Here is a 288,358-nt window from a genome sequence, read left to right on the forward strand (position 1 = left end):
CTTCTAGAAAAGTTGTTACTTATGCTTCAGCTGCTGGGGAAAGCAGTATGGTGGTACCTCAACAGGCTAAAAAGAGAGTTCTGCCACATCCATCAACTCCATTCCTACCTGTATACCCCCAAGAATTGGAAATGAGGAATCTGATAGATATCTCTCTGTCACTGTTCACGGAGGCTTTGTTCAGAATAGCTAAGACGTGTTGCATTTACAGATAAACACATGGACAAGACGTGGCTTATCTATGTAATGGGATTCTGTTCAGCAAAAGGATGAAGTTTGGTACATGCTACGGCCCTTGGAAACTCCATGCCAAAGGGTGGAAACCAGTTCAAGGAGGTGGAAAGGAAATCAGGGGTTAACACGCTCTCAGGGATGGAAAGTCATTGCTCAGTGGACAGAGTTTCTGTTGACGGCGATGGAAGAGATTTGGGAAGCAGGTGGTGGTGGTGGCGGTACAAAACCATGGATGTAGTTAATGGCATCGAATTATGTACTTAACATGTCTAAAAGGAAGCATGGTATAGTGTTACATGCTGGCAATCCCAGCACTCCCAGACAGAGGCAGGTAGATCTCTGAGTTCAAAACCAGCCTGGTCTACACAGTGAACTCCAGGTCCATCAGGGCTATGTAGAGACCCTCTCCCAAAAACAATACTAAAAAGGGAGGATTTTATGTTACAGATATTTTACAAGAAGAAAACTGAATGGGTTGACCACTGACTCTCTGGCTTGCTGGTGTGGTTTGTTCACCCTGATCCCTTCCTCTCCCTCTCCTCCCTTCTTCCCATCTCCTCCTCTCCCCTCTCCTCCCTTCTCCCTTCTCCTCCCCTCCTTTTCCCTCCCCTCTCCTCCCTTCCCCTCCCCTCTCCTCCCTTCCCCTCCCCTCTCCTTCCTTCTCCTCTCTTCCCCTTCCCTCTCCTTCCTTCTCCTCTCTTCCCCTCCCCTCTCCTTCCTTCTCCTCTCTTCCCCTCTTTCCCTTCCTTCCTACAGAGGCCAGAGAGGACATTGGGAGTCCTGCTCTATCATTCTCCAACTATGCCCTTGAGGCAGGGTCTTTCACTGAATCTGGAGCTAGGCTGACAGCCAGTGAGCCCCAGTGATCCTTCTTCCTCCCTCCTCTTCTCCCCCTCCTCTCCTCTTCCCTCCCTTCCCCCTCCCCTTCCCTCCCCTCCCTCCCCTCCCATCCCCTCTCCTCTCCTCCTTCCTCCCTCCCTCCTCTCCTCTTCTCCTTCCTCCCTCCCCTCTCCTCCTTCCTCTCTCCTCTCCTCTCCTTCCCTTCCCTCCTCTCCTCTCCTCTCTCCTCCCCTAACTTCCTTCCTCTCCTCTCCCCTTCCCTCCTCTTTCCTCCCCTCCCCTCCTCTCCCCTCCCCTCTTCTCCTCTCATCTCCTCTCCTCTCTTTCCCTCCCTCTATTCCTCCTCCCTTCTTTCCAACCGTGTCTGGCTCTTCAGCCCAGGCTAGCCTTGAGCTACAATCCTTAAATTCTGCTTCAGCCACCTGAGTGGTTTATAGATTCATACTACCGTGCCTAGCCTTGTTTTTATAGTGCTGTAGATGTCTGGAACTAGAGCCTTGCACATCCAGAGGAAAGTAGTCTACCAGTGAGTCACACCCATAGCCTTTTCTTCCCCTTCTTCCTCCTGAGGGCCCGTTTCATATTTCCAGTTGCATCTCAAATGACATCTCCCCCCTTGATGACTGCCCTGACCACCACACCCCATGTTCTTAAACACACGAGCTTTCATTTGATTATCTGCCAGGGTCTGTGTTACTTGGACTGTTGGCTTAAGAGGGTTTAAGTTCTATGGACAGAAGTGCCTGACTTTATTCATCTCTGTATGATGCATTCAACAGATATTTATTGAGAATACACTAGATGTCCTCCTGGAACATACACCAGTTCACCATAAAAAATATAATTAAGTTAAGGGACTGGGGAGATAGCTCAGTGGTTAAAGAACTCTCACTGAACAAGTTTGAGGACGAGACTTCAGACCTCAGAGTCCACATACATGCTGAGTGGACATGGTGGCCCACCTGTAATTCCTGAAAGATCTTGAAGACAGAGTATGGTGATATTTTATTTGTACTAAAATGTTATTTTTATGTTAATAAATAAAGTTGCCCAGGGGTCAGAGCTATTAGCAAGCCATAGGAAAGCTGGGTGGTGGTGGTGCATGCCTTTAATCCCAGCACTTGGTAGGCAGAGCTAGGTAAGTCTCTGTGTGTTTAGGGATACAGCCAGCATTGGATACACACACCTTTAATCTCAATACCAACCATAGAAGACCTGGAGGTCTGTACAGACAGGCAGTGACGAGGCGGTCATGTGGTTGGGTTTACAACCAATGAGAAGGCAGAACAGAAAGTCTATATAAAGACTTTAACACAGGAAGTAGCTCTCTTTCAGAGAGGTAGGACCACTGCAGGAGGAAGGGTAAGGTTTTAGCTCTTAGCTCTGACCTCTTGGCTTTCTTCTTTGCCTTGGTTCTGTGTTTCTTATTTAATAAGACCGTTGGTTACATCTACAACAGAGGATCCCCAGAGTGAGCTGGCTGGGGAAACTAGCCAGATCAGTGAGCTCTGGATTTGATTGAGAGGCCTGTATCAATGAATAAGGTTGAAGACTGATAGGAAGATCCCCAACATCATTCTTGGGCCTCCACATGCATGTCCACCTGCACATATGTACGCCCCCAAACATGCAAAAACATGAATAGGTACACACATGCACTCACAGTGAAGAGGAAGCAATGCAGTTCTGTAAGGGACTTCAGGTCTAGGTCACTCTCAGGGGAAGTCACTTCCTCTCTGCTCCCTGTGCTGATTTTTGGAGGCAGTGGACTGTGCCGAAGTACTTCTTCCTTCCTTCTGGGAATAGATGGCCTTCCACATTTGGGAACTAATTTCTGGCTTTAGTCAGTGTGATTTGAACCACCTGACATGTTTGTATATGGTCTTTCCCTGTTGTTAATGGTTGATGGTAAATACGAATGGCCCAAGCTGGACCAACTGGAGATTTTTCCCTGGGATATTTGAAATCAAATCAAACAGGAGCAGAGGGAACCTCCCTATCAGTGGCATCGAAGATCTATATGCAGCTTTGTCCTTTGCTGCATTCCTTCAGGTGACATGGTCTCTTCTGTTTGGATTGTTCTGAGTTAGGATTCTGCTGCTGGCAGCCACATTGCTGTGTCTCTCTGAGCCACAGCCTCCTCACTGGAAAGCCCCAATGCTGACTCCTTCCTCACAGGGTTGCCAGGGACACAAACAACAGTGCCTGTAAAGTGCCTAACAAAGGGGGATGCCGGTTGGTGGCTTTGTTTTTAAGTATTTTACTGGAGTGGAGAGATTGGTCAGCAATTAAGAGCACCTACTGCTCTTGCAGAGGGCCCAAGTCTGGTTTCAGCAATCGTGCAACCATGTTGGATGCCTCACTTACAGTAGTTTTTGTTGTGTGTGTGTGTGTGTGTGTGTGTGTGTGTGTGTGTGTGTCCATGTATGTCCATGTATGGATGTCACAGGAGGTCAGAATGTCCACTCTATCACTTTCCACCTGCTTCCTTACGGCAGGGTCTCTCACTGAGCCTGGAGCCAGGCTTATGACCAGAAATCCTCCTTCCCTGTTGTGACCCTCCACAGCACTAGGGTTATAGTTGTGGGTAGCCATGCCTGCAGAAGACAGAAGAGGACATCAGTTCCCCCTTGGAGCTGAATTCGAAGGCGGTCGTGAGCCAAGCAAAATGAGTTCTGAGATCTTCAAGAGCACAAGTGCTTTTAACCACTGAGCCATTGTTCCAGTCCCTCTGCCCATTTTTTTTTTTTTTTTTTTTTTTTTTTTTTGGTTCTGAAGCAGGTATCTCGATGGCCTAGAACTCACCAAGGAGGCTGGACAAGCCAGGAGTCACAGGAATCCTTGTGACTCCATCTTTCCCAGTGCTGGGATTATAAACACATGTCACCATACCAAGCTTTTTTTGTTTTTAAACTGTAGGTTCTGGGGTGGGAACTGAAGTTCTCCTCCCTGCGGGGCAAGCACTTTACCAGCTGGGCTACTTCCTTAGCCCCCCCCCCCCCTTTTTGAAGCAGCATCTCAGGTAGCCCAGGCTAGCCTTGAACTCATGATTAGCCTCTGCCCCCTGAGTTCTGGGGTTAGAGATGTAATCTTCTATGGTGTATGCCATTTATAGTCATTGTACAGCAGAGCACCAGGACTCTCTCCTCCTAATTACCTGCAATTTTGGGTTTATTGACTGGCATCTCTTCCTGCCTCTCTTCCCTGCTCACCCCCAGCCTCTGATTTCCGCTGTTCTTCCTTGAGCTTCTCTGATAGTCTACTTTCCACAGATAAGAGGGATTAAGCAGGGTTTGTCCTCCGGTGCCTGGCTGTATCCCCTTGGCTCATGCATGTTATGGTACAGTGGGATTTCCACTCTTTATGGATGGCTCATATTCCATCATGTATATTGATTATCTGTTGGCAGACACAGGCTGATGTCGCGTCTCGGCTGTTGGTGATTAACACTGCAATAAGCATGAATGTGCAGATGTGTTTTTGACATGCAGACCGCAGTTCATTTGGATACATCTCAGGCCATGCATGGGACTGGTGGATCACACTGAAGGAAACAAAACGTCTGTTTATGCTTAGACACCATGGTGCTGGTATGGATATCCACCGAGTCTGCTAAACCATGCCTGCCACCAGACATCTGCAGAACCATAGGGAGATGATGATGGCCAGCACCAGCTGTCCGGAGACCCATGTCATTAGTGATGACATTGGTTATGTAACTGTTTCTGCCCAAATCCCACTGTTGTGTGGGTTTTATATACTATGGTCCCGAGGTCAGAGGTGAGTGCCTTCACTTTTATGGCCTGTGTGCCAGCTGGTTGTGTCTGTGTGTGGCCCATGTGTGTCAGCGTGTACCCGGATGGCTGTGTGTGCCTTCCATCACCACCCTCTGTTCCTGGTCTCTGAGCTGGGACCTCATACAAAATGATGATTTTTAATTTTTTGAGGAGCATCCGTACTGTGTGTTTTCTGTACTGGCTTATACCAGTTTACATCCTGGCTAACTTTGCAGGAGTCTCTTTTTCTCCACACTCTTTCCTACGCTGGCTGTTTTTTTACATTAGCCATGTGGATAGCATCTTGATAATAATTACTCCCTGAATCAACGCCCGTAGTGCTCAAGACCATGTCTCCACACTGTGAGACGATAGTGAAGGAGGTGATGGGTTTGTTTCTGCCAGCGGAGCTGAAAAGAGAAACACCATTGATGTGTCTTTTTGCCGGTGTCCCTATCGGGCCCATATGTGCCTGATGGGTTGATGACAGTTTGGGTTCTGAAGACCCCTCCCCATTTTTAGTCACTTCTCATTCAGTGTCTCCAGTGTGGGGGCCGAGACACAGATGGGTTTGTCCCTTTGGCCACATTCCCGCTACTCCAGCTGCTAGGCTCGCAGTGTGCATCTCCAAGGCTTAATTGAATCTGGCTTCTTTGTTGCCAAATACCGAGTCCTGGTTGGAATGGAGTGTTTGGGGGAAATGGGCTATGTTATTTCATCAAGCAAAGTTTCAAGAAGTTGGAAGTACCGAATGAGCTGCCAGCCCTGAACCTGACCTCCCGTCAGCCCACCTATGCTCTTTGGAGAAGGTATGTTGACATGTTTAGTAGGCGCTCTGGGAGTTCACTTGTAAGAAGTCTTGTCCCTGCCCCAGTATTTAGTGGCACCCAGTAGGTCTGGGTTGTGCACATTAAATATACTGTGAAGTTTTCATAATGTTAAGAGTAAAAGAATAGCAAACACATTGTGGTTTATGCCAGCTGCTGTGTGTTCTGAACAGTCTACTTATTACTAACTAAATGGTTTGCAAACCTCACTGTGTGTCAGACTCCCCTGAGCTGTGAAAACAAGTCTTGATGCTCAGACAATGCTCGGCACCACTGGAATCAGAATCTCTGGACTTGGGCGGTTTTTAAAGCTCCCGGAGGGATTAAAATGTAAAGTCACGTGCAAGAACATTTTTAATCCTCACTGTGAGTTCATTAGCCAGGTGTTCGCCACCCACACTGCACAGGTGTGGGAAACTTACAGTGACGCGCCCAAGGTCACACAGCTCTTGAATGTCAGATTTGAATCAGTCTGTCTGGTCCAAGGGGTAGCATCGTCAGTCTGAGACCTGTGGGAGTGCAAGGGCATCAAGGAGTCTGTCTCTCTCTGCCTCTGTCCCTCTGTCTTTGTCTCTCGCTCTGTGTCTGTTTCTGTCTCTGTCTATCTCTCTGTCTCTTTCTGTCTCTGTCTGTCTCTCTGTCTCTCTATCTCTCTGTCCATCTCTGTTTATCTCTCTGTCTCTGTTCTGTCTGTCTCTGCCTATCCCTCTGTCTCTGTCTCTCTGTCTCTCTCTCTCTCTCTCATTATGCTGGAGGATTGTTGAGCCTTGGATCGGTGACTATCTCAGTGTATCTCCAGCGTGAGCAGCGAACAGGGCAGGTGTGAATACAGGAGAGAGTCCCGTCTTCAGGAGGGAGATACTGTCTCTATTATCACCAGGGACAAAGAATTCAAGCAGCCTGGGGTAAATTGCACCTGATTGGCTGCTGCTGGAGAATTTCCAGTCTCTGGTACACTGTTTTCCTTGGCAACATGACTTCTGTTCAGAGATAAGCTGGAGTGCCCAGGAGGAGACAAAGGAGGAATGTAATTAGGAAGCCATTGAGTGAAGGATGAGCGAGGATCCCCCATCTGGCTGCGCTGCTGGGGTACAGGGGGAGCAGTGCTGATGTTATAGGCACACTTTATGCTTTGGAATAAATGGGGCAGGGGTCTTAGAGGGATTGCAGACCTGCTTCCTGGACCGAGGATGGGAAGACAAGATGGTCCCTCTATCCCCTTCACACTGTGGCATGCACATCCACTCTTGAGTTTCCTGCTTAGATTGATACCAGCCAGGTGGTGCTAGTCTAAGTGTAGAATAAATGCAGGGGTTTGTGTGGAAATGCTCCCCCACAGGCTCATGTGTTTAAACTCCTGGTCTCCAGATGGTGGTGCTGTTTGGAAAGACTGTGGAATCATGAAAAGGTTGAGCCTTGCTGGAGGAAGTACATTCCTGGGGGTGGGACTTGAAGTGTTCCAGCCAGTTCCACGTTGTCTATATTGTTTCCTGACTGCCCAAGCAATGTGACCAACCACTCAGACTCCTGCCACCAAGGCCTTCCCAACCGTGTTGGACTGTGCCCTCTCAAACCGCGGCAGGACGAAACACCCTTCCTTACGTTCGTTGCTTTTCTCAGTGTTTTGTCACAGCAGGGAAAAGTAACTAATGCACAGAGTCAATTCACATCCAAGCCAGGGAAGCTTAAAACTCCATCTCACTAAGACAGCAACGAAGATGCGTCTGACATTTTCTTCTGTTTCCTAATGGGCCATCCTCGGCATCTCTTCCACTCCAGAGACCATTCAGCTAGGAAGCGCATACACCGAAGCACCCCTTTGCACAGTGGCAGAGACACAGGATGGCAATCCCTACCTTCTGTGGGTTTCCTGTTCTTTTAGATACAGATTGGCACCGTCACACCTGCTGCAAAAGTGAGCAATAGAACATCTGCATGCCCCCCTTTCCCCTCTCTCTGGGTCGATGTGGTGGATTCAATTCAGGGTTTTTCTCTCAGCTTCACTCGCATGATCTGGTGACGGCAGACACCCCTCTGCTGCCTCACTAGACCTATTAGAGGAAGGGCCTTCCTCAGAGGAGAGTCCTAGAATTCAGCTGCATTCATACACAGATTTCTCTCTCTCTCTCTCTCTCTCTCTCTCTCTCTCTCTCTCCTATTGCACTCAAAAAGGTGGGTCTGTTTTAAGCAGAGAAGAATTTGCTAGCTTCTGTAACTGAACAGTTCAAGGGTGAATCAGTCTTCTCCAGGGATGAGAAACTGGATAGGTTATCCAGTCTCAAATGGACAGCCTTACACACACCTACAAGCAATACCAACTGGACTGGACAGATTCTATCTATGTATCTATGTATGTATCTATGTATGTATCTATGTATCTATATATGTATGTATGTATGTATGTATGTATGTATGTATGTATCTATCTATCTATCTATCTATCTATCTATCTATCTACCTACCTATCATCTATATCTATCTGTCTATGTATCATCTATTCATTCATCCACCCGTATGTCCAATGTCCATCTGTCCGTCTGTCTGTCTATCTATCTATCTATCTATCTATCTATCTATCTATCTATCTATCTATCCATCCATCCATCCATCCATCCATCCATCCATCCATCCATCTATCTTATCTATCTATCTATCTATCTATCTATCTATCTATCTATCTATCTATCATCTATATCTATCTATCTATCTATCTATCTATCTATCTATCTATCTATTTATCTATCTATCATCTATTCATTCATCCACCCGTCTGTCCATCTGTCTGTTCATCTATCCATCTATCTATCTATCTATCTATCTATCTATCTATCTATCTGTTGGAGGCCATGGATTTGAGAGGGAATGGGCACCACGGAAGGTATTGGAGGGAGCAGAGAGATGGGAGAAAATAGTGCAAATCCAGTACTCATGTGTGAAATTCTCAAGAAAAAAAATTTTTTTAAGTTGCAAAGGGCCAGATAGGTGTCTTTCTTGTCCCTGGGTTGGGATCATGTGACTTGGGCTTTCCAATCAGTCTTTATGTTCTCAGAGGCAGTGATGGCAGGACTCAGGGTTCAATTAGCCAGGATCAGACACTAACACATGCACGTGAGGACAGTGACTGATGAACTGTCATCGACATGCAACACTGGGGATGTGGGACTGTGTGCTCCCTCCACACCCCACCCCCTGCCCCCACTGCCACTGTTGCCGTCTCTAATGTTCACTGAGTTCATGCTGTGAGCTGGATGTGGCACACAGGCATCCGTGTGGGCTCTTTAGTGGTGTCTGCCCTTGACAGATGCCATGCCCTTCAAGGCCGTGTATGGTGATATTTTATTTGTATTAAAATGTTATTTGTATGTTGATAAATAAAGTTGCCTGGGGGGTCAGAGCTATTAGCAAGCCATAGGAAAGCAGGGCAGTGGTGGCGTACTCTTGTAATCCCAACACTTGGTAGGCAGAGCTGGGTAAGTCTCTGTGTGTTCAGGGATACAGCCATTATTGGATACACATGCCTTTAATCTCAATACCAAGCATGGAAAACCTGGAGGCCTATACAGACAGGCCGTGACGAGGCGGTCATGTGGTTGGGTTTACAACCAATGAGAAGGCAGAACAGGAACACTATATAAAGACTTTAACACAGGGGTAGTTCTAGTTCGGAGAGGTAGGACCACTGCAGGAGGAAGGGTAAGGTTTTAGCTCTTAGCTCTGACCTCTTGGCTTTCTTCTTTGCCTTGGTTCTGTGTTTCTTATTTAATAAGAAGGTTGGTTACATCTACAGCCGTGCAGGGTGTGGAAGCACGGCTGAGGTCTGGACTTGATCACACAGCAGCACCGCTGTTTAGTTCTTCTCGCGTTCCTGGAGAGAGGGACTATCTTTGCATCTCTGCATCTCTCACATGGTGTGGAATGGGCTAGCTACATCTCCCCAGGTTCAGGACTTGTCTGCCTTTCACACACCTCATTTCAGCCCTCCTGTCCTGTAGCTCCCTTCTGTTATCTCCAGAATTTGTCTATTCATCATGAACCATTTTCACTTCCTTTCTACACATACCATTTTTATTACATTTTATTTAATGTGTGTGTGTGTGTGTGTGTGTGTGTGTGTGTGTGTGTGTGTGTGTGTTTATGTCCACAGAGGCCAGAGGCCAACTTTTGAAAGTCAGTTCTCCTCATTCCACTGTGTATAGATCCTGGGAATTGAACTTGGGTCATTAGGCTTAGCAGCAAGCACCTGCTGACTCCTTCATTCCTCACCCTCTCTGGCTGGTGCTCCCACAGAGCATCTCTGGGAAGACCGAGGGCTACTGGGTACAGCGTGTCAGTCTGAGAGCTGGGGGGGGGGTTACCTAGTTTACACCGTGAAGGTTTACCTGTGCGTGTGTTCTCTTCCCATGAAAAGACAGCCAGTGTCATCTAAATATCTAAACAGATCCTGAAATCATTGCATTTTGTTAGTCCTGCTGGTGTGCTCTTTTGAAAAGGATAGAAAAATGTGTCTTCTTTAAACTTACCCCGAAGCAGGAGTCCACAGACTGTGGCTTCTTAGCCTAAATCTGCCCTGTGGTTTGCTTTGATATGGTTTTGTGTAGTTTTGTTTTAATGTTTAAATCACATTTGTGATCCCAGTGCTTGGGATGTAGGGGCAGGAGGGTCAGGAGTTCAAAGTCAGCCTCAGATACACAAGCAAACTCAAGATCCTCCGGAGCTTCATGAGACCCTGTCTCCAAACTAAATAAACAATGAAAGAACTATATGCATAAACAGAAAATCCAACCAAAAGATGCAGTTTTAGAAGCCGTCATAGCAGATACTCAGATGGCTTGGGCAATCTAGGGGGACGGTGACTTTGAGGACTAGACATTGTTGCTGCTCTCTCGGATTCTGATGAAGCTGTTCATTCCAAAAATATTTCTCCCTGGGGCTCTATTTGAGCCCAAGAGCTGGGAATATGATGCATGGGTCGCTGTCCCTTGTTCCTAGTTATGTTCTAGGAACATGCCCTCCTCCCCTGTGTGAGCCTGTTACTCCTTGTCTGAGCTGGTAGGTCTTGTTACTGCTGTTAACAATCTCTGCCTTCCTTTTTGGCAGGACAGTTACATTTTGCTCAAGGGCATAGTGAAAGCAATACTAACAGCCAAACACCTGCCACTAGATGGCGCTATAGTTCTGAGAAATAGGCTGAGAAAGTGCCCGGGCGTGGAGGAGGAAGCAGGAAGTCTTGTGATTTTAGGCTATTTCCTGTCCTGGACAGACCTCATTCTAAACTCAGACTCTGGCACAAATCTGCTATGTGTCTGTCTTTGTGTGCGTAATTATAAAAATGGATATTGTAGTGATGCCCTCTTCACCCCTGAAGAGTTTCTGTGAACACCTAGGAGACCAGACTTGAGCACATGTGTGCATGTCACAGTGCACACATGTGCTCCTTAAAGCCATACTTCTTAAGACATAGCAACTTTTGTGACCTCCTTGTAGGACAGCAATGAGAACCTGGTACAGAGTTAGCAGTAGGGAAACACACAGTTGGGCACGGGAGACGTAGTCATGGGCGAGGTTGACCACAGGGGTTCTGAGCCAGGGCTCGATAAAGGCAAGAAGTTCTAGGGTGCCGTGGCTCACCCAGGACAGCTGTAGCTACAAACGCTGCAGTTTGTTTCAAAAGACCACAGGGAAGGATTTGGGACATTCTTATAAACGATGATCATCGTTTAGGGAACAAGCTATGTTTACCCTGTTTGAACATGATACAATGTATATATGTTATAAAAAAATTGTGGGGTGGTGGCAGCACACGCCTTTAATCCCAGCACTCGGGAGGCAGAGGCAGGCGGATCTCTGTGAGTTCGAGGCCAGCCTGGGCTACGGAGTGAGTTCCAGGAAAGACGCAAAGCTACACAGAGAAACCCCATATCGAAAAACAAAACAAAACAAAACAAAACAAAACAAAACAAAAATATGGTTTTTATGGAATTCTGTATCAGCTACAAATAAACCTGGGGGCTAGGGAGACAGCTCTGTCATTAAAGTGCTTGCTCGGCAAGCCTGAGGATCTGACTCCAGACCCTCAGTACTCCTGTCAAAAAGCCAGGCAGGGAAGCACGTGCTTAGAATCCCAGGGTTGGGAGGCAGAAACAGGAGCCTCTCGGAAGCTTGCTAGCCTGTCAGCCTAGCTGAATCAGCAAACCCCAGGTTCAGTGAGAGACCCTGTCTCCAAAAAAGAAACCTCAAGAATGTCATAGTGTTTGTCAACCAGACACAAACCTGGACACACCTGGGAAGAGAGAGAGACTGGTTTGAGGAACTGCCCTCGCTGCTATAACTCGTGGGTGTGTCTGTGGGGGGTGATTTTCTTGCTTGCTAATTGGTGTGGGAGGGTCCAGTCCACTGTGAGTGGTACCATCCCCAGGCTAGCTGAGCAATTCATTAAGAGCAAGTCAGTAAGCAGTGTTCTCCATGGCCTTTGCTTCAGCTCCTGCCTTGAGTTAATGTCTTGGATTTTCATGATGATGGACTATTCCTTGTAAGCCAAATAAATTCTTTCCAAGTTGCTTTTGGTTGGTGTTTTATTTATTATTAATTTTTAAATTTTTTTTTTGAGACAGGACCTCACTGTATAGATCTGACAGGCCTGGAACTAAAGGTGTGTACTACCATTCTTGGCCTGGCAGAGTGTTTTTATCACAGCAACACAAAACAAACTAAGAGAGAGAGAGAGAGAGAGAGAGAGAGAGAGAGAGAGAGAGAGAGAGAGAGTTGGAAAAACACACTCAACATTGACCTCTGCCCTATGTGTATATACACATATACGTGAACATATGCACACACATCCACACACACACACAGACAGACTTATACAAGCAAAACTAAATTTAATTTAAATTAAAAAAAGAGTGGAAGAATTCTTTCAAGCCTAGCTCTCCCTGTCTGCAGAGCAGGAAGGATGAAAGAGCCAGCCTATGGGGGCTGTGGAGACAGAATCAGATGATCCACATCAAGTATTTGCACACTGCATAGAAGGAAGTGGTTCATTGGTAAATGTTGCACTGTGGCTCTGTGCTTTTGTGATTCTGAAACGTGTCAGTACACAGTTATATATACATGTGTGGCATACATGCCACTTTATGTACATTGCAGTTATCCATCCATCCATCCATCCATCCATCCATCCATCCATCCATCTGTAATCCATCAATCTATCCATCCATCCATCCATCCATCCATCCATCCATCCATCCATAATCTACCCATCCATCTATAATCTACTCATCCCTCCCTCCCTCCCTCCCTCCCTCCCTCCCTCCCTCCCTCCATCCATCTATAATCTACCCATCCATTTATCCATCCAGCCATTCATTCATTTATTCATCTAGCTCTCTATCCATTCATTTATTCATCCATTTGTCCATCCATCCAAAATCATATATGTATATTGAAAATAACATTCTAGCTCCAATGGTATGGAATAGGTACACCATTAGTATCTACTCAAGAAACTCATATTATATGCTAATATAAATAATTATATGATATAGCCCTGGGCTGTCGATGCAAAAGCTCAGCAAGTGATAACTTGTTCTCCTAAGATCTGACTGCCACCCCCAAATGCCATAGCTTGAACTCTTCCTTGGGCAGTTGTTAAACATCCAACTCAATTTTATTATATAGGATTTTTAGGAAAGGGGTATGGTGAGGGAGTCTGGAAGAGTTGGCAGAGTCAGGGTTGAACATTGAGCAGAGACAGGGAACCTGGTGGGGGAAGAGGGGGAGAGACACATGGAACCATCATCTCAGACTAACATATTTTTAGAAGTGTCTTCAGGTGACCTCACTGCTCCACGATGTGTGTCCATGTGATAGCACAGGCTGGCCTCAGGTACATACAGGGGTGATGTACTGCCGGATGGGCATGTTGACCCGGGTCTGTAGCCAGTTGATGTAATCCTCTTGTGGCATATGGATGATGTGTTCTCTCACAAACTGTGGGGTAAACACAGTGTTACTCTCAGAGTCTGGTTTGAAAGCTGGACTAGTCTGCCCCTCTGCCAACCTCTCTTTGGCATTCCAGAAGACTGTGTGATTAATATCGGGGATGCCCCCGATGATTCAGACATTCATATTTAAGTTGGAGCAAAAATAATTGAGATTTTCGCATTGTTGACATTTATCATTGGACACTGGAATACATTCTTAAATAAACGTGGTTATGTTATATACCATTTTTGATGCACATTTCTTGATTTACATGCTTGATGACTTATCACTTGATGTTTATTTTATACTATGGAAATGATATTATTAGAAAAATTCAAGTTCTCTTTTTTTAAAAAATTATTTTATTTTATATGTATGAGTCTGTGGAGGCCAGAAGAGGGCATCAGATTCCCTGGAACTAGAGTGATAAGTGGTTGTGGATGGCCATGTGGGGAACTGAACCCAGGCCCTTGGCAAGATCAGCCAGGGATCTTAACTGCTGAGCCATCTCTCCAGCCCTTTGAGTGATGTTCTTATTTGAATTCAAAACAGGTCTTAAAGCAGCAGAGACAACACATTTGGCCCGGGACCTTCTGATGAATGTCCAGTGCAGGAGTGGAGACTAGGCAATGCATAGTTGGGGGCAGTCATTGACGATGACCCTTCACAAACAATCGAGAAAGTTCCTGTCTGAACCGTTGATTTCCTTTATTGTGTCCAGCAACAGCATTCATTCCTCAATTGGATCGGACAGCACAGGACAACTACTGAACAATCTCTCTGGCCCTTAAGATATTAAGAAGTCAAAAGAGCAGAAATAAAAAATGTATCCAGATGGGTTTTCTTCCTCTCTTCAAAGTTTCTTAGGGGACTTGGCAACAAGATGAGCTTAAAATTGTAATGAGTTCCTAACTGTTCAAGAAGATCAAGTTCATTGACAATATCCATTCCCAAGTACCCTCTCCTGTCCCCATTCTTACTAGTCCCTTTAGGTTTTCATGTCATGTGCGTGTGTGCATGCGTGTGTGTGTGTGTGTGTGTGTGTGTGTGTGTGTGTGCACGTGTATGTGTATGTATGTACACGTGTGTGTGCACATGTATGTGTATGTGTGTAAAGAGAAAATCTGGTAGTCTTGCCTTTTAAACTTAGTATAACAATGTCATGTCCACTTCCCTGCAAGTGGCATGAACAGCTTTTATAATGTCACTTGTCCTTAGAATGTTTGCTTTGGCCAGTGCTCCCATTGAGCACTGTGGACAGATCCGACTTCGAGCTCCAGGAAAGGGTTGAGGACACACAGAACCCAGTGTTTCCTGTGAGTCCTTGCTGTTAGGTGATCTGTGACGTTCTCCTCATGAGGAGCACGCCGAGTGTCGGTCCCCAAGTCTGTGGGCTCACTGTTAGGCAAGGGGGAGCTTACATAGCTCCCCCTCTTCAGCACTCAGGAAGAGTACCCTTCCACACACCTCAGTAACTGGTGGGTGGGGGCAGGGGCGGAGGTGGACAGTCACCCTCAAACTAGTTCTGTCCGGTCTGTCAGAGGTTTTCCTGAGGGTGCCTCCTTTGGTGACCAGAGTCGAGTCTGGGCATCTGAAGGGGTCCACAGGACCACCTCCTCCACCACTGTTGACCTCGCCTTGTGCACACGCACCCAGGTCATCCTGTGGAAGGACCGATGCGTTCTTAAGCCTGTCTACTCTTAGAGATCCACCATTTGAGTTGCTCCTTCTTGGGGGGGGGTGGCGAAGTCCCTATTAAAATGCACACATCCAACCTGATAAGATGAAGGATGAGTGGACTTCAGAGATAAGTCAGGGGGTCAGGTGTCTGCTGCTCTTGCAGGGGACCTGAATTTGGTTCCTAGCCCCTACATTAAGCACCTCACAGCTGCTTGTAACTCTAGCTCTAGGGGGATCTGATGACCTCTTTTGGCCTTCATTGGCACCTGTACTCATGTTCACCCTCCCATATGCATAGTTTAAAAATAAGATAAGGGCTGGAGAGATGGCTCAGTGGTTAAGAAAACTTGCTGCTCTGGCAGAGGACCTGGATTTGGTTCCCGGCACCCACATGGCAGATTGAAACTACATGTAACATGTTCCAGAGGGATCTGATAACTTTTTTGGCCTCTAAGAGCACCAGGCATGCCGGGCGGTGGTGGCGCACGCCTTTAATCCCAGCACTCGGGAGGCAGAGGCAGGCGGATCTCTGTGAGTTCGAGGCCAGCCTGGTCTACAGAGTGAGTTCCAGGACAGGCACCAAAGCTACACAGAGAAACCCTGTCACAAAAAAAAAAACAAAAAACAAAAAACAAAAAAGCATCAGGCACTTCACACAGTGCACATAAGTAAATGCAAACAAACACTCGCATGTACAAGATAAAAATAAATAAATCTTAAGACATAAAATCTTTGAAAGCAAGTATGCACTTTAAGTATTTTTTTAAAAAGCACTGGGGGTTGAAGTCAGGGCCTTGCCTGTGATTTGCAAATGCTGGCTAGGTTGTCAGGGGTGACCTTGGGCTCACCCTGTAGCCCAGGCAGGCAAGTGGAACTGTGATCCTTCTGTCTAGCCTCCAGAGCAGCTGGGATCCCAGGCCTGGACCACCACCTCAGGCTCCACAAGCATCTTTAACCTCTCTCTGGCATCCTTCCTGCTGTTGTCTTTGATGCCCCGAGACTTTAGGGATGCTGGTGATGGGAAAAGCTTCTAGCACCCTTGAGGAGAGCCTAGGAGCTCTACCGTGACCTTCACAGGTCTTCTGGGGTTGACACGTCAGCTCCTTGACCTCTCTCTGCCACACCCAATGACTTGCAATATGTTTCTGCAACAAGTCAGGCCGTGTTATCTCCTCACTCTGCACTTTTGCCTTCTTTTCGTGATTCTGACTTCTCACCGTTCAAGTCCAAGATGAAACCTTACCTGTCCCATGTGCCCTGGTTAGCTAAGTCCTCCAGAATTCAAACCAGAGCTCCTCAGTGTCACCATGCATCTGACACACTGGGGACCTCATTAAGATGTCAATTCTGTATTGGCAAATTGGGTGTCTGAGGTTTTACATTCCCCACAAGCAGGCAGTGAGGGCCACACCGCCAGCCCGGGAATCAACTGCAGTTTCAGTAGCACGCTTTGAGATGTGCATTTCCATGACTAACCCATTTATGTCCTCTCCAAGCCTCCTAGTCTCCAGGGAGTACTGCTTACATAGACTCCAATGACCAAGGCCACATGACACTCTCTCTGTAATTAGAGTAAGAGCTTCAGAGGGCAGGGTTTTGTGTTTTGTGATGGTTGAGTCCACTGCACTCCAGCAATGCCTGGATGCTGACAGATGACTGAATGAGGGCACCTGAGGCACTGGGAGGGGAATGGGGCATGGTCATTACCTCAATGGCCACCGCAATGTCTGGGGAGCACAGCTCCCAGATCCGCAGGTCCTGGAGCACCTTCAGGAGGACATGCGGCCGGATCCTCAGGTCTAGGTTCTCTCCAAACTTCTGCAGTTTTGCCAGGATCTTTTTTGCAGGCCGGAAGTTCTTCAGATCCTCAGGGAGTTTGGACAACAGATCAAAGTACCTTCAAGTCCAAGAGGAGAGAGCCAGTTAGGGAAGCCCTGGGATGGGGATCTTGGCCCTTTGGGGCCTCCTTCATTTTCTTTTCTACTCTTGGGATGTCTTGAGGGCATCATGAGCCTCTATGTGGGGGCCCTGTCCTCTATACCCAGTTTTTGTAGGGTCATACATGAGGTATTTATTTTTAAGGGTAGCCGGCTTCTGTTTCACTGGCAAACAAAAAAGGGTCATTCTTTAAAAGGCTGCACTCATAGAACAACATTCTATAAAGTAGATAGCGTGAAAATCCAAAAAACAAAATGGAGCGTGGGGGGGTATTTGAGATTCTCTTCTGACTTTTAATCATGTCAGGGTGGATGTGGACACATCTGTGGGTGTTTTCTAGATGACAGTGGCTGGGGCAATCAATTAAGATGGTGGCGTTGGAGATGATGGTGGTGATGGAGATGATGGTGGTGGTGGAGATGATGGTGGTGGTGGAGATGATGGTGGTGATGGAGATGATGGTGATGGTGGAGATGATGGTGGTGATGGAGATGATGGTGGTGGTGGAGATGATGGTGGTGATGGAGATGATGGTGGTGATGGAGATGATGGTGGTGGTGGAGATGATGGTGGTGATGAAGATGGAGATGATGGGCTGTGCATTTTCCATCTCCATGATAATAAGCTCAGTTGACAGGCTGTGTGTCTCATGTTACCACTGGGAATGCATGGTTGAGGTGGTGGAGACTAACCCATCTTAGTTGGGTTCTAACCCATCTCTGTCTAACCTACTAACCTACCTTAGATCTAAGAGCATGCTTTAAATGTGGTCAGGGCTTACTTAAGACAAATGATGGCATGTGTTTAGAAAGTGCTCTCGGGTAGAGTGCTTGTCACACATGCCTGACAACCTGAGTTTGAGTCCCAGAGCCCACAAAAAGGTGGCAGGAGAGAACAGAATCCACGAAGTTGTTCTCTTAACTCTACGTGTGGCCCCATCTTTCTCTCTCTCCCCTTTCTCACATGTGTAGCATGAATCGTAAAAGTTCTTATTAGTAAAAACAAACCCGGAGCCAGGTATTGTGGTGAATGCTGAAAGATCAGAGAAACAGAACCAGCCACAGCTAACTTTACTGCCAATTCCTCAGCTGATCTCGTTTCCTCAAACTGGAAGCCTCTGTGTCCTCATCCGAATGGATCTCAGCTGAACTGCTGCTAAAAGCCTAAAAGCTTAACAAACTCTAGTTCCTGGTTTTCACGCCTTATATACCTTTCTGCTTCCTGCCATCACTTCCTGGGATTAAAGACGTGAGTCACCATGCCTGGCTGTTTCCAGTGTGGCTTTGAACTCACTGAGATCCGGATGGATCTCTGCCTCCAGAATACTAGGATTAAAGGTGTGTGTGCCACCATTTTCTGGCCTCTATGTCTATCTAGTAGCTGTTCTGTTCTCTGACCCCAGATAGGTTTATTAAGGTGCACAATATATTGGGGGACACAATATCACCATACACATGTACCAATTAATAATAATAAGATAACAATTCAATTATAGAATTATGACATAATTTATGATGATGATGAAAAGTGCTCTCCTCCATCACACATGTACCCTTGTAGAAGATTTTGAAGAATAGCTTCACCCACCAAACATTCCTGGGTACTCACCTTTGTACTTACAGCATGCATTTATATATTCGTTCCTGTGTCTTTGCATAGCATGAATCCCCATGCAAACATAAACTTTGCCTGAGTTACTCAGCACATGGTGCTGAACTAACTGGGCCCGACAGATAGTAGGTGTTCAATAGTTATTATCGGAAAGAGTGGATGAGAAACTGGATGAAGGAGGGTCCCAGCTGAGCACCCTTGTTGACAGGCTGTGGTTCATTTGACTTGATTTTAATGATGCTATGGAGGGCCCTTGTTTCTCCATGATGATACCGAAAGCTCCATCTTTAGAGACGCTGGCTGAGTCTCACCGTGAGAGGCTCAACACTACGTTCCCACTCTGATATCATCTTGTGAGTTAGCTTATTACACTTCCACTTTCCTTCCCAAAGAGGCTGGGTTATAAACCACCTCTCCCTTCCCCCTTGCATAAGGCACCTTTGGGAGCCCATGTACCTTCGGGGATAGATACTGCTCATGAGACAGCAAAGACCTGGTCATGTGAGGCAGTGTGGGTGGTTACTACACCTCTCCTGCAGCTCAGGGTCCCTCTGAGTTCCTACTCCACATCAGTAATAATGTGGGAGGGAGTCTCGATCCATCTCTCCATTTTTCTCATCGTTCTTTTAGATCTTGTTTTCCTCATCCTGGCAGAATGGGGTTCCCTACACAGAAAGTCAGACTGTGATTCAATATTACAAGTGAATGTGTGCTTTGAGACCAGACAGAAGCTCATGTCCTATGCTCACCACTTACAGTGTGGCCTAGGACAAGTGAACCGACTTCTCTGAGACTCAGTTTCCTTGTGAAATAGGGGTTTCATTTGTATCCTTAAGGATTTGGAAGGATATAATACGAAACATTAAGTTTTCTTAGGGTAGCCTCTGCCATCCATCAGTCACTCGGTTCAGAGTGATTTCTTAAGGTGGGCCAGCATTCCCTTTAAAGTTTTAAAAATCTTGTTTTAATTGACATAATCACTGAACCTATTTCTAGGGTACTTGTGTCACACGTCGGGACTTTTTTATTTATTCTTTTGTCTCACTGTGTAGCCTTGGTTAGCCTGGAACTTACCGTGGAGACCAGACTGGCCTGGAACTCATAGAGGTCCACTTGCCTCTGCCTTCTGAGTGCTGGGATTAAAGCAGTGTGGCTCCACATCCAGCAAGTGTCAGAATGTGTATGCAGTGTGTAATGTCCAATATGGTTGCACTTGTATGCAATATATAATATCCCAATCTAGATGCTCAGTACATCCACCAAGCATTCATCACTTCTCCATAGAGGTTCAGTACCTCCTCCACTTCTGCCTATTTCGAAATACCCAGTGCCACCACCCTGCCATGCAGCAGACCCCAGCCCTCACCATCCATCCTCTTCCACATGCTGGGGCACAGTATTCCCAGGAGTATACAGTGATAACCTCAGAGAACTCAGACTCTGCAGCCATTTGATTGACAGGTTTGGTATTACTCTTCAGTATGTGTGTGTGTGGGGGGGGCATGGCAAAGTGAGCTCTCCTTATTTCTAAGTCTGGACCAAAAACGAGGTAACTATGAAGACCAGAACAAGTTTCATGACACATGGTTCTGAAGCGAGGAGGTTCTTCCCTGATTGCAGTTTGATCTGGGGGAATGGAGTGGTGGCTGATGGTAGTTGGGAGATGATGCCTCCAGGCTACTGAAGAACCCTGGAGTGGACCATGAGGTAACTCTAAGGGACCATCGTGCCTGGTCCTCGGGGTCTTACCAGTGGTCCGCAATCTCTTCTGCATCCCCCTTCACCATTGAGACCCGGTGCCTCATCTTTGATAAATCCTTTTGGAAAGTTGAGGTAAGAATAAAAGAGTGGAACTTCTGGATACCCCGTTCTTCTTGGCGCCTATGATGTGGTGTGAAGGAGGGGGAGAGAAATTAGAGGCACAGAACGCTCCCCCTCCTCTAGCTACGGGGGGAGCACCATAGCTCTCTCCAACGTGCTGAAAGTGATCTTGCCGCCTTTCAGAGACGACAATTAAATTCTGTGTGCAGAGCACTGAGCGTACTGCCGGGCACACAGTAGGTGCTAAACTCATGTTGGTTGTTCTCTTTCTCAATCTCATCATTTTGCACACACACCCTCTCTCCAAAGAGAGTTCATGTTGTGATTATGCCCACGCCTAATGCCCCATGCCCAGCGCACAACGCTTTGCATCTCACTTAGAATAAAGAACTTAGAACAACTCATTCCTTAAGGTCCCAGATTACCCAGTTTTTACACTTTCCAACTGCATTATCACGCCTAGAATTGTATGCCTCTCCCTCACAATCAGAGTCTTTGGGACAAAGTGTGATCTCCACACTAGGAGGTAGTAGCTTTGTGATCTGGACTCTGTCTAGCACTCTGATCTCCTCTCAAGCATCACGAGAGCCAGCCACAGCGGACACCTGGCAATTCCTTTCCTACCCTCTGGGACTTGGCTTTTTCTTAGAGTTCCTCTCCTTCTTAATTTCCTAGCCAGATTCTCTGGGTTTGGGTTCCAGCTTTATTGTATTGTCGTGTACAAGGCCTTTGGTATGAGACCTCTCTGAGTGTACTGGGGGCATCTGTAGGGGGTCTAAATAAAGCCCTCACCTGTGAGGTTGTTGGGCACCATAAATGGTGCATAACTGCAAAGCTCTTAGCTCAGCGGTGGAGCCTAACACGGTACCCTGGAGTTGGCACTGCCCTTCATTAACCCGAGAATGTCTCCTTCATGCAGATGTTCAGGTGGCTTTCCCAAGTCAGGAGGGACACCCGCTCCCTGTGTTCCCTTAGCTCTCTGCTCTTCCCCATCATTGCTGGCCCTCACTGCTCTTTGTGGTAGATTCTTGTGTACTCACCTGTCTCTCTAGATGGTGAGCTCTGAGCAGGAAAGGGAGTGTAGAGGGTCACCTGGAAGCCCTGCTGGGATGGGTGAGTTCCCTGGGGCACGTGGTCACCTTAGTTAGGGGATGGGCTGTAGTAGCGGGGAGGAGGCTCCTAGTGGCCTCTTCATGTTGAACCACACTGACAGCATCTTGACTGTGTGTCATGTGGGAGTCCCCAGGTACCTCCGCCAGGAACCCTTCTCTTCCTAGTTTCTTCTCTTCTGGGTTCCTCTGCTCCCTTCATGGTCATCCTAAAGCCACCTCCTTAGAGAAGACTTCCCTGATCACCTGAATCGGGATCTACCCCCTTCACTTCACCCTCCTCCTCCTCTCCTGCTTCTCTCCTCCCCTGCCTCTTCCTCTTCCTCCTCCTCCTCCTCCTCCTCCTCCTCCTCCTCCTCCTCCTCCCACCCTCCGGGTTCTCCCTCCCTCTTTCTCCTGCTGTTTCTCTCCTCACTTCCTTCCATTCTCCTCTGACCTAACACCCGTTTTCTTCCCACATGAGATGATTCTAAATTGTGTCTCTCTGTAGACACAGTGATTTCGTTTCTGTTTCTCAAGGGGCAGAGTGAGCCCCCACTCCAAGGGCAGGGAAGACGTCTCCCTTCGTTACTACTCTAGCCCAGCCCTGGACACATGCTGAACATGCAGTAGGTAACCAGGTACATGTCCTGGCAATGAGCTAGGCATGTGTGTGCCCTTACTTCATGAGGATCTCCAGCTTGTCTTGCAGGCAGAAGCCGGCCTCCTGGGCTACGCTGTAAAACTTGGCCCGCAGAATGCTACACACTCCACTCTTGCAATGGACGATGTCACGGTTAGCACGGCTGTTGACAAGAGAAACCATTGGGGGATGGGGTCCAATGGACACTCCTGGTAGCCTCATGAGTCCCAATGGCCTCCCTGAGCCCAAGATGCCCCGAAGTGGGAACTGCTAGTGTCTAACTGGGCTCTCTGTTTTTGGGTGGAGCCTCCCCCCGGCATCCCCTTTGGAGGTTGGAAGAACAGGTGGTAGGTAGCTCACGAGCCACAGTGAGGGGGCTTCCACTGGACCCCAGCAAATGTCGAGGATAGTGAGCCTCCAACTCCAGCTTCACTCCTTCGCAGCTGTGTGGCCCTGATTGGGACATTGCTTGTGGCCGACTCTCAGCCTATGACTCTGTAAAATGAGACAATGCTCCTGCCTGGCAGGGTTGGACTTGGGGAAAAAGCCAGGCCAGGAATGTAGGGTGCAGCCCATGGTGCTTGGTGCTGCAGAGGGATTTCGTGTTGTATTCCTCAGGGCTGCCCACTGTCTGGTGTGTGGGACCCTTGTCCCTCTTTCCTGTGTATGGCTTCGGGGAGTCTGGTCTGCACTGAGCATTTCCCATACCCCTGGGAGACAAAGTATGCGGTTACCATGGTGAGGCCTGCCTCTTGACCATGATGTCCGCTTCCCCACCTGGCTTACCCCTTTGACTTCTTCTGGGTCACTACGGTGTGGCTTTCTCCACTTGTAGTGCTGGATCTCTCACTGAAACACCAAGGGACAATTTCTAGTTGTTTTTAATACAAGGTCCCTCTGAGCGCCACCCCCCCGCCCCCCGCCCCCCGCCTGTGCTAGTCCCCCAGAATTCAGGCACAGAGGAGACTCTTCCCCGGGCCCCAGGGCTCAGTGCACGTCATCTCCAAGCCCGGGCCTTTCTCCTGTCCTGCTTTCTGCCTCGAGTGTACCCCTTGTCCCTCTCCCGCCATCTCTACTGTTCTTTTGTCTCATGGTCCGCAGTGAGTCCTGCATCCTCAGACTCTTCAACTTTGACCTCCGCGTAGTGTCGGGATCACGTGCTATCTTCAGTAGGGACAGGTGCATGCTGGGAAGGGGATGGCCAAGTCTTCCTCCCCGTGTTACATTTGATGCTGTCATTTCCTAAGCTGGGTCCCTGCGGTGGCTAACCTTGGCTGTCAACTTGACTGGAAGTAACTAAAAGTCCATGTGGCTGGGCACACTCGTGAGGGATTTCTCCCGATCGTATCACTTAAGGTGGGAAGACCCACACTACGTCTTGATCATCTGAGGTGGGCCACACCTTGTGGTGCCATCACACGTGGAAGGAAATGGAAGAAGGGCGCTTGCCCTCACTCTTGCTTGCAAGTCTGTCTGTCCTGCTGCTGAGGCATTCCTTGGCTGGTGTCAGGACCCACTTCTCCAGGATTCGAGCACACATCCAGCCCCCTAGACTGAACAAGTGCTAGGATTCTTGGCCTTTCCTTAGGGAGACAGCTGTTGCCGGACTAGCCGGGTCCCAGCCTTAAGCCGTTCTAATGAACTCCCCTTCAGTATCTATAGATTCTTCCCATCTGTTCTGTTCCTAGAGAACTCTGACTAATACACCCCTTGACTGAAGACCCAGGCGCCTCATTGAGAGTCCAGAGTCAAGCCTGGTTGTCACACCTCCTCTGGACCACTCAACTTATCACATCCTTGGACGCTTTCTAGGTGTAACCCAATTAGATTCTTTGTATAGCTGTTCTACCCTGTGGTTCTAGCTAGGCCAGCTTCCACGACTAGATTATCACTCCAGATCAGATCCAGCATTCCCTGCTGCCTTTCTGCTTTCCTCCCAGGACACTTGAATATCACTCTGTGTGTGTGTGTGTGTGTGTGTGTGTGTGTGTGTGTGTGTGTGTGTGCGTGTGCATGCGCACACGTGCGTGCATGTGTGTGTGTGTGTGTGTGTGCAGGCATGTGCATGTGTGCATGTGCATGCATGCGAGAGTGCGTGTGTGTGCGCACTCGTGTGGGCATGTGCCTGTGCATGTGTGTGTGTGTGTGTGTGCATGTGTGCACAAGTGTGTGTGTGTGTTACAGATACATGCTGCCACACCCTGCTTTTAATGTGGGTCCTGGGGATTCAGACTCAGGTCTTCATGCTTGCATAAAAAGCACTTTTTACCATGCCCCCATCCCTGAGCTCCATTTTTGAGACAGGGTCTTACTATGTCACTCTGGCTAGCTTGGACTCCCTATGTAGACCAGGCTACCTTGAGCTCACAGATACTTGTCCACCTCTACTTCCTGAGCATTGGGATCAAAGGTGTGGATCAGCCACACCTGGCACACTGAGACATTTCATTAGCGCTGCTTTACATCCCTGTCTCCCCCGTTTCTCCCAAATAACCCAACAGCAGACTTGATCACTTTCTCTGTGGGATCTGGGGGCAAGGCTGTCCTGCTGTTCCTATGATGGTTGGCTTACTTCCTTTCCAGCTTCACAGCTTTGGTGACTTTTGGGAGGTTGACTTGGCCATCTCTCAGGCCCTGGCATTTGCTGCTTTTTCTAGAAACTTCTGGGATTGGACCTGAGGGTTTTGGGCCTTGGAGGTGATGGGAAAAGTATTATTCCACCTGAAGAGGATGCAGGGTCTCAGTAATAATATACAGGTAGACAGGACCAGATTCCAACCAGCTGCCCTGACCCCTGCAGATGAATCACGAGGAGACCATGCTGGTTTAGCTTTCTCCTGTAGATTGCTGTTTCCTCAGAGAGGAGGTGGGAGGTGAGGGATGCGGTGTCATCAGTTGGTGATGGGCAGACAAATGAGCTACAAAGCCCCTTTTGTCTTCCTCAGCCTCCCCTGTCCTGGTCCTCACAGAGGTCTTTGCTCAGTGCCTCCAAGCTCAGGCCCTTGGCATGGGCTGTTCCCTCTGCTTGAACCCTGTTCCTAGATTTCACTCCCCACAGGGAGGCTGGCTTGTCTTTGTTCTGCAGGTCTCAGCTGAAATACTGTACCCTGCCGAGGTCAGAGCCTTGCTAGCAAGCATACTCCCATCCCTCCATCCGTTTTCTCCAGAGGACGTTTCATAGCCACGACTGTACGGCCAACCATGGGGTTAACTGAGGAATGCTTACTACATTATCAATTATCAAAAATGGGGAGAATTCAGGAGGCCCATGGAGGCAGACAGAGAAAAAAAATTATCTCTATTTTAACTAGTCTTTAACTGAGATGGAAACAGTGGGCATTTGCATATCACGTGACAGTTGTGGGAGAGAGTCTCAAGAATCGTTGACACTCAATGCTAACCCAAAGTCACAGTGTTTGTTAGCCCTACCGTGAGGTCTTACTCTGTAATGCATCATTAAGCTCCTAGAAGATTATACTTCAAATTGGGAAGTAATCCAGTAACTTATTACCGTAGATGACTTCAGAATCCTCGTAATTTATCACATGCATTTATAACATCCTTCTGAAAGGCATCCATGGGTTTCCTTGGACTATCTAAGGGCCCAACGCACAAGGATGTTCCAGTCAAATGTATGAGTGCCCTGTGTATTTGTTTCATTTGCCTATCGCAGCTTCCAGACCTGGCACAGCTCCTGGCCCTCAGAGGGGACCTCGGAAGAATCAGGGGACCGACTCCATGTCATGAGACAGACTACTCAAAGGGAAGGAGTGAGTTAATTCAGAGTAAAGTCCTCCAGGCTCGGGCATGTGTGCCCCACAGTATCACCAGCAGATCGCAAACAGGCAACATGGAATTGGATTTTACAATAGAGGAGAAGGGGGTCCTGTGCCATGCTCTCCCAACTGTGTTTCTTCATGGATGGAAGAGTTTAGTGAAAAGCATGCAATATAAATGTTGAGGAGAAGTGTCTGGGTACTGGCTGCCAGCCCAGCAGCAAATGGAGCTTGTTTTCAGTGATGTCAAAAGAAGGGAGAGATGCCCCTCCCAGACCTTCTCCCCTCAGCATCTGTGTGGTGGCCCTGGGCCAGGGCCAGCTTCCCTGTCTCTCCACCCTGCATCCACCATGGTAGGCTTCAGAATTTCCTACCTGGACTTGTGGGTGGTCTGCCACTCCTTAACCGCAGAATCGCTCTTGGCTTGCTTGACTATAGACATGAGGCTGCAAAGCAAGAGGCGTCTTGTAACAAAGTGTCAGATGCCAGGTGCCCCTCCGGCAGCAGGTGTCTATACTGGGACCAGTTGCCTCCCCCAGAGTGAGCTACAGAGCCGCAGTAGAGGGAACAGCTGGCAAGTCTGCTGAGAACACTGATTCTGGCCACATGTTCAGAGACTTGGCAGTGCTGGGCTAAGTTGTGCTCGGAAACTGCATTTAGAACCTCCCACTTTTTCAGAATCACACACACAGACAAACACCAGGATGATCTACCTCCTCTGGAGAACTGCAGAACCCCAGAATCACACATAGATACTATAGAATTGCACCTTACTCAGAAACTCACAATTTAATTACACACACACACACAATTATATAGACATTTTTGTAATTAAAAATACACCTAGAGCTGGGTGGTGGTGGCGCATACCTTTAATCCCAGCATTCAGGAGGCAGAGCCAGGCAGATCTCTGTGAGTTTGAGGCCAGCCTGGTCTACAGAGCGAGATCCAGGACAGACACCAAAACTATATGGAGAAACCCTGTCTTGAAAGAAAAGGAAAAAGAAAAAAAAAGAAAAAGAAAAAATACACCTAGAATTTCACCTATACAACAATAATTACATACACATACAGATGGGTAATTAGGAATTCCACACTCACCTAGAATGACATCCTTATCTAGAGTTCCAGATTCATCTAAATTTTACACCTCTAGAATTACAGTGCTCCTAGGATTACCCCTCCCCCATCAGATTCCACACAGAAACCCAGAACTTCATGCTCCATGGAAGTCTACACACAGCAGTTGTTTCTCAGACTCTGAGACAGTGCCCACTTGAGGTGCTTACGAGATGCCAGGGCTGCTCTGGAGGTTCTGCCTCGGTGGGTCTGAGATGAGGTCTAGACACTAACCTCTTCACAAACATGCCAGTTCTCATTCCTAGCATCCTGTCTGAAGCATTACTACATTTCACAGAGGAGCCATCTTCCTGCAGCCTTGAGGCTGAGGGTGGGCTGGGGTTGGGTTTCAGAGGCCTCCATCAACCTCTCAGCCTGTCAGCTGACCTCAGTGTGAGCTGGCGTGGTGTGTGGAATGAGGGAAGTTAGCGCTTTCCTGTCCCCATTGGTCTCACATAAGCTTCAGTATCCGATGCTCTACCAAACTGGGGAGATTTCATTTTTCCTAGAAAGAATTAACGAGGAAGGGAGATTTTTACAGTTTCTTTGTAACTATGGTTATCGCTAAATTGAATGCCGAGCTCACATGTGACAGGGTTCCCCAGAGCCATAGGCTTTAGAAACCATATGGAAGTCATCATGGATGTTCTCCATCTGTGAGGTGGGCTGTGCTGCTTGTTCAGTAGTTTTTTTTTTTTTTCTTTCAACTTGACAGAGCTTAGAGCATTTGGGAAGAAAATGCCTCCACAAGATTGGCCTGTAGGCATGTCTGAAGGGAATTTTATTGATTAATGACTGATGTGGGAAAGAGCAAGCCCATTGTGGGTGGTGCCATCCCCTAGGCAGATGGTCCTGGGTTCTATAAGAAAGCGAAACAAGCAAGCCATGGGGAGCAAGCCAGTAAGCAGCGTTCTTCCTTGGCCTCTTCTTCAGTTCCTGCCTCCAGGTTCCTGCCCTGACTTCTCTCAGTGTTGGGCTGTGTGGGCTGGAGTTGTAAGCTGAGATGAACCCCTTTCCTCCCCAACCTGATTTTGGTCAACGTTTCACCGCAGCAATGGAAAGTGAACTAGAACTGGTGACAGCGGTGACAGTGGATGCACCTGTCTCAGCAAGGTGCTGTGATAAAAGTCACGACTGCTCCCATCGTGACCACTGCATCTGTTGGTTGCTGACTGTATGTGGGGAAGGAGCTGGCATGTAAGTAAATGTGCTATATCCCTAAATGCTCTAAGGACTCATTGAGAGAGCCATAGCTTCCAGAAAATTCCTAGGACTTTACAAGAACAAGATGACTTAATTCTCATTATAACCATTTTGGGTAAGTTGCTAAGGTGCTTCGTTTGACAGGATTGTAACAAGACTGGGTGAAGCAATGTGCCCAGTATCACACAGAAATCGAGTAATGGGATGGAGATGCTCCCTAGTCTATTGGGTTCCAATGCCGAGCCATGGTGCTTCATGATCTCATTTCGACAGATGCTTAGGGAGGACAGCATCTCTGTCCACTTGACTCAAGCTGTGAGACTTTAAGTTTGTCACATTTCTCTGTCACTAATGCTGACCAGGCAAGCGCCTCATGGGTCAACAAGGTCTCAGAATGCCTCCAAGTGCCACCTGAGGCGGTGGGTTTGAGTCGAGGCTGCAGCGGACAGATTCATCATTAACAGACAGAGGTGGGGTGGGATGTATTCGAAAACATTGGGAGAAGGGTAATTACAGCACTAACAATAACCAATAAGTCATAGCTGGCGTCCCAGTAGGCCGAGACTCATGATAAACCTCTTTGTGGGCTTCATTTATTTTCTGTAAGTAATTTGCTGGCTCAGAGGAATTTATATTTGAGAGGGGAACTCTATTCTGCATTCTCTCTGGAGCATTTATAGAGGCCACAAGTCCATGGGCAGGGCTTCTCACCAGAAGACGGACAACTCAGGTTTAAGTTCAACACTACCCTCTTATAAGCCAGTCATTCTGGTTGCTGCTTGGATGCCCACGCTTTTAAGGCAAGACTACAAATCCTCCAGGTGAGGGCTTTGAAATCCCTCACCAATGTATGCTTTTCTCTGTCCCATTTTGGCTGTGCCCTGCTCCCTGATGGTGCTGTGGTCTCCTTCTGACTGTGACTGCACGTGACTGCCTGAATATTCTCCTCCACTCCCCACCCCCATGTGTCCATCACCTTTGACAGGCAGGCCTTCCCCCACCCCCCACCTCATCTCAAATCTCAGCTTAAAAGTTTCTTCCAAAGAAAGAAGAAACTCTCATGACAATTACTGACTAGACCAATAACCCTTTCTGAGATAGGGTCTTGATATGTAGCCCAAGCTGGCCTCGAACTTAAGGTCTTCCTACCTCACTTCCCTGAGTAATGAGATTATAGGCCTGTGCCACCATGCTTATTGTTTTTATGTTTCTCTACCTTTTTTTCTGCAGTGCTGGGGATGGAGCTCGAGGCTTTGCACACACTAGACAAACTTTCTACTGCTGAGCTATCTGTAAACTCAAAACTCCTACTTTCTCATCTTTGACTTATTTTTGGCAACTCCATGCCTGGAAACAATGTACCTTGCCCATATTCACCCCAACTCACTTCTCCTAACCCCCCTACTGGACACCCTTCAACACATCTCCTTCCAATCCCCCCCCAACTCTAACACACTGAGTCCAATTCCTGCTGCCTGCTGGAATATTACTGATCCCCATGACTTGATCTTTTTTTTTTTTTTTTTTTGTTTGTTTTGTTTTTTGAGACAGGGTTTCTCTGTGTAGTTTTGGTGCCTGTCCTGGATCTCGCTCTGCAGACCAGGCTGGCCTCAAACTCACAGAGATCCACCTGCCTCTGCCTCCCGAGTGCTGGGATTAAAGGGAGTGCCAGTGCCGCCCTGCGCGACAACTTGATCTTGTTCAGATCTTATGCATGTCCCCATAGCTGCAGTACGTCTGTGAAAGCAATAGCCATGCCATATCCTGAGGACAGCATTCCAGGGCAGCCCTCACCACCCTCCAGCTCTTACATTCTTTCCAACCCCTATTTTGCAATGTTCCACGAGCCTTGTGGGGTGTTGATAGACACGTCTCATTTAGTCTCAAGCAATCCAAAGTACAGTCACTTGTGCTCGTCACTTTGACCCCTGCTTCTCTGGCCAACATTGACAGCAGCATTATGTTATATAAAGACCCTAGTTTTTTAAATCTTAAGCTTCCAAGTTCTCCCTTGAACACATCGTTTATAACAGCCCACAGGGTCCCGGACAGACAGAGTAGTGGCATATCAAGAAATTAGAAAGATCTAGATTTAAGTAATTTGAGTTACCATCCACCAGCTGTGTAGCCGTTAGCAAGTCATTTAGCCTCTCTGCCCCTTGCTTGTAAAGTAGTAAAGTGGTAGCTTCCACCTCTAGGGGTTGCTGTGAGAATCCAAGGTGGTTACACACATGCAAAGCACACAGCTTAGTGTTTGGGTTGATAGTTGGTGACGGCCATTGGGGCTGTCAAGGCTATTTGACTGACATCCTTCGACTGCCCAGGGAATTGAAGTAACATACCTGGGAGCTGTCTTCTGCACATTGTCCACCATGTTCATGATTGTTCTTCGGGCGTCTTCCCGGACCATCTCCAGGAGCTTCTGCAGGTCTGATGGAAACAGGAGACAGGACAGTGCATGAACCCCATGCCCGGCCTCTGGGAGTCGGGGGCGGGGGCAGATGGGACAGTTCACAGGGTCTGGCATGCTACACATCTGACTCTGTCACTCCTTTAAAATTAATTTATTTTTTGCATGTGGCATGTGGTATACCTGCTCTCTCTCCTCTCTCTCTCTGTCTCTCTCTGTCTCTCTCTCTCTCTCTCTGTCTCTCTCTCTCTCTGTCTCTCTCTCTCTCTGTCTCTCTCTCTGTCTCTCTCTGTCTCTCTCTCTCTGTCTCTCTCTCTCTCTGTCTCTCTCTCTCTCTCTCTCTCTCTCTCTCTCTCTCGTGTGTGTGTGTGTGTGTGTGTGTGTGTGTGTGTGTGTGTGTGTGTACTCATGTGGGCATGCATGGGGCCAGAGGTCAATATGGGGTATCTTTTGAGACAAGAGTCTGTTACTGAACCTGGAGTTCACTGACTGACTAGACTGCCTGGCCACACCAAAGCCCTAGGAATCCTCCTGTCTCTCTCTGCTGGGCACTGAGATTGCTGGCAGGCACCCCCACACTTGGCTCTTTATGTGGGTGAGAGGACTGAACTGATAGCCTCACGCTTCCACGGCGAGCAGTTTACTGACTGAACCATCTTTCCAGCCCCCTTAAGGATCTGAAACTCTGCTTCACCCAGACAGAACTGCCTCGGATCCTGATAGGAAATATTGTTTGCAAAACCCTAACTGATCATTTTCCAAACTGGTGATTTCCAGCCTGAATCCAGATCACAATTGTATCTTGCTCAATCCGAGGAGAGTGCCAGCCTTTGGAAACTAAGTTTTTGCATCAACCATCAGACTCCCACTTCTTTCGTAAAGAATCTAAGACATGACCCCATTATCTTCATTTCTGCCTCCCATGGACTGATTTTTTTTTCAGACAGGCTCATGATTTCCACCTCCTTCACCATACCAGTTGACCCTTGTCCTGATTTTGAAGTGTGTTGAAGGCTTGGGTTCATGGTGCTGTTGAGAACGAAGGCCTGAGTCATGAGGGTGCAAACTTGGCCGGTGTGCTGATCCAAGGGTGAGCTGATTCTAAATGAGCTACTAGGAGGCAGGATATAGCCAGAGGAAGTAGGTTAAGTGGGGACATATATTTTACAGGACTCCCCCTTGGTCCAGCCCCCTCCTTTCTGCTCACTGGGCTCCCTGCCACTTTGAGGTGGGAACCTCTGAGTGATGCTCTTCCCCGCCATGCTCCTGAAACAACGATGCCATTGGCCGGGAAATGAAACCCCTGCGGTACAAGTCTTGCCTCTTTCAAGCGATTCCCTAGGTGTCTTGGTGATGGAAAGTGATGAAAGCAACTTTTATTTTCTCACTTAACATGTTCTGTTCCATTTACTGTTTGAATACTTCTTGAGGCCTGGACACCATGACTTGAATCTTGTCTCCTAGTCTCCAAGGCTTCAGAATGTGATGTTAATTGGAAGCAGTTACGATGATTGCGTTGGGTAAAGATGAGGTTACACTGTAGTGTAGTGTTGGTGGGCTCTTATTCTAGTCTGACCATGACTGCTGCCCTTGTAAGGGGAGAGGGACATATCCAAGGAGAGCATGGCCATGTGGTGACAGAGGCAGACACGAGTGGTGTGTCTATGAGCAGAAGGATGCCAAGCCTTTCCAGCATCTACCAGCTTGAGAAGGCTAGAAAAAGGAAGGTGTCACCACGTCACCGACACCATGGTTTTGGAGGTCAGGTGCCCACGAAGTTGAGGTAAGACATTATTGTGTAGCCCTAGGAAGCTAATATACCTAAAAGTTAAAAAATGAAATACAGAGTGAGCTGTATGTTTCACAAAAGACAGGTAAGTGAGCAGCAGTGTTTGACAAAGACACATATTTGCATGTCCCCACCCCTCACTCTTTCCCACTCCAATCAGGGACCTGCTTGGTAACAGAACCATTGGAAACAGCCTTCTCCAGAACCGTGTAGCTGTCCAAGGTGCTGAGTCATCACTGGGCGAGGCTGTCATTTGGCAACTGTCCAGGGCTTCATTCATGATGGACAAGCAGTCTACCAACTAAACTACATCTCTGCCCACTTTTATTAGAGATTTAACCTTACATTTTCTGTATAGCTGGAAAATATCAGCGATGTTGAGCTGTCTCGGAACAGCCCGTGGGGCTGACGTCAATTTCATGTAGTTTTGAGGCTGGGAAACCAGTGGGCCTTTGTCAAGGCTGTGACAAACAGGGTGGAGGTGAGGATGCTAATAAGAGGAAAGAGTGGAACAGCTGAAGAACGGCTCCCCCATCAGAGATAGATCTCTGGTGGAGATACTTCTCAGCCATTGCTGAACGCCAGTGTGTGCCAGGCTGAAGGTGTGGACCAATACACCCAGGCAGGCAGGAGTCTCATCTCCCTTCCCCTTCACTCTCTAGTCTTAGGAACTTTTATTCTTTTTTCCATCTGAAAGGGTAACATTTTCCCAGCATCCTTTGCAGTTGAGTGTAGCGCTATGACTGAGTTCTAGAGGTTTTAATTCTCTTTCTTCTTCTTCTTCTTCTTCTTCTTCTTCTTCTTCTTCTTCTTCTTCTTCCTCTCTCTCTCTCTCTCTCTCTCTCTCTCTCTCTCTCTCTCTCTCTCTCTCTCTCTCTCTCCTCTCTCTCTCTCCTTGTGTGTAAGTATGTGGAGGTCAGAGGAAAATCTTGGAGAATCAGCTCTCCTTCCACCCTTCGGGCCCTGGGCATCTGACTCAGGTCATCAGACTTGGTGTCAGGTACCTTCACCTGCTCACCCTTACCTGCCTGACGATGGGATTTTAGAAGCGCCATGGACCTGCTGAGAAGGTTGTTTATACACACCCGGGTGTGGGCACTTTGCTACCTTGTCTACTGCCTTCTGCTTCAAGCCTAGAACATGGGTGATGACTAGAGCTCTGTCAGCCATTCTGGACCACGAAATGATATTGAAGTTGGCCAACTAAAAGGACGGGATAAAGCAGGTGCGGGATGAACTTTCGAAAGTCATTTTACCCATCCTCGATTAGTCCTCTTAATCTGTAGGAAAATGTAAACTTGGATCTTTTTAAAGTCACTGTTTTCAGGCCTCTGTGTCACCTGAAAGAAGTCCCTCTTTGGTACCACGAGATGAAAACAGTAAACGAAAACCAAGTTCCCAGTAAGACCTGATACTAAGAGACTTGAAAAGAGAGAACCCAGGTGCGTCAGGCAAGGCTTCCCAAGGGAGGATGCATTTGAATTGGGGCTTGAAGATCAAGGAAGCATCTACCAGCCCCAGATGTCAGGGGATAAAGGAAGTCTGTAGGATGGTGCTTTGAGCAGACCAAAGTCTGCTGGTGAAGTTGGGCTGCTGAAGATGTGATGCAGCCAATGCTAAGCCAGATAGAAGCATCCTGAATAAGAGGATGTCTTAGAGGCCACGGGCGCCACTGAAAAGATGCTGAACTGGTGGTGGCGGGGGTCACTGTATCCAGTATTTAACCCAGAAATTTCCCTCTGGATCAATGTGTGGGGGCAGGGCAAGGAGCAGAGAGACTGCTAGAAAGCTGTCCAATGTTGACCCCTTCCTAGCCCCATGTCTTCAGGTCTCAGCTCAATGGTCAGAGGTGAGAGAGGCCTCTGTGGACCATCCTGGCTGATGGGAAGATTGAGCCCTGTGACTGAGCTCAGCACCCACTGCCATTGTCCCCTTTTCACCTGTGACCTCTGTCATCTTGCTGCTCATAGCATCCTTATTTGCCACCTTCCTTGTTTTCCTCCTTCAATGCACTATTCCCTCCTTCCTTCCACATCCCAGGTGCGCAACACAAGGCACTGAAGGAAGAAGCTTCCAGAAATTCAGAGGAATCAATCTCTGACTCTCTTTCTGTCCAGAGAGTGGCTTTGAGAGCTCCGGGTCTTCCTTGGGCCCTTGTTGACAGGTCCTGACTCCTTCTTGCACTTCTGGAGGTTTGCACACTTTGGCTCTGATAAGCCAAGATCCTAGGTCCACTCTGACCTCCTTGAATCTCAGCAGCACCCAGTCTTTGCCAGTTCTTCCCAGGCCAGCCCTCGTTCAGATGCTGGACTTCACCTTGCACCGGTTTGAGACAGGATTGCTGTTGCTTTCCTACTGTGTGTGTGTGAGGCTAGCTGACCCAGGAGCTCCCAGGAATTCTTGCCTTGGTCTCCTGTCTCTCTGTGGGGATGCTGGGATTGCAGCATCTGGCTTTTGTGTGGATCTGGGATTTGAACTCAGATCCTAGTGCTTGCAGGGATGGTACTTTGACCCACTGAGGCCCGGCTACACATCTGATTTAATTATCCTTGCTCAATGCAGGAAATTCTGAGAGAATATTTGGCATGATTTGTGGGATCCAGTTGCAAGTTTCTCTTCCTGAGGTCGGAGGGCTCCCTACCCTTGGATGGTATTCATGGTTTTGGATTTCTTGCTTAAATAAAGACCCAATAGCTTTCAGTAGACTCCTAAGGAGTCTAAATTGAATTATGAATTACTAAAGATGACAGATAGGAGAAAACACACATCTCTGTGTAGAAAAGTAGATTTGTGGCCCCTCAGGTTCAGACTGGGGAGGGACAGGGACAATGGATGGGCATGTCTTCTGATGGGTTGATGGAGACATTTTAAAGTCAGATTGTGACAATGGATACACAGATCTGTGCTCTGTCAACTTCATAAAATTCTTGGCTCGTACATTTTACAATGTATGGTTAAAACGAGTGGGCGTGGTGGCACACATAAACCTGTAATCCAGCCTCCAGGAGACTGAGGCAGGAGGATTGTGACTCACAGGACATCTTGGGCTATATAAGCATGTGTTGTATCTCTCATATACACGAGAATAGCCCAAAACCAAGCAAAAAACAAACAAACAACACATCTATAAATCTAAGGAAAAACCAGGCACTGAATTTGAAGAATGTGGGAAAATAAGGTAGAAACATCTCAATCATAACTTCTGTATTTATGGAATGTGGAAAGGATAAAATTCTATGGAAAACGAGATACATAAAAACACATTTTAAAGTGTTATGAAAGTACATGGTGATGGTGGCTGTGTCCCTGTGGGGATGACTCAGAGTGACACAGCTCACAGAGACTATTTTCAGCCTTTTTTGGAGGGAAGAGCTTTCAAGGAAAGGGACCTAAAGACATTGAACTAGGCAGGTGGAGGAGAACTTTGACCTTTGTGTCTCTGCTGGAAGGGCTGGAGGTGAGGCAGGAGAGACTCAAAGACTGCAAATGTAAAGGCAGACAGTGGTGGGATCTTGGGTAGGACTTACTGGTGTGGAGGTTAAGGAGGGTCTCCTCATCATGCTTAGTGGACCACGACTCGGTATCTTCGATGTCTTTGCTGCCGGTGGCTACACTTGGGGGCTCATCAGAGCCAGGGTTCACAGAAATCATGCTGCTCTGGGGAGAAGAACCCCCACTGGTCCGAGTCAGACTCAGGGTGGAGCCCCGCCGGCTGGGTTTGCGGCTGGCGCGAATGGCGGGGATTTTGAATTTCTTGGTCTGAAGGGAAGAGAGAGAAAGGAGGGATGTCAGAGAGGATGGATGAAGAAAGGAAGGGGGAGGGAAAGAGGGAGGAGGAAGGAAGGAGGGAGGAGTAAAGAAGGAAGGAAGGAAAAAGGAAGTGGTATTTCTAATCCCTGTGGAGGTGAGGGGTCAAAGGACACTCAGTTCCTCCTGGCTCCTTGTAAACACCACGGACACATGCTGGACCTGGAGTGACTGGTCGCCACCAACCAAGATGATCAGAAGACATTCCTTTCTCTGTGTGTCACTGGAAGTGCCCTTGGCCCTGTATGGATGATTCTTTATGCCACCTAAAATGCCATGCTGATGGTAGAGGTGTGAGAGAGCTCAGGGCAGGCTGGGCTGCAATTCAATAACCCAATAGAGATGATTATATTTGAAATTTCATGTGTGTGAGTGTATATGATACTTGTGTGTGTGTGTGCGTGTGTGTGTGTGTGTGTGTGTGTGTGTGTGTGTGTGTGTGTGTGTCTGCTCGTGTGAATGTATGTCTGTTAGTGAAAGAAGAGAAGGGAGGAAGACATCATGTGCCCTGCTCCATCATTCTCCACCTCATTCCCTTGAGGCAGGGTCTCTCACTGATCCTGGAGCTATGCTGGCGGCCAGCAAGTCCCAGTGATCCTCCTGTCTCCACCACTCTCTCCCACAAGCCCATGTCACTTAGGTGGTGGGGATTCGAACTTGGGTCCTTATGCTTGTGTGACATGGCTTCTTACTCATGGAGCCATCTCCCCACCCCAGACATAATTTTCCTTGAGCGCTTTCAAAATGAAAGTGCTTCAGAGATTCACACTGGTGTCATATTTGCATGAAACTTCTAATATTTAATGTCCTAGGAAGGAAGGTGTCAGGGAGCAGAGGGGACCCTGAAGGCCACACCAAGATTTAAGACCATGAAACTGGGTGGGGAGACTTACACTCAGCGAGTTTGCTTCCAGGAACCAACTTCACTGAAGCAGAAGTGTTAGTAATGTTTTAGGGCCTTGAATATAGGCGGAACTATTCTGCATTACAAGTGGGGAGGGATTTCTCGGTTGCACGGAGAAAGGGAAAAGGTGCCGGAAGAGGAGAGGGGTAAGTCTTCGCCTCCCATTTCTTCCTTTGCTTTGCTCCCTTCCTCAAGTTTTCTGGCAACATTTTGCACAAACAGAAGGCGGCTTCGGCCTGCAAGAGGCTGGGGGACTGGAGTTGGGACTGGGTTTATCCAGCTCTCCAAGGCAGTGCCCAGGTTACAAAATGGTGGCAATGGGAGGATTCTACAGCGAGAGCTGACGTCAGGAGGCTTCCCTTGTCCCGACTTTGCAGCTTGGCCGGGAGCTTGTTAGCCTGACAGGACACTCCATGCCCCCCGGCCACCCTGTGTCAGAGGATATCAGAGCTCAGGGACAGCACCTACATGCAGAGGTCACCCTTCCTGCTTCAGGAGCCACTTCTGAGTCCCTGGTGCTGGAGACAAGACTCTTCAGACCAACGCCATTGTTGAAGGTTTAACAGACTGTGTCTCGGGGCAACCTGGGGTCTTGCAAGGAGCCCTGGACTCGGAGCCAAGGGACTAGATCACCCTGCCTCAGCTTCCTCATTTATAGAACAGAGGGGACGGACTGAGGTGTCCACAAAAGGACCTTTGTAACTACCGTCCTCGGTGCACTTTCCTTGAGCTGGGATTTCATCTTGTGCTCCTAAAGTTGTCATTAATTAACATTCAATTAACCACCCCAGCCAGGGGACCCAAGTGAAGGGCTGACACTTCTGATTAATTGAGCGGGTTGGAAAGAAAACGTTGGGGGAGATGTGATGGGCCTCAGCATGTCATTTGCCCTTTATGGAACTGACTCTCCCTGACTGAAGTCCCCAGGTGCCTTTTCTGGCTTTCACAGTTTGCTCAGGAGTGATGTGACCCAGCTGCCATGTTCCGCCTCCGGAGGGACTAGCTTTTTTTTTTTTTTTTAATAGAAGTTTCCCCTGAGTGAATCCTTATGCTTTCTAAGAAGCAGGAGTTGGATGTCATGGGGAGACATATTTAGCCACCCATGGGTTTTTTGTTTGTTTGTTTGTTTGTTTTGTTTTGTTTTGTTTTTACAAATTTAGAGACTTTTATAGAAAAAAAAAACCCTAAGTGTTTGGCTTTCGTTCAAAATAATAAAACCCTGCCTGCATGTGGTGATGTGAGTCTCTCAGCCTTCCCTTTGGCTGGGCTTCATTTTGCCACAGACTTCACCGCTCCCTGCTCCCTGCTGCGTTCCACTCAGCCTGATTTTTCCCATCGACAAGATTTCCCTCAGGAACATCAGCCTGCGGCTGCTGAGGTCTACACGTACCAAAAACCCAGTGGGGGACTGTTGGCTAGGGTATCTTTCCAGATCTCCACTTTACAGAGGGGTAAACTGAGGTCCGGTGAGAAGAAAGGTCGTGTCCAAAGTCACAATATGGAAGGAGCCAAAGTGGCTGCTGGCACCCCCAGAGTGGACGGTCCGCACCCGGCGCCAGGGTGTGACCCACGTGCTCTGCGGGACATTCGATGTGGGAATTCCACAGTAGGCTGTGCTGAACATGCCGGAAGGACACTTTTTTTTTTCATCCCGAGGCTCATCGCTCCTGCTGCTTTGTGGGTCTCTAGAGACGGAGGCACGCAGTGTCTCCATAGCAACTTTGCGTGAGAAAACAAAGGCTCTTGCTCTTGGGGTCTTTGAGGATGCCGATGAAAGAGAGCGGGAAACAACGGAAAGGGGAGGTGACTCTGAAGAACCTTGTGTTTAGCACAGGCCCAAGGTGAATGCTAGCCCAGCTCTGTGACCCCTGCAGGTCCCTTCACCTCTCCAAGCTCCAGCAACGCCTTCGCTACGGTTAAGAACAGTCCCCTGTGGGACATGGAGAAGGTATCATGGAGTAAGATTGAGAGAAATCGGTCCTTTGGTCAGCGTGCTGAGAAGGGCTTCTTAACACTTGCACATGTTGTGTGTGTGCACGTGTGCGTGCGTGTGTGTGTGTGTGTGTGTGTGTGTGTGTGTGTGTGAGGGGACAAAATTGCTGGAGTTGGTTCTTTCCTTCCACCACGTAGGTCCCAGAGATCAAATCCAGGGCATACATACATACACCTTGGCTGCAAGCGCCTTTGCTTCTGAGACTTCTTGCCCGCTCCCATTTTTACACTTTTCAGTGAATTTGCACATCCTTTCTCTAAGCTTCTCACTAACCATGTGGTAGGTGGGGTGGGCACCGTGTGGTAGGTGGGGTGGGCACTGTGGTAGGTGGGGTGGGTACTGTGGGGTAGGTGGGATGGGTTCTGTGTGGTAGGTGGGGTGGGCACCGTGGGGTAGGTGGGGCGGGCACCGTGGGGTAGGTGGGGTGGGCACCGTGGAGTAGGTGGGGTGGGCACCGTGGGGTAGGTGGGGTGGGCACCCTGGGGTAGGTGGGGTGGGCACCCTGGGGTAGGTGGGGTAGGCACCCTGGGGTAGGTGGGGTAGGCACTGTGTGGTAGGTGGGGTGGGCACCCTGGGGTAGGTGGGGTAGGTGGGGTAGGCACTGTGTGGTAGGTGGGGTGGGCACCGTGTGGTACTGTATTGGTTCTGTGGGTGAGGGGCAGGAGCTATCTGCACCCAGCTGCATGGCTGAATACTCCATCGAAGATCAGTCTTGTCTCTTTATTATCACTATTATTGGGGTGCTGGTTTGTTGAGTAGATGGACCTGGGCTTTGGGGACAGGCATAGTTGGGTTGAACATATAACAGACTTCAAAATGCCTTCTTAATAGTGAATATACATGTGGCTTGGAAGAATAGCCTGTCGAGTGAGTGGAGAGAGGGAGGGAGGGAGGAAGGGGAGGGGGCTATTGATTAAAAGATAGAGTGAGGTGAGTCCATTTCCTTCTAGTCACATCTTACTAAGCAGGCGCTCATTCCCCCCCCCCTCTTCCCTCTCTCCTCTTCCCAATGTGTCTGGCCAAATGTCATTTTTCCTATAATCCCCAGATAACCATTTTAATTAAAATTTACCAAAAAAAAAAAAAAAAAAAAAAATCCAGTGGCATGTGGTCTTTCCTTTGCTTGGGAAACCACCTAGACATATAGAAATAACCCTTTCCCAGCAGAGACTGGCTGTAGATGCATGTTCCTTTCCCTGGCTGGGGCCTGGGCTCTCAGGGTAGGGTGGGCTCCTGGTTACCTTGGGCGCTGTGACGAAGTGATCCCACCTCTGCCCCATGGACTTGTCCTTGTTAACCTTCTTAATGGTGCTCTTGCTGCCTCCTGGGTCCCTGCGTGAGCAACAGCTTAATGAGTTTTCAGTTTGCAGACTCTTGGTTTATTACACTCCCCCGCCCCATCCTAAAGAAACACAATAAATCCAGGATGAATGGTCTCTAGCATGATTTTTCTCTCCCTACTGTCTTTTTTTGGGGGGGGGGGGGTTGAGAGGGAAGTTCACCATAGGTGGGGTTTTTTGGAGAAAAACACCCGAGGCTAAGAGAGGCCACCCTTTCCTATATTGTGGATTTATTTGCATTCTAGACTTGGATGCTTTTATGGAGTCCAGGGTGAGGTTGCAGTTACGCTGGGGGTGGACAAAAAAAGTGTCTTCCTTTCTGCACCTGTGCCTTGTTCATTGATCACCAGCACCACCAGGGGGAGCACTTCTGAGTATCACAGAGGCAGTTGAGACCCCAGGGAGGCTGGGTGTGGGCGTGGAGAGTGAAATCACTGGTTTTCAGCTTACTGACCAGAGACACTGGGATCTCTGTGCCAGAGGCCTCTGGGCTCTCAGGGAATCACTCTCCATCACGGGTCACCTTGAGCCAGAGTCATTATCACTGCCCTCTGCTGAGGAGAGGACCAGAGTTCCGGGCCTCTCCCTCACATGGGGCCCTGCCATGGGGCCCTGCACATCGCTTACGCTGTGATCTTGAACTATTTTTATTAGCGTGCCCTCCTCCTCCATGTAAGTAAGTTTCAGGACTTACAATATCATACCCTTCCCTCATGGCCTGGGAACATTCTGGATAAGAGACTAAAGCCCCAACAGGCTCTGTGGGTGATTTCCTGTCCCCTTCCCCCAACAGACATGTTACCAAATTTGCCATGCTGGCATTTTTGAATGGGATATGTTGCAGACACTGTGTATCACTGTAACCCCTCCAATGGACCCAGGCAGACTCTTATAAACACATTAACACGTCTGGAATAAAGCAGGTGAATACTTATACTCAGTGAAGGATTGGGGTTCCATGTCAAGTCTCAGTTTGGTTCATTTTAGTTCAAGTCCGATTTTTGTGGCCAAATGAGTAATGAAAAAGCTGAGTTTTTAGAGCCTTTAGATTTTGAATTTCATGGTTATGGGACCTTGGGTCTTTATTGATACACACATGAGGAATCATACTGTGTGATGTAACTTCTTATATGATCAGTCAATTGGCTTATCAAATCCCTCTGTCCTTTCATTCTCTATCCATCTGTCCATCTGTCTATCTATCTATCTATCTATCTATCTATCTATCTATCTACTGTCTACTTACCTTTCCATCCACCCACCCACCCATCCACCCATCCATCCATCCACCCACTCAAATATCTACCCAATCACATACCCATTCACCCTTTCCTCCAGCCACAGTTATCCATTCACAGACCCATCCATCCACATTCCCATCCATTCATAAATTTCATTATCCATCCATCCATCCCTCCACACATCCACTTCCTTTTTAATCCCTTTTTCTCTGAAGGATGAGTTTGGGTGTGTGAGACCTGTGAATTACTTGGCTGGCTCTCAACCTGTACAGATCAGGGATTTAAGGAGATAAAGTGATCAGGGCAACTTTGATAGGTGGAAGCCGGGCACTCACGGTGTCTAGGCTTGTCAGGGTATGTCCAAGTGATGGCTGTGGACCAAAGTATTCAGATACAGGGGACGGAAATGGTCAGATGGGCTGGACTTAAGCCTGGCTTCTCATGATGTGAGGTTCTGAGTAGCAGATCCACAGGCTATCACCAGTAAGGAGCGGGGGCTCTTCTGCCCCTGAGGCAGGGCCTGTTGGGTGTCTAGCAATTCACAACCATAACACAAGAAACAGACTCCAGGGTGGGAGCCAGGCTGGGGTGGGGGGTGGGGGTGGGATGTGGCGCCAAGCTTTTTGTAAAACTTCATGTTGATTACACAGTAAAAAGCTCTGAATAATTAACAGAGAAGTTCATTGGAGTCAGTTCTGCTTGCTTGTCCCCCGAGTAATCAAATTAGGGAATATTTAAAGTCCAGCCAGAGGAAGGAGCAGAGCTCCAGCCTCCAGTGTTTAAACAGCGGCACGTCCGAAGCCTGATTTCAGGCTAAGCAACGGGCGGCTTTGGTGTTCCACGGTGTCTTTCATGACCACAGGGCTTTTTGGCTTCCTCCTTTGCTAAGGCAGCCCCTGCTGAGCTGCCAGCGCCTTCTTGAAGTTCAAAAGCAACCTCCATCCCCTTTCAAAATTAAATCTGGGCCCAGACAAGCTTTCGAAATCTTAAATATTCAGGTCCAATCAGGAAGATAGAAGCCTTCCGCTAATGCCAGCTTCCAAGGCGACCTGAAGTCTATCGCAACTTCAAGCGGCAGGCTAAATGAACTAAAGACGCATCCAGATCCCTGCAGACCTCCGGAGGCCCTCCACACTCCCTCTGCAAAGCTATTGATAAAGGAGAGGCCAGGTTAGGCAGAACCAGCCTCTCTGATGTTTCATTCTCAGTAGCAAATAAACCCAAAGGGGAGATCAATAGGCAGGGAGGATGGATCAAAAGCAGCCGGAGCAGGAAGTCCAGTCGGCACCCACCTCGCTGCAGAGGCTAAAAGCCAGTTGGCGAACCTTCCCTATTAGCGCTGTTCACCAAGTGGAACCCCTCTTTCCCGCACCCCCAAAGTCGGGTGCATCTCTGTGACTTGCTTTGTTAAAAAAAAGATACATTCCCATAGAGTGGCAGGTGGCTCGTTGGATGGATGCTTTGCCAGCCAGTCCTGAAGGCAGCAGGTTCCAAGCTCTGCTGATAATGGGAGTTTGGGTTACACAGAACCTCCGTCTGCCTGGCTCCCTGCGTAGCTATAATGAGCAAGGTTCCGGTGTTGGGTGTGGAGGCTGAGCCAAAGGCCGTTTAAGAGGTGGGGAGGAGGAAGCGAAGAGTGCTCATTTAGCACATCTGACTGATCTGACTGAGGTCCCGGGACCTCAGGTGGCCGTCCTTGCGTATCAGAGCCTGTTGTTCTGCTGGGGTCTGCCTGACCCGGCCTTCTATGTGTGTGATGTGTACAAGGTTATTTAGCTTCTCCCAGCCTCAGTCCCCGTCTGTACCATCAGTAAGATGGGGCTAAGGACATGAGCTGGGCCAATAGATCGCTGTGGATGTGAAAAGAAATGGGTCTCAAATGGGTGAATCTGGGTCAGCTGTTAAAAAGAATAACACGCTTTCATCCACGGAGATCTTGGTGCGGTTTGAGAAGGGGCTGGCTCTGGTGGGAAGCGAGGTAGGGCCAGCAGCTCTCAAGGGGAGACAGCTATGATTTTCAGACCGTAATTTTCCCCCTGCTGATGCTTTCTGGGGCACCCGTTTCTCAGAAATCAAGGGGAGAGAGCACTGGGCACAGGCTCATCTCTTTAAACTGCATCCTCCCAGCAGATTTTGTTCTTGGAGGTCACTTGACAATGTCTATCCATCAGGGCAATCAGAGCGATTTTCTCAAACACTTTACTCTCACTTTTCCAACTCCAGTTCGGGGTAAAGTGTGCTCTTCTCAAGATGAACATCTTGTGGGCTCGTTTAGGATGTGCACTGGGCTCTGTGGCTGAGGGGGAGGAGGTGCTGATTCCACACCAGGGAGGCTGCCGTGGTCCAAGCTCTGGGAATCTTCCAGGCCAGGTAGTCCTGTCCTGCTCCTTTAGAAATAAGGTGACCTGATCATCGTGCTGTGTTCTTCCACTCCTGAGGTGTTGGCTTGAGTGCCAAAGCAAGGGGGGATGCTGCTGTGTTAGCTGGGAAGAGGAGAGTCAGGGGTAAATCAGGTATTTCACCCAGAATGCCCATCCTAAAAGCGTCTTCCTTGACGATCAAACTGAAAAGCAAGCCCCGCCCACTACTGTCATATCTCCCATCAGATGCCTCGCAATTGCACTTGTTGCTATTGAAGATTTTTAAAACTTCCGTTTATTTTATGTCTATGAGGGTTTTGCCTGCATGTATGTCTGTGCACCACATGCATGCCTGGTTCCCACAGAGGTCAGGAGAGGGCGTTGGATCCCCTGGAACTGGAGTTACAAATGGCTTTGTGGGTGCTGGGAACCAAACTCTGGTCCTCTGCAAGAGCAGCAAGGGCTCTTCGTCTCTGCCATCCCTGTGGCCTTGAAGATAATCTTCATCTTTGCATGTTTACTATGGATTGCATCCTCCAGCCCCTTCCCTGGAATGGAAGCTCCAGCGGGCAGTGGTTTGGCCCACTTCCTTTACCATGATATTCCTATCAGTGGTTGCGAATGGTCCCACAGGACAAAAAGGGAACCCCATTTAAGTATAAAAATAGTTAAATTAGAAAATTGCTTATTATGTGTGCTGTTCAGACTACTGATGCCTTTTTCACAGTGATGAAAACTTAGATCTTGGAAGTGCAGTTGTTGATAACCTCTGAGGCAGGGGCTCAAATGGGGAAGGGTTCTTCTTCTTCTGTTAGGTCAAAGAGCCCACGTTTGCTCACATTCTGCATTTGCAAAATTGCACATTCAGAGTGGCTTCCAAAACTATTTTGTGAGAGAAAACTTACTGTATATTTCAGGTTGGCTCAGACTCTGCAGGGTCATGTTCTGGAAGCCTGTCCCAAGCGGGCGATGCTGCTGTGCCTTCCGAGCCCTTAGGAGGGGGCTCTGCTGGTAGCAGGAGGTCACTAGCACTGAGTGTCTGGACTCTCAGTAAAAGTTAGGATTAGTGGGAGCTTGCTAGAATGCAGAATCTCAGGCCCCACCCAAACGGGCAGCTTCACGGCACCGAGGTCTTCAGTTACTTCACTATATCCGTAGGCTGAGAAGCCTTGCACTCATGGGAATGTTCTACAAAGTATAAAACAAGCAGCATCCACGTGACCGTTAGCCAGTCTTCCTCCCACCTGGTTTTCTGACAAGGCCCTTGCAATCCATCTCTCTGGGACAGCCTGAGGTAACCAGGCTTAGATAACCACGCTGCCCGTGTGTTTTTCCTGCATGGTAAACCAGTGACTGCTGACTACCCTCTCTGCTCCTTGAAGCTTGCCACCACTAGTGAGAGCTGGTGCGACTTTTCTTTCCAGCCTGCATGTTTGCCCAGTCACCATGGATATCATCTGTTGGTAGTAGAACTCTTCCTTCCTTCCTTCCTTCCTTCCTTCCTTCCTTCCTTCCTTCCTTCCTTCCTTCCTTCCTTTCTTCTTTCTTTCTTTCTTTCTTTCTTTCTTTCTTTCTTTCTTTCTTTCTTTCTTTCTTTCTTTCTTTCCTTCCTTCCTTCCTTCCTTCCTTCCTTCCTTCCTTCCTTCCTTCCTTTCTAAGATTTATTTACTTATGTATATGAGTACTCTACTTGGATGTAGTGCCTGCATGACAGAAGAGAGCGCCAGAGAGAAGAGGGCGTCTGATCCCACTATAGATGATTGTGAGCCACCATGTGGTTGCTGAGAATTGAACTCAGGACTTCTGGAAGAGCAGCCAGTGCTCTTAACTACTGAGCCATCTCTCTAGCTCCCTTACTTTATTTCTTTACTAGCTTGAGGTCTCAGCGGCGCTGATGAGCACAGCTGTATCAGCTCTTTAAAGTAGAGATTTTTATCTTCAACGACTGTCACAGAATGAACATTCACTGTGTTTCTAGACATGAGCTTGTCAGTCTTAGGAATAACTCTTTTGGGTCAGCAATCCATTTGATAGGCAATGAAACAGAAGCTAAGAGGTTAAGTGACTTGCCTGTGATCACACAGATAGCAAGTAGCAGGGTGTGGACTCATCTAGGCCTGAAGCGAGGGCTTTTGCACTAGGGTTTTGCACACGATTGACACAGACACTGGCAAAGATGTATACTCCAGGGCTCTGTCTAACCTTCTGTTTTGAGATGCACTTTTGCTAAGTTGCCCAGACAGTCCTTGAACTTGAAATCCTGCTGCCTTAACCTCTCTAGTTAGCTGTGGTTATAGGTCTAGGATACCAGGCGAACTGATACCCAAACTCTTGATTCCAGCCATTCAAAGCCACCTGGGTTTTAGGAACATACATTCCAGGCTTGGGAAGTTGATGTGATGGCATGGGGTGAGACCTCAAAGATGGATTAGGCATCCAGGAGAAGGTGTCCTGCTTTCTGGCTCACTGAAAAGATGTTTTCATGTACTTTCTAGGGAACTTAACCCCATAATTAACAATAATAATAACATATATTTATGAATCCTACATGGTGGTGTGCTGGGGGATTTATTAGAATGACTTAAGGCTGCACTCCAGCTAATCCAACAATGGCTTGATATGAACAGGAAGGTCCAAGAATCCAGTAGTTGTTCACTCCACAAGGCTGGGTGTATCAACTGGTCTTCGGTATATACCAGAATCCCGAAGAAATAGGCTCTAATGCCAGTGAAGGGATGGTCTTGCCACCGAGAGTGAGGGCAAGCAGGCACAGAGCAAAGGCTTCCTTCTTTCATGTCCTCATGTAGGCTTCCAGCAAATGGTGTGGCCCACAGAGGTGGGTTTTCCCAGCTCAAAAGATCTGGATGAAAGGTGTGTCTTCCCACCTCATAGATCAGATTAGAAGTATCGCACCCCTCACAGGTGTGGCCCTCCATTTGGGGTTTTAGTTAATTCCAGATGTAGTCAAGTTGACCACTAAGAATAGCAATCACAGCTTCTCAACTCCAAGTTCAAACATACCATGCGTGAGGTTGAAATCAGCCATGGCGGGGTTTTCACATATTTGTACTATGGCGATGGGCATTGTTATAAGTCATGGCTCTCTGGGCCCTGAGAACAGGTAAATTAAACCTTTACTAGCCTGTCTGCAACCACCAGCTAAAAAAATCCCCATACGGAGAGAAGGTTATATCAGGATAATCGAACTCCAGCAAATACCCTGACTCCTTGTGGATATCTTTCTGGGTGGCCTCTCCTCCTCTGGTGGCCAGGTCTGGTCCTGGTTCTGTCTGTCAGGAGCCAGGCATGCTTAAATTCTCAGTGGATTCTGCCTGATGAGTCTTGGTAAAATACTGGCTCCTAGTGTGGCCTTATATTTTTTAATTGAAATTAACAACTTATGCTCCCATTCTGAGCACATTTCTGAGAACAACCGAAGACATTGTAGATAGACCTTCCTATCATCCCAACCCAAATCCTGCATGATGGGCTTCCTTCCATGTGTGAGGAAGGGGGTCCATATGTCAAAGGAAAACATTGGGGCAGGTGACTAGCTGGAGAGATAAAGTCCTGTCAGGCATCTATGGGCTCAGGGCCTCTTGTCTTTAGAAAGTACAAGCAATCAGCTGTGGAAAAAAATTACATGTTGCTTTGACCTAGTAAGTCTCAGAACCCAGCCCCAAGAAATCTTCGCAAGTGGGCATGAAAGAGATGCAGCCGGGAGTTCTGTGAAGCATGACCTGCCATGCCAAGCATGTGAGAACAATGCCTCAGCAGCTGTCCACAGGGACTTGGTGTGAGAGAATCCCCTGCTGGTTATTCTTTTCCATGGTGAAAGACTGGAAGCTTTGTGTGGAGCGCTGTGGGAAGATGGCGGTGAGTCACCGCTGCTGCTGCAGCTGTATTTGTGGGTAGTCACAAGGGGGAGGGGTGCGAAGATGTGGGACAACCCACCTTACACCCTTAAAAAGGGATTCACACTCTAAGGCAGGGATTTCCAAGGTGGTGTATTTCCAAGCTTCCACGCCTTATGTATTTACCTGTGAGGTTTGAGGAAGGCTTTTGTAAGAGAAAACTGCATCCGCTTATAACTTGGGCAGTTTTGTTTTTTCTGATTTTTCGAGACAGGATTTCTCTGTGTAGCTTTGCGCCTTTCCTGGAACTCACAGAGATCCGCCTGGCTCTGCCTCCCGAGTGCTGGGATTAAAGGCGTGCGCCACCACCGCCTGGCGGGCAGTTTTGTTTTGAAGAACTATAGATGATGCATAGAAAGTATTTTTTTTCATAAATTAATTTTTGGTGTGTGTGATGGATGCCTGTGTGTCTGTGTCTCTCTCTGTGTGTGTGTGTGTAGTGCACTCATCTGTGTGGGTGCATGCAGACGCCAGAGACTAACACCGGATGCCTTCTTCTATTGCTTTCCACCTGATTTTTTTTTAGACAGGGTCTCTTGCTGAGCTTGAAGTTCAACATTTCAGCTGGACCAGCTGGCCATTGAGTCCCTGTCTCCATTCCTCAGTGCTGGGGCTACAAGCCCTGGGCATGCAGATGAGGGCTACTGGTGACATGGGACACGGGGAGCCGGTCTGTTTGACTCAGCCTGGGTTTTCACAATACAAATCCAGTTCCTCAAGTCAGGGTTCTTTACCATCTTTTGTTGCTGTTGTTTCATTCTGGCAAACAACGGGACCTCCCAAAGATGGTGTCTCTACAATCTGAAAACTGTCTACTCTATAGCTCTTGAAACAGTGACCTCCAAGCTCTGCCATAAGTCATCCCTGTGGTGGTGACATGGCTTACATTTTCATGGCTTAGTCAACATTCTCTAGAGTTCCCATCTGGGTGTATGTACCCAGCTGCTCTAGAACCTGGAACAAGTACCTTAGGTCAAAGTGGGGAAATAACCTTCAATATGTATTTAAAAAAACAACAGAGCAAAAATCAAACCAATCAGCCAAACAATGACCCAACCAATCAACCAACCCACCAACAAACAAATAAACCAGCTTAACCAACTTACTCATTAACCAACCAATGAACCAACCTAACCAACTGGCCCACCAACCAACCAACAAACCCACCCAGCCAACCAACTTGCCCACCAATGAACTGATAAACCAACCCAACAACTTACCCACCAACCAACCAATGAACCAACCCAAGCAGCCAACTCACTTACCAATGAACCAGTGAACCCATGAACCAACCCAAGCAAGCAAGCAAACAAACATAATTCCCTGGGCTAAAGGAGAAAAATAAGAACAAAGAGCAAAGGTGTGGGGGGTGGGGAGCGACAGAGATAGAGAAACATTCAGAAACAATGCTGAGGAGATAGTAAGATCATGAGGAGGCCTGGAGAGAAATCTGGTTGTGGGTCCACAGTATGCTGGTGTAGCCTGCCCAGTTCTATTCTGTAGTGTAAATGTTCCCCCACTGTGCCCCATTTTAAGCTACCAGTGTGTTGCCACACGGCATCAGGAAGAGATGCTTGTGTGCAATAGACTCTGGAGAGAGTGTAGGAGCTGGCTTCAGCTTACCTGGGTTTGGTTCCATAGAGCACGTCAACTCCTAAAGCAAGTCACCCAGCAAAAACACCAAAGGGGGTGTGGGTGTGGGTGTGGGTGGGAAGGATGAGATCCCCACCCCTTACCACCCAGGCAAGTACTGGTTTACAGTAGGCTGCAGAGCTGCAGGGCCTTACTTTGGGTTCCAACAGGCAATCAAGGGCCGCATGGTATGGTGGGTATAGTCGATAGTCAGGGCCTCTAGGAGCCAGTGGAGTGCACACAGCTGTCGGTAGAGGGCATCCCTGCAGAGACAGAGGGTCCTTTTAGAATGACGTGCATGGAGGTCGCAGCCGCACTGGCTTCAGTGAGCGCGGTGGCACACGGTATAAGTGTTTTGCACACATTGCACAAGAGGGCACTGGAGTCCAGAGGCGTTAGGGAAGCCACACAGTCATGTCATCAAGCTAGTAGGTGGCAGAGCCATGGCTGAAGCATGAGCATCCTCTGAATTTGTTCCTCTGAATTTGTGTGTAGTGGGTAGATTTTTCCCCTAGCTGGAGGTCATGACTCAGGTAAATAAAAATGAGAACTGAAGGCAGTTAATATCCCACCGATGTCCAGTCACGTATCTTATAAAAAAAAATGCAATAAATAGCCTGAGGGTATAGGAAAGCCTAGAAATGGGAAACAACATTAATTGGGTTGAAACATAGGTGGCTATTGAAAAACATACTGAGCACCTTATTTGAAAATGAACGAAAAACACACTTACCAATCTTTCTAATGGGCGTTTCTGATCATTTGGAGACCTTATGCTATCCACAGCAAACCAGACATTCACTGGTGTGCTCTTTCCATATTATTTAAAATTCCCAACGACCTGGTGGGGAATGAATTATTATCTCCATTTTAGAGAAGGGGAAATTGAGGCCCAGAGAGCACAGAGAGTTTTGCTCAGGATCATGCTACTCATCATGTTACACAGAGATGGCATTTGAATGTTTGATTTAGTGCTCATGACAACATGATAGACTGTTGAACCTGGGAGAGAGAGGGGCAGTGAGTTACCTGAGGTCACACAGCTAGCATTGGCGAGGATTTGAACTGGAGAGTGATCCGCCCTAGAGACTGTGCCTTAGGGAGCTGAGCAATGACTAGGTACTGATGAAGCCAGTGTGTGGTGATCACTCTGCTGGTGAGTGAGGTCAGGAGAGGGTTAACCTGCTGCTTGTGGTTTTCCTGGAAACATGGTGTAGTCCTGGAAGCTGCCCCACCCGGCAAGATTTCTCATCCCGCACTAATGGAAAGGAGGCCTCCATTACCAAGCTTCGCAATAGCTCTTTCCTGAAACTGCACTGTGCCCAGACCGCTGCTCCCCAGGGTTCCCAGGCCCGCTGCTCCCAGGAGCAGGAAGGGATGGTTTCTCAGTTTCCAGGAAGATCTCTCCTCTCTTAGAGTTTCCCCTGAGAGCCATCCCTCCATTCACCGAGCATGGAGCAGAGCTGCCCCCACCCCAGCCTTTCTTGTTAGGGAGGGTGTGATTATCATGTCTAAGGACAACTAGCCACCCCACCCCGTGTGTGTGTGTGTGTGTGTGTGTGTGTGTGTGTGTGTGTGTGTGTGTGTGTGTGTGTCTTCCACACACACCCATCTGGATGAAGAAAAGTATTTTCCTTCTATAAGCAATTTACCACGTACAGCTCTTCCCTCCTTTACACCGTCTTGGGTCCCACCACAGGTGACAGCATGGGTTGGTTGGTAGCTCTGTGTCCCGCATTTAGACAATGAACTCAGTGTGTTGTGTGCCTGTTCCTGGGCCCTAAGCCCCTTGATTCTCCCTCACTGTAATGTTAACAAGCTGTGAAAGGTTGGGACAGGGGCTCCTGCAGGCCCAGGCTGTGGATGTGTGGGGTGGAGGTGAGGTAAAGCAAGGAGGTTAGTGCTGGGGATGGAGTCTGCTTGGAGATGGAGTCACAGGGTCTGTGAATGTCAAATCCATTCACACCCTCCTTCCATTCTTCTCTGTTCTTCTCTCCCTTCCCTTCTCCTCCCTTCTTATCTTCTCCTCACTTCTCATTTCCTTTCACTTCTTCTTTCTGTCCTCCTCCTTCCTTCCCTCCCTTCCTTTCCCCTCCCCTTCCCTTCTCCTTTCACCTAGGCTCTCTCAACCCATCCGTCTTTTATTCCCATCCCCTACATCCTAGTGATTTCTGAAAGTGCCCCAAACAATCAAAGCGTACCCTCTCCACCCTTGCTTAACATCTCCAAACGCCCCAAACCACCTGTCCTGGGCTTAATTGTGGAGCTGGAAATTCTTCTGTTAAAAGCTAATCCCTCCAAGTGTGAGTGTATTTGGAGATATGGCCTTTGAAGAGGCATGTCATTTAAAACAGAGCCATTTTGGAAGGCTCTAATCCAGTCTGACTGATGTTTTTTGTGGGAAGAGGGAATATGGACACAAAGATTCTCCATGGCTACAACACAGAGAAAGGCTGTGAAGAAACAGAGAGGGGACCACTGTGTGGCCAAGGAGAGACCAGCCTCTTAGACGTCCAGTCCCCAGAACTGGGAGACAATAAACTCCATTTGTGTAAGGTCATGGGGAAGCCTTCCTTGTTCCCTCCAGGTCTAGGTTGGGCTCTGTTCAAGGGTATCCCTACAACATGTCCCCCTGTCTCTACACCTCAGGTCCCTGCTTTAGCACAGCTCCATGCTCATTGACTGTCCTTGCTCTCAAGGACCAGCAGGCCACATGGTCTTGGCCAGCTGCATGGTTTGCTGCATGGACACAGATGGGCTCAGCATCTTTCTGGTTACTGAATGGAAGATGGTGGGAACCAGTTTCTTTAGATCTGACATTTTCCCTGACTGATAGCTTGGGTGCAGCTCTCATGCTCAGGGCCACTGAGATATAGTGTGTAGTGACAGCACCACCCCAATAGTAACTGTGAACACCCCCAAGAGCAGTCCTGTTTTAATGGTTCACTCTCCATGGATTACTCTCATCTTTATGAATCTGGGAGGGGGTACTATTAGTATCACTATTTTGTAGATAAAAGAAACTGAGTTATAAAGGACCATGAAACTCATCAAAGGTCAAAAGGCCAGTGAATGACAGAGTTGGAATCTGAGTCCAGCCTCCTGAATCCCTTCTGATGTTTCCTGCCATAGGGTAGAGTCATTTTTCATCAGGAAATGGTTTCACCTAACGGGTCTCGATCACTTACAAGGAGTCGGAAACTCGACACTCTCTCACCTCATCTGTAGTGAACGAACTTGGAAATAGGCAAAAACAAAACCTGGAAGCTTGGTTGATAGAGATCTGCCTTTTCTCTGCAGGTCACAGAACAATAGCTTAGATTTAAAGAGAAAACACTTATTTGCCTGACTGCAAAGCACAGTAGATAAAATCTCTGCATGGGGTTGCACAAAGCTCATGTCCGCAATGCCTAGGCTCAGAACCTGAGAACCAGCAGCCACACACCTGAGCAAATACAGTAGGAACCCGAGGGGTGGGGGTGAACATCCCTGGGTGGGTGGGTGGGGGGCGACAGTAGTTTCCTCTCACAGCTGCCAGACCATGTGTACAATGCTGTTACAGCCATCCACCCCAGTGTTCAATGGCAGATCTGGACATAGGGTGTGGGCATGCTTTTACTGAACGGGTATTTAGAAAAGGCTGCTAAGGACAGCCTTGTCATTGTATAGAGATGGTAGGAATCTGTGTCTCAATCCTCTAGACCGCCCCTCCCATTTTTGAAAGGTAAAAGCCAAGTCTCCCCTGGGGTGATGGGATCGATCCCACACAGTTAATTCAGGATTATCACCCAGCTTTGGGATCAATTAACTGGGACTGAGGGGGCTAACCAGGCTCTGGTCTACCCTGGCTGATGCTGTTGCTCAGAGCTTAAGAGACGACACGCAGAGCCTGCCCTCATGTCTTTGGGTAGATTAATGTTATGGTTAGAATGTGAGGCGTTCCCCCACAGGCTCACTGTTTGAGGTGGTCCCCAGCCAATGGTGCTGTCTTGTGAGACTGTGAAACCTCTGGGTTGTGATGACTAGATGGCAGATCAGGGACCTGGGAGCTGTGTCTTGGCTTGGTTCCGCCCGAGTTCTTCACTTTGTGATCAGCTCAGGTAAAAGTAGGCTGCCTGATGCACCTACTGCCTCGCCTTCCCCTCTAGGGTCGGCTGAATCCCCTCAAACTCAAGCCAGAATAATTTCTTCTTCCCTGACATTGCTTCCTTTTCTTTTGTCTTTTTACAGTTTTTTAATTATTACATTAGATAATTAATTAAATAGTTAATGACACCAAGTAACTAATTAAGTAACTATTAAAATTATTTGATGTGCTGGGATGGGGGTGTGTTGTGCTACACCTGTGCCCATCAGAGGACAAACTGCAAGAATCAATTCTCTCCTTCCACCTTGCAAGCTGTAGGGATCAAACTCAGGCCACCAGACACAGCAGTAAGTGAGGGCATTTACATGTCGGGCCCCTATGTTACTTTTTGTTAAGTATTCTGTCACAGTGGGGAAAAAATGCCTAATACAACTGATTACAAAGATGCTCTAATTCATGGAGAGATGGCTCAGCGGTTAAGAACACTGGATGCTCTTCCAGAGGACTCAGGTTCAGTTCTCAGCACCCACATGAGGCCCACAACTACCTGCAACTCCAGCTCCAGAGGATCTGCTGCCCTCTTCTGAGTTCTGAGGGCACTGCACTCACACACACACACACACACACACACACACACACACACACACACAGAAAGAGAGAGAGAGAGAGAGAGAGAGAGAGAGAGAGAGAGAGAGAGAGAGAGAGAGAGAGAGAAAGGGAGGGAGAGAGAAAGAGAGAGAAAGAGAGAGAGAGATGTATGTTCACAGTTGAAGAGTAATAAAATAAATCTTTGAAATACCCTGATCCCTCCCCCACACTTCTTCCTCTGTGTTTTGACTTGCTACTTCATCTTTTCAAGAAGTGGAATCTCTCTCACTCCTTGTGTTTGGTCTGGTCTTTTGGCAGGCTTGGTCAACAGAATGGTAGAGGGCCACTATGCCTCTTGTGAGCTTTTGCCTTAGGAAGCCTTGTGTTCAGGACCTTGTTCTCAGAATTCCTCTTGGATATAGTATAAATAAGCCCATAGCTGCCTACACTAGATGTTGAGAGATGCATCTGTCATTCTAGTCACCAAGCAAATCAAACCAAAGGCTGGTCCTGCCAAGACCAGCCAATCTCCAATTTACCCAACATCTGGATACAAACATGGAAGCAGACCCAGCCAGAACCAGCTAAGGTGGGTTCACCCAGCAATCTGTAGACTTGGAAGCAATGAGAGAGAGTTGTAAGTCACTCCAAGTTGAGAAATACATTAATGTTCTAGCTATTCAACATGGCCAGAACCTTTCACTAGTCAAGGAAAAGAAATGGCCAACTGTAGTTTTTGGCAAGGGTTGGGCAAACTATAGCCAGTGAGTGGGTTTCTCCCTTGTTTCTATAAAGAAAGCCTTATTGGAACACAGACAATACAACTCACCCTTGTCTCTTTCATACTACAAATGTAAAGTAGTTGTAAGAGAGACCATAGGATGTGCAAAACCCAAGACATTTACTAGATACCTCATAGATAACAATAAACATATTACTATAACATCCACTGTGAGTTGACATAATGATAGCCTAATATACGTGAGCTTGGAGCCAGAGCCAGGGAATTAAGGGTCCCATTGTGAGACCTCAAGCAGGGTTCATCTACTACTGGAATTCACTTTCCCCATTTGGCATTGATGGAAACTATTTCTGTTGACTACACTTAAGGCTCATTGTGTTTAAGCCTCATTATGCAGATCAAATGAATGGGGAATAGGACCCATTTTTTCAAGGCATCTCTTCCCATCTCTTGATGCATGTGAATCTCATGCTTCCAGAGGTCATATCCATGGGAATGGCGGGGAGACAGGAGAGTGCTTCCAAGAGACACTGAGCAATCGCAAGGCCTGTTTTTCTAAGGGGACACTTTAAGGGCATTCAACTTAGGCTGCCACTTGGAATGCTCATGATGAATAGGTCTACCGAGAAACCCAGATAATGTCAATCAAAGGTAGGCAGGAGGCCAGTGGGATAAGATGGGATTAACATGGTCTATTAAGAAGGGATGCGAACGTGTTCAGTGTGTGCTGCTGATGACAGTGTCGATGGATGATAATGAATGATGGAGAATGATGATGACGGTGGTGATGATGATGGTGGTGGTGGTGGTAGTGATGATGGTGGTGGTGGTGGTGGTGGAGGTGGAGTGGGTAATGGCTGCCTGCATCTTCTACCATGAACTAAGTGCTCTTATTAATAATCTTTAATATCTATCCCTGTGATTTCACTCCTGGGTTACTCTTTGTGTGCAGGAGACTTGACTTTCAAAATATATCATGACTCCCCATAGGCAAGGCCTTGAGATCTACTTTCTATAGCGCACATGAGGGGAACTTGGGGTGTGACATCAGACAGATCTGGCTTAAAGCCTGGGAGGGTGACATGCTGTGTGTGCTCTGGGACCAAGGTGGGTCCACATCTTTGAGCTTCCACTTTCTTTTTTTGCAGAGAGGGACGAGGAAATGCCTACACAGTAGGGCTGCGGAGAGGGCTGAGTGTATACGGTGTCTACAGAGTGGCAGTCATTACCGCAAAGACCGTGGGAGCAGAATAAACGCAGAATGTTCTGTGCAGCACTGTGAATGCCTTCTCCTAAGGTAGAGGTTTCCAACACTGAGGTTGGAGGGGACATCTGTTCATGTCTGCAGACATCTGTGGTTGTCACAGCTTGCAGGGTGAGGGTGCTATTAACATCTGCTGGGCAGAAGCCCAGGATGCTGCTTTTAAATATCCAGTCCTACACAGGAGAGCTCTTCACGGCAATGAACTCTCAGTCTCCAGATGCCAATAGGGCTGAGGTCAGAGGTCATGTCTCTGCCTGAACCTTTCCAGGTAGAAAGCTGTGGACTTGGAACAGACAGGAGAAGAACCAGATGTCAGGGTTTCAGAAAGCAAGCGTGCACTTTGGAAGGTTGACTAGTCTCTGCATACCATGAGATGAGCAGGCCAGGCCTTTAGGCATCGGATCACAGAGACTTCCCTGGGAAATAGCTCTCTGAGTCTTTGGGGGAAAAATCATGTCCCCTGAGCTGAGATGTTTTTGTACAAGCCCTGCAGCGAGAACTCAAGACAGATTCTATCAAGCTTTGCAAACTATTTTACATTTGAGCGTCTGGCTTGGTGAGGGAAGGGATGACTCCTGGCCCATCTGATTTGCCGCTGGGGTCTAATCCACCACATCTATGGTGTCTGTTCTCTGTTATTTTTTTTTTTATGAGCCAGTTTTGCCGGCTCCAAGCTCCTCATCCCTTTCAAGAGGACAAAGGAGCAACTGAATGGCTCCTGACACATAATCCGTGCTTACACGTGAGAGTCGGGCAAGGAGGGAGCCATGAGGCAGCTGTGGACTGGCGTGAACGGGCGCATAATGATGCCGGCCTCCATCTTCTTTAACTTCTCATCCTCATAGGCACTGAGAGAAGAACAGAAGGAGGAGCAGGGTGAGTCATACATAGCAACTTTAGACCTTATCTATGACAGAGTTTATTTGGCACTCATTACTGGGCACCTACAGTGTGCCTGGCAATCATGCCAGCTTGCTGGGTGAGACTTCTAGAAGCCTATGAACAGAACATATTTAAAAGAAAACAACACTTGCCCCACCAGAGGAGCCAAGAAAATCAGCAAGGAGGGAAATCCTTTGTTTCAGAGACACCGTACCAGGTGTTGGAAATGCTTCCTCAAGAATAAGACAAGAAATACTTTTGTGTTCATTTTTCATTGTTGTGACAAGAGACTCAAGTGAAATAGATTGAGACAGAAAGGATTTGCTTTGCCTCAGAGTTTCAGTCTGTTGTGGCAGGGAGGGGATGGTGGGTCAGCTTATCCTGCAGAGCAAGCGGGGAGAGGGGAAGAAAGAGAAAGGGTAGAGGAGGAGAGAGAAGAGGGAGGGAGCAATAGAGGGGGAGAAGGGGGTGGAGAGGGAGGGGGAAGGAGGAGAGGGAGACAGAGAGAAACCTGTGGTGACTTGCTTTCTCAGTCTCCCCCTTTTATTCCATCTGGGCTCCCAGCCTGTGGGATTGTATGGCCCACATTCAGGGCAGATCTCCCTTTATTAGATGATCCTCTCGGGAAACCCTCTCCCAGACACACCCAGAGGTGGGCACTGCAAATCTCCTAGGCGTTTCTCAAGTCAGTCATGTTGACAACCAAGACTGCCTGGCACACTCTCCATCTCTGGCTGGGTTCCAGGAATGGTGTTTTGAAACCGTATTTCAGTGTTTTGTTTTTCTTCAGCCCTCACAGAGAAGGTTATCTCAGTTATAGAAAATGGTTTTCTTTCAAATATTCCTGCATCACAGGCATTTTTCCCCCTTATAACTGAATTCGCCCTGCAGGTATATTTTAATCAAACTACTGTGTGTGTGCATATGTGTGTGCGAGTCTGTGTGTGTGCCCACACATGCAACTTAATCGACCACCCATATTTCAAATTTGGAAAACTTCATGTAAAAATTGTAAAGCTTTGGTTCTTGAAATCTTAAAAATGCTGGTCACTCCCAGCCATGTCACTGCTGAGCATCAGCGGCAGCTGAAGATTGGGGGGGGGGGTCTCTGCTTGTTTGGGTGGGCTCATGCACCCCAGGCTTGAGCACTGCTGGTTTCCCACTCACCTTTTCCCTTGAAGGGCTAATAGTTCAGGAGTCCCATGTAAGTGCTTTCCATACAGGGTGGCTGATGGGCTCCCAGTTCACCCACTTCCAGTGATAGCTAATGAATATCTTCTCTGTGCAGGGGCAGCAGATGTGGCATCCAAGGAGACTGAGCCTCCCCTTTCCCTCCTGAGGCTGAGAGTCTTGTGGGGTTGGGTGTAACCAAGCACACAATGGGGCTTAGTGTGTACAGGGAGATTACAGAGTATGACAGCCTAACATTGGCTATAATCCCCTGAGGGAGCCATGACAGTTACAAAGAACATCACTCAGATTCACCGATAAACCTCCAGATGAGAGTGGGTCCCCATACTTCCCCCCTGTTCTTAGGTGGTGGCTCTGTGGTGGGTGGACTCAATAGAATTTGCCAAAAAGTGATGTCATGTCAGGATTCAAGAGGGAGCGGCCTCTCCTCCCGAGCATCTGCTCTGTGAGGAATCCCTTGGCCTGTGAAGAGGCTCATGGGGAGAGGCAGCAGGCCAGTGTGAGGGAGCGGGTCTCCTTTGAGCCACCCTAGCTGACACCAAAGGCAGCAGTGACTATCCTTTGATCTCAGTGTTTGTCGCCCTGAGTTAGTAAGTTTTGGAGTTGGCACTTCATGGAAACCCTGAACTGAAACCTGAAGGTTGGATGGAGTTCACTAGGCGACTAGAAGAGAAGATGGGCTTGTACTGGGAGGCGTGTGGTCAGCGTGGCAGAGGAGGCTGGGTGCCGAGGCAGAAACAGGAGTCTGTGAGCAAGACTGCCTGGGCCTGCGAGCTCTGCCCATGCTTCTCTCTTTGTCCACCGTGGAAAGGAAGCCCTCAAGAGGGTGCTGTGGGGAGCAGTTTCTCTTGCAAAGATCAGCTTCATGTGAGGTCACGCTGGCACACACGTGAGGACCAGACACCTTCCTCTAGGGAATTTGAGGACAGTCTTGGGGTCATGGAGCTAATTAAAAGACAGCCCCAGAATCTAGGTGCCCCAGTTCCCGTGTCCGTTGACTCCATATTTGACACTAGAGCTGGAAAACAAACTAGAAAAGAAAAATCTCACCGGCAAGCACATGGCCGTGTTCTGTCTTGCTGGCCTAACCGTGTCTCTCAGAGTAAACAGAAATTAACCCAGCACTCATACTCCTTAATCTCCGGTTTGATGTCTTCTCTTGACTCCAGTAATAAGACAAATTCCACTCCCCCTCCACCTCTTCCAGCTGAATTGACAGCTGAAAAACAAGGTCATTGAGCCAGTGGGGATGAGAGCTTGCCGGCAGGGACCTTGTGGGATGGGCTTGATTTCCCCTTTTCCTTGTCCGGTTTGTCAGACTTAAAACTTCTGCCTGGAATCACTTAGATGCTGAGGTGTGTGTGTATGGGCGGGGCAAAACCAATCCCCTTTGCATTTTAAAAACAAAAGATCAAATACTTGGTTAGGAGACATTTGTAAAAAGAATGCTTGCATTCTTGAAACCTCTGTGTTGGAACTGTATTTGTAGAAGGTAGGTCTAAGATGTGGGCCGCCCTCACGGAAAATAAGATTTCTATGCAAAAATATAATGGAAGCCCAGAGAGGTCAAAATCACCTTGTTATATTACAGTCGCTGATGGCCACTGAGCATGTTTTGTATGCTGTGGTCTGTGCTCAGCAGAGCCATCATTTCATGTAATCCTCACAGTAAGGAAGGGGGTCTGGTACCATCCATCTGGGTAAAATAAAGGAAGGCCCAGAGAGGTCCAGTGAATTGCTCAAAGTCCAGCAGTTGTATAGGTGGAGTCAGAACTTGAATCCAAGTCCTAACTACTCTTGACTATGACCCTGTCGTGCTGTAGACAGTCTCTTCGTGCTAACTTAGAAAGCAAGGCCCACTCTTGCGTTTGATGCTGCACTCACGGAGTGGGGAGTCATTTATTTTGTTTTGTGCAGCTCAGAGAGTCTACCAGATGGAACATAAACAGACCAATGAAAGGAATGACTGCATGCATGTTTAAACTTATTAAACTTTAAACCATGTCCAATATGGACCTCTGGCTGTGGATTAAAGCCACATCCACATAAGTGGAATGTTCTATGCGGCCTCTTCAACATTCTCCTCTCCTTATGTGGTGCAGGTTGGGCGGCTTGTTTATTAGAATACAGTTTCTGCAAAAAGGAGCCAGGGCTTTACTCCTCTTTATCCTACAGCAGGGCTGCCAGCTGACGGGTAGCACTGGGGGTCCTGGGCTTGGGCAGAGTGATGGGCTCTGGGTAGAAAGTAGAGTTAGCACCATGGTCTTGGGACTGTCAGAAAAAGAAAGACCCCGGGGTCACTGCCTGTCTCTCTCTGTGTCACATACCTTTTTCAAGGTCCAAATGAGGACATTTTAATGGTTGTGACCCTGAACATATTGTGTATGACTTTTGGCCAGAGACAATGCATGGAGAGCTTGCTATGAAGAACAATGTGGTTTATGTTTCCTGCGGTGCTGGGGATTGAACTCCAGACCTTGTGAATGCTAGGAAGTGCTCTCTCATTGACTGACATGCCCTCCTGGGGAGGGTAACCTCTAACCTTATACAGCGGTTGGAAAACTGTGATTGATCACAGTGGGTTGTGTACTCCCTCATAGTGAACAGAGATGGCTTTGAATGTTTTCTACTCAAACTAACGTGTTTGAGGTGATAGATCTGGTAAGGACCCCAATCTGACCATTGCATGTCACACGTGTGTACTGAGCCCTATGAACACACAGTCATTTCTGTGCCAGTTAAATGTTTAAAGGTGCTTTTAAGAAAGAAAATACAGTACTGCCCTAATCATGTATGCTGGATGCCAAGACTTTCTGATGGACTGTTACTGGTGTGTCATAGATGTACCTGTTGGTATCACACACCATTTCCCATCATCATCCCAGTCCCGATCAACGCTCTACTCCCTGGGTTTTTGTTTTTTTTTCTTCTTCTTCTTGATTCCTGTTTATTCTTTCAACTGAAAGGGATAGGTGGAGTGGAGTTCAGAGTTCTGTGTGCTGACATCTTTCAATATATCACCATTAGTTGTTCGGTAAGAATGTGTCAGATGGTTGTAGTTTGAATGTGAAATGTCCCCCACAGGCTTACATGTGAGAACACTTAGCCCCCAGCAGGTGGTGCTGTTGGGGAAGGCTGTTGAAGGAGGCGGAGCCTTGCTGGAGGAAGTGGGGCATTGTAGGAGGGACTGGAGTGTGGTGATATATTGTGTACCCCAACATACTGTTGGAAACAGGGGAACTTAAAATGCTACAAACATGTAACTCTCCCCAGCCCATGACAGAGCCCACTATAACTAGCTTGGATGTAGCCTGGACACTAGTGGTTAGTGGTTTGAAAATCTCTCCAGGCCATTCTTGTTATTATTTTTTGATTGGGGTCTTTTGACCTCCTGCCTCAGCTTCCTTGGTAGCTGCAAATTACCATCAGCTACCAGGTGATTCTAATGGGTTGCTGGGGTGAGCTTTGCTAACTGGTTACAGCTGCAGCCGGTTTCTATCACGTGCCTCCTCCCTGTCAGCTTTAGAGTTCTCTTCTCATACCCAGGGTGTACTGTGCTCCACCCTCACAAGTTAAGTTTCCTGGGACCTTGTCCGTGATGATTGTGGAAGCCCATAGGCTTTGGTAACACCGGGTTTGCGACTGAGGATGCTTCTAACTAGTGATGTTGGGAAAACCAACCGGTATCTTTTAGTCCATGTTTCTATGGCTCTCAAACAGGGCTAATAAATTCCTGTTTTGTGGGGACGCTGCACAGTGAACATCCGTCACTACTGCTGTGTTCGCTGCTATGGCTCCTCTTGCTGTTTTATCTATATGAGCATCTCATAACGGAGCGGTCTGTGGATGGTCCTCCCCTAGCCGGGAGAAAGGCTTCCTGAGAGGGAAGTGGCTTTACTCAGAACACAGACATTCTCCTGTGTGCTCCATTTGTGTAAAGACCAGGGGCTGTAGCTGGGGGCGTAGAGCAGAGACACTGACATGGGATAAAGTGATGAATGCAGGCACATGGTATGAGGACCCGGAGAACAAATGGTCCAGCAGGTGGTTGGCTGAAAGCTAGGAAGTACTGGGAGGAGGCAGCACTGAAAACCGGTGTTAAGTACCGGAGTACTGAGCCGAGCTTTGGTTGGAAGAGGATGTGGGAAGGGATCAGGGTAGGAGAAGATTTGGAAAACATGGGGGAGGTGTATTTGGGAACAAGCCAGATGTCTTCTGTCCCCCTTAGTATCGTCAGATAGGAGGGTGGAATGTGCAATAGAAGATTTTCCACTTAATGCCAGAGAGTGAGGATGACCAGGAAAATTGGACAAGGCTGAAGAAAGGACTGAGGACCAGCCTAGGGAAGGGGGAGCCATCCTGAGCGAGCCTTCGCTGCCCAGCATCCCCGAGGCTGCTGCCCACTTACGTCATCACAGTGCCCCTGCACTGGATATCTGAGTACTTCTTGGCCGGTTGGAATTTATTTAATTCTTCCTCCTTCAGCTTCTGGAGCTGCTGTTCTCTCTTTTTCATGGCATTTTCCTCTCGCAGTATGGTAAAATATCCACGGCCTATCTTCACACACTGGATCAGGAAGCTGGAGGCAAAAGCAGGGACGGGAGGTGGGCAAGGGAGATAGAGGCAGACAGATAGGCAGATAGGTGGATAGGGAGATGGATATAAAGGGAGAGGGAGAGAGATGAGGGACAGTGACAGGTGGATGGATAAATAGATGGACAGATAGATGTATATGCATAGAGAGAGAGGCAGGGGCGGGGGAGAGATATCAAGGACAAGCTCTTAAGTAAGTATATTAGGACACTATCCTTCAGTCTGAGGATCAACTATCTCACGCCCACAGAACAGGACCCTCATATCATGGCTTGAGTGTGACATGTCCCCCACAGGCTCTTGTCCTGAGTGCTCGGCTCTTCAGCTGGTGGCCCTCCTTTGGGAGTCTGTGGGGCTTTTGAGATGTGGGGAGCAGCTGGCAGATGTGAGGAGCAGCTGGCAGATGTGGGTCGTGGGGGACCTTTGAAGGTCCTGGTTCTGGTTCCTCTCACTATGCTTTTTGGTTTCCTGAGACGTGAGTGCCTCTGTCACCTGCCACCAGCGACTGAGCTGCCCTGTGTTCAGCCAACCCCGCCATGATGGACTGAAACCGTGAGATAAAATGGACCTTTCCTTCATCAGATGGTCTGTATCAGCTGTTTGTCACGGTCACATGGAAGTAAGGAAGATCCCTTCCCGTCTCTGCATTTCCAGAGTCAGACAGCCCTGGGCTTGAGTGCTGCATCTGTCTTTTACTAAGACCTGGGACAGGCTGTTTCATCCCTGGCAAGCTATGTTCTACATCCCAGCTGGTATTTACGGAGCATGTTTCCTAGAGTGAGCCTGCTAAAGGATGCTATGAGGAGACACGAAGCGCCAGAGCCCAGGCCAGGGAGACGATTCCATGAGTGAAGTGCCTTCCACGCAAGTGTGAGGACCTGAGTTCAGGTCTCCAGAACCACGTAAAAAGGCCAGAGATAACAGCATGCTCCTGGAGGTAGCAGAGACAGGCACATTCCTGAAGCTCGCTGACCAGCCAATCAAGCTGGATTGATCCACTATAGCTGTGGTGAGAGACCTTGTGGTGATATATTGTGTACCCTGAAGATCAGAGGACAAAGCCAGCCACTAGATTAGACTGAGTGGTCAGGCAATGGTGGCAGAAACCTTTAATCCTAGCACTCGGGATTAATCTGAATCTCTGAGTTCAAGGCCACACTGGGCTACAAGAGATTGATCCAGTCTAGGAGAGAAATAGAGCTAGGCAGTGGTGGCACACACCTTTATCCCAGCACTTGAGATCTCATGCCTTTTCTTGGGAAGCACACATGCCTTTAATCCCAGGAAGTAATATGGCAGGGCAGAGAAAGGTATATAAGGCACGAGGAAATAGGAACTCACTCTCTTGAGGCTGAGGACTTCCTAAGGGTAAGAACTAGTGGCTGGCTGTTCTGCTTCTCTGATCTTTCAGCTTTCACCCTGATATCTGGCTCTGGGTTATTTTTTTTTATTAAAAGACCATCTAAGATTAGAACAACAGACCTCGTCTCAAAAACTAAAGATGAGGAATGATCAAGGAAGACATCCAGTGTCTCCACATGAATGGACCTCACATGCACACACACCAGCACACAAATGTGCACAACCCACAAAACACACACACACACACACACACACACACACACACACACACACACACACACACATACACACACTTCACAGCCAACAGGATTAGAGACAACATGCATAGGAAGAACCAGCAGGTGCCAGGCCTTCAGAGGGACGTGTCCATGGTCATTGATGGCAGAGCAGGTAGCGCTGAGGGTCTGGGGTCTGACCAAGGCTTCCTTCTCTTCGATTTGCATACCTACATTTGTGAGCTTGGCTTAGACATCTGAGTTGTTAGGTGTAGATGGGCTGCTGTACCATGTGACCTGTGTTGGGATTTGACCTTTCTTTGCCAACCCAACCATGGCCCCTTGGTCAGCCCTGATGCATATGGCCACGCCTCCTTCCTCTTAGCTGTCTTTAGCAGAGGTGGGATTTGACAGCAATGAGCTGCAGAGCAAAGGATGATGGGTGTGTGCATTTTGTCAACTTGTCTGTACTGAGGCAACACAGTAAACTACCACCATGTTTCCTACATAGACATTTTGGGTCTGAAATTTAATTTGCTCTTCAAATTCTTGATAAGCGTGAACAAAACTCTGGGGTCTTTGGTGCTCATGGCCTCTTATGGGAGAGAGACACACACACTAAAGGTCAACAGAGTGATAGGGAGAGAAGATTCTGGGCTTTGGGGGAGGGGCATCTAATTCAGACTAGAGGGTCTTTGGAAACCTCGTTTAGGAGAAAATGATATTTGATTTCTCTCTTTTGAAGTAGCCCCCTTCTCCTGGTTTCTCATTGTGTGGATCAAACTGGCCCTGAACTCAAAATTCTCTTGCCTCAGCCTCTGAGCTCTGGGATTACAAGAGTATTATACCACCCTTCCCTGGCATTGCTTAATTTTGGATGGAAATCTCAAGCATTGTGTTACTTTTTGCTGTGGCAAAGTTTGGGCAAAGGCAATTATTTCTTATTATTTGGTTCTTCGAGATAGGGATTCTCTGTTTGGCTTTGGCTACCCTGGAACTCGCTCTGTAGAGAGTATCTCAGGCGGCAGCCAGCTGATAACTGTCACTGTGTCCCTGTCTCTGGCTGGCCTTGGCTGAAAACCTATTCCGGACATCAGTGTTGGGGATGGACTGCACCAACCATCAAGGATACTGCATTTCCCAAGGGAAGGTTCACAGTAGGGGGAAGAAGTGCACACAAACACCGTCTTTACAATTGCCAACAATTGCCAAAAGGCCATGGGGGAGGAGTGTGTGAGGGGTCCTGGCTACCTAGGGAGGAGGGCCTTCCTGGAGGAGGTGACTAAGGAGGAGCTCACCAGGAGGAAACAGGAGTCAGAGTGCTGATGAATGAACTGGTCAGCATAAATGCAGAGCTGAGTCTGCCTGTGGCCTGCTGAGGGGGGACTGTGTATGGCAGAGGCCGGGAGCCTTGCATCCTGAAGTGAACCTGGATTTGGGGGCTCCAGGGGGGCTGTGCCTTCTAAAGATGCTTTGGGAAGCTGCAAATCTCTCACGGAGTGTTTGTGGGTGGCTTTCTAAGCTAGTGAGTTCCACAGACAGGCTGGGACTGGAAAACCTGAGGAAACTACTGAGTTTTCAGGCCTTCTCCAGCCAAGCAGCCAGAATCCCAGCTGCTGCGCCTTCTGGAAGGGCCCAAGTGACAGGTGAACAGGGTTGGTGGAGGGGAGAGTCTGATGCCAGACATCCCAGTCTATTCCGGGAACTTCAGACGGCGGGATCACGGAATGAGCCCGGAGGTGTTCCCCAGACACTGCAGAGGCCCATTTAAAAATGCTTAATTTTATTTTGCAGATTCTCATTTAATTCCCTGTATGTTTCCTACATCCTCCTCATCATTATTGCTGATTGCTGATTACTAGGCTATTTGTAGGATGAGAGCTATTTGCAGGGAAGAGCAGTTTTGGGCTTTAAATCTGCTCCACGGGGGTGAGGGGGCTTTTGCTCACTACTTCACTGGGTGTAGAGCTCTCTTAGCTGACATCAAAGAGGGGTGGTGTGGAGGGAGGTGATTGCCGGCACCAGGGAGTGGAGGCAGAGGCGGGTTACACAATGTCAAGTTTCCTCTGCCAGACACAACTTCCTCAGTGTTGCATGGGGCGGTGTTTGCATTTTCAAGGGACATATGTTCTCTGTAGGGGGTCCAGGACCATTGTAAGGGAATGGGAGGATGGCTTGCTGTGCCAGTGGGCGGACTCTGCATGGCTCAGTGGGTTAGGGGCAGGGAACAGGAGTGTGCCATGAGAAGGCAGAAGAAGGGGCAGGTTCAAGTGGGATTTTTGCTTTGTTACTTTTTTGGGTGGTGTGTGTGGGTGTGTGTGTTTGTAGTGGATGCACGTGTATGTGCAGGTGCCTGTGTGCAGAGGCCGAGGGAGGATGCCATGTGTCCCGCTCTCTGTCATCTTCCATCTTATTTCCCTGGTGTAGATTCTCTCACTGATCCTGGAGCTAGGCTGCTAACCAGAAGTCCCAGTGATCCTCCTGCCTCCACCCATGACAGTGCTGGGGTCACAGGCAGGAGACTACTCTGGCTTCTTATGTGGGTTCCCGGATTTTAACTCAGGCCTTTAACATGCTTGTGCAGCGAGGGACCTAACCTGCTGAGTTATCTCCCCATCCCTTGGGTGGGTTTCAAAATAGCGTTTGTTTTTATTTTTAATTGACATAATGATCGCACATGTTTTTGGGGTGCAGTGTGGTATCTCTGTACAAGTGTGAATGGGTAATGACCGTTCGGGGTAAGTGGCATGACCATCACTCCACATACTGGTTAGTTTTTGTGCTGGGAACATGCCAAGTCTCCTCTCTGAGCTGTTTGCAAACAGTTAATGGTTGTCAATCAGCTACAGCCCTCCGTGCTGTGGACCACCCGAAGTCCCACTGCACCCTTAGCCCATTAGCCATCCTCTCTCCATCTCCCTTTCTCCTTCCCAGCCTCAAGTCACCACCATCTCGCTCCCTGCTTCGATGCCATCGACATTTTTAGCTTCTGCTTATTTTAGGGCACGCCGCGTTTGCTCTTCTGCGCCTGATCCACCTCACCCAACGTGACCCCCTCCAGCTTCCCCGGGTAATTATCAATATTAAGTGTGATGCTTAGCTTGACACTGTAGAATCACCTGGGAGCTGGCCCTCTGGGCATGCCTGTGGGGAATTGTCTTGATTATGTTAACTGAGGTGAAAAGCGCCATCTTGATGATGGGCGAGACCATGTCATGGGCTGCATCCTCTACACTGTAAATGTGGAGAAATCTAGCTCCGTATGAGCATGCATGGTGCGAGCAGCAGAGCTATCTTCCTGTCTTCTTCCTGGCTGAGGGTGTGGTGTGGCCAGCTCAAGTCTTGCCACTGAACTTCCCTGCCGGGAGGACTATACCCCGGAGCTGTGAGCTGGAATCAACCCCTTTTCCATTATGTTACTTTGCTCAGAGTATTTCATCACAGAAACAGGGGAAGACAGTAAGAGACACTTGTATACATATTAATTTGAAAGCGTCTCACAGTGTGATCCGGGATGGCCCCTCCATCTTGGGAGCCTACTGCATCCATCTCCCAAGTGCTAGGATTACAGGCTTGGCCACCACAGCTGGCTAATGAAGCAGGTGAGCTTCAAATAGGACAGACATTCATTAGTTCATGCCCCAGAGGGCTGTTGGGAGGTTTCAGTGAGCCCCTAGATGTAGTGAGTTTAGTTTAACACCTATGGCATAGGACCCAGTCATGGGGAGCGATGCTTAGTATGGTCAACCTGCTTAACGGTCCAGAGAGGCCAGTGTGATTGACAGATGAGAAAACAGAGGCGCGCGCGCGCGCGCGCGTGTGTGTGTGTGTGTGTGTGTGTGTGTGTGTGTGTGTGTGTGTGTGTGTGTGAATATGCGAGGAGCATCATGGCAGGTGAAAAGTACAAGCGAAGACCTTAGAAAACCCAGGCCTTTAAAGTAACCAGACCCCAAGCAGACAGGATTGAGAGCAGGGTTGGAGCAACAGCCACCCCACCTGCCTCCTCACTATCAAGATAACTTGACTTTGGATACATAGGATCCAAGACCCACATCCCTACCCAGGATGTGACACCTGTTACTTAGTCTAAAGTTATGCTCCATAACTGTCACGTAGCACAGGCCACACGTGAACCAGCCTGCTTCTCGGGTGCAGGACCCCTCCTTCCTCTGGGAGCCTTGAAGAATAAACACTTGCTGTGTCTCTTGAGATCTCTTCTGTGGTCATTGCTATTAAAGACCCTCTGCCTAAAAGGATGACTCTTCTCTCTCTTCTCCTCCCCTCCTTCTCTCCTCTCCTCTCCCTTCCTCCCTTCTTTCTCTCCTCTCCTCTCCCCTCCTCCTTCTCTTCTCTCCTCTTCTCTCCTCTCCTCTCCTCTCCTCTCCTCTCCTCTCCCCCCCCTCCTCCCCTCTCCAATGCTATAACCTACAAAGAAAACGGTAGGGTTGCTTCCTAAACTCCACCTCCAGGCTCCAAGCTCACACATTCAGTAGGAAGCCTTGGGTTTCTGTACCTCCTGTTGCTTGGTATGCCCAGGTCACCCCTAAGTCTGCAGTATGCCCAGGTCACCCCTAGGTCTGCAGTATGCCCAGGTCACCCCTAGGTCTGTAGTTATGCCCAGGTCACCCCTAGGTCTGTAGTTATGCCCAGGTCACCCCTAGGTCTGTAGTTATGCCCAGGTCACCCCTAGGTCTGTAGTTATGCCCAGGTCACCCCTAGGTCTGTAGTTATGCCCAGGTCACCCCTAGGTCTGTAGTTATGCCCAGGTCACCCCTAGGTCTGCAGTATGCCCAGGTCACTCCTAGGTCTGCAGTATGCCCAGGTCACCCCTAGGTCTGCAGTATGCCCAGGCCACCCCTAGGTCTGCAGTATGCCCAGGTCACCCCTAGGTCTGCAGTATGCCCAGGTCACCCCTAGGTCTGCAGTATGCCCAGGTCACCCCTAGGTCTGCAGGAAGCCTTCCTCTCTTGCGGTCATGTTCTGCCTGTCTCAGACTCCATCTGTGGCTGACCAGGCTCAGCAAATGCTCCTTCCCTTCCCCATCGGTGTATTCAGGGGTGGAGTGTATTTCGGGGTGGGGGTGGGGGGAGCTCCTTGGTTGACTAGTCGTTAACATGATGCTGTGCAGGTGTGTGAAGTGAGTTTTCTCCCCTGGGTCCATGAGAAGAATGATGTCTCACTAGAGTGAGAAGGGAGGGAGCATGCATACAGGAGCCCGGAAACGCCAGCCTAGATCACCCGACCCCAGACAACCTACAACTTACAAAAATATGTATTAAAGTTACTGAATTTTGGGGAGGCAGCTTGTTACACGGCCCCAGGGCAAAAATTGCTGATTCATACATCATCCACTGTAAAAATGAAATATTGTCTTATTGAGAAAAAAAAACAAAAGAAAAAGGAAAGGGAAAACATCTCAATTAAATTAAATATAATCATATTTGACTCCTTATGTATTGACTCCATGTTCAGGGTATTAAAATGTGGGAAAGTATACTTTGTAGACGTGGTAAGACATGTCAGGAAGAAAGCAGTTGACCCAGACTATAGAAAAGGGGGCCTGCAGTAAAATGTGGAACACAAAGTAATTAAAGGTCTTTTTCTAAGAAGGGTGGGGCTATTAGGTAAAACATCTGCTCTTCTCTGTAGGCTAAGGTCCCCCACCCCATGATGTTATGTTTATCAAACAGCTGGGTTGGACATAGCAAGGCTATTAATTTCTGTTGGTTGCTTTGTTTTTGAGACAGAGCCTCAGGTCCCCCAGGCTGGTCTTGAACTTGATATGTAGCTGAGCATGGCCTGGAACTTCTGACCCTCTTTCTTCCACCTCTTGAATGCTGGACCAGTGCACACACCGCCATGCCTTGTTTTATGCTGTGCTGGGGATGGCCCAAGGCTTTGTCCACATGAGGCCACACCTTACCAACTACGCTGCAGCCCAGCTTGGGGCTGCTTGGTTTTAAGCAGCTCTACCCACCAGAAATGCTGCTATTTGGTTTCTTGGTCCACAGTGTTCTAGAAGCATCCTCAGCTCCCAGGAGCTAGCTAGGATGGAAGGCCTCCTCATTATGGTTTGAATCAGTACTGTTTCCCTTGGGCTGATGGTTTGAATGCTTGATCCTGAGCTGGTGGCACTATTTTGGAAGGTTCTAGAAACCTTGTGAGGTGAGAAGGCCCAGCTGGCAGGAGTAGGTCACTGGGTATGGGTCTTTGAAGGTTAGACACATCCTGTTGTGATGGGAACAGGCTCTGCCACACATGCCCACTGCCAGGACCGAGTCCACCAAGCCCTCCTGCCACAACGGCCTGGGGCCTTCTGAGACAAAAGACCGAGATAATCCTTTTTTTCTTCCCGTGTGTGATCTTAGTCAGGCATCAGGCAACACAGCAGTAACTCTTGAATCTTAGACACACCCCTGGGTGATCAGCGAACACCCTGCAGTTTTAGGAATCCTGGCCTAGCTGCCGCCTTTTGCTTCTTACAAAAGACCTCTCCGAAAGGTAATGGTCCGACTCATTGACACCTGCTCTCCTTGCTCAAGTTTGAAAAGTGAGATTTTGACACGTGCTGGCCATCAGGTCATCGCGGAAGTTCTTCCCGGGTCCCTGGATTGGACAGTCCCACACTGTGGGGGTGCTCTGCCTGTATAAGCCTCTTGTGACCTGAATCTGCCCCCAGCCCCAGGAACACTGACTTTCCCCAGTTCCTGCTGTAGGAAGCTCTTCCTCCTGTGAATTAACTACAGTCCTCATCCTGCACATTACCTCTCTGTTTGCAGATGTGTACCATCTTACGTGCTTCTCTGTATTTCCTCTCTCTCCTCACTCCTCACAACCCCCTGTGGTGGTATTGTGTTCCCCAAAATATTGTGGACCCTAATAAACTTATCTGGGATCAGAGAACAGAACAGCCACTAGATATAGAGGCCAGAAAATGGGGGCACACACGCCTTTAATCCTATCACTTGAGAGGCAGAGATCCATGCAGAACTCTGTGAGTTTAAAGCCACACTGGAAACAGCCAGGCATGGTGACTCAAGCCTTTAATCCCAGGAAGTGATGGCTGAAAGGTATTTAAGGCGTGAGCACCAGGAACTAGAGCTGGTTAAGCTTTTAGGCTTCTAGCAGCAGTTCAGCTGAGATTCATTCTGGGTAAAGACTCAGAGGCTTCCAGTCTGAGGAAACAGGATCAGCTGAGGAATTGAGAAGGTGAGGTAGCTGTGGCTTGTTCTGCTTCTCTGATCTTCCAGCATTCACCCTAATACCTGGCCCTGGGTTTGATTTTATTAATAAGAACTTTTAAGATTTGTGCTACAACCCCCCATTCTACCCCCCACCCCCCATTTCCCTTTAGAGTCTGCAAAAAGACAGTGTGATACAAGATTTTTTTCTTTTTTGTGTGTCTGACTTAGTCACTTCACACAAACGCCTTCTGGGACTGGAAGAAACCAGGACTGGGCAGCACCCAACATGCATGTGGTTCTCACAAGCAGCTGCAGAGTGCTGGAGAGCTGAGAGTGGCCTGTGATGGGGATGCACGTGAGCTCAGCCTTTCTGTTCAGGAGGGAGGTCGACTAACTGTGTTGCTTTGTTGAGGAATAACAGCCTACATGTACCTCAAAAGAAAAAAACAAACACCCAACTTTTAATGGTGTTATGGTTCCGCATCCAGCCGGTTTTCACTTATATTTTCTGTCTCTGTCTACGAGAAATATGAGGCTATAAAGCCAAGCATGCTTCATTGGGGAAGGCTGAGTGACATTAAGATGGACAAACACTCCTGGCAATCGGATTTCAGGGGTGTCCTGCTCTTGCAGCGGGTTATTGCCTACATGGGAAATTTTCACTTAACACATTTTACTGTTTTCAAATAATAGCAGATAAATCAGTGTATTCCCAGTGTGTGGAGGCTGGGAGTTTCGAGAGCCCACTTCATCTGGCCGGCTTATGCCTGACTCTGTCAGCCCACCCAGACATATTGATTGCTGAGGAGGGTAGGGAAATATTGTGATGGAGAGTGGGAAGGATCTAAAATACCATCCTCCGGTCCTAGACTATTCAGGCAAGCTGGATGGGGCAAATTAATAAAAACAGCCCTGGTCCAAATACATCAGAACATATATTTTGCATTGAAATTCCCTGCATTAGAATGCCCTGTTTATACAATAACTTAATAAATCTAGTCTGGCTGCCAAATTGACAAGAAGGTGAGAATCATTCATTAAAATGCAAATGCAATTGAGATGAAATTTGGGATATATTTATTACAGTAATTGAACCTCACTCCACTGTAATCACAACAGAGTTTGAACTGCCTTCCAGACAAAGGGACCGTGTGTGTCAAGCCCCTCCCAAGTTAACATCTTTGTCAGGATGCAGACTAAAGCCCTCTCCTGAGTGCTAATGATTTGCAAGGGAGGATTTTCCTCTTCTTGTTAGGACCAGATTACCCAGACAAAGGTCAACTACATACACAAAGGGTCACTCTGGTAGCGTATTGTGTGAACACTAAAAGCAGATCTGAGTGCTTATTGCAACCCCTTCTTATTCAGTCAGAGCAGAACTGTCCCTGGGTCATTTGCTGATTGTCAAACCCGACCACGTGGTGGGGGTGGGGGTGGGGTTCCTGGAGTCAGGTCTTCACCTCTCAGATCCCCATTCAAGGTGGATCTCCTTCCTGAAGGACTCTGAGTGATGGGCAGGACCCTGTGAATGGGTTGGTCACATCATGGCTTCAGGGTTGTAAGTATGACGTGTGGTGGTTCTTAGGTCTGGGCAGACTGTGGCCACTGCCTCACTGACGGCGGTTTGATTCATTCTGTCAGTGGTTGGGATGGTGGGGGCAGGGGTTGTGGTGACCCCATGCTGCTGCCTATGGCAGCCTGTGGCATATTCAGAGGTATCCTGAGCGGGAAGTCTTGACTTGGCCATAGAAAAGCTATTATTTATTTAAAAAAAAAAAGGTTTTGATGTAGAGTTAACAGAGGTAGAGAGGGAAGAAGGGAGGGAGGGAAGAAGAGAGAGGGGAGGGAGGGAGGCAGGCATGAGTGGGGGGGCAGAGAGAGACAGAGAAGTGGGGGACAGTACACACCCAAGTGTGGATTTGAGCCTCTCTAGAGAGTCACCATAACAACATTGGCCACATAGAGGATTTTGATGGCGTCTGAAGTTACATTGTCCAAGGGGGTCTCTAAGGAACTGTCCCTTCCCTACACGTGAGGTCACAGGTTAGAATTGCAGTCAGGGGGTCAAAGGGATCTTTACTACACTCAGTTCAAGGGTGCAGGCATCTGAGTACATCAGAGAAGCTTTTCATAGGCCCAAGATGCTGTGTGATGACAGTCTTAGCTTTCGGGTTGGTGGAAGCGAGTGGCCTGCCAAGTTAATGCATTCTCAAAGGTTTTGATCTTTTCGCCATCAAACGTTAGTTCTGACACAGAGGTGGGCAAGGAATGGCTGGGCTAGGACTAGCCTGATAACCTCTTTGCCTCTGGACCTGCAACATTCCAACCTCCCCACCCACCGTACTGAATGTCTGACCAGCCCCTTCAGGCTCTGTAGACACAACCTTGGAGTTTCTGTTCACTGCTGACTATAAGGAGGGTTCTCGGTCTTGTTTGTGAGATCCTCGGGAAAGTTTCAAGTTTACAGCTTGGCAAGAAGGAAGGTTAAAGTTTTAAAAACCACACAGGCCTTAAGCGTAGCTGTTTTGAGGTTCTTGTTGGAAACACCTCTGTTTTGAAGAGGAACTTGCCATTTTGCAGGCAATCTTCACAGCTGATTTTGTTAGTCATGTCAAAATTCCTCACTCTCAGCTGTAGAGTGACTTCTGCCAGGTGGCAGGGTGAGCGACTCCTCTCCCTCCCCACTCCCCCCCCCCCAAGATTCCAGAGGCCCGGAGAATTCCTCTGGCCCAGGGATGTGTCCTGTTCAGCCCTGGCAGACCCAGGGTATAGATGCTTTTATTTTCCTTTGAGACGGGGTCTCACGATGTATCCTAGGTTGACCTCAAAGTCACAGTTCTTCTGCCTCGGCCTCCAAAGCGCTGGGGTTCCAGGTGTGTGCCGCATACCTGGCACAGCTCTTTCTAAGGCACAGGTTTAGCCACTGTGACCCGAGCTCTCCAGGGCACCTTCCTCTCCTCCCTTCTCTCTGTAGCACTGCCTCCCTCTCCACCTTCACTTGGCTGATTTCTATTGGTCTTTCCCGGCTTAGCTGCTCGACGCTCTCCTTCCTTCTCCGCTCATCACATCCACGCTGAGTAAAGAGCACCCCCAGTTCCCCATTCTCCCACGTCCTCTCCAGTCCTGCACCCATCACACTGGATGTTGAAGGCCTGTTTACCTCAGGATGTGGGGTCATTTGATTTTTATGTTAAAAACTTGAAAATTTTATGTATATGGGTGTTTTGCCTAAATGTATGTGTGTCAGTGTACTGCATGAGTGCCTGGTGTTTGAGAGAGCCAGAGGGTGTCAGATCCCCCTTAGAACTGGAGTTACAGACTATGGCAAGCCACCACTTGGGGGCTAGAAGTCAAGCCCAGCTCCTCTGGAAGACCAGCTAGTGCGCTTAACCACAGAGCCATCTCTCCAGCCCCAGCTGTGGGCTTCAGAAAGGACAGCTTGTCTGCCCCACCTTTCTCCTTGGTTTCCAAATACCCACTCTCCAGCTTTCTTAGTAGTAGACACCATGATCTTGAGCATTAATGTGTCAGACAGACAGACAGACAGAGAGACAGACAAAAAAAAGTAGGGAAAAAGGAAAGAAAAAATGAAAAAGAGAAAAGAAATCAACATACTCTGCCATGCCTTTTAGATTGGACACACTAATGAAGTACAAATCGTGTTTTGGAGGCTTCTGGGAAAATCTTTGATGGACTTTGGTGTACCTGCATGGTAGACATTCTATCTCCTTCTTTTCTGTCGCTTGAAGGCTGGCTGTGACAGTGTAGCCCCACCATCCACTCTGTCACTTGGAGAATCCTTGCAGCTGGACACATATGAACAGTGTGTGAGCACAGAGCTGGAAACTGGGTACTGGTGACCACTGGGCCACCCTGTGGGTACCGGATTGTCTTCCTCCGGAAGGTAAGCTTTTCTCTGAAGGATGCTGTTGCTGTTACTTTATTACTGATGTCATTATTTGAGACAGGAGTTTTTCTTGTAGCCCACACTGAACCCAGACTGATGATCCTCCCACCCAGTCTTCCAAAAGCTCAGGTTATAGGCATGTGCCACACGCCTGGGAAGGGATGCGATTCCCAGGGTCTCAGGCTGGCTTCAGACTCATGATGATCCTGCCTTGGCTTCCCCAAGTGCTGGAATTACAGACCTGAGCGACCACACCTGGCTTGAGGGGTGTGATTGGTTTTCTTTGCTGCAGCCAGGAGACTTCGGGGCTTTGTTATTATGCCAGAGAACACAGTCCCAAGCAACCATTTTTCCCTCAGCCTGACTGTCACGATGCTAATGTTGAAGCCCGGCATCTTCAGCTCACTGAAGAGGCATAGAATCTTAGAAGCACAGGAACTCTGCAGTCAGGGTCAGGTCTGGGAGGGTTTTCACCAAGCGGTTGGCACACGAGACATGGAGGGCCTGAGCTCGAGGAAGTGGTTGCTGTTGGATAAACAGGCACCTTCAAACAGGCACCTTCTGTAGCAGCGGTGGGAGGTGCCTCACCACGGCTCAGGTGAGACCCTGAACCAGGCAGGCACTGTAGTTACCTCAGCGAATCACTCCCCCCCCCCCCCCCCCAAAACCAGTACCCTGTGATGGGACAGTTATCCCTGTCCTGCTCATGAGGAGACAAAAACTCAGAGAGGTCGAGTAGCTGAAGCATGGAAGTAGAAACCAGTGGAGCTGGACTTTGAACCCCTCGGCCTGACTCCACAGAATGGCACAAGCAAGCGGTGTTGGCTTTGGACATGTTTGCTGGTCACCCGCTGTCTGTGACCTTGGGTGAGTCGGTTCACCCCTTTGAGGGGCATCTCCCCCACTCTGAAACTGAGACTAATGGATAACAATTTGTTATGGGTTGAATGTGAATTGCCCCCCCCCACCTCAGCCCCTGCCCCAGGCTCAGGAGTGAATGCTTAGTCCCCAACTACTGGGCTGTTTGGGGGAGGTTTTGGAGACCTTGGGAGGCGGGAACTAGCTGGAGGAAGTATGTCATTGGAGGAGTCTTTGGTTATATCAGAACCCCCATCTCTCTGCTTCCTGTCAGCCAAGAAGTGAAGGATGGGCTCTGGCTCACACTCTTGCCTCCATGGTATTCTACCAAAGTACATGAAGCCAGGAAACCATGGGCATGACCCTCTGAGAACGTGGGGCAAAATTCATTTCCCCAGCTGGGGCGATGACTCAACCAGCCAAGTGTTTGCCATGCAAGCCTGAGGATCTGAGTTCAGGTCCCTGGCAACAGTGTGAAAAGCCAGGTGGTAGCATCAGTCACCTTTAACCCCAGCTCTGGGGAAGCAAAGACAGGTGGGATCCCTGTGGGGCTTGCTGGGCAGCTAGTCTGTCCAAATTGGTGAGCTCCGGGTTCAGTGAGAGAGAGAGAAAGACCCTGTATCAAAAAACAGGGTGGAGAGAGACCAAGGAAGACACCTAGCATTGACTTCTGGTTTCCTCATGCGTGTGCACATACATGGGACACCCCACAAATGCACACACACACACACACACACACACACACACACACACACACACATCTTCCCTCCTCTAAGCTACTTTGGTCAGACATTGTCAACACACCATCTTAGGGTGTTGCTGAAAATTCTATATGAGAGGCAATCGCCAGCACGCTGGCGGTCCCTGATTGACAGCACCAGCTACTGCCTTTTTCTTCACCGCCGTCATTCATCACCTACCGACACAGCCGTTGATGCCCCGGGCGCTGTTATGACTCTTGACTTGTCCGTAGCCAGGGTGGTGGTTTGGCTGCAAGCCCCACGAGGCTGCTGGGAAAGTGGCACTTGTTCTGAGGGGCAAGCTCAGGTGCTTGTCTTCCAAGAGTGATAGCAAAGAACAGTCTAATTAGACCACAATGATTCGGGGATTTGGTGAATTGCATTATGAAGCAATCCGCAAAGGTCCGTGAATCTGCTATGCAGAGCGGTGGTGGGGATGAATGCTTGGTTCTCGTGTCGTAATGAAATTTATTAAACTAGAGGGCCGGGGAATTAACCTCCGCTCTGCTGAAGAAGAAGCTGCATGTGGACGCTGTCTAATTATTTTAAGTGGTTTTCTTTTCTGGGTTTTAATTTAATCCCTGTCCCTGATTGTCACGAAAGAAAATAAAGAAAGAGAGGGATGAGAAGCAAGAATAAAGGGTGATGGTGTGGAGAGAAAGCCTGAAAGGCCCACGCCAGTGCCCAGGAGGTGTTTCTCAAGGGGCCCTACTGATGAGTGAATATCAGTCAAACCTATTGGTGTAGCCTAAGCAGACGGAGTTCACAGGTCAGGGACTCTGTTAGACCCGGGGGTCCCTTTTAAGGGGAGTTCATGGCCAGCCATGCACCATATCTGATTGTACATTTAGCCCCCTGCAAGTGTTTCCTGGGCTTTCACTTGGGTGGCATGGATGCCCAAGGCCCAGGGACCGCTGCAGAAGAGGGGGCAGAGAGAAGGTCATAGCTGGGGAGTGGGGACGAGTCCCGGGGAAGAGTCCCGTGAAGTGCTGCCTCATGGATATGACATGGCCATTACAGTCGTGAACACATAAATAGCAGTTGTGGCTGCCTGCACACATTTGTGAACAGACACACACACACACACACACACACACACGCACACACACACGCGCACACACACGCACAAGCAAATCTTTACAAAGTAAAACCCCTAAAAATGAAGGGGGATTTGAGTCTCCATTCCTGCTCTGTGACAGCACAAAATGCATATTCACTGCACAGCACACCCAGAACCTGCGAACTTTACCAGAAGGTCAGCCACCACCCAAACCCAAGGGTATGTGAGGAGGCAGCATATACTCAGGGGAGGCGAAACTGGGGTGCCCAGGCTCTAGTTATAATTATTAACAACTGTGTGATAAAAACAGAACTGATCACTCTGCTCTGTCAACTGGGCATACATAACCATGACCATTAGCATCTCTACACCACCACCGTCAACAATACTACTTGTACGAGTGCATACATCACCACCACCAGCATCATTGCACACATCACCACCACCTCCATCATCCATCCTCATCACACACATCACCACTTCCACCATCAGCACCATCATCATCATCATCATCATCATCATCATCATCACACATGTCACCACCTCCACCATCAGCACAGCCAGCAACATCACACACATCATCATGAGGCTGTGAATAATTGTGATACATCAGTAGCTGTGAAGAAAGGCTACAAGCTCTTCCAATTCTTAGAACAGCCTCCAAGACACCTGCTAGTAGTGGTGGTGTTCTCACGTCACAGTGAGGACACACTTGGGGACACTGAAGCACAAGGAGGTTCAGTGACATGTGGCAGTGTCACCAGCTGGGGTGGGGTAGCTAGCACCTGTATTGGCCCCAAGCCTGGTTTCTCTGAGTGATTCTGCAGGACCGGATTATCTTATCTGACTCATAAAAGATTGAAAAGTGATGATAGGGCACACATTGGAAGGATTTCTTAAAAATACCATATGAACCCAATCCAGAATCCTCAGTTGAATATTCAAGCAGCTTTAGAAAGAGGTGGTCCTTGCCACCTAAACACATTATGGCTAGTCACCATGTCCACAGCAAGCCACTCATCATTCAGGAGGCAAACACTGACGAGGAGGGGATGGGAAAAATAATGTGCAAAAATGTGAATGTCTATGAAAAACAGCACCTCAGTCTCTAGAAGCCCCTTGGAGGCAGACACATGCTAGACTCCTACCCCCACTTCTCCCTAGTTGTTTGGTGCATAGTAGGGACCTCAGAGGCAGACAGACACTGGACATCTCACACCCCTTCTCCCTCATTGTTTGGCACACAGTGGGAACCTCAAATGATTTCCATCACCAATGAATAAAACAACCAATTTACTAAGTGAAGAAAAGAAAGATTAGGTCGGCAATTTCCTCTCCTGTTTATGGTCTGTTTTATATTTCATTCGATTGTAGCCCCAAGGCTGAGTATCGACAGTTCTGTTATTATCTATTGCCGTAATTAGAGGCCAGCACCTCTGGCCACACTTCTCATGATTCACTGGTTTACGCGAGATCCTCGGTTTTCTCTGCAGATCACATGCATCTTTCCCCTTTTACAAATTTACTGTCACTGAGTAAACATGACCTAACTGCTTGCCATGTGCATGCATCCTGCCTGGTGCTGAGTGCAATTCATTCCCTCCCCTTCTCCCTCCCTCTCCCACCCTCCCTCTCTCCATCCATCCCTTCCAGATAACTTGAGTAGGACACAAGGTACTTTGCACAACTCGGGAAAGATGCAAAACTAACACTAGTCCTTCCCTTCAAAAACTGTCCACTGTAGATGGATGAGGTATGGGCCAGGAGCCCTCCCTTCCCTCCACATCTCCTCCCTTCCTGTGCTCCTGGTTTGACGTTAGGAATTGCTGTTCCCAACCCAAATCAGAAGCTAAATCGAGTGTCTGAGGAAGACTCTGAGTTTCCAAGGTTCAGAGAGGCATCCTGTGGCAAATGAGAGCCAGAACCTGGACTGCTGTGAGGGGAGTGGTGTGCCCCTGGGTTCCCAGCATCACATGCCAGCTTAGGCGCTGCTCACAGAACTGTACAGAATGGCACACCTACCTAGAGGCCCTACAGTTTTAAAACGGCAAGAGAGTAACCAGAATGGTCTTGGGTCTTTATTCTATTCCTCTGGTATTTTTGGCTTTCTACCTTACACCAATGATACCTCCTAAACACAAGGATGGGTGCGCTGTGAAAAATCCATCATGTGGCTTTCTCAGTGTTTCCGTAACTTTCTTCTATGCTGGCTGGATCCCTTTGGGGTCAGTTCCTAAAGCGTCTCACCCAGGCTTCTGTGCCACAACCTCAGCTTTTATTACCTCTCTTGGACAGATGCTCCCTCCTGTTGGACCTTCTCACCCCCTTCCTCTGTCCTCTCTCCTGTCTTTCTGTGACCCGGTTTGGAATCTCCTGGGAGACACACCCCTGGGTATGTTTGGGAAGCTATTTCCAGAGGGGCTTAACTAAGTGGGGGAGATCCACCTTAAATGTGGGCGCCACACCCTGTGGGCTGGGATCCTGGACTGAGTGAACAGAGACAGAGGAAAGAGGACACAAGCTGAGCACCAGCATTCATGCATCTCTCCTCCTGACCGAGGACATACAGTGACCATGCAGATGTGACTGCTTCCCTCACGCTCTTGCTGCGTGCCTGCTAGCATGATGGGCGCCATTGCCTCTTACACTGTGAGCCGCCACAAAGCTTTGTTCCCTGAAGCTGCTCCTGTCAGAGCAGCTGGAGAAGTGACGAGCCTGCTCTCCTGTCTCCACACTCCCTGTCTTCCAGAGTCTGCAGTTCAGCCCACCCGGCTTGTCCCACCTTCCGGAGCTCTCCATGGCCACTGGCTATCCCAGCAGCACCAAGTGCTGTGCTCCACAGCCATGTCTTTGTACCCCCCCTGCCCCCCGTGCCTTGGTCACACCACCTGTGACACTCCTCTGACTGGTCCTCATCCCTCAGACTTTGCTTAGTCACAAGCCCTACCATCCATGCTCGCTGGGAGTTGCCCAGGTGGGGTGAACCGCCCCTGGGCCTGTGCACCTGGGAACTGCCAGCTGGCTTGTGTGGCCACGGGTCCCCTCTTCCCACCACAGCTCTAGAAGAAACTCTTCAGGAGCCGGCACTTTCTAGACTCTCCTCTGTGTGCTGGTGTGGTGATTTCCACATGGAGAGTGCTCCACAGAACGCTGCTGCATGGCTAATGAGGCCGCTTGGGATTCTTGAGTTTATAATACCAATTAAGCACACGCCACCACCGACTGACTTTGCCTGGCGTGTAATGAGGGCATTTCTGGGCAGATTCTCTTTCTCTTTGGGTGGGGCAGGCTGTAAAGCTGTTTGTGCAGGAGCGGAATGTTGGAGACAGTATAGAGACGAATGGCTGCCGAATATGCATATGTACACATATAAACACATATGACACGAAAACAAATACACAAATATATATAAACACACACACACGATATATATATATATATATATATATATATATATATATATATATATATATATATATATTTTTTTTTTTTTTTTCTTTTGCTGGGAGAAATGATCAAATGGAATAGCCCTTTACATGCCACTGAGGAAAGTTATTTCTTTACACCATGACGCAGTCTGTGATCTACTAGCCCACGCTAGATGATTACGCGTGGTGCCTAAGGCCCCAAAGGAACTGCAGATCCAGTATTTTATATCAGGTCACACAGCGTGCATGTGTTGTCCTGTGTCACATTTCACTTGTTATAGCATCACATGGGTGTTTCAAACTTTGCGACCTTACTGAGCACTCTCTCTGTCCACAAAGATACCATAGTCCCTGGAAACATTCCGTAATGATTGTAGTGGCAGAAACTTATGGTTAACTTGTTTAACCATAAGGAGGAGGATGCTGGTTATGGCTGTAACCTCCCCTCCCTCCCCTCTCCCCTTCCCTCCTCTCCATCCTCTCCCCTCCCTCCCCTCCCTCCCCTTCCTCTCCCTCTCCTCCCCTTCCCCCTCCCCTCCCCTTAACCCTCCCTTCCCCTTCCTCCCATCCCTCTCCTCTCCCCTCTCTTCTCCTCTCCTCCACTTCTTCTCTCCCCTCCTTCCACCCAGCCACTTCTCTACCAGGTTAACAGGTGCCTCGGTTCAGGACTACTCTTTAATTAATGTGAGTCAGCATTTGTACAAGAAGACCGGATCTCTTCTGGAAGAAGAAGGAAAAACCTGCTGAGCGTCAACAAACAGTTCTATACACATCCCAATTACGGTGATTGCTGGAAGGCAGCTGAAGCCCAGCGTGGCTCTGGTTTCTAAGCAACCGCCATTAGAAGTTCTGAACCTCGTCGGAGAGGGAACATCACCAAGCCTGACTTGTTAACGAGCATAAGAGCATAACGTGCCTCTTCCTGGCCTCCCTCCCTCCCCACCTCTGTTCTTGTCTGTGGTACCCCATCACATTCAGAAGCAGAGTATGGCTTTGGGAGGTGGGTGTTGATGAAGCTGAGGATCCTTGAGGGCAGAGGCCCTGGCAGAGAGCTCAGGCTTGCAAGGTCCTCCTGATGAGAGCCATCAGTTATGGAGCATGCTCTGTGTGTCCCCGTGGGACTCACATCTTTTGCGTTCATCCATTTGGTTCCCACAGTGACCTCATCATGCAGGTGCTATCATTTCAGGGATGGGAGAAGTGAAGCCACTCGCCTAACCTCACGCAGCGGGAAGGTGGTAATGCCAAGACTTAGGCTCTGCTTGTCTGAATCCCAGAGCCACTCTCTTCCCCCCCCCAAGCCTCCCCCCACACACCCCTTTCTCCTCCTCCTCCCATTGTATATATTTAAGATGAGCAACTTCATGGTCCAGTATTCGCACACACGAAATCATCACCATCGTCAAGATAATTAGCACGTCCCACATCTCACACCCCACCCTCCCTTCGGTGGTGAGAACAGTTGGGATCTAATTGGTTAATGCATTTCAAGTGTTGAAGTAGAGCATCAGATCTGGACTCCTGCACATCCTGCTACCTGTCAGCATTCGGTCAGGTCCCTGCCACTGGCAAGCAGAGATGCTGTGTTGTGGGTGAGGGCAGACTAGACCAGACATCAGCTTTCAGTTCTGAGATGAACTGGTGCTGCACATGAGATACAGATATGGATGCAAACCCCACCTCACTCCAGCCATCATTTCCTGTTGTGCTACAAGTGCTTAATGACCGAATGGAATGGGAGGGATCGCTCTTCCCGGACCCACCAGGATGGGCATTTAAAAGTGCATTAGTAGGAAGAGAGCGGCTTTTCCCAGGGCACACAAAGTCTGAAGCACCGCTGGTGTATAATTTCAGGACAGACAACAGAACAAAGCACGGGACCACCAGCCCGTGTTCTGCCTGATTGACAGTATGATGGCTGGCTGGAGACAGCCGTGTCCTTAGGAATTTGCAGTGGCTTTCCCCTAAATGATATTCATATGGGGGAAGTGGGAAGGGCCTAGGGTATGATGGGATTGAGGAGAGGGGTAAGGCCGATGGCTCCTGTTAATTCACAATCTCGCTTTGCCTGTCACCGTGAGAAAGCCTCCTGGACCCATATGAGTGGTCACCTGTCACTCTTCGTCCTTGCCATGGTTCATTTCTAAGGACCCGAAAGAATGCCACACCTCTCCCCAGGACCACAGACAGCTCTCTCTCCCTATTCACCTGGAGTCTGCTGATCCCTGTCCATCTGAAGGTGCTCCTGTAATTGCCTGACCGGGATTACTAACCTGCCATTTCTCATCTTCCCCTTACTTCTGAGGTTGTCATACTTCAGAGTCGGGCACAGAGCAGGAATGTAGTGGAGTCTCCCAGCCTCCCAAGGCCTGTCTGCTGTGGTCCTGAGGAGGCTGCTGTCTCTGCCTGGGATGTCCCTCCCGCTTCCTTGTGTCCCCTTTACTCGGCCAGTGCTTATTATTAACTAGTCCTAAGACTTCCAGAAGGCAAATTTAAAAACAAAAAACAGGAGTATCGAGGGAAGAAATAAGTGAGCCCAAACATGTGCCAGTGTGCACACGTACATGTGTACCTTCTTTGTGTGTGTGCATGTGGTATGTATGTGGATGCACATGGTTGTGGAAGGCAGATGTCAGTCCCCAGACCAGTGTCAGGTGTCTCCCTCAGTCACTTTGCAGTTCATTTGTTTGTTTTAAAAGTTGATCTTTTTAAAAACGTGTGTGTGTGTGTGTGTGTGTGTGTGTGTGTGTGTTTGCATCTGGCTGCCACAGATCATGTGTGGAGTTCAGAAGACAGTTTGTGGAGTCGGTTCTTTCCTTGACCATGAGGATCCTGAGGATCGTGAGGCCGTCAGGCTTGCCAACTGGTGCTTTGATCCATCTGGCTGGCCCTCTTGATGAACCTGGATTCAGTTCTATGTTGCAGGCGTTTTTAAACGTTGAATGCTGGGGATCCAAACCCAGGCCCTCTTGTTTGTGCAGCTGGTACGTCAACCAACAGACGGAGCCACCTCCCAGGTCTCCTTTTCAAGCTGTACCCAGCAACATATCCCTACTCCCTAGCTCTGTAAGCTCGTATTTTTATCTTTCTATAACAGTAAAGTGATGCTCAACTGTGCAGTCTCCTGGGCTCCATGTTTTGTTGGCTCTGGAGCACACACTGTGAGTGATGTCTCGGCACACATGCTGCCATCCTTCCTGTTCTGCCCCTGGGCTTGGGTAAGGTCTTCATGCAAAGCTCATGGGGTCTCAGGGCTGCTTTGCAGGAAATGGACATTTTGAGATGTCCTGAGACAAGGAGGAAGAGTTAAATTCCTCATTGATGTGTAGGTACAACTTGGCTTTGTTTGAAGTACTCCTTGGGAAACATTTCTTATTTAAAGACCGTTGTACAAGACACCTTCTAGTTGGTGTATCTACATCGCTCCCATGTTTCACTAGGAACTATTCTGGCAGCTAAACACAAGAGCTTGATGTGCTGCAGGGCTGTCTGCACACTTCCCTTAAATTGGACCCCTGAGCCCGGCAGTCAGAATTTCCTGACCCTCAAATTCGGCTTCTGATACAGCCTCGGGGACCTGGAGGGACCACTAGTCTCCATGCTTCTTGGGCTGTTTGACTTTGCTGTCTTGTTTTCTTTTTTGCTCATGGCAGGAAAAAAAAAACAAAACAAACAAACAAACAAACAAAAAACAATGCAATGCTTCTCCAGGCATTCTGGCTTGTTTTGTTCTTTGTGTGTGTGTGTGTGAAATTTAGGGAAGATAAAGTTTACAGCTATTTCTAAGAGGTCCTCTTAATCCAGGGCTGGGATAAGAGTGGCTGGCTGTGATGAGCTTGAAAGAGGTTTGGCTTTGGGAAAACATCTCCTTCCACACCACTGACATGCTTTGTGTGATCTATCTAGGTGCCTCAAAAGAGGGGGAAATTGTGCTCTTCATATAAAATTTTCAGCAAACAGAGGGCTGGAAAAACCTCAGGGCTGAGCCTTCTGGAAACCCATAAGACCACTGTCTTTATGCAACTGCCTGACTCTGTTGGAGTGAGGTATCTAACCGATGAATTTTAAGAGCTATGGTGACATGGATCATCAAGATGTTGGTCAAGAAGGGCCAGCACGATCTTTAAGATCAAGGTGATGTATTCTCTACAGCGACACCTTGTGGCTGGGAGGAGCAATGGCTGTGTAGCGCCAATATTGTTCTCCCTGCTGAGTGTTGAAATCAACCAAAAAGCTGTTTGTTGGAAAGTCAAGAGGGGAAGGCAAAGCTCCTAGAGGGAGACACTAGACATCCATGTACAGCTCATAGAGCTATCTGGAAAAATAAGAGATGTGAATTGGTATTTGTGGTTCATGCTATGAAAGAAACAGCCCTATGTTGTAATTTCCTCCCCATGATGGGCTCATGGGTAAGGAGGCAGGAAATAGTCTGGTCACCTCTAGGGTGACCTTTTACCATCACACTGATTCAAGCCATTGTCTCTGGTAACAGCAATATTACTAAATCAAAGTAGTAACAACAAAAATGTTAATGACAATGGGGTCTGGCACATGCTGTGGGGCTCTAACTGCCCTCTGAGTACTAGCTCGTGTCCTAAAAGTGATGTCCCCCAAGTATGTGTCTATTATCCTACAAGACTCAGCGCCTGGGGCCCCTGAGCTGTGTGTTCTGCACCACAGCTTCTGATTTCACAACCAGACAGGGATGTGACAGCCCGGGACAAATGAAGAGGATGTCTCAGCTGGATCATTATCCTTCCCATTTTATGGATGAAGACAGTGATGCTCAGAGAGGTTGGGTGACCTGCTCATATTCAAACAGCTGGTGAATGGGTAAGAGAGCCAAGAGTCAGGCTGGCTCCCAGGTTCCGTGGGCTTACCCTGCCTGCAATCACAGGGTCAAGAGAGATGCAGGTGCCCAGGAGGCTAATTTGGAGACAGTGCTGGTTGCTGGGCACTTTGAGGATCTTGTTGGAGGGGTGACTAAATGTGTTTATAAGCGTGGCTTGTGGAGTGAGGTTAACCTGCCTTCTGTTTTATTACTGTCACTCTGTGCTCAGGTGGGTTGTGGGTTGCCTAAGTGACAGGAGTGTCACTTTCCTCACCCATTGGCTGTGAGACAAATGCATATCCAGCTTCCAAGCTCTGTACCCAAGCACTGTCCCAGTGTTCTCAGGCTAGCCTGGGGGCCTATTCATTATCTGGCTTTTAAATATAACTTTATCTTACTTTGTACAGACATGTGTGTGTGTGTGTGTGTGTGTGTGTGTGTGTGTGTGTGTATGTGTGTGTGAGTGTGTGTTTACAGGTGTGCAGAGCTCTCACTGAACCTATAGCTCACTGCTGGCGGATGTCTTTCTTTCTGCTGTGAATATATGTTGCTCCTATTGGTTAATAAATAAGTTGCTTTGGCCTATGCCAAGGCTTAGAGGCAGCAGAAAATCCAAGGAGAGAGACAGGAAAGAGAAAGGAGAGGTCTGGAGAGATTCCAGCCTGCCACCCAAGGAGCAACATGCCAGCAGACCAGTAAAACCATGGAATATGTGGTTAAACATAGATTAGTAGAAATGGGTTAATTTAAGATATAAGAGCTAGCTAGTAAGAGGCCTGCCATAGGCTATACATTTTTTAAAAAATATTAAGCCTCTGAATGATTATTTTGTAAGTGGCTGTGGGACAGGCCGGAACTGGAGAAAACTTTTGACCACAGCTCACCATTGTGGTCAGCGAGTCCCAGAGGTTTTCTTGTCTCTGCCTTCCCACTGCTGAGATTCCAAGTGTGTGCTACTGTGCCTGGGGATGTGAACCTGGGTCCTCAAGTTTGTGCAGCAAGCCCTTTACTGAGCCATTCCTCCACCCCAGCCCTTACTTCATTTTTAATGTGAAATCATAACTGACAGGGACATGTCAGTTAATATTACAGAGAAGACTGAGGCAAAGACGTGCTCAAAGATCACCTGGTTTGGAAAAGATGATGGTAGAGGCCCCACCTGAGCAAAAAAACTACCATAGCAATCGGTTGGAGATGCTGGTGGCGGCAGATTAGAATGTTCAGTCTCTATCATGCTTTAAACGCTGAGTGTCCAGGCTGGCGCTATGGGTGGTGGGAGTTTTAAGAAGTAGACCCTAGAGGGAGGCTTCTGGGGTGTGCCCTCGAGGGAGGTGCTCTGTGCTCTGTGTGCTTCCTGGCTGCTACAAGGTGAGAAGTAGTCTCTGCCGTATGAGGTCTCACAGGCTCCAAAGCAATGAGACCAAATGACCACGGATTGAGACATCTGAGACCATGGGCCTAGATAAGCTTGATTTTTAAAAAAAAAAATGCTACCTCAGGCATTTTGTTATAGGAACAGAAAGATGATAGACACACTGACATTAAAGGAAATGCTGAGCCCATGGTGTTATTGGTAAGACTAGGTAAGATTTTGGCTAAAGAGTTCAGGAAAGGTGGGTGGGGGTGGAAATGGATACCTAGCTTTGTCTGAGGCTCATCTGGGCATCACCAGGGAATTTCAAGGGTTTTTTTTTTTTTTTTTTTTTTTTTTTGTTCCATGAATACTCTCTGCTTTCATTTTGATTTCACAATCCAGCCGTTTGTTGATGGTGACTGCACTAAAGTGAAAAGGGCAAGCAGTCATGACGGAAGTGTGTCCAGCCTCTTAAACAATGTCTATTACTTTCCTTTCATTTTTGATCAGTGGCTCATTTTGTTTCAAGCATTTCTGAATCAGCTGTTTTGGGTTTTTTTTTTCAACAGAAATACATGCAAATCTTGAGGAATTCAGTTAAGAACCCCAGAGCTATGTATATTTAAGAATTAAAATATATGATGAAGTACTCTGAAGATCTCTATCCAAGCATTGCTTTTGTAACAGGAGGAAAATTTAAAAAAGCTAAGAAGTCTAATGGTAAGAAATTGGTGTATAAATTAGGCTCCACTTTCTTGGTGAAATGTATAAGCATTGATGTGGTTATGATGTTCTCATGGGTGTTTGGTATCAAAGAACTCTTGGTTGTTTTTTTTTTTAGGTATGATAATGTTATGGTGTATGTACCTTTAAAAAGGATTCTTACCTTTTTATATTATTACCTAAATATTTATAGACAAAAATATATAATGCTACAAAATAAGGAGGAATAGGATTGTTCTGGTTTGAAAGAAAATGGCCCCCAGAAGGAGTGACATTTTTAGGAGTTGTGGCCTTATTGGAGTAGGTGTGGCCTTGTTGGAAGAAGTGGGTCATTGTGGGGGCCTACTTTGAGGTCTCATAGGCTCAAGCTATGCCCAATGTGGCACACAGTCTCCTTCTGCTTCCTGTCGATCAAGACGTAGGACTCTCGGCTCCTTCTCTGGCACCACATCTGTCTGCACACTGCCATGCTTCCTGCCATGATGATAATGGACTAAACCTTTGAAACTGTAAGTCAGCCCCAATGAAATATTTTCCTTTATAAGAGGGGTCATGGTGTCTCTTCACAGCAATAAAACCCTAAGACAGATATTGCTACCAGGGACTGGAATATTGCTGTGATAGCTGAACTATGCTTTTGTTTGAAGGAATATGGACCTTGGGACTATGGATTAGAAAATCAGTTGAATATTTTAAGTGCTGCTTAACAGGCCATACTAGTAGGAACATGGAAGACAGTGGTGCTAAGGGTGATTTGAACTGTGGGGGGCTGGCTCAAGAGGTTTCAGAGAAGAAGAATGTTAGCATGTTGCCTAGAAATCATTCTTGTGATATGTTGGTGAAGAATGTGGCTGCTTTTGCTCTTGTTCAAAAAGTTTGCTTGAAGCTAAAGTGAAGAGATTTGGATTAATTCCATTGGGAGAGGAAATCTTAAAACAGCCTAGGGTAGACTCTGGTGTATGGTTATTAGTGTTAATTCTGATGAAGATTTATAATGAAAAGGAGCAAGCTGAGCAAGGAAAAATACAAAATGTACAATTTGAGGAGAAAAGAAACACCAGGAAGTGGAATGGAGCTAAGTCCTGTGTTCAAGGAGATAAACAGATTAAGAAATGGAATAAAGGGAGTGGTGACCTCAGGGCAAGAAGCCACCTAGCTAAGTTTGCAACTTGTGAAAAGGTATTAAAGAAAAGCTCAAAGCTGGTGGTGCAAGCCTTTAATCCCAACAGATTAAGGAGGCAGAGCCTGGTGGGTCTCTGAATTTGAGGCTAGCCTGGTCTATAGAGCAAATTCCAGAATAGCCAAGCTTAGGCAGTAAAGGTAACCATCAAAAACATAAAGCTGACAGAGATGTAATTGAACTTAGGGCCATGTTCCAGCCCCAGCAAGCAGCAGAACTTGGCAGCTTTAGCCCTATGGTTCTGACTTTAGAAACAAGGATAGAAGAAAGGGGTTATGGAATTTGCCCCTGAGACAAAGGAAAGCTGCTGAGACCAGGCATGTGTCAGGGATGTCAATGGAGGCCTAAAGAGACCATTGGATGAAGCTGTGAAGATGAAGCCTGATTGCCTCAGAGATCCCAAGATGTTGGAGATGTCAGAGCTATGGGTACCTGCTGAGGAAAGCTGCTAATAGGGAGTGGAACCAGCCCAAGAGTTCAGCCTAAGTGTGTTTCAGTCAACAAAGCTGAAGGGAGGTAGAGATCTGAAGAGTATGTTGACATCAAACATGGAGATGCAGAGTTTGGAGTTTGCCCAGCTGGCTTTTGGTCTTGCTTTAGTCCAGTATTTTCTCACTATCCTCTCTTACCTACATTTTGGAATGGTAATGCATATATATACTGTGCCATTATATGTTGGAAGTATGTGATCTGCTTTTTTTATTTTGATTTTACAGAGGATTACAGTTAAGAGATTGCATGAATCTCAGAAGAGACTTCAAATTTCAGACTTAAATAAGTTTGAGACTATTATAGACTATGGGGACTTTTGAAGTTGGAATGAATGCATTTTTGCATTATGATATGGCTACAAGCCTTTGGGGCCCTGAGAGTGGAATGTGGTGGTTTGAAAGAAAATGCCTCCCATAGGGAGTGGCAGTATTAGGAGGTGTGGCCTTGTTGGAGGAAGAGTATCACTGTGGGGGTGGGCTTTGAGGTCACATATGCTCAAGCTATGCCCAATACACAGATAGTTGATCAAGATGTAGATCAACTATCAGCTCCCCCTCTAGCACAATGTCTGCTGGTATGCTACCATATCCCACCGTGATGATGATGGATTAAACCTCTGGAAGAGCCAGCCCCAAGAGTTGCCTTGGTCATGGTGTCTCTTTACAGCAATAGAAACCCTCACTAAGGCAAGGATGATGTTTAAATGAAGCACATTGGCTTTAGTTATATTATTATTGATATGAGTGACATTTCCACAGGAGTTTGTTGTGTATTCATTTGTCTTTATAGATATTTAAATGCATTTATACTAACAGTTTTAAAAGATGAAACCATTTATGTACATTTGTTTAAATTATGGAAGGTGTTAATCATTTTCTAAATTAAGGTATATTATATAGTATAATAATATAATAGTGTATTCATAACACTTCTTTTTATGAAAATATCTATATCTATGTGTATGCACAGACAATCACTGCATGTTGTATTTCTAGGCACAGTGGTTAACTTTCCTACACTATACTATTTATATACTTTGAAAAGGTCTTTTAAATTTTGGGCTAAGGGCTAGTGATATGGCTCAGTGTGTAAAAGAGCTTGCTGCCAAGCTCGACAACCTGACTTCGATCCCCAGGACCCACATGGTGGACAATGAGAACCAACTCCTGAAAATTGTCCTCTGACCTTCACACACCCACTGTAGCGTGCATGCCACTCACACAAAATAAATAATATAAAAAAACCCTGGGCTTGGGCAACAGATGCTATCTACTAATGCCAAGTACATGCCAAGTGGGTGAGCAGACAGCTTCACTTCTCCATCCCATCCCCATAGAAATGCCTACATACGCTTAGCAAACACTGTCTTAAGAATGTTCCCAGCAGCTCTAATAGTCCCAGCGTGCAAATAAACCAAATGTCCATCAATACCAGAGCAGAGAAACGCTGCTGTTTACACAGAGAACGGCACACAGATACAGGCAGAATGGGTGTCAAGTGAGTGTCATGAGTGAGTCCCTGCGTCATAATAGTGAGTGAAAGAAGAGCCGTACTGAGTGCCCAGGAGACGGTTCCATTTTATAGTCTAGGTGGGCAGAGTCAGGGCAGGGGCTTTCCTGGGGCATGGGTGACTGGGAGGAGACCTTGCTTTGGAAGGCTGCAGGAGGTGTCTGTGTCTTTTTTTCACATGGGTGTGCATTGCACTTTCCCTGGGAAAAGGGGGAGCTGCCTCAATAAAGAGTTAAACATCCTGGGGGAAGGTTGAGTCTCAGAACTGGTTCCCAGGAGGATGGATACGAAGGCCTGGTCACCTTGCTTGAGAGCAGGACATTTGTGAACCATCATAGTCCTGAAACAACCCGTGAGGTCACCTCAACTATCCCCAAATTGCTTTCAGCTCAGTCTGTTCTCCACACCACTTTACACTCTCCTGGGAGCACTTCCCAAGGAGCACCCCTTACAGACGCTCTCCTGGGAGCACTTCCCAAGGAGCACCCCTTACAGACGCTCTCCTGGGAGCACTTCCCAAGGAGCACCCCTTACAGACGCTCTCCTGGGAGCACTTCCCAAGGAGCACCCCTTACAGACGCTCTCCTGGGAGCCAGTTGTGTGCCTCGTCCCCGCGCTCTGTTCAGTGTCATCAGGCAGACAGTGGCACACCCGAGACATCAAGACCTATTTACCCCACGGAGGGGCACCCCATGGAGGGTGAATGCTGAGCAGTGCCCCGCGGTCCTCCCTCCAAGGGTGGGCGGGGTGCTGGGAGCCCCACACATGCCTCAGTGCTGTGCTTGTCACGTTTTCAAAAGTGTGGAGTGGGGTGGGACCCCTGTGAGAGCAAGGGCAGCAGTGGGTCCGACCCCCCACGCCTGTACTGTGCAGACACTAAGCGGGAGTGCAGACTATACCCACGGTCCCTCCGCCCATTGCCGGCAGCCTTCTCCAGGAAAAGATGTAAATCCTGGAGGACATGCTCCCAAAGCCGGCTGAGTTTGCCGTGTCCAGCAGGTGGATGCCAGAAGCTGAAGGCGTGATTGGAACTGATGTGTTGCATTGTCCAGATCTCCCCCCACCCCCGGCCTGAAGCATCGAGTCCTCCATCTAGGAGACTGTTGCCGGTGGAAGGCTCATGGCTGAGCGACTCCCCAGACACTACATGGTTCAGAGGTGTGGTGACCCTTTGGGTTAATCTAGATACTTCTGAGGGGGCATTCCTAGCTCAGAGCTCTCACGGAGACCAACCAAGGTCTCTCTATAGGTGTACCCCAGTTCCACGTCCCCATTTGGGGACCCATTTCAGGTCCCCACTGTCTTATCTTCATCTGAGACTTTCCCCAGAACCCATGCTGGGATGCAGGCAAAACACCATGAACTTTATATCAAGGTTGTAATGTGGTGTTCCCTCACCAGAAGTCATTGGAGGTGCTCAGTCTTCCATATTGCTACAAACAGGAAGCTCACATTTAGTTGTCAGGGATGTCCAGACACATGCAGAGGCTCCTATACTACAGGACCTCACAGACCTTTACGGTGCTGCTGTGACTGGACACAGTGATGCTCACCTGTGATCTCACCTACTCCCTAGGCTGAGGCAGGAAGATGGCAAGTTCAAGGTCAGACTGAGTGACTTAATGAAGCCCTATATGAAAGATAAGGAAGAAAAAGATATAGTCTAGTGGTAAAGTAATTACCTAGCATGAGCAGGGTCCCAGATTTAACATCTCAGTACCACAAAGCAAGCAGGCAAACTAGTACTATGTATCTTTGAGACAGGGGTAGGATTTTCAGTGTTTCTTAGATATAATCTGTGGCTATAGAACCTGCTTCCACATAGTGTATTTTGTAGGGTGGGTGCTCTGCTCAGCTGCATTGGGCAAGACGATCTGTTTTCTTGTTACATTTATTTAATCGTGCACATACGTGTGCATTTATTCATTTGCTCTCTCTCTCTCTCTCTCTCTCTCTCTGTGTGTGTGTGTGTGTGTGTGTGTGTGTATGTGTGTAAGTGTGTGTAACACAGTCTGTGTATTCAGGTCAGAGGACATTGCAGGAGTCAGTTCTCCCCTTCCGTTATGTGGGTCCTAGGGAACCAAGCCCAGGTCACAGGCTTTTACCCACTGAATGATCTTCCTAGTCCGTGCCCATTTTCTTACACAGCTAGAGCGAAATATGTTTCTTTAAGTCCCTTGGGTTATGTTGGGGAGACAGAGAGAAATGATATTATGATTCTGTTGAAAATGATGGAAGATGTAACATTGTCATCGACTGTTGGTATTTTATCTTCAGATTTCTTTGCTGATTGTAGCTGAAAGTCCCATGATAAAGGAGGAATGGAAATATTTCCTCTCTCCTCTCCCCTCCCCTCCCCTTTCTCTCTGTCTCTGTCTCTCTGTCTCCCTTTTCTGTCTCTGTCTGTCTGTCTGTCTGTCTGTCTGTCTCTCTCTTTCTCTCTCTCTCTCTCTCACACACACACACACACACACACACACACACACACACACACACACTCTTCCCTAAAATCTTAGTAGGAAGTGCAGAGACCAAGGGCCAAGTTAACTTGTTCGTGTGTGTGTGTGTGTGTGTGTGTGTGTGTGTGTGTGTGTGTGTGTGTTTGTCCAGCAAAGAGAAAAACGTATTTGTGGTCTGCAGAGTAAGGGCCTGTCCTCCGTCTTTGGTGATGAGAAGGTGTTTGCCTGATCCAGGACCACTGAAGCCTATGGAGGAGACAAGGGTAGACTGAAGTGATATGGCTCGTCAGAGAGGTGGGGCCTTGGGCTCAGGTCTCCTGGCTTCCCTTCTGTTTCAGAGCACTGAAGGAACTGAAGGGAGCAGGCAGTTCCTCGCAGGCTGTGTTATTCTGTCCTTTCCTTTGCAGAGGCCCCTGAGGAAATGTACTGACATCCAATGGAGACACCAGAAAAACAAGACAGCCGGTCCGAGTTCATGGAGCTGATAGGAGATGGGCTGGGCCACTTGCTTTCTGAAGCTCATGTTTTCTGTTGAATCTGGGAATATTTTCAGGTTGTCTCAGGAAACTCAGCATAAAAACAACAAAGCCTCCTTGTATTGGTCTGTTCCTCCCTCACCTGTTCCCATACATCTTGGCTTTCTTTACCTTCTGTTCTCTTCTTCTGATAAGCAGTCCGGGAGTTAGAGAATCGGGTTGATTCACCTATGGCCACCCAGCTAATGGCTGGCAGTGGTAGGATTTGGAACCAATTCCAAAGCCAGCCAGCTTTTGACGACACCAAGTGAACCCTCCAAACCTCCCTTTAAAAATGGCCGTACTGCTGCTTATCTGGGAAAGAATTTCACAAAAAGCAACAGAGGGATCAAAAGTCCCAGAGATTTTGGTGTTTTGATTTGAACACTTGGTCCTCTGGCCACGTTCTTTTGGGAATGTGAGATGCTGTGAGAAAGCATCTCGAGGACAGGAAAAGAACAAAAACAGATGTTTACTCTCAGCTGAGAGTGTTGTGAGGAAAAGCAGAAGAGAAACTTACGCTGGGACTCTTGTTGACTAGAGGCATCAGATACATAGAGACAGACAAGGCATGGACAGGGTGCTTGAGTCACAGCCACGATGATAAACATGCAGTTAGCTTGTGTTAGGTTCCCCCAGTGTGGGCGTGTGGCTGGGTTTATTAATTCTGAGTCAAGGACATGAGCCAAATGTTTGTCCTCACAGAACATACAAGGGACTCATTAATAGAAACTCTGCTGGCTTCGGGGCATGGGGGAGATGTGATTGACATAGATCTATTTTTGGGTACAATCCAGAAATTTTAACTAGGACTACACCCAACGCATCCACCAGCACACAAAGCTCAGGTCTTAAACAATTCTGGGGTTTTGAGACAAGACCTCGAGGGTGGCAGAAGAAGCAGAGGAAAGAATCAGGATTGGACTTTGGGGCTACGGATGTGCAAGGCCTGAGGCATGGGATGATACAATGCACCAGCCAGAGACAGATGAATTCAGCCCAAGTTCAACAATAACGCTTCAAATGTTTAAATGCACTGATCAAAATCCAGTTGCATTCAGAAAGGGATTTGGATGAGCTTGGTCTCTCCTGCTTATCCTTTTTACTCCAAACCCCAGTTCAAATTAATAAAATGTTAGTAGAGATACCACAGTTTCCTCCTGCAACTTCTCATTTAGAAATGATAAACTAAAATTTGTGCCATGACATCAGCCATAGTAAATGGCAGAGAATCTGAAACCAAATCTGCTCTCCAAGGAAAACAGCACTGTGATCCATTAGTGATGTCTGTCATGGGCTCAAGGCAAGGGTACATGTGCCCTCTATCTGTAATACTGTATTTAAGTTTTTTTTTTTCAGTTCAGTGATGAATTTTATAACATATTTAGGGAGTGGGGCTGGGGGAATGGGTCAGTTGGAAAGATGCTTGCTGAGCAAGTATGAAGACCTGAGTTTGAATCTTCAGCACACATGTACAAAGCCAGGTCAGGCTGCACACATTCCTGTAACTTAGAGATATGGAGGGCAGTGACACCAGGATCCCTGAGGCTTGTTGGCGTTCAGCTTCATTGAGAGACCCTGCCTCAGGAGAACAAGGCTGTGAGTGGTAGAGCAGGATACCCTGCTCTAGCCTCTGCAAGTGTGCACCCACTCACAAATGTGCATATATGACACACACGACCACACACAGGGGAGGGAGGGAGGGGGAGAGAGAGAGAGAGAGAGAGAGAGAGAGAGAGAGAGAGAGAGAGAGAGAGAGAGAGCACATGCACCATCTCACTCTACTTAAAAAACCTAGATACAATTAACACTTCCAAGTGAATATCAATCACATTATCAAACATCATCAACTTATAAAAATAGCCTGAGAAATGGGCTGGCACGGTAAAAAGCGCTACATTTCCTCTTGACTTTAGGAGCTGGGAAGTTGTTTCGTTCAGGCTCCTTGGTTGGTGAGCCAAACCCTGAAGAGGGATATCGTCTAAGAGTATGTGTGCAGGAGACCAGGGCTATGGCATCCCTTGTGGAAATCCAAGGTCAGAAAGTTCCTGGACAGGCATTTAGACCACTCCAGGGGGCGTGGTCTCTTGGTTGAGCGCCGCTACAGTACAAGGGCCCTCCCTTCTCCCCCTCCCCTCCCTTCTGTGTGTTCTTTGTTATCCTCTAATTTTTCCTAATTCACGTCTTCATTTCTTCTCTGTGTTGGGCTCACCACAGTAAACATTCTCTACTGCATCACCGTGGTACCTCTGACTCTCCCACCTTTGGCACCTTTCTCTCCCACTGCCAGTGGATCATCTTCCAGCGCCTAGTTCACGGCTCTGAGTCTCAGGGTCATGTGTGTGACTGCAGTGGATGGAAAAAGTGGTCCCCAGTGTCCAGCCTTTAGCACGGAGCCTTTGCCGATCTTACTCACTGTGAGTGGAATCTCTACTCCCCCGTTAATCGGTCCTGGGTTGTGGATTACTTTGTCCACAGAATACGGCAGAAGTGATATTTCACCACTTCCAAAACCAAATCTCAAGGTCTTTCTGAGTACCTCGCCCACCACCTGGAGACCAGGCCCAGGTCAGCTTTGAGAATGAATGAGATGACACTGTGTTCTGACTAAGGCCATCCTTGGCCTGCCTATATCTACATGACCTCTGGACATGGTCAGCAAAGCCACCCACCAAATTACCCACTAATTACAGGCGCACTAGGGAGTCCAGGGAAGTTCAGAGGTATCCTGGTTAGCTTTAACTGTCAGCTTGACACAAGGAAAGCCTTGATTGAGAAATTGCCTGGCTCGCTTGGCCCGTGGGCATGTCTGTGGGAGATTATTGTCTTGATTGCTAATTGATGTATGAGGACCCAGCCCACTGTGGGTGGCACCATCCCTAGGCAGGCAGTTCTGGTCTGTATAAGAAAGCTAGGTACAGGGCTGGAGAGGTGGCTCGGTGGTTAAGAGCACTGCCTACTCTTCCAGAGGACTCTCAGGTTACATTCCCAACACCCACATGGTGGCTCACAGCAATCTAGTTCCAGGGAACCCAACACCCTCCTCTTGTGGTGTCTGCAGGTACCAGGCACACAGGTACATATATGCAGGCAACCCCCCCCCCCTACACACACAAAATAACAGTAAAGTATTAATGAAAAGAGAAAGCTAGGTAATCATGAACCCATGGGTGAATAAGCAGCGGTCCTCCATGGTTCCTTCCTGGAGTTCTTGTTCTGATTTCCTGCACTGATGGATTGTGACCTGGAAGTGTAAGCCAAATCAGCTCTTCCCTCCCCATGCTGCTTTTGGACAGAGTGTTTCATCACAGCCACAGAATAGCTCTAGGACACCAGGTTAACCATAGACTCACAGCTTTAGCAGGTTGTGGTGGTTAATCCTGGTTGTCAAGCTGAGTGAACTGAGAAGTGCCCAGTAAATCACGCTTTAGGGTTTACCCATGACAGCATTTCCCTAGAGACGATCAGCTAAGATGGTTCCCTTAATATGGCCAGTTCCTACAGGCTGTGGAGCCAGAGAGACAAAAGGATAAAGGAGAAAGTCCATTCTGTCTCTTCCTGTCTATCAAGAACCCGTGTGTATGCATGTCCGTGTGTGTGTGTGTGTGTGTGTGTGTGTGTGTGTGATGCACCTCTATGTGTGTGTATGTCTATGTATATGTGTGTGTATGTGTGTCTTTGTGTATGTGTGTGTATCTTTATGTATAGGGGGTGTGTGTGTGTATGTGTGTGTGTGTGGTATGTGTGTCTCTGTGTAATGTGTATGTCTTTGTGTATAGGTGTGTGGGGTATGTGTGTATGTATGTGGTTTTTTTGTGTATGTGTGTGTGTCCCTATGTATATGTATGTATATATGTATGGTATGTACATGTGTGTACATGTGTGTGTGTCCCTATGTATATGTATGTATATATGTATGGTGTGTACATTTGTGTACATGTGTGTGTGCATCATCTTTTACTAGCATGTTAGTCTTCTTCCTCAGTGTTAACTAAGTTAACAGAATGAACAAGAAAATTAATCCATCCCATGAATACTTGTTTGGTACCACAACATGGACACGACTGGCTATGAGCTCCTACATCCTAACGGGAAGACACGGATGTGGCAGTAGGTCTTAAGACACATGGATGCTGCCTTTCCCCTCGGCTCCCACATCCAATCCACTTACCCAGTCTGGTGGTTCTGCCCCCGGGGAAACTGAGTCTGCCTGCTTGCTGGTGTTTCCTGACCCATTCTGGGGTCGTCTCTCACTACGGCCTTCCAGGCTGTCTCTATGAAGTGGGTGGAATCCTTTTTCTAAGTCAGACCATCCCCTCCTGCTCAGAACCCTCCAGTGGTTCTCCAAATGTCTCTGCATGGCCCTCCAGGCTTCCCTAACACTCAGCTCCATCTCTCGTCTCTCCCACCCTGTCTTATCCTGCTCCTCCACACAGCCTTTCTGACCAGGTAGCATGTCCAGTGTTTTCTGTCTTCATCACCCACTCAACCCAGGCTTTGAAGTACCTGCCTTGTGTGAATGGCTCTCTCCCTCATTCAGCTATCAGGCCCACGATCTCTCTGTATAAATCATGCACACCAAACATAGCCATGCCCGTCTGCCACCGAGTCTCGGCATCGGCAGCCTCGGTACCACCTTGGTTTGTCCAACTCCAATCCTGCTGGCTTGCTTACATATGACTTCATCCCAGTACAAAGCAGACCATCGCCTCTTGCCGAGGATGAGAGGCTTGGGTCTTGTTTATTGCTTTGTTTTTAGCACAAAGGATGCCTCTGGCCGTGTCCGTGAGGGTGTTTACAGAGTGGTTTAACTGAATGTGGGTGGTACTGTTCCTAGTCCATGGGATGGAGTCCTGAACTGGATAAGAAGAAAAATGGAGGAAGCCAGTGGAGCAGCGGCAGCATGCCCCCCCCCCTCGGTTCCTGACTGTGGGCGCAGTGCATGTGGCCAGCCACCTCACACAGCTGATGCCATGCCCCCCTGACATGATGGGCTGTGTCCTCAACCATGAACCACACAGCAATTTTTCCTTCCTTGAGTTGTTCTCGTCGGGGATTTTACCACAGCGAGAAGACCGACTAGCTAACTAATACAGATCCGCAGGATGCCTGCGTCATCTTTCTGTCACTGTGATGAAATACTGGAGGCAGTGCCCTTATAAAGTGGCAAGGTTTATTTCGTCTCTTGGTTTTGGAATTCCCACAAGTCAACAGGCCTGCTCATTGTGCCTCTGGTGAGATGTGTGTGGGCAGGGTGATTCGCCTTATGACCTAGGAAGCAAAAAGCGTAGAAGAGTCTAGGGCCCCAAGTCCCCTTTGAGACAGCTCTAAACCTCTAATGAGCTGGGCAGTGGTGGCACACGCCTTTAATCCCAGCACTCGGGAGGCAGAGCCAGGCGGATCTCTGTGGGTTCGAGGCCAGCCTGGTCTACGGAGCGAGCTCCAGGACAGGAACCAAAACTACAAAGAGAAACCCTGTCTCAAAAAAACCAAAAAATATTTCCCACTGGTCTCCACCTCCCAAAGGTTCCACTGTTCCTGAAAAGCACCACACAGGGCACTGACCTATATGGGCCATGAGGATACAGCCCACAGGAGAGAAGCATTCACCTTAACACATACAGCTTCTTCCTTTGCCCCCAAACCCACCTCAGCTATTTCTGATCACCTTGCTTTTGCTGTGTACTGAATGCTGTTGGCAAAACAGTGCCTCAGATCTCCTCAACGTTTGAGAATCTATACTGTGGGGCAGGGGGGCTGGAACCTGTCACCCCTTGTAGGTGCCTGAGCCTGGCGACACCGTGTTGTGGGGCGATTGTGGCTTCGGGTGGAATATTTCTGTGACAGGGATGTTTGCTTTCCTCAAGGCACATGCGTCAACAGGTGTTGGTGGAGGAAGATCCACCATTGGTTCCCTGGGTGGCTCGAGGGCGGAGCCCACGAGGAGGCCCCAGTTCTCAACCTTTGCCAGCAGAGAGCCGGCACTGGTAATGCCCAGCAGTGCGGGCTCCTCTTCCCTGCCGAACATCTGGTGCCACAGGCAAGGAGGAGGCAGTTAGTGCTTTATTCTTTTTTAGCATCATGTTAAATTGGCCATGAAGCCAGGGATGGGGTGATTGAATTATAAGAAGGCTGGAGCATTAAATAAAAATCCAGGAGACAGGGGGTTTAGTTCAAGGTGGGCTCGACTCTAATGGGAGATGGTACGGATTGAAAAAAAAAATAGTAGAAGAGACAACATCTCTTTTGCTAACAATTCACCTCAGTTAATAATGGAGATGGACTCATTGTGTGTGTACAAGAGTGCATGTGCAATTATGTGTGCTCCTGTGTCGTAACTCCCTGCAAGGCAACTTTCCCTGGAAAACAGGACAATTCCTCCTGAAGGAGATTTCCTGATTCCTTAACTGTCAGCAGCCCCTGCCAGTGTGGCTGGAACATCTCAATGCCGTTTCTTGGTTTCTTGTTCGTGGCTCTTCTGTGTGTCCTTGTCCTCCTCTCTTGTTCACGTCCATCAGTCAAGCAAGCTGACCCTGTCGCCTGATGAGGATGTTAAATCCTGGCTTATTCCGGATCGGTGGGAACTGTGTCAGGCACCAGTGACAGACTCCCTCCGTCAACTGAAGGATGTCAGAAAAGCCGCCGCCTCACCTGTCCATCTAGTGTCCCCACTCTCCTGAGCTGGTGCCATCTCCCGTCTTTGTCTCTCTGGAGGCTTGCCCCAGAGGTGTGCTGGTGAGTGTTTGCCAGTCAGTTCCTGGGGCAGGACCGGAGGCAGAGAAGCCAGACTTTCTTACTGATGTCCATCCCATAAACATTCCGGCCATGGCTGATCTGGGGTAATATGGCATCAGTAGACCCAGAGCTAGGAGGGCATTTGCTTCAACACTCTGTGTTCGGTATTTTTCTGTTGCTGTGTTAGAACACCCCGACTGGAGTCAGCTTAGGAGAGGAAGGCTTTGCTTTGACTGACAGTTCTGGAGGGGATGCAGTCAGTCATGGTGGGGAGGGTGTGCCTGTAGTAACTCTGGCCTGGCTGTCAGAGCCAGGGCAGGAAATGTGGCCAGGCCATAAAACCTCGGGGCTGGATCCTGAGGACCTCCCTCCCCCAGGGAGGCTCTGCCTTCCAAAGGTCTCATAGCCGCCAGAAATCGAGCCACCAACTGGGGACCAAGTGTCCAAACACGTGAGCCTGTGAACATTTCATATTCAAACTGCAAGGCTCCTTCTGTAGTATTTTTACCACACAGATGTTTTAACCACCGATAACCACGAGAAACTAGATGAGAGTAAAACATATAAAGGCATCGAGATGAGTGGTGGGGGTGGAGGGGGGGAGGTGGATTATTGGGTAAGTGCACTATGAATATCTGAGTTCAAATCCCCAGATCCTATGTAAAAAAAAAAAAAAAAAAAAAAAAAAAACCAGGAGTGGTTGCATGCATGCCTATAACCCAGCCCGGGTAGAAGTAGGGGGATTATTTGAGGTGGGGTGGGGGACAGGGTGTCACTGACCACTAGCTTAGTTCCAGCTTCAGTGAGAGACCCTGTCTCAAGGGACTAGGTGGAGAGTGACAGAGTAAAATATCCAGTGTCCTCCATTGCCATCTATGAATGTGCATGGACATCACACTTTACATATACACAAATGTGCACACATCACACACACACACACACACACACACACACACACACACACGGGATGGCTCTCCAGTAGCTGTCTGTGTGTTAATATTTATTTAATTATAGATTTAAATAATAGCTGTGTTTAATAAGCAACTTGCATGTTTCCTGACAATTTAATGATGGGTTCTAGGCACATGCTGGTTCACCCATGCTTGTCAGCCTCCTGAGCCTGGGTCCCCCTGATTTAGGCAGGAATCTGGGGCTCACACAGATCCAGGCACCCACAGGCCTCTGTGGCAATACCAGCTGCTGCTAGGAAATGCACAGATTGTTGTGGGAAGCCTCACTTGGTGCCTGAAGAGCCCGGGGTGCCTCTTCGAGGGGACTCTGAGTTGGCAGCTGCTGGTAAGAATGGGCATGGTTGGGCTGGAGAGGGGGCCCAGCAATTAAGAGCATGCAGCTGCTCTTGCCGAGGACCTGAGTTTGGCTCCCAACACCCAAGTCACAATTGCTTGTAACTCCAGCTCCAGAGGATCTGATGTCCACTTCTGGCCTCTGAGGGCCCTGTACTCATGAGAGCAAGGACACTTGCAATAATTGAAAAGAAAAATAAAATCTAAAAAAAAATGAAAGAATGGACATGGGTGTAATGGTGTCCACGAGGATCAATCAATCCTGTGTTTGGGCCTTTTTGAGCCCCATAAAATCCTCATTATTTGCTTCCTGCTACAGCTGCTACCAGGTAAGTCCTGGCTTCTCCATCTTACCTCTCACTAGTCTCTAGAGCCTCCTGGTTCCCAAGGCATCAGCCACAAAAGTTCTCAGAACATGGTTTCAGACACAACGTGTCTCAGCCCTGGATTGAGTCACGTTCACATGCCGTCCTGAGCTCAGCTCAACTTGAGACTCTCAGGCTGAACCCTATTGGTCAGCCCTGAGCGGAGGACATCACCTACCGGAGAACTGCTGGGGCTGCCTTCACAGAGTGCCACGGGCTGCGTGCGCTGTTTTCCACAGCTGTGGAGGCTGAAGTCCAAGGCAAGGCGTGGGCAGGCTCAGCTGGTCCTGGAACATCTCTTCCTGGTTTGCTGGGAGGCCCCCTGCTTGTTTGGTCCTCATGAGCTTCTGTGCATGAATTTCTGATGTGGCCCCCTCTTCTTACAAGAGCACAGACCAGATAAGGATGCTCTTGACCCCATTTAACCTCAATTACCTCTTTAGTGGCCCTTGTTCTAAAGAAAGTCATGCAAGGCTTCAATGCTGGCACTTTCTCCAGGGTAGGGATGGGAGGAGTAGTTCCTTCACAGGGAGAACCAGACACTTGAAACCTGGCTGGCACACGCTAGTGTGAGCTTCAGCTAGGGACCACACCTTGGCCATTAGGTCATTCACTGTTTGCTACCGTTTCTCCCCTTTCAACAGAATGTTGAAATGTAGAGTGTTCTCGTCTGTGCTTTGTGGCTGCAACGAAACACTGACCAAAAGCAACTCGGGGGAGAAAAGGGTTTAGCTGGCTTACAGCTCCAGGCTATCTCCGTCATTTTGGGGAAGTCGAGGCAGGGCACTTGAAGCAGCTGGTCACATGACATCCACAGTCATGGGCGGAGAGAAATGAATGCACACATGCCTGCCGTTCAGCTTGCTCTCTCCTTGTCATTCAGCCCAGGGCCCAGACCATGGAATAATACTGCACACAGTCAGGGTGGATCTTCCCACCTCAATGAACTCCATTGAGAAAAACCCTTCACAGGCATGGCTACAGGCTGACCCAACCTAGACAACCGAGACTCTCCTGAGACCCTCTTGAGATTCATTGAGACCCTCTTCCTGGTGATTCCACATTGAGTTAAGTTGACAATCAAAACTAAACATCACACTATGTCTCCAGCCCTAAATGCTTTTTTTATTGAATACAATTTGAGTGATAGTATTTTGGGTTAAGTAAAACATTACTGGAATTGTTTCCATCTGTTCCTAGTGAGGATAGTCATGAACTTAAAGATTACGTCATGGCCCAGCCCCTGGAGAGTAGACAGGGCCACCCCTCATATGGAAAGGAAATGTTGCTCTTACGGTCCTTTCTTGACCCTTTGCCTAGCCCTGTTACCTATACACCACCTCCTTTTCCATCCTCCACTTGGGCTCAGCCATTAGTCTACGCTGCTGGACAGAGGCAAGGGACCTTACAGGTGATGAGGGGTCAAGGAAGGTGACTTGTGCCCCTCCTTGTGGTCTGGCTTGAGGGCAGTATCTAAGACTCTGACCCTCAGTGCTCACCTCGTGTGTGTTTTCTGCAAAAGCAAATGGATAAAAAAGGTCCCCACCTCTTATTCCACCTTCACTGGCTAAACCCAAAGCCCTATTTTATTCTCCTGCCAGTTCCTTGAAAGGAGCTAAGGAGTGAAGAGAAAAAAAAATGTTTTATCTAGGGCCTGAGAGGATGGTTCAGTTGTTAAAGAGCTTGGCACCAAGTGTGAGGACCCCAGAAACCCCATCAATGCCAGTTGGCCTTGTTGGAGGGTCTATAATTCTTCCTGAGATGTAAAACCAAATTAGATCCCCTTCTCTTTCTAAGATTACCCTCCTATAAGTAAGTATTCCAGTGGGTGTCTAGGGAAAGGCTTATCCCACCACCCCCACCCCACCCCGTCCCCAGCCTGACTGGCAGTGTCCACTGGCTCATAACTCATTTCATGCAGGGCTTACTCACCGGCTTCGCACAAGATCCTTTTTGAGGTTTATTATTTCCTTGTCTATATACCTAATGTTCTTCACTGTCTTGTCTGCGACCTGATGGGAAGACAGGGGAGGAGAGGAGAAGGGACATTAACACAGTTGCTCCGGATGGAGTCGGATAACAGAGCCCCTGTACCCAGTGAGATAATCAATATGCAAAGGGAAAAGTTCTACTCCAGCTCATGGATGTGGAGGCTCTGGGCTGTGGCCGCGTGGCCCTGTGTTGCTTTGGATCTGTGTCAGGATCGGGGTGTGTGGTACAGTGGAATGGCTCACTTCATGGCTGGGAGGCAAAAGGGAGAAGCCATGCACCCCATGACCCAGAGACCTCTCACTAGGCTCCACCTCCCAACAGCTCCACACTGAGGACCAGGACATCCAACATCAAAACTGTAGTGATACTTGTCCAGGTTGGAAGGCTCCGGGCATGTGAGTTCATCTCTACATTGGTAGGGGCCCCGTGGCACAGTGGGCATGGTAAGGATTCTGGAAGAACGTAGCCCTGAGTTCTCGTCTTGGTCTGTTGGATGACTAGTTGTGTGGACTGGGCCCCCAAATTACTTCTTTTTACAACCACTATAGAGGTCACTTAGTCTTTCTCTCTCTCTCTCTCTCTTTCTTTCTTTCTTCCTTTCTACCTACCTATCATCCATCCATCTATCTATCTACCTACCTATCATCTATCTATCTATCTATCTATCTATCTATCTATCTATCTATCTATCTATCTATCTGCCTACCTACCTACCTATCATCTATCTACCTACCTGTCATCTATCTATCTGTCTATCTATCTATCTATCTATCTATCTATCTATCTATCTATCTATAACTGAGAAGCCTCAAAAGTACAGTCCCAGTCCACAGGGCAACACAGACAGATGATGGTGTCTCATGAGATGCTAGTGGGGGTGGGTTATAGCAGCTCCATGGTAGAACATTTGCCTAGCAGGTGCAGAAACAGGCAGCAGCAGCAGCAGCAGCAGCAGCAGCAGCAGCAGCGAGATTGCAGTGGAGCTGCACAGTGAAGTCATAGGGCAATGCAGTGTTCCTGGGTGGTAATGCTGGAGTCGGCATACCTACTACTCTGGCGGTCATGTGAGAGTGCTCTAGGGGCCAGCTACGTGGTTAAAAGGCTTGCTGCACAAGCTTAAGGACCCGAGTTCAGATCCCTAGAACCCACATAATTGCAGATAGGCATGGCAGTACTCTTGTAAGTCCAGCCTTGAAAGATGGAGGTGTGGGATCCCCAGAGCAAACTGGGTAGCAAGTCTTGCCACATTGGCAAGCTCTGGGTTTGATTGAAAGACCTTCCCTTATTGAGTAAGGTGGAAGAACAATGGAGGACGATTCCTGACATCAGCCTCTGTGTCCACATGTACACACACCCATGTGCATGTATATATATCCATGTGCATGCACACACACATGCACACATACCCATCGCACCACAATATACAAGTAACCACATGTGCAAAAGGCATACACACATGCACACCATGTGCCATATACCATAATACATAAAAATAAAAATTAAATTAAAAGATACAGTGAGTGCAATTACATGGGGCACAGGACACTTGTGGTGATAACCGTGTGTTACTGGCTTACATGTTTGCTGTATTGCACTTTTATGATTTTGAGAGTTTTCTTATTTATAAAATCCGTTCGCTGTAAGCCAGGCTGCTGTTGTGCTGACAACAGCCTTGGGTGTCCCGTGTTTATCCAGCCTCTTGATTGTATTGTTTTCCTCCTGTGATGGATTTAATCTGGGGTGATTTTGTTCATCAAGTCCTGAGCAACAGGGATCTCTTTCTCTCTCTCATGCATACACACATATATACAGGTGGGTGGCCGGCTGTACTGCCTAGGATTGTTCTGTGATATCTGTACAATGACTGTGAGACTCAACAATGCATTCCTCAGGTGTCCCCATTGGAAAAGGGTGCATAGCTTGTATGCACTCTGCCTACAGCAATCCCACTGACGTCCAAAGAAAGAAGGGAGCTTCCCTGTGAGGATGTCTACCACAGAGGTGTGAATCACCCTGCAGAAACCTCAGTGCCCAGCAGACAGGCATTGTGGGGCTGAGCCACGGTTTGCCCAGACAATGAAATGGTTCAATTCTGTTGCTAATGCTTCATGTTGCTGTAGATGTTTGTTTATTGGCATGAAAGAGTGGCGGTGGGCTATTATTTCAAGGGAAAATGTAGCTTATATGACATAAAGAAATTAGATCATAGAGTGTGCTCATATTTCCTTTGTCTAGAAATTCCTAACCATTTTCTATCATCTCATACAGATGATTTTTTTAAATTGTTGGCAAAGAATTTATGTCATAATAGAATGATCTGGAAATACAATAAATCAACGACAGAGATATCATATCAGGGTGTCTGTAAGTTAATTAAACAATCATTTTGACTTGGGTTGTTCTTTTCCTAATTTTCTGTAATTTACATGTATTAATTCTAATTAAATAATGGTGTCTTTCATGTTTGTACAACAATTTTGACTAATTCTCTTGATGCAGAAAAATAGAAATGTTGCAAGATGATTTCAGTTGAGTTGTCTAAGGTCCTGGAAATGATGTGAGTTTTATGCATGACATCAGGCAGGCTCTGGATGGGACCTAAAAGCTCTTGCCCCATAGTTCGACAGAAGGAGTGGAGCATTGTAGAGGTACAGAGTGTCGGAAGATCTGGAAAGCCAATCAGGGACAGTATAAGAACCCCTGAAAATTAGCCAACGAAGGCCACCCTGGCCACCCTTAGGGCAGGACTAAAGGAAAGGGTCCTGAGAGACCCTGGAGTTGGCCTGCCTGGCATAGGCTGGACTCCTGGGAAGCTGGGTTCAGTTGCAGGTGCTGAGAGACAGATGGGGAAACCCTGAGCCTTCCCTTCATCCTACCCTCCAGTTTCCTGCTGGAACTTTCTACTGTTTGAACCTAGGGATCCTGGGGAATGTAGTTTTTAATGATGGGCTCCTATGTGGGGCTTGAGAAATGGAAATGAAGGCCCAAAGGAGATGGTTTTGGGGTTATGGCATGGGTTTAGTAATTGGGTCATAGCTAAGACAGGGCTTCAGCAAGGTGGAAGTGGCCTTGGCTCCAGACCACTTTGCACTAGAAAGCTGGTTCTTGCTTTAAGTGGGTCATCACAGATTGTAACTTTAGATAGCCTTTATCCTTTGATCTTAAATAAGCACTCCCAGTGTCTCCCGTGGCTTTGAGGTACACCCAGAACTGGGGTCCTTCCCTGTCATTTCCTCTGAATGGCTTTCTGCCACTATAACAAACACCCCATGTGGCGGCCAGTTTATAAAGAGAAAAGGTTTATTTTGGCTCACAGTTTTGGTCCATGATGGACTGGCCCATGGCTGTGAGGCCATGAGGAGGCAGGCAGTACATACGGTGGAGAAACACAGAAGAGCAAACGTCTTACCCCATGATGGCCAAGGGAAAGAGAGAGTAAGGGAGACACCCGGGTCCCACAACCCCTTTAAAGAGCACACCCCCAAAGACCTAAAGAGCTCCTCAGAGTCTTTGCCCCTTAAAGGCTCTATAACTTCCCAGTAGTGTCAAACCTTTACCACATGAGCCTTTGTGGAACATTCCAGATCCATGACTCTCAAATATCTATAGCCCTCTTATGCGTCCCTTTCTTTTCCGGGAACTACTGAATGTCTGTATCCTTACAGGCCACCACTTCCTGCATTAGAATGCATCTGACCTGGGTCTTTTCACCCGGGGGGACACAACTCCCAAACAACTCCACACTGAAGAATTTATTCTCATCACAAAGCTGGAAAACATCTTAGAAAGTCAGATTAAGAGAAAAATAGGAGAGAATAAGCAGCATGCTAAGCCCATGGCCAACTGTGCTCTTTGATTTGGGCTATGATTCTTAGCCGGGGACCAATCTTAGGGACAGTTCACTTTATCTGTCCCTGCTCTCTTCGGATGTGTGATTGTCCCTTGGAGCCCCTGGTTTTCCTGTTCCTCTCTGAATATGAGTGATGGCATCGTTCTCTGTTTCCTAGAAAACAGTCATGTCTCTGCCCTGCTTGTGTCTCCCTCAGCAGGTGCCGACAGCATCCCGCCTCTGACGGATGATGTGAGGTGTGCATCTGAGGACTGTGAAAGATGCATTGTGATGTCTGTGATGGACCAGGCTAAGGACTGATGGGTGTGAGGAGGTGGTGGTGGCCTCTTTAGATAGTCACTGTTGGGAGTGATTTGGTTGAAAAGAAAAGGGCTTTGCTTTTCAGCAGGAGGCCTGACTCTGTTGTTTAGAATCTGACTGCTGCTGAGGCACATTCAGAGCCTCAGTTTCCCCATCTGTTCAGTGGCGCTCATGCTAACCCTACCAGAACTTTCGCCTTATTTGCTACCCGTTATTCTAACGGCATTCCTGCTCAAGTGTGTGATGTCATCTGTCTGCACCACATTGCAATTCCACTTTGTAAGGGAGACTTGGAAAGGTTTTGAAAAAGACGTGCCATCGAGTGGTGAAGCCTGGGTGTGGAAATGGGCTCTAGTGACATCAGAACATTTTCTCTTTGTAAAAGGCTTTCACAACTGTAGCCCAGGCTTGACTTGAACTCATGATTCTCCTGCCTCAGCCTCCCAAGTGCTGGAACTACAGGCATGCACCATCATAGTCAGCAAAATGTATGTTCTTAGTAACAAGAGCACGCCTCCCTCATTAGTGCCCTGCTTTGCATAGTAGGAACTAGCTATTGATTTAGATAGCTTATCCGTTGAATTTTTGTTAGATTTCCCCATAAAGACTTCTACGAGGCAATCAGCACGATTTACTGAAGGTCACGGCCAGAGAGCCAATCTTCTAAATACCTGTTTTCTCTGTTTTATGAAAGGATGTTCCAAACTCATCTTTGTTAAACCTTAAAACATGATCTCCCTGGAATCAGATTAAGATGGAAACGAATTCCCTTTAAGTGTGGCTGGGTTGATGTAGACATCAGGGGAACAGCTGGGATGCTCCGTGGAGCTGTGTTGGGGGAGGGTGACTGTTTGAAAAGAGATCAGGGGTGAGCAAGCCAGAGACCAGACAGTTCTTGGGACAGACTGCAGCAGGCTATGGGGTGGGGGCTCTTGAGACTTCAGTTTGCAGCTGATAGTTAAGCATTTGATGGTACTTTATGCTGTAGGTGGGCAGTTTCCTTGGGGGGGGATGTTTTATTTATTTATTTTATTGTTGTCTTAGGGTTTCTATTGCTGTGATAAAACAGCATGACCAAAAGCAACTTGGCGAGGACAGGGTTTATTCAGCTTATACTTCCGCATCACTGTCCATCACTGAGGGAAGTCCGGACAGGAACCTGGAGGCTGGAACTGAAGCAGAAGCCATGGAGGAACTCTGCTGACTAATTTGCTTTCCGTGGCTTGCTCAGCTTGCTTTCTTGTAACACCCAGGACCACTTGTTCAGAGATGGAACCTCCCAACCGGGGGCTTGGGCTTTGCACATCAATCATTAATCAAGAAAATGTCCCCATAGTCATGCCTACAGGTTAATTGTGGAGGGGCGTTTTCTTAATGAAGATCCCTTCTTCCTAGATAGATCTAGGTTTGTGTCACGTTCACAAGAAAAAACCAAAACTAACCATCACAGTCATATGAAGATACAAAACAGGGAGTCAGGGATGAGGGGTCTTGGCCACAGGCCAAGGCTTCAAAGAGAAGTATGGAGTGTTCTATTGAGTTCCTCAAGAAACCCTTTGCTGAGGGCCAGTGGTACTCCCCTTCCCCACACTTTCTTATGAACCCAGGGGACAGGAAGTTGGGTCTGGCCATTGAAAGAGAGACGTGATAGAAAAGGGGGCTGTCTTCTGGGGTGGGAGATGAGGGAGTTCCTGCTAAGAACTTAGGGGCGTTTTTTAGGGTGTGTAGGGAGCAGGGGACGAGCAGCCACAGTCCTGGGGAAGAAACTGTTTCAGAATGAGTGGAGAGATGGCTGAACTGCAGGGCAATAACTGACTAGGAAGGGGACAAGGTACCTCTAATGTGGTAGGATCTGTGGATACTGTGGGACCACTCTGGTTCCCATGCTGGGACAAACAGGTTCCCTGTGCCCGTGATGTGCGGACCTACTGTGTTTGTGGAGCATCCTTCCCTTGCTGTCCCAGTGTACACTGCTTCATTTTTCCTCCCCAGGAATCCTCCCAGGCATCCTGATTTTTATCTTGCCAGAAGGGAACCCCAGGACCCTAGAGACAGTGACTTCTTCAAGGTCACGAAGACCCTGGTATGGAATACAGTGCTCTCACCACCCTTCTCTGACACAGGAGTCCGGGAACTGTGACCTTCTGTACTGGGACCCTTGTGGCCAAACTCTTGTGGGAACCCTTGTCTGTGGGTGGTTTCCTGTTCCAACAGCTGCTTTCAGTGACTGTCTTTCTTCCCTAAAGATTTCTTCATGTTGTCTTCCCTCCCAGCGTCAGTCTCCATCACTGCCTGCTGCAGACGATACACACAGCATCCCATCTCTTTGCTCTTGTTTCTTTTGACCCCCTCCATGGGGTATCGGGGCTCCAAAGTAGCACCTGCCTGGTCCTCACCTGGGGACTGTGAGAAACTCAACTCCGCTCTTGGTACAGGGAGCTTAACCAAGTTTACCAAGCAAACATTCCTGCCACTATGCATCTGTGGATTTTACACATTGAATCACAGACCACGAGTTAATAAATAATTCGAGAAAGTGTATGAGAACGTTTCCAAACAAACTCATTACTGACAGTCTCTTAACTACCAAGGGCTTCCAGGTCAGCAAGGGCAGCTATGTGGAGGTGTACCAGTAGGTGGCGCTAGAAGCCATCGCTTTCAATCAAATTCCCCTTTCCTTGATCCGTCTGCCTCGGCATCTCTCAACTCTCACTTGATTGAAATGGAAATCGGCTGCCAGCATCCTTGAGCCCCCACCAGCCAGGGACTAAGCTGGCTTGCCAACAGCCAAGGCACTAATTAAAAAAGATAATAAAACATGCTAATCGCACGTGATCTTTTGAAAGTCTAGCTATAAGGGACCAGTGGTACACCTGTCAGATACTGGTAACTGACCTGAGTCCCTGTGAAGGACTGGGGGCTATCCTTCATAATCCTGGATGAACTTAAGGAAATAGATTCTGGGATGGTGCTTACGTTCCGTGTGTCTGGGAATGCACTAAGCTTCTTAGGAAACTTGGGCTTGGGCCCCCGTGCCAGCTTCCATCTACCCAACCGCAGTCATGGCTGTCTGGAGCACCCAAGGTCCAATCTCATCAGAAGAATTTCTGTAATTGATTAGTGATGTCTGCCATGGTCCCCGGAGGAATCAGCAAGGATTCCTCCCGGATACAGGGTGCCAGCCTGATCACCCGTGAAGTTGCGTGCCCTGCACCCTCAAACTATGAGTCCAAACACACTCTTCCACCCTTGAGGAGCTAGCTCAGCCTCCCACTGGTACCTAGCTTTACCACCTTGGCTTTCACATGGAAAGCATGTGATCTTCCATACTGCCACTGAGCTTAAGCTGCTGGCAAAATAGAAAAGAACCAAGGGACGAAAGAGCTGGCCAGACGGAGCTGGTTGGAGCATAACCCTGGGCACGAGCCTCGGTGTAACTGTAGGGTTCCCGGGGCGTGATTTCCACAGTGCCTTTCTCGGGATGCCAGGCAGTGCCCATTTACACAGTCCTCCTTAGGAGACACAGAGATTGGCGAGGATAGCTCAGTACTTGCTGCTGCTGTTCTTGTTGGGTTTAGGCTGGCCTTGAACTTGTGATCCTTCCTCTACCCGCTGAGTACTGGGATAACGGTCAAATGCTTTGAAATACCTTTTGAGTTTGACTGCCTGTGGGTGTGAGGGGGGATGAGAGGGCATCATGTTTCCAGGAAGCTAAGCTAGTGGCCTGAGCTGGGCGGCAGAGGCATCTGTAGGTGACTCACCCTCGCGGGGGGGGGGGGGGGGATGCAGCAGCGGTGTGCCACGCAGACACCAAACACAGCACAGAGGCTTGGAAGGTTTTTCATAAAGCTCACATCAAAATGAAAACTAGCTGAAAAGGATCTCTGACCTCCGCTCTCAATTCTGTCTGTCCCCTCCCCGTCCCTTCCCTGAAGTAGGTCACAGGAGCTAGAACTCTGGTCTCTAAGCCATAAGATCTAGAAAAGGTGCCTCCAAATGCCCCATCGAGGTGCTCCCTCATGTGACAAGTGTTCTGCCCCATATCTGTGTGTGTGTGTGTGTGTGTGTGTGTGTGTGTGTGAAATAGAGAGAGAGAGAATCTGAGCAGTCCTAGCTGAAACCTTAACACTAATTTATTATTTATTAACATCTATCATTCTTCTTTCTCCCTAGTCATTTTTCTCTGCCATAATCCACTTCTTTCATCAGACTTAACATAAAGACATACAGATCCTGGGTTTTCTGGCCATCATCCCGCAGACTCCAGTGTCACGGCGAAAGCATGCTTCAGTAAACCCGCTACGCCTCTCTCCTGTCAGTCTATTTTTGCTACAGCCGTGGTTCTGGGGATGGGTGACGGGAGACACTGTTTTTCTTCCCCTATAGGCATTTTAGATGGATGCATGCAGCCAGGGGGAGCCTGGAACAGAGAGTATGATTGGAGGTTGGGGTCAAAGGAGGGTCATGCAGGTTCTTCCGATGACCAAAACCAGGAAAGAACATGCCTGAAGCCGGCGATGCTGGGAAGAGGCCATGAGAGGTCACTTTAGCAGAATCAGTTTAGAAGAGAGGACCCCAGCCGAGATAAAGTAGTGAAGTCCATTTCATTAAAAAAATCAACACAGTATTTCTAAATGGCTTCAAAACAGACAAAGGGGAGGTGGTTACAGACATGTCGCTTCCATCCGGCCAGTGAGTTGTGCACATTCTGCTCTGGAGATGACTAGTGTACCAAGTTTTGTGGATCCTTCTAGAGAGAGTTTATATAAACACACACACACACACACACACACACACACATGCATGCACACATGCACACATGTTCAGGTTTTGTTTTCTTCTACATCTATTTCTGGTATGCAGCTTCCAAGATGGCTCCAGCAAACCTTTGTTTCTACTTCTCTTTGTATTCCTCTCCCTCGGGAGGTGGGCTGGGCCCAGTAACTCTCTCTCGGAATGAGTAGAAAATGACAGAAACGGTGACTTCTGAGACTGGGCGGCAGAGCGAACATGGCGTCTACGTAGACCATTGACTTTGGCCTGGGAGAATCCAGCTTCCTGGTTGTGAGGCTTTTCTTTCAAAGAGACCCATGTATCAAGGACCTGGAGTCAAAGCCAGTGAGCACCTGCTGCCTGTACCAGCCGTGTGAATGAGCTCAGAAGCCCCCTCTCCACACACTGAACTCTGGGGCCCACTTGGTTGGGGTGCAGACACCCCAAGCCAGAGGCCTGCTAGTGAGCCGCACCTGGATTCCCAGCCCACAGCAGCTGGAGATGATAAATGTTTGTTGTCTCAAGCCGCCCACTCCCGGAGCAGTCTACACACAGCAGTACATCACTGAAACGCAGCCACGGGGCACTGGGCTCTCCCCGGGAGCAGGTGGTACCTGGGGTTGTATAAACTCGTTTAATTTCTCTTCGGGGTCTAATCACAGCTTTAAAAGAACTTTCAGACCATGGCAGCCTCAACGCTTTCCAAGGTGTGTACCGTCGTGGACACGGCTTGTTGATGGTATTGTCTCTCACCTTACTACGGGGGACAGCCAATAGCAGACTAACTGTAGTTATTAACATGTGTTACTAGGACGGATTTCCATACATGTAAACATCACGCTTTGCTCATGTCTACCCTGCCTTCCACCCTCTCTTGATCTCTTCTCGCTCCCAACTTCCTCTTCCACGATGGTCTATCATCTGCCTTCAGATCATCTTTTTCAATTTTTTTTCTGTTATTATTTTTCTCTGATATTGAGAGCATATTTGTATATGTCTTTTATATGTGTATGTATGTGAGTGTATGACATATGCATGTACCTTATTATTCCTTGAGGCAGGCTCTTCGTGAACTGGGAGCTAAGATGATGGCCAACGAGGCCCCGAGATCCTCCTCTGCCCAGGGATGGTGTTAAAGGTGTGTGCATTGCCCCGCCCAGCTTTCTGCACGGATGCTAGGGATTTGAAGTCGGTTGCCATGCATTTGTAGCAGGCACTGTCACCCTCAGGGCCACCTCCCAGCCACTGCGGTCAGTCTCTCTGTGCTGGGCTTATTTCACTTAACGTAATGTCCTCTGGTTCCACTTCTGTTATGGATCTATTACTCAAAGCATGTCAATCGTATATGTGACTGATCTTTGCTCTGTTGGCTCGTCTGTTGATTTGCATTGAGGCTGATTCTGTATCTGGTTTATTGGGAACCACCCCCCAGAAAGGGTGTACCTGGGTATCACTGTGGCACGCTGACTGCATTTCCTTCGGATGTAATATCAAGAAGGTTCACAGCTGGAGCGTGTGGTAGTTCCAATTTTACATTTTTGGGGCACCTTCACCCTGGTTCCCACAGTGGTGCTCTAATTTATATTCCCTCCAGTAGCGTATGAGCTCCCTTTGCCCACCCACCCAGTTCCTGTTAGACTTTGCTTTGTTGCTGAGACTTTACTTGGATTTATGCTATTTTGTGTCTTATGATGATTTCTCAGGGTACTTGGTCATACAACTTCTCTATTGCCATGTTCCATGTCCATGTCTTTGTTAAGGATGACAAAGACAGAATATTCCCTTCCGTCACTCCAGACGTCCCTTGTGTGTTCTGTGCTGGCCCTGGTGGCATCGTAGGGACTGATCTGGCACCATTTACAATGAGCAGATGTGCATCCCCAGGTGTTCTCAAAGCCATATTTTGAGCCGGTGTGTTCTGGACAGCAAAGGGAACACAGACAGTTGACTGAAGGGGCTGGACAAACACAGGATCCAGCTGCTGCAGTGGCACCCTCACATCCCAGCCCCTGGAGAAGGGCTTAACCCCTAGTGTGCCGCTTCCTGTAGCTCCTCAGCTTCAGCCCATTGTTGGCAAGTGGGTCAAAGTGTGAGGTTCAAGATGCTGCCTATGTGTATGAAGTCAAAAGAGAAGCAAATGTCTCCGGTTTAAAAATCTCTCCGCTGTATTAGGCTTAGCCCTTTTCTCTCTTGCGTTGGTATTTTAAACACAATGCCCCAAACCACCGATTTGAGCGGCTCTTTTTGTGCTGTAAATTGTATCTTCTCTCTCTCGTCTGGTCCCCAGCCATGCAGTGTGTGCAGGGAGTGTGACCTTGTCACACTGCATCTTTGGTCTAGGGAACAGTGCCAAGCACTGAGTGGCTTCTTGGCAGTTCTTTGCTGAACGAGTGGATGAATGGATGTGATCATGGATTCATTGATTCTTAACTCTTGGACTAAACCCAGAGACAAAGCCCGGAAGCCCGAGCTGCAGGGTAGGACTGAGTAAGAGTGCAGTTGACCCTGGCAAGGCTGCAGCAGTATAAGGTACTCAGAGGGCTGATAAGATGCCCATCCATAAGGTAAGGTGCCAATGGTGGGTGGAGAAGGGAACATTTGTGTGTAGAATATTTTAAGAAGTTATAGGATTCAAGGTTGGAGAGATGGCTCAGAACACTGGCTGTTCTGGCCGAAGAGCTGGGGTTGGTCTCCAGCACCTACATGATAGCTCACAACTGTCTCTAACTCCAGTTCCAGGGGAGTTAGATTCCCCCTTCTGGTCTCCTCAGGTACTGCATGCATATGGTGCACATACATACACTCAGGCAAAACATTCATACACACAAAATGAAAATAAAGCTTTAAAAAAATTATAGAACCCACAGGGGAAGTAAAGGTAGCATAACCTTTGAGGGGATAGGATCTGGGGACAGGAAGTGTTGTGGGAACACAAAGGAGCTTGAACTCATCTCTCACAGTGGGTCACTGATGTCCTAAATGTACATGGACTGAGAAATGCAGGTAGAACTTGACTACTGCTGTGTCTCTGGGATGGGATGCCTGCCAGAAATGAATTAAGGGACAAAGAGTCACCTTGGCTCGTGGTCTTGGTCCATCACAGCCACAGTGCTGTTCACCTCATGATAGACCATGAAGGAGAGAGCAGGGTAGGAACTAGGGATCGGCTGTAACATTCAAAGCCCACCCCAGGGACTGATCCCTGCCCATTAGACCCCACCAAGGGGCAGTATGAGCGAGATAGTTTCTCCAGTTAAGCGAGGAACTCTGGGAATAGATTTGAACTGGCATGGGCAGAGGGTGGGAAGTGTTCTTTCTTTCCTGGTTCTTCCTCAGCACTAGAACATGGAGGACACTTTCCTGAAGGTGCGCTCTTTGTGGGAGACACGTCTTGCACAAACTATGACCCAATCAACATCTTTCTTCAGGCTAGCCAGTCAGGAAGGAGTCAGAAAGGCACACGCTGCCATTGTTCTAAGTTCCTCCACGCCTCCCTCTTTGCTTGTGACTTTTGCCTTGAATAAACTCCAGCTCTCCTTGACTTTCAAACTCTTCCCGCCTTTGGGCCCTTTAATTGGTGGGGGAAACAAACCCAGCCTTGTATTCCTAGATGTCTGAACCACATCCTGAAGCTTTCACGGCCTCCCAAACAGCTCTGCTGGCTGAGGAGAAAATTTTCAAAATGTGGACCCACAGGGGACAATTCCACATTCAAACCCTGACACCCAAAGTGTCAGAATTGGGTGCCCTGGGTGGAAGCAGGAAGGATGTAATGGGGGGCTGGTAGGGGGCTCCTGTTCCTCAGTACATTTTCTGTGGAGTTTTCCAGCTTGTTATTCTTTAAGTCAATTTTCTTAAAAAAAAAAAAATCAAAAGAGTTTGAAAACCCTAGTTGGAATTAAAATACAGAGCTCCACTTTGTTCCCACAAAAATCAACAAGCATAGAGAGCCCCCGTAATATCTATCCTCATTTCAGAGTCAAGATGAAATTAATTTGGAAAAGAAAATACAGCCAGGGAGCAGAGTTAGCAACCTCAAGAAATCCAGGGAAATGTAATTGAGTAAGAATTATCTCCTTAATTACTTCTGACCAAATCAATAACAAGGCTGGATAAGAAGCCGCAGTCGCCACCAGTGAGTGCCAAGCTGTTGGGGAGCTAATTGGGGTTCGGACTTGTTGGAAAAGCAAAGCACCTTCCCTTCCACAGTTAGCAAACACTGTTCCTGGGGGTGGGGTGAGGCAGGACAGGACAAGACTTCCGGCTGGCAGCCACTGGCTTGTTATTTTTGGATGTGAAATGCTGAACCAAGGCGAGCCCTTCAAAGAGGGGGAGCGGGGTGCCTTTGATGGCATCAAATACTCATTTTCATGCCTTCCCGGGGCAAATCAGGGACAGAGGCAGGTTCACCATGCAAATTAGAGAGAGGTGAACAAGTGCTGGAGAGGTAGCAGAGCTGCTTGATTACAGAGCGTAGTCTCCAGGCAGAGCTGCACAGATTCCTTTTAACTCTATTTTGGATGTACCCAGAGGGAGGAGGCAGTGAGGATCCAGGCTGGGAGAGGCCCTGTCTGGGGCACTTCTCAGATCTCTCAGGGGTTGGGCGCTGGGTTAAGGTCTAATCTGGAACCATTCGAGACTGATGCCTTTGCCTAACCTCATACATTCCCTCATCTCCATCCTTTTGGAGTCTCTTGATGATTGGCCACAGTCTCCTTGCTTTTCTCCCACACTCTGCTGCACCTTATTCTGGGCTCTCCCAACCCTTAGACTTGTCAATAAATCATCTTCCCTGTACAAGACACTGGATTCAATTCAAAAACAAAAACAAAAACAAACAAACAAACAAAACACCACCACCACCAACAACAACAAAAGAACCCTCTAAACCAATAACAAACAACAAAAACAAAACACAAAGACTTCTGGCTGGGTATGGTGGCTGACATCTACAATACCAGAACACAGGAGGCAGAGACAGGAGGATCACTACAAGTAGCAGCCAGCCTGGCTTCCATAGTGAGTTTCAACCTAGCCAAGGATATGCAATGAGACCTTGATTCAAATCCCTGACCACTCCCCAATAAAACAGCTCAAACCCCACAACCACCACCACCACCACACCTCACAACCATCACCACCACCACACCTCACAACCACCACCACCACCACACCTCACAACCACCACCACCACCACACCTCACAACCACCACCACCACCACACCTCACAGCCACTACCACACCACACTACATACCCTCCTTTAAAGCTGCCTCAGAGAGTCTCGTGGGTGGGTAAGAGAGGCTGTTGCCGTGCCATGCAATGTGGGCTGTGGGCATTTGGTCAGCAAGGAGGAAGGGCAGCCAGGGTTAAAGGAAGTGGCTTCCAAATCTGGGCAGGCTCTGGGGGGACCAGCAATGTTAAGCGTTGGAGATTACGAATATGCTAATTAGCCCGATTTCATCCTTGCACAGTGGAGCCCTACAATTGAACATACGCTATATCCCACAACATATACACTTTCCATTCATCAGTTAAAATGTAAAATTGGTAAGAGGGAGGGGGATGGTGTGCCAACAGTGTGTGTGGAAGTGAGCCAGAGCTGACAGAGGTTTGACCCAAATGCAGCACACAAACTGGGCTGGAGAGGGGAGAGTGGGGACGGATGAGGAAGGAGGACTTGGGTTCTCTCCTGAGGAGACAGCCAGATTGTCAGCTGTGGTCTTCTTCTTCTTAGAAAGCCACTAAAGCCATCACAGAAGTCTCATACTCAGAATGTCACCCAGTTCTAATCATTCCCCAAAGGCCCTGCCTTTATTACCGTGAACATAGATAGGACTTTGTGCAATGACCTCGCAGTCCATGACATTTGGGAGACACATGAGAGCCACAGCTGGCTCAAACCCAACCTGTGCATTGGCAACGCCGCCAGGATGTTCCTAAGGTTGCACAGCTGGAGACGAGATAACATAGAACCTCATCTGCCTGGATGCCGCCTACAAGGCGCGCAAAGTCAAAAGGAAGGTGTGGAATGGAAATCTCATAGATGTGTGTTCACCGCCCAGGGTTGTTGGCAGATGAGACAGCACTGTGAGCTTAAGTTTCCTGGTGTGCAGGGCCACGGCAGAGATTCAGCCAGCTGATACATAAGGAACTTTCTCAGGACAGACCTGGGTTTATGGCGAGGGGGTGTAAAAAATGCCAGGTGTTAATGTAATTGTTGTAATTAATAAGATGTACTGTTAATGAAGAGATAAAACACAGGTGAGCCGCCACAGGACCTCAAGGCTAGGTACGGAGTTATGGCGGCTATTGGTCCACTGGGCCCATTGGTGAGGTAGGGTTATTATCTGCCCTCTGCTCCTGACACTGGAGCTTTATGAGGATTAATTAGAAGTTTTACAAGGTGCTGTGCACTTTGATGATCTATAAACAGACGAATGTGATGGCGGAATAGTTATATAATCCCATTATGGAGGATCTTGAGTAGCTTTTCTCATGTTTGAGGAAAGGAAGTCCAACCGTGCGCAGGCATGCAAATCCATCTGAGTTGAATGAAACAAGACTAAGTGTTTATTGTTCCCCATCACTGTGGAAATCCCCAGGCAGGGTGTCTGGGCATCGCTGGATGATCTCCGTGCCTAAGGAAGGAGGGTATGGAAGTAGATCCTGAGATCTGGGGGGCATTTGAGCTCCCCCATGGCCAAGACCCACCATGTTTGCCAGTGGATCTCCAGCCTTGGAACGGGGTTTGACATGCAACAACGACTAAAGAAATGCTTGATGGGTGGGTGGGTGGATGAACATTTGGGGAGATGGAAGAAAGAGTGGGGGACAGACAGGTAGGTAGAAGGATGGGCAGATTAACAGAAGAAAAAAATGGTAGACAGGTGGAAATAATGAGAGATGGGTGAGAAGATGAAACGATGGATAGTAGGAAGCAAATGGATAGAGAGACAGGTAGGTGGATGGACAGATGGATGGATGTGTGAGCTGAAGGGAGGATGGACAGACAGGGATGTGCTGTGGATGATTGATTGATAAATAAAATGCTGATTGGCCAGTAGCTAGGCAGGTAGTATAGGCGGGACAAAGAGAGAGGAGAAGTCTGGAAAGTGGAAGGCTGAGGGAGAGAGACACTGCCAGCTACCATGATGAGGAGTAGGACGTAAAGTACCAGTAAGCCACGAGCCATGTGGCAAGGTATAGACTAATAGAAATGGGTTAATTTAAGATAGAAGAACTAGATAAAAAGAAGCCTGCCATGGCCATACAGTTTATAAGTAATATAAGCATCTGAGTGATTATTTTATAAGTGGGCTGCAGGACTGCAGGGGCTTGGCGGGACCTGGAGAAAAACTCTCCAGCAACGTATGGGCAAACATATGGGTGGAGAGATAGAGGGATGGATGCAGGGACAGAAGTATGGAATGCTCAAACCCTGGAGAAAAGGTAGGTTTGAACTCCTAGACTTGGGTCAAAAGTAGAGGAAGCATCACAACAGGGATTGGAAAAGGCTTAATGGGTAGTATCACAACCCAGAGGGACACTGGACCCCACAAGACAGACAGACCTACTTGGGTTATCAGTGACAGTTGGCCTTTAGTTTTCTTTCCTAGTCTAATGATGTCTAAATATAATTTCTTAGTCACTCCATCTGAGAGCCACATAGCCCCCTACTGCCTTGACCCATGAAACCAACCTGGGGACTAATTTATACTGAGATGGGAATGGCAGGAGGCACTATTCAACCTTGAAAATAGAGTGTGGGCAATGCTTTACACAAACAGAGGTGTGGCAAGTGGTGTGATTTCAGGTGTGTATGAGGTGTCAGCATCTCGTCCTTAAATGACTTGCAACAGTAGCCTCCTATTCTAGCCATGCTGGAGGGACCTGCTGGCTGAGTAGGATGCCCACGGGCATCTACCCAGGGACATCTGCAGATGGCCAGAGGTAGGATGGGGGACAGCTGAGGCTGGACGGGCTGTGTCAGCCTTGCCAGCCCTCTGCATCTCCAGAGTCTCACTGGACGGTTGTTAGGGGGAACAGGGTCCCTCTTGATACTCGGATTTTTGCTCTTTAGTTTCCAGATTCCCCCTTAAATATAATGTAGTTAAAATGGAAAACAAAAGCCCTCCAAGTATCAAAAAATAAAACCTGGAGTCTGTCACTGAACTGGGAATCCACTGATTTAGCTAGACTGGCTGGCCAGCGAGCCCCAAGAAGCCTCCCGTCTCCACCTCCCCAGAGCTGAGATTACAGATGTTCACTGCCATGCCTGACTTTTTGACGGAGGTGCTGGGAATCTTCAATCAGGTCCCCAAGATCTTTAATAACTCGGCCATCTCAATAGCCTTGTACTCCCTCACCAATTTTCTACCTCCTTTGAGGAGCTTCCTTGGGCACCACGTGGCTGTGGATTCTGGTAGATTATAATTCTCCCATCCATAAAAGCAGAGATGCTGGAAATACTGCCTTTCTCTTTAGAGGTGTGGGGAGAAGAGCAGATAATGAATTCGAGGCGCCTTGCACAGCACCCGGCATTTAGTGTGTGCCTAATAAATGCTGGCTGTTAAGACAGTTGTAAGCTCTGCTAATGGGCTCCTCCGGTCCTGAAGGCCAGTCCTAAATGAAGCTTCCCTAGAAAAGACCAGTATGTATCACTACAAGCTTAAGACTCAAAGAATCCTCGAGGTGGGCAGGTGGTCACCCTGGTGAACAGCATCTGTGACAGTGTTCACCAGAAAGAAGATAGAAGGCAAGTGCTGGACCAGCTCCCTTCCCACCACCTTCCTGGATCACCAGTTCCCTCTTCTCGAGGACAGACCCTCACTGGAAGTCCTTGGTGGGGCGCCACACCCATCTATGACCCCTTCCTTCTCAGGTTGGCTTCCCTGGATGTTCTCACATCCCTTCTATCAACACCCTGGTCTTTTCCTAGTCTGTTGTGGGTTGAATAGAGCCCCTTCAGTATACATATCCTCACTCCCGGGATCTAGGAATGAGATAGTGTCTTACTTAGGGTTTCTATAGCTGTGAAGAGACACCAAGACCACAGCAACTCTTATAAGGAAAACATTTCCTTGAGGTGGCGGCTTACAGTTTCAGAGGTTCAGTCCATTATCATCATGGTGGGGAGCATGGTGGCATGCAGGCAGACACGGTGCTGAAGGAGTATCTGAGAGTCCTACATCTTGCAGGCAACAGGAAATGGACTGAGATACTGGGTGGTATCCTGAGCATAGGAAACCTCAAAGCCTGCCCCCACAGTGACACACTTCCTCCAACAAGGCCACACCCACTCCAAAAAAAGCACACCTCCTAATAGTGCCACTCCCTATGAGATTATGGGGGCCAGTTACATTCAAACCACCACAGCTGGAAGTTTACTTTTCTTATTGATAAAGTACCTGTGGAAGGCAGAGAAAGAAGGACTTACTCTGCCTCACAGGCTGAAGGGTACAGTCCAACATGGGCAGGTGTGTGGGGCAGCGGGCCACACTGAGTTCACAGTCAGAAATCAGAAATGGATGCTGATATTCAGCTCATTTCTACCTCCCTCTCCCTTTTTATTCAGTCCGGGAACCTTGGCCTATGGCTTGGTGCTGCCCACATCCAGAGAGAGTCTTCCCACCTCAGGTAATACTCAGAGGTGTGCTTCCAGGGTGATGCTAAGCCTGGTCAGGTTGACGATGAAGATTAACTATCAGACGGACCTTATCTGGACAGGTCCTGAGTCCTTATGAAAGGAAGATGGTGCAGTGAGCAGGAAGCCTTATGGACATGAGAGTAGACAGCATGGCCAAGGAGCATGCGGGGAGGGGGAGTATGGGGGTGGGATGCTGCCCCTGGAAGCCGAAGCTGGGGGAAAGGCAGAGTCTCCCTCTAGAGAGACTCAATCCTGTTGACTCTCTGGCTTAGGACTTCCGGCTTCCTCAACTGTCAGAGATGAAATTTCTGTTGCTCGAAATGACTTCACCATAGATGATTGATTGTAGCAGCTATAAGGAAGGAATGCACCATCTTCCTACAGCACAGACCTTGTTATGCCCACTTAAAACCCTTCGATGGCTCCCTGCTGGCCTCAGAAAGAAGTCTGGGTTCTCCACTCCTGCACACGCTGTCCTAAAGTCACTGAATCACCTGAAACATGCTGAGTTCCTGGAAGCACATTAGGTCCCCTGAAGGCAACATCCTTCTCTTTCTTTTTCTTTCTACCTCTTTTCTTTCACTTGAAAAACTCCTACTCACTCTTCAACACTCAACTTAAATATCACCACCAGGAAACTTCCTAAGCATGCTGTCCTTCAGTTCTTTCTTGGGTAGCTGAGTGTTTTTTTGTTTTTGTTTTTGTTTGTTTTTGTTTTTTGTATATGTGTGGCTATGCCCCCACAGTACCCAGCCAACTGTCTCTTCTTGGGACGCCAACTTCATCCACCACAGACCTGGCTACCGGTGAAAGTTTCCCTATTCAAGTGTGAGTTGCTCAGATGGGAACTTTCCTTGTTTTCTTAAGGGGTTAGTATATGCTTTTCGGGGCTGAATGACTGCGGAATGTACAATGAATATGGAGGTAAGTGAAATTATTTAATGGGAGATGTGACAGCTGGGGAGGGGTGGCTGCCTCATCTATGCATCTATGATGCTCAACTTTGATGCTCAGTCTTGGGGAGAACCGTCAGCCATGTGGCTGTTCGTACCTACGATGACCTATGACGACGTAACTCTGTCACCCGTGAGAACCACAGCTTTCTGTGCTCCTGTGAGCCATCCTGTCCCAGTTACTGTCATATGGCTGTGAAGAGACAATGTGACCAAGGCAACTTAGAGAAGAGAGTTTACTGGGAGCTTGCTCACAGTTTCAGAGTTAGTACATGACCATCATTGAGGGGAGCATGGCAGCAGACGGGCATGGCACTGGAGCAGTAGCTGAGAGCTCACATTTTGAGACACAACCATGGGGGTGGGGGGGGGAGAAAGAGAGACAGAGACAGAGAGACAGAAAGAGAGAGAGAGAGAGAGAGAGAGAGAGAGAGAGAGAGAGAGAGAGAGAGAGAGAACACAACTAGGAATGGTAAGGGCTTTTGAAACCTCAAAGCCCACCCCCAGAGACACACCTCCTTCAACGAGACCACACCTCCTGATCCTTCCCAAACAGTTTGCCTGAGTAGAAATTAAGTATTCAAGCATGTGTGCCTATGGGAGCCATTCTTACTTAAGTCAGCACCCCCCCCCAATTCAGGGAGGAATTAGGGGGTGCCTCTGAGGTCTGAGAGAATGCTTAGGAGCAGTAAGAGATGCCCAAACTCAGAAACCAGAGAGTGGCCCCTGAATGTCCTGTGAGCATGCAAAACAGGGGATCCCATGTGCCATGAAATTACTACTTGCTTCCTCCACAGAAGTCAAAAGGAACTGCAGGAAATGGTCTGAAGCTAAAGGGATGGGCAGCAGAGACAAGAAGAGCGCACAGACGTAAGCTCCTGACAGATGCAGGCTTCAAACCCTTGACCTCTGGTGATGTGACCTTGGATGTGTCCTTTATTCTCTTTGAGTCTCAATGTTTTCGTGTCTACACTGGTGAGGATGCTGAGTCACATCTGCCTCGTGGTATGGCCGTGACAATCACACCTGGAGTACCTAGCCTGCCTGACACAAAGCAAGCTATCAGCAAACAGTATTTATTGCATTTTTAAAGTCTGGCAGGGATATGATTAGTTCAACAAACATTTCATGGGGTGTATCAAGGGCCTGCTGTTGGAAAAGGATCTTGGGATTTGAGAATGCATAAGCTTAAGATGCCAAGGGTGGAAACCCGGGCACAAGAAATGAAGTTAATGGAGAAAGAATTGAAGGAGTGAGTGTGTGCTTAATGGCCATGCCATTTAAGTTGTCTCTACAAGACCACAGTTCGTGTGTGTGTGTGTGTGTGTGTGTGTGTGTGTGTGGTGTGTGTGTGTGTGTGTGTGTGTGTGTGAGAGAGAGAGAGAGAGAGAGAGAGAGAGAGAGAGAGAGGAGAGTGTGTGTGTATGAGAGAGAGAGAGTGTATGAGAGAGAGAGAGAGAGAAAGAGAGAGAGAGAGAGAGAGAGAGAGAGAGAGAGAGAGAGAGAGAGTTTGTGTGCGAGTACACTTGCTTCAGAAGCTTCTAGAACGTGCTCCTTAATGTCTGATGGCTTCAGTATAACCCTGCTGAGCCGCAGAAGGCCGTCTGACCTCCTGTGATTCTGCCCCGCTGCTGAGGCGAACTCCATCAAGTGCATGCAAGCTTCCTCGCTGCCTGTTCTTTGCGGAGAATGTCACATGGGAGCAGGAAGCTCAGACTGCTGACATTTCCCTTCCTCTTGAAACCTGTCTACTTGTGGGAACAGGGATGCCACTTTGGAGGTTCTTTCTAAGCCACTGGCAGAGAAATTCCATTTACACACCACTCCCCATCACTTGCTGTCTGAGTCGCTGTGGATTCCCTGCACAGGTTGCTTACAGAGGCTGTATTTCAGCAACATAAACACACTCACTGGTTAATGCAGGGGCAAGTCCCTGGGATGCAGAGTTTTGGACGTTTGGTGTAAGTGGATGCAGGAAAAATACTGTGTTCACAGGACCCAAAAAGGCAAAGTAGGAGACTGCAGGAAGGATGAAGGGAGAGAGAGACAGAAGAACTCTTCCACGCTACTGCCTGTGTATTCCCACCCCTCCCTCCCCACCCCTGCCTTCTACCCCTCCCTCCCCACCCCTGCCTCCCCACCCCTGCCTCCTACCCCTCCCTCCCCACCCCTGCCTCCTACCCCTCCCCTCCCCACTCCTGCCTCCTACCCCTCCCTCCCCACCCCTGCCTCCTACCCCTCCCTCCCCACCCCTGCCTCCTACCCCTCCCTCCCCACCCCTGCCTCAGAATCTGCATTTGCAGCAGTAGGAACCTCATCACGGAAATGGCCCAGATCTCATTTTAACGAGTGCACATGATTGAGTTTGTCTAGCTAGAGATTTAATGACCTGTAAAATGTGCCCTGAGCACCTGGCAAACCCCAAATGCTCTCATATGTGGTGCTCGCACCTTGCAAACTCCAGGTCTAGGCTTGGGATGTTGCACTTGGCTTGGTTTAGAGGGCAGAGTTTAATGCCCCCCAGAGAGAAAACATTGTATCCGTCTGTGGCCCATGTGTTGTAACTGAGCACCAAATAGCATGTGGGAGTCCTGACTCAATCATTCCCTCACCCACTTGTTCATCCCATAGATATTTATCGAGCATCAGTATTGCTAGGCTTCGTATTCGGTGCATAGTGTTGGAACTAACGACAGCGTGCTATACTGGGATGTGTATTCGGCACCTTTGGTTGGGTGAGATGTCAACGTGGATGCTCTCATCTGATCCCAGCTACCATCCTTCAAGGTCAATGCACTCTCATTGACTAGCACTTGCCTTTGAATTGAAACATTCCCTCCAGGAGTGAGGGAGGCTCAGGAGACCCTGGGGGTAAACAAAACGTCAAGAGTCCTGGACAGTGGAAACTCCAGGATTCTGGAAGGCCTTTCCCGAGCTTTGCAAAGAGAGCAAATAACTGCTGGTGGGGGCGGGGCGGGGCTGTGAGCAGCCGTGTCTGCTGGTCACCAAAGAGGCGAATGAGCAGAGAGAGAATCAGAAAACAAGAATGTCCCCTGTCCTCAGGCTGCTGCTTTGGGACGTCCCCGTCCCGTTGGGTCATCCACCACAGAACTCCTCAGACCCCGTGTGCTAGGACAAAGCCCTCTTTGGGGCTCTGAAAAGGTTTGTGCTTCTTATGGTAGAGGCAGCCTGGGCTTCCTGCCTTCGGGCCTGTCCTGCGTTTTGGCCTCTGCCCTTTGCAGTATTGGGCAGAGAATTGCACAAGGGGGAAGGAACAGAATGCATGGGGACCCTGAGCACGCATTCACCCCTAGCACGCCACTGGCGGGCTGCAGGTCCCTGCTGCAGAAGGCAACCAGAAGGTGGCAACCCCAGGCAAGCATTCCTGCAGGACTCAGAAGGAGAAAGGCGGGGGACCTTTTCTGATTGAACATAGAAAATCTCTTTCAACCTATCCATCAGAATTCTCTCAGCTGTCTTAGGTTGTGTGCCCACTGCTGAGCACACCGGGCTCCAACCGGTAGTTCCAAACCCGTGGTCACACAGATGGTCCTGGTTAGTCTCACAAACCAAAATGCATAGTCACGAAGATGAGAGATTTGTGGGAAGGAGTGGAGGAGTGACGGGCGGGAGGTTGCGGGTGAGTGGCTGGTATGTATTTTGTACATATGTGGCATTGTCTAAACGCAAATTTTATTTAAAAAACTTCTCAGGCAGGGGAAATGGCTAGAGGCTAAGTATATGTCACGTAAGCATGAGGATTGCAGATCAGATCCCCAGGACCCATGCCAATGTCTAGTGGGTGTGGCAGCCTGTGGGTTTTTCATCTTCAGAAAGATGAGATGGGAACTCTCCAGAGCAAGCTGTCTAGCCAGAGTATCCGTAATGGAGAACTCTGAGTTTGATGGAGAGACCCTGCCTTGTTGAATAAGATGGAATAGTGTTTGGGATGATGCCTGACATCAACCTCAGTTACACAACACACACACACACACACACACACACACACACACACACACACGCAGGAACATATGCACACACACATGCATGCACACACACAGGAAAAGGAAAAGAGAAAAAAATCTCTTAGATGGATAGTAAGACGACTCAGCAGATAAAGGAGCTTGCAGCCAAGCCTTAGGACCCGAGTTCGATTCCTGGAACCCACATAGTGGAAGGAGAGAACGGACTCCTTTCTGCAAGTTATCTTTTGATCTCCCTCTCCTAATAAATACATGTAAAAAATACAGAAATTCTTTCCGCTTTATCAGTATCAACAATGGCAACACCAGCAACAGTACCAGTGGGTCTCATTTGCTGACCTTGTGTGCCTGCAAGGGTGCACTTCACGGATGCTACCTTGTTATTAACAAAGGTATTTACACACACTACATCTCTGTGCATATATTTATCTAGATGTGTGATCTACATGTGTGTTCTGTTTTACAGATATATCTATGCATCCCCCCATATCTATCTATCTGTGTTAGTGGGCACAGTGGCACTTGCCGGTAATCCTCTCACTTGGGAGGTAGAAGCAGGAGGATCGAGGGTTCAAGGGCATGCTTAGCTATGTAGGGAGTTTGAGAACAGCCTAGGATATGTGAGATCCTGCCAAAAAAATAACACCAAACAACCAAATCAAACCAAACCAAACCCCCAACACCTACAGACACAGACACACACACACACACACACACACACACACACACACACACACAGAGAGAGATACAGACACACATACATACACACACAGACACAAATACATACACACACACACACACACACACACACACACACACACACACCAGTAACTTAGCCTTTCATGTTAGTATTATTACAGCCACCATAGAACAAAAGCAGAAACTGAGGCTCAGGATGGGTAAGTACCCTGCTCAAAGTCACCCAGCTATGAAGCACCTTGGGTGGCATTCTGAGGTGAGGGCTCAAGCTTTCATATCCTGTCCACACCTATAGCACCAAGCCTCTGTCTGGTAGTTGTATGATATTTTGTTTGTGTTCTGACTAATAAAGCTTGCCTGGAGATCAGAGGGCAGAGCTAGCCACTAGTTAACCATAGAGGCCAGGCAGTGGTGGCACACACCTTTAATCCCAGCATTTGGGAGGAGGAAGCAGGAAGATCAGGTGTTCAAGGCCACCCTGGGCTACATGAGATTGATCCAGCCTAAAAGAGAACCAGAGCAGGGTGGTGGTGGTGCATGCCTTTGATCCCAGCACGTGGGAGGCTCAAGCCTTTAATCCCAACATCCAGAGGTGGAGACAGGAATATAAGGCAGGTGGAGACAGGATCTCCACCCATTCAGTCTGAGGATTCATAGAGACAGGATCTCCCCTATTGGGTCTGAGATTTCACAGAGGTAAGAAGTCTCTGATGGCTGGCTGCTCTGCTTCTGTGATCTTTCAGCTTTCACCCTCGATTTCTGACTCCAGGTTTTTATTGTTAAGACTAATTAGGATCGTGCTTCAGGTAGCCAAATGTATCCATGGTTCCTTTGGAAGCCCTTAGTGTCTGCAGCTCAGAGAGTCCTCTGTAAGTTTCCAAAGCACCAAGATGTAGATAGCATTTAAGAGAAGAAATAAGACTCATACAAAGGTGTGTACACACACACACACACACACACACACACACACACACACACACTACATAAGTGTTCATACATTTATCTAGATGTGTGATCTACACGTGTGTTCTGTTTTACAGATATGTCTATGCATCCCCCTATATCTGTTTATCTATCTGTATTTTGAATAAGTCTCAAGTGGCTTGGAGATGCGGAGAGCAGCTGCTGAGACATCTGAGTGACAGTGTGTTTTCTGATGGTTCTTGAATCTGTTGGCAATTTAACATCTTCCCTTCATAGGCTTTAAAAAGTCAAACCACATGGGGCTAGGTACCTTGGTGAAGCAAATGGTTAAGAGCCCTGGCCAGTCAGGAAATCAAATGAATCATGATTTAACAAGGCATGCCTGGGTGCCCTGAGATTAAACTCCAGAAGATGAAGAGGGGTTATGGCCGCTCATCTGGAGGCATGGCTGCTTTGAGAAGCTTTGTACAAACTAAAGTTTATAAAAGTCCAGAGGAAGAATCTTACGAAGAAACCACCTGCTAGTGTTATCTGTTGTGATCACCCACATCGTTGGTGCCCAAAGTGTAGTTCAGGAGCCAGGAGTGTCTGGATTGTCTGGGCACCTGTCAGAAGGGCAGAGTCTACATACCAGTCTGGCTGCTGAACCAGAACCTGCATTTTGACAAGATCTCAAGACAGTTTGTGTGCACATTAGAGTTCAGAGGGAAAGACTCTGGAGACCATCATATGACTCATGTTGGTGTTTGTACACCCAGAGGATGGTCACTGGCTTCTTGATGATTCTATCTGTTCATTTACTCATCCATGCATCCATTCATTTTATTAAAGATTTTTAAAACTTACAAGTATGTGTGTGAACCTGCTTGTATGTATGTGCACCATGTGAGTGTAGGTGCCTGAAGTGGGCAGAAGAGGGCGTCAGATCCCCTGGAACTGGAGTTGCAGGTGGTTGTGAGCTGCCTGATGTGGGTGCTGGGAACCCAACCCAGGTCCTCAGCAAGAGCAGCAAGAGCTCTTAACCACTGAGCCACCTCTCCAGCCACGTAAATAATTTATTAAATTTTATATATATATGTATATATATGTATATATATATATATAGTGTGTGTGTGTGTGTGTGTGTGTGTGTGTGTGTGTGTGTGTGAGAGAGAGAGAGAGAGAGAGAGAGAGAGAGAGAGAGAGAGAGAGAGAGAGACTTGCAGAAGTTTATCCTTCTGTGTGGGTCCTGGGGCTTGAACTTGGGCTGTCAGTCTTGGTGGTCCTCACTCATTTAAAAAAAATCTATTTAAAAAAAATACTGAAAATCTGTTGATTCCTAGGCTTCAGAGATATGGCTCTATAGAAGAGAAACAAAGTTCCTGACTTCATGAAGCAGGTTGCTGATGGGAGAAGACCCAAAGCAAACATTTAATTACTGTACACAGCTCGATGTAACAACCATAGCAGCCGAGGCTAAGGAAGGCCTTGGCCTGCTTCTGTGAGGATAGTGTTCTGGGCAGAAGCAACAGCTTGATCCAATAAAACTTTCTTCATAAAAACAAGTGGTGGGCCACATGTGGCTGGTGGGGTGGGTGTTGTTGACCCTGGTGCAGAACACGTTCTAGAGGTGTTGTATGAAGGGCAAGCATCCACGGTACTTATGGACCTCTGCCAAGCATGAAGGGGTGCTCCTAAGAGTACTGCCTTCCTGCCCTTTCTAACATGCTTCAGATCACAGGTCGGCAGAGAAGCGAGTGTTACTGTGGGAAGCTGTGGGTGAGCATGCCATGGTGAGGGTCTAGGAGGATACACGCAGAAGATGGGCGCAGCCAGGACCCCCTGTGATCACCCAGAGAGGACTGTTTCACAATGAGTGAAGCGAGGCTCAGAGAGGGGGTGGACAAGGAGGGCCTGTGGTCACCCGTACAGAAATGGTCCCAATCAAAAGAGAGCTGGTCCCTATGCTTCTTGCACACTATGGACTCTGAAGGAGTGGTGTTTCACATGGGAGGCCTTTATTGAACTTGAACACGTGGCAAGGAGCTGGGAACCTAAGGCGTAGAGCTTGCAGACTGGGTCACCCTGACCCTCGAGTGAAGGGTGTTTGTGTTTTCTTCCTGCACTGTTACAGGACACTAAAGGATTGGAGTGAACATAAAGAGAGATGATTCAAGTTATTCTTAAGAGCCTTCTTAAACCTTTCCCGATTATATGTTTTCAAGACAGAACTTTTAAAAACACCAACAAAGCACAACAAGCTGTCCAGTAGAAACAGAGGTGTGACACACACTTGGTTCTTACAAGAGAAAACTCAAGCTGATGATAAATACACAGATACTTGTCATCTGTTAGTCACCAGGACAGAACAAGAATAAGGAGATGATTTCTCTGGCTACTGTACTCCCAAACATTTAAATGGCTTTAAACCTTTTTAAATTTTCAGTTAGGTGGATATGTGTGTATATCTGTGCATGTGAGTGCAGGTGCCCTCAGAGACCAGAAGTAGAACATCAGATCCCTGGAGCTGGAGTTAAGGGTGGTGGTGTGGATGATGAAGACCAAACACTGGTCCTCTGCAAGGGCAGCCAGGGCTGCTGAGCCATCTCTCCAACCCCTTGTGTTTCTTTTGAGGCAAGATCTCCATACGTGACCCATAACAGCTTGACACCCATGATCCTCCAGCCTCAGCCTCCTGAGAGTTTGGACCACCATGCTTAATTAGTTAAAGTAGTTATACACTGGTTCCAACATGGAAAGTCCCCTGAGACACATTCTTAAGATTTAAAATCATGCAAAAATAAATGCATGAAGCATAACTCCATTAGTGAAGAAGAAAGTAGGTGTGTGTGTGTGTGTGTGTGTGTGTGTGTATGTGTGCACACTCATGCATGGTGTATGCACCTGTGTGTGTATATCTGGAATTAAATCAACTTTGGATTACTTCTATCACTCTTCATTAATTAATTAATTTGAGGCAGGGTCTCTCGCTGGACCTGGAACTTGTCATTTCAGCAAGGCTGGCTGGCTAGAGAGCTCCAGAGGCCCTCCTGTCTCCACCTTGACATGGCCAGCACTGGTGTTAGAGGCAGGCACCACTGTGCTCAATATGTGTGTGGCTGCTGAGGGTTCAAACTCAGGTGCTTATGCTGTCTCAGTAAACACATTACCCATTGAATCATCTTCCCAGTTCCCAAAGAAAGCAGTTCTAAAAATAAAACACGTGGAGGTCTGCACCCATGCACTTATACATCCATGCACTCATGCACCCATGCATTCATGCACCCATGCACTCATGCTCCTATGCACCCATGCATCCATGCACTCATGCACCCATGCACTCATGCACTCATGCTCCTATGCACCCATGCACCTATGCATCCATGTGCTCGCACACCTATGCATCATGCACTCATGCACCCATGCACCTATGTGTCCATGCACCCATGTACCCATGCACCTATGTGATCACACCTCTATAGTAAAGGTACTGAGGAGCTGAATCTCTCTCACACACACACACACACACACACACACACACACACACACGAATGTGTTTTCTGTGGGGAAGGGAGATGGACAGGGAACTCTAGTTAAGGTGTTTTTTTTTTTTTCTTTTCTTCTCTTTTTGAATAGCACTTTATCCTCTGGGCAGACAAATGGATGAATTTATGACTTCTGTCACAAAAAAAGTTCAGCAAGTTTCCTACCTGCTCATTACAGAAAATACAGCAAATGTCGGAAGGCATAAATGTATGTTTTGTTCAAACTGTGCAGAACAGAGGTCCTTTTTTTTTTTTTTAAGGGAACCTCTATTTCAGGCCTCTGGGAAACACAGAGAGGGCTCCCTTAGCCCCTCACATATCTTCTTGCATGTAGTGTGGTGAACATGGATGGTGTGAGAGCAACATCATTAGAAATGGAGAGAGGGGATGATTGAGAAAAGAAAGGGAACTGGAGGAGGTGGGAGAGGGATAGGGGAGGGTGGGGTGGGTCTGAGAGTGTGCCATGCGCTTGAATGAGTGTCTTTAGGAAAACTGTCACTTAGTGCACTGAATACACGCTAGTAAAATCATGTTTATAACAATTAAAAGAACTGGGATGAGCTCAGTTGGTAAAATGCTTGCCTAGTATGCCTGCAGCCCCATATCCCCCCCAGCACGACATGTCAGCCCACCTGGTGGCATGTGCCTATAATCCCAGCACCCAGACGGCGAAGGAAGGGGCATCGGACACTTAACGATTTTCCTCAGCTATGAAGCCAGTGCAGGGCCAGTTCAAACTCTATCAGATCCTGTCTCAAAACAAGAAAAAATATGAGAGAGGAAGAAGAGGAAGAAAGGGAGGAGGAAGTGGGAGAGAGGGGGGAAAACAGGAAAAAGAGATTGGAGAGGGAGGAGGAGAGGGGAGGGGAAGGGGAGAGAGGGCAGGAGAAGTGGGTGGGTGCCCCTTGCACAGAACTCTGGAGACTTCTGCAGGGAAACACCAACCCCCGATTCGCTTCCCTCAGAGATGTGGCACCATTTGGACTTGACCTTCCAAAGGAGAGAGGCTTCTTCGGGTTGCTCGGCTGGCGACGACAGCAGTGCACACGGACTGTGGCGCAATTACGTTCCAGTTGTCACCTACGTTTCTCTGGGTTGGGTACCATTTGTTTCAAAGCTCCTGTCACGGGGCCATTAAATCACCGTTTGCTCTGACAGCGTCATTTTTTGAAACACCCTGGAGGGAGCGTGCTGCACTGTCTCTGGGCCTGGAAGGCTGCCACTTGGTCATTATGCACGACAGCCCTCGGATGCTGTCCCCGAAGATGCTCCTTGGATGTGGCTGTACAACAGCCCCCTCTCTCCAGATAACAGCTCCTGGAGCCCACCAGTGCTCTGTGCATTTGGAAAAGCAGAATTATCCCAGCTGGTGAGAGTCCACTAGTACCAGTTTAGGAGACCAGGCCTGGTGGATTGGTGAAAAGTAAACAAAGAGGCAGGGAAAATATATTCCTCCCCCCTTGCCCCCAAAATCAGAATGGATGTTTCCTTCTTGGTGGGAGATGGAAGCAGACATTTTCCAGACAGGGTCTAATGTCATCTGCAAAGAATGGTTGAGAACGGGCAAATTGGAGGACGGCTGAGTGCTGGGAAAAGAGGTGGGAGGGATGGGTGGATGGATTTCCTACAGCCCAACTGTGGGACTGAGATGAGCCTGGCGAGTACTGGATGAAGCGCTGCACAAGGCCTGTCCCTTTGAGCCCATTCATTCATGCATTCATGCATTCATTTGTTCAGCAAACACTGGGGGCCACACTCTGCCGGGCTCCCTGCAAGGGAACCAACAATGAACCAACAGGTTCAGACTGGGGATCTGAGGAGACTGGAACCAGGGATTGTTTACAGAGGTGTGGGCGAGGCCTAAGAACCTCCTTGAGAGAGTGCCCAGTATATCCCAGGTGTGATGGCACCCGGGGTGGGGGGGAGCCTTTCCCAGCCTCAGGCCTAGAGGGGATAGGGATCACAGCAGCTGAGACAGAAGGGTGAAGCCGCAAGGAGAGAGCATTTGACAGACATGTGGCAGGTCAACACAGAGACCAAGTCCCCACCACAAAGGTGACCAGGAACCCACAGCCTAACCTCCAGGCTCTCTCTCTTCACCTTTTACCTTTCTGCAGGGTTTCCTGTTAGCGCTGGAATCAGAAGAACAAGGTGGAGGGGGGGCTTAACTTACCCCCCCATCCCTGGCACCAAGCAGGGGGAAGCGTGGCATGGGAACTTGGAGGGGCAGGTGGCATTTATTCTAGAGCCTTCTTAGCTCTCACTGGAGCTTGTATTCCAAGCCAAGAAAGCAAATTAGAAAAGGCAGGGTGTGACCCTGGTCCGAGGAGTCAGGACACATGGGTTAGCTGGGGGAAGTGCCCACTTGGTGTTTGGGTCAGGGGCTCATGCAGGACTCAACCCACAAAATGTAACACCCCCATCACCATCACCTAGCTAAACTGTCACGGGGTGGAAAGGAAACTGGAGGAGAGTGATCGAGAACTCAGGCAACAGAGAGTGTGTGGGAGTCCCTGTCTGAGCGCTAATTGTTCTAGGGACCCTCTGCCAGTCAGTCTTGCTGCCACAGAGGGCCACCACCATGACCCAGAATAAGCAGGTGACAGGTCTGTCTGTCTGTCTGTCTGTCTCTCTCTCTCCAGAACATTGGGCATCATGATAGCAACAGGGGACAAGGGTGGCCAACACGAGGCTGTTCCAGCAGAACCCGTCCCCTGCAAGCCACACAGGCAGGCAGGGACCAGGGTGGGTCCCCTTTGCACAATCCATCGCTGATGGGAGCTGCCTGGAGCTTCCCGGGGACCGCGCTGCTCTCTCCTCCCGGCTCTGGCTCCCTGAACTGTAATGAGCAATTTGTCTCTCAGCCTTGATCTGCTGTCAGCAGGGCTGACACTGACTCCGAGTATTAATTTCTCCTCAAGCTGTCTCAGACTGCAGTCGACAGAGGGACGAAAAATGAAGTTGATTTGCAGGATCTGGAAGCCTGTCACCTTGCCGCTTTCACTCGTGGTGAAACCGTGGGGAGAGATGAGGCCCAAGTTGTGGTCGTTTCTTAGGCAGATGCTGAGCCCCACATGGAAGCGCCTTCCACTTCGCAGCCCTGAGCACAGCACCCTCCTCCAGCCACCCCACCCTGTGCAGAGCACCTCCACTCTGTTTCTTTAAAGCACGCAGGCAGAGGCATTACAGAGAGACCCAAGGACAGCCCGCATCCCTTTGTCTGTCTTTGAGATGCTCAGCCATCTTGGATATCTTGTGGGCTTTTTAGACTTCTGTTTTATTTGGGGAATCTGTGGTTCACAGGACAGGCAAGGCATTTACCCAATTGAAGTTTGAAAAGAAGTAGGATGTTTCATGGAATCCAACGGTGGGAAACCTCAGCTAAGTCTGCTCTCCTCTGAGCACAGGCTTCTTCGTTTTTCCTCTTCTCTGAACCCTTTGCTTCTTCATAAAACCCACCATGGCCAAGCCAAGATGGCAGTTCTGATCTTGGGGTTTCTTGGACCCTCCATACAGCTAGCTGTCTTTGTCGATCTCCCAAGACCCAAAGTCCAAATTCTCAGATTTTGGACATCTTGCACGACATGTTTCTCTCTGGTTGTTATCCGAGGCCCGGAGAGTGGGAACGTCTTTCCTGTCACCTGCTCCAACTTTCCTCTGGAAGGACTGAAGGTCTGAAATGAGAAGTCCTTGTCGTGGGTTTCTGATTTGGGGTCTAGGCTCTGCTTCCTACCTTAGCTTTCTTCTCTTCAGAATGGGGTGCAGCTGGGAGTGTTGTGATGGTTGCTTCTCTGTCTCTGTGCTGAAACACCATGACCAGAGGCAACTGGAAGGGAAGGGAAGGGTTCATTTCTTCTTACAGGTGGCACTCCATCATCAAGAGAAGCCAGGGCAGGGACTTAAAGAGGAATCTGGAGGCTGGAACTGAAGCAAAGCCCATGGAGGAACACCACTTACTGGCTCGTTCCTCGTAGCTCGCTTGGTTTGCCTTCTTATACATCCCAGGACCACCTGCACCCATCCAGGGATGGCAGCACCCACAGCGGGCCGAACAAAACCACATCAGTCATTCATTAATCAAGAAGGTGATCCATAGATACGCCCATAGGCCAATATGAGGGAGACAATTCCTCCACTGAGGTTCCTACTTCCCAGGTGACTCTACCTTGTGGCAAGTTGACAAAAACCAACCAGCACACATGGGAAGTCCTCAGCTTGGTGCCTGGTGCAGGGGACAGCCACAAAGGTTGGCAGTTGTAAAATCAACCACCACTGAGTCTGAACATGGGGACATCCCACCTCTGTGGGATTTGGTACTGATTTTCCTAAAGTAGGAAGCTGGATAGGCATCCCCATATGGGGTGCAGAGAAGCAGACTGTGGTGCTGGCTTGGCTTATTGGCTACAAGCTCTGGTTTCTTCTGTGTGGAGAGAGCAGCTTCCTCAGGAGAGATGTCGACAGGCCAAGGGTCAGACCTTCAAGGCCATATTGCTTGCTTCCTCATGAATGCCAGCAGCTCAAGACAAAGAGTGGGAGTCTTGAGAAAAACAGAAGACTTTAGGGGTGAGTAAATTTGGTCCAGCAATGGAAATATCATAGGAGGATGTACTTTATTTAAAAATGGAGTTGGGGGAGGGAGAGGAAAACAAAATGATCTGAAAGAGGAGCTTCAGTGATGACAGTAATGAGGGGGGGTGGCCTCTCTCTGCTGGGTGTAACCAAACGGAGCTGGCCTGTTTCAGGGCGCATCATTCACCAACCGCCCCTGAGATCTTCCTCATGTCTCTCGCCATTCCTGTGACTAATGACTTTGTATTTGCCGTTCAGTGGACTCATTTAAAGTCATAAGGAACAAAATCCTGGCATTTTCAGGAAAGTAGATGCAACTGCAGAGTCTCATCCTAAGCAAAGTAAGCCAGACTCAGAAAAACAGAATCACGTTTCCTCTTATATGTGGAACCTAGAGTTTTCACACACACACACACACACACACACACACACACACACACACACACACTGAAATAAGAGGACTGTTTAGTAGCTAGAGAACACCCATGTCAGGTTACTCACAACTGCCTGTAACTCCAGCTCCAGAGGATCTGATGCCCCCTTTTGGCCACCAAAAGCACCTGCACTTGTGTACCCATACCCACACACAGATACACACATGAATTTTTAAAAATTACTCTTTTTAAATAAAGAGAGGTGTTTAGATTGAGAAGGGGACGGACATACAGGGATGGGGACAGGGAGCAGGAAAGGGAACTAGGGATTGAATATAGTAAAAACTTTGATATACTTGAGTAAACACATCATTATGAAACCCATTAAATACAAAAAAACCTAGTAGAAAGAAAACTATTCCACTGCTGTATGGCTGTAAAGAAAGCCATTATTGTCAGGAATAGAAAACAAGTATAAAAGAAACCAAAACAGTAAGAGAAAAACAACGCCCTTCACTTATAGCCAGACACTGGCCTGCACAGGCTTCGAGCTCAAGGCCTGCTGGTGCATTGTTAAGAGAGAAGGACAAGTGGAACAGGGTGTTGAAGATCAAACTGACCCCAAGTAGAGATGCTCTGTTTTCATCATGAAAGGGACAGAAGAGAATGTAAATTCAAATGCATGTTTACCCACTGTGAGATTCATGCTATAAATCTGTAACACTGAAAATCCCCTTGTGTTGCCAGAGGAATCTCTTCTGCCTGCCGGTACCCAAATAACCAGTCAGAGGCTTAATATTAATTACAAACTGTTTGGTCTATGGCTCAGGCTTCTTGCTAGCTAGCTCTTTCATCTTAAATTAACCCATTTCTATTCATCTATGTACCACCACGTGTCTTGTGGCTTTACCTGTATTCTATTACATCTTGCTCCCCCAGCAGCACTCAGTGTCTCCTCTGACTCTGTCTTTCTTCTCCCTGTGTCTTTGCTTGGATTTCCTGCCTGGCTATGACCTGTCTTGCCATAGGCCAAAGAAGCTTCTTTACTAACCAATGGGAGCAACATATATTCACAGCGTACAGAAAGACCATCCCACAGCACACTTGCCCACTGCTATTGACTGTGCCAGGGACCCCTTGGCTCTCTGAGAAGAATGCCTGAGAAGAAGACCTGAAATCCTTGTTATTTCTTAAGTTTTAAGCCTCAAAATTTTGATGCACTTTATTGCTAGGAGTTATTCAATCAATTAATGCTGGTAAGTGTTCAACAACCTGCTTTCCATAGAAGAAAAAAAAAGTCTGTTTCACGGTGTTCGCCAATCCCCCTGGTGTAAACACTCTCATTGTGGCAGCTCTTGCTATACCAGCTGGATGGATGCAGGGGGCTCTCGTGAGCCAGTAGGAGTGTGTTTCTGGACAGGCCTGCCCCAACAGCTCTGGTTATTCTCTACAGGGCATAAAACAAAGCTGGCATCTGTCAAGATAGAATGCTTGAAACGTCTCCAGGAAGATCCTCTACTTTTTAGCTGTCTCTAGAGAATCTATGTGCATGAGGAATGACCTGGAAAACTGGCATTCCCAGCCCTCGACTACATTCTCTTCAGGCCCATTTCAGAGGTGGAGATGTTGATGTCTGTGGTGGTTTGAATATAACTGGCTCCCATAAGCTCATAGGGAGTGGCACTGTTAGGAGGTGTGACTTTGTTGGAGTGGGTGTGTCCTTGTTGGAGGAAGTGTGTCACTGTGGGGACAGGCTTTGAGGTTTCCTATGCTCAGGATACCACCCAGTGTCTCAGTCAACTTCCTGCTGCCTGCAAGATGTAGGATTCTCAGCTACCTCTCCAGCATCATGTCTACCTGCATGTTACCATGCTCCCTGCCACGATGATAATGGACTGAACCTCTGAACTGTAATGAAATGTTTTTCCTTTTTAAGAGTTGCTATGGTCATGGTGTCTCTTCACAGCAATAGAAGCCCTATGTAAGATAGTATCCCTCCTTGTATGTTGGTGGTCACTGGGATGGAACCTCTGTTTCTGATCTATTCAGACTCCCAAGGAGACTGCTTGACTTCAAAGTCCAGATACAAGTCCCCCATTCTGGTAGCTTTCCTGGGTTGATTCAGACCAGCCATCTCCCTGCAAGCTTTAGCAGTCTCCACAAGCCAATGGACATGAGTCTCTGTGCCTGGCTGTGGTAGGTCAGTCTCCATTGGGGCTGTTTGCACAGTTCACTCCACATGTCCTGTCTAAATATGATTTCTCTGAGGTCCCACTCCATGTCAACAATTTTATGTTGACCCCAGCATCCATTTCATGGAACCATGATAAGGACTAAGGAAGCCTTGAAACCACGCTGCCATGCCAGGCCACGCTCACCCTTTGTTCATGGAACCCAGCAAAGCCCATGACAGTGCTCAATCAACACTTTGGTGGCCGTCTCCAGATACAGACCCTGGCTATTCTCCAGTCCAGCCCTGCCCTCCTCACACCTCCCAGGCACCTGAAGCACAAAGCATTTGGGTGTGCTCCACTTGGAGAACAATGCTTCATATCTTCTCACTTAAGCTTAGTTGTGAATGACTTGCAGGACACCCCTCATGGGGTGGTTTTACACAAGGTTGTAATGCTGGCATATGCATTTCATGATCTGTGGCCATCTGCAACAGCTATTTTTAGCATCCCAGCAAAGGTTTGGCATGAGCTGTCATTGTATAAATGCTTATCTTTGTTTTCCCCTTTCCTCTCCTCAATACCGGAATTGGCATCCATCTAACACAACCAAGCCGGGCTGAGTGGGGCGGGAGATGTTGAGCAGTGGAGAACCACTGCTCATGAAGTGGCCCTACTTCCTGGTCCCATGTCCATCAAAATGTGTTGGCTTTGGGCTATTGATTGTCACCGGCATCTCAGACCTGTGGCTTGCTGGGCGGGTGCAGAGCCAAGATTCCATGTGTGGGTCTGGTGCTCTGCACATGCCCAGCAGGGCTACTACCTGCTCTCCCGACAAACTCGTGTTGAGCTTGGCCTGAGCAGAAGGCTCTGCATGTCATGTGGCCTAGCTTTGTGCCTTGAGGACTTAGGCAGATGAAATCAATTTCAGCACCCCTCTTGTCCCTGGTTGGAGCAGGGGCAAAGGCAGGCTTTGTCCTGGGAGGCTGGTACGGGCACCATGTTTGATAAGAGCATGAACTGGCATCTTAGATCCCGATTGGTCTTATAACCAGTCATGGAATGATTCTGGGCCACAGTTTGTGTTTCTGAAGAACAGGATAGACAACCCCCACAGAGGCTGTGGTAAGATTAATGGCCAGTCTCTGCACAGTGCCGGTGTGTAGCAGGCTCTTTATGTTTCCTGGCGACATGCCTCAGAGCCCGTAGTTACAGTTAGCAGGGAAGAAAATGGGTAGAGATAAAATAGAGACGCTTTGGAACCGAATCGTGCTGGGTTTGACCCCAAGCTCTCTTGTTGCGAATCAAAGCCGGGGTACAGAGGGAGCCTCAGATGTGGTCAATATGATTGCATCTACTTTGGGGGTGAGGGAGGGTTTGGGATGATACGGTGTTGATGAGTACTTTTAGTTCTTGATATCACAATATGCTTACTGTTTATAAGGTCTATGTATTTGTTATTATTTGTATATGTTTATGTGTCTGTATGTGGCTACATGTGTTTGTGTACATAGAGGATAGAGGTTGATGTCACTGGTCTTCCTCAATTGTCCCCCACCTTGTATTTTGAGAAAGGGTCATTCACTGAATCTGGAGTGCACCAATTTGCCTAAACAGGCTGGAGAACAAGCCCCAAGGACACCACCCCCCCCCCCCGCCCCATTTCCCTCTCTCTAGTGCTGGGATTAAAGGAGTGTACTACAATACCTGGTTTTTACATGACTGCTGGGCCTCAAGCTTGCACAACCAACATTTTATTAACTAGCCATTTCATCCGCTCTTATGTTATCATTTGTGTGAGAATAAAAAGAAAATACAACTTTTTTTTGATGAAATTTAGATATTAGATGTCCTCCAAAGCCATGTGTTAGAAGGTTGGTCACCGGCCGGTGGCACTCTTGGGAGGTGGTGCCCAGTGGAAAGCCCCTTCAATGAGAACGTTTCACTGTGGCTCACAGGTCAAGGGCACAGCCTATCACGGTGGGGAAGGGAGGGAGCAAGGCTTGAAGCAGCTGTTACACCCACTCCAGTCAGGGCCGGAGAGTGAGGAACTCACACTTAGCAAGCGTGTCTCTCCCCGTGTAGTCTAGAACCAAGCCCTGAAAGGAGGTCACCCAGTTCAGTGTGGGCCTTCCCACCAAATTCATCGAATCAACACTGTCCCCACAGGGGTGCCCAGAGGCCTGGCCCCTAGATAACTCCAGGTCCTGTCAAGGTGACAGTTGCCGTTGACCATCACACTGTATTTTGTAAACGTCAGTCTTCTCCCTGCAGCCATTGACAGTACACACTTCTCTGTTCACACTTTTTCTTTGCACCAGCACTAGACTAAAAAGCTTAGCATCAGTGTTGGGTTCCTCCTAAGCCACTGCCTGCCTCTGACCCCCAGATCAGAAGGGTTGAAGGCTAGGGTCACTTTGGGAACTCAGCAGGGTTCCTCTGAATAGTGGATGGCAGTTGGTGTCTTCCCAAGGGATTGCCAGATGCTACAGAATTCCAGAGTACTCTCTGGCTCTCTGGTATTTTATGGTGTGTGTGTGTGTGTGTGTGTGTGTGTGTGTGTGTGTGTGTGTGTGTACATGCTCAGCCACATGAGGACATTCTCAATCTCTCTCCACCTTATTTTCTGAGACAGGCCCTCCCACTGAACCACTGAACCGGGAGCTTGGCTTAGGCTTGCTGGCCAACAATCCTGAAGCATCCTGCCCGTCTCTGTCTCCTCATTGCTGGCTTGACTGACACATGCCGCCAGGCCTAGTTTTTATCTGGGTGCTGGGGAATCCAAACTCAGATCCTTATGCTTGCAAAGCAAACGCTTTACCCGCTGAGCCATCTCCCCAGCCTTCTGCTGACCTTGAACTCCTAATCCTCCTGCCTCAGCCTCCTGAGAGCTGGGAGAGCATGCACCAACACTCCTGGCACCAAGGCCTTTCTTCAGAAAAACTTGCTCCTTGAGGAAGGAATGGGAGCTAGAGGCTGGAGTGCACAGCTGTTCAGGGATGTGGGCACACGCTGAGGGTTTTTTTTTTTTTTCACACTCTGAACAATAGCTAGGGGCACCTCTGAGATCCGGGTGGAAATCCTCAGGCTTGGGAAGAACTGACCAAGTGGTACTCCTGGGATTCTAGTCAGCTCTGACTATAAGGGCAGTTGTAAGGCTGACATACTGAAAGAGAGTCCATCCATCTGTCTATACTCCATCCACTAACCCCTCCCTTCTTCCCTCCTTCCATCCACCTACCCATCTCTCCCTCCATCCTGTACCCATCTATCCCTTTCTTCATCCATCCATGGTCCATCCACCCATCCTTCCCTCCATCCATCTTCTACATGCCTGTTCCTTCCCTCCCTTCCTCTACCCAGATATCTATCATTCTATCTATCTATGCTCCATTCACCCATCCTTCCCTCCATCCACCCATGCTCCATCCACCCTCCCTCCCGTGACGGTCCATTGAATCATTTCTCCGTCTTAGCTCTGGAAACAGGTTGTAAACTAAGTTCAAGATTTAGGCCCTGGGAGCAAATGCTCAGTGTTTCCACCATTCAAACCTCCCATCTACCCAGTGGGCAGAGATGACATCTAGAGATCCTGTCTGGTTGTTGTGTGAACTGTCTGTAGTATCTCATTCCCACACACAAAGAACCTGCCGGGCCACAGTGGCTGCCCGCGAACAAGTGTAAGGATACACATCTCAGGAACTGGAATCTGGTAGGGAGAGCTGGTGTGTCCTGTGGCTGAGAATAAAGGGCGCCATGGCTCACAGCAATGAAACCGCTTAAATGTTCCAGACCAGATCTTGAAAGCGTGCTTTTGACAAAAGTTCCTGCCACTTGCAGACTGTGGTTGTTCTTGGTGTCTGCACACCACCCTTCAAGCCCTAGGTTGCTGATGCAGATGAGCCTGAAGATATACAGGCTCCCCTCACACACCCTCCAGTCCAGTCTGAAGGAGCCCTGTGAGAAGGACCATACTGTGACATACGTTTGGGGCTTGTTGCCTTGTAAATGAGGTATGAGGTGTCACTTCTGTGAGGTACATCTCCTCTCTGGCCAGTGTGGTGCTCTGTGCCCTTCCCTAAGCCTGAGTGAGCATGGCAATTCATTATGGTGACAACCCAAGCCTCTGTCCCAGACACTCGGTGTGCCACAGCTATTGGATGACTTTGCCAAGACTTTAACGACATCAGGGTGATTTTATTTGATATGCTTTCCTTAACTCCTTATGGATTCTGTGGCTTGGCGAGGCATTGAACTTGAAAAATTGATTGTGTTATTTGTGATGATCCAAGAGCAAGGGGGACCTGGGGGGGCTGAATTGGATGTCCGACAGGTTCCGGCGGGTTGAAACGGGTCAAATGACCACTTTTTCCAACTGGGCTTCAGAGCTGACCCGGGGGCTGGCAGCACATTTGTGTCTCTGTCCCCTCCCTGACTCTGCTCATTCACAGCGTTTCCTGACTGAATCTTAAAGCCATTTAAATCAGAAACTCTTACATTCAGGAACTGGGTTCTAGGTGACTCACACACTTTCTGATGCCCTTGACAGGCCTCTGAACCCCCACTTAAATCTCTTATTCATTCAGCAATCATTTAGTAGCGCTTGCTCTGTGCTACCACTATGCTGGGAGCCAGACTAGGCAGACATTACCAATCAACTCCTGTGATCGCTACTACCAGCCGGCATTGCTCCATTTATCCCCATATCAACTCCACAAGGCAAGTACTATTCCTGTTCTCAGTTTATGGATGGGAATGCTGGGGTACAGAGAGACAGAGTAACCTGTCTGTGGTAGCACAGTGAGTGGGAAACTCACCGTGGTCTTCTAAAAATTTTAGATTTGCGTGTTTTGTCTCGTGTGTCGTGTTTTGTCTCGTGTGTAAGTGTCTGCCTGTTGTGTACATGTCTGTACCACCTGAGTGCCTGGTGCCTCAAGGAGGTCAGAAAATGACATCATATCCCCAGAACTAGAGTTACAGATGCTTGGCAGCTGCTGTGTGGGTACCGGGAACTCCACCTGGAACTCCACCCGGGTCTTCTGCAAGAACAAGTGCTCTTGACTCCTGAGCCATCTTCCCAGCCCTTCCCTCATGTTCTTCACACCATACACATCAGCCTTTGTCTGGCAGGGTTGATTCCCATAGTAGTTTGCAAGGATTGGGCTGGCTTTAAGTTCCTGCAGCCTTGGAGTCTCTCCTACTCTTTAGATTCAAGAAATGATGTGAGCATTTAGTTACATCCCTGGGTGAGCATGTGTATATGACTGTAGGGTGTGTGAGAGTATATGAAAATGTGTGTATGTGTGTGTGAGCATGTGTGTGAATGTGTGTGTATGAGATTATGTATGTGAGAATGTATGTGTGTGTGAGCATGTGTGTGTGTATGAGATTATGTATGTGAGTGTGTGTGTATGTGTGTATGCAAGTGTGTGTGTGAGAGAGAGAGTGTGTGTATACGTGTGAGAGTGTGTGAGCATGTGTGTGTGTTTTCAACACATCATAACCGGAAGGCTTCTTCCTTCTCCCACCAGCACTCCAGTTTGCAAATCTTGGCTTGCAATTTTCACCTCACTAGGAGACAGCTCCAGGCCTCTGTCCGCTGTAAATCTTTCCCAAAGTCTCCACCGTAAGCTCTTTCTCTCCAAATATGGTGACTTCTCAGGCCCAGCATTAGCCCTCAGCTCTCAGCCTAGGCGAGAAGCACCCCATATAAGGTCAGGCTTGTAGCTTTCATCCTGTGCCAACCTGCCAGGCTGGGTTTCCTCTCTGGTGTCCCTGTTCTGTAGCCTCCATGGGCCAGACTGCCAGGAATCCTGGTCCCATTACCTAGTTCTTCCAAGAAAACAGGCCGCTCTTTCCCCACCCTCTCCGTTCCTGGGATGAGAAGCAAGGAGGAGGAGGAAGAGGCTGAAGAGTGATTAGAAGAACATGGCGGGGCATGATTAATGCCAATTAAATTTGGGGCATTAAAAGTGGGATGGTGGGGAATCTATGCTCAGCCACTCTACCCGGGGCTGTGTTCATTATGTGTGCGGGAGTCTCCATGGAAACCTAAGTTGTGTACATTTATAAACTCCTGGTAATTATGTGGAAAGCTCCCCAGTACTGAGAAAGGGCAGGAGGGACCGGGCTCCACAAACTCTGCTGGAGTTCAAAGTCAAGGCAGCTGATACCATCCTCAGTAGCTAATGAGGACAGACCTGATTTCAGGACCATTTTCACGGTTACAGGCCCAGAGTTTGGAAGTCTTAAGGTGTGTTTTGTACTTTAATGTGAATCCTGCCCTCTGCCAGGCTCATGTGTTTGAATATTAGGTCCCTAGGTAGTTAGGCTGGTTAATTTCTGTCAACCTGGTGCAAACCGGAGTCACCGGGGAAGAGGGACCTCAGTGGAGAAAATGTCTCCATCAGATTGGCCTGTGGGCAAGCGTGTGGGGGAATTTCCTTGATTAACGATTGATGCATCAGGGTCCAGTCCACCGTGGGTGGTGCCTCCCCTGGGCTGGTGCTCCTGGGGTATATACGAAAGCAGGCTGATCAAGACACAGGGAGCAAGTCCGTAAAAGCGCCATTCCTCCATCCTGCGTCTGTTCCTGCTTCCAAGTTTCTGTCTTGATCTCCCTCAGGGGTGGGGATAGACGTTTCCTCCCTGGGTGACTTCTGCTCAGTGTTCATCACAGCAGTGGAAAGCACATTAGACAGACACTGGTGGGGGTGGGGACACTTCTGAAGGCTTTGGAACCTTTAGTGTGTGGAAGCCTCACTCAAGCGAGAGGCTCACTGGGATGGACCCTGTTCCTGCCACCTCTCAGCTTCCAGTTCCTGGAATATGTGAGGGGATAAGAGTTCCAGCTGCACGCAGCAGCAGCAGCAGTGTGTGTGTGTGTGTGTGTGTGTGTGTGTGTGTGTGTGTGCGCGCGCGCTGCCATGTGTACTCAGCATGTGCGTGTGTGTGTGTGCGCGCTCCCATGTGTACTCAGGAGCCATCCACTTGTTTTTTAGACAGGTCCCTCACTGGGACTAGGTAGGAGCTGGTTGACTCTGCTAGGCTGGCCAACCATCGAACCCCAGGCAGGGATCTTCCTGTCTCTGCCTCCACAGCACTGGGGTTCTGAACCTGTGCAGGGAACCGAACTCAGGTCCTAAGGCTTGTTACTGGTTGAGCCATTTCTCGGTCCTCTGATTCTACTTTCTTTTAACCTTTGCCTTTGACCATGGAAAAAAGCAAAACAAACCAATTCCCAACACTGCATTGCAGAGGTCGAGCGCAGACTGGCTCATGCCGGGCGGTGATGAATCTCTTCAGTTCTACCTCCAATGACTTAACTACCGGTGAGGACAGGCAGACGTTCTGCTGAGGGGTTTCCTTGGCTGTTACCGGTTAATCCAGCAAACGTCGTCTGTGTAGATTCAGTGGTTAAATCATGGGCCAGGGCCTGTTACTCTGCCTCTGCGTTGCCACGTTCACGCCACTGCCCCCACCCTAACCCCAATCAGCCTACTCAGGATTGGCCTCCGGCCCGAGGGAGAGCACGAACATGAGGCGCGGAAAGTTGAATCCTGCTGTTCCCACCCATGGCATCACCTGGGACGGGTCACCTCATCCTCCCCAGTCTGACTCCATGATTATCAAATGAAGCTTTATATAGTCCTCACAGTTGTGCTGAGGATTAAACGAAATGATTTGCTTAAGATCTGTCTATCACAATGCCCATCTCCCCGTGCGGACACTCAGTGAAATGTCAGTTTCCATCTGTTTCCCATGGTGGCAGAGCTTTCTGCGCACCCCGGGGCCCGCCTTAATCTTCACCTCATTCTCCCCAAGTCAGCCTTGATTCTCATCTCCAGGCTTCTTCCAGAGCCCTTCCCGAGTCCCTGGCTGGAGTCACTGTCCCAGCTGTTCGCTCCCCTGGCAGCCTGTGCCCGCTCTTTCTGCCATGTTCATCCCGTTTGAAATGGCTTATCCGACAGGAGTCTCCGCCTCCGGGCTTCTGGCTTACATCAGGGCTGAAACCATGCTCTGCTCACCAGTGTGTGTCCTGTGGAAGAGGTGCCAGCAAATGGCTCTGGGCATTTTTGGATTTTTTAAAAGGAAGGACACAGGAAGGGACTCAAACCCAACCAATAGGCAAATGGAGGAAGTCTGGTGTGTTCACGACACCGAGCACGATGCAGACATACAAGTGAGCACGTTCTGACACACTTGGTCCTGTGGATAAGGTCCAGGCACTTGCGGGATGAGAGAGGAAGCTACAGAAATGCATGGACCATAACAGTCCCGCCACCGGAAATAACCAGCCTGCAACCACCCAGTGTGGGTGGTGTCTGGCTGGGGGTCATGGGGAAGGAACCTGGAGGTTTGCAGGTGCTCTGTGTTGAGTTCGCTGACAGTTACATGGCACAGTATGGCACGTGTGTTTGCCACACCATATTAAGCTGCAGAACCCAGGTGTATGTATTACATTGTGTATGTATGCATTGAATGGTAGTTGAGAGTTCAAAAAGAAGGTTAAAAATGGATCGGGTCTGGGGAGATGGCCCAGTGGTTAAAGCGCCTGCTGCACAGGTGTGAGACCTGGGTTCAGATCCCCAGCATTCACGTAAGAGCTAGGGCATGGCAGCACACGCCTGTAACCTCACAGTGATGGGGTGGAGGTGGGACGACTCCGGGGATTTGCTGGTCAGTCTTTATTTTGCCAAACTGGGGAGTTTAGTCAAGTGAGAGACCCCTGTCCCCTGCTCCCAAATTTAAAAAGGAAAGAGATAGAGAAGGACACATGATGCTGACTTCTGGCCTTCGCACATGCATGTGCACCTGTGTGCATACAAGCATACACACATGAACATGTGCATACCACACATGCATGTGCACCTGTGTGCACACAAGCATACACACATGAACATGTGCATACCACACATGCATGTACACCTGTGTGCATACAAGCATACACACATGAACATGTGCATACCACACATGCATGTGCACCTGTGTGCACACAAGCATACACACATGAACATGTGCATACCACACATGCATGTACACCTGTGTGCATACAAGCATACACACATGAACATGTGCATACCACACATGCATGTGCACCTGTGTGCACACAAGCATACACACATGAACATGTGCATACCACACATGCATGTGCACCTGTGTGCACACAAGCATACACACATGAACATGCAACCCCTCTCCCACCCCGATAAAACAGATTAATAAAACAACAGGTAAGGAATTATTGGAGAAGCAGGGAGAGAGGGGGCTGAACCCATGTGAAATCCCTGGCAGTTAAGCATTGCCAGTTTCTAAACAACAGGGGCGTTGTGGGGAAGGAGAACTTGTTTTCCTTTTAAGACAGAGGAAAAAAAGATTAGTAGCAAAGATTGTGATTCCAAAGTTGCTGGTGAGTCATGGAACCAAAAGACCAAAGGAGAGAAAATTCCAGAACGAAGAGTGTTTAGGAACTATAAAATGCGAAAAACAACAGAATGACACCTTTAAAGAAACATCAGACAACAAAACTTGCCCACTGTCATCTGATAGCCAGCGAAAAGGCCCCTTACAGCTGTCAGCAAAGGAAAAGCATTTTCAGAAAGCAAAAAAAATGAGGGACTTTCTCCACAAGGTACGTGGGGCCTGGTTGGCAGAGCGGGCCAGGGCTGGTGGGTTCCAGCCTGTCAGGGTTCTGACTGACCTCTCAGCTTCATGGTGCGAAGAAGCTCCTCCCACCCCTGCTTCTGTGGACGCTACAATTCCTTCCATGCTTGTAAGCTGTGAGCTAAGACAGGCCCTTCCCCACCAAGCTGCTCTGTGGGTATTTTGCCCCAACTGCCTACACAGCTAGTGGTCAGTGAGTGTCCCTGATACGGCCCCTGTGGATGACCGGAAGCACCTACCAGAGGGGAACATGGGTCTGTCTTCTGTGAAACCAAATTTAGCACCACCCTTATCATTTTTTGTGATCCTTTTCCATGCACAAGCCCCAAGCCCCAAAGTTCTTTAAGAAGAAAATGAATGAACAGACAGTGTCCCATTCTTGTAGTCCAAAACCAAAGAGCAACAATGTGGAGGGGGAATCACTACCCCCCCCCCCATTTCCCCAATGAGCCCCACAGACACAGTGTTACACAAACGAAATACATACAGCACGGCTCGGGTAGACCAAGGTCACAGTCAGGCAAACTTATTAACAGCAAGAGGGATGGGGCAGTGATGGAGGAGAACAGGGTTCGGGTCTCAGGGAGTTTGAGAGAGTTCTGGGGGCTCAGGCGATGCTCTGAATCTTGGTTTTGTATGTGCACTGTAAACAATTCCTGAAAGTGTACATTGCTCTGTGTCCATTTTTCTACCCACATGATATTTACTTCCATAAAATTGTTGTGATTTAAGAAAGTGTCTGGAGGAGAGTAAGGTAATTTGGGGAAAATCTACAAGGGAGAAGAGATTAGAACACACAGGCAAGTGCAAGAAATTGCCGAGTTGTTCCTGATGTGAGACATGGCCACAAAGAAAGGCTGGCTCTTTGGCCTTTGCTATGAACCTGACGAAGAGCGTAGGAGATCGCCTTTGTTTGCGTTACTGGAGAAATGTGGTCTCTGGATAGACACAGGAATAAAGCAAAATGGATGACGGATGGACCAGGGACGAGTCCAGAGGACCTCCAGCTTGCTGGAAAGGGATCACAGTGTTGACGCTGGAATCTGCACCTGGCATTCTGGGAACATCCTGTCCTGGACCTGTGAGGGAAACGGTCTAAAAATCGGCGAGAGTGTGACAGGAGTCCACAGAGTCTCAAAGATGAAATCTAGCATTAGAAAGACTCTAGACGTGAGATTCTAAATGAACGAGTCTGCGTACAGATGCAAAACTGAGAGAAGACAGAGCCAAAGAAGCACATGTCCGTGCAGGGTTTAGACCACAAAGCAAAGGAGAGGCGTCTAAGGAGACCTCGACTCCTTCACAGGTCTGTTGAGCTCACGTGTTCAAAGTGGTTTCACCTCCTGTGGCTGGGAGGGCATGGCCAAAGGGGATGGATCTCTAGAATAGTCTAGAACAATCCAGGTTGCCTAGAAGGTAAGAATAAATGGAAACATTACAAAATCCATCCCTGAAAGAATTTGTACAATTTGACAGACGGGGGGCGGGGGGGGGGGTGTCACAGGCCTGCTAGTTGAGGAAGATGAAAGGTTCATTAATCTAGCAGTCACTGTGTCTCTTTCATAAAGCTTTCCCAACACAGCAACGGGCATCCAGGTAATGGTCTGATTCTCAGGTGTCCTCTACAGGGTCATGCTTTGAACGCTAGCTCCCTGACTGTTGCTCCTGTCTGGGAGGCTTTGGCAAGTACCAAGGTCCTCTTGCTCTTTCTGGTCTACCACGATGTGAAGCTTCTCCCCTTCACGTTCCCACTGCCTCAGGCAGGGCTGCTCCATCCTGCCCTCTGCCTTGATTAGAAAACCCCCCAAAAGCCACCGGACCAAACAAACACCTCCTCTCCCAAGCCGTTTCTGTCAGGTGTTTAGTTACAGCAATGTAAAAAGGCAGCTAACTAAAAAGGCAGCTAACTAATGCAGTGAGTATCCAAGAGATGGCTGCAGAAAGATGGTCACTAACAGCAGTGTCTACTCCAGGGCATCTGCTGGTGGTTATGACAGACAGAAGGCAGTGTGTGGCGAGGGCCGGGACTGTAGAGCCCCAAGAGTTGGAGAGAGAGGAGACAGTGAGAGAGTTGGAGAGCCTCTTCAAGAGAACTCGCACTGGGTGTGGCGGCGTACTCCTTGGACTCTGGAGGCAGAGGCAGGTGGATTTACATGAATTCAAGGTCTGGTCTCTATAGTGAGCTCCAGAACAGCCAGGGCTACATAGTGATACCCTGTCTTGAAAAAGAAAATGAAAGAAAAGAACTTGCTGATCTATCTTGTGTCTGGACCCAACAAAAGAATCAGGAGCTCAGAGCATGAGTACCAACACTTAGTCTGGACACCCACCCTGGATCCTCAGAGGGACCAGGGAATCCTGACTACCCTAGTAACAAGGCTACTCCAGTAACAAGGCTACCCCAAGTAGGGACTAATTTTAGCCCCATTTTGCAGATAAGAAGACTGAGATGCTGAGAGGTGATTTATTCATTTGGGAGATGGCATAGGCAGGACTCCTGGTTGATCTATGGCTCTCTGTTAGAGTTGGAATCAAACTGTCCCCCCGACCCCATCTCAGCTCCTGTTCTGAGTGCTGGTAGATCTGCTTTAAGGACTGTGGAGCCTTCAGAAGTGGGGCCTGGCTGGTGGGAGTGTTTCACTGGGGGTGGGCAGAGGTGGCTACGCAGACCCAGTTCGGAGGGCACCCTCTGCTGTCTTTCCACCATGCCTTCCCCACTGTGGTGGGTGAAATCTCCCTTAAATTGATTCTGTCGGGGATTAGGCCACCGCAAAATACAGAAGTGACCCACTCCCCATTGTCAGCGCTTGGCAGAACTGGGGGACCCATCAGTTTAGATTGCTGTCGTAACTCGTTAACCCATGAAAGAATTCTTTATCTTGGTTTCGATTCTGCCTCTACCTGAGCACAGAGCCAGTGTGTTTGAACTTCCTGACCTTGAGGAGAAGCTCAGAGGCCCCTGGGTGAGCTCCTACCCAACCTCAAGAGTATATACATACATACATACACACACACACACACACACACACACACACACACACACACACACACACTGCTTTGAACCCACTGGGCCTGTAGCATCTAATCTCCCACCCCCAAAGTCAGTAATATGCTTTGCTGGGAACTGGGCTGTAGAGAATGAAATTATCTACCATAACATTGCCTGGGCTCCTTTAATGCCTTGGAACTTGATACCAAGTTCTTTATCAAAACAAAACCCCATCCATTCATCCATCCATCCGCAGGCAGGCACACTGTGGGAAGTCCTGTGCTCCACGTGGAGCTCAGAAGGAAGCCTTCCTTCTTCCCTTTTGTCCTTTGCGAAAGCAGAAAGGCAAGCCTTCAGCAAAGGGCCACTAATGCCGAGAAACCCGGCCAGCTCTTCCCTGGGACCACAGGACTTGTGGGCCCGTCATCATTCACTGCTGAGATGCCTTCGACCTTCTGCATTTGGTTTAAAACATCATCCAGGCCGCTGTTATCAATCTTGCCTAAGGATCTATTTACCTGAGGTATGTGATTACAGGCACATGCCCACCACAACCCCGGGGCAGACATTCATGTATCCGAGAGATGGGGCAGGATTGCTTAGCAGTTGGTCTGAAGGCTGTTCCCTTTGTCCAAGTGGCCAGCCTGGCTTTTGTCTTTCCTCTTTTTAAGCATATAAAATTGTTGGAATAATTAATTAAGCTAATTAAACTAAAAGAAGGAAAGGGATAATTAACGCATTGTCCTTTACTGTTACAATGACCAAGGAGGAGTAGGGGGGAGGGAGAAGGGGAAGAGAGAGAGAGAGAGAGAGAGAGAGAGAGAGAGAGAGAGAGAGAGAGAGAGAGTATTGGTTTAAGATTGATGAAGGCACAGCTCTCACACTCTCGGGAAATAAACACTGCTTTTCGCTTTCCGAGAAGCAGCTTTTTCTTTTTCCTCTGACTCTGGGCTGGCTGCTTAGGTGGCACTTGACCTCAGCCCAGCATCCCCACTCTCCCACCCAGACTCCTACTGTGGATTAAACTCAGGTCCTTTAAGCCCCAGAAGAGGCTGTTATCCTTCACCGGCACACAAAGGCCGGATGAAGATCCAGACGGGAAGGAAGAGGTCAGCCTTGAGTGGCCACAGTCTGGCCACCTGTGGTGTGAGTTCTGTGGACAGGGTAGTTTCTCTCTACACATGTCTGTCACTTCTCAGGAGGACGACACAGGCTGCCTGAACAAAGTCGAAAACCAAATTTGGAAAAACTCGGCAAAATGAAGCCAAGCCTCCACTCCCAAAAGGACCAGCAGCTATGAGCATCCACTGGGGGTGGATGTGGGCAGGTGGACCTTTGGGGGCAGACAGGCCTGGTTTTGAGGGTCGATTTCTTCCTCTGTCTTAGTGTTCTGTTGCTGTGAAGAGACACTACGACCATAGCAACCCTTATACAAGAAAGCATTTAACTGAGGCTTACAGTTTCAGAGATTTAGTCCACTGTTATCATGGTAGGGGAGTGTGGCAGCACACAGGCAGGCATGGTGCTGGAGAAGGAGCTGAGAGTTATCCATCTGGATCAGCAGGCGGCAGGAAGAGAGAGGCACTGGGGCCTGGCCCGGGCTTTTGAAACCTCAAAGCCCACCCCCAGTGACACACTTCCTCCAACAAGGCCACACCTCTTAATTCTTCTCAAGTAGTGCCATACACACACACACACACACACACGCACGCACGCACGCACGCACGCACGCACGCACGCACAGGCACACACACACACACACACACGCACACGCACACGCGCACACGCACACGCACACGCACACACTCACACCACTGTATGAAAGTAGAAGCAGGGGGAGGGGGCAGCTATTTGAGAAGATGAAGGGAATTCCACAAGAGAGGGGAACATGGATGAACATGGATATAATATTATGCATACGTATGAATATGTCATAATGAAGCCCATTATTATGTAGATTTAACACATGCTAATAAAACATTAAATAAGGAAGAATCAAGGCTGCCCATTTCTGCTCCCACAAACCCTTCGGACTGCCCCCCAACCCCACCATCCTTCCATCTCGCCATGAGGAAACCAGGTTGCTGTTCCCTCAGATTCCCTGGCACCTCCCCTGAGCCTTGAGATGCCTCCTTTAAAAGCTCTAAAAATAGCGGAGAGCGGCTTGATTAGCAGACGACAGGACCCGCTAATAAGCCAGGGAACATGGGTGTGCTAATTGCCTTTTGGGCATTTGCTTCAAGGGCTCTCGGGAAGGAAGCGTTGCGGCTGCACTACCCTTCGGGTCCCCTCCCCTGAATACATATAATCAGCTGGAGAGCTGTCATTTCTGGAAATGTCAGCATTTAAACGTTTTAATTGTTGATAGTTGGGGCCACTGGCTTTGATTCCTGCATGGCAATAAAGAGATGATTGTCCTCAATGAGCACTTCCTATACATCAGGGACACTGCTGGGTGTTATGTCACCAGCCCTTCTATCAACCCAATCAAGCAGGAGCTGTTATTGATTACATGGGACAGAGAAAGAAACCGAGGCACTGGGGGTAGCTTGCCCATGGTTACTGGTCCAGTAAGCTTAGGCTGGTGATGGTTAGTCTTGACTGAAGTCACCTGGGAGACATACCTCTGGGTGTTCTGTGAGAGTGTTTCCAGAAAGAAACAACGGAGGAGGAGGAGGAGGAGGAGGAGGAGGAGGAGGAGGAGGAGGAGGAGGAGGAAGGAATGCCTCTCTTCACAGTGTGTGGTACTTTGAGTGGTCTGGGCTACAGTAAAGACCTGGGCAGGGTTACAGAGAGGGTAGTGTTTACCTCACATGAATGAGGCCCTGGGTTTCATCTCCAGTACCAGCCCCACCCCCCAGAAAAGGAGGTCCAAGGAAAAAGCAGTGTTCCCTGCCTGCCTTCGCTTCTTCCTGAGTGAGGACCTTTATTTCCTTGGCTATCATCACACCTCAGTATCTTTGGCCTTTTAACATGGAAGGAATATCAGCAGCACTCCCCACCCCACCCGCAGGGAGCTTCTGGACTTTCACAGATGGATTGGGACTGTTAAGGCATCCAGCTGTGTAGACAGAACTGAACTGGGTGTTTGCTTCTCCAGCGTGCAGATAGCTATTCTGGGCTCGCCAGACCCTGTTCCGTACAAGCTGCTCGAAGTAAATCCCTTTTTATGGTGATTACCCTGGGCCCTGAGAGATGGCTCAGCTGCTAAGAGCGCTTACTGGGCTTGTAGAGGACCTGGGTTCAGTTCCCGGTACCCTCAGCTGCCTGCAACTCCAGTGTCCAGGGAATTTAGCGCCCTCTTCTGGTCTCTAAAGGCTCCTGCATATACATAGCGCACATAAATATACGCAGGCACATATACACATAAATAAAACAATCAATCAGCCTTAAGAGTATACACCCATACTACTGGTTCTCTTTCTGTAGAGAATCCTGCCAGTACCCTGGGTACCCATTTCTGTGGAGCGCTCAGCTCAGGTTGGGGTATAGGTGGATGGAACATGTGCGTCCCTGGTCAAGTGGCGCAGACAGCTGCCTGAGGATGTGTGTGCACATGTGGAGCTGTCCTTGGTTTCCCCCAAACAGATTCTCAGGGGGTTCTGCTCCCCGCGCACAGGCGTTTTCTGAACATTCTCTTCTCTAAGCCAAGTTTTCAGATAGTAGGAAAAACGAGCAAATTTACAATGCAGAGTGATTTTCATTTTTTTTTTTTTTAAAAAAAAAACAACCCAAAATCCTATAGGTCAGAGCTTAGATTCAGAGGGAATTCATTTAACTGGATATACCTAAATTATTCAACCCAATTAAGCTGTTTAAATGATCAGTATATCTGCTCCCCTCTCCCCCACAACCCTAGTCCTCATTATGTGGGCTTATTGTCCCCTCTCCTTTAGCCAGCAGGCCTTGGCAGTGAACTGACCTGGAATCAAAACACGCCTTTCTTAGAAACGTGGCTCTAATTAGAAAGGGCGTCTATGCCTTGCATGGAAAGGGCTCTGCTTGGGAAGCTGCGTTGAAGCCGTGCTTACCGCTTCTTTCCTTGCTTCCTCCCCCATCTTTAAAAGCTCTGCTCAGTGCCAGGAGCCCGGCAGCATATTTTAGCAAGATCTCAGGAAAATGCAAATGCCCTTGCCCGTGGTCACCGGCACAGTCAGACTCTCATGCGTGTTGCCTGAAGCTAAAACTGGCATTCTCCTTTTTCTGTCGCAGACTTTTTGAATATACTCCTCACAAACTTGCTCCAAACAGATGCCTCTCCGAGAGAGGGGCTTGCCTCCTGCTTGGTGGTGTCACCACAGCCCACAGGCTCCTCTTAGCAACACAGGCTCTCTGAAGTGATTTGGTTTGGGATTAAAACCTCAACTCCATCAACCGCTTATCTGTGTGATGAGGAATGTTGCCAATGTGATAGGATGGAGATCACCTAGGAGGCAAACCTCTGGGCACATCTGTGAGGGATTATCTAGAGTGGGTTGATGGAGGTGGGAAGACACACTATGAATGTGAGCCGCACAGGTCCCCGGGCTGGGGGCCTGGACTGGGAAAGTGAAGTGAGCCCTGGAATGTATCACTCTCTGCTTCCTGGGGAGCCAGTGAGACCAGCCGCCCCAAAGTTCCAGTCACTACAACTTCTCCACATCCTGTAACTGTGAGACAAAATAAATCCTTCCTTTCTTGAGTTGCTTTTGTCTGGATAGTCATAACTGAGGCAACCGGAAAAGTAGCTAATGCATCTGGTCTACCTGAGGGTTCAGATTCCTGTCTCTGCACATAGAGGGTCAGGATCTCATCTGCTCCACAGGACTGAGCCATTGTGTCAAGCACACACGCAGACCGCCTGTTGTGTGATGGATAAATAGAAGGTCGTTATTTTTCTCTCTAATCATGGTACTATCACAGAGGCCAGAAAATTCCAGGTTAGAGACTCTGCTTGGGTGAAGACGAAGGAACTAGGGAGGTCACGCGGTTCCTCCAGAGTCATCCAGATGGGTGGCAAGAGAGCCGGGAGCCAGGACTCCCGATTCCAGGCAAAGGCCTGTGGATACTGTGCCACCATTTGGATCCCTGGGAACATCCTAACATGGGGAACCATGGTGGGATTGGCTGTTTCTGGGGACAGTGTTGAGAGGCTCTGAGCTGTGCTCCCTTCCTGGGCTCCACCGAGACCTCTGGCTCCTCTTTCTGTCCCAAGTGGAGTTGACTTGGCTTTAATACTGATGAGTGGCTGACTTGAACCAAGCAGGTCCTGGGCAAGTGGATCTGCTTCAACCAAAGCTCGACTGTGTATCTACCACATGGCAGGTCCTGCTGGGTGCTGGAGTTCCAGTGACAGACACGGCTAACCTGCCTCTTGCCTTTGAGAAGCTATGAGTTCGCCAAGGGAGAGGGTGTTACGTCGGGAAAACTCCTGGTAAACAGGAGCCTGAGACCTGGTTTGGGAAGGGATGCTCAGGGAAGGCTTGTCGAAAAGGTGGCCATCAAGCTAATACTGAAACATGTTCTGGGAGGAGGAAGAGGATGGAGGGCAGGGCATATCACAAAACCACAGATGAGGTAAAATTGGTGGGCTTGTATAGTACCTTCTAAACCCCATTCAAGATATAAGCCCTCATCCTGGATTGTGTGTGTGTGAGAGAGATGAGTGTCTTTCTATATGTATGTACATTCGTATTTGTGTATGTGAGTGTGGGTATGCACACGTGTGGAGGTCAGGGGACAACTGGTCCTTGTCTTTCAATTTCGTATGCTCAGGGTCTCTTTGTTGTTCATCCCTGTGTTTTCAGGCCAGCTGGCCCGTGAGCTTCCAGGGATTTTTCCCACCTCTGCCTCCCATCTTGCTGCAGATGTTACAGATGTTCTCCACAGTCCCAGCTTCATGTACATCCTGGGAATTAGAACTCTGATCTTTATGCTTACACAGCAAATGCTTTCCCCACTGTGCCCTCTCCACAGCCCACTCATACTCTTTCCACCGGGGGAAGAACAGTATTGCACATTCACTGAGGTGAACAGGCTGGGAGGAGGCCACATGGAGGGTAAAGTGTGCAGGAAAAGGCTGACAGAATTGTCCCGATAGGTGATGGTTCTGCTAGGCACTAACTGGATAGAAGGCAGCGGTGTCTACAGAATACTTCCTCTGGGCCAGTGATTGGCGTGTGAGGTGATGGACAAGGAGAGTTCAGAGACCCGGAGTTGGTACATAATGGTGTCCATCATTCAGATGGGGAATCCTATGGATAGCCTATGGATACTGGACTACGGGAAGATTCTTAAGGTTTGGGAGTTCTTCTGCTAGTTGCCAGGGGCAACTCTGAGGACACTGGGCAACACTTAGACATTCATGGTTGCCATAACTGGAGGGTGGCTACTGGCATCTACTGAGAGGGGATGGGAGCTGCTGCTCAGCAGCCTACAGTGCACAGGTTGGTCCAACTGGTCCCAAGAGTCAATGGTGCCGAGTTCGAGAGACCGCCATGCTCAGGTTCAGATCTTGGGAAGAAGTGGAACATTAGACCGTTGTAGTCATGGAAGGCCTCAGTGAGGATCCATGGGGTAAAATCCCACCTGACTCAACAACCTTTGGGACAGAACTTCTTGTTGGCTTTTCTTGGAGTGTGTGTATAATAATGTGTATGTATTAATATATGTATTAACATGCACACATTTATGGAGGAAGGAGAACGGGGAAGACCAGAAAGAGGAGGGTCTGTAAATCTTAGGAAGGGGAGGATCGAGCCATAAGGCAGGATGCTATGGAGGAATTTGTTTCTTAGAAACATAGCAGTAATTGATATCCCGGCTTGACTCCTATGTATTAGGAAATTAGGTCCCAGTGTCTCATGTCACCCAAGTCTGTATCCAGCCAACATTCAAGATTTGGGTCACTGAAAGCCTCCTCCCTGAGGACTAACTTTTATGGTAACCAGAAGGCAGCATGCAAGCTTCCAAAGGAAGGAGGCAACCAATAGTCCTACCCAGCTATGATGCCTCTGCACCACATCAGTGACCAGCATGGTATCATGGCATGGGTGCAGTGGTGGTACACATAGCTTGGTGTAACCAACAGCTCTCTAACTAGACTTAAGACCCCATTCAACAAGAGAGAGACCATGGGGTTGGGGATTTAGCTCAGTGGTAGAGCACTTGCCTAGCAAGCGCAAGGCCCTGGGTTCGGTCCTCAGCTCCGGGGGAGGGGGGAAAGGGAGACCACACCTGGTACTAGAAAACTAGCTAACTACCCAGTACTAGTGAAATCATGTAGAGGAGAATCTACAGCCTCTTAATTTACTAAATCAGCACAATCCCTAACGAGAATCTATGAACATCTGTCCCTCTACCCACAGAGAAGTGTAGTCTTGAGCCTGCATCGAGGAAACTTCTCTTTGCAACAGATAAAGACCATTACAGAAAACCACAACCCATCCAAACGCAGAGTTGTGGAGCCCGGCCCCAGTGGACCCAGCTACAAAACACACCTAAGGCTCTCAGAGAACATCACAGAAGACCGGCAGAAAGATTGTAAGAGCCGGAGGCTCAGGGAGTTTGCTGTGAGGTCGTGTCTCCTAGTCACATCAGAAGCTACCCCCGTAAAGTCTCATCATCGTGACTGCCCAAGTGTGAGCCAGACAAGGAGGACAGCGATGAGCATGCCAAACTGGATGGAGAGAAGCCCATGGGGCCTTGACCCTATACATATATGCATGTACTAACAGTTAGCAAAAAAGGAGGGTCATGAATTTGAAGGAGAGCAGGGAGGGGTTACCATCTGGGAGGCTTTGGAGGGAGGAAAGGGAAGGGAGAAATGTTGTAATGAAATTATAATCTCAAAAATTAAAAAAAGGAAAAAAAAACCAGGTCACATGCTTCTTTATATAGCCAGCCCTCAGTAGCCGTGGCTGCTGCTTCCATGCACTCCACCAGCCAGGGAGTATCAGAAACATTCCAAACGTTTCCATTTCTACCGAGAATGTACTTGTCCCCTAAACGATACAGTATGGCAGTGACGCCCCCAGAGTTTGCATTGCATTGGGTATTCATAAAGTTCTGTAAAGACGAATTAGAGTGCACAGGAGGGTGTGTGCAGCTTCTGTACAGATACTGTCACCTGTCACTTTACGTAAGGGACATGTGTAGTTGTGGGTCTGGGCTGCAAAGAGGGCCTGGTAGCATCCCTCATGATTACTGAGGGACAAATGTATTTTTTGCCTTTTGAGGGTATTTGTTATTAGTCCCTTTGATTGATAGTCATTGGTGAGCCTCCTCTCCAACAGAACTGTGGGCTCCTTGAGAGAAAACCCTGGGTTTGGCTCATTTTAGTGTCCTTCTAACATCTGTCACAGGGTAGGTACATATGTTAGCATTCAGGTATCTGTACTGGCCCGACCTTAGGGTCTTGACTGTAGTGGAAATCTGTTCTATGACCCTGAAGCACAGCCCTAGAGATGTAGCAGGTAAACTGTTGTATCTGCCTATCACCTTGAAGTACATGCCGCTGGGGCCTAGCCTCTCAGCTACCCTTAAGACCTGAGATACACGTACGCAGTCTCTCTTCTCTCCCTCGTGGGTTTGGATGCTGAGATGGACCAGGCAGAAGAACAGTGTGGGACTGTAACTCGGCTTTTTCCAGGACCCCATGATCAATCTCCCATGCTGTAGTGAGTTTTCCTCCTTAATAAATTCCATCACCCTTTAAGCAGACTCCGTGGATTTCTCGTAATACTTATCGCCCTGACAGGATACATCCTCAGCTGCAGCCACTTAAGAGCACCTGCTGCGTGCATTTGCTATGTTCCCTGCCTGGCTCTCTTTCTCTCTCTCTTTCTCTTCCTCAGAGACCAGTTTCTGCCCCCTTCTCTGCTCCTTCTCTCCTCTCCCCTCAATAAACCTCCCACCGGGCCCTGTTGTATGGTTTGACTCCTTTGCGCCATTTTAAAAATACAACAAGGTGTCCAGTGGAACCTCGGGAGATGACCCTGACAACATTCCAGCCTACAGTGGGGGCAGGCTGCATGTTCTTGCCTCTGAGCTACGGCATATAAAACCCTTGACAACCCTGCACTTGCCCCCCAAAGCATCCCAGCCCCACGGTCTTCCGAGGAATCTCAGGCCCCCTCCAGCCTGGCGATGTACATCACCGGACACGGCTGACTTTCAAGTTATTACACAAGCCATCGACTGCGTACATTCCAGCTTGGGTAGAAATCTTTGAGATCCAAATCGAGCCCCGAAAGGTGTCCTCAGCAGAGTTTGAAAACGGAAACTTAGAACAGAAAATGCCACTGTCTCATGATAGAAGGTATCCCATTACTGGCGATTATGGCTTTGAATTTAGCTGTCAGAAAGATTTCTGACCGGGGGAAATGTTGGTTTGTTCAGCCCAAGAAAGGTTTAATTGGCTTCCTTCAGTTTGATGTAAGTTCCTCTTGCTGCTGAAGCCAATCCGGATTCATGCAATGTTTGGAATCAGCAGCGGTGGCTGAGGTTTGAAGACTATGCAGATGTAGGGAGGAAGTCAAGATGGCATGTCCCACAGCTGTGTGATAGCCTGCCTAGCTAGGTCACTGCTGATCTGTCAACCCAACACCATCGCCACCACCATCTCCAACACAACCATCTGCCTCTTGCCCTGCTGTCTGTTAGAGAACCCTTCCCAGTCACTCTTACACTAAACAGAAAATGTCAACACTACCCTGGCAAGTGAGCCACTGATGGACATTAGCTGGGGAGGGTCCTTTGGCTTGTTTTGGCAAAAGGGCACATTGGGATCTTGGCTGTGAGACCTGGAGTTGGGGCAGCCATTTTGTAATCATGAGAAGAGGTTGGGGCATTCCAGAGAGACTGGATCAATACAGAGACTGCCCACCTCCAGACTTCTTACCATGAGAGAAACAAATTTATGTTTACCTCACTGGATTGTTGGTTTCTTTTTGTGTCTGCAGCCTGCAAGGGTCCTAATTAATACACGGTGTTTTCCTCAATAACTTCTGGTTCTCCATGGGATTTCAGTGTGAGTGATGGGACCAGGCTGAGAGTTAAATCCAAGGGACCCGAACTACACTTATGGGCACCCTACTTTTAATTAACTAATTAATTAAAATAATTATTTTGAGACAGAGTCTGGTCTCAAATTCATGATCTGTCCAGCCGCAGATTCCAAGTAGCTGGAAATACAGGCCTGAGTCACCCCCCCACCCCCCACCCCCTGGAGCTGCTCCCTTCTCTACAATCTTAAGGTTCAAACTGGGTCAGGAATTTCTGTCACCAGGGTGAACTCTTGAAAGGTGTTTTAGCTTCCATGCAAATCTAAAATGGGCCCAGACCTGTTTTCTGTGTCTCTCCTTGGCTGGGATCTGGCCTTGCTCATGATGGGGCTCCAGCCTACTGTGAGCTCTTCTAGACTCTGAATTGATGAGTGTAGCTTCAGACTGCTGGTGGCATTCAAGGCCAGCCAGAGAAGAGAGAGATCAGGAGCCTATGGTCCTGGTACTTTCTCAGCACCTCCCATGCATCACTTTATTTAACCCGTTAAAACGTCCGCTTCACGGACCTAACGCCATTCAATTCAGTTCACAGATTCTCACCCTGGGCAGGTCCAAAGGGGGAACTTGAACTTTGATTTGTCTAGCTCCTAGGGGGTGTCTATCGCTTATGTCACAGGAGGAAGACCCTGTGCTCTGTCCCCTCCCTCCTCCCACTACCTCTTTCTCACAATGCACAGCTGCTTCCTCGCAGAGGGGCAAAGAGCTGCCTCATTCTGTCCAGTGCAGAGCATGCCCATCACTCTTCCTACATCAGGAGGTAATGGACCAGCTCCTTCCTGCCTCCCGATTGATCATGGAGAGAGTCGCTGTCAGGGCGTCCGCAATCAGACACAGTGAAGGGTCACTATGGTGAGGAGTACCAGCTCAGAGCATTAGGCCATGAGAAAGAAAGAAAGAAAGAAAGGAAGGAAGGAAAGAAGGAAGGAAGGAAGGAAGGAAGGAAGGAAGGAAGGAAGGAAGGAAAGAGCGAACATGAAAAAAAACGCAAGCCTGTGAATTGCAATTGTCTTGTGCAGTCACTGTACCTAGGTTCCCTTGGAGAGAGAAAACTCCCTACTGTTTTCCTGGGCCAAATCTTGCCTGGCACACAGGGGTCTGGCCGCCTACCTTTCCCCGCCCCCAGCATTAAATCACAAGCGGTCATTAGATAATTTACTACTTTTTCAGGGTAATCAGTGATCCAGCGCAGGGGGTGTGGCATCCTTGATTGGAGGTCAGGAGATCGCCTGGCTCCAGGCTTGCTCCCAACAAAGCCCCAGTGACTCATCTGGCCTTTACCTCTCCGGGCCACAGTCCCTCCTCCTGTCTGCCGGGAGAGGAGAACAGCAGTGAAGTTTGTTGTCCTGCTGGGGGCCAGAGGAGGGGGTGTTCCGCCAGCAGGAGAGAATCTTTCTAAAACATCTTGCCTCTCCTTCTTGGACTCCCAGCACCCCGAGTGCAGGGCGAGCCAGGGCTCTGCAGACTCCTCACCAAGAAGGTTCAGGCTCAGGGCTGTTCAGTATGAGGCATCCTGCCTGACTCCTCATCCCCTTTTCTCATCATCTGCCTGCTCGGTTCTCAGTAGAGAACTGGACCTCGGGGCTCCGCCGGTCCCAGTGTACCCAGGGATAAGACCTTAACCCTCCAGTCATTGATGAGATTAAACACCATGGTCATGGCGGCTGACATTCAGTGGCGTTGACTAAATTTTACCCCCACAAGCCCACCTGTTTCTAAAAGCAGTGTTATCAGGGCGGAGCCTTTTAGACAAACTTCATCTGCAGTAAGAGGCACATTATGTTCCGCATTTTAACATCTCTGGGCGCAGGGCATGTCCTATCGCCTCATTAACAGGTACAGCGTGCTTTTATAGTGGCGCAAAAATAAAAATAAAAAAAGATCCAAACCCATCCTAAAACAGAAGCTGCATCATGAAAGAGAAGCTTCGTAGCTCTAATTTTTCAAAAGAAATGGGGATCTGCAAGGTGGCTCAGCAGGTAAAGGGTCTTGCTGCGAAAGCCTGGTGATCCGAGTCCTGCTCCCAGAACCCATGTTAAAGGTGGAGGGAGATATTTCTCAGACCTCACTGTGGGTACTGTGGGACACGTGCCCCAGCCCCAGTAATAATGATAAATACAAACTTAAAAGTGGTGCACGTATTTCACAAAGTCGCAGAGTAGGGCATGGGGAGCAAGTGATCCGCCTAAGGTCACCTGACCTAGCTGGCGGCACAGCTGGGGTGGAAGCCCACATGGCTTATTGGAGAATCTATCTACTCATCATTTGTGCCATTCTGTTGAGTTAGGAGGAGACTCCTCCCAGAATGTTTTTCTGGGAGTTTTTGCATCTGGCCAAGTTAAGACCATTTTTTTTTCCCCTATCTTAGGGTTTAAAGACGGCAAGGTAGAAACTCCAGGCACTGAGAGGGGATGTTTGATAAGGCCCCTGGCCTTTTCCAAGTCAGAAACTGTGGGTTCTCTGCGATCCCCCCACATCGACCCTCCCTCTACCGTGCTTACTCTGTTAGACTCTCCCCAGCTTCCTGTGGGGGATAAAGGAAAACAGAACCCCTAAACAGATCAGGGAGCAGGAAGGGTTCTTCAACAAAAAATTTCAACCAGGGGATTTGCATGCTTAGATTCGTTCTGTTGGCAGAAACAAAAAACAAAACAAAACAACCCACAAAAACCCCAGCAGAACAGAGGCGCATGAAGAGGCTGCCCAGGAAAGCGATCCGTGTAACATTAATTCTGATTTCACAACCTTTATCTCTGTGAGGAGGAAAATGGCTAACCTCGGAGGCTATGAAGTCACCTGTGGCCATGCCCGCAATCGACTTGTTATGGCCATGTGACACAGTATGGCCCCACCTTCCTCCTGGGGAGTTAGCCCTCCTGCACTCATCCTCTAGCCTGACATTTTGTTTTTCTCTTTCTATGTGTCTTTCCCCTCCCTCTCCAAAACAGGCCTAGAAACCATCTGTCTGTTTTCGTGCCCCTTACACGCTTGGCATCGAACAGGGCAACCTCTGCGTTGGCATCGGGACCTAGAGGAGGGCTGAACTTTGGAATGAGTGAGATTCCAGTTCGAATCCCAGCTCCGCCCTTGCCTGGGCCCTGTCCTCTCTGAACTGTGGCACTTCCTCGCATCTACAGGTCCTGACAGACTGTAGATGGCTCTGGGAATTTCACACCTGCCCAGTACAGGTTAGTCATCACCACCGTGGTGGCAACTGAAATTATTGTTAGTTTAATTGGCCCCAGGCTCTGTCTTTATAGCTACATATTTCCTTGTAGTTTGTCATGGCCTGGGTGGGGTTAATCAGTGCGTGCCAGTGACTCTAAAATGAAATTCAGAAAGGTGTGATTGGCCGGGCGGTGGTGGCACACACCTTTAATCCCAGCACTCGGGAGGCAGAGCCAGGCGGATCTCTGTGAGTTCAAGGCCAGCCTGGTCTACAGAGCGAGATCCAGGACAGGCACCAAAACTACACAGAGAAACCCTGTCTCGAAAAAGAAAAAAAAAAAAAAAAAAAGGTGTGATCTTCTGAAGGATGGCCAGAGAGACCCTGAGGTTGTCATATGTCTTAGAAAGAGGAACAGCAGTGAAGGGATGTCTTTAAAAACATACAATCAATTTTATTTATTTATTTTGTGTGTATGTGTGTGTGTGTGTGTGTGTGTGTGTGTGCGCGCCATGGCATGCATGAGGAGGTCATATGGGAAATGCAAACAAAATGCACTGTCTTTCCTATCAAAGAGTTAAATAGGATGAACTCCATCAAAAAAGTAAATTGGAAAGCATCCACTGATCAGAAACTCAAATTCCTCCAGGGTCAGCACTTGCTGAAATCAAAATGTGTGCTCAGCTTTCCCTTCTTCCTGGAAACGGATGCTCTGTCTTAGCCAATAGCATGAGAATGTGTTGTGGCGCTCACATCACTCAAGAGTGAGATACCGGACCCCTCTGCATTAGGAAAAAAAAAAAAAAAAACTCAAAGGGACCCCCACTGGGTATGTTTGCTTGTTTGCTTGGATAGGCACCCTTTGGAAAAAGTAAGGCTATTTACCTTTCCAAAATTCTTTGGACTGTGTGGTCATTTTCTTAAGACCTGCTTCCTATAGTCAGAGGACAACTCGTGGGAGCTGGCCAGCGGTGTGGGTCCTTTGAACCCGTTCCTGCGACAATCATCTCACACATCATTCTCCTTCTCTTCCTGCTCTGCCAGGAAGTTTGGTTCCAGAGGGGGATGCTCTGGGTCAAACACACTCAGTGAAGTATTTAGAGATATAACAGGAGAAACACAAGGTTGTGTATCATCCCCAGTGGGCAGAGCCAGGAGGGGTGAGCCAAGATGCATTTCTGTTTCAAGCGTAGCAGCCTTGGGGCTGGAGAGATGGCTCAGAGGCTAAGAGCACTTGCTATTCTTGTGGGAGACCAGGGCTCGACTCCCTGTACGTACATGGCAATTCACAGTCACCCTTAGCGCCATCCAGTTCTAGGGGATCCAGTGCCCTACACAGGTAACAGGCACACAGTGGCAAAACATTCACACACATAACAGAAAAATAACAAAAATCTTTAAAAAAAAACCAAAGAAGCTGCCTTGGAGCATTCTGAACCATGTGTAAAGTACTGGAGAGTTTTACGACTCCTCCGCCATAGGCCATCCTTCCTGGGGGCGTGACTCTGAGCCCTCCTGAATCCCTGCGGGTGGACTCGAGTGGGCTGGCATTGGCACCCTCCCCCCTTGCCTAATGATGGTGGGGAGTAAGTCATCAAAGTTAAACATGCTTCAAACATCATCTACCGAATTATGACGTTTGCACCCAGAAACCCTTGACTCGAGTCAGTGCCAACGGCACAATAGCACGTTCCAGACCTACCTTACACACACGGGTAAATAGACAGTTACCGTAATTCACTCCTCTTGCTCTTTGTACTTATTGAGGCCTAGTTGACATCCCCATTCTCAGTAGGCCGGAGGCGAGGAAGGCTCAGAGACGCTGAGAAACTCGCCTGATGACGCACAGCAGGCGGCGCCCACAGCCAACCCAACCTTCAACCCCAAGTGTGACACCCTGGCAGCCACAAAGTGAGAGGGAGGGGCCTGTCTCTCTCGCCCAGCGGATCTCTGGAGCTAAGTTCTGGGATTCCCAAGCTACATTCATCTTCATTTCCCCATGACGCTCTGCAGTGTCTCCGTCGATTTAGCCCATCATTTTGGAATTACTGGCTAATGGGATGGGCCCAGCTCGCACTCCCGCTTCGTGTTTTCAATTCTCCGTGAGAAACCAACCGTCCAGAACAACAGGGAGGTCTGGACAATTTAATTATACCTTGGGCCATGGTCCTTCCCAGGCGGACCGAACCTGATCCATTTTCTCCGGTTCAGCGGAGGGGGGGCGACTCACCTGGGATTGATCCGAGATGTCAGAAGGCCAAAGGGCCTTCTTGCTGGGGACGCTCTGTAACTTTTTGGTGGCCGGCACTTTGGTCATCTTGGAACGACTTCAGGCTTTTTTTTTTTTTTAATAGCCCGTGCCTCCACGTGAAGGGTTTTTGTTGCCTTTTCCAGAATCCTCGACTTCGGCCCTCACTGGTGCGAAAAGGTCCAGAAGAGTCCCCCAGCTCCCCAAGACCCAAGTCCAGGGACTGCAAGGAGGTCTCCCTGAGGACTAGTCGGAAAGCTGAGCATCATCCGGTGTCCCCTGGTGAGGAAGTCTGGTGAGGTGGGCAGGCAAGCAGCCGGGCCCTGCTCAACTGACACCAAGTCACTTTGTAAGTTTCCCCTGTTTTTAAGGAGGGGATATATTTTTTTTTTCCTCTTCTATAAGCAAAATAAAATGTGAGCTGAAAAATATAAAACTCTACAGACAAAAGCCCCACCCTCGCCCGGCCAGGGAGGCCAGGGAGCTAGGCGGGCCCGCCGTGGGGCTCTCAACCTTGGGGCCTAACTGCCAGGTAGCGCTCGCTCGGTAACCTGGCAACGGGACGCCTCCAGGCCGCGCTTCCTCCTTGGCTGGGATTGGTGGAGGTGAGGACAGGCACTGTTCCTGGTTGCTGGGAGTGGGCTCTGAGCAGGTGGCTGGCCCGGGAGCCACATTGTTCAAACTCTGTTGTAGGGGGAAGGGAGTGGAGGAGGTGTTTTACTTTTTTTTTTTTTTTTTCTGCTCAGGCCCGAGGACTCCAGCCTTCTCTCCACTTGCTTCGAAGATTTCTTCCTTTCAAAGTCAGTTTCCTCCTGTTGCTCATCTAAAGAGTGTCTTCTCGGGTTTTGTATTAAACGCTCAGATGTGAGCCTCCGCAATTATCAACCGCAGGGGCCTATTGCCCTTCCTACCTGAAAACTCCTACACGCCCTTCAACACCCATGCACAGATACAGATTTATGGACACACACACACACACGTTCAAGTATGCCATTTATTGGGAGCCAACAATATACAATGTGCTGTTTGTGTCTTTCACAACACAACGCTCTTGAACGGGCTGACATTGCAGTCCAGAACTGTTTGATTCTAAACCCCGAGGTTTTACCCACGGAGGTAAGAGACATAACTTTGTGAGCTTTGGATTTCCACGTCTTTAAAGCAGGGGCTGCAGGATTCCTACTGGAGGCTGAGGATGAAAGAAATAAGACGCCACCTGGAGAGCCCAGGTGGAGAGGCGCTGTGAGTGACCCTGGGAAGCGGCCACGTTCTCGATGCTCCGGGCTCACAGCCGAGCAGATGTTAATGCTGACTGATACTTATTGATTACCTGCTCTGCGCCAGCCCGCTGCAATTTAACCCGTATATTTGGATTCGCATGCTTTCTCCTTGGCTGTATTTTATTTCGCTTCATTCCCGTCCGCGGTTTGTTCCTATACCTTGAGCTGTGAGGGTTCTGAGCTCACCATGGCTCCATCTTCCCTCCTTCGGGCCCCCTCCCACAGCAGGATGGCTCTCTACGGAGTGCAAACGGCCTCCCTCCGATACTGCTTATCTTCTCTCCATTGTCTGAAGGCCGAATCTGGCCTTCCTCTCCACAGGAAGTCTGGGTCTGCCCGCTTCCTCCGTGGGTAGCATTCAGCAACCCTGGAGTGTTTTCTGAAGGCTGAAGATAAACAAAGCCGTGTTTAGAGGATGGGGCTGGGCATGAGGAAGCAAGGCAGAACGGGAAACGTGCAGCCTGGCCGGAGCGGGAGTCTAAGGAAGGGTGGCTTACAGGGCATTGTGGGTCGAGGGTGGGGAGATGGAGTCAACTAGTTCTGCGTGATCTGGAGGAAGGGGTTTGAGCTCAGCTTGAGGACATCTACACAAGCATAGCACCACTGTGTACTAGTGTTAATTGTGTGGTGTACTGAGTTCCACTAGGATATTTCCACGTATGTGTATACTGTAATTCAATCAATTCGCTTCTTCTTGTGCCTCTCTCCCCCCCTCCCCTTCCACACTCCCAACAATTTCTTCCCCTTGATTCCAACATATAAGAGAAAACAAGAAAACATGCAATTCTCGTCTTTTTGAGTATGCCTTAGTTCACCTAACACTAAATTTCCATTTCTAGCCATTTCCTTGAAACCGAGTAATTTCATTCTTCACGGTGGAATAAACCTCTATTGTGAATGCAGACAATGTTTTCTTCGAAGATTATATGTGTGTGTGTGTGTTTGTGTGTGTGTGTTTATTTGTGCATTTCTGTGTGGGTGTGTGTGTGTGTGCATTTAAGTGCAGTATTCAAGAAAGCCAGAAGAGGGCGCTGGATTCCCTTGGAGCTGGAGTTACATGAAGTTGTGAGCTGCCTATGTAGACCTTAGGAACCAAACCAGTAGACACTCTTAACCACAGAGCCATCTCTCCAGCCTTGAGATCATGTTCTCCTTGTTCACTCATTTGCTGAGGGGCACTTAGGTGATTCTATGACCTGGATGCTGTGGATAGTGACGTGAAAATGGGTCAGGCTCTGTCCTCAGCTTGGTCATTGAACAGCCTCAGTGATAACAGTCTGGCTGGAGTAGGCTGAAACCAAAGGGGCCGGTCTCCATGACATGCAGGGTCTAGCACAGAAGATGTGCTCAACGAGACCAGGACTCATTTCTTTGTCATTTGTCACCTGCTTGAGTCAAACGAGAATTGGGAAATCAGAAAGTCTTTGGAACAAGAAGACTTGTGTTCAAATCCCGGTTCTGCTGTTGACTGGTCATAAGACCTAAATGAAGTTCTTCCCATTTCCCCAGCTTTAGTTTCTATCACATGTGTGAAAGTCACGTGCACTGACAGTTCATCCGCTTTATTCCTGTCATTGAGAGCTAAGGGACAGTGTACAGAGCTCTGGTCCCAGATGGTTGGCGTCATCTCCCTTCTCTGGTCAAGGGTTATGCTGTTTAAAGCAATGGGTGAGCTCCCCAGTGCTCGAGGTGTTCAGCAAATGCTGTTTGGCTTCTTTTCAGGCCTGTGGTTCATGAATTAAACCAGTGTTTAAATCCCAACCCACAATTACCAGCTGTGCAAAACTACCCACATAATTTCTCCTAGAGCCTTAATTTTCTCCTTATAGAGTGGTGAAAATTGTACCCCCATGAAAATGATATAATGTCCAGAAAACATCCAGTCCACTGGCTGGCATGCAATAAACACATGGCAAATGTTAGCGATTTTTATTTTATGGCCATATGAACCAGACCACTTCTGAGATCAACTTGTTAATTCGGGAATCAACTACTTAAGGGGAAAACGCTCCCTGATCTTAGAGGACCTCTGAATCTATTTAGTTGGGGAGCATACACACACACACACACACACACACACACTCTCACAAATCTCACACACACATGCATAGGCATATAATCACATTCATACACTCACACACACATACATTCACACACACATTTATGCACACTCACACTCGTATTCACACACGGGCACACCCACTCACATACCCACACATTCACTCACACACACATGCACATGTGCACACACATACACATACGAGAGACAGAGAAAGAGAGACAGAGAGAGAGCATATAAAAGTTTATTTCAGTTGAGATCTTTTAAGAATATACCTGGCTGGGCGGTGGTGGCGTATGCCTTTAATCCCAGCACTTAGGAGGCAGAGGCAGGTGGATCTGTGAGTTCGAAGCAAGAACCTGTCTTGAAAAACCAAAAAAAAAAAAAAAAAAGGAATATACCTGAATGGGTTCTATGTATGCTATTGTCTGGGTATGTTTTAAGTATGTTTTCCAACATTTCCTGTTTGAGGAGCCTGGTCCTCAGTGTGGTGATGTAGAAGAAGTGGGACTTTAAGAGGCAGAGTCTACTGGGTAGTCATTGGGTCATTGAGACTGCTTTCCCAGGAAGGATTTGATCAGTTCTCCCGGGACCCTGGTTGGTTCTACGAGGGGGTTATTACAAAATGACAGTTCTCCCTATTTTCTCTAATTTCCTGCCTCTGCACCTGACCTCTCCTTCTTTGGGGCTCTTCCACCATGATGTCATCTACCATGATGTCATCTGTCATGGTGTCATGCAGTTAGTGGGCCTTCCCTACAGCCAACACTGTGCTGTTTGGACTTCCAGCCTTCCAAACTGCAAGCCAAGTAAACCTCTTTGCTTCATAAGTTATATGGTCTCAGGCATCATGTTACGTATGTGGAGACAAGCTGATATAACCTGGAGGAGACTGGCCGGTGTGGTGGTATTATGTTCCCCAAAATATTGTGCACTCTAATAAACTTATCTGGGGTCAGAGACAGAACAGCCACAATATTAAACAGAGGTTAGGCAGTGGTAGCACACGCCTTTAATCCTAGCATTCCAGAGGCAGAGATCCCTCTGGATCTCTGTGAGTTCAAGGCCACATTGGAAACAGCCAGGCATGGTGACACACGCCTTTAATCCCAAGAAGTGAGCCTTTAATCCCAGGGAGTGATGGCAGATAGCAAAAAGGTATATAAGGCGTGAAGACCAGGAACTAGAAACTTTTAGGTAGTTAAGGTTTCAAGCTTTGGAGCAGCAGTTCAGCTGAGATTCATTCTGGATGAGGACTCAGAGGCTTCCAGTCTGAGGAAACAGGATCAGCTGAGGAACTGGTGAGGTGAGATAGCTGTGGCTTGTTCTCTCTCTGATCTTCCAGTGTTCACCCCAATACCTGGCTCAGGTTTGATTTTATTAATAAGACTCTCTAAGATTCATGCTACAGGCCAGGGAAGAAGAAACAAAAGCAAGGTACAGAGCGTGTTGAAGGCAGAAGGAAAGACAGGATAGGAGGAGCGGCACCCTGAGATATAGTTCTGAAAAAGTCTTGGCCAAGCCAACGCAATGCCATACTTCAGAGCTGGTGGTTCAGCGATGGCTTTAAAAGACGATTCCTAAACCCTCTGAAGCCAGCCGCTTTGGGCTGGTGTGATGGTTGGTTATGACCGGACCCTGTGGCCACCAGAAAGAATGTTTCCAGGTGCTCAAAGTTCCTGGGGCAGTAGAAAGTTGATGTTGGCAGCCAACATGATTGGTACCCGGTCTTCTCACCTCCCAGTTCCTAAGCAGAGATCTTTGGTATCATTTACCTAAAACCCACACTTCCTTGGGAAATGGCATCCTTTGCTTCCTAGTAATTCTTTTTGCTATCTTAATTTCTTTTTGTTTATTTATTTCATTACCTCTAAGCCAAAAGTAGTATTTTGAGAGTCCCATTTATTAAGGATGTAGATCTACACAAATTAGTATTTGTGTTTTTTAACAATATGGTAGCCATTTTTGGGGGGAAAAGTACATTGAAAATCCCCAAAGTACATAAAATTATTTAAAAACTAATGTTTGTATTTGATTCTTAAATAGCTACAGCTTCTTACCAAGGTGTTTGCCGCTCAATTTCCCAAACCCTGACGTTAGACTAGACACCATCAATTTCACTTTGTGTCACACTAATTTCTGTGCCTCTTGCTTTTTGTCACAGCATGCTTTACACCAAGGTTTTTGAAGATATGAGTAGACTGTGATCTACTGTTGAAATTGTGTGTGTCAGTCAGCCGGGGATGCCACAGCAAGGTATCACATACTGGGTGACTAGGTATCAGAGACTAATTTTCTTGTCACTTGAAGTCACTAAGGTCTGAGGTCAAGGTGTCCAGAGATTCTGTTCCTTCTAAGGACTCTCTCGTCAGTTGCATATGGCTGCCTTTTTTCTGTGTGTCTTCTCATGGTCTCCCCTTGCATATCTGTGTCCACATTTCTTTTCTTTCTTTTTTTTTTTTTTCAAGATTTATTTGTTTATTATGTATACAACATCCTGCCTCCATGTATGCCTGTATGCCAGAAGAGGGCACCAGATCTCATTATAGATGGCTGTGAGTCACCATGTGATTGCTGGGAATTGAACTCAGGACCTCTGGAAGAGCAGTCAGTGCTCTTAACCTCTGAGCCATCTCTCCGGCCCCCTGTGTCCATATTTCTTACAATGACACTGGTTATAACGTGTTAGTGTATACTTAACTTTTTCACCTTTACTTAATCACCTCTATAAAGAGCCTGCTTTCAAGGAGGGTCATATCCTGAAAAACATAGAGTTAGGACTTTTGAATAAGTCTTTGAGGACAGGGGTTGAAATTCAAATTTTCAGCTAACAAACTAAGTTTAGAATTTCAAACTAACACATAAGGACTTTCAAACATAACACATAAGGATACACAGAGTTAGGACTTCCATATAAGCCCTTGAGGACAGAGGTTGACATTCAAATTTCAGCCTGTGACAAGGTTTAACACTGAACTCATAATTCACATGAATTCAATAGATGTCTCTGTGCTTTCCTGTCATATTAAAAAACAGCCCCCGTCTGTTCTGTGCCTTTGTGGTGGTTCCCAAGGCATCTTGGTGTACACCCTGGGAACTGGGCTGTGGGAACATATCCCACCTTGACGCTGTGCAAACTTTTAAGTGCAAGGATTGAGTTCCCATTAAGAATAGCTTCAAGGTGCCAGGCGGTGGTGGCGCATGCCTTTAATCCCAGGACTCTAGCAGGCAGATGCAGGCGGATCTCTGTGAGTTCGAGGCTAGCTAGCCTGCTCTACATAGTAAGTTCCAGGAAAGGCGCAAAGCTACACAGAGAAACCCTGTCTTGAAAAAACCAAAATGAATGAATGAATGAATGAATGAATGAAGAAAGAAAGAAAGAAAGAAGAAAGAAAAGCTTCAAGGCAATGACCAAAGGGAACTGGTGGGTGATGGCCCACCCCTCCCTTCCTCTCAGTTAGTTAGCCCCTGTTCACCGGTGTCGGCACCCCCAAACTGGCCTATGTACTTTTCCAGTTCCACTGTCTTCCCCACTGCTGGTACTTCCTGGACGGCCTCTCAGATAAACTACATATTTCCAAACTTCTCTCATGTTCTGAGCAACCCAACCCGGGTCAATGTCAATGGTGCCATCACACAGGACAGGCTTGAGTCAAGCCCCGACATCAAACCACAGCCCACCATCTGGGCACGTGATGTGTTTCCTCTCACTCATCTCATTCTATGGGATTCCAGCCATCTTGATCATGTGTCCCCTTAATCTCCTTTGACTCATGGTCTCACTGATACTTGAAGGAAGCAGGTGTTCTCCACACATCCCTTGAACATCGAGAGACCAACACGTTTCCAGATATGTGAGCACATCTCCTAACAGTGAAATATTTGACAACTGTGATACAAAGTGATAGTTTAATTCTTAATGCCTTCTCGACTTATGCAAAATATGAACTGAAGGTCATGGAGCGGCGGGCATCTTCTCTTTCCTCCCCCTTTGCCAAAAGGAAAAGGCATCCAGAGGGATTAAAAATAGATGTATCAAGTAGAATAAAAATTTCAGAATGTGTCAGACACCAGCTGGGTTGGCTGAATTGAAATCTCAAGATCTGGTAAACACTTGGATTTCCATGACTAATACATATGTTTGGCATTAAAAGCCGTTGGAAAAAAAAGTCATCATTTTGGTGGGTAATACCTTTAATAGGCCTTACTCTGTTGAATCTAGTGCCACCGTGAACTCCTTCTGGGTGTTTTTACTGAAATGTCAGCACTGGAGTTAGAAATTATGGGGCCCAGGGCAAGAATAAAACGTGGGTCTCCCTTGATACCTGGTAGCTGGCAATCTGTTGATGTAGGGCCTTCAGGATAAATGCCACTGGATAATGTGTATTTGGACCCCTTCCATGAATCCTGGGGTGTCATTAGATTAGAGGAGGATTACATCATGCTCCCTTGCCCCTGGAGGCCTCTCTGATGCTACCTCATACGTGCCCTGTTCTCTAAAGCGCAGTCTAAGCAGGGAGGTAACCTGGATCTTAGCACCAAGGAGAAGAAAACTGAACACTAACTCTGTTTCTGTTCTCCATTACATTCAACTCGTCAGCACACACTCACAGCTGAGATGAGGCAAGGAAGGATCCTCCCTTTTAGCCCACAGGATGTACTTGGGGCTTGGTCTTTCCGATGCCTTGGTTTGGCCTTTCTAGTTCCAGAGACAAGACAACAAATATCTACGCTTGTAGTTATTTATTGCGGAACATCCTAGAAACAACACACCATCCATCTTGGCTGTGATTTTTGTTTCTCTCTATATATCTCAAGTTATGAAGGTGCTCCGCATGCTATCTCCTGAAGGCTGCCCATAGTAGGGTTTCACTGGAGGTCTGGGATAATGGAGAAGACCGAAGCTTTCCAGAGTCAGTGACTTCAAATTAAATGTGAGGCATCACTGGTTTTTCAATTAAATAAAAAATAAAGGTCCCAGGTGGTTTAGTAATAACACACAAGAAGGCTAGGAATCCCCATGATCTCTCCTGTTCATCAGCCATTTCCTCAAATAATACATTACAAACATTCTTCATTTTATAGATACATTTTAATGTGACTTTAAAAATGAAAGTTTGCTGAAGTGGAATCCCAGTGCATGGTTTTTCCAGCAGCGTGTTGAGTCATTTCCTTAGTGTTAGGCAGAAAAATGACCCATTCCTATCCTGAGTCTACAACTGGGCATTATCTTGGGGGTGCAAGGGTGTTTTGTTGGTTGCAGACCCTGAGAGCAAGCCATTAGTGAGCACCCATCTCTCACTTTGGGGGACACAGTGTCAGGCTGTAGAGCTGAGACCTGACGTGATGGCCATTTGCTGTTGTCCTGTCCAGCATGTTCACTCCGTTAGCTTCCTGGCAACTGTGAGGAGATATCTGACAAGATGAGTAGGCAGGAAGGTGTATTCTGGCTGCAGGTTTCAGAGCTTTTGGTCTGTGGTTGCTTGGCTCCACCCACTTGGGTAGAGCATCACTGTGGCAAGCGTACCTGGGATGGAGGCCGCATGCCTTGAAGCAGGGAGGAAGCAGAGAGACAGGAAGGGGTCTGGGAGAAGATAGAGGCTCCGGGGACGTACACCTAGTGACCGTCCTCCTCTAGATGTCCGCCTCATGCTGAAGTCTGCCAACCACCACAATAGCTGGTAACCAAGTGTTTAACACGAACCTATTGGGTTGAGGAGTATTTTATAATCAAATTGTAGCAACTTCCATTGGGGAACCATCTCCACTCTACTCCGTTCAGGATTTTGTGTGTGTGTGTGAGGGTCAAAGGAAAGAGTTTATCGTTCATGTCCGGCATAAAACAACAAAACAAAAACAAAACACCCCCAAACAAACTCACGAACTTCTGAGAACAGTGAGCAGATCAGGAGTAAGCTCTTTGCTAGGGTTTCTCCTGCAAAGAGCTCATGCTGGAAATGCCCTGGCGTGTGAGTGTTCAGGAGGGGGAGCCTGGGGGGGGGTCCTTAAGTCATTGGTGCTGCCCTCCAAATCATTAAGGTTTTCCTCTTAGGGCCCCCGAGTTGTGTGTGAGCCCTGAGTAGCTCTTCGGCTTCCTGTCTGCCCTGCGACCACTCCCTCCAGCTCAGGCTGTGGTCATTGAGTGTGCCCTGCGACCACTCCCTCCAGCTCAGGCTGTGGTCATTGAGTGTGCCCTGCGACCACTCCCTCCAGCTCAGGCTGTGGTCATTGAGTGTGCCCTGTGATCACTTCTTCCAGCTCAGGCTGTGGTCATTGATTGTGCTGTTCAGCCGTGAGGTCTTTACCAACCTGGTGCCTATCAGAGTTTTGGGGTCATTGTAAAGTTAATGTAATTATCTATGATGTAATTATATCTATGATGTAATTATCTATCTGTCAATATATTTATTTCTGTCATCTCTATTTGTAAGCATATTAGATAAAATCATGTGAATATATACGTTGATGTTCTGTTGCTGTGATAAAACACCCCGATGAAAAGCAACTGAGTTGAGGAAAGGGTTTATTTGGCTTCTATTTCCAGGTCACAGTTCATTGTGGAGGGAAGTCACAGCAGGAACTCAAGCAGGAACTTGAAGGCAGAAATTGTGATGAAATGCTGCTTGCTGATAGGCTCGCACTGGGCCAGCTTTCTTGCATAGGTCAGAACCCCCTCCTAGGGGTGGTGCTGCCCACAGTGGGCTTGATCTTCTTACATCAATTAATGCTCAAGACGGTACCTCACAGACAGGCCAATCTGATCCTGCCAATCCCTCATTTGACACTTTCTTCTCAGGCGACTCCAGGTTGGGTCAAGTTGACGACTGGAGCTAACCAGAACGTTTGGGTATAACACATAATAGAAAGTAGGTACAAAATAAGTTTTGACCGTCATTATTAGCTCTCAAGTCCTTTGTTTTTCTAGAGATTCCTACTCCGCTTTCCCCTTTCTTCTCTCTCTCCTCTCCCTTTACTTTCTAGTTTCTTTCTTTCAGATTAGAATCCTCCAATAAGGGATGCTCTAAGGATTGTAGCAAACAGAAAACAGACCAACACAGAGTTAAATCAATTTCATCTTTGACTTGACGGTGATCTTCTGCCCATGGCTGACTATCAGCAATCACAAGTATTCAGGACTTCAGAATAAACATTTCCCTACATATTAAATTAAAACATAACCAGCATGCCAGGAGATAGGTCTGGATAACAGAAAACCAAGAGAAACCAGAAATAGCAAATAATGAACCCAAGGAAATTCAGATACTGAAGCCATCGAGTGAAGACTTTAGGAGCTGGAGAGTCAGCTCAGCAGTTAAGAGTGTTTGCTGCTGTGGCAGAGAACCCAAGTCCACACTGCCTAGAACTCCAGCTTCAGGTTTTCTGAAACCCCCTTCTGGCCTCTGAGGGTACTCACCCACAGGTTCACGTACATGTACGCAGACATGTAAGTAACTAATAAAGTGAACCTTAAAAAAAGACTTTAAAACGGTGATGACAAACGTATCCAAGAAACCATGAAATTTTTCCTTCTTCAATGCCCGCTTCTCTCATGCAGTGTATATTTTACCCCTGCGATTCAATCTGAGCCTCCTCGCCATCTTCTGTACCACTGAGTAACATGTTAAATCTTTCCTAACAGCTGTTTTGTGTTCTTATTCGTGAATAATTGCAATTTCTGAGTCAATTTCAGTACATTGATTTTTATATTATTTTGGTTCGTATTTCCCCACTTTTTTGCACGTATGATAATTTTCCACAGGCTATCAGACATTATAACCTTTATCTTCCTAGATGGTGGATAATTTTGTGTTCCCGTGAATGCTCATGAGCTCTGTTCTGGGGCGTAGTCCAGTCGGAGCCTTTCTAGGCTTGCCTTTCAGCCTGTTAGAGTCAATATGGAGACAACTTTCTAAGAACTCTATTTGATGTTTCATAAGTTCTGAGTTTTTCCAGGCTCATTAGTCAAATTTGATGGTATTACTGTCTCTCTGTAAGGTTTGGATGTTGCTCCTCCTTCTTCTTTTTGTTTTGTTTTGTTTTTGTTTGTTTTCTGAGACAGGGTTTCCCTGTGTAGCCCTGGCTGTCCTGGAACTCGCTCTGTAGACCAGGCTGGCCTTGAACTCACAGAGATCTGCCTCTTGCCTTTCCAGTGCTGGGAAGTGGAGGAGTGCACCACCACTGCCTGGCAGCCCCTTCTCATTTTTGATGGTTCTTTCTGAGTGGACTCACATACGTGCCAAGGTCACCACTTGGTGGAACCTGGGAGGGGGACCTTTGAGAGGTATCTTGAGCTCTTTGTGGATGAGGCTCTATTTTTGTGAGTTCTCTCCTCTCTCTCTCTCTCTCTCTCTCTCTCTCTCTCTCTCTCTCTCTCTCTCTCTCTCTCTCTCTCTCTCTCCTCTCTCACTCTAGCTCTCTCTAAATCCTAGATACTTTGGTCTCTGTGGATTTCTGTATCATTCTACCCCAGGGATCAACACATCCATTCCTTTCCTGCATTCAATAAACTCTCCATTCTGTGTATCCTGGGGATGTCTTTGTGAGTTTGTCCTTCTGGCCCTTGGAAGTCATGGTCTTTCATAGACTGATGTTTTTTTTTTTTTTTTTTTTTTTAAAAAAAACCCTTGTTTCTTATTGTTTGACTTTTTCAGTATTTTCAGGCAGAGTTCATTTCATTTTCATCCATTGTAGCCAGGAAGTCTATAAATACACAGTGCAATCATTAATGTACACAAGAGACAGATTCAGTAATACATTGTTACAGAAGATGGAGAAGAAATGAGAATGGAGTGTGGTTGGACAAGAGCAAGGGGATGGTGAGTGGAGGAAACCAGGATGTTTGTTTAGTCTGCTGATACACCCTACCTCTTTAGCCAACTAACGGTTCTCTGGGCATGCTCACTGTTCAAATGTTAAACACTACACATTATTATTTGTGTATTTTTCTGTGCAACTGTTACACTTGAGTACACCGCAGCAGAAATGTTATTTTATTTTTAGATGCATTAAAGTTGCAATTACATTGTAACATTTCAACCCGTGTTACTGAGAGCTGAGTTTTCGATTCATACAGAGACCCAAAATAACCTTGAGATTTGGAGCAATATGGAGCTGGATTCAAATTCCTGTATCCATATTTACTTCCCATGCAACCTTGGGCTCTACCATCATCTCTCTCTATCTGTTTCCTCTTCTCAGAAATGGGTGTAATAATGGTAACTGCCTCATAGTCTGGATGTGGGGATGGAATGAGAGATGCTATAGAAAGAGATGCCAGGCACAGAGTAGATTGTGAATGCTTATGTTTCAAGCTATGTATATTTTGCTAGGGAATTAGGTCAACAAATTATGTGACATTATGGCAACAGGATTCTACTCAGCTGCTAAAATATGAATGAGATCGTGTTGTTTACGTGGCTGAGACATGATCTAGGAGCCTCTTAGGATTGTAACCCTAGACTTGAAGGGAGAAAAAAGAGGGAAGAATTAGGTGAATGAGAATCTGGAGAAGAAAAAAAAAAAAACTGGTCAGCAAGATTGAGGCCTGACGATGAAATCAGCCAACCTTTATGACCTGGGAGGGAGGACCAGGAAGAGTGGAGACTCCCAGCTCACTTCCCCCCAACTTCCCCTCTAATGTCAATACCTTCAGTGAGAAGTTAGCTGCCAAGTATCTAATCCCAGCTCTAACTCCACGTGACATGGGAGTTCACAGACACCACTCAAGTGGGTTATCCCCAAGAAGCTTAGAGTAGAGTGTAGGGGACAGTGAACTGGGTAGCAGACTCAGGACTGGGTAGGCGGCTCCGTGGGTGAAATACTTGTCATGCAAGCATGAGGAACTGAGTTCAGATCATACATGCCCACATAAAAAAGCCAGCACTGTAATCCCAGTGTAGGGGTGGGGGCGGGGAGAGACAGGCAGATACCAGGAGCTCACTGGAATTGAACTCAACTTCAATGAAAGACCCTGTGTCAAAAAAAAAAAAAAAAAAGGAGAGAAATAGTGGAAGACACCTCACATGACATGGATTTTACACTCACAGGCATGGGCAAGGCAAGGGGAGCAAGCCAGTTAGCAGCACTCTTCCATGACCTCTGCTTCAGTTCCTGCCTCCAGGTTCCTGCCTTGAGTGCCTGCCCTGATTTCCCTTCATGATGGGCTACAACTGTAAGCTGAAATAAACCCTTTCTTCCCCAAGTTGCTTTGGTTGTGGTGTTTATCACAGTAATACAAAGCAAACTAAACCACTGGGGTTATCCATTAGACCCTCTCACAATACCGTGCCTGTTAATATTCCTTTGCAGAAGGAGCCAGGGAGGGTCCTTAGACCTGCTGTGTGCAATCAGATCCAGCTGCGTGTGGTCTTTAAGGGTGTTGGGATGTATATGAGGTGGAGGCTTTACTAGGAGGAGACTTTCTCACAATGGGGTGGGATTCCTTAGTGATTGTCACGCGAGACTTTTTTTTGGGAGGTGGGGGATGTCTCACACACGTCTCCTTAACCTAGATAGGGAACCCAAGACAGGCCAAAGAGATGATTACTGCAAAGTCCAACTTGCTGAGCTGAATTGGGTTACTAGCGGGAATATGGAAAAGGGGTTATTTCAGGAACAGAGATGATGCAAAGGCAGTGGTATCACCCAAAAGCCCAGCCCAGCACACCACTGGTGCAGAAGCCAGCCCACTGCTGGCGGTGATTCATGAAAGCTGCAGCCCTGGTGTTCTCTGTGTCTCTGTAGGAGACTCTTCCCCCTTGCATCTTAGCTGGCTGAGTTTCTTTCCCCAGCAGCTGTCTATAGCTTCTAGAACCCTGGGGAGGGACCACCCCTGGGAATCTTGTACACCTCAGCCTTCCCAGGCCCATGATGTTTGTTTACCTCTTGGGCCTCATTCCCACTCCTGGAGGGAGGGAATGTTCCAGTTCAAAAGGAATTGCTATACAAAGCGGTGCAGCTATTTGGAACTCTATCAGTCTACCGTCAGCGCCCTTCCGGGGATGAATAGAAGTTTGTTCATGTCTCGCCAAAGAAAAGCAATGTGACAGCATGGGAGGTTGGTTAGTGCCCCAGAGGGGACAGGTGAATCTGAGGTCAAGAGGACGATGTCTAGACTGCAAAACAGCTTGACACTCGGTTGTCCTTTGTATGGCTTCAAAGCGTTCATCACCCAGCCGCTTGCATGATTTTCCAAACACAGCAACAAAAATAAATATCAATTATGTCCTCCATCTTGCACACAGAAGCAAAAGGGGAAAAAATGTCACCTTCTGAAAAGAAAAGGAAAATAAGCAGCTTCCTCTTCCAGGTTCACAAAGATCCCCTGGAGGGCTAAGCATCCTGGGGGAGGCTCCAAATCCATCAACATCACAATGAGGTTAGACTGTTGTCTCTGTGTGTCTGTCCTCCAATGACGCATCCTTCTCTCATGCAACTTTTCTCTCCATTTTACTGGGTGGGTGGGGGGAACCACACAAACTACAGGTAGGAATTTAATTTCCTTATGTTCCTCCATCTCTCTTTCCTCCCTGTCTCTCCTTTCTTTCCCTATAATTCCTTTCGCAGAGCGCAGGATTTCAAACCCACAATTTGTCCATGCATCCCAGGCTTTGCCTTCTTTTCAGGCATCTTCAGATGGACTTGATGGAAAAACCTGATTTTTCAGTTCCCAGCAGTATTTCTTTTTTTTTAGCTTTATCTTCTCCCCGCATCCCGTCTCTTGGTTTTGTCCTGTGTCACTGTTACATCAAATCCAAGGACAGCCTCCGAGACACACTACTGTCTGCTGTCTGCTGCCATCTGACTCCTGGCACTTGGTGGGAACTGTCTCTCCTTTTCCCAGCACCAGTGACACTTCTTGCTCGATAAATGATGCTCTTTCAAACAGATGCGGAAGGATTTGACGTTCGGAATATAAACAGCTGCACCTAAACACACAGACAGCAGCTAAAGAAAGAAGATGAACCCAGTGATATGAAAAATCATTGCAAAGGATTTACACGTCCTGCCAGACTGTCCGCTCCACATTCAAGCCATGCCTCCCCATAACTACATTTTATTTTTTCAGGTTTTGTTTGTAAGCATCTTCCTTTCCAACAGACAGATCCATGGACTTAATGCAGAATATTAAAGTGTTTCCCCTGAGGGTCAGGCATGAGATACCTCCTTATGAGGTACTGGTTAGGGGTGCACCCCCAAAACAACACAGACTATTCCCACTGCTGTGGTTGTCCACTAGAACTAGATGGTAAGACCCTGTTGCTGGAGTCACCGTACACTTCAGTTGCAGGGCATAGAAAAATCAGTCTGGAACAGATCTGGAGCATTCCTCCCTGCTGGTTAGGTTTCATAGTGTTGAAGGGTACTCTCTAGGCTGCTGGAGGAGAAAAATCAATGATGGTCTTACCCAGTACTAAACCCTGCATGTTGTAGTATAGACTTGTCATGCAAGATGCGTCCACTGTTGTATTAGTGGCATGACTGTTGGTGGCAACCAAATACTTCCTGATTGGATTTGAGGCCTGTTCCACAGAAAGGGGGTTCATGCCCACTACTGTAAACCCGATCAAAAGCTCAGACCCTAATAGGAAACCCACTACTGATGTTTGCTAAAAGGTCATGTTGTAAAACTCTTTTCTAAATATTTGTGTTTATACCCATGGATTACTGCTACTCTCAGCCTTGGCCAGACAAACCTCTTTCCACAACGGGCATCAATTAATGTAGAGGTTCATAACCAGTTCAGGTGCTGAGAAAATATGACTATTGAATGTTCAGCCTTAAATGGAACATTTATATAAATTCTCCCCACAGGTCTCAGAGAAGGGAGAAAGAATGTAGAGTCTGGGGGACAGGGAAGAGGATTGTGAAATGCTGTTTCCGAGTATGACATAGCCATTGTACTCACGAACTCATTGCAGCTGTGGCTACCTGTACAAGATCAAGCCAATGAGAGCAGTCAATAAATATCCCAGCAAACAGCAATAATTGTAGGGCTATAAATATAAAAGGGAGAAAACATGAAGGTTAGAAGGGAATGTGTTGAGGGTGTCAAGGAAGAGTAGGGAGGGGCCTCTGAAGGTAGAGATGATCAAGATAAACTGGATAGATGCATGAAACTGTCACAAAGAATTAAAATATTTTAAAAAGGCAGAAAATTAAAATGTCTTCCCTCTTGCATTTATACTTGTTTATTATGGAAATATGCAAGATGCAAAAGAGTTAACAAGTAATAACACCAAAGAAAGCAACGATGTTGCCCTGTGTGTGGTTTGTAACACAAGTGTTTGGGAGTCAGAGGCTGGGTCTTCTGTGTGGAGGTGTTGCGGTGGAGGGACCTAAGAGGTGGAGCCTCGTGGGATCAAACCTAGCGCAGCTAGGTCAATGGAGGATCGAACAACCCTTCCAAAGGGGGTGCATATTAGATATTTACATTATGATTTACAACAGTAGCAAAATTACAGTTACGAAGTAGCAATGAAAATTGTAGCAACAGAGGCCACCACACCATGATGAGTTGTATTTAAAGGGTCGCAGCATTAGGAAGGTTGAGGACCACCGATTTAGACAGTTCGTCAGACCCTGAATTAGTCCCTTCAGGAACGAGTTGTCAGAGGAGAATGAGCCCTGACTCTTGCATCTCTCCTAGCTTCCTGTCACATACATAGCCTCCTCCTCTTGTGTATATTCTGCCCATTCTCATCCACCATGATGCTATACAGCTGCCGAGGACCCTCTCCAGAGAGGCTGTAATTCTGTTTGGACTTTCTGCTTCCAACACTGCAAGCTCAGTAAACCTCTTTCCTTCATAGAGTACCCATCCATAGGTGTTTTGTTTTAACAACAAAAAATAAACCATTACTACCGGCACTATTGTGTTTATTGGGAATACTTTTCTTAGGTTTTCAGAAGTCTAATACCTTTCAAAATAAATTATCCTCTGTCTTGCATTTTAAACAAAAATTAAGTTCCTTCCTAACTTTTTGAAAACTTCCCCTTTAGTGCACACTCATTTTTACCATTGGCTTTCAAAACGTTTGTACCATGATACACGGTGAAAAATAGATTTAAACTGAAGCGGAACAATATGTGTATTATACATGTATGTTTATAATTGAAGTTTCCTGAGCCCAGACTCACCTCTGTTATATATGATACACCCTATTATTTTCTATTTTGCTCCCTTTCATTTTTAAAAAATATTGGTTATGACCCAGCAAATTGTTTCCAGGACCCTCTAATGGGTTATGAAGTGCATTTTGAAAAGCACTCTCCTATGCCATGGTTTTAATAGCTCTCCTCTATTTGGCACTCCACGGTTTTTAAATTGCATGGAATCACAGAGGAGGCTTGGCCAGCCTTCTCATTTTATATGCAGAGGAATGAGATTTCTGTTTTGTCAATAGCTGGACCGTAATTTCCCTTAAGGAAGGGGTTTTCTTTTTTTTTAGGGAAATACCGTCATAAATGCTTATGGAAGGTTGGTGCTGGGCAGGGTGTGGCGAAACCACTCCACACAGGAATCAACAGCTGTGTAGGACTGCGAACACTGAGAAGAGAGGGAGCGGGGAGGGGCGGGGGCGATGGGTGGGGGCGGGCAGACCTCAACAGAGCCAACAGGAAGCCCTGGAAACAAGAATGGGACATGCTGCACTCATGCCTGCCTTTCTGTGGTGTAAATTCACCCACCTTTTGAGGAAGGTTTAAATTTAGTCAGGTTTCCCTCTCCAGCAAATAACAGAAACCCAACTAAAATTGGATTAAGGTAGAATAAGTCGGGAATATTTGTTTGCTTATGAAATTGAATACACTAGGCGCAGTGTATTCTGTGTTAGATCTGGGTCTTTAATAACACCGTTCAAACCTGGGCATCCCTTCAGGTCTCTTCTCTCTGATTTGGATTTGATCTCAAGGTATCACACTCAGTAACTTCCTCATTTGATTTACTAGGATCCTAAGACTGGCTTTGATCCGATCACTGTGGTCAGGGAAGTGATGGAAGGCTCTCGGATTGGTCAAGAATGGTTTCATCCACCCTGGGAACTAGTGATGGGGTCACATGCATTTCCTCTTGGAGTGAAAGTGACAAGAAAGAGTGCCCCCCCACCACCACAAACTGTATTAGCGTGAGGAGAGTCAGTGGTGGGCAGCTAATACAAAATCTTGTCATCGCGTGCAAATACTGTGTGAGCCTGGAGATGAAGGCAGGAGCTCAACCTGCCTGCCTGGTGTGGACATGAAGATGGAACTGAGAACAAAATCCTAACACCCTTTGCATCAGATTTTCTACAAATTATCCAAAAGGTGTCTACTAATTTTTATCAAGTCTTAAAGAGAAAGTCTCTTTGAAGATGAAATACATAAATGGGGAAACTGAGGCCCAGAGAGGTTCAGAGGCTCCTCAACAGCATACGGTTGCTTTTTCACTACAGCCAGGACTAAACAGTCCCTTTCCACAGCTCAGCCATGTTTCCTCTGTGACACTAGATGTCCTTCCCTTCGTGTTCTTCCACAGAAAACTGGAAATGTCTTTGTGTCTTGTTCCTCAGCACCTGACCATGTGAGTCTCCATCCAGTCCTTAAGGCCACCTGGGGGACTCTGTGAGAAGCCGAGGAAGGAGTGTACAGGCCATTTTCCCCACTCCTTTAGAGACCCAGAAACTCAGTGGTCTGGAAGGGTGCCGAGGTCAACCAAAGTAGCCACAGAATGCTGTCTGCAGAACAAGAAGGAACTGTGGACAGAAGACAGACAGCTGCAGAGGGCCTTGGAGGTTATTGCTAACTCCCCATTGATTATGGTTTTGTAAATATTATTTTCAGTCAACACACAAGTTATAGTCTGAAGAAAAAGAGCAAGCCACGTTCTGAGCTTCTGGTGATGCTGTGCTTCTGCAGTCTCTAAGGTGGTTTTCTGGTGTGCTGGCCAGTCTCCCATGGGGAGCCAGAGCTTCCTCCCGTACCTTGAATCTGGGACCAACAGATAGGGTACCAATGACAGTCTACGATTTCTAAGGCTGGGTCCTATGGGCTGTGTCATTTCACCGTCTCTGCTAAAATATTGACCAGTCTGGCCTGAGTTCCTAGCTGAGCCGATCTTCTCCGTTATCCCACCTGTAAAGACAGGTGAGTGACAAGCTTTCCTGGACCTGCACCCCGCCCTTAGCCCATGCTGCAGTCACCGGACACTTCCTGGGTTGTAGCTAGAGTTTTCCTGCCTGGCCCACAGTCAGGATAAATCTCTATCACCTGCCAGTCCCACAGCCTCTCAGACCTGACCAAGTAGACACACACAGAGACTTATATTGCTTTCATACTGTATGGCCATGGCAGGCTTCTTGCTAACTGTTCTTATAGCTTAAATTAATCCATTTCCATTAATCTATGCCTTGCCACATGGCTCGTGGCTTACCGGCGGCATCTTCACATGCTGGTTGTCATCGTGGCAGCTGGCAGTGTCTCTCTGACTCAGTCTTCCACTTCCCAGCTTTATTCTCCTCCTTGCCCCGCCTATACTTCCTGCCTAGCCAACGGCCAATCAGTGTTTTATTGATTAATTAGCAACACATTTGCCATACATCCCACAGCACTTCCCTTTTTTTTTTCAAAAAGGAAGGATTTAACCTTAACAAAGTAAAATTACATATAATTTGGGAATTTGGGCGTAGCTTCTCTTACTACTTCCTGCTGGAAGGGGGCGCTGTATCTTATGGGGAAACAAAGAAAATTTTAGAATTATGGAATAGTCCATGAGGCTGTATAGTCTGAGCCAGATGCCTTCAAACCATTCTGGATGTTGGATCATCTGGGCCATGGTGTCATGGAGACCTTCAGGGGGTCTTGGCTGGTCAAACCTGATGTATCTTAATCTGGAACAATTCCATAGCCTTTGGCTTTCTGTGGGAACAAAAGCAGAGTCTCCTTTCCAAAGTAACATATCCTTATATCCAAATTTTGAAGTCAAGGTATCTTTAAAATATACATTTTGGCATAACTGAACAGCTTTCACAATCAAATGTTTTTCTGCAGTTAAAAGTCCCAAAGACAACACAATCCAGATTCTCTGTGTAATATCCATTTTTACGTGGCTTATTTTTTATACTACCTTTACTGTCTCTTTAAAGACTTTATTTTTAAAAACTATTTATTTCTTTATATAACTGTACTGGGTGACATCTCTGATATTGTGAAGTAGGTGCATAGCTCCTAAGCATTTTCCTGCCTTAATCCAAGATCCAGGCTGCAAGACCATGACAAAGAATTTGGCGTGTGTGTGTGTGTGTGTGTGTGTGTGTGTGTGTGTGTGTGTATACATGTTTGTATGGGTGTGTGCACATGTGTGTAACCATGCATTACAGGATAGAGGTTGACGTTGGATTTCTTCCTTAGTCACTCTTGAGTTTTTAGTTTATTTCTAAATTATTTGTTTTATGTGTGTTTGTGTCTGAGTGTCTGTGCATGGTGTGAGTGCAGGAGCCAGCAGAGGCCAGCAGAGGGAGCTAGATCCTGTGAAGAGGGAGTAACAGGCAGTTGTGAGCCTCTGGGAAGTGAACGTGGCCCTCTGTAAGAGGAGTGGATGCTTTTAACCACTGAGTTGTCTTTCCAACCCCTCCACTTTATTTTTGGAGACAGGATCTCTCACCAAACCTGGAACTCACAGGTTAACTAAGCTAGCTGGCCGACAATGCTCAAGATCCTCTTGTCTCTGCTTTCCCGACCCTGAGAGTGAACCTGCCACACTGAGCTTTTACATGGGAGCTGGGGATTCAAACCTGGGGCCTCACGCTTGCACAGCAAGTGCCTTGCCATCTGAGCCATCTCGCCAGCCCTGAAAAGGTTGTTTTAAGACACTAAGTTTAGGCTGTGCATTAGTTTTCTTCAGAAATACAGAGCAATAGGATGTGTGTGTGTACATGCATTAAATTGTATTCAATAATTAGATGCTTGAAATTTCCATAGGATACACATTGCATAGGCTATGTATGTATGTACCTACTGCCAACCTATCCATCTATTGACTAATGATTGGTTACCCTGGAGAACACTCCATATTTATGTATAAATAGTTCAGCCCGAGGTCTTAGTCAGTTGCCTAGCCAATCAGTGAGTTCTAGCTAGGTTCAGTGAGAAACCCTGCCTAAAAGCATAATATGTGTGCATGTGCATATGATGTAATCACAGATACATTCATCCCTCCATATCTGTCTGCACTGGACATGTACAGTCATTTTCTCTTGCTGTCATTCTCTAAGTGACCCTGTAGAACAACTGTTTACATAGCATTTCTATGATTCTAGTGACGGTTTAAAGGTGCCCCAGAGGACGTGACTAGATGGTGTGTGAATACTATGCCCTATTACACATAGACACTTGAGCATCATGGATTTTGATGTCGGCGAGAGGTCTCTGAACTAATTCTCTGTGGGTTTTCAGTCTGACTGTGTATGAACAGATTTAGTTCATGGAATTGGTTCATGTGACCACGGAAGCTGCAAAGTCCAAACTCTGCTGGGAGGGCTGGAGCCTGGAGATGCAGAGGAGAGCTGAGAGGGCACTTGAAGTCTGAGGAAGATGCTAGTCATTTCTCTCCTCAGGTCTTTAGCAGATTGGATGGAGCCTGCCTGTGTTATGGGAGGTGGATCTGCTTTATGGAAATCTACAGATTTAATTGTCAGGCTTATGTGAAAACATACTTCACAGTAGTATTTAGACTGTGCCCTAACACCTGGGCACTGTGCCCTAGTCTAGTGGAATATATAATTAACTACCACAGGCTGGTTTGTTATATAACTAAATCATGGACACAGCCTCTCACAGCTGGCTGATCTGCATTGGGACCTTCTAAGTGGGTAACAATATAAGGCATGTCCAGGTTCTCATTGATCAAACGTTCTCTCCCCGCCTTTTCATACACTGCTAATTTATTTTGTGTATGTGCATGTGCACATGTGTTTTGCAAGTGTGTGCACTTGTGTGCACATGTGTGGAGGCCAGAAGAGGACGCTGGGTATCCTCCATCACCCTCTCTGAATACTGCTTTGGGGCAAGGTCTCACATTTTCTCAACTAAGCTGGAAGCCAGCAAGCCCCAGTGACCATCCTGCCTCTGTCCTCTTTGAGCTGTGCTTTCAGACCTTTCTTGGATGCTCAGCTTGTTATGGAGACGCTGGGTCTGAGCTCTGGTCCTTATGATAGTGTAGTAAAAACTGCTAGCCACTAAGCCATCTTTCCAGTCGCTTCCCACTTTGCAGTAGAGCTCTTTAGGGGTCTGGCTTTTTTTGTGGAACACCCATAAAAGGCTCAAAGGCTTATTTTGGAGTCAGATAGAACAAAGCTTAACTCTTGACTCTACCAGCTCCTAGCTGCAGGATCTTAAGCAATGCATTTACTCTCCGAGTTACTCTTCTCTTCTATAACATTAAACAACTCTCCCAGTCTCAGTGTGGGCCTGTGATGTGTAAGTTAAAGCAGCCACAGGAATTTTCAGTCTGGTACCTAAGCATACAATTTTAATTTTTATTTGACTTATTTACAAGTCAGCCCCAGACTTTGCTCTTCCATAGTGCTGCCCACGAGCCTGCATGCCCTTCAAGGTAGTCTTTGTGACGTTCAGGCTCCCACCTTACTCGGTATCTAGAAAGGGATCTCTCTCTTTTCCCTTCCTTCCTCTGGTTCCTTTTTTTTTTTCTCCCTCTTTCATTTTTCTTTGTAAAGTCAGGGTTGCTTCACTGGGGAGCACAATGCGTTTCACAAATTCATCTTCCCTGTCACTTCAGCCACACTTCCCTGGACCACTGCCTCCCGTTTCCCATCAGGCCCTGCTCTCTCTCTGCTTCACCTCCCCTTCTTCCACTTCTAGCTGCGGAGGCCTGCCCAGGCTGCTTCCTCATAGCTCAGGAGCCTTCTTGGTCTCCCACGACAGCAGCCAAAAGCTGGCTGAGTCCTCTATGCCCACCCGCATGGCTAAAAGTTACAGGAGAGTTGAAGGGAAGCCGGTTGGAAGAGCTGCTCCCAGCTGTTGCCGGCTGTAACTGTTCAGAACCCCTGGATCCAACTGTGTGGTTGGGTCCTATGGAGCTTCCCTACCATGATACCATCTGTCTTGCCTCAGAGCTCCTATGAACCTGCCGTTACCCAGTCTAAGGCCTCTGTACAGCCCCAGTGTCTGGCCTTGTTCCAGGGTGTCTGGCAGGGAAAGTGAAAATCCCCTGTGTATTCAGAGGATCCAGCCCCATTAACAGGAAGGTTACGTTGCCCTGTGGCCTTCTATATCAGCCAGAGTGCATCAGAGAAATAGACCAACTCTGAATATGTGTGTGTGTGTGTGTGTGTGTGTGTGTGTGTGTGTGTGCACATACACACATGCATGGGTGCACGTGTCTGTGTATGACGTTTATGACATGTATTTCTCATAAGAAATGGGCTTACATGGTTGTGAGGCTGAGCTTAGACCCAGGAGAATTATCATACCTCTCATCTGAATCTATCTTGGTCCATATGGTGCTGCTGTAGCAGAAGCCCCTGACACTGGGTGGTTTATAACAAGCAGGAAGGCATTGCTTACAGCCCTGGTGGCTGGGAAGATCTATATCACAGTGCCTACATCTGGCTAAGTGTCTTTGTGTTGCACCTTCATATGGTGGACAGCAGAAAGGCAAGGGAGGGGATGAGGGGCGGAGCCACACTGGCCTTTTAACAACAACACCAGTCCTGGAGGCTTCCTGCCTTAATCTCCTCTTAAAGGTCCCACCTGTTAACACGGTTACAATGGCAACTAAAATCTCAGCGTTAAAAACATTTAGAGAGGACAAATACTCAAACCATTGCTAAGTCAAAAGGCTGAAAAGCAGGAAGGCTGATAATGTGTATGTGTGAGCCTAAGGGTGGAGGGAGGAGGGAGAATGAGGAAGTGGAGGAGGGCAGAGAGGGAGGAGGGAGGGAAGAGGATATGGAGGAAGGGAGGAGGGCAAGAGAAGACATAAGAGAGAGAGGGATGGGGGAGAGAGAGAATTACTCAGGCCTTCAGTGAATGAGACCCACCACATTTGCAGGGTAGCTTTCTTTGGGTCATATGCCCACATTAGTCTCACTCCTATACATCCTAGATACACACCCAGAAACAATGTTTAACCAAATATCTGGGCAACTCACAGCCCAGCCCTGTTAGCCATAAAATTAAATATCCTGCTCTCATTTAGAGTCTGGACAGTCACTGTCACAGCTGTGCCTCTCAGTCATTCTTTTTCCTCCTAGCAAAAGCCCACCTTCATCTCCAAGAAAAATTTCTTGATCTCTCCATTCCTTGATTTAAAATCAAGACAGAAACCTAGAGGCAGGAACCTGGAGACAGGAACCTAGAGGTGGGAAACTGGAGTCAGGAATCTGGAGACAGGAACCCGGAGGCAAGAACCCAAAGGCAGGAACCTGGAGATAGGAACCTAGAGTCAGAAACCTAGAGACAGGAACTTGGAGTCAGGAACCTGGAGACAGGAACCTAGAGGCAGGAACCCAGAAGCAAGGACCTGGAGGCAGAAACTGAAGCAGAGACCATGGAGGGACCCTGTTTATTGGCTTGCTCCGTTTTCTTTTTGTACAATTCAAAACCACCTGCATGGGGTGGCACCACCAGTAGTGGGCTGGGGGCCCTCCCACATCAATCATCAAGCAAGAGAACGTCCCCATTGACTGTTCACAGACCAATCTGATGGAGGCATAAAAGTTCCCTCTTCCTAGATGGGCTTAGCCTGTGTCCAATTGACAAACCAGCACATCCTCCTTGAACTTGATTAACTCTTTGAAGACTTTACCTTTTAGACACATTCTGAGTTGCTAGGGGGTGGGAAGTCCATGTATAAAATTTTGGGGATTTTATACAATGACCACACAGATACTAAGAGATGGCATTCAGATGGCCTCTGGCATGTCCAACAAGCCATACTGCAGAGGAACACTATCTCAGTTACTTTTCTGCTGCTGAGACAAAACACCCAATGGAAGTGACTCATGAAAGAGTTACTTTGGCTCACAGTCTGAGGGTTTCCTGGACCGCGGCAGGGAAGGTGTGGTGGTGACAGCAGCCTTGGCAGTGGTAGCTGCAGTTCGAGGTGGCTGGTCACCCTGGTTGTACCCAGAGACAGGCTGGTGGCTCACACGCTCTCCTTTCTTCCCTTTGCTTAAGATCATGGCATTATGCTGTCTCCATGCAGGGCACATCTTCCCTCTTCAGTCATCCATCTCTGGAAATGCCCTCAAAGGCACTCAGATTTATTTATCACATAGGGAATTCTAAATGTAGTCAAGCTGACATCCATTTGCGTTTATTCTGGCAGCGTTTCCCTCTATAGACAAGTGTGGCCTCCAGCTCACAATCCTCCTGCCTCAGCCTTCCAAGTACTAGGATTAAGATTTGTATCACCCTGCCCAGCTGGAGGCCACTGTTTTTGTCTTCTTAGCATCTTTTCCTCTGGATATGGAACTCTGTTTTTTATTTTCTGATAGTTACCCCCATGGTACCCTCAGTCCACATGGTGTAGATAGGGCCAGCTTCACATCCCAGATACACCTACAGTTTCACATATGCCCTTGGTCCAACCAATGGGTGCACGTCACTCATCCTTCACAGTGATTGGTCTAAGTAAGGGCACGTGACCAGGGCTGAGCCAATGAGACTCCAGGAGCTTGTAAGTCGGCAGCTTGGCTTTCTGAGGAAAACTGGGTGAGAGGTGCAGGGGGAAACTGTTGCTAGCTAGGATAATTATGGCCTAACCCCTCTACCTGGAGCCAAGCTTGAAGTTATCATTAATAGCCAGGCCCTCCAGTTACAATATACTTCTCTTTGGTTTAATATCAGTGTGGTGTTGGGTGTTTCGCATCCCAATGTGGTGTTTCAACCAATGCAATTGTACCTTCCCCCACCTTGGCCTCCTTTACCTACCCCATTAGTTCCAGGAAACTCCCCCTGCCAGCCCTCCCCAACACCCCTCCCCTCCATAGGAAAGCTTCACTAGGTAAGGAGAATTTCTTTCAGGTTTCCTTCCCCGTTTCCAAAGAGCCCTGTTTAGAGCCCCAGTGGAGACGTTTATAATTGGCCTGTGTGTGCAAAGGGGCCGGCTGGTGAATGTATGCCAACAAATAACTCAAGCCGGCAAAATGCCTGGGGACTCAATAATGATGTGGAAAGACCTGAGATTTCTGTGAAGGCAGGGGTCAGCGAATTAAAATTCTCCCAGGAGCCAAGGGCTTCTGAATGCTTATTTCTGATAATCTTGTTTACATCCTGGGGTAAATAAATCTGTCTTTTGTTTGGTGGTGTTCAACTCCCAGCACTGTTTGTAATTAAAGGGTGGAGAGTGGAGAGATGAATGAGTTCCTTAATTGGTTTTGTTCTGGGCGACTCTGAGTCAGAAGAAAAGGGTTGGGTAGGGTAGCCTGTTCTGCCACGGGCAGCCGAGGATCAAGTGGTAAAGGGAAGGAGATACGTCGTCATTAGTGTGATCAGTGGGCACAAGCTGGGCCCTTCTAGGCTGTGTGAGGTCTTCCTGGGACACGGTGAGAAACAAAGAAATGACTGGTTTTGCAATCACTCCCTGTCAAGGATTCCCTGGGGGAAAGATCACTCACTCACTGTGTTCCTTCAACCATGATTTTGAGAGCTGGGGACCTGATAAAACAAAGCAAAAGGCAATCTACAGCTGGCCATATCACCCTCGCTTATGATGAGATATTATAAAAAGAGTTTCCTTTATACAAATAAAAACAACAGAAGGCTCACTTGCACCCAGTGCTTTCTAAATGCTGCCCTGAGAACAATCATACATGGTCGTTTTTCAAAAGATTATTTTTGTTTTTGTGTTTCTGTATGTCTGTGTGCGGATGTGCACACATGCCGGTGTAGGTGCTTATGGAAGCCAGGAGGGGGCGCCAGATCCCTGGAGCTGGAGTTACAGGTGGTTGTAACTAACTTGCTTGATGCGGGATCTGGGAACTGAACTCAGGTCCTCTGGAAGAGCAGGAAGTTCTCCTGATGGCTGAGCCAAGTGTGCAGCCACCATAGTCAACGGTTTGAAGTGCCTGTAAAACTCCAGGGCTGAAGATATGGCTCAACCAGTGTGTATACCGCTCTTTTAGAGGACCAGAGTCCAGGGCTTAGCATGAGAGCAAAGGGCTGGAGCTCGGTTCCCAGCATCTGCCCCTGGCAGCTCACAGCTGTTGCCTATAACTCCAGGGAAGCTGTCGCCCTCTTCTGGCCTCGGTGGATACCTGCACTTCCATACTCACGTATGTACACATGATTTAAAAAAAAAAAAATCTTAAAAATAGCATTTGCAGGAAGCCCACATTGCAGGCACATTTGCCTGAACTTTACAGATGACAAGATGGAGACCCTGGGGAGGTTTAGTAATTTGTAGGAAACTTAGCAGTCCATTAACGATGAAGCTGACATTCATACCCGAGTCATCCCAACTACACAGCTATGCATCATCCCACCTTCGTGCTAGCGTCCAGATTTGCCCCGCTCTCTGTGGCTTTTTTTTTTTTAACTCTGCCACCAAATCTTTTATCTCCTAGTCATTCCAGCTGTATAAAGTGAGGATCACAGCAACTCCATGTAACAGGGTCCTTGGATGCAGTCAGAAGATACTCAGACTTTGGTTTACTTAATCACAAAACGGAATGTAGAAGTGAGCCATGGGGACCCATGGAGGAAAGCACATATGACTAAGTGCAGGAACCCTCCTGGAAAGATTTGCATTCCATGATTCTAGCTAAGTGAGGGAGGTGGTCAAAGGTTCCCAGGGGCCTGGGGGAGGGAGAGAAGAATAGGCAGAGCCCTGAGGGATGTTCAGGGTGGGGAAACCATTAGATCTGATAGAGCCATGTGGTGATATTTTATTTGTGCTGAAATGTGATATTTTATTTGTATGTTAATGGTGGTGGTAGCACACGCCGTTAATCTGATCACATGGGAGGCAGAGTCTCTGTGTGGTTGAGGACACAGCCAAGCGTGATGACCTGAACCTTTAATCTCAGTACCAACCATAGAGACCTGGAGGTCTTCTGTATAGACAGGCAGTGACAAGGAAGTGATGTGGCTGGGCTTAGAGCCAATGAGAAGGCAGAACAGAAAGGCAATAAAAGTGCAGGGTAGACAGGAAGAATCTCTCTCTGGGGTAGCGACAGCGAGGTGGTAAGGCTATGCGTGGCTATTTACTATTTCTCTGATCTCTTCTGCTATTACCCTTGTATTTGGCTCTGTGTTTCTTCTTTAATAAGACTGTTTAGAAATCCATCTGCAGAGCCATGGTGGATGTGTGTCCTCATAGACTATGCAAGACCAAGAACAAATTCTAATGTGAGCTGGAGATGGGTAGATGCAGCTGACCACAGTGTGCCCATGTGGGTTCATCGGTTCTGGGGAATGTCCCACCAGGGATCAAAGGTGCTAGATAACTGGAGGAGTCCATGCATGTGTGATTACAGGGGCGTCTGGGAAATCTCTGGACCTTCCACTCAGCATTCCTACAAACCTAAAACTGCTCTTACAAAACAGCCTTTGAAAAATGAATGTTCTAAAAGGGTAATGGAATACTAAGAGTCCCTACGGAGATGTTAGCTCTTCTGCGTGTGTGTGTGTGTGTGTGTGTGTGTGTGTGTGTGTGTGTGTGTGTGTGTATGAGCGCATGTGCAGTGCACAGATCAACCTCCGATGTTGCTCCTCAGGCACCAGCCACCTTCTCTTTTTGAGACAGGTCTTTCAGTTTATCTGGACTTACTCATTCAGCCAGACTGGCTGAGAGTGGACCCCAGGGGTCCAGGTGTTTCTGCCTCCCCAGCACTGGGATTATAAATGTGTACCGCCATGCCTGGCTTTTCACATAGGTACCAGTGCTTAGAATTAAATAGATCCTCACGACTGTGTGACAAGCACATCACTGACTGAGTCATCTTCCCAGTCTCCCCTCTTCCGTTTTTACCAGGAACCTCTTAGCAGGGGTTCTACCCAAACCAGAAGAATGTTCCAGTGCTCAGCACCCCAAACAGTCCTTCATCCGATTCCCACCAGGACAGCGGTTATGGATGGCTTCAGCACCACATCCGACACACAGTGAGTGCCTAGAAAACGGTGGTTATTATTCTCCTTATGAACAATGCCATCCAGGAAGCAGCAGCCTGGGCGAGCTCCACACCTGCTGCAGATATATTCCAGGCCACTCTTCCTGTGGGGTGATTTAAGCTTCCTTTATGAACAGAGACATAAACCAAGCTAACACATCCTCCAGACAGAAGGAGGCTGGCATGTCTTCAAATTGGTCACTAAAGCGTGTCCTAAATTGGGAAGAAATCAAAACAGATTGCATCTAATTTCTCACTGTTCCAAGCAAGAAATTACCTTTTTAAGTGAAACGCCGTGACTCTCAAGCTGTTTGCAAACAGGTTTTGTGTCTATGCGTGTGCTTGTGTGCACGTGTGTGTGTGTGTGTGTGTGTGTGTGTGTGTGTGTGTGTGTGAAATGTCTTGTCTTCAGCTGGGCTTGGCTCTCTGAAGTAGGCTGTCTGCTTCCACGAGCTAACTGGGTTTTGGGGGGTGGGGAGGCATAAGGAATCTACCTGTCTCGATTTCCACGCTAATGAGATTGGTGAGCCTTGGTCACCCCACAGATAGGTGATTGGGTTTTTAAATGCAAAGCCAGAGGTTTTTGGCCAGGCAGACCCGGGTTCAGATCCTGACTCTACTGCTGGGTACTTTACCTCTGTTTTTACATCTTGAAAACCAAGCGAAGTGTTATTTACCTCTTAGACTCAGCAGAAGCTGTGGATTCTGCTTGGTGCTGCTGTAGCCCGGGAGATTTCTTTGGATAAATGAGAAACTCCATCCCTTCTTTGGAAGATGTGTCTGGGGCTGTGGTTTATGGCCCACTGTGCAGATGCCAGCAGGACTTTTATCCCTTCTGCCGTCCTTTTGAAGCTCCTATGCAGCATGCAACCTGAACAACTGTTCCCAGGCCCCTGGTTATTTATCTAATCCCCGCCCCCTCTTCCTTTCCCTCTCCACTTTCTCTTTCTTTTATTTAGTTTGTGTGTGTGTGTGGGGGGGGGGTGTACAGCACATGTGTGCATGTGGGGGTGGGGGATACATGTCACACAGAGACCAGAGGAGGATATCATGTGTCCTACCCCATCACTCTGCCTTATTCCTGAGAGATGGGGACTTAAGAAAATCTGAACTAAAAATAAATGTCTAGGGTGCTGGGGAGAATTTGCTGATAAGCATGACCCGAGTTCAGACCCCAGCACCCACATAACAGGCTATGATATGTAACCCCATCTCTGAGAAGGACAGGAACTGGAGGGTTGCGCTGAGGCTTACTGACTGATAGCCTAGTTAAAAATCACACACACACACACACACACACACACACACACATGCATGCACATACACATGCACACACATACACTCGCATGCAGCATGCACACTGTGTATGTGTTATGCAATTTAATACAGCATTTCTATTCTTGTAGGCACAGTTCTATGAGTGAGGGGCTTACAAAACACCCTGGCTGCCGGCTAGCTGTAGGGACCCTTCTGTCTTTACACCCCTGTGCTGAGATTAAAGATGTATACCATCACACCTGGTTTCCCACAAGGTTGGGAACTGAACTGTTCTTCCAAGCCCCAGATGCGTAATTCCTAATCCTGACAGCACACAGTAGAAGCAACATTTTAATCCCCACTTTATTTGTGAGGAAAGAGACCCAGAGATACTGCTCAGTTTCCAAGCCAGTTATTTTTGCTTTAATGTCTGCATGGCTTGATTTTTCTTTTCGTAGAATATCATAAAATAGCTAGCCATGGCGACTCATGCCCACAACTCGGTGCTCAGAAGGCTCAGGCAGGAGACACTGGAGTCCTAGGCCAGTCTTGACTACAGAATGAGGCTGTGTCTCAGCTTTTCGTTTACCCCAAGTTAGAAAATGTACATAAGAATGACATGTTCATTTAAAAATGAACGTTTAGGGTAGCATACAAAATAATGGATTTCAATACGGAGTTTCCATGTGTATTTTTTCTTCTTCTTCTCCATTCCCACTGTGGTTCACATCCCCCTGACCTGGCTTTACGGTCCCTTCTTCTCTCCAGGAGTTAACCCCCATTCTGTCCCCATGCCTCATATAGTCTATCACCTTCTCTCTCTTTCCTACCCAATTCCTTCCTCCCATAAGAGTTCTTCCATGTCCATGGTCCCTTGTCTAGTTAGGGATTAGGCATATCTAGAAGACCTCTCTCCTCTCCTTCCCACTCTCCATTCCAGTGACAATGTACAATGCCTCTGTGTGTGTGTGTGTGTGTGTGTGTGTGTGTGTGTGTGTGTGTGTGTGTGTTTTCATAGTCTTAGCACCACAAATGACACATCTTCATAGGATAGGAACCCATGCCTGGATATGAGAATAAGGAGTCATATACCAGAGAGAACCCTGGAGAACATGCTGCTGTGTTTCCTTCCTGCTGAGTGGTCTGTCTCTGTGTGTATGTGTCCATGTATGTATGTATGTGAGTATATGTGTAAATGTGTGAATGTGTGTATCTGTGTCCATGCATGTGTATATATGTGTGATTGTGTCTATGAGTGTGTGTGTGTGTGTGTATGTGTGAATGAGCATACTTGTACGTATCTATGAAAGTACCTGTGAATGTGTGTGTCCATGGGTGTATGTGTGTGTGAGTGTGTGTACTTGGGTGTATTGGTGTGTCCATGAGTGTGTATGTATGTGTGCATATTTGTATATGTGTGTGAATGGCTGGCACTAGTTCGCTGAACTCCTGGAAGAATATGAAGCTTGACCCTTCACCTCACAGGCTTCTCTTGTTGCTATGACAATGGGACTGGAAAGGAGATGAGATTAAGAGGAAGCTTTTCTTGGGGCGATGTTTAGGTGCCCCTTGGTTCCCTGACTTTCTGAGCACTCTTTCAGATTTAGAGGCTTCCTGCTTCTGGCTCCACACTCCGATTGCCTGCAACTACCTTTCATCCCAGACTTTCTCCCTGTGTCCTGAGTTTGAGCCCCCTCAGTGCCTGACACAGCTCTAAGAGAAACGATGATTGAAAGGGGGATACACAATGGAGCTGTGGGCCTGGAGATGGGGACTGAGGGCCGAAGAAGTCCTTTTCAGCTCTGTGAGAAAAGAATGCCCAAATGCTCAGGCTACTGTGAGGATTAAACACAGTGACTGACATCAGGCACCTACCACAGTGCCCAGTGAGTGACAGCTCTTGCCATAATCCCCTCTCACCTCTCTCTTTTTTTTTTTTTTTTTTTTTTTTTGGAGACTTGCGCCAGTAATGCTCTGTCCACATGCACACGTTTGCTGGAGGCAGAGGAGAAAGAGGCCTCCTGCCTGCTCTGAGTCCCTCATTCTCCGATGCCCAGGGGACAGTTCATGGACACCTTGAGGCCACCTCTTCACCTCTACACTGCTCAACAGTTTGCTTCCAGCCTCGCCCCTCATCCCTCTCCCCTTCCCTTAAAGTCGTCTCGTCCTTCTGTCTGTCCTTCCTAGAAATGCTAAACGGTGAAAACATCATGGTGAACACAGTTACACCTGCTGGGACGTTTGATCAGATTTCACAAACGGCATCCCAGAGTTGGTACATCTTGCCGGACAGAGCACATCCGCCTAGTTCCATCCTGTGGACTGGGGCACAGATTCCCTCCACTGCGGTAAAAGGGGGCCATGTAGGTAGCTGTGGATGAGCCAAGGCCTGTGGCCATCATCTCCAGAGAGGCTCATGAGTGAGGAGCGTTGTACACAGGCCGGTTTACAGACCCACTTTACAGATGGAGCAACAGGCTGAGATGAATTACTGGGCAGAAAGCCAATTTGGAGGAAACTGGCTTGAAACAGAAGGTGCAGCTCTTGTCTCAGACATTTGGGGTCATTGTGGAAACATTGCACTTGCCCCGTTGGGGACCTGGGTGTTAACTTTGGTTTTAGGCATACATGTCAAGTGTTGTGTATGACTACATGCCCTGAAGACTCACTGCGTACAAAATGGGAGCATGAGACAAAGGACAGGAAAGAGTTTTCTCTGATAATTAAAAAAAGCACCGTTTTCCAGTCCTGACAATGTCTATATTGCATAACTCAGGCTTTGTACAAAAACAAGAGCTGTCTTTGGTTGATAAATGATGTGGGCACATTTTAGCAAATTCTCTAAGAGAACCAAAACTGTCTGAACACAACCTCAAGGAAATGAGAGAATGCCAAAGGTGATGGTGGTGATGATGATGATGATGGTGATAATGATGATGGTGATGATGGTGATAATGATGATGGTGATGATGGTGATAATGATGATGGTGGTGGTGGTGGTGGTGGTGGTGGTGGTGGTGGTGGTGATGATGGTGGTGGTGGTGGTGGTGGTGGTGGTGATGATGGTGGTGGTGATGGTGATGGTGATGATGGTGGTGGTGGTGGTGGTGGTGATGATGATGATGGTGGTGATAATGATGATAATAATGTTGGTGGTGATGGCAATGATGATGGTAATAATGATGATGGTGATGATTATTATGATAATTACTCTTTGTAATCAACATATTAAATATAGTTCTACTTCAAACTCAGATACTGATAATTTTTGCTTCATGTTTCAGATGAGGAAACCAAACCTCAGAGAAGCAAGGTGACCTTCCTGATATCACACAGCTGTTAGGAGGCAGAGTTGAGATTCTAACATGTGGGAGTGCAAAGCTCACTATCGTTATATTACAGTCTCAGGTCCTGGCCTAGTTCCCACAAATTCAGTGAGATGTTGAGGAAAAGCTCTGCCCCCGGGAAGGTCCCCCACTGAACCGTGGGTCATACACAAGTCAACAGCACATGCCCAGTGCTCTCCAGTAAGGAAATGGCCCACAGTTCGTGAGAAGACATTGCTCTGTCTTAGATCTCACTTTAGTTTCACCCATCTGAGATCTCCAGGTGTACCTTCCCTAACCCAAATGGTACAGAGTGCTCCACCTATGACAGCATCGTGGCTGAGACCTGAGCTCGGATGAACAACCCTCTGCATTTTGAGGCTGGTGCAGTCATAGACAGTCTCAGTTCTCAGCCACATTGGCTTCCCCAACCCACCCTGAGGTTTAGCTTCAAGAAGAATGAGGAACAGGTCCCCTTCTCCCATCACCATCCACCTCAAACGAGCAAGATGAATGCAGCAGATGTGAACCTCCTGAGATGACAGTCCCCAGCCAGCCCCTCATCTGAGGACAAAGATCCTGCCACCCTGCTCTGGGTCTTTCACTTCCTCCCTGGGCCAGGAGCTGTCCAGGACTGAGCTGACCATGTGCAGACACCTTAAGAATTACCTCTGAAATTCTAGTTAAGCATTCTTCCATACAAACAGCTCAAGACAGGGGCTAGCATTTGTCGAGTGCCTTTTAGATGCTGTCCACACACAACACTTTCTCTGAATAATTTATATGTGGTATTAGCTACTTTTGTTCCCACCCCCCACAGCTCTTGGATAACCATCAGACAGATCCTTCCTGATTCAGAGTGAATGCCAGACAGTCTATTTTTCTCACTTGTTTTATTTGTAGGTAAGAAAAATGTCTTTGACATCTATTAGGGTTTTAATCTAAAAATATCCCTGAAAGGCTTGTGGGTTAAGGCCCTACTGCCAGCTCATGAGCTTTTGAGAGGCAATTGGATCACGAGGGCTCTAGCTTCTAACTTCATCAACACATCAATCAGCTGTTGAGTTCATAGATGAATGAGCTGTTGTGAGATGGGGCCTGCCTGGAGGAAGTCAGTTACTGGGGATGTGGCTTTGAAGGGGATATCTCATTGGTGGACTCTGTTTTCTGCTCCCTGGCCATCACAAGGTGAACAGCCCTCTTGTCTATGCCTTAAACTACACCTGACCCACCATGATGCTCGCTCTACCTCCGCACAGACCCATGGAGCAACGGAGCCAGTCAACCATTGACACGAATGCTCTAAAACTATGAGGCAAAGTGAGCCTTCTTCCTCTTGAGATGATCACGGAGGTCTTTCTGTGGCTCTAGGAGGCTGACTCAGAGGCTATGGAGTGGTGAACATGCCCTGCCCACTGTAATGGCCCAAACTACTTCAGTGGTTCACTTGCTCAGATTTGCTGCTGGCAGATGCTGCAGTGGGAGTGGATGCGGCCAGTGTCCTGCGTTTCCAAGTGATGGTGTTACCCTCAGATTCGCTCCACATGTTGTCAAGGGCGCTTAGAAAGACAATGCCTCTGTTTATGGAGGCCGTGGGAGGTGGGTGCTGCAGGCTGTCTATCACTCTCTCTGAGAATTTTTGCGAATGTTGGCACTTTCTGTCATCTGTGAAACATGACAAAACATTTGTAGAAACTGGGGTAGGGATGGGGTCACCTCACCTTCAGGGATGCTCAAGGTGGCATGTAGATGTTGTCTTTTACATGTTAGAGAAAAGGCTTTCCTCTGGGATTTTTGCAGACTCGTACAGATAAGCACACCCCAGAATGTGGTTGTATTTTTGCAACACCCCCCTTCCTAGGTCACTGCATGGAGTACACACATGTCATTTTATTGGGGTGCATAAATCCCTCCCCTGTGGTTCACTGACAAGAGAGCACCCATCTCCCTCCATCTCGCGCTCTCTCTTGCCGTATCTCCAGAGCTGGGTATTGAATCCAGGACCCTGTGCATGCATGCTAGGTGAATGTCCCTGCCATTGACCTATGCTCCCTCTCTAGTAACTATCGGTGCTACGTCTGGACATGGTTCTTCAAAGCCCAAATCCACCGTCTCTCATCACCCCTCCAGAAGACTAGGCAAAGTGTCTCTTACATACCTCCAGCTAGCTTTCTTGTTCATGCTCGCTCTCTCTCTCTCTCTCTCTCTCTCTCTCTCTCTCTCTCTCTCTCTCTCTCTCCTCTCTCTCTCCCTCCTCTGATCCCTTTTTTTCTCTCCCATAGAGAACACTAGCTTTTCCTGATGACAACCCACATCAGTCAGTTGTGGGCTCCTGACATCTTGGGCAGGAGTGTGACTCCAGCCCACAGGCATTTTCAGTCTGTAGGGGTGTAGCATCCATCAAAGCTTCTCACTGCTAGGCTTCAGGTGAGTGTCGTATATCCTTTTGCTACCTCTTGGGGCTGGGGATAGACAGTGTCAGGACTGTGAGAAATCCTCCCTTCGCTCCTTGTCCCACACTTCAACTTAAACTCTCGTGTACCATAAATAAGATGAAAGGCCTAGGCTAGGGCTGAGATGAAACAGATTCCAGCCACCTTCTTTGTCAATCATCTTGGGAGTACTTTAAACATCAGAAGACTTGGCATTTGAAGCTATTTCATTTTTTATTTTCTTAGGGAACCCAGCCCAATGGAGACACCATGTTTCATTTTTAACGCCAGCAGTAGAGATGGTCAGTCCTGCTAGGGCTCACACATCAGTGCTGGAAGGCCAGCATCCATCTCTCCTCTCCACCCCTGTGTCCCTGGGTGCTTCCTCTGAAGACAAGGAAGACATACCTGCCATTCCTAAAGTGAAATTAACACACACACACACATCTTCTGAGCAGCAGCCATCCACAAAAGGCTTATGGGAGTGTGTAGATGAAATTCCCAGCTCCTAATGCCTGAGTTAGAACACTGCCTCTTTCTCCAGAACTTCCATGAGGTTATACCCTGTACCTGCAGTGGTGGGTGGCTCATTAACGAACCCTTAGTTGGCTTATTGCCTTCATTCTCCTCTATCTCTTTTATCCCCTTGCAAACAGACAACAAGCATTTCAATCCTTACACCGTCTGGAGAAAGCAAACTAAGACACAGCCTTGTTTATTCATGCAATGTCCCTGGTCCCTTGAAAACCCTCCATCTTCTCCTAACCTTGGTGGAGTGCTATCAGATCTTCTCCATGGAGGAAGCAGGGTCAGAGGATGACGCAGTTTACCCATCACACGTGAAAGACCAGGATTCAGCTTCAGAGCCCCTATCAGTCCCAATGCTTGCCCTTTCATATGCATAACCCTCCTCCCGCACAGCTGTCTGTCATCCCTTCCAGTCAGTAAGTGGTCACCTCTGGCTTCAAAATACATTCAACATACCCTTTTCTCCATGTCCATGATCATAGCTCTGGGTCATTTGGTCACTGCTATCTCTACTGCCCAGTCTTTGCTTCCCAAAACTCCCCATTTCTACCCTTCACCAATCCCTCTGATTCAATCCTGGGTGCCGTTTTCCTGGCCCTTGACTTCGGCATCAAGCTCCATCAGCCCACGCTTGTTTTTGAATCACTCTTCCTGTCACGGATGGTGTTCTGGTTGGTTGATACTGTGGCTGTCTCTGTACATCTTTCTAGGTCCTTAGCGAGAGCATGATGCATTTTTATCCACCGGTCAAACATGGGAAAGCAGTTGCGGGCACCAGCTGAACAAGCCTGGCTGGCTGTCAGAGGGACTTGATGGCTGCCGGGAATCCGCTAAGTGAGAAGATTTTAATTGTTCCCAGGCTTGTCGCCTCCACCTAATTTCCGATAATGAGCCACACTCAGAGCAGCGAGGAGAGGTGCGGGATTGGATGGCAATTCAATCCCTCGTAATGTCAGATGAATGGCAGTGCTCGCTCCCTGGTATTCCATTTGCCCATGTCTGGGAGCCGGTCTCCATGGATGCTAATTCAATTACACTGGAAACATAGGAGGAAATTGTCAGCCCAATTGCTGCCACAGAGCCCAGCTGCACCTAGCTCACATCCCCAGTGTTGTTTCCTGCTGACTGGGCAGTGTTTTTTTGTTTTTTGTTTTTTGTTTTTCCCCCAGTTGGAGAATGACCGGGGGTGGGGGGGTGGGGGGGGTGGGGGTGGGGGTGGGGTTCTGCTCCATTTGGCATGGCTACTTGTTTATTCACAGAACTTCCCACCTTCGATCCCTGAATGAAAAAGAGACTTTGAAAATCTTGGTTGCCTTCTCTCCCCTCAAATACTTTGGTACTTTTAATTCATCACAACCAGCAAAAATACACGAGATGGTTAAAAAGAAACTGTAGCTTTCTGCTTATGAGTCTTGTTTGAACACTGGCCCAGGCACTACACTAAGCAATAAGACTCCATCACTGAGGGAAATAGGAAAAAAAAAATCTGTGTCTTTGGCAGCTTATTATCCAGTGTCTCTCTCTCTCTCTCTCTCTCTCTCTCTCTCTCTCTCTCTCTCTCTCTCTCTCTCTCTTTCCATTTAGTTTTTCTTACATTTATTTATTTAGTGTGGGGTGTAGCGTGTGCTGTGACACATGTGTGGAGATCTGAGGACAATAACAACAAAAACCTGATGGTCAGGGATTCACACAGACTGGCTGGAGATGAAATAGCATGTCTGAGATTTGCTTTTCAATAATGAATGATTTCGATGGAAGAGATGGTGGGCACACGTGAAGCAAGAATTTCTATGTTTGTTATTTTACGTTCTTATTTCCCCTACCTCTGCAAACTCTCAAAAGCTTCTACAAATACGCCTTTGGAAAAGATGCTGAAATGTCTCTCCAAGGCAACCGTATATGATTGGCAGGTTGTGTGCCATACAAGACTAGTGAGTATTGTCACATTATAGCTGCGATTGATCTGTGTGTTTATTCTAAGTCCTTTGGCTGATGGCAGTACTGTGTTGTTTTAATAAAATTAATTGTACTAGTGGGCAATGTTCATGCTGATCCCCCCTGCCCCCCAAGTTATTTCTTCCTTCTGGCACTCATAACCTGTGCCACCACCCCCTGGTGAACAAAATATGCTAAATGTGATGGGGTGTCACTTCTAATATTAAAGGATAAAAAGGCTAGCTTCTGCATGGCTTTATGTGGTCCTTTCCTCTCCCTCATTCTGATGAAACAAACCGCCATGATGTGAATGACTGTGTGGAAAATTCACAGGGCAGGGAGCATGTCCTCTGGGCAGCAGGCCCCAAGGAAGTGGGTCTTCCTGACAACCTTGGCCTCCAATCATTTCTACATTCCTACTGGAGTCAGGGCAAGACTGCCCACATATCTTTGGACCCCTGACATGGATAGACTCCAGCCTGACTAATTCATACCATTTTCAGGCTGTGGTTACTCATATACAAGGAGAAGCATAGTAGAGGAGAGGGAGCTGCTTGGAGCCCTCCTTCCAAAGCTGTGGTCAGGGGAAACTGCCTCTCTCCTCCCCCAGGGGAACTGAGACTCTCACTAGGACCACGTGCTGCAACAAAGCCGTTACCTAGTATGACACTCGGACCTTTGTATACTCTGAAGGTGGGTGTGGGACCAAGGGTGCCACGTTATTTTCACCTAGACACTTTGCCAAACCACTGTCTTGCACAATCCATCATTCTTTTTGAAGACTTCTCTTTGCCTGCGAGGCTTCAGCTGAAACCAAGACCCACAGCATCTCACTCCTGATACATACAAAACCTTAAGCACGTGCTCACTGCTCAAGACATGGTGCTGGCTGCGTTTACGTTGTCGTGGGAGATTGCACCCACAGAACCCTTGGGTTTAGGTTAGTCTTTCATTCGCTCAGATCGACGGACTATGTAAGAAGTACCCCAGACCCGTTCTAAGTTGGTGCCAGTAATCCCGCATGATTTCAAAGACCTTTCTCATGGAAGCTTCCTGCTGACCTGAGGACAAACCTGTAAGGAGTATTAAAGACCACATGGATAATGCTGAGTCATCTAGGGTGCTCTAGGGTGCTCTAGACCAGTGAGAAAGTTCCATCAAGATCAGCAGAGCTACACTGCTGACCAGAAAGATGTGTCAACTCCACCAAGCCCTGCTCAGATGGTCAAAGCTGCCCACTTGACTAAGCACAAATGTAAGAGTTAGTGTGTGCTACTGAGGGTTTTGTTATGCAGCGTTGGAGGGGCTCGGGATAACTGATACACGTGTGCTGGAATTGCAAATGAGGATGTGGTCTTCGAGCAAAGGACCCTCTCAGATACCAGATAACAAAGTATATCATGGACCTGGGTTTATCCACCTGTCCCTCTGATGGGAAGATCATTTTCTTTCTTGGGCACACTTAGCTTCCTTCCTTCTGGACGCATTTTCCTCCTGGACCCGTCAAAATCATCCAGAACGCAGTACAGCAGTCAGGGACTTCCTCTGGCAGCTTGTTAGGATAATTGAAATGTGGGTGGGAGGCTTGTCAAGCGCTCCACAGTCTTCCTTCCAGGCCTGGAGGAACGGAGAGCTCTGTCACTTCTGGGTGGTTTCCACACCTTTCCAGGCAGATCAAACACGCGGTCTTCACGTGCAGTGGAGAAGCAAGTGTATCCCACAGAGAGTGATGTGTTTACGGGAGCCCAACAAATACGCACACATCGGGCCCAGCATGATTAGGGAAGGGAGACGGATAAAGGGTGCTTCACATACTAAAAATCTAGCATTTGATGTCTGCTCTTGACATTCCCCACTCCCCTTTCTATTCTTTCTTTACTGATCCCCGTCTTTACTGAAAGGATTTTGGAGTCAAAACCACTTCTGTTCAAATCCCAATTGGCTCATAATAATAATAGTAATGACGAAGCTAATTTTTAGTGAGTGATTTTTTTTATCGGCCAAGCTCTGTTCTGAGACATTTAAGAAAACAATCTCATTTAATCCTAGGTAGGAACTGCTCAGCAGCCAGAGCTGATGCCCATTTGAGTTTCCGGCATATATTGAGTGGGCATTGTAGTTCCGACCCATTTAGTGGGCAGAAGAGTGAGTCCTGTGAGGTTGAGATATCGTTGGTCATCTTCTAGAGGAAGAAATGGAGGCTTTATAGCTGCCCCAGGTTCCTGTGGATACCACTGGTAGGAGGAACCTTGTCTAAGAGTGTTGTTTCCAATACCCTTATTTTTTAGGGTTTCTAGGAAAAGTTTAGATATTCACAGTTCAGACTTCAGCTAGGGCTGTTGCTCTGTGGTTGTGTGATTGGCATGTACAAAGCCCCAGGTTCAACTCACAGCACAGAAGAAATAAAATCCTGATAGTCTTAGCGTCGTGGGCCGCTGTGGTAATTACACAAAGCAGAAAAGGTAAACGAATACACTGCCTGGCATAGACTGCTGGTGTGAAGGCCAGGCTTGGATTCATGATCTGAATTCTGGTTGTGTGTCTTTGTTTCCTAAAAAGGTGTACATGATGGGGTGCAGTGGGGAGAGGGGCCACACAAAAAAGACCAGAAGTCCCGTGGCACCAGGATCCAAAGCAACATAGGTTCAAATCTTGACTTTCCCGCCTGGTTCCTATGTCACTTGTTCCTGCCTGGTTCCTATGTCACTTGTTCAAAGCCCTGTAGAGTCAAGGTTGTGTCGTTTATTGCATAGAGTTCTCATCATTTGGGTGGGGCCTCAGGCTCCCAAGGAAGCAAGTGTGGGCACAGGAACCAGCTCATCACAAGAAACTTTTGATCAACAAATACCATATGCTTGTGTAAATCAATCAACATCCTTTAGGTGAAAAAAAAAAAAAATCTAACAGCACACGCTGTACCTCCTTGGATTGTTTTTGAGACACAAAATAATGTGTCACACTGCTTAGTATTTGGAAAATGACTAAGAAAAAATAGCTAATAATGAGTCCACTGACTGAGCACAAATGGTGTGTCAGGACGGCGCCCGATCCGTCTCATTGAATGCTCCCACCCCCGTGAGGCAGGTACTGTTAAAATTCCCTCATTTTACAATTAATAAAGTTGAGGTACAGAGGTTAAGTGACTTGTCTATGGTCGAATCTTGAGTAGAAAGGTTAGCTTTCTTCTCCGATGACAGGATGGGAGGGAAGGAAGAACAGAGCCACTTAGGGTGAGTTAGGACCAAATCTGATGGGTCATAAACTCAAGATTTGGCATCTTCTAGGATAAAGAGTTTGTGTGTGTGTGTGTGTGTGTGTGTGTGTGTGTGTGTGTGTGTGTGTGTGTTGTAGTGTGTCTTTGTATGTGTGGGGTGTGTATATGTGTGTGTTGTGTGTATCTTGGTATGTGTGGGGTGTGTGTGTGTGTATGTGTGTACACATACATGGGGGGGGATGTGCTTGCCCATGCACGTCTGGTATCTTCCTCCATCATTCTCCCCCTTAGTTTTTGAAGCAGAGTGTCGTCTCTCTGAACCTGGAGCTCACGGCTAGTGAGTCCCAAGGACCAGCCTGTCCCTGCCCCCAGTGTTAGGGTAACAGGTGCACATTACCCTGCCCAGTTTTTATGTGGCTGCTGGGATCTGAACTCAGGTCCTTGTGCTTGTTAAGCAAGCACTTTACCCCAGCTCCCTAGCCCAGTTTGGATACTTCAAGCACTCCTCAGGATCTGTGAAAAGTTACTCTTTGCCTCCCAGCTCACTCTTACATTTTCACGTGTACATGTGTGTGCACTCCCGTGTATATGTATGCATGTGTGCATGTCTATATGTATGCATGTGTGCGTGTATATATGTGTGCATGTGGGTAGACATGTGTGGAGGGTGGAAGCTGGCATTAGGAGTCTTTTCTTATCACCCTACACCTTACTCTTGAGGCAAGGTCTCTTGATGGAAAGAGCTCACAGATGTGACTAGTCTAGTTAACCAGTTTGCTCCAAGGAGCCCGTTTGAACCTTCTGAGTGGAAGTACAGGCAGACTTCCATGCCCAGTTGGCATTTACATGGGTTCTGGAGATCCAGACTTTGGCCCTCCTGCTCGTGGAGGTAAGTACTCTTGAAAGGGCTGGCAATCTTCAGAACTAAGGAACTGGTCCTTCAGTAACACGCCCACAAAGGGTTTCCCAACTGTGGGGAGAAAATTCTCCTTCTCTCGGTAGTCATCAATTGCCTGCATGTCTTTGTCTGGGGGCTGGGCCCTGTGAGATTTTTCCCTACCCATGGTGGCACATCATCCTGTGCTGTTACTCAGGTCAGCCATGTTGCTGAGATTTCGTGGGCATGGCTCCCGTGTTGTATCTAGAAGACACACTCTCACAGCTACTTCCTGGTAGTCTGGCTCATATGATTACCCCACCCCATCTTCTACCATGTTTTCTGGATCTTAGATGCAGGAGTGGTGTTGTAGATATGTGGCTGGCACCCCCACAGTCAGTTCCTCTCTGTGTTTTGACCAGTTATGGCTTTCTGTAACGGTCTCCATTTGCTGCAAAAAGAAACTTCTCTGATAAGGGGTGACAGCTTCACTCATCTGTGGGTGCAAGTCTAAGTCTGAGTACAGTAGCTGCCTCTGCAGAAGCAACAAACGGTGACCTCATGCCCAAGGAGCCTACAGACACATTTCTTCTCCCTCTTCCCTGCCAAGGCTCAGAGATGACTCCAAATATTCTGGAGAGGGTAAAAAGGGCCACTGCGTTTTTATCTGATTGCAGAGCACTAGAGGGGAGATTGCCTTTGTGTTTTGATTGCTGGCGCCCTTGGATGCAGTGAATTTGTTCGAGATCATCAGTCCGTAGGGGCTGGGGGAACAGCCGTTGCAGGCTGCTGATCCAGAAAAAGGGAAATGTGGTTCCATTTCCCCAGCAGAGCCATGACGGGGTTCATGGCAGTCTTGAGGCTCAGAGTCTAGAGAAAACCAGAGTTCCCTCTGGATCGTTTTCCCCCTTAAGCAATTATATTCAATTTGTGTCTTAGTAACCACAGCAAGGGAGAGTTAAGAAAACCTAATAAGAGTCCCATGGGAAACTTAAAAGTTTGGTGCACAAACAAAATAATGGGCTTGCTATGTGGGAAATTCCCATTGTGTGTGCAGTAAATCTCTTCTATGTGTTTAGCTCTCCAAGCGCCTTGGAACCGAGTGGTTCATGTGATCGCCACAGTAAATAGGGAGGGTGGTGAAAGGAGAGGAACAGAGTCTCCAGGAAACGGAAAAATTTGCCTGAGGTCTCTCAGGTGGGAGCAGGGGGTGCTGACGCAGATCTCACTGTATCCCAGGCACATCACTGAATCAGTGATGCAAGAAGGAGGCTAGTGAGGAGGGCTTCCTACAGAAGTAAATGGTTTCTTTATTTTTATTTTTGAGTGAATAGAAGTGACTGAGCAAGATGGTGGGTAAACAATCTCCCATAAATTCTTTGGGGGCAATTTTGCCCAGAATGTCAAAAATCTTAAAAAAAAAAACAAAAAAACCCCAAAACATAAATTTCATCAAATTCTATTCATTCTTAGAATGTCTCTCAAGGAGACGATCTGCCGATTTGGTGTCCGAACATTCGTTCTATGGTTTGCAATATTTATTTACTGTGTATGTATGTACGTGTGTTCATGTTTGCGTACATGTATGTATTCGGGTGTGGAGGCCAGAGGCCAGTATCTGATTTCTTCCTCCACCACTCTCGCTGAACTTGGGGTGCACTGTCCACTAAGCCTGGCTGCTTAGCGAGTTCTGGGGATTGACCTGACCTGTTTTAACACCCCTAGAGCTAGGATTACAGGTGCACACCCTGCCCGCCCCGGCTTTCACGTGAGCTCTGAGGATCTGAGATGCTCCTGCTTGTGTGGCATGAAATTGTCCCCTCCCACCCCGGCCCCAGCCATCTCCCCAGGAGCTGAAAGTTGTGTGTGATTAAAATGCTCAACAGGAGCATATTGGATTAAATAAATTAACAGATAAATAAGCTGTGACATTGCAGAAGTATCTTTGATGACCTCTCACTCCATGTCCCTCTAGGGCTGTATTATGCTCACAGGGCTTGTCTTTGGCTGGTAGACAGTGATGATTGGCGTGATCCTCACGATAGGCATTGCCGTTGGCTGTGTTATCATTATTGCCTGTGTGACTGTACTGAACTCACAGACAGGAAGCCATTCTGATCACAGAGTAGCTTCGAGAGGCCGCTGTGGCTGCGTGAGGGTGCCAAGGGGGTGCACACATGGGACTGAGATGAGAAGAATATTGCAGAAAGAACATGGGGTGCTGACCTTTGGTAAACACACACCCTGTGCCGGCACGTTTTAGACACCATCACACTGAATCTTGTACTAATTACTCAGAGTATACAAGACTGCCCTCAGAGCTCAGAGAGCATGGGTCACTGGGTCAAGATCACACAGCTTCAGAGAGCACACCACACTCTACCGCGCTCTGTTCTTCAGGGCATCTGCTTCTCAGAACAGCACGGTCAAGAGCAGGCCCGGATAAGGAGAGGCCGTGGGAGTTTAGAAGCCTCATCTTGTGATGGTGCTGGAGTCAGAGTCCAGCCTGCAATCTTCCCATCCTTGCTTCAGTCTCAGCTTGCGGCCTCTGGGGCGGACAGTGGTGAGTTAGAGAGCCCCAGCTTGGCCTCGCTTTGGAGACTGGTTCGTGAAAGCAATGTACACTCCCCTGATCTGCTCCCCATTGCTGTAATGGAGCCCTAACAAGGGGAAGCTTTAGCTGGAATGATATCGGGCAGCTGCCTCTGGTGAGGGGTCTCACCTGCGTCATAACACGGTGAAGGAGCAGGACAAGGGGATGATAGTAGAAGAGAGCAAACACAAGCCTTGATTTATAATAACTAGCTGTTGCAGACACTAACCCAGTCCCCACTGAACCTCCCTAGTTCTCTTTGGCCCTAGTCATTACCTGCAGCTCTCATCGCCTCATCCCTGTTAAGTGGGGCAAAGTTCCAGCATGAGTTTGGGAGGGGACGAACCACAGCGAAACCCGTTGACACCCTGGCGAGGACGTTCCGCTGGGCAGGCGCGGTGATGGATATCCATTGTCAACAGACCGGCAGTAGAAAAGACGAGCCTCTGGTCATTTTCTAGACAACTGAAGTGGGAAGACACACCCTACATGTGGGCGGTGCCGTTTCACGGACTGGGGTCTTGGACTGAATAAGAAGGGAGAGCTCTTCTTCCCTTTAATTGGCTCTTGCCAGGCAATTCGTCATGGCAACAAGGAAAGTAAGGAATCCACTGGGCAACCTCACCTTTCCAGGGTGGCTTTCCCTACTTGGAAAGTGGAGTTATTAATTAATGCCCAGCTCTATGAGTACTTTGTGAACTTACAGGTAATATTTTTTAAACATCTGACAGTCATTATTTAAAGTTACAAGATAATTCTAAAAGCATAGGTGTGGTAAGACAGTAGGAGCACCCACCCACCCACCCTGGGGCAAGGAACAGCAGCCAGGCAGAAATGTGTGTATTTTGGAGATCCGCGGAAAAGCACTTCATATTTTCTGTGCTAGATGAAAATCAGGGCCACCTTAAAATTCCCGGTGAGAGTGTTTGAAAAGGTGGCATTTAATTGATCCTAACATCCTCGGACTCTCAGGCGGCCTCGCTCTTCCTCTCGCTCATCACTGCTGATTGCTGAAGATACTTTTATGGAAACAGGAGACGGCTCCTGCATAATTAGAGCCACCCGCCCTCACACCCTGCCCCCTGCCTCCCGCTGCATCCTGTCCTGTCACCCACCTCTCAGTGCGAATCAGCTGACGTTCTGTGCATTTGCTGAGCTCCTGGGATGCCAAGGGTGCTGGACTGGGACCACAGAGGACACTGGCTGGAGAAGCTTCACCCGGGGTGGTGGAGGTTGCAGAGGCGGAGACAAAATTCTGCAGCATCCATTTTCCTCTTTTGCTCTGTCTTTCTCACCTCCATATTCCCTGTGCCCTGTGTTACCTAGTTGCATCCATCAAGAGAGACCCTCTTTCCAAACCCAGCAGGCCCGCGGCCCGTCCCTTATGTTCTCCTAGGTAACTCCAGAAGACAGAGGGCTATACTTAAAGGAAGCACTGTCTTGCCATCTGTAGGGTAGGTAAAGCCTTCCTGCTGTGGTAGCTTCCTGGACAGGGGCAGGGTTGAAATCTTTTATTTCCACCTTGGCCCAGCCCAGCGGCACTGTATCCATCATAGGCCATATTAGGACCCCGGCGATGTAACCGAGAGCAGAGAGAATACTGTATCATCTTCATCCTCCATCTTTGGCACTGTGCTGGACTTAAGGTGCTCTATTTGGGGATAGATGATGAGATTCATGAGGATCGACTCTGTACAGCTGAGGAATACTCCTTTGGAAAGTACAGCCCAGAACACTTCCTATCCCAGTCTTTGCTTCCTGAATCACGGCATGAGAAACCTCGGCACACCTTACCTCTGCTGCTGCTCCAGATGGAGATGTTCTTGTCACCATCATCATGCCTTCCCCATCTTGATGGACCCAGGTCCTTCCGAAACCATGAGCCCAAATAGACCTCCCCTCGCATAAGTTGCTTCTATCTGTTTTTCCCCCATAGTATAAAATTAACATACAACGCAAGACACGAACGATAGAAACCATTCAGGTCTGCCCAGGCTATGAATAGGAGGTGATGGTGGTTGATGGGGGGACCCACATCCCTGGGCATTGCTAAGGGCTTGCTTCAAGCTGCTCTCATCAGTGAGAAGGTTATGCAGCGACCGAAGCTTATTGCAAAGACAGAGGCTGGTATCATTACTGCAAATAGTCACGTGTTTTAATGGGAAGGCGATCCCAAAATAAATCCAATGAAAAAAAACAAATGTTATTGGCTATCAGGAGAGAGCCAGTGGGTCTTCTACTTGCTTTGTAATGAACTAAGATTTAACCAAAATAATGTTTCTCCAAGAGTGGCCAGGATGATATATTTTGTGCAATGGTGACGATTGGTGTTTGTAAAGAGAGCATCAAACAACAAAGAAATACTTGGTGGGAGATTGATGTCTGCTTTTGACTTTCCTTCAATCCCTCTAAACAAGGAAGAACCTCAGGTCCGGTGCTAGCACGTCCTTCATCCACTCTTTCTATCCCCCCCACCCCCAGCCCCCCTACACTAAAGACAGAGTTGTTGGCAGGATCAAGGGCCCTTTGCAAGTCACAGTATCCCAAATTGGGTCGTACTGAAACGCCTCCTCGTACTTCCTACAATTGCTTTCTGTTCATGTATGTGGCTCTAGCTTTTCCACTGGAGTGGTACCGTAGGCGTTTGCTTTTCAAGTACACTGAAGTACCACAAGTGAATCGATTTAACAATATGCAATAAAAATGCATAGGGCATTTGGAGAAATGGTAAAGACTACAAGGGAGTTAAGCTGTCCTTCTCCTGGGGACAACCTAAAAGCCACTCTGTGGTTTTGCTTGAAAAGTTAATCATTTGTAAAAACATTGCAAACGTGTGCTTTGTCTACTTAGCTCCTCTTAAAATGGGTACAGTGATTGATACGTGGTGAGAGATTGATACCCTTCCACTTGTATCAACCACTCAGGTCTTATCGTGCTTATTTCACAATTTCTTTTTGTGAGAAACTCTTCACTGACCTGAGCAATACTTGACACACAGGAGGCTTGCTGAAGGAATGTATGCAGCCAGGAACTAGAAAGGGGCTTTTGGTTGTTAGTGACAGAGAGAAAAACCTAACTCAAAGTCAAGAGGACACACACACACACACACACACACACACAGCAGAGGGGGGTATATTTTGATTGATAGAGGTTCAAGGTATGATGTTATCTAAGGTTTCATTTCTCAACAGTTTCCTCAGACCTGCCAGCTTTGTGTCCTTGTCCTCTGGGGAGAGGGGGCTTGTCAGCATCTGAAGAAGGGGCAGGGTTGAAATCTTTTATTTCCACCTTGGCCAAGCGGCACTGTATCCGTCATAGGCCATATTAGGACCCCGGCGATGTAACCGAGAGCAGAGAGAATACTGTATCATCTCCATCCTCCATCTTTGGCACTGTGCTGGACTTAAGGTGCCACCTTTATGTACTGTAGATCCCAGAGAAGAGAGTCTGTTAGCCCTTGCATGCCAAAGAAACCCCTGGAGATTCACTCCCATTGGACCCTTCTGGGTCACATGTCAACACTGAAAACAGCCAAGGACCGGGGATGGAATTCACTTTCCGACTTCTCCTTTGGCCATGTGTGACCTGTGCCTGCAGCCACCAAACACTGTTCCTCTCATGATGTTCATTACTTCTTCTGGCTCATACAATCTTTTCACACACACACACACACACACACACACACACACACACACACACACACCCGCTTCTGTGGTGTTCATTCAGGGATGTATGTCTGTGTGTGTGCATGGGCATCCATGGAGGCCAGAAGGGGGCATTAGGATCCTTTGGCATTATGGGCGTTCGTGAGGTGCCTCGTGTGTGTGCTGGGATCTGAACACTGATAGAGCAGGAAGTGCCCTAGCCACTGGACCATCTCTCCAGCCCTCTCCTGTAAGTAACATGGAATCCACACTGAAGTTTCCGTGGAGACACAATCTGCCTAATGGTAGCTCCTCCACAGCGATGCCTGTAAGCTGCAAGTCGGTGGGCAGAGAGAGAGAGAGAGAGAGAGAGAGAGAGAGAGAGAGAGAGAGAGAGAGAGAGAGAGCACATCACTCCTATTTTATGGTTATGGAATAGGGAGTCTAAATTTCACTCTAAGAATCTGTTCCACACTCGCTTTCATTTTAGAATTCCGTGATAGAAAGCCTGCACTAAAATGTCTGAGGCTTGTTTAGTACTGCCTAGGTACAGGACATTGAGAACTTTGAACTGGTACGATGTCAAGATGTTAGGAACACCTGACTCATCTGGTGATGGTTGCAGACAGTAGCCAGTGGGTGTAATGAACCATGAGGGGCTACGACTCTACAGGAAGAACACCGACGAGTTGGGAGTGATCAGAGGCGAGTCTTGCTCTTTTCAGCTTCTTGTCTTTTCAGACGATGTTCTTACTACTTATTATGGGATATGGTTGCTATAGTGACAAGAGAGGTGAAGGGGGTTGTGTAAAATGGCATTGCAGATTATGCACCGTAAATCTCAGTTTCAGTCTCCCCTGGGAGCTTAGCTATAAACATCTCATTGCCTGTAGACATTGCAGCAGAGGTTTTTCCCAGGGATGAAGACTGTCCTTTGTACTCATTGCTCAAGGAGGAAGACCTGGTAAAGACAAGTCCTGGTTCTGATAAATTAATCATTATTTCTCTGAGGGTAATATTTTATAGACTGTTCTACGAATTTGGGCCAAAAAAACGACTGGAAGGAGTGTTATGGGATGATAACAAGAGTATTATGGGATGATAACAGGAGTATTATGGGCTGAAAACAAGGGCTCCTGGTGAAGTAGAGCATCAGGAGACTGATGCTCACACTCCAGTCAGGGACATTCCCTGTAGTGAGCTGATGTAAAGGTTCACAAATGACCGTCTCCAGATGAAGTGATGTGATATCAGGAATTTACCCAGAAACACTCCAGTGACACGATTCTGAGTAGACAAGCTTGGCCCAATGTGGTGGGTGTGTGACAGTTACTGTTCTCATCTATGCTTGACATTTTCATGACAAAAAAAAGTTAGATAGGCAGAAGAAGCAGAGTCCCTGCTCTTCACAGTTGTAAACTGTGTTGGTCGGATGTCTCATCCCTGTGATGAAACACCTGAGGAAACAGCTGAGGAGGGAGGATGTGTCTGGGCTCAGAGTTTCCTGGTTTGAGCCCTTGGTGAGATGGTGCCATTGTTTTGGGGGCCAAGGTGAGGCTGACCATCATGGGAGCTGGAGTGTATGTGGGAGGAGACTGTTCCCTTGTGACAACCAGGAGGCCGAGGGTGGAGTTTGTGTGCCTCCAGTGACCTGCTTCGTCCCAGCAGACTCCACCTCTTCATTTCCACCCCTACCCCAAATGGTGTCAACTTATGAAATCTATCAAAGAAGTGATCTATTAGGAAAGTCAGAACTGTGATCATCTAATCAGTTTCTCTAGACTCCAGCTATGAACACTGTCCTCATCAGGGCCTATGCCTTCAACACTTGAGTCTTTTGGGGGGATGTTATATGCGTATGTTGTAAAGAGTACACGTAGTTCAGCAGATGCTTGTTAACCATCCTCAGTGCTACGGGGTTCTTCATGCTTACTGGTGGGCTTACCATCTCTCTAAGACAGGGGGACAGATTTCCATCAGGTCACCTTCCATACAGTCCTTTAGCTGACAGATCCTTTCCAAAACTAAGAAAAGAAAATTAGAATTAGATTTTTTAAAATTTTACCTTCTAGTTATGTTTTGACATGTGCTGGCCAACATTTAAGATAGCTCTCCTGTGGACATGGCTCAGTGGCTACGGTGCTTGCCATACACACATGAAGACCTGAGTTTGGATCCCAGAACTCAAGTAAAAGCTGGGTGTAGAGCTGGAGTTCCAGACAGTTGTGGGCCATTGTGTGGGTAGTCAAGATTGAACCCAGGTCCTCTGCAAGGACCAAGCCAGTACTCTTAACCAATGAGCCATCTCTCCAGCCACTGAGTGACCTATGTTATATAGTGGAGAAGTATCTGCACTAACACACACCATCATGGTTTTCAAAAACAGACAGGATTAGGCAAAGATCGCGAAAACACCCAGAAAAGAAGAAAAAATGGGGGAAAAAAAAGCACATGTCACATACCAATAAAGGAGAATCTAATATCAATAAGCCAATAATAATAACAAAGACTGAAGTAAATGCATGAATGCCTTCAAAATTCACAGTTATTTTAATCTTGAATAAGTACCAGTAAACTATCAGGCTTGATAAATAAACCAAAAGGAACATGTTCAGAGATAGGAGTAATCTGGTGTTCCCTCAACGACCCTTCTCAAAGAATTACTAAGTATCCTAGCAAAATCAATGTGAAATCCAGAAAAGATAGAAGGAGCCAGGTACAGGGAGCCCAGGGAGGATGCAGGGGAGAAGGGAAGGGCCCAGCATCCTTTACAGAAACAGCTCCCCAGACAGAGCCATGTGTTGGACCGGAAGAGAAACAGTTCCCTTTTGAGACGGGTTGGGGAGAACCTAAGAGAAGAGAAGAGGTAAGAGGTCGAGAGGAAGAGGAAAGGAAGAAATGGTGGTAGGAGGGAGGGGAGAAGAGAGAGAAAGAGGGGAGAGACAGCAAGAGAGAGAGACAGAGACAGAGAGACCCAGAAGAAGACAGAGGACTGTGTAGCTGGGAAATCATGATGTCGAGACATCACTGTGTCACTTAAAACATGCAGCAGAACAAGTCTGGGGAAGGAAGGTAATGTTTTATGAGAGAGTTCAAGGATTTCTGTGTAAAATTAGAAAAATGTTCAATGATGAACACCGACACTTTATTAAAATTAGTATTAATTAAATGTTTAAATACACTGGACCACAGAACATGGAGGAAAGATCTGGGAGCGGGGCAACTGATACCCTCTTCTTGGGTCTGTCACCAAGCCCATAAAAACACACAGGCTTTGTCCTCTTGTGATGGACACCACAGGACTTCTGAAGAGCCAGCCGTCCATACCCACCTGTGCAGCATCTTGCCACCTTGGCCAACTCTGGAATCTGGGCATCATTTAATTTTCTCCTCTTTCGCTATCTTTTCCCCTCTGATTCAAGTAGATACCTGCGACATGCGTGCAGAGGAGGAATTGAAATTCCAACCACGTCTCTCCTCAGTTCCGTCTGATTTTCAGAAATTGCAGTAAATCAGTGGCACTGAAAATTGGCCCTCTCTCTCTTTTTTTTTTTCTGGGGCAGGGGGGTGTCGGTTTGATGAAAAAGCAAACACAAACGGAGTTTATAAATGTAACTAATCAGGAAGTTAAAGAGAGGTTAAACCTAATGGATTAATCAAGTTCTCCTGGGAGGTGCCGAGCAAAGGTGTTGGGGGGGGGGGGGAGCCAGCAGTGGTGGGACAGGCCGTGTCCAGACTGATTTAATGAGCCCCGTGCTCTAGTCTGCTCTTAGAGTGTCTGGCCGCCCTCCCCCTTCTGTCTGTCTTTCCTTTGAGGACATGGAGAGCAATCCACCTGAGCAGCCTGGAGCCAAAGTGCCAACTCCAAGCCCCCAGCTCTGATTTCTGATTCTGCCTCTGTCTGCTCAGGCGACTTTAGCTGGGTCTCTTCCCTTGAGCTGATGTTGCATAAGATTAGGGCGAGTGTTCCAATTTTTCACCATTTCAAGGTTTGTGAAGGCTGATAGGGGTGATACCACAAGATGAAGAACTGGAGGTGAAGCTGGGCAGTGGTGGCTCACACCTTTAATCTCAGCACTCGGGAGGCAGAGGCAGGTGGATCTTAGTGAGTTCGAGGCCAGCCTGGTTTACAGAGCGAGATCTAGGACAGGTACCAAGACTACACAGAGAAACCCTGTCTCAAAAAACAAAACAAAACAACACACACACACACACACACACACACACACACACACACACACACAGAACTGGAGGTGAGGCTGGAGAGGAGGTGGTGAGGTGGAGGATGCTCAAGTCTTGGAGAGGATCCAGGGTGAGGAAGACTCTGAGGAAGACTCCAAGGAAGCCTGTGTACAGGGACCAGAATATGACAACCTGAGGAGCTCCCTCGGAGGACCCAGGACCCTCATCTTGACATTTGAGAGCATGGGGTTTTGCAAGGATGGCATGGAGGGTTGAGATCTGAGTTTGGTCATCTGAAGACAGCGTCCAGGCCACACCTAGCCTTTATGTTTGGACGGATCTCAGATCTATTGCTCTGGTCCACATCTTTTTCTGGGTCTCAACTGTCTACTGGGAAACTCAGTTTCGATGGCTCCCAACCTTATCTCTTGAGGCAGAGTCTCTCCATCAATCTCAGAGCTCACGACCACATTTAGTCTTGCCAGCCAGTGTGTTCTGGTGATTTCTACCTTTTGAGGCTGGAATTACAGGAAGGCTTCCACACCCACCTGACATTCACTTGGACTCTGGGATTCCAATTCTGGGCCTCACAAATGATGTGCCGTCAGTGTTTGAACAGCCGAGCTGTCTCCCGGTCAACTCTGGGCCTCTATTGAAGTCAAAGCTGCTATTTATTTTGTCCTTTGTCCTTGGCGGTAGAGTCTTAGACAGCATACCTAGCCAGCGACAGAACTCCTCTTCCCAGCTTGTCTTACAGCCGAGGAAATTAAGTGGTAGGTTTGCTGCAGATACGTTTGGTAAAGGGGCTCCATTTTGCCCCTTTATTTAGTCTTCTCACACCCGGAAGCACAGGTGTGATGGCTGGAACGCCTGCCGCTATCTTGAACCCCAAAGACAAAGGTCAATTGTCTGCAGTGTGGCTGAACAGAGAGAAAGCACCCACTTCTCTGGATACTAAGGGGGCTTATGAACAGCCTTGGCTGTCTACATCCCAAGCAGACAGGGCCATTCATTGGGCCTACTGTTACTCGTGGCTGGACTTGTAATTTGTAGTCAGAACCTTGGGAATCCTATGCTGTGTGTGTGGGTTGGGGGGGCAGAGAATGTGTGCCTCTTCATGCATGGATGGATATACTATGCTGTGTGTGTGTATGTGTGTGTGTGTGTGTGTGTGTGTGTATGTGTGTATTTGTGTCTGTGCCTGTGTAGAGACTGTATACCTCTTCATGGATGCATGGATATACACACATTTGACCCCAGTACTGTGGGGTGGGGGGTGGGGGGAAGATAAAAGCAGTACTGGGACTTGATGGCTTCCAGCCTAATTCCAGGTTCTGTGAGAGAGTCTGTGTCATGGGCATAAGGTGGTGAGAGCTAGAGGAAGACACTGAATGTCCTCCTTTGTTCTCTGAAAACACACACACACAGATGCACACACACACACACACACACACACACACACACACACACACACACCTGTCAAGCCTAACCTCACTGTTTAGATGGAGACTATGAGGCTCAGGGAGGATGGGCGCAGCCCTACGCTTGCCCTTCAGTGCCAGAAATGGGATAGGGTACAACACTCTTCTTCAAACAAATGATTGACAGCTGATGCCTGACTCCCAAGGCCTCACCTTTCTCTCCTTGCAGACCAGGTGTCTCCTTTCTCTCTCACTATCCAGATTGGGGTTCCACTGATGAGGGCTGGATTGTAATTAACACCAGCGAATACACGGAGCCTTATCAGAGTTGATAATTACATACATTTCTGTTTATAGGAATATAATACTGTTGGCGTCATTAAGCACCATTATCAATGTACGATCTAATAATTTCAATGTAATGAAACTAATACATTTCAGAAGAATGGAAGGAAACATCCCACGTCTGGGGCAAATTGGATTATTCCAGGCCAGGAAGTCTGCGAGGTGACATTTGTTCTCAGAAGCAGCTCATAGTAATTAGGATGGTGCTTTACAGACTACGTCTGATTTTCACATGCCTGCTTGGGCTGTAGCATTCTTCCTGAAGTTTGAGAAAATGAAGCATACTAGCGAGCAGTCTTTTGGTTGCTAGGAAAGGAAATCCAAACCGTGAGCTGAGTGTATGGCCCATACCTGTAGTTCCAGAACTCAAGAGGCAGAAGCAGGAGGGACTCCTTTAAGGCTCCCTGTACGTGTTGGCTCTGCAGACAGAAACTCTTGGGGCAGGGGGGGAAATGCATCTTTACTGACCATGTCCAGACTTTCATCTATTCCTCACCAGTAGAGATGACATCCATCTATAGAAAACTTGTACATTAAATTCGGTAAATAATCTAGAGATGATCTGGAGTGTGTGAGACTATGGGCATATGTTACATGCAAGTTCACGGGGGAGAGGGAATGTATGAAGGATTGGAGCACATAGTATCTGTGGAAAATCCTGGGCACTGAGGAACAACTCTGGGGGGTTTGAATAAGAATGGCCCACATAGGAGCTCAAGCATTTGAGAGGAATTAGGAGGTGTGGCCTTGTTGAAGTAGGCCTTGTTGGAGGAAGTGTGTCACAGGAAGTGGGCTTTGAGGCTTCAAAAGACCAAGCCAGGCCCAGTATCTCTTCTTTTCCTGCTGCCTGAGGATCCAGATGTAAAATTCCCAGCTACCTCTTCAGCACCATGTTTGCCTACTTGCTGCCATTCTCCTTGTCATGATGACAGTGGACTAAACCTCTGAAACTGTAAGCCAGCCCCAATTAAATGTCTTTCTTTACAAGAGTTGTCATGGTCATGGTGTCTCTTTACCACAATTGAACTCCATCTAGCTACAATAATATAAGGCAGGGTTCACCAACACTATCTTCCAGCTGAGGTGACATGTCCAACTCCAAGGCTGTGGAGCTGAGGGTTGATAGAGCCAGGAAATTGTCCCTGTGTTGAGTTGTAGATGCCCAACTAGACTGAACTCATGGTGACTCTGTTTCATCCAAGTCTGGATTTCATTGATCAAACAGGTTGTGATCTCAGTGCAAGATTGTTGTCAAAACAAGAGCAATCCCATCCTGGAAACTTACTGGTTGCTAAAAGGCTTTTATGGATGTTGAGTGATTTATTTACCCTTCTCACCCATCCTATGAGGTAAATGACATTTGCATCTTTATTTTTCCTTTCTGTGTGCTTGTGCATATGCATGCATGTGTGTGGGGACCAGAGGTCAACATCAACTGTCACCCTCATTTTCTCACCATCTTATTTTTTTAAGGCAGAGTCTCTCACTGAACAGATAGACTGGCTGGCCAGGCAACCCCAGGGATCCTCCTGTGTCTGCCTTTCCAACCCTGGGGTAATAGACATATGTAGTTGTGCCTGGCTTTCATGTAGGTGCTGGGGTCTGAACTCGGTTCTCCATGCTTGGGCAGCCGGCTGAGCCATCTCTCTAGCACTGGCATCTCTCTCTAAATGAGGATGCTGTGACTCAGAAAACTACAGGAGCTCCTTCAAGGTCACTCAGCCATTACATGTTGAAAGTGGGATTTCCATCCATGTCTATCACTTCTGTGTGCCACAGAATCACATAGCCTGATACTGATGATATGAAGATGGACCCACAAGCTGGCTGTTACCCCAAGTACTCAGGGTGAGAGGACACGTCCTGGTCTCATTTGGAAGCCTGTGGAGGACAATAGATGTTCTCCTCCTTGGGGTCCCACATGGGTACTCCCTTTCCTGATGCCCATCACTCTTATCCAGGAATAAAATCCTAGGTGGGTAGTCTTGTCCAACAATCCAGCTCTCACAAGACTGCTTGCCCAGGGCATGGTAAATACTGATGGGAAGAATCTGCCTTGGAAACGCTGGGACTCCTGTTGATGCAGTTGGGCCAGAGAAACTCTGAGCTGAAGAGATGATGGGAGTATGATCCATCTCTTGCAGAAATGGACCCCTGAGAACTGCAGGGCAGTGAGGATCTGACCTCCTGGGAAACCCGGGTTTCTCTTAGTTACGAGAGCAACTAGTCACTTACAAAGGTCATTCTGTGGAGAGGCTTGGAGGAGCCCCTGGGCTGTGGTTTTTTTTTTTTTTTGTTTGTTTGTTTGTTTGTTTGTTTTTTTGAGATAGGGTTTCTCTGTGTAGCTTTGCGCCTTTCCTGGAACTCACTTGGTAGCCCAAGCTGGCCTCGAACTCACAGAGATCCGCCTGGCTCTGCCTCCCGAGTGCTAGGATTAAAGGCATGCGTCACCACCGCCCGGCGCCCCTGGGCTGTTTTGTCAAATGGAGTCATTGAATTCCTACGAGAATGGAGCAAAGATGACTTTGTTCATGTGTGTATTTGTATGTACCTGTGTGTGTACATGTGTGTATTATGGCTGTTATACATGCGTAATGAATCATCTCTTAGGAAGACTGCCTACTTAATGTAAGAATTTATCTCAAATATTCCCCCAAACCTTGACTTTCAAAGAAGATTTGGGGTACAAAATCAACTCTGGTTGATTAGTCTGCACATGAGTTTATACACACTGGGAGATCTTGGGCTCTCTCTTCCTTCTCTCTCCCATTTTCTTCTCTTCCTTTTTTTCTCCTCTGTTGCCCCTGGCAAGCTTTACCTGTGCACCTGTTCATGGGCACTGTGTTGTGTGCTCTTCATGGCCAGAGAGAAACACACTACACAGCTACAGGCTGTGGATGGGTCGGCATCTATAGCGGTAGTTTTCAGATGGGGGTGGCTCCCTTTCATGCCAAGGAGACATCGGGAATTGTTTGCAGATGTTTTTGGCGTCACATTTGGGGGAAGGTGACAATTGCTGTTGGAGTCTAGTTATTACAGGCTAGAGATGATATTTCTGAGCACCCCATATTGCTTAGGACGGCCCCTCCTGCCTGCCCCCAGTAAGAGATTATCTGGTCCCAAACACCCATAGTGCTAAGGCTGAGAAGTGGGATGCTGCTGCCTGAAGAATTGAACTTGACCGTGAGCAATCATGGCTCACCTTGTCGCTGCAGATCTTGGGAAGCCCCTTAGCCTCTCTGAGCCAGTTGTCAATCTTTTCAAAGGTCAAAGGCTGTTTTCTCCTCTGCCAAGATGGAAGAACATTAGACCATGAACCATGCGCTTAGTGTATGTTTAGTGACTTTTCTGTTGCTGGGATAAATGCCGTGACCACGGCAACTTAGAGAAGAAAGAGTTTACTTCTGCCTTAAGGTTTCAGAGAGATCAGAATCTGTCATGGCGGGGAGGGTGGCAGCAGGCAGGTGTGGCAGTGGGAGCAAGAGATGGAGAATTTACAGCTCCAACGCTGGCACCAAAAAGCAAAGAAAAACCACACGCAGAGGAAGCAAACCGGAAGTGAGCCCACCCCCAGCAACGTTCTTCCTCCTGCAAGGCCACCCCTCCTGGCCGCATCACAGTGATAGCTACATATTTAATTGTGCGTTTAATAAAGCCTTCTCCCCACCCAGCAGACCATAGACTCCTCCAGGTTGGGGGGACTGTATTTCCTGTGTTCCCAACACCCGGCACAGTGTCTGGCTAGACATCATCTGCTCAATAATTACAGCCGGATCGCCTGAGTTTAACTCTTGGTTTCTCTACTTGCTGGCTGCCCTTGAGCGAGTGACAAGTTCTCTGGGCTTTCGTTTCTTCAACAATGAAATGAGGACTGCGGTTCCCTGCAAGGAGTTACCGAGGTGCTGAATACGCTCTTCCGTCTGGATTCCTGGATTCTGAAACTTGCTGGGTGCTTTGAAGTCTCGACTGTTAATGCCACCATGACTTTATCATTTCAATTTAATTAATGGATGCTTCTCTGCCGCAGGAAGCCAGTTCCGGGGTGGATCTGCTTCTGTCTTTGTTTCTGGGAATTATTTGGAGAAAAGTTTGAGTCTGCCGAGAAGCTGGCAGCTCATCTAAGCAGAAAAGTGGAAGCCAAGTGATTTTTTGCAAGAGACTCTTGCAAGAGACTCCTGGGATTCCTGGGTCACTGAGCAGGCTTTCTCTCTCACCTGGAAAACATTAAGAATTGATTTGAAGCTTCTCTCTTCTGGAAAGGCCAGTGGGTGCTAGGGTAGCCGAATGTCCCTAAGGGTGGTTTTGGTATTTGGTCCAGAGAGGAAGGGATTCATGATGATCTGGGAATAAGGGAGGGTCAGGAGTCTGGGCAGGGTCCCAGACTGTACTGAGTAGCAGGAAGCAGGGAACATCTCAACTAACTTCAACGTGGAGAGAAGAGCCAAGAAGACTGGGACCGACAAACAATAAGATAGTCTCCGTTAACACACCGAACACCCGTGCTCACCTTGACTCTTCGTATTGACATCCTGACCCCATGGCAAGCGGTACTAGGAGGTGAGACCCTTGAGAAGTGACCATGTGAGGAGAACAGACCCTTCACAAAGTAGTGGGATTAGTGTCTGTTAAAAGAGGCTGAGGAAAAGTCCCTGGTCATGTGGAGACATGGAAGAAGAGAACCATCATGGGCCATGGTATGTATTCTTATCCAGCCAACACTCAGTCGGCCAGGATCTTGACCTTGTGCAACTGTGAAAAGAAAGTTTCTGGGTTTTTTGTTTTGTTTTGTTTTTTGAGACAAGGTCTTACTATGTAGACCAGGCTAGCTCTGAACTCACAGAGATCTGCTGCCATGAGTGCTGGGATTAAAGGTCTGCACCATCATGTCTGGCTTAAATTTCTGTTCTTTGTAAGCCACACAGCCTGTGGTAATTTGTTATAGTAGTCTGAAGACTGAGATAAGTACCTACTATGTACAGAACGCATTATTAATTTATCCGTCTACAAGGAAGCCTAGTTTTTACATGTCAGGCCATGATGACCCATGGATGACAAAGATCATGCTTTCTTTATTTTCACCCCAAGATTTTATTGATCACCTAGTACATGGTGGGGCCTGTGCCAGACAACAGAAAAACTGAAACAGAGCAGACCACAGGGCCATGTGTCCTCCATTTCTGAACTGCTATTCTAGGGCTGGAGTGGGGAGTAAAACAAGAGATAAATAACTTGATGTGGCATATCAGAGGGTGGGAGGTACTGTGGGAAAATGGAACAGGAAAACTCATCTTCAGGACAAAAAGGCTATTTCTGAAAAACACAAAGAGAGCCGTCTGCATATTTGGGAGGGAAAAACAACCAGCAAATGTTAAAAGCTCGAGGAAGACACTCGTCTGCAAATGTGTGTGTGTGTGTGTGTGTGTGTGTGTGTGTTTGTGTGTGTGTGTGTGTGTATGGATGTGTGATAGGTGTGGTGTGGTGTGTATATATGCGTGTGGATGTATATATGATGTATGTATATGTATGTGTGTGTGGTGTATGTAAGTGTATGTGAGAATGTATGTATGTGTATATATATATATATATATATGCTATATATGCATGTGATGTGCATGTGTGTGTGTGTGTGTGTTGGTGGTGGTGCTTGTTAACAGAGGGAAGAAGGAAGAAGGGTAACTAGAGAGGAGGTTGGACATCTGGGATGTTGGGTCACATGGGCCAACCCATGGGACTTGGTGTTTATGAATGAATGCAGAATCTACTGCAGGATCTTGGGCAGGGAAGCGTTGCTATCCAAGGTCAGTTGTGTTCATCTCTCTGGCTGAGCTCACTGATTCGGCCACATTAACTGACCAGTGATTCCCCAGGAATCCTGCTGCCATGGTGGCTGGCTCCTATGTGGTTCTGGGGGGTCAAACAGGTCCTCACGCTTACCTAGAAGTACTTTACTGTCTGAGCATCTCCCTGACACGCTCACAAATGTTTCTTCAGGGGTTGAGGGAGGTGGGTGGGTGTGAAGGAGGCCCACCCAGCACTGGTAACACCATCCCTGGATGTTCTGATTTCATATTCAACATGAAGAGCCAAGACATGCCATAGCCATTCATTTTAATTTCCGAAAGGATTGGATCGTAGGAAAGACATTTCAGAGTAGGAGCGTTTCTATTAAAAATCTTAGACACGCCATGGCTGTACCTGAGGCAGCCGTTCATTCAGTTACTCAATGAACATTTGAAGAGTGCCTGACAGATGGCCAGGCCAAAGACACTCCAGGTGTGCCATGGGACGCTCAAGTAAAGAGATCCGTCCTATTGCACTCGGGGTGTTTGGGGAGGATTCTCGGGGTACTCTTTAAGAAGAAAAGACAGAACTGCAAGTGAGACTTCACGCCTGCATCTTTGGTGTGAGCAATAGGAACCAGAGCAGGAAGGTGATGCTACTATATTTGGCCAGGGTTCAAATCCCATGGTCACCAGTGAGCACCTGCTGACACTTCATTCCTTGGGTTCGTCTAGTGCGGGACACATGAATTCAGTTCTCCACAGGGAGAAAGCACTCCAGTGTCACTAATGTTGCTGGGTGAAGCAGGATTACAGGAACAGGCTGGAAATGTATGTCTGGGCCCCTCCGCCTGTATCAACAGTTTTAAGGGAGACAGTCTACCCGTAAGCTGACTGTGGAATGGTCAATGGTAGCTCCTCAAACCACCGTAAGCCACATGGAAGCTTCCCCAGCTGTAGGATGTAGAAACCTTCCCTGTTTGCTAAAGACTGGCAGTCACATCTCTCCATGGTCTCAAACAAGAGCAGAGCCCGATCAACATCGATGGCAGATGACAAAGTCAGATCCCACAGATATTGTCTTACTATCTCGGTTACTACAAGAGTTATGGTCTCCAAACAAGAGAATTGAAATCATGGTGCTGACAGGGAGTGTGGTGGTATTGTGTTCCCCAAAATATTGTGCAACCTAATAAACTTATCTGGGGTCAGAGACAGAACAGCCACAATATTAAACATAGAAGTTAGGCAGTGGTAGCACACAACTTTAATCCTAGCATTCCAGAGGCAGAAATCCATGTGTTCAAGGATACAGCCAAGCATGGTGACTCATGCCTTTAATCCCAGAAAGCGAGCCTTTAATCCCAGGGAATGGTGGTAGAAAGCAGAAAGGTATATAAGGCATGAGGACCAGAAACTAGAAGTATTTGGCTGGTTAAGCTTTTAGGTTTTGAGCAGCACAGTTCAGCTGAAAGCCACTTGGATATGAGGACACAGAGGCTTCCAGTCTGAGGAAACAAGATCAGCTGAGAAGTTGGCCAGGTGAGGTTAGCTGTGGCTTGTTCTGTCTCTCTGATCTTCCAGTGTTCACCCCAATAACTGGCTCAGGTTTGATTTCATTAATAAGAACTTTTAAGATTCCTGCTACATCGGAGAGCATGCTTAATGATGGGATGGAGTTGTGTTTAAAGTCCAAGAGAGCTGAGAGGGGGAGTTGGTCATTAGCCTTCTGGGCACCTGTATTTGTCAGGTTCTGGAAAACTCATAGAACAGATCTCTCTATAGATATAGGAAGGCGGTTTACTAGAAGGGCTTACAGGCTGTGGTCTGGCTAATCTAACAATGACTGCCTATGAAGAGAAGTTCCAGTAGTTGTTCAGTCCACAGGCTGGATACCTCAGCTGCTCTTGAGTATACGCTGGAACACTGAAGAAGTAGGCTCTAATGCCAGTGAAGGAATGGACTTGCTAACAAGGTGAGGGCAAGCAGGCAAAGTACAAAAGCTTCCTTCTTCCATGTCCTCACATAGGCTTCTCACAGAGGGTGTGGCCCTAGATTAGAAGTGAGTCATCGCACCTCAAAAGATCTGGATCGAAGATGTGTCTTTTCACATCAAAAAATGGTTGGAGTATATCTTCCTACTTCAAAAGATTTAATTAAAAAAAAATCCCCTCAAAGGCATGCCTAGCCATTTTGGGTTTTAGTTAATTCCAGATGTAGTCAAGTTGACAATCAAAATAGCCATCATACCACCTAACAGACAAATTTTCTGGAAAATTGGGAATCTTGATAGTTATCTTTTAAAAATATTATTTTTAAGTTCTTGAGACAGGGTCTGTGGTTGTTTAAATGAAAATAAGTTCCCCATAGGCTCTTGCATTTGAACACTTTGTCCCCAGTAACTAACACTGGGTCTCAGGTAGCCCAGGCTGGCCTCAACTTGCTACATAACCGAAGATGACCTTGGACTCCTGAACCTCTTGCCTCCACCCCCAAAAGTACTTGGATTACAGGTGCGTGCCATCATGTTGGGCTCTGACCCATTCATGTTAATAGCCTATAAACTCTCCAAGCAGAAACATGATTCCTAGCATGATGTCTCATTCTCTTTCTAGAGCCTTGGAAATAAGAAGCTTTATACAGGGCACAGACGTTTGTTAACATCAACAGCTAACATGTCGCAGGGACTTGACCTTGTTAAGTGCTTGATGGTTGTGTTGCTCAGCTTCTCATCACCATGACAAATGCCTGAGATAAACCAACTTAAAGAGTAAAAGGGCTTGTTTGAGTTTATAGTTTCAGGGGTTTTGAGCCATGGTCAGTTGGCTCTGTTGCTTTTGTCATTTGTGCATGGTCAAGGATGCTGTTTGCCTCACGGCAACTGGGAAACGAAGAGACACAGGAAATAGCTGTGTTTCAATATCCCCTCTGAGGCCATGTCCTTAGTGACCTCGCTTCCTTCCACTAGGCCCTGCCTCCAAAAGGTCCTGTTATCTTCCACTAGTACCATATGCTGGCAGCTGACCTGTCAACACATTGGCTTTTGAGGTAACACTTACTTACTTGAGTCTTGGCAATAATTCTTATCTTAGTGAACCTTCAAAGATCAAATTTGTCATTCATGGTAGCATTTTTATTTATTTTACATTTTTTTTTCAGGACAGGGTTTCTCTGTGTAGCCCTGGCTGTCCTGAAATTTGCTCTGCAGACCAGGCAGGCCTTGAACTCAGAGATCTACCTGCCTCTGCCTCCCTAGTGCTGGGATTAAAGGCATGTGCCACCATTCCCCTGCTGACATTATTATTTGTCCTTTACTGTTATCATTGTTACAATTCAACCAGGAAATGTCCCCCATAGCTTATGTCTAGAAGGCTTGTCCCCAACTGGAGGTGCTATTTTAGGAGGAGGGACCTCAGTGGAGGAAGTAGTGATGATCCCATTAAAGGTGAGTAAATTCTTGTAGTTGAATTGAACAAGCTTTACTTTCTGTCAGACAGAGCTGTCTCCCAAAAATAGGGTTTGGAAGAATAGCATTGAATGCAGGAGAAAGTGGGGTTTATATAGCTCAAAATCATCAAGAGTAGGGGTTTTCCGAGAGTTTGGGGATTTCCAGAGGAATTTTGGTTGTGTAGGAACTAGGAAGAACATCTCAGAATTATTTGGAAGAACATCTTATCTTATGAGGGTGCATGTAGGTCCAAGACTCAGTCAGGTACAGACCAAGCTGAATTCCAGGGGGGTTTGAGTTACAGTCAGGTCAAAATTTAAGACATGGGAACTTAAGTTTTATAGAAAAGAGAAATGAACTTATTTTGACCTTGTAGCAAGATGGCTTCTGATTTTAAGATAGAGTCAGGCTGGTTCCTCAGTTGTCTCCTGGAGGAGTCCTGTTGAAGTAATGCCTTGTCCCTCCCTTCCTAAGGTGAAGAACCTCCTCTGTGCATGCTCCCACCACCATCTTGTTCTACCACCACACATGGGGCAAAATGGCCATGGACAGAACCTTCTGGGACCATGAGTCAAGATAAACCTCCTTTAAATTGATTCTGTCAAATGTTTGGTCACAGTACCATAAAAGTAACTAATCTTCATTTTAAGGGAGATACATTTGAGGCTCAGAGAGGTTGACTATTAAGCCCAACACCATAGAACTCTGAACTAATGGGAGCATGTTTTCAATCTCTGGAGTGTGTGTCTCCATTCTTCTGGGCTCACCTTGAGGTCACTGGGATTGGGTCTGAGCAGCTTTCTCTTGACAGTTGTATGACCTTGAACAAGTCTGAGAGTCTCTCTGTGTCTTAGCCCCCTCAACTGTGAAATGGGAACATGGAAAAGGAAATACCTCATAGAGTGGGTCCTGCTTTCACTCTTATGGCCATGATAAAACACCCTGACAAAGAAGAACTCAGAGAGAAAAAGGTTCATTTCAGCTTACCACTAAAAAGCAAAACCCATCATTGTGGTGAAGTCACAGCAGCAGGAGCTAAAAGTAGCTGCTGGTCACATCATATACACACTCAAAAGCAGAGAGAAATGAATACATGCATGCTTTCCTGGCTTACTTGTGTTCAGCTTAGTTTCTCTATTTCTACAGTTCCCTTGCCTGGGGAACGGTGCTTCCCACAGTGGTCTGGGTCTTCCCACATCAACTGACTTAATTAAAACAATCCTCCATAGAGATGCCCACAGACCAACTCAATGGAGACAATCCCTCATTGAGACTCTCTTCCCAGGTGATTCTAGGCCATGTCAAAATAAAGTTAAACTTCACAGAGTTATTATGAGATTTAAAGAGAAAGACAAATATGTCCCAGGCATGATTTGACCAAAATGTCCACTTAAAAGTAGAATGCTCTTGACTTTTCATGAAGATGGGTTGAAGAAGTGAAATTTTTCCCTTCCCCTCAAGTCTGCAGAGAGTTAATGGCAGAACCTCTGGCTGTCAGCATTTTTCTGATCTTGGCACTAATTATGCAGAGATCATTTTGCCTCTGCCATGTATAATGAAAATGATTTTACAGAAATGGAATTTATCATGCAATATGCTGTGAAAGAATGTGTTTTTCTAAAAAGACTACCTTACTATCCCCCTCTTTTCTCTATTCCTCCCTCTTCTTGCTAGATAATCAAATACAAAAGTTATATTAACCTCCCAACCACTTCAATTAAAACGCTCATCCAAAATTTGAAAACAATTAAAAAACCCATTATCTCAGATTTAACATTCTTAGGGGTTGTGTCTATTTTTTTTGCCACCACGTAAACGGCAGGTAACATTATCACAGTAGGCATCTTCTAGAAAGCTGTGCCTTCGTCTCTGCCCATGGGTCTCCTGGCTTCTCTCTCAGGCCACGTCTTATTAAAAATCCACACACCCTAGTGTACTTTTGTCATGTTCCAATGTATTGAAATAATTGATCGTTATAATGAGCTCTCCATCTGTCTCCTTTTCATTTGTCTTTCCCGACTCCGTAGTTGGTGTATGGGTGAGCAACAAGAACAGATTCTCCCCTTAGGAGGTCATGGACTCGAGGATGGGAGCGTTTCCAGCTTGGATCTGCTGAGCAAGTGTTCTGCATTCCCAGATTTAGTTAAAACTGACATTCCCCAAAGAAGAGCATGCAGGGAGTTTGTTAGGGGTCAAGGAAGTTGAATAGAGCACAGACCCCTTGGCTTAACACAAGAGAAAAAGAACTCTTTTCTGCTTGGGCCAGCATGCAGGTAGCAAGTGAAGTGCTTACTGTTTGTACCAGGCACACTGCCAGATTATAGAGTGGGGTCTTCAGGGTGGGGTAGACTCATTCCCCAAAACTCTTGTGACTGACGCACTTATCTGTTTTTGCTATGTATGCGAAGTATGACTTACCATTACGTATCCAAAGATTTAGGGGATGTGCGTACCCATTAACCCAGCCACCAAGTGTCTAATAACCAACTACCAAGGCACAATCACGCACGTGTGTAAATATTTGACTATGGCTGTTTTCACTGCAGCATTACCTGTAAACGCAGAGGCAAAACATCCCTGAAGAAGAAAATGTCCAATGGAAAAGCATTCACACATTAATGGTGATGGCCTTGCTTCAGGAGGGAGTGCTTTGAAGGAATTTAAAGGTTTATCAGAGAAGAATATTTACTGAGGGCATCAAATAGCATGATCGCAGTTTTATTTTTTAAATAATTCATTTATTTTTTATTTTATTAGTACTAGTGTTTCGCCTGCATGTATGTATGAGGGTATCTTGGCATTACAGACAGTTGTGAGCTGCCATGTGGGTGCTGGGAATTGAACCCGGGTCCTCTGGAAGAGCAGCCAGTGCTCTTAACCGCTGAGCCATCTCTCCAGCCCCAGATCACAGTTTTCTTAAAGAAAACATGAGTGTAAAAATATGGATATCCACGACAGTGTGGAAGAGAGACAGGAAGGAGATGCATTTCCCTAGGAAGGTGAGAATCAGCCTGATTTTCATTTTTAATTTGTTGGGAAGAAGATCTAGAAACTAAATCCAGCATATAAAACACATACCCTACCACTGAGCTGCACCCTAGTTCCTAAGGTTCTGTTTTATAGGCCCCTCTGCTGACTTCCTGTTTAGATCCCTCTCCCACAATGTATTGCTTTGACTGTTCGGAAAATTTGCTATTTTCAAAATGTGAATGGGAACAAAAGTCGAATGGAAAGTTGGGGCAGTTAATGCTGATTTGACTTGTCTTTGTCCAATTCTGTTTATCTTCTCCTTCTCCTCTCCCTTTCCTCACTGTTCCTCCTAATCATGGAGACGCCTGCTTCCTCCAGCCTTCTGCGGCTTTGTCAGTCAGAGACTGTTCCCCTTTTGACCTTGACCCTTTGGTGCCAATGTTTGATTAGTTCAGTCTCTGGAACGTCCGCGTTCTCTGGATATACCTTAGACTGTGATTCTGGGAGAGGTCAAGGTTGTCCAGCCTACCTCTTCCCCATCAGGCTGCGTCACCATCCAGTCCACAGATGTCTTGGATCAGATCTGGTTGAGTGGCTCAGCTTTAGTCAGACATGGTTCAGTCTTGGGCTGCCCAAGCCTAGCTATTAACTGGGGAGTAGGAGTGGGACAGGTCCCTTTGTGAGGCTCTGTTGTTGAGCAATCCCAATGATAGACATCCACAACACAACATCCCAATAAAATACTCTGAATAATCCATGTCTAAAATATCTACATGGGAGCCAGATCCTATGTCTTTTTTTTAATGTCTTTAATTTGTGAAAGTGTATGGCATATGTGTGTTCATATTAGTGTGTGTGTGTGTGTGTGTGTGTGTGTGTGTGTGTGTGTGTATGTATGCACATGGAGGCCAGAAGTGGACATTGAGTGTCTTCCTCAATATCCCTGCCTTCCCTTTTGAAACAGTTTCTCTCATCGAACTGGAGCTCACTGAATTTATAAGATTTGCTCGGGGTGAGCTCGGGGAGTATGCTGCTTCCACCTTTCCCACTGCCATGATTACAGGCTTTGCATCACCATGTCTGGCTTTATATACGAGTTCTGGGAATCCAAATGTGGGAGCTCATCCTTGGGCAGCAAGTGTTTTACCCCTGAGCCATCTCCCTAGTCCAACATTTATGTTCTCTGCTTTGAGTGAATAAATTGTTCTCTTGATTTTGACTGATGTTTAGGTTAATATCACAGCTCAAAGAATTGATAGTAGGGTATTAGACCTATCTAATCACACACCTAACTAATTTAGGCTTTATTCAGGCTATAAATACAGACACAAAAAGATCATGATTGGACTGTAAGATGGGTTAGGTGAGATTATCACTGCATACCCATGATAGCAACCAGTATTATTTTCCATACTGGGCATTTCTACATGCCAGCCAGTGGGATTCACAGGCCTTATGACTTCTCAAACACCCCAGTTGTGAGCTAAGTATTATTATTATTTCCATGACATGGATGGAGAGGCAGAATCAGAGTGTTGACCTAACTTTCCTAAAGTCACACAGGACTGGATGATAGCTGGATCATGACTCCACCCAGCATTTGCTAATGCCAACTCCTCTGGATGTCACTGACCATCCATACCATCTAGAGTGCTCTCTCCAAATCTCTTACTTTGGGAGAGCATCCTCCTCATCTCACTGAATTCTACTGTTCCATTCAGAGCAAGGTGGCTTTCTCTGGTTCAGTCTCTCCAAGGCTGGACAAGTCATGTAGCCCTGATCATTTGGGTTCTTTTGCTGACAAAGTACCACATAAGCTGAGAATTTATTAACTCATCAGTTGGAGAGACATGTACTTCTCACAGGATGGAATAGCAGGATGAGATTTTTTACTTCTGCCTGAAACAGAGTAACTCTAATGTGTGATACAACAATTTTCAACCTATTGATCTACAGGAAACAAGGAATATATAGGGTGAGGTCTAGGTTTAGCCAAGGGTACCTCCTTGAGAGAATTTTCAGGCTGCAGCCAAGGGAGAAAGAATGTGAAGAGGCTCAGGTTGAAAAGACAGACTCTGGGGAAGCCGAGATGCCAGGGACTCCAGGTCAGAGTAGTAGAGAGAATTGCACAAGAAGAGAAAAACTAAAATGTGCAGAGCATTAGACCTTCAAGAGATGAATGATCAGCCTGTGCATGTGGGGAAGACCAAGACTTGGGGAAAGAATCATCCCAAAAGATGAAGGGTAATTGTAGTCGGTATTTACATAGCATCAAGTACCCCATCTGTTTCCTATTAGATCGACTGGAAAATGCCCATGAAAAGAAAGCAGTGTGAGGGCTGGAGAGATGGCTTCCAAAGGTCCTGAGTTCAATTCCCAGCAACCACATGGTGGCTCCCAACCATCTGTAATGGGATCTGGCGCCCTCTTCTGGCATGCAGGCAGCACACTGCATACATAATAAATAAATCTTTAAAAAAAAAAAGAAAGAAAGAAAGAAAGCAGTGTGTGGAGTACAGAAAGGTCTTGCATGATGATTGTAATGACGAGCCTGAGACCAAACACTGCTGTCCATAACATAATATTAAAAGAAATAGCATATTTAATTGCAAAAGGTTGGAATATCAGAAACCAGATAAGGACATCACTATGACACTTTCTATTGAACAATAATACATTGAAGGTCCTAGCCAGTAACATGGGAGAAGACACAGAGATAAAAGACATCCAGGTCACAAACACAGAAAAAAAACTACCTTATCTTTAGGTGATGTTGTCATATGTATGGGAAATCTTATGGAATCTTCATAAAAGCTACTTGTATTTAATTAGTGAGTTTAGTGAAGTTGTAGGACACAGATTAACATACAAAGGTGAGTCATTGTCTATACAGAAGTGACACAAAACTATAAGTTGGAATTTAAAATGCTTTCAAAACAATGTCAATACTTAAGGGCAAATCTGACCAAGAAAGGTACATGAGACAGTTAAAAATAGAGGGAGCTGGAGAGAGAAGGCTCAACAGCTAAGATCCTGTACTATTCTTACAGAGGACTTGGTTTTGGTTCCCAGCACCCACATTAAGCAGCTCAGAACCATCTGTAGCTGCAGAACCAAGGGCTCCAACACCCTCTTCTGGCCTCTGTGGGCACCTGCACTCATGTGCACATATACACAGATATACACTTAATTAAAAATAAAATAACTACTAGAAAAGAGAAAAATACAAAACACAATAGAAAAATTAAAGAAGACTTAAATAAATGGAGAGACATACCATGTTCATAGATGAAAAACCTCAGTCTGGGTAAGAGTCAATTTTCCCAGACTGATTTCTAATTTAGTGCAATCCAAGTCAAAATCCCAACAGATTATTTTTCAGGATAAATTGTCAAACTCATTCTAGAACTCATAATGAGAATGTAAGGGATTAAAATTAGCTAAAACAACTTTGATAAGGAAGAATCAAGGTTGAGACTTAGTATGAGGCCACAGTGACCCTGACAGTGTGCCAAATAGATTGATATATCCATGGGGCAGATTACAGTCTAAAAACTGCCCTTTTCAATAAGTGGGAGAAATTGCTGTCTATATATTGAAATAATAAGGTATGACTTATGGTTTGTATCAAATAAAAAAATTAACCCTAAATGGGTAATAAACTTAAATGCAAATCCTTAAATAATAATTATTATGGAGTAGTTTCCATCCCTCCCTACAGAGGGAGATACTTGATGGTGTCTGGAGATATTTTTGGTTGTCATAACTCTAGCACTCAGAGAGCTGTGTGGAACATTCTATGTTGCTGGAAACAGCCCTAACCACAAAGAATTGTCTGGCCCAACATTTAAATGTAAATAAATTTAAATGAACGTTAACTAAATTGAAGTGTCAGTGGCACTAATGCTGAGAAACTCTGCTCTAGAAGAAAACATTTGTGATCTTACATTTGGCTAATTTTTTTTTGGTATGACACAAAGGCATAATTTATCAGAGAACAAGTTGACGAATTGGACCTTATTAAAAATTAAAACTTCTCTTCTTCAAAGACATTATTAAGAGAATAGATGGACAAGCCATAGACTGAATGGTGACATTTGCAAATCATATGTCTGTGTCTGGCATGTGTAAAGACCTTCTGAAATTCAATAATAAGAAAACAAACAATCCATGTGAAATTGCTAAAGTCGTGGAACAGAAATTTCACCAAAACAGCTCTAGAGCTGGCAATCACATCAACGTGTGTTTAACATCCTTTGTCATCAGCCCAAAGCAAACAAAAGCAACAAGAAGACACCAGTGATGCCTTCTTGAGAATGGCTACATTTGTTGGCTAGACTGTTCGAGGTGTGAACTGCTCAAATGCTGCTGGGGAGAACGCAGTATTGAACAACTCTTTTGGAAATCAATTTGATATTTCTTTTTATTTCATTTTTTAACTGTAAATTAAGTTATTCTCATATAATATATTTAGAACATGGTTGCTCCCTCCTCATGTCCTCTGAGCTCCTCCCTACTTCCCCATCCTTTTAACTCCGAAAATAAAAAAAAATATCAACCATGACTACCCTAGGATTCAGCTCTTCCATTCACAGATATTCACATGACAGACATAAAAAAAAATATGTCTCCATGAAGATATGTCCATGGTGCTCAAAGCAGACTGCCTTGCAATAGCCATCAACTGGAGATTACTGAGTACACATGCTTACTATGATGGCTAATCCTGTCACCTTGATGGGATTTAGAATGCTCACGGAATGTGATTCTACCCTGAATGTGTCTGTAAGAACTCTTCCAAAAGTGTGGTGATATTTTGTTTGTGATCTAATAAATAAAGCTTGCCTGAAGATCAGAGTTAGCCATAGAGGCCAGGCCGTGGTAGCACACACATTTAATCCCAGCACTCGGGAGGAAGAGGCAAACAGATCTCTGTAAATACAAGACCACCCTGGGCTACACAAGATTAATCCAGTCTAAAAGAGAAACGGAGCCAGGCAGTGGTGGCACACACCTTTGATCTCAGCACTTGGGATCTCATGCCTTTAATCCCAGCACTAGGGAGGTGGAGACAGGAAGTGATATGGCTGAGCAGAGAGAGGAATAAGAGGTGGGAGGAGACAGGAGCTCAGTCTATTTCAGGCTGAGAATTTTGTAGAGGTAAGAACTAGTGGCTGACTGTTCTGCTTCTCTGATCTTTCAGCTTTCACCCTGATATCTGACTCTGGGTTTTTATTAATAAGATCAATTAGGATTTGTGCTACACAAAAGGGTCTAACTGAGCAGAGAAAACCCACCCTCAAGGCAGGTGACATCATCTCATGGGCTGAATAAAAAAGAAAGGGATCTGAGTACCAGCGTTCATCTCTTTCTGCTTCCTGACTGCGGATGCCATGTGACCAGGTGCTCACGCTCCTGCCACCATGCCTTCACCACCGTGACAGACCATATCCATTCAAGACATGTGCTAAAATAAGCCCTTCTTCTCCTGTTTTGTTGGGTATTGATCGAAGCAGCAAAAACAGCCACTAATGCATCCATCAATAGGTAAATATACAAATGGGTATATCCTGTGAGATGATGTATCCTGTGGGATGATGTGTCCTGGGGGATGATGTATTCTGTGGGATGATGTGTCTTGTGTGGGATGATGTGTCCTGTGGGATGATGTGTCCAGTGGGATGATTTGTCCTGTGGGATGATGTGTCCTGTGGGATAATGTGTCCTGTGGGATGATGTGTCCTGTGGGATGATGTGTCCTGTGGGATGATGTGTCCAGTGGGATGATTTGTCCTGTGGGATGATGTGTCCAGTGGGATGATGTGTCCTGTGGGATGATGTGTCCTGTGGGATAATGTGTCCAGTGGGATGATATGTCCTGTGGGATGATGTGTCCAGTGGGATGATGTGTCCTGTGGGATGATGTGTCCTGTGGGATAATGTGTCCAGTGGGATGATGTGTCCTGTGGGATGATGTGTCCAGTGGGATGATTTGTCCTGTGGGATGATGTGTCCTGTGGGATAATGTGTCCTGTGGGATGATGTGTCCTGTGGGATGATGTGTCCTGTGGGATGATTTGTCCTGTGGGATGATGTGTCCTGTGGGATGATGTGTCCTGTGGGATGATATGTCCTGTGGAATGGTATATTCTATGATGTAACGAAACACTGTTTAATAATGGGAACAAACTATTTGATGTACACAACAGAACACGGCATTGCAACAACACACAGTTTCAAAATAATTGTGGTGAGTGAGAGAAGTCCGACAAAAATACACTGTGCAATTCCATCAACATGAAGTTTCCAAAAGGAAAACATCTGTGGACTAGGAAGCTGATCAATAATGGCACAGGAATGGCTTGGGAGGATAGAACTAAATGGAGTGGAAAGAGTGGGAGTGGGTTTGTTGGATGTGTTCTTTGAGGTGTGTGTGTGTGTGTGTGTGTGTGTTTGTGTGTGTGTACTGTGCGTGCATGTGTACGAAGGACACAAGTTAATGTAAAGGGCCTTCCTCAGCTACTTTCCACCTCCATGTTTGAGACAAAGTGTCACGAGCCCACAGCTTCCACGTTCAGCCCTGCTGACTTGGACCACAAGCCCCAGTCAAGGCTGTGCCAGTTTCTGTCTCCTCAGTGCTGGGGTTGCAGATGCCTGCCATCATGCCCTGCTTATGGACATTCTTTTGTCTTGATTATAGTGACTATTTCACTGTTGTGTTCATATGTCACAGCATCGAATTCCATTCTTACGTCTGGGCTATTTTCTGCACACGTTGTCTCAGTGAAATGAAGTCAATGAAGCATTCGGAAGCGGGCTCCAAGCAGGTACGAGACAAGCTGGTGTCTTTACCGCGCAGCTTCTCTTTCTTTGATCACCTGACCTCTCCTCCTGTGGTGATCAGGGCCTGCCATGCCAGTGGCCTGAACCCCCTTCTCCCAGATTTAAATCTGGAGAAAAGACACAAGTTTATTCTCCCTATAATTCGTCCTAAAACCCCGACTCATCTCTGATTGGACAAGAACAGGTCACATGTCCCCATATGCACCAATTGCTACAGCCAGGGTCCTGTGACGCTCTGATTGGCTCAGGTCTTGGTTAATCCTCAGGCTGTCTGGTTCGTGGGGGAGACCTGGGACTCTCCTAGCCAGGGACTGAGGGGCCAGGATCCCCAGAGGTCCACTCTGTAGGCTAAGATGCTCCATTCTCCCCTCCTTCTCCTCCCCCTCCTCCTCCTCCCCCTCCTCCTCCCCCTCCTCCTCCTCCTCCTCCTCCTCCTCCTCCTCCTCCTCCTCCTCCTCCTTCACCCTTTACCATTCATTTGGAATGAGACCTGCATGAGGTGACCCTCCTGTTCCCCATATCTGTCACAGACATTTCCCCTTAATTAATTCCTTGCATGTTGAACTCTGCTTCGCAGAAGATACAAATTAACACAGATGCCGGGGAGTCCGCTAACACGTGTCTGAAATCCATCAAAAACTGTAGAGTTTGCCGAGTGAGTTCTTAAATAAATATTATTTGAACACAGACACAGTGGGGCGGGAGGGAGAATGCCACAGCCCTTATGTAGCGGCCAGAGGACAACTTTGCAGGAATCAAGGCTCTCTTTTCACCTCAGGCCTTTAGGCTTGGCAGCAAGTACCTCCAGCCCTCCATCTGTCAATCATTCTGCACATATTCCAGAAGCAGCTCCCCTTTAAGATGGAGAAATCTGCTCCTTTTGAGTCCACAGCCTGGTGTGTTTTTAAATCTGTCTTGCAGCACATTGCAAACTGTAGTGTAATCTATATTGTAATTGCTGTCATCATAACAAGCTACTGAGAGGCAACAACTGTCATCAGTTCACAGATGAAGAGGCAGAAGTACAAAAGTGGGGTGAGTCAGGGTAGCGTAGAGAAAGAGAACCAGTAATGTGGATGAATACATGAATCTTAAAAGATAAATTAGATAGACACATGAGAGATAGATATATAGATAGATTGGTAGGTAGACATATAGATGATAGATATAGATAGATAGATAGATAGATAGATAGATAGATAGATAGATAGATGATAATGATAGGTAGGTGATAGATAGATTTATTAATTTTCTATTAAGCATTGGTTTACAGGCTGGACATAGTGGGGCTTGCCTTTAATACCAGCATTTGGGAGGCAGGAGCAGAGGCAGATAGATCTCTGTGAATTCAAAACCAGCAAGGTTTACATGGTAAGTTCCAGGACAGCCAGAGCTACGAGACTGATGTTCCAGCCTGGACACTGAGGGAAAAGACTCTTGTTTCTCTCAGTTTGTGTCTTTTTTTAAAATTTATTTTTATTTTATGTGCATTGGTGATTAGCCTGAATGTATGCCTGTATGAGGGTGTCAGGTGCCCTTGGAACTGGAGTTACAGACAGTTGTGAGCTGCCATGTGGGTGCTGGGAATTGAACCTGAGTCCTTTGGAAGAACAGACAGTGCTCTTAACCACTGGGCCATCTCTCCAGCCCCAGCTTATGTCTTTAATTTGTTGGAAGAACTCCATACAGAGGGTGCATTCTTCCAAGCCTGGCAACTCCTATGTTCGTCTCATTCAGAAGCACTCCTGCAGACACACTCAAAATAATTTTGGCCAATTATCTGGGCCCCTCTTGGCCCTGTCAAGTTGACATACAAAATTAAACATCGTGTGGACTGTCCAGGACTTCATGGACAGTGTGTGACAGGGTTGGAGTCACCTAGTCTCTGAGGCTCTTACAAGACAGTAGTATCACTCTGTGGACAAGATAGCCAGGGTAGTAGCCTCTGAGCCAGCCATCAGAATTTCCTGTATTCCCTAAGGATAGCTCAGTGCCAGGCTTTATGTTTGGCATTATATTTATGTTCCATGACCACATACAGTCCTTGCTGCTGATGCATGAATGAGTGCTGAGTTCACAGATCCCCAGCTAACAGCTGCTTATTGTGAACGGGATTCCAGTCTCTCCCACTCCACAGACAATAGTCTTCATACTTCATCAGGGTTCTGGTGAGGATAGTTTTGTTTTCCCTACCCTACCCTGCAGAAACACTTCCTCCTACCCCCTGGCTTTGGCCCTCCAGGAACTACAGGCTGAGCAGGGCCTGTGGCTAACAGAATCCCAACTTTCCAAGGAACACACCTGGTAAACAGGCTTCCTCCACTTGCCCAAGTAGAAGCACCCAATCAGGCCAGCTGTGGTCGTTTGAATGCAATTGACTCCCATAAGCTCATAGGGAGTGGCACTATTAGGAGGTGTGGCTTTGTTGGAACAGGGTTGGCCTTGTTGGAGGAAGTATGTCACTGTGGGGGCGGGCTTTGAGGTTTCCTATGTTCCAGGATACCACCTAGTGTCTCAGTCAACTTCCTGTTGCCTGTAACATGTAGGACTCTCAGCTACTACTTCAGCACCATGTCTGCTTGCACACCGCCATGCTCCCCATCATGATGATAATTGTCTGAACCTCTGAAACTGTAATCGAGCCACCCCAATTAAATGTTTCCTTTGTAAGAGTTGCCATGGTCATGGAGTCTCTTCACAGCAATAGAAACCCTAACTAAGACACCAGCTTTTCATGGTCCCTCTGAGGAGGCAGGGGAGTGAACACTGGATGCAGGAGGCCAGCCAAGCACTTGAGCGCTGGCTGGCATATCAATTAACCTTTGTCTGCATCCCCACCAGCTGCACGGGGTGTTCCTGTGTTTGCAAGGGGCAATTTTGTTGAGGGGATTTGCATTTCTTTTTCCCTTTCTCTCTTTAATTCTCAGCAATCTCTGTTCCTCCATCCATGGCAGGTTCTGAGCATCTCAGACAGACATCAATATTGACAGACGAGGCCCCATGGCCCCGGCAGGGAATGCTATTAGAGAAGAGGAGCTGAGTGAGCTCATTAGGATGGCTTCTCAGCACCCTTTGGCAGCCCCAATTACTCGACCCTGAGCATCATGCATATGGATCAGTGAGAGGATGGGTTCATCTAGATTCGGGTTTCTTCATGCAGAGGCAGTATAGAATAGGGTTTTAAAGTTACAGATTCTGGAGCTCAAAAACAAAAAAAACAAAAAATAAAATTATGGCTTCCTATTCCACCTCGACCTTTTGCTACTCCTAAAATTTGGTAATGGACTCTCATAACTCTGAACTTCAGTTTCCTTGTCTGGAAGATGGGCATCAGGACAATAAATCCTTCAAAGGGTGCCATGATGACCATGTAACTTCATGCATTTGACATGGGGGTTGGAACGTGGGAAGTAGTCCATAAACATAGCCGCTCTCAGTATGTTCTGAAATAGTTACATCAAAGGAAAAGAAGCAGAAGAAACACAGCCACAAGGACAAGAAGAACTAACCAGTAGAAATCACTCCAGAATAAAAGCAAACAAAGCCATGCTGCAGCGGTCTGACAAGGACATTAAAGCAGTTAGTCTAACCATATCCCCCAAGTTAACAAAAAGCGGAGGGGGGATCACAGGGTGAAGCTTGGTGATGGAGGGTTCACCTCTCATGCGTAAGGGTTTAACCTCAACATCTGGAAGAAATATAGAAGCACTGAAGACCCAAGTTGAACTTCTGGAGACGAGATTTTCAGTGTTAAGAGATTAGCAATATAATGAATGGTGCCAGCAGTGGGTTAGATACGGTCAAAGAAAAGATTAGTGAACTGAAGACTGAGCAGTAGGAGCTATCCAAGGCACATTGCAAGTGTCTTCACTTCGTTTCTATTGCTGTGATAAAACACTCTCACTGGAAAAGCAGCTCAGGGAAGGAAGGTTTTGTTTTATCTTACCATTGCAGGTTACAGTCGGTCATCAAGGAGAAGGCAACGTGCAAAGTTCAGAGCAAAGAGAAACACTGCCTGTTTACCTTCCGCTGATGTCCAGCTAGCTTTCGTCACTATCCCACAGAATGACACCATCTGCATGTCCACATTCAAGGTGGGTTCTTGCACGAATGCTAATTGGTCTTGTAATAAAAAACCTGGAGCCAGATATCAGGGTAAAAGCTAAAAGATCAAAGAAGCAGAGCAAGCCACAGCCACCACCCCTTACCTCACCAACTCCTCATCCTGAAAGAATGTGAGTTCCTGTCTCCTCCCGCCTTATATTCCTTTCTCTGCCCAGCCATATCACTTCCTGTCTCAACCTTCCTAGTGCTGGGATTAAAATTGTGTGATCCCAAATGCTAGAATTAAAGGCGTGAGCCACCCCTGCCTGGCTATGTTTCTCTTTTAGACTGGATTAATTTCATGTAGCCCAGTGTGGCCTTGAACTCATAGAAATCCAGATAGATTTCTGCCTCCCCGAGTGCTAGGATTAAAGGTGTGTACCACCACTGCTTGGCCTCTATGTTTGATCTAGTGGCTTGTTCTGTCCTCTGATCTTCAGGTAGATTTTATTTGTTCAAAATATCACCACATTGGGTCTTCACACCTCAGGTAACGATCAAGAAAATCCCCTGCAGACATGCCCACAGGCCAACTTCATCTGGATAATTCCCCATCAAGATATTTCCCAGGTGATTCCAGGGTATGGGGAGTTGACAGTTAACACTTACCAGAACAAGAGAAAGAAGATTTATAAAAAAAAAAAAAAAAAAAAAAAAAGGAGATGGAAGAGCCGTGGGCAGCTCCGGGTAGAAGAATATACATGTCTTTGGAGTCTAAAGGAGAGAAGAAAAAAATTAGATGAAAAATGTGGCTCACCTGCTCTGAGCTGTATATCACCCACTAAGGTCACTGCAAGGTCATGTGTTTATAAGCTTTTTAGTCAAGTGTTTGGTGCATGGCAAATCCCTGACGTGGGGCTGCCCTTATCTTTATTGGGGGGATTTATTTATTTATTTATTTATATTTTTTATTTATTTTTAATAATTTATTTAACTTTATTTTATGTGCATTGGTGTGAGAATGTCCGATGCCCTAAAACTGGGGTTACAGGCAGTTGTGAGCTGCCATGTGGGTGCTGGGAATTGAATCCGGGTCCTCTGGAAGAACAGCTGGTGCTCTTAACTTCTGAGCCATTTTTCCAGCCCTATTGGGTGGGATCTTTTATAGTATGTATGCCTACCAGTATAACCTGCATCCTTTGGTTCATTCAGTGTTAATTCAACATTAGCTAGCCTCCCCTGGTGCTTATGATGTCCTCAGTCCTGTGCTAACTGATTTATTTGTATGATACGTCCTTAAGGGTTTCCCCATCCTCTGAGAATTGTACACTTGTCACGCCTCCTCATTGCACAGGGGAGGAGCCTGGGATAGGAAACTTACCCAAGGCCACAGGGATCACAGCGGGGCTGACATCTCACCACTGAAATGACTCCAGCCTCCCTGTCTTAGAGTTCCTGACACTGGGGTTCAGAGAGGTTGAAACCCTGGCCAGAAGCTGCACAGCAAGTTAGTGTCTGAGCCAGGATGAGAACTAATGGCCAGATCAGTACTCTTTCATCTTTCCCACAGTATCTTGCCTAGCCTCTCTACTTTCTTGATCAGACAGGATCCCCAGGTGAAGAGTGGCTTATCTCCTCTTTTGTTTTAATATTTCATTACTAGTTAATTTGTGTGTGGGTGGTGTGTGTGTGTTGTTTGTGTGTGCGTGTGTGTGCTTATGCGTGTGAACCAGCATGTTCAGGTGTGTGTGCCACTGCCCACGTGTCGAGTTCAAAGGACAACGTTTTGGAAGTTGCTTCTCTCCTTCTCCCTTGTTTATGAGGCGGAGACTCCCGTGATTTCTGTCCTCCCATCTCTGTCCTGCCCCCATCCCACCATGGTGAAAGGATAAAAGAAACGATAAACGGCGCTGGTTGGTCGGCGGAAGAGTCAGGAGCCATGGCTACCAGAGTTAGAATGGGCTTTATTAGAAAGAAGAGGGGATAGGACAGAGAAGCCAGGCCTGGCAGAGAGGAAACAGAAAGAGGAGCGCAGAGAGAGAGTAGGGGTCCGTGTGTGGCCTTTTAAGGCGGGGACGCAGTCGCCCGCTGATGATGTAAGGCATTAAACCTGGCAGAGTAAGAGCAGGATCCTTACACCCGGGAGTGCTGGGACTGGGATGACAGGCTCCCGCCATTGCACCCAGCTTTGAAATATTTTATGTGAGTTCCGGTGGGCAGGTCGCCAGGGGGCTTCTCCCAAAGGAGTGAAGTCCTCCTAGTGAGATTCGAAGCGTCCGTACTAGAAATGCTTCCCTGCGGCAGTGGAATCTTCGCGGCACCTCTCCCTCACTCACCGTTCATCACCTCTTGTTTCATTCGTTCACTTATTTGATCAACTTCCTAGACACTTCCAGAGACTTTGTTTGGCGATGGTGCCACAAAAGTGAACTTTATCCTGTCCCACGGGAAGGCAGAAAAGTAAATAGACATTGACAGCTGCTGTGGCAGGTGTGGAACAAACTTCATTGGTTGACTCATCGGGGAAGGCATCCTGAACACGCATTTTGAAGGGCTGAATACATTATCATCCACCCCATTAGAAAGCGGGCTCCGTGAGAGAAGAGACCTCGGGATTCTCACTGCTGCATCCTTAGCAGCCAGGACAACACCAAGCATGGAAGGTTCTCAATTCCTGTTTGTTGAATGAATGCATTGATTTGAGAATATATCTAAGAAAGGCCTCTGGCTAAAGGAAGAGTGGGTGTAAAGGCATGGAGTTGTGAAGGGCGTGGCATGGTCGGCAATGGCTGGAAACTCACTGGGGCTTTAGCATGTGATAAGATAGACCTAGGATGTCATTCTGGTCTGGAGTCCCCTTCTTGGCCCTCTACTGGTCATGGCAGGCATGTGGTCACGCAGAAAGCTCATGGCCACTCTACCACCTTCCCCTGGTTAAAATTCTGGGCCACGGTGTCTTGTATTAAAGCCGATATTAAGCCATAAAATGTAATATGTTATGACACCATAAAATGCAGTGTAATTGCTATAAAACCATAAAATGTAATGTAACAGGCACAGTGTCCATTATGCGCTTAGTAGTCTCAGATGGTTAGTTTCTACTCTTAGACAAACAAACAGTTCCCATTCACTGCTACCTCTGGAGAAAGGTACAGAGAAACCATCCCCGGTGAGCGTGAATCGTAGCGCAAACACCCGGTGTGGTGTGCGGGGAAAATCCCCAGGCTTTGCAGTCAGACTGAGCCCATGTTCCACGTCCGATTCAATAATGTCTAGATTGAGATCCTGAAAAGCCACATACGGGGATTCAGGCTAGTTTCTTCCCAGAATCCCATTTGTCTGGCTCCTTCTTCTCCCCACAACCCCCAACCCTGCTCTTCTCCCTCTAGAGAGTAATGTGTGTGTGTGGGGGGGGGAGTGTCATTCTCAGATCTTAACACGAGTTCCCTGTTAGATCAGGATTTCTCCTGGGACTTGATGGAACCATGCAGGCATCCTCGAGCAAGGTATATGGATGTGAGCTGTGAGCAGCCAACATGCGCAGTGTTTGAGTGAGGGGCACACTAGTGGGAAGGGTGTGGGTAGGGAAGGGTGATGCCGACTGCAGGTGACACAAACAACTTACGGTGTATGGCTGTGTCATTTGGGCCAAAGGTCATCTTCCTCCCTCTGTATTTTCATTACAAAATGTAGACAATACAGAGAGAGAGAGAGAGAGAGAGAGAGAGAGAGAGAGAGAGAGAGAGAGAGAGAGAGGAGAAAGGGCCATACATGCAATAACAGAGGCAAAGATAGTTGGAAAGACAGAGAGGGGCAGGATTAGGTCCTCCAAGAGGGGAGGAGAGGAGTCCCCAGTTGTCTGAGAATGCATTGTGGGTCCCCAGTGCGGGTATGAAACCACAGACGATACTGAACCTTGTGTATAGTGTGTTTTCTCCTATTGATATCTATGATCAGTTTAATTCTTAAATCTGCCATAGTGAGACAGCAACAATAATGATAAAATAGAATAATTAGGATAGAATGTAACTGGGTCCGGAGAGATGGCTCAGTGGTTAAGAGCACTGGCTGCTCTTCCAGAAGACCCGGGTTCGATTCCCAGCACCCACATGGCAGCTCACAACTGTCTGTGACTCCAGTTCCAGAGCGTCTGGTGCCCTCACACAGACATCACACCATGCAGGCAAAACACCAATGCACATAAAAACAAATAAATCTTAGAAAAAGAATAGAATGTAATAAAACTTATGTAAAACTCACGAACTCTTTGTTTATGGATTTTATATTTAATTAATTTATTTATTTTTTTTGTCCCACAGTGGACAACAGGCCACAGGAATCCAAAGAGAATGAACACTATGGATTAGAGAGGGATTAGCTGGATGTTTAGACTGTAGGGTGGAAGAACGGTGTGAGGTGGGCTGGAGAGATATGCAGGGACTGATAAAGGATGAACAGATGATGAGACACACCAAAGCATGTGGTGACATCACCGTGTGTGTACAGCCCATGCTTCCAGGTACCTAACTCACCTAATCAACACTATATATGCACAGGCATCTATCTACACAGAGCCCCCTAAAACCATAGGGGATACCCCCTTATTCCAATCCACTCCTTTTTTCCCTGCGAGGTGGTAGAAGAGTTAACCCCAGACAGATACTAAGAAAAGCTTGGGGGATCCTCTCCAAGATCCTATGTGGCATTTTCTCTATTCACATTTCAGGTGGTAGTGGTGTGAACATTAGCAAGCCATGGCTACTCTTTACGCTCTTTACGCTAATGGCCCTGTAAGACATCTTGTCTCTCTCAGCAGGAAGATATGACCTGTCTTGACGCAATAGTCAGTCCTGACTATACATACCTCGCTACAGCTTGGCTTCGGGGAAGCCTTCTTCCAAATGCAGTTACAGCCCGCCCCGAAGTGTCATTAGTGAACACAACAGACCATAAAAGCAGACAGGAAATGAGTCAGCACAGCAAACCCACTGTGATGTGCAGGGAGAAACACAAAGAACCAGCACGTGGGAGAGGCATGCAGCCAGAGAATGAGGAGTCCCTGCTGCAGGCTGGGCTTAGAAACCAGAAAAGCGTCGAACCTGGCATCTTCCAGCTCTACTGGCTGTGTGTGCCTGAGCTCAGGTTCTGAGAAAGAACCCTGCGGATATATGAATAGGAGTGGCCACTGTATGATTATGTGTCAGAGTAGAAGGGAGAAGGATCTCAACTCCCAGGGGTGAGCCATAAAGCTTCCTGGAGATTGACAAAAATAGATTCTCTGCTATGCTGCCTCCCTGTTTCTGCATAGAGTATTTCTCAGGAAGGGAGATGGGCTGGCAAAGACTTTGGCGACGAGACAAATGAGGGTGGTGTCTTAGTCACTGTTCTATTTCTGTGAAGAGACACCATGACCACAGCAACTCTTATAAAAGAAAGCATTGAACTAGGAGCTTTCTTACAGTTTCAGAGGTTTGGTGCATTGTCATCATGGCAGGGAGCATGGCGGCACACAAGTAGACAAGGTGCTGGAGAAGTAGCTGAGAGTTTACATCTGGATCCGCAGACAGCAGGAAGAGAAAGAGACACTGGGCCTGGCTAGTGACCCTAGCCCACCCCTAGTGACACACTTCCTCCAACAAGGACACACCTACTCCAACAAGGCCATGCCTCCTAATCCTTCTCAAGCAGTGCCACTCCCTGATGACAAAGCATCCAAATATATGAGCCTATGGGAGCCATTCTTATTTAAACCACCACACATGGGGTGTGGAGGTGTCAGGGGGACTTCAGAGGTTCTGTAATCCACTGTGGGAGGACCATGGCCTGGGCTAGGTGTATCTTTATTTTTTTAAGAATGGTCTACCAGACCTTTGGATTTACACAGGCCACTTCAGGGAGCTGGCCTGTGATGGAGATTGAAAAAAAAAAAGAAACAAACAAACAAACAAACAAACACTTGTTTGCTTGATACATTTTGCAGATGTCTCCAGGCACTGGGAAGCTGTAGATGTATCTCTAGCAGGGGAGGGAGAATGTATCAAAAGAAAATTTATCAGGAAGGAACTTAATGGGAAAGACTGCCTGGAAAGTCCCTGCAGAGTTTGGCTAAAGAGTGTCCAGGATGGGGATGGTGAGTGTTACATTGTATGGCATCTCTATTCCCCACCCTGCTGTAATGCACGTGAGACTGACAAGCCTTACTGAAGAGTGTGTATTAGCTGAGGTAAAGTTGAAGCTGCTGTAACAAAGAACCCCCATCTACAGTGGATTAAAAGAGATAGTTTGTGTATTATTCTTGGCTTCGTTCCACACCTTCCCTCAGGGACTCAGTATCTTTCTGGAGCGTTGTCCTCACTCATGTGGCTCTGCTGCATGAGTGCACATCCTTGCACACCCTTTGTAGATAGGAACCAAGGAAAATGACACAGAACACACATTTTCTTCCAAGTACATGAAGCGATGCTAGCCATATCACTTTTGCTCCCATTCCATTAGCTAGACCTTAGTCAAATGAGTGCATCTTGCCCCAGGGGATGCTGGGAAATGTAGTTCCCAGATGAGCAGACTCATATTCATCTGTCAGCAAGCAAGAAAGAGAGAATGGGATTTCATTAGAAAACTGGCAGATCTAGTGCAGTCTTGGACCTGCTGGGAGCTGCTGTAGTTTCGCCCCTGGGTTATTGTTAGTCTTGTCAAATGCACCTTCGCACCCATCATTCTAAAGCGTCAGAGCTGCTGAAACAGGATTCTCTACTCAGCATTGTCTGGTGGTCTCCCATGTGTGCTCCGGATAAAAGCCAAAGTCCCTGGAATTGTTTATCAAGCACCACTGATTCCCAGCCCCTACCCAGGTTTCTAACTTCGTCTCCTCTCTCCTCCTTCTCACTCTGCACACTGATCCATGTCAGGCATGAGCCTACCTGAGGGTCTTTGCATGGCTGAAGGACTCAGTCAACACCTTTGAGGGCTCTGAGCCAAGGATGGGCCTAAAGAGTCTTTACATAAGCTGTCCTGCAAAGGGAGCATGAACTTGGACAAAAGACTCTGTAGCAGCTCAGGAAATAAGCCTTTCATTCCTGAGGAGAGCTCAGTCAGTGCATTATGATGCTAGCAACTGGTGTTATTCTGTGATCAGGGAGGGAGGAGTCTGGATGGAAGCAAAGAGGTGAGTATAAAGATCTGGAAAGGACATTTTTTTTTAATTATGACCCTGCTCAGAATGGTCAAGGCATGGAAATAGCCTAGCTGGCCATCAACAGGTGAATGGATAAAGAGAATGAGGTATAGACAATGTAGTTTTACTGAAACATAAGGAAGAATATAATTATGCCCTTTGCAGGAAAATGGATGAATCTGAACATCATTGTGTTCAATGAAATACAAATATCATGTTTTCTCTTACATGTTGAACATAGATTTAAATAGATTAGAAAGGGGTTATGTGAGGGATAGAATGGAGAGATAAGAGGATACCGGGAAGGAAAAAGAGAAAAACATCACATATTTTCCCTCTCGTATGCAGAACTTAGATTTAAATAGCATGAAGACAGAGCAAGACTAATCGGGGTTGGGACATGAAGGGACCCAGTAGTGGGGGACAAGGAAAGGAACACATACAAATGAAAACGTCATGAAGAAACCCAATGCTCTGTATATTTACTACGAAGACTTAATTTAGAAATGTATCCTTTAATAAGAGACTCCAGGCCAGGGAGGTGGCTCATTGGGTAGAGTGCTTGCCATGAAAGCATGAGGACCTGAGTTCAGATCTCAGCCAACATAAAGCAGGACGTGGTGCTTACAGCAAGATGGAAGATGTAAACCAGGATCTCGAGCAGCTTCTAGGCCAGCTGGTCTGGGTACACACAGAAACAAACATCAAGAGACTCCATGTCTAACAAGGTGGACGGCAAGGACCATCTGTGGTAGTCTGCCCTCCGCACATGTACCGTGGTACATGCACCCCACACTTACACATGTGAATGCACACACACACACACACACACACACACACACACACACACACACACACGATTTTAAAAGGACCTGTTAAGAAATGACTCTTCGGGGGAGGGGAGGGTTCTTGGGAAGAGATGAAAACAGAAAATTAGAGAAGAGGATATGAAGAATGAACTTCATTTGACAGAGATGGATTTGAGGTATCTCGCGATTGGTGGGAAGCTGGATGTCTCATCCATGGGGTGACAGCTTCCTGGTCCCTACACTTCAGGATTGCTCGCTTAAGGTCCACAAGAAGAAACATAACAAACAAAAGTGTTCTTGGTAACCATGTGTGTCCCAGTTAGCTTTCTTATGAGCCATGTCATAATATTGATCTAGTGACGATGGTTGTGTCACGCTGACTCGGGACCCTGTTAGAGAGCTACAGCCTGCGATGTTGACTGCACTCACAGGCCTCCTGAGACATTTAGTATTGATCAGCATGACAGGATCCACCATCACCCAGCAGACAGCTCTCTGGGCGTGTCTGTGAGGGAGTTTCTAGACTGGGGTAATTGAAGTGGAAAACACACCCTAACATCCATTGCACTGGGGCTCAGGTGCGGTGGAACAGAGAGGGTGGGCCGAGCATTGACATTCATCCCTCTGCTTCCTGACTCCAGAGCTTGTGTGGACAGCTCCTTCAGGCTCTTGCCACCACACCTTCCCTGCCGTCATGGACTGTAACCCCTGGAGGCAAATAAATAAATCCTTTCCCAAAGCTGCTTTCATGGGATTATTTTGCCACAGCATTGAGAAAATATCTAACACACCTATGTTTCTCCAGGGCTCCACAGAGTCAGGAGAGAGGTGAGAGGCTGCGTACTGAGTGCTTCATGTCTTGAAAAAGCATTGCACTGAGCCTTCGTTATCAGTCACTCAATGTCTAACTTTGGATAAGGCATTTCCTTCTCTGAGCCTTGGTGAGCCCAAGCGAGGCGTTTTAGACTCAGCCATCTCTGATGACCCTTGGATATTCAGAATGCCTTTAAAGGGGGGAGTTAAAATGTGCTAGGGACTGGAAGGGTTGTGATTTCACCTGCACCAGGATCCCATGAGGTGAGCATGGCCAATGAGGCTACTGAGAGCTGCTTGAGTCAGGTGATATTTGCTAAGTTCTGGGTGCATCTAAACGGCAGCCATGGAGCCTGTTGTCTCTAGCATTCTATAACAGAGTCATCTTGCATCTTAGGGAAAGATTATTCAATCTGGGGTCTTGGATTGGCAATTGTTGCGGGATGTTTGATCACGCTGTGTAAAGATGTGTCTCTGCCCTTCCTTGCCTGCCTAAGGCACCTTCTGATTGCTTTAATAAAGAGCAGAATGGCCAATAGCTAGGCAGAGGAGGATAGGCGGGATTTCTGGGGAAAGAGAGGAAATCTGGGCAAGAATCAGAGAGGTGGGACTTGGCCAGCCAGACACAGAGGAAGTGGGACGTTCTGTACTGAGGAGAGGTAACAAGTCACGTGGCAGATGTTGATTAATATAAATGGGTTAATGTAAGTTTTAAGAGCTAGTTGGGAACAAGCCTAAGCTAAGGCCAAACTTGCATAATTAATAAGTCTCTGTGTCATTATTTGGGAGCTCGTGATCCAAAGAAAGTCCGACTACAGGCACTCCAAAATCTATAGATATATCCTCAAATATATCTAATCGTTATAATTTTAAATTAATATATCAATTGCATATGTATCGTACATATGTTTGGGGGTTTTGTTTGTTTGTTTTTTGTTTTTTTCGAGACAGGGTTTCTCTGTGTAGTTTTGGTGCCTGTCCTAGGTTTCACTCTATAGACCAGGCTGGCCTTGAACTCACAGAGATCCGCCTGGCTCTGCCTCCCAAGTGCTGGGATTAAAGGTGTGTGCCACCGCTGCCCAGCCATACATATTTATTTGAGAGACAGGGTCTCTCCATGTAGCTTAGGTTTGTCTAAACTAAGATTCTCCTGCCTCGGCTTCTTCAGTGCTAGGATTGCAGGAATGGAACACCCTATCTGGCTGCTATTCATATTTCATAGACAATTCCCAAGTAGCTTTATGTTTATAGAAATATTGAGTGCAAAATGCAGAGAGTGGTCTATCCCTTCTACACACATTAATGCCATGCATCCACACAACTGAATAGTATCAAGCATTAGAAAGACGTGAGCTGTTATGGGATGAGTCAACATTGGCACGTCATTATGAATTATATTGCTTACAATTGGGTCCACTCTGTGTGTTGGAAATTCTATGTGTTTTGACACATGTGTAATGATGTGTCTTTACCATGATAGTTTCACATAGCAGAGTTCCACTGCCTGAAAGACCTGGACCGTGTGTAGGTGCATGTATGTGTACATGTGCATTCTATACATATGTGTGTGGAATGTCAAAGTTGCTGTTAGGGATATTCTTTATCCATTAAAGCAAGGTTTCTCAATGGATCCTGAAGCTTGACCATATGGCTACTCTAGCCAGCTTGTCCTGGACAGCCCTGTCTCTGCCTCCTGAGGACTTGGTTCACAGGGCAGGCCACCCACAGCATGTACGTGGATGCTGAGAACCCAAGTCCTGGTCCTCAAGCTTGAGTGGCGAATGTTTTATCCAGGAAGCCATCTCCCCAGCCTCTACTTTCGGCACTGAATAACATTCCATTTTGTGGCCTTACGACAACTTATCTATTTACCTGCTAAAGGACATTCCCGTTGCTTCTAATTGGGGGTGATTATGAATACAGCTGCTTTAAGCATTCATGTGCAGATTTCCATACCCAGCTCACTTGGGTAAATACCATGAAATGACAAGAAACAATGGCCAGATCCTATGGTAAGCATAGGTTTAATTTTTATATTTTTTGTTATTTTTTATTCTTAAAATTAGACTATCATTTTATTTTATGTATGAACATTTTGCCTACATGTCTGTGCACCACATGAATGCTTGGTTTCTACAGAGGTCAGAAGTTCCAGAGAGTTGGATCCCCTGGAACTCGATTTAGGGATGGTTGTTAACCTCCATGTGAGTGCTGGTAATTGAACCCAGGGCTCTTCTGAAAGAGCAATAGGTGCTCTCAAGCACAAAACCAGCTTTTTAGCAAAGGAACCAATCAAATTTGCATCCAAAGTTGGTGTGCCGCTTTGCATTCCCACCGGCAATCAATGAGACAGCCAGATGCATCCTCACCACCATTTGGTGCTCTTGGGGCATTAGCCGTCCTATAAGTCTAACTGATACTTTAGGATTGTTTGATTTACAGTTCTCAAATAACATGCCTACTGCATATATATTTGCCCTCTGTATGTCTTCCTTGGCGGAGTGTCTCCCCGGATCATTTTACCATTTTAAAATCTGAATTCTGTTCTGCGATTGTTCTTCAGGAGTTGTGAAGTTTCTAGGACTTCACTGTAAATTTTGGCGAGTTGATCAGCGGTTTGTCTTCACGTTCTCTTGTCTTTCACAGAAAGGGAAAATTTAAATTTGAATGAATTCCAACTTATTCATTTCTTTCACGGATCATGTGGTGTGTATTTGAATCTGGGTGTCAATGACAAATTCAAGGTCACCTAGATATTTCTCCCATTGACCCAAACACCTCCCACTAAGCTCTGCCTCCCAATGTTGAACAATCATAAGTTTCAACATGGCTTTCCGTGAAGACAAACCGAATTCACGCTATGGCAGACATTAGCCCCCCTTAATGAGGTAATCCCCTTCCAAAGGGCTCACCTCCCAACACTGCCACAGTGATGGTCAAAGGTCAATATGAATTTTGGTGGTACAGACCATATTCAGATGGCTACAGGAGCCAGTCCTGTGACAGCATCTACAATGGCTAGAAGGACGCACAGCATCCTGGGAAAATGGTGGGCTTCAACAGGCAGCAAGTCCAGGGATTGAGACAACAAGGACTTTCCCATCTACCTCGTAGTCCCTTTAGGATTCTATTCCGGTGAGGCAGAGGTTACAACCTTTTCCCCACTGTTGTCCATTTCCTCTTTCCTCACTTACAGTCCTTTGCTAGGTCCCCCCCCTCCCCGCCCCCCCCCCCCCCCGTGTCCCAGCTCTATCCTAGATCAGAATGTGAAGATTACAACCACAAAATTCAAAATGGCTCTTGGAATTCCCTACCATGTTGGGGAAACTAAACATCTCTTTCTAAGACTTACTTTCAAGAACAGAGAATAGTTCTCTGGATTTGTGGTTATAGACCATGTTGAGATTATATCTGTAAAATATATTTGCTGTTTATCTATATCCATCTATATTATTTCTTTATCATTTATAGCCATCTATCTCCACTTAACAATCATCTACTGTCTCTATGCATCTATCTATCTGTCTATCTATCTATCTATCTATCTATCTATCTATCTATCTATCTATCTATCTATCATCTATCTATCTATCAATCTATCATCTATCTATCATCTATCTTCTCTCTATTATCTATCTATCCATCTACCTATTATCTATGTCATCTATCTATTCATCTATCCATCCATCTGTTCTCTATATCCATCTGTCTCTATCAATCATCTATCACCTATGTATCATCTATTAAAATAGTAGTATTCATTTCTATGTATCTCCAGACTCTAGAACCATTTCCTATTGTGGCACCTGTGTCCTCTGTCTGAGATGCAGGTAGACAATGGTACCAAGAGAAGTTTCAACAGGCAAAGGGTCCTTCCTGTCTCACTCTTACTCTGGGGAATAATTTACAAGCATCTGTATAGTTCTACCACTTCTAATATTAATTTTGGAGGCTTCTGTTAACCATATTTCATTAAGATGCAGTTTTTCTATGATAAGCTCTTTACAAGTTAGATCTGTTTTATAATTCTCCGTCAGTTAATCAATAGACATGCTGGAGTTTCATTCTCTGTTCCTAAGCACCCTTGGTCACGGGGTTCACACTGATGCTACTTTAGCCGAGTCAGTCACGTGGCTGGCACTTGATGCATTGGTTTTAATTGCCACTTAGAATGTCCTCAAAAAATTATGCTATGGTATGATTTCCCATTGAAATGGAAAGTCTCTGTTCCCGAATAGAGCAAGGACAGAAGTGTGACACCAGCAAAACAAATTGTCATTTTAGGGGGATGACTCTGGTTTCCTTTTATCAAACAAATCTTTGCTGAACCCCCAAAATGGAAACAACCACAAGTAGATGAAGCTGTGTCGTATTTTGTCACAGAGATATGAATAAAAGAATTTATTCATTTGTGTATGAGGATGTGTGTGCATGAGTGCTGTGCACGTAGAGATCAGAGGTCAACTTTGGGTTCTTCAGGTGGTGTGAGCATCTCTTGTTTGAAGATGGGTCTCTCGCTGGCCTGGAGCTTGTTGGAAAGTCTAGGCTGAGGGCTGGTGAGCTCTAGGGGATCTCCTCTCTGCCTCCATGGTGCTAGGATTACAAGCATGGACCACTATACCTGACTTTTTATGTGGGTGCTGGAGATCAGCAAGGGTCCTCGTGGTTGCATGGTAAGCATCATACCAATGGAATCATCACCTTCGCCCTTAAAACAGTTTCTTGTTATACTCTACACCAAGCCTTGGGCAATGGAGATGAGGGAAACTGCCAAATTCTTTAGAACAGATAAAGACTCTCACATGGAGAACGCTGAGATTGACCGAGATACGCACAGGGTTGCCGAGGCAGTGTGCCGTCACTTAATTAGAAGAGGTTTTACTTTCTCCCCTTCTTAATTTCACCTCAAATAATGGTGTATCTTAAAATCAATTGTTCTACATTTGATGAAATACCATTGAATTCAAGCTAATTAAATAGGCACTACAATTCCAAGATCAATTAGCTCTCCGGGTATAATGATGATGAGTTGTATTTGTTTAAATTTCTGTGTTTTACCTATCTCCCTGAAGATGTCTCCTGAAAGGAGAAAAACAAAGAAATAAAAAGAAAAACAAAACCTCCATTTTGAGAGTAAAGTATGTGACTAAGCAGTAATACCAACAAAATGATGTGCATCCATTAACTCAAAATTGCGACTTCTAGGAAAGAAAGTTTGGACAGGTGTAAATGCTGAGCTCCCAGGACACTTATTTATGTCAGCTTCATTTATAAGAACAAAAATGAGAAACAGCCTAAGTATTTGACAGTGGGGCTGCTCCTAAATCAATGAGGTGTCCGTTGACATCATCAAATTGTAGGCAGACGTTTAAAAGGGAATCCTGTACTTTGGGAGTAGAAAGATGCCCATGATACTCTCTGCACATGGATCCCATGGGCACAAACTGGGCTGACTATCATTTTGGTAAATCAATAATCCCAATAACCACGAGGATATCCTGATGGGGGACCCACAAAGAGAATTGCAGTTTGCTCTCTTCTCTGAACGGGGAGAATGTTGGTGTTTATTTTTCTTCTAAATATTCTCATTTTGCTGCACTAAAATGTTTTGGGGGAGTTAAAAAAATAATACGATTAAGGGTGGGAAAGCAGATTAATGTAGTCCCTGCCGCCAGAGAAATGAGAGAAAGCTGTCGGCTTAAGCTACTCTGTGAGGTATTGCTTGGGATGGCCACAGGCTCCTGCTCCGGTAATGACTTTGTTGAAAGAAAAACATCGAATCATTCTACTAATAAAAGAATTCTGGTGGCAAAGAGTTTTAGTGCAATAATCTGAGAAGACAGTAGTGGAAGTTCTGGTCTGTTTGCATTTGTGTGGGAAGTCAGGGAGGGATCTGCAGTCGGTAAATATTTGCTGCTTGGTTGAGTATTTTTGTCTTTTGTCTCTGTCTCTTTGCTTTCGCCATGAACAGCTTCTCCGTCTGTCAGGAGGGTGTGTGGCGTAGAATCCAGATGAGGGAAGGGAAAAACTGGGAGAGAATCTGTTAGAGACTGAATGTTTGTGTTCCTCAAAGTCCAGAGATATCTCGGGGATGGAAAGGAAAGGTGGCTGGGTGGTTAAGAGCGCTTGCTGCTCTTTCAGACAACCTGAGTTCAATTCCCTGCGCTTACATCAAATGGCTTATAACCATGGGGAGCTCCAGCTCCAGGGGTCCTGATGCTGTCTTCTGGCCTTCACAGGAAACCACATACACACACTTGTTAAAAATCTGTTCCTTGAAGCCCTCAACCCCTGTGTGGCTGTGTTTGAAGGTTAGGACAGTTTGAATCGGGCAGTGTCCTACACAAATTCAGAGGTTGCACAGTGTTTCTTGATCTGATGATGTTGTTTTGGGAGCTCTGGAAATTTGGGGTGGTGGGAGCCTGGTTGGCAGAACTGGCTCACTGTGGCCTCTGAAATCTCCTCGGGTGTGCACATTCTGCTTTTGGTACTGCCAAGCATGTGAGGAGTCGCCACCACACACTTCCTTGGCTAAGAACAGAGGCCCTCCAGCTGCAGGGCTGTCCCTGCCTTAAGGAACTGCTGTGAAACCCTAAGACAAAATAATCCTGTTTTCTCTTCTTTCTCTCAGGTGTTTGGTCACAGCAATGTGAACATAACTAACAGCAATGGAGACACTCCGGAGGTAACTAAGCTTAAGTGAGTCACAATGGTGGGCCTCCCGATTCCATGGCTAGTGACCTCACAAAGACACACAGTGGAGACTCTCTCTCCCTCACCTCTCCTCACTGTCTCTGGCCAGCATGGAGGTGACCATCTTCAACTGCAGGGAACAGTCCTCATGAAAACCCAAACTGGCCAGTACCTGGCTCTTGAACTTCCACTTTGAGAACTGTGAGAAAAGAAACACCTGTTGTGTTTAAGCCACGTGGTCAGGCTTCTCTGTGGTGTGGGGCTCTCAGCCTCACACCTGCCATATACAACAATGAGAAGCTTCTTGCATGTATTGTTTGGAAGGGATAGAAACCAGGTGGACCTGGGTTAGAATTCTGTTTCTGCCTCTGCTTGACTGTGCGACCTTGGGCCAGCTCCTTCACCTCTGTGAGTCTCTACATTCTCATCTGCCCCATGGAAGTAATGGTTGCCTACTTACCAGCTTGGATGCAGTGAGAACTAAAAGAAGTAGCGTTGTCCGCCATAACCTAAGCACATCATCTCCCACTGAAAAAATCCATAGCAGATGAATGGATGAAGAAAATATGGTGTATATATATACTTATGGGTTGGGAAAATTAATACTGTGAAAATGGCTATCTTAACAAAAGAGACATGCAGTCAATACAATCCCCATAAAAATTTTAACATCATTCTTTACAGAAGCAGAAAAAAAAATTTTAATTCATTTGGAAACACAAGACCTTGGATTGTTCAGTCTTAAGGGAAAAAAAAATGCTACTATACCCCGTTTGAAGTTATATTACATGGCCACAGGGTAAGCAACAGCATTGTGTCGGCACAAAGGCAGAAGCAGAGATCAGTTAATAAGACAGAACGTCCAGATAAAAACCATGCACAGCTGCAGCCTCCTGATTTTTGATAAAGACACCAAAAAACACACACTGGAGAAAGGGGGTTGTTACCTACAAAGTGCTCAATGCAGGTTTATTTGTCTCAATTCTACAACTCATTTAAAGAGCGGTTGCTACCGCCAGGCTCTCAGTAGGATGCTGGGGGTATTCAAGGACCAGACAGAGCCCCTGGTCTAATCAGATCAAAGCATGTCCACCGAGAAACACACACACACACACACACACACACACACACACACACACACACAGAGGCATTGTGGTTGTCCTATGAAGAAGAGGAGACCATTGAGTATGGGCTGGGGGAGACAGACACTAATGAAGTACACCCACTCCACTGGGCTGGGTAGAGCTTGCCCTGGCATTAAGAGGGACAAGCGAATGGAGAATCAAGGTAACGACATATAAGCACAAGGCAGGTGAGGGTGCAGATGTCTCAAACACTGACTAAGGGGTGCTACCCTCTGCTGCCCTCAGGTCAGATGAGGAAGAGCCTTGTCTGTACACGCTGAACACTATAAGCCTTCAGTTTTTCATGCTTGTCTCAGCCCCAAGAGGTGCTATATGAACTGCCATTTTTTAAAATGTTGGAACAGTCGAGTATAAAATCTAGGGAACACGAGGGAAGACATATGTTATATTGATTTGCTACTACGATTATAGTCGCAAGCATTTTCCTGCCGATGACATAACTTCGTTCAACAAATGAGCTAACAGATTATCCTCGAAAGATAAAGTACAAACGTGCAGCAAACATTTGATAAATCTTCGGCTTCATTAACCATCAGTGGCGTGAAGATCAAAAGTCCATCTTACCCCAGTCAGGATGCTGGTCATTAAGAAAATAAGGAACAACAAATGTTGGTGTGGTTACAATGTGGACGAAAGGGGAGGTTAATCAGTCCGGCCCTTACGGAAAAGGTATTGCAGTTTCTCAGAAAATGGACAGACCTGCCACGTGACCCACGTATGTCATGCCTAGGTGTTTACCCAATGACTCCAACTCAACACAGCACAGAGACGCATTACCACCCATGTGGCCCACAGTGCTATGCACTGTAGCTAAGCCATGGAACCAGCCTGGGCTTCCAGGAGTGGAAGGATGGATAAAGGAAATGTGACATGGATGAAATGTGTAAGAGATATGGCAGCACATACCTTTAATCCCAGCACTCAGGAGGCAGAGCCAGGGGCAAGTGGATCTCTGTGAGTTCAAGGACAATATAATAAAATACTCTATTTAATCTAGCCATTTTTAAATTCACTGATCTCTAGACACCTTTCCCTTAGAAACACTCCTGACCACTGCAAAGAATGCAGATGTGCAGGCAGAGCCGTAATCATATGGACTACACCAGAAATTTGAAGGACACACTTTAAAATACTCATAAAAATTTATTTAAAAGCAGTAGGAGACCCATGCAATGCTAACAAAAGACATATTTTTTTATGAAAATAGTATCTCCTCAAATCAAAATAAAAGTGAAGGAGAGCGTTGTTTTGTGTCTTTACAAGTCATTTGAATGTCAACCATAGGAGTCCTGATGGCTTCACCTTATTCTGTTGCAGGTCTCAGGTCCCAGAATTTCTGCAGAGTTCCTCTGTATGATAATGAGGATGGGAGAGAGAAAAGGAAAACAGTACCTTAGTCATGTTATGAAAGTTTAATCTTGTGGCAGGCACCCTTCAGGATCTCTGGAGCTCTCTTTGAGAGCCCTGGAAGGGTCTAGAAGGATGACTACCATTTGGCATTTTTCAGCCCTGAGATGAAGGGCTGGAGACATGAAGAGGCTTTCCTGCAAGTGGAAGAGAATTTCTCATATGACAACAGCTAGTGGTGACTTAGGCTGCTGGCACAGAGTTCTTCCTGTGTCTTAGCGCTTCATGGACTCTTTGACACAGTCCTTACAGCAGACCTCATTTTTACTCTTTTTTGTTTTGTTTTGTTTTTAAACTCAGAGAGGTTGTGCCAGGTGCTGGAGACCACACAACTGATCAAAGCCATTAACTACGATTCAAACTCAGAGTCGTGGGCTTGAGTTCCGGCTTAGTCTATCGTGTGTACGTCTGTGCCATAACACAGCGCCTGTGTTGAAAGACCTGAAGAGTAAGGGGCCCCTTAAAATGTGGGCCAGTGTCCTCAGGACCCGGAGAAGGTGGGATGTGTTCCAAGTGCTGAAATAGAACTGGAGGGTCTTGGCTCTAGCAAAAGTCTGAGATGCGTGGGAGATGAGTCTGGGTGGACTTCCTCTAGTTTCCACGGGGGGCACTGTATCCAACATGAGAGGATTTGCCCAGTCCATCAAAATCATTTCATCAAAACTCTTTAAAGATTCAAAATGCCACTAATCAATGGATCAAGTTGGGTAAATTTGCCTGTTTTTCAGAACCTGATTTTAAGGATGATTCTCATCTAATGCTAATGACTATGAATATACTCCTTTTGAGTAAAGTCAAAGACAACAATCCAGCAAAATGCTATTGTAATGTGCTCAGTGATAATACTCCGTGAATTTGTATTTCTTGGATACTCTTATCATGAAATTATTCAAGGTATTTTAATTATATTCAAGATTCTGTTTAAGATATTCTTCAGGAGCAAGCAGTCCTAAGAACGCTGAACGGCCCCCTTGATATTTAGCTTCCGACAAATGGGGCTTAAAATGCTGCCAAGGAGAATGTGTTCATTGAATACGTTTAAAACGAATTTATTAAGACCGTTTTCATATTCATCGAATAGGAGAGCGTCCATCTCCAAGAACACTTTTAGCAAGTTCAGCAAATCTGTATATTTGCTGGTCTGGCTTTGGGTACCCTACAATTTCTGCGGGAGTCCAGGGGATGGCAGGTGCCACCTCAAGACTCTAAGTTACAGGTAGAGCCTCGGAGGATGAGGAAAATGTGGTTATGTCCCCGAACGCCACTGCGAGCCTTTGGTCGGTTTCCCAAGAGAAAAAAAGGCTGCAGGGAAGGAGAAGGGAGGGGCTCACACTGGCTCCAATTTGCTGCCCAGGACCCTATATGCATTCTCTCCCATAAGCCATCCTAGGAGTTGGCTATGCATGTATCCTTTTAGGGCAGGAGAGATGGCTCAGTGGTGAAGAGCAGTTCCCAGGTTTGGTTCTGGGGGATCTGACGCCCTCTTCTGGCCTCCATGGGCACTTGCACATTCATGGTACACACACACACACACACACACACACACACACACACACACTCAGGCATACACATAAACATAAAATATTCTTTTAAAGTATCCCTTCCACGTGGATAATAATGAAAAGAGGGTTGAGGTGGCTTCCCTACGGTCATCTCGTCACCAAGGCCGGAACACGATTCAGCCTAAGGCGGAGTTAGATTTGAACTTAGAGGAGGATGTTTCCTCAGCTGGGAATTCGAATTCAGGTAGGGAAGGTTGTCATCTAAGGCAGAACGGGGGTTTGAACTCAAAGCCCCATCTTGGTTACTGATTTATACTTTCTCTCCCGCCCCAACTAACTCCCTGCAAAGGTAGCCTTCCTAGACCCTCATTAGATAGCTCTGTCGGTAAAGGGCTTGCCTGGCAAGCTTTCGGGAGCTGAGTCCCAGCCCCAGAACGATGTTGAAAAGAAACAAAGCCGGGTGTGGTGACTCAGGCTCCTAAGCCCAAGTGCTAAGGAGGTGGAGACGGGTATGGTTTGACGATCGGGCAGCCTAGCCGACTTGGTGATTTTCAGGTCACCAAGAGACCTCTAAACAAACAAACAAATGGAAAAAAAAAAAAGGTAGCGGGCACTTGCCGAGACGACAATTGAGCCTGGGGCTCCCACAGGCACATGCGTTCTCACACACACACAAACAAAAGTTTATGAAAAATGAGCTGGAGTCCTGCTCGTGAGGAGGACTGCAAGAAGGGCTTCTGGGAGCTGGAGGGGGCTTGATGTGAAGGATGCTGGGGGCTGGAGAGTGGAGATTTGGTGTGAGGAATTCTGGGAGCTAGAGGGCAGAAATTTGATGAGAGGGGTTATGAGAGCTGGCAGGTAGAGACTTAATGTGAGGGGTTCTGGGAGTTGAAGGGCAGAGACTTAAGGCAAGGAATTCTGGGAGCTGGAGGGTGAGGACTTGAGGTGAGGAATTCTGGGAGCTGGAGGGTGAGGACTTGAGGTGAGGAATTCTGGGAGCTGGAGGGCAGGGGACTTGAGGTGAGGAATTCTGGGAGCTGGAGGCAGCCCTCAGGATTCTGCTTGGCTATCAGAGAACTTCTGATGGACAGGCCCCGTCTGCTTTCTCTGTGCTGTATGGAAACAAAGAGCACGGACACCTGGCTGACTTCCCTGTGTGCACATTTGTCCAGTGGTCACATGGAACTCTTGTAATGTCCTCTAAGATGTTAAAGGACAAAATGGAAGAGCACCAGGGTAGATGCAGTAGCAGTTTCACATACCCAAAGTATTCACCTTATTCTTCCTTTGGGGGAACTTGGTTTCTGTTCTTGAAAACACACGCCACAAATGCATTGCTGATGAATTAGAAAGCATACATTAAAAACTCCCAAAGAATCTGTCCTTTCCCACACTGAAGTATCATCACTGCTATCAGACCTATGTCTGTTCAGGGCTTCGGTTTCTTTGTGCAGCTTTTAAATGGCATCATAGCCTACATACCATTTGTAAACTGATGGGATTCACTTTCTGTGATCACAAAAGCAATTCCCCCAACATGATTTGTTCATGTGTAGGGGTGCGTGTGTGTGTGTGTGTGTGTGTGTGTGTGTGTGTGTGTGTGTGTGTGTGAATGGGTCTGTGAGTGTGCATTTCTGTGGGTGCATGTGTGGGTACCCGTATGCATGCATGTGTTCGTGCATGCATGTGGAGGCCATGAGTCAAACTTGTGCCTTGTTCCCTAGGATCCAGGCACTTTGTTGACTGAGACAAGGTCACTCATTGGCCTGGGACTTGTCAGTGAGCCCCAGGCATCCACCTGTCCCCATCTATTCTTGATTATACGCAGATGCCATGACACCCAGCTTTTTCTGTTACTGTCTATGAGCTACCTTCCCAGGCCCTTCCACAATTTTTATAACTGTAAATTTCTTTTTGTTGGTTATTTCCTAGTCCCAAAGAATTGAGAGAGAGAGAAGTGCTTCGTGGCCACCTGCCTGTAAAGCCGAGTGTATCCAAGAGGACTATGGGGTTTGGAGTATCTTGGAAGATTCTGCTGCAAAACATTTAGGGAAAACTTGGGGTAATATTCTGCTAGTACCATGAGGCTGGTACTATGGGACCCCGCCCCCAATCAAATGGCTGTTTGGGGAGTTGAGTGAAATGCTCATGTTAAATGGCCATCTATTGTCATTCTGTCCATCCACCCAGCACCTCTGTAGACTCTGGGAGGGTTCTGCAATCCCCTCCCCCACCCCACAGGCCACGCATATTGTAGCTTCAGTTCCACCCAGACAATCTTTTATTTTTGGCAGCACACAGCGGACCTTGGCAGGGCAGTGTGACAAGGCTCCTCTGCACAAAAGGACCTCTCGGTTCCAAGGTCTCCCTGCCCTTTGCCTCCCCGAGGGATGGAATTTTCCATTTCATTCTCTTCAGCCTCCCACTTTGCCCCAATCATTCTCACCTTCCATTGCTTTTCTCCAGAGCTCACTGCAGAGATAGGGGTCTGGGAGGGGTGACTGCTCCTGCTACTAGTGTTGGTGAGAAACTTCGAACATCCTTAGGAATTGACTTCTGACCTGGGGCTGGGCACCTCTCTCAGTGTTTGTTATTTAATATTAAAGCAGAGATGACCTCAAACTCAGAATTTTTTTCCTATGGAATGGAGATTTTCCCACAATAATTTATGTGTAAGCAGTTAGTGAGATAATGTATATTTAAAACACACCATGAACCCCTGGTGCACAGTAAGCACTCAGGACATGCTACTTGATAGGATTGTGGTTATTTCAAAAGCCACAGAGATTACCAGGACCTTGCATCAAAGCAGCCTTGGATGCCAAAGACGGATACAGTTCTGGCCTCGAGACCTTTCCACTGGCTCTCAATACCCCTTTGGAACCAGCCCTGGACAAAGTGCATGCTGGGAATATTTCCATACCCTCTCCCAGCCTGCAGACTTCCAAGCATGTCACCAGGCAGATAAATGAGCTCATCTCCTCCCACTGAAATTGGCACGTCGAGCGTAGGGCTTCGATGATGTATTTGTCAATGCCAGGATTTCCTGCTCTGGGGTGGAAGTGCCCTGACTTTCTTTATCTCATGGCCTTCTGCATCTATCCTTGCTGGGCACATAGGATCCCAATGCCAGCCTCCAGCATGCCAGTGGGGTGGTGCAATGTTTACCTTTCCACCTCTGTAAACACTCTCTTGGATCCTTTTTGCGTAGGAAGGTCACTGAAAAAATTAACGTGTGGGTGGCATCAGAGAAGCCACAGTTTTATGATCATGGGTCTTTGCAAGGTACCATGGGAGTCAGACATAAATACCACCTCTGTTCATTATGAATTGGAAGCCTGGAGTCTTCCATTCCTCATTGGCTGAGGGGATGATTCTCCTTCCTGCTTTCCTGGAAGGAACACATCTGGAAAACACCTGGCACACAGTAAAGCAAGCTTGACACACATAGGAAGCTCTTAATAAAAAAGGAAGCTTTTTTCCTTCATCTTTATTATGACTCACCTGGGCTCAGAGCTGGTCTCTGGGGAAGGAGTTTTCTTTTAAACTGAAATCTCACAGCTGGAAGCAGTTTAGCAGAAAAAGCCTGGCAGCTGGGCTGAGGCTCTGAGTTCTTTTGCTTGTGCATTGTGTGATGTTCTGACAAGACACTTCCTGCTCTAGAACCTCAGTTTTTCTATCTGTAAAGTGGGGTTAATGGAATGAGAGTCATTTCAGGAAGTGGCCTTGATATTCAACTAACCTTCCCTTAGTTACAGAGGTAGGGAGAATGGGGAGTGGTCAGGTCGGAGGGTCACAAAAGTAAGAGAGTGTGTATGACACATGGCAGAGGAATTCTTTAGGGTTTTGCATGAGCCATAGTAAGAACTGTAGATTTTTTTCTTTGAATGAACTGAGATGTGCAATATTTGAATAGAGTTACATCATCATCTGAGTCATGATTTCCCAGGAGCACTCTATGAAGTGTTTTTCAGAAGACAAAGTGACGCATGGTATGTACATTCACACAATGTGAAATACCATGCAGCCATAAAGGAAAATTACTGACATGATGCAACATGAACAACCATTGAAAACATATGCCAAATGAGAAAAGCCAGGTATAATCACACACACACACACACACACACACACACACACACACACACACCATGCATACAGTTCTACTTGTATGAACCCTTTTGAGTAGAGTGGGCACATTCCTGGACAGAAATTATCAGAGTTACCAGAGCCGGGTTGGATGAGGACTGAGTTATGTCTTGACAACAATGGTAATGATTTCTTGTGATTTGAATATGACTAATGTCCCTGAGTTGTTCACCAGCAGAAATGGTGAAAGTGTGAATTTTCTCTTTCATGACAACACAAACTTGACCATCTTGGGTTGACAAGATGGCTCAATGGGAGAATGAGCTTGTAGCCAAGCCTGACCTGAGTTTGATTCCCCAGGACCCACATAGTGGAAGGAGAGATCTGACTCCCATAAATTGTCCCCTAACCTCCACGCATGTACTGTGGCATATGAATGCCCCTCCCTCACAAATGTGATTAAAATTTTAAACATTGAGACACACATAGGAATAGTCTTTGTTACAATGCAGACTTAGAAATAGAGAATGGTTGAAGACGCGATATATTTGTGAGGTGACTGTTTCCTGGTGGGCTCTGGGTAGTGCCAGTAACTCTCAGGCCAGATGTGGACTCTGGTGTTCTGAATCCTTCCAACCCCACAGGACCATGCATGGGGAGTGTTGTATAATCAGGGTGAGGTGAGTCACCAGCTCCTAGTAGCCCTGCCAGGACAAGGTGTTGAATGGGGCTGGCTCCTAAGAGCCATGTGAACCAACTCCATAGCAGAGACATTCTAGGCTGGGAGCCCTTGAGGATGTCAGCTATCTGTCCAGAGCTTGCACCACCAGTCTGAGTCTGGGCAGCTCAGCTCTGTGCTGGCAGCTCTGCCTGTTTGTTACATCACTCTGGTTGCCTAGGAGATGAGTTCCGAGGTCAGGTCCTGATTAGGAATGGGGTGGAGCAGATGAGCTCACAGACAACACTTGGATGTTTGCTTGGAGACCTTAGTAACAAATCAGAGAGATGGACTCAAAGTCACCCTCCAGCTACCATGGACAGAGGAGATCATAAACTGGGGCTCAGACAGTCCTGGTTCAAACCCCACTAGTGCTTCCTGTTTCCTGTGTGACCTTGGGGAGATACTTTCCCTGCTCTGCTCTCACACTTTCTCCAACTGAGATGAAACCACCCACCTCCTGGACCAATGGAAAAGAATGCATGGACATATGGATGTTATGAAATGTCAGTTGCTGGACAGATGAGGGTGGCATCTGTGACAGAGGATATCCAGAAGTAAGATGGTGACATATCTAGAAGAAGAGGATCGTCTAGCTGAGGAGCATCGATGTTGATTGCTAAAGCTGGCAAGCAGGCAAAGGGAGACATTTTCAGGGCAAGGCTGAATTTCACGACAGACATGTGGAAATTTGAGAAGCTTGTGGGTGGAGATGTCTAAGAGTTATCTGAAGGCTGGGAGAACTTGGTTGGATTTTTGTCAACTTGACACAACTGGGATGATCTGGGAAGAGGGGACCTCAACGGAGAAAATGCCTCCATCAGACTGGCATTTGGGCAAGCCCAGGAGACGTTTTCTTGATCAATGCTTGATGTGAGAAGTCACACAGCTCACTCTGGGTGGTGCCATCCCTGGGTAGGCGGTCCTTAGTGGTATAAGAAAGCAGGCTGAGGAAGTCATAGGGAGCAAGCCAGTAAGCAGCACCCCTCCATGGCTTCTGCTTTAGTTCCTGTCTCCAGGTTCCGGCCTGATGAACTGTGATGGGATGTATACGGCAAGCCAGATAAACACTTTATTTTCTTCCCCAAGTTGCTTTTGGTTGTGGAAATAGCAAACCAGGACCACTGTAAGTAGGGCTTGAGGGATATTAAATGGGAATGGTTACTAGAGCTATGGGATACAGGCAGTGCATCCTGGGAGAAGCCTAGGGGCCAGACCAGGACTCAAGCACCTTTCACTAAGCACATGTAGGGTGGTTGCAGAAAGAAAACCCCAAAGCAGAGCCTTATTACCTCATAGCTTACGTGGGAGATGCTACACAGCCCAGCATCTCTCTCTTCCCATCTCTAGAAGCTAATTTCTCTTTACTTCCTGACATTGTCTCCAGGGGAAAAGGGACAGGATCTACCAAACTGGGGAGGGAAAAGAAGTGGCGTAGCTCACAGAACTGAAAAAAAAAAAAAAAAAAAAAAAAGCTGAGTATGGCGTCCCAGGGGAGGACAAGACTGGGTCCACCTCCGATGCTCTGGGAGGGCAAAGAAAGATGGACATCTCAGGCTCTATCTCTGGGATGAGTCCACTTCAACATCGTCTGTGCTCATCTGTTTGCACAGGGTTCTGACGCCAACAAGAGGATCTTGCTGGCTTAGCTGAGACCAGGTCTCTCTCTGGTGAAGGAAAATGGAGCCCTTTGGTGGAAAGTCCTGGTGAAATGGGAATGAAGGGTGAAAAGGATGCTCCCTTCTGTGTATGGGGGTGGGTGGGTATGGGTTGGTTTGAGGGCACACCAGAGGTGAAGAACAGCCTTAGGCAGTATTCTTCAAAAACTTTTTGCTCCCAGCACTCGGGAGGCAGAGCCAGGCGGATCTCTGTGAGTTTGAGGCCAGCCTGGGTTACCAAGTGAATTCCAGGAAAGGTGCAAAGCTACACAGAGAAATCCTGTCTCAAAAAACAAAAAACAAAAACAAACAAACAAAAAAAACCTTTTCGCCCTGTGTATTGACTCGAGGTCTTTCCTTGGGACCCATAACTCATCAGTTCAGCCAGGCTGACTGATCAGAGCCCAAGGGATCCACTGTCTCCACTTCCCAATCACAGGGGTCACAGAGTGTACGCCTCTAAAACAAAGCAAAATCTTGTCTTTAAAACCGTAACAATATACATACATACATATATACACAGGCATATGCTTTTTAATTTTTTTAATTAAGGGATATGGGGGGGTCAAACTCAGCAAGAACTTTATCAACTGAGCCAGCACCCTAAGCCTGTTTTAAATGTTTTTTTGAGGAGCTGTGAACATAAAAAAGGCCACAGATACCGATGAGCAGAAGGCAAAGGTGTCCACCTCCCACAACTCAACCCCTGCAAAGGACTCACTGAAGGTTTAGAAACTGGGCTCAAGGGCATTCCCTTAGGAGGTCAGCCAGGTGTGCAGCTGCTGTGGTTGGCCAACCTAAAGAATTCATCAAGATTGCCTTAGGTCTGGTGGGGTCCCTGAGGAATGCGGTCGGTATAGGGTGGGACAGTATAGCTTTAATGAGGGGGGAAAGATGTTTTATAAAATGACCTCAGTCATTCAGACTAATTAGGGAGAGGTATGCCTAGGCTGCCAGAGGGCTTTTGCATTGGCTAAAAAAAAATGCCCTAAGTATTTTACATATCTGGGCTCATTTATTCCTCTCCTCAGCCTGACAGGGTGCTCAGTCATCACCCCTGTACTGCTGCCAGGGAGAGCCCTAGGCACTGAGATGTTAAGACATTTGCTCATTGTCACCCAGCTAATAAATGACAGAACAGAATTCAAACTGGGGCGGCCCTGCTCGGTAGTGTGTATCTACACAAACCCAGAAGGTGACAGGAAGCCAGAGCTCGGCAGGGGGAGGAAGCCATCGGGTGATGTCACTGCTCTGTGAGACTCCTCCATGTCACAGCTGCCGCTCCTGGCTGGCTGGGATGGTGTGTGCTTGTAGGGCCAACACCTGAGAAGCCCAGGCAGGCAGATCTTGAGTGTGAGGCTAGCCTGGGCTACAAAGCTACCGATGATGCACACTAAATAATTCTCCAAAGAATAACTATAAACAACAGAAAAATCTTTGCCTTGGTCTGGGCATGTACTATAAAGTACCAGAGTCTAGGCAGGTTATGGGCAGTAGGAACCGCTTTCTACCAGTTCTGGGGGGTGAAAGTTAAGGATGGGGACGCCAAGCGCTGTTAGCTCTGGTGAAGCCTCTCTTCAGGATCGAATGCTGTCAACTTCTCATGTCCTCATGTGGTAGGTAGATGGTGGTATGCTCCAGGGTCTCTTATAAGGGCACTGATCCCATGTCTAGGGGACCACCCTCACAACCTAATCCTCTCCCAGAGCCTCCATCTACCCATACCCTCACACTGAGGCTGAAGGTGTCAGCATACAAGGTTGGAGATGTACCAATCTCCAACAGGTGTAGCCACACCCAATCCATCAAAATTGAATGCCCACTTTTTTTTTCAAAACTGATCATTCTAAACAATAAGTATAAATTCAAATTTATTTTGCATTTGCTTCAACATGGGATCCCACACGTATTGATTATTTGAAGTCTGATCTCCCCATGACTGTGACTGACAACTGTCTTCAGTGACGTGCTATTGAATGGATGACTGCATGACTCTTTGGCGAGTCATTGGTCCAGCTGAACCTCCACTGTTGAGCAGATCGATCCTTTCTGGTTATTTGTGAGACTAATAAAGCTAAGAGTTCTGGGAGTTTGCTCAGGCCTCCCCCAGACCCAGTGTGCTGATTCTGTGGGCACCTCTCCTGGTTTCTGGGTATTTTTGTTACTATATGGTTTTTGTTTGGTTGCTATTTTTTTTTGTTTTTGTTTTTGTTTCCTGAGACAGGGTTTCTCTGTGTAGCCCTGGCTGTCCTGGAACTCAGTCTGTAGACCAGGCTGGCCTCGAACTCACAGAGATCCGCCTGCCTCAAGGTGTGTGCTACCACCGCCTGATGTTACTATATGTTTTGACCGTGACTCCCATAGACTCCTGGGGTCACTATAGCCGCTTTGTATACAGGGTAAAGTGTGATGTTTCTGTCACCCTAGTGGAGTTGGAATGCCCTCTTTTCCCCAAGGCAGGGAGGCACCAGAAAATGTAGACTGGTTGAATTAAAACGCAGCTCCCTGGTCCTAGGTGGGGACAAATCCAGACTCCACCTTGGGTCTTTGACACACTCCAGGTTTGTTTACCAAAGGCTAATTGTTGCCTCAGGTTCTCTCTCTTGGGTCAATTGCCCTGGGAAAAGCCAGATGCTCTGTCATGAGGATTCACCAGCAGTCATTCCCCTGGAGAGGTTCATGTAATGGATACCTGAGGCCTCCTATAGACAGCCACAAGAATGAGCTCAGGGCCAGATTGGTCCAGCCTGTGGTCTGGGTTGATGTACTGATTGCAACCTCTTCTGAGACCCAGAACCTAAAATCTCTGGGTAAATCTCAGCCAAAGGCTTGGACTTTAGAAATTACAGCAAAGACTGGATGATTTTGACCTTCTAAATAGGAAGGTCATCTTTTTTTTTTTTAATGTTTTTATTCAATCACTGCTCCCAGTTGTACGTTACTCTTGAAAGTTTACCATGTACACACCAGCCTAAAAAAGATTCCTTGGTCCAACCTTACACTTTCTATATTTATTTGACTACAAAACACTCACCTACTCCTTTGCCTTTTTGTGAGACCTGCTCTGAAACGTCTGTGTTCTCATGGAATCTTGGACACATTCTGAGTGTCTTCTTTTCTGTCCCCAGCCTCTGATAACCTAGTCTGTGCTAGCTTGGATCTGAGGTGAAAGTGAGTGGGTGAGTATGTCTGTGTACACACACACACACACACACACACACACACACACACTCATCGTGTCTGCTGTGGATTTTATGAGCTGTCAGTGTTGGATCCAGAACAAGCAAGTGTGCCTTGCAGCTCTGAGGAATCACAAGCAGGTTCATGAAGGAAGGAACTGCCCTATGATATTAAGCAACTGCAACATTTTCAGGACAGTCGACTCTCTGTCCTTCCTGCTGCCCTTAGAGGCTAGGCTGGTGGTCGTAGTTCCTGGTCCTGTTTACTCTCCAAACTTCTTGCTGATCTGATTTCCCCAGCAGTTCTTCACATAAAATAATATCGTGATGATAATAAAATCATAATGGAATTCTCATTGAACAAATAAACTAAGGCGCTGAGTGAGGACTGAGAGTTTAGGGTTTCTTTTTTGCCTTTTAATGCACACCGAATCTATGAATTATTCTCTTCTGTGCTGAAGAGAATTACTCTCCAGAAACTTATCTGGGGGGCTTTTCCTTCCTTTTCTCTTTAAAAATTTTTTTTATTCATGTGTGTATGTGTGTGCATGTGTGTGTGTGCATGTGTGTGCGTGTGTGTGTGTGTGTGTGTGTGTGTGTGTGTGTGTGTGTGTGTGTGTGTGCAGGCACCCACAGAAGACATAAGAGGCATCAAATGCCCTGGAGCTGGGGTTACAGGCAGTTGTGAGCCACCAGACATAAGTATTGGGAACTGAGGGCCAGTCAAGCCATCTTAATTGCCAAGCCCTCTCTCCAGTCCCTATATTTTCATATTTTATTAGCATGCCTACAATGTATTTCCCTGCCACCAGATTCCACATATGAGAGAAAAGAGATGCTGGTGAGGGTATGGAGATGTTAACTGTCATACACTCTGCTGGGAGTATGGATTAGTGCAGCCACTGTATTGATCAGTATGAAGGTTTCTAAAACAAAGCAAACACAAAGAACTCGATAGATCTACTGTATGACCCAGATGTACATACCACTCTTGAGAACATACCTGAAGGGCTTGATGTCAGCTAGCTGCTGGGATCCCTGTACACCTATGTTTACTTCATCACTATTCACAATAGCTGAGTTATGCAGTCAGTCTACAATGTCCACCAACAGACAGATGGATAAAGAAAATAACACACACGCACATGCACACACACATGCACGTGAGAGTTGTATTTAGCCACGAGGAATGAAATGTTGCCATCTCCAAGAAATGGAGGGGACTGAAGGTAACCATGTGAAATGAAATAAACCAGACTCAGAAAAATGAGTATCTGGTGCCAGAAACATTCAACCCCTCTTCCTACCTGTTCTGGCCCCACCCTAGGTAATATTGGTCTGGGACCACATTGTCCTAGTTTGCAACTGGCTCAGCTACTCTGCCATCTCCAGCCTGTAAAGCCTTGGGCACGTTTCTGCGGCATTGGGGTGCCACATTGCAGGGATGGCTACCCACTAAATGGAAGGATGGATGTGAGGAGAGGAACATAGACCGTGCATTGCTGCTAATGAACATTCAATACTGTCACCAATATTCATCCTCCAGGTTTCAACAGCTTCTTAGAAGCCTCTATTACTCAGCTTGTGCTGGGACCAAGTTGCCTTTGGCTGTGGCTCTCTTTGTAGCCCCTTATCACAGTGCCCCGAATCCCCACTGATCCTTTCAATCCTGACTCAACATAGACTCCCTTAGTAAAAGTGTTCAAGCCTCTCTCCAGCCTAATTACTTCAAAATCTCTTGAAGTATTTCTAGACTGTGAGCTTTTCTTGGATGTGGGGATTTCATTTGACTCGATCAGTGGGATTTCCCATCTCATCCCCACCCTAGGCCAGTTCAGGTTCTGGAATCTGGGGTGTCTGGAATGCAGCCTGGAACACCACCTGGACCCTTGCATTCAAGACTGGGCCACCACACAATGAGGCTGTGTGAGACCAGCCAAGCAGCAGGGCCCAGTGATTCTCCCTGGGTTTTTAATCCTTGTGGAAGAAGTTACTTCAGGAGCTGCCAGCGGCTGCTCTGGTCCTCTCCTTCAACTGTGATCTGTTTTTAAAGGAACTTTTGCCTTCTTCTGAGTTTGTGTCTTCTACCTCTAAACTCATAGATTAACGTTTAATCCCTACAGTCATGGCCGTAGAGGTGGGACCAGTTGGGGGTGACTAAGGCCATGAGGGTGAAGCTCTCAGGAATGGATTAAAGCCCTAGAGAGTTCCTCTCTCCCTATAACCAAGTGAGAACACGTAGAGGACACTGCCTTCTGTGGAGCAGGGAGTGAGTCCTTGCCAGATACCTAATCTGCCACCCATTTGACCTTGGACTTTGGGTCTCAAGAACGATGAGAAATAACATTTACGTAATTGTTAAGTTCCAGTGTGTGCTGTTCAGTTGCAAGAGCCTGAATGGATGAAGATAACCCTCTTTATTGTTTTTCAAGAGAGTGAGTCTGGTAAATCTGGCAGTACCTTACACTGTGTTTCTTGCTAAGTTCTACTTATCAATGACGCTATTCTTCTCTTTCCAGAAATGTACACAATTCAGATCTCCAAGCAGTGTCTGCAGATTTGTCCTAGTCTACCATCATGGGTCTGTTCCTGAGCAGAGACTGGGGATAAGTTAACTAGGACCATGGGGATGTGTCAAGGCCAATGCTAAACCTGACAAGGTAGACTAGGAAGAGCACTCAAGGTTTCTTAATTCCTCCCTCTCTTCTCTCAAACAGAGACACAGACTGTTGGGATGCAGACATTTACAGAGTGTCAACTCCAGGTACCGACTCTGGAGACCACTGACCCAGCAACATATCACTGGTCCTTGGAAGATCCTAGGTTTTGCCTTTCTGGAAGGAGACAGTCTGGTTCTAGCACATTCAAGCCAAAGAGATGTCTTCCATCAATGTGGGACGCCTTTATTATTGGCTTTCTCTGCTTTAGCTCCTGTGGGCTGAGCACTTTGTACACACATGTTGTTACCCGCATGTCAGCCCTCCATCTGGTCAGCTTTAACCGTCAGCTTGACAGAGCCCAGACACACCTAGAAAGAGAGTCTCGATGAGGAATTAAATGATTTACTTTGAGTCAGCTTTGGGCGTATCTGTAGCAGGTTGTCTTAAGTTAATTGGTGTAGGAAGACCCAGCTCACTGTGGGTGGCATCATTCCCTACACAGGGAGTCCTGAACTGTGTTAAAAGTGGAGAAACTGAGGTGAGCATAAACAAGAAAGCAAGTGAGCATGCATGCACTCGTTTCTCTCTGCTCTTGACTGTGGATGTAATGTGACTTCAAACTCCCACCTCTATGGCTTCCCCACAGGGATGGACTGTGGATTGTGAGCTAAAATAAACTCTGAGGTTGCTTATTGTCAGGATATTTTATCACAGTGACAGAAGTAAAGCTAAGACAGATGAAGAAATGAACAGAGGTTGGGTGTCAGGGTCATACGCAGCAGCAAGCAGAAGAATCAGGACCAGAACCCAAATATTGAAGTAGTGGGACATGCAGTATCTTCGTATCCAGGCAACCCAAGAAGCTTTGCCACCTCACACTAGTCTTGCCTCAAATCCTGCTAAGAGTCTTTGTTTACTTATTTCATGAAACCTTATACAATTCAGGAGGGGAAAGTGGACAAAGCAGAGATCTCTATTTGTTTTGCCTGGATTTCAGTGCTGTGCCTGATGCACTGTAGTGGGAGTGGTGGTGATGGTGGTGATGGTGGTGATGGTGATGGTGGTGGTGATGGTGATGGTGGTGGTGGTGATGGTGATGGTGACAGTGATGGTGGTGGTAGTGATGGTGGTGGTGATGATGATGGCGGTGGTGGTGATGGTGGTGGTAGTGATGATGGTGGTGATGGTGATGGTGGTGGTGATGGTGGTGGTGGTGATGGTGGTGGTAGTGATGATGGTGGTGATGGTGATGGTGGTGGTGATGGTGGTGGTGGTGATTGTGATGGCGGTGGTGGTGATGGTGATAGTGGTGATGGTGATGGTGGTGGTGATGGCAGTGGTGATGATGGTGGTGGTAGTGATGATGGTGGTGATGGTGATGGCGGTGGTGATAGTGATGATGGTGGTGATGGTGATGGTGGTGGTGATGATGGTGGTGATAGTGGTGATGGTGGTAGTGATGGTGGTTTTGGTGGTGATGGTGGCAGGAATGGGGGTGGTTTTGGTGGTGATGGTGGCAGTGATGGTGGTGGTAGTGGTGGTAGTGATGGTGGTGGTGGTAGTGGTGATGGTGGTGATGGTGGTGGTGGTGATGTGGTAATGGTGGTGGTGTATGTGTGTGTTTCAAAGCCTTTAATACAGAGGATCAGTACCAACCATTCAGAATGTCCATTACTCCAAAGCCCTCCTGCCTAGGAGGCATGCATGTTCCTTTCATATGCTGGATCTGATGAGGATCTGGGTTGGGGAATGGAAGCTGTTCACATTGTAGATTTTATTAAGTAGGCATTGGGACAATTGGTATTGGAAAAATAGTTTGCTATACTCACAGATTCTGTGAAGGGGGACATACCACATGCCACAGGGACCAGACAAGATGGCACAAGAGTTGATCAGGAGGCAGGGGAAACCAGGGGAGCAAGAATAGTAAGTGTGACTTTCACAGGAAAGAACAGGCAAGAAAAGGAATAGACTCAGGATTGACCAGCATAATAATATTGGGAGGCATGCAGAGATGGTCTCTGGGTGTCTGGTACCTCACTCTGGTAGATAATGAACCCAAAATCAGAACACAAAAGAGGAGGCCACAGGGACTGAGCTCTGGACTGTCCAGTGTGCACAGAAAAGGCCCATTCACCATTGGTAGCCCTGGATAGACCCTCTCAAGGGTTAGCCAGGCTCCAAACTGACAATCCATTGGAACAGAAAGACATGCTTAACTCAAACAGAAACCTTAGAGGATCAGGCAGTGAACTGAACCCAGGGACACCGAAGGACTGAAATGTCAAATATTGAAGTATTGGGACATGTAGCATGAATCTTAAAAGGTCTTATTAATAAAAACAAACCTGGAGTCAGGTATTGTGGTGAATGCTGGAAGATCAGAGAAGCAGAACAAGCCACAGCTACCTCACCTGGCCAACTTCTCAGCTGGTCTTGTTTCCTCAGACTGGAAGCCTCTGAGTCCTCATATCCGAATGGTTCTCAGCTGAACCGTGCTGCTCAAAACCTAAAAGCTTAACCTGCCCTGGTTCCTGGTTTTCACGCCTTATATACCTTTCTGCTTTCTGACATCACTTCCTGGGATTAAAGGCGTGTGAGTCATCATGCCAGGCTGTTTCCAGTGTGGCCTTGAACACACAGAGATCCAGGTGGATCTCTGCCTCTAGAATGCTAGGATTAAAGGCATGTGTGCCACTACTTTCTGGCCTCTATATATAGTGGCTGTTCTGTTCTCTGACCCCAGATAAGTTTATTAGGGTGCACAATATTTTGGGGAACACAATACCACCACAGGGACATGCATTATCTTTGTATCCAGGTGACCCAATTGAATTTAGCACTGAGCACCAGAGTTTAGTGCATATATGTTAACTGATGAAGAGACTCAGTTTCCCCAACCTTTGGAGGAGCTGCCCACTTGGCCACCCTTCCCTTTTCCTGCTGAAGTCATCAGGTAACCACACCTTGCACTTGGGGAAGCTGTTGAATTGAGATGGGGGTGGAGAGTAGGTGGGTTGGCCTTCCTGTAGACAAGGGGCCTGGTCAACCCTCAGCAGCCAGAGAACAAAGCCTACACCTGGCCTTGAAGTTCTCACAGCTTCTAACAACTCCTAGGCCTAGGACACTGGGAGGGGACTTCCAGGCAGCTCCAGGTGTTGGCTCATTTAGGAGACAGTATTGATTTTCAAATTATGATGCATAGCTCACAAGACACCAGAGGGAGGGAGGTGGAGGAGAAGCCAGCCGCTGATTCTGGGAATTTATTTTGAGGCACATTAATTTGTTTCTTCCTTTCAAGGTCAAATCAAGCCATCTCCATATATCACCATCAGCAACCACCGGCTGGCTAGAAGGCAGCTGGGAGGGTGGAGGTGCTCTGTAGTTCAGACTTCCTGGGAGCTGGGTTAGGGAAGAGGAAAGAAATGGGCTCTAGGCCTCCCTTGTCGACATCATCCGTGTGAAGGGTCAGTGCGCTGACTCATATTGATGGTCAACTTGACAGGGTCTGGAGTCACCTAGCAGTCAAACCTCTGAGCGTGGCTGTAAGGGATCTCTAACTAGATGAACGGAGGGAAGACCCACCCTAAAAGTGAGTGGCTCCATCCCATGGCCTAGAGCCCCATATAGAATAAGAGGAAGAAACCAAGCCAAGCGTAAGAATTCATTGCTGTCCGCTGACCATGCGTGGACTGTGTGTGACCCCGCTGCCTCATGCTCGGGTTCTGCATCCCCTGCCGTGATGAGCTGTACCCTTCTTAAACCGTGAGCCAAAATAAACTCTTCCTGCCCTTGAGATTCGTTTTGTTTTCGCTTCTATGAGTTTTGTGACAGCGTCAAGAAAAGTAACTAGTCTAGTCAGGAGCCATCCACCCCCCCCCACCCCCCCACCCCCCACCCCGTCACCGAGCTCAACTCCCCCGGTTTCACACTACGGCTTGTGTCCTTGTGGCTCTCGAGTGAAATGGAGCCATTTCTGAAGCCTGAGACTGTGACCTTTGCTTAGTTTGCAAGGATGATCCTTCTCGTCCCATTCCTTCTTTCTGCCTCCCTCCCTGCATTTCTCCCCACTTCCATCTCTCCCTCCTCCCATCCCTTCATTCATTTCTCCATCCATCCATCTACCCTTTCATCCATTCCTCCTTCATCCCTTCATTCCTTTCCCATCCATCCATTTCTCCATCTATCCGTCATTTTACCACACATCAATCCTCCCCCCTTCATCCATCCATCCATCTATCCATCCCTCCCTCTATATACCCATCCTCTTGTCCACCCCACCCTCCTCCATCCATCCACCCTTCCCTCCCTCCATCCATCTATCCATTCTTTCATCTCTCCAGTAAGTATTTGTTGTCTCTGACGTACAGAACATTCTATTGAACGTTTTAGGTAACGCAAAAGACAACAAAACATATCGTTTGGGGCTGAATTTTATAGCTATGAAGGACCTGCTGGGGGAGCTGATCGTTTAATGCCCATGGATGTTGGCCACACACGAAGCACGATTGTGGAAAGTGCTTTGGAAGAAGTCATGTATTGATGGGTCACACAGGCTTGTTGTGAGGCCTGCAGGACTTGGGCAAGCAGAAGTACAGATTCCCAACTAGATGCCAGGGGAGATCTGGGCAGAGCACAAGGAAGGGGCAGTGAGGCCAAGAGCTGCGGGTAGAGTGTTCACAGCCAAACAAATGGCAGGTGCCAAGGTCCTGGGGTGAGCATGAGCGCAGCGTGTCTGAGGGGAGACAGGAGGTAACAGCAGAGGGGTGCGGGAAAGGAAGCAGATGGTGATGAGGGGCAGAGCACACGGGACGTTGGAGGCAGTAGAATGGAGTTTGGATTTTGTTTGGTCAGTCTGTTGGTCTGTCTGTGTGTTCAGCACTCATGAGTCACTTCTACACTGCAGGCAGTGTGGTAAGGGTTAGATTTAGTGGGGAAGCACCAAGACATGGGTCTGTCCATCTGTCCATCTGTCCATCATGAGCCTCAGTCTGCTTTGTGGGTTGGCAGTTCAGGAATCTGGGGAATCCAAACTCCTGAAACATTTGGATAAGAGTGACTTGACTTTCTGTGCAGTGCCCTCCATGGGATGCTCTTCTCTCTCAGCAAGTCCTTTCTCGTGGCCCCTTCTCACTCCAAGTCCCTTCCTGAAAGGAATTCTGTTTTCTTTGCTCTGTGTTGTCCTTGCATCCTACCCCACCCCTGCCCCCAAGCTTATGCATGTGAAGCACCCGTGCATGTGTAAGACATCCCTACAGGTGGGATGGACATGCGAGTTTTCTATCACAGTGCAAAGAATTCTAAATGCAACATTGGGCACCACGTTTTCAGTTTGTAGGTGTGCCCTGTGCCTAGCATGCCCCACTGGCCATCTCACACTGAAGTCCAACTACTCAGCATCTTTACTATGGCGCTCCCTCCAGTCCCTCTGGGAGGTCATTGCGGCCCTCCATGCACTTGACCTCATGGGGATCAACTTTCCATTCTACCCACTTAGCATCGTTCAGTAGCTAAGACCAGAAGTGAACTGCTTGACCTGGAAATAAAGCCTTTGCTTTTCTCTTCTTCTCCCCTTAAAGAAGAAACCATAAGGCCGGGGGGGGGGGGGGTGGTGGTGGTGGTGGTGGTGGTGGTACACGCCTTTAATCTCAGCACTCTGGAGGCAGAGCCAGGTGGATCTATGTGAGTTCGAGGCCAGCCTGGGCTACCAAGTGAGTTCCAGGAAAAAGTGCAAAGCTGCACAGAGAAACCCTATCTCCAAAACAAACAAACAAACAAAATTTAAAAAAAAGAAGAAACCATAGCCAATTGAAACACTTAACTAATAATAATTATTATTAATTAATGAGTATTATTAATACTTAATAATGTGTTCTGTGCACATTAGATGCCTAAAATAATTTGCTGAACAAATATCCAAAAAGTAGGAATTTCCCTCTAATTGTGAATATTTCCCACTCTTCCTTGAAAGCGGGTCAGCTAGGATCATTTGGGTTTTGGTTGACGTCACTAATATTTATTTTGCCTGTGAGCACCCAGCCTGATATAATAGGCTGTTTTGTGTTAGGATAGGGGTAAGGGACAGAGGCTCTGGCCAACATGTGAGAGGCTCGGCTGAGATCCTAAAGAATGAACTGAAGAACAGGGTGGAAGAGTCCTCTCTGGAGGAGACAGAGCTGTCTGTAATCAAAGTCCTGGTGGCTTAAGGGGGACAGTCTGTTCTGGAGAGTGGAGAGAAGCTGGATGGGGCAGGAGACTGGGGAATCAGGTTATGGGGGAGAAAGGTGTGTGTGTGTGTGTGAGACAGAGGGGGGATGGATGGATGGATGGATGGATAGATAGATGATTGATAGATAGATAGTGAGATAGATAGATAGATAGATAGATAGATAGATTGATAGATAGATAGATAGATAGATAGAGGCATCTGGAAGTCTTGTGACGAACACTGGAGTTGGTCCTGTAAACAATGGACTTCTGGAGCAGGAACAGTGTGCCTTTCTTCTTGGCTCACATGTTTTCTTCTGCTTCAGGCACCTCACACCACTCCCTGTTTGTTCAGTGCCTGATCACCAACCCTGACGTGACTGACTCGCCTCTGGTCAGTCACACAAAGTCCCGGCTCGCAATGCCACCTCCCCTTTCCTAGCAACTGGGACGGACTCACTCACCACAACGTAGATTTTGCTTTGCCGGGCAAATGGAGAATGCAATGGCTGAGTGTGAAGGTCCCAGGCTGCCTGGGGCTATCGCTTACCGGGTGTGTGTTTTGGGCGGTGCATTTCATCTTTCTGGGCCTCAGTTTCCCCATCTGTAATGGGGGAGATAAGAGCCAAAGCAAATCTTTTCTTCCTTAAGTTGCTTTTGTCAGAATAATTTATCGCAGCAACCAGGAAAGTAACTATGACATCATCCCATCCTCTCGGGCCGGGAACTGGTCTCTGGACAGACATACGACACCAAAGACATTCACTGGGCTTCCGGAAATTGAGAGGCCACACAAGGAAACCTCTCACCCCAGCCTTCTCCTCCCTACATTGTCACGGGAGGATGAGATACTTGTAATAGCTGCAGCCTTATTGGACATGAGGACAGATGATAACCACATAGAACCATCACAACGGGCAGAGACGAAATATGGGAACCAGGGCTGAGGAAACAGCTAGGCAAGCTCGTCTAAACTTCTCGTGGAGTTGGCTGAAAGCATTCTGTCCATCTGTCCACCACTCATGCTGTCTACCCCACTCTTGAGTCATTACCTAAAGCCCTAACACTCCTGATGATGTTTATCGCCCTCATAGCGCTTCGAGTTTCTCATGAAATGAAGCACAATATGCTAAGAACATCAGCTCCTTTATTGGCATCATCATCATTATTATTATTATTTACTGTTATTTTTTTCCCCTAAACAACAGCACAATTCACACAACAAAGACACACACATTCCCCCCCACATACACGATACCACTAGCCTGCATGCCAGGCTGTCTGGCCTTTGCTTGGTTCCTGATAGAGCTGCTTGGAGACAGCTCTCTGTAAAAATCTGACTTGGACACAGGGGACACAATAAAGGGGAACCTTAGCCAGAGAATCAACTGAGAGGTTCCCAGAGTCCTTGGCGGTGATCATTTGAGAGCCATGGGGTCATGCGGTATGTATCTGGGTGAGGGGCAAAAGGCACTGTTTTGTGTGGCTGATAAATCCCACACGGGGATATAAGACCTGCCTATAACTTCTCCTAGACAAAGAGTTTAGAAACACACTGAGGGGGAGCCAGAGGGCCCCATCAACCAAGCCACACATTAGGAGAGCCCAGAGCAGGAATCTGGGTGATGGGAAGGTCCCCAGAGAAAAGCAGCCCTTGCGTTAGCTGCAAGGTAAAGATGTAACTCGAAATGTCCAGTCCCCATTCACTAGTTTCACAACTATAGACCGTGCGGTGTCTTCAACCAGACAAGATGAAGGAAAATCCTCCCTACACCATGACCTAACACAACCAAGCAAGGCTCGCCCATTGTGTCATCCTGTGGAGAAATCTATTAACTACAATTATCCAGGGACTCTGTGGTCATTCTCTTCTCCCTCCCATCCCCCAACATCTGAGTTGCTTTAAATTTGAGTTCGGCTAAAGTAGTGTATGTACCCTCCAACCAGACATTCCCTGGGACTGGGGACAGGAACGAAGAAGGACCAAGGCTGAAGTCTTAGGAACAGGTGACTTCCGGGTTGTCTTGGGGAAGCTCATGGTTGAAGCTGCTTTCTCCAAAGGGTGAGTAAGGAGGGACTTGGGGAGCTTCGATGATGAGCAGGCCCTCTGGGGAAAGTGAGGCAAACACGGTCACTGGATCCACTTCTGCAGGAAGCCTAGGAGAGCGAAACACAAGATCTTACCCATTGGTTGTTTTTCATAGAGCTGAAACAATGAAACTGTATTCACTGGAAAGAAAATATTCTTTTGCACAGGAGCGTACGTATGTGTGTGTTTGGTACGTGTACAGGTTTGCATTGGAACACACATGCATATGTGTGTGGAGGCCAGAGCTAGGTATCAGGCTTCTTCCTCCATTGCTTACCATCTTATTGTTTGAGGCAGGGTCTCTCACTGAACCTGGAGTTCCTCCATTTGCTGAGGCTAACTAGCCTATGAGTGTCGGGGATCCACGTGCCCCCATCTTTCCACCTCTGGTTACAGAGGTTTTATAAGGGTGTCCAGGTCTGAACTCAAGCTCCATGTTGTCATCTTTTAGAAGAGTCTAGTGCAGTAAATAACAGAAGTTCAAGCTTCTGTCTCAGAAGTCATGAGACTCGGGGGGAGTCAGACAGGCTTGATGACTCAGAGAGTGTAAAGGTGGGGCTTCTGTTCTCA

General features: G+C 47.4%; 2 protein-coding genes and 2 long non-coding RNA genes across 7 annotated transcripts in view; 2 read left to right on the top strand and 2 right to left on the bottom strand.

Annotated features, from left to right (window-relative positions):
- Positions 1 to 13,318: 13,318 nt before the first annotated feature.
- On the bottom strand, positions 13,319 to 169,903 carry Ccdc60 (coiled-coil domain containing 60). Of its 2 annotated transcripts, XM_059248841.1 has the most exons (14): positions 169,342 to 169,903; positions 105,427 to 105,506; positions 63,089 to 63,259; positions 57,348 to 57,455; positions 50,082 to 50,189; positions 40,681 to 40,771; positions 36,263 to 36,494; positions 30,879 to 30,966; positions 26,589 to 26,660; positions 23,225 to 23,287; positions 22,479 to 22,601; positions 20,636 to 20,767; positions 17,045 to 17,234; positions 13,319 to 13,663 (listed from the first exon to the last, which is right to left on the bottom strand). In XM_059248841.1, the coding sequence occupies exons 1-14, from the start codon at positions 169,426 to 169,428 to the stop codon at positions 13,556 to 13,558; spliced, it is 1,653 nt and encodes a 550-aa protein (XP_059104824.1). In that variant the 5' UTR covers positions 169,429 to 169,903; the 3' UTR covers positions 13,319 to 13,555. The 2 variants fall into 2 exon arrangements, with proteins under 2 accessions (XP_059104824.1, XP_059104825.1); XM_059248842.1 differs by lacking the exon at positions 26,589 to 26,660.
- LOC131897868 (uncharacterized) lies at positions 166,802 to 170,738 on the top strand. 3 transcript variants are annotated; one of them, XR_009375818.1, is made up of 5 exons: positions 166,802 to 167,133; positions 168,904 to 169,022; positions 169,125 to 169,245; positions 169,506 to 169,708; positions 170,106 to 170,738. It is a non-coding gene; the product is annotated as an uncharacterized LOC131897868 (long non-coding RNA). The 3 variants fall into 3 exon arrangements; XR_009375817.1 differs by lacking the exon at positions 166,802 to 167,133 and having other exon boundaries at positions 168,549 to 169,022; positions 169,506 to 169,964; XR_009375816.1 differs by lacking the exon at positions 166,802 to 167,133 and having other exon boundaries at positions 168,702 to 169,022.
- Positions 170,739 to 178,957: 8,219 nt separating this feature from the next.
- LOC131898166 (uncharacterized) lies at positions 178,958 to 182,899 on the top strand. Its single transcript, XR_009375858.1, has 2 exons — positions 178,958 to 179,564; positions 182,745 to 182,899. It is a non-coding gene; the product is annotated as an uncharacterized LOC131898166 (long non-coding RNA).
- Positions 182,900 to 286,828: 103,929 nt separating this feature from the next.
- Positions 286,829 to 288,358, bottom strand: part of Hspb8 (heat shock protein family B (small) member 8) — a 14,768-nt gene continuing 13,238 nt past the window's right edge. The window contains exon 3 of the mRNA XM_059249535.1: positions 286,829 to 287,856. Coding sequence (XP_059105518.1) covers positions 287,697 to 287,856 — 160 coding nt within the window. The 3' untranslated portion in view covers positions 286,829 to 287,696. The remainder of the gene's footprint in view (positions 287,857 to 288,358) is intronic.

Source organism: Peromyscus eremicus, chromosome 23, assembly GCF_949786415.1.
Source record: "Peromyscus eremicus chromosome 23, PerEre_H2_v1, whole genome shotgun sequence".
Lineage (NCBI taxonomy): Eukaryota > Metazoa > Chordata > Mammalia > Rodentia > Cricetidae > Peromyscus > Peromyscus eremicus.

Bases quoted from the DNA above. Each gene is read 5' to 3' on its own strand.
- Ccdc60 (XM_059248841.1), bottom strand. From the start codon at position 169,428: ATGACCAAAGTGCCGGCCACCAAAAAGTTACAGAGCGTCCCCAGCAAG. The intron at 23,288-26,588 runs GTAGGAAATTCT...TTGGTGTTTCAG, and splicing joins CAGACCACCCACAAGTCCAG to TGAGAGATCCAGCACTACAA. The intron at 20,768-22,478 runs GTAAGGGCACAC...ACCACATCATAG, and splicing joins AAGCTGGAGATCCTCATGAA to GCGCCAAGAAGAACGGGGTA.